General features: G+C 35.3%; 27 protein-coding genes, 2 long non-coding RNA genes and 1 pseudogene across 44 annotated transcripts; 10 read left to right on the forward strand and 20 right to left on the reverse strand.

Moving 5' to 3' along the window:
- Positions 1-6,548: 6,548 nt before the first annotated feature.
- LOC114517808 (hypoxanthine-guanine phosphoribosyltransferase-like) lies at positions 6,549-13,323 on the reverse strand. The gene is made up of 11 exons (XM_028537635.1): positions 13,173-13,323; positions 10,998-11,101; positions 10,422-10,555; positions 10,083-10,132; positions 9,911-9,976; positions 9,496-9,513; positions 8,290-8,372; positions 7,774-7,781; positions 7,340-7,383; positions 7,104-7,133; positions 6,549-6,790 (listed from the first exon to the last, which is right to left on the reverse strand). Exons 1-11 carry the CDS (start codon positions 13,209-13,211, stop codon positions 6,743-6,745), a joined length of 624 nt encoding a protein of 207 aa, XP_028393436.1. The 5' UTR covers positions 13,212-13,323; the 3' UTR covers positions 6,549-6,742.
- A 503-nt stretch (positions 13,324-13,826) lies between these two features.
- Positions 13,827-24,659, reverse strand: LOC114518380 (extended synaptotagmin-3-like). 2 transcript variants are annotated; one of them, XM_028538360.1, is made up of 24 exons: positions 24,005-24,659; positions 21,666-21,707; positions 21,394-21,531; positions 21,240-21,316; positions 20,744-20,810; positions 20,316-20,405; positions 20,124-20,179; positions 19,827-19,947; positions 19,359-19,458; positions 18,998-19,068; positions 18,820-18,905; positions 18,474-18,522; positions 17,743-17,841; positions 17,593-17,664; positions 17,336-17,410; positions 17,169-17,255; positions 16,599-16,748; positions 16,254-16,387; positions 15,617-15,709; positions 15,425-15,499; positions 14,983-15,117; positions 14,494-14,599; positions 14,355-14,404; positions 13,827-14,183 (listed from the first exon to the last, which is right to left on the reverse strand). In XM_028538360.1, exons 1-24 carry the CDS (start codon positions 24,329-24,331, stop codon positions 14,147-14,149), a joined length of 2,337 nt encoding a protein of 778 aa, XP_028394161.1. In that variant the 5' UTR covers positions 24,332-24,659; the 3' UTR covers positions 13,827-14,146. The 2 variants fall into 2 exon arrangements, with proteins under 2 accessions (XP_028394161.1, XP_028394171.1); XM_028538370.1 differs by lacking the exon at positions 24,005-24,659 and adding an exon at positions 22,461-22,859 and having other exon boundaries at positions 13,828-14,183.
- A 1,517-nt stretch (positions 24,660-26,176) lies between these two features.
- Positions 26,177-30,889, reverse strand: LOC114535016 (protein disulfide-isomerase A4-like). Its single transcript, XM_028556427.1, has 8 exons — positions 30,373-30,889; positions 29,857-30,062; positions 28,990-29,128; positions 28,458-28,663; positions 27,688-27,992; positions 27,378-27,537; positions 27,072-27,302; positions 26,177-26,875 (listed from the first exon to the last, which is right to left on the reverse strand). The coding sequence occupies exons 1-8, from the start codon at positions 30,672-30,674 to the stop codon at positions 26,454-26,456; spliced, it is 1,971 nt and encodes a 656-aa protein (XP_028412228.1). The 5' UTR covers positions 30,675-30,889; the 3' UTR covers positions 26,177-26,453.
- Positions 30,890-31,085: 196 nt separating this feature from the next.
- On the reverse strand, positions 31,086-36,789 carry LOC114535117 (hypoxanthine-guanine phosphoribosyltransferase-like). The gene is made up of 11 exons (XM_028556530.1): positions 36,641-36,789; positions 36,055-36,158; positions 35,150-35,283; positions 34,723-34,772; positions 34,208-34,273; positions 34,037-34,054; positions 33,736-33,818; positions 33,330-33,379; positions 32,929-32,975; positions 32,754-32,783; positions 31,086-32,263 (listed from the first exon to the last, which is right to left on the reverse strand). Exons 1-11 carry the CDS (start codon positions 36,656-36,658, stop codon positions 32,216-32,218), a joined length of 648 nt encoding a protein of 215 aa, XP_028412331.1. The 5' UTR covers positions 36,659-36,789; the 3' UTR covers positions 31,086-32,215.
- Positions 36,790-37,101: 312 nt separating this feature from the next.
- LOC114518271 (ribulose-phosphate 3-epimerase-like) lies at positions 37,102-39,806 on the forward strand. Its single transcript, XM_028538273.1, has 8 exons — positions 37,102-37,309; positions 37,458-37,534; positions 38,050-38,081; positions 38,281-38,341; positions 38,559-38,605; positions 38,941-39,075; positions 39,295-39,381; positions 39,501-39,806. Exons 1-8 carry the CDS (start codon positions 37,176-37,178, stop codon positions 39,621-39,623), a joined length of 696 nt encoding a protein of 231 aa, XP_028394074.1. The 5' UTR covers positions 37,102-37,175; the 3' UTR covers positions 39,624-39,806.
- On the reverse strand, positions 39,802-40,435 carry LOC114518368. The gene is made up of 3 exons (XR_003686479.1): positions 40,318-40,435; positions 40,046-40,197; positions 39,802-39,879 (listed from the first exon to the last, which is right to left on the reverse strand). It is a non-coding gene; the product is annotated as an uncharacterized LOC114518368 (long non-coding RNA).
- LOC114518008 lies at positions 40,139-45,459 on the forward strand. Its single transcript, XM_028537921.1, has 9 exons — positions 40,139-40,180; positions 41,567-41,607; positions 42,156-42,249; positions 42,509-42,597; positions 42,667-42,820; positions 43,006-43,189; positions 43,296-43,453; positions 43,662-43,858; positions 44,262-45,459. The coding sequence occupies exons 1-9, from the start codon at positions 40,169-40,171 to the stop codon at positions 45,268-45,270; spliced, it is 1,938 nt and encodes a 645-aa protein (XP_028393722.1). The 5' UTR covers positions 40,139-40,168; the 3' UTR covers positions 45,271-45,459.
- A 61-nt stretch (positions 45,460-45,520) lies between these two features.
- Positions 45,521-48,236, reverse strand: LOC114518178 (50S ribosomal protein L15-like). The gene is made up of 4 exons (XM_028538160.1): positions 48,107-48,236; positions 47,383-47,540; positions 46,264-46,417; positions 45,521-45,988 (listed from the first exon to the last, which is right to left on the reverse strand). Exons 1-4 carry the CDS (start codon positions 48,218-48,220, stop codon positions 45,698-45,700), a joined length of 717 nt encoding a protein of 238 aa, XP_028393961.1. The 5' UTR covers positions 48,221-48,236; the 3' UTR covers positions 45,521-45,697.
- Positions 48,237-48,794: 558 nt separating this feature from the next.
- Positions 48,795-53,060, reverse strand: LOC114518087 (asparagine synthetase [glutamine-hydrolyzing]-like). Its single transcript, XM_028538042.1, has 2 exons — positions 52,923-53,060; positions 48,795-50,687 (listed from the first exon to the last, which is right to left on the reverse strand). Exon 2 carries the CDS (start codon positions 50,650-50,652, stop codon positions 48,991-48,993), a length of 1,662 nt encoding a protein of 553 aa, XP_028393843.1. The 5' UTR covers positions 50,653-50,687; positions 52,923-53,060; the 3' UTR covers positions 48,795-48,990.
- A 374-nt stretch (positions 53,061-53,434) lies between these two features.
- On the reverse strand, positions 53,435-59,200 carry LOC114517829. Its single transcript, XM_028537654.1, has 4 exons — positions 57,343-59,200; positions 56,816-57,084; positions 54,120-55,659; positions 53,435-53,889 (listed from the first exon to the last, which is right to left on the reverse strand). The coding sequence occupies exons 1-4, from the start codon at positions 58,700-58,702 to the stop codon at positions 53,630-53,632; spliced, it is 3,429 nt and encodes a 1,142-aa protein (XP_028393455.1). The 5' UTR covers positions 58,703-59,200; the 3' UTR covers positions 53,435-53,629.
- A 1,569-nt stretch (positions 59,201-60,769) lies between these two features.
- Positions 60,770-63,834, reverse strand: LOC114538938 (major facilitator superfamily domain-containing protein 6-like). The gene is made up of 2 exons (XM_028559811.1): positions 62,199-63,834; positions 60,770-62,011 (listed from the first exon to the last, which is right to left on the reverse strand). The coding sequence occupies exons 1-2, from the start codon at positions 63,628-63,630 to the stop codon at positions 61,746-61,748; spliced, it is 1,698 nt and encodes a 565-aa protein (XP_028415612.1). The 5' UTR covers positions 63,631-63,834; the 3' UTR covers positions 60,770-61,745.
- Positions 63,835-66,084: 2,250 nt separating this feature from the next.
- LOC114517845 lies at positions 66,085-71,720 on the reverse strand. The gene is made up of 5 exons (XM_028537678.1): positions 70,298-71,720; positions 69,719-69,995; positions 69,261-69,273; positions 66,956-68,399; positions 66,085-66,525 (listed from the first exon to the last, which is right to left on the reverse strand). The coding sequence occupies exons 1-5, from the start codon at positions 71,646-71,648 to the stop codon at positions 66,260-66,262; spliced, it is 3,351 nt and encodes a 1,116-aa protein (XP_028393479.1). The 5' UTR covers positions 71,649-71,720; the 3' UTR covers positions 66,085-66,259.
- Positions 71,721-72,846: 1,126 nt separating this feature from the next.
- Positions 72,847-78,351, forward strand: LOC114518591. Its single transcript, XM_028538612.1, has 5 exons — positions 72,847-73,004; positions 75,388-75,552; positions 76,656-76,993; positions 77,454-77,691; positions 78,006-78,351. Exons 1-4 carry the CDS (start codon positions 72,941-72,943, stop codon positions 77,688-77,690), a joined length of 804 nt encoding a protein of 267 aa, XP_028394413.1. The 5' UTR covers positions 72,847-72,940; the 3' UTR covers position 77,691; positions 78,006-78,351.
- A 133-nt stretch (positions 78,352-78,484) lies between these two features.
- Positions 78,485-81,840, forward strand: LOC114529804 (protein rolling stone-like; the record flags this gene model as incomplete). The annotated part of the gene is made up of 3 exons (XM_028551734.1): positions 78,485-78,557; positions 78,652-78,716; positions 80,648-81,840. Coding segments are annotated over 3 exons (909 nt in total), but the record flags the coding sequence as incomplete, so codon positions are not given.
- Positions 81,841-81,875: 35 nt separating this feature from the next.
- On the forward strand, positions 81,876-83,758 carry LOC114528795 (protein rolling stone-like). Its single transcript, XM_028550862.1, has 2 exons — positions 81,876-82,319; positions 82,792-83,758. Exons 1-2 carry the CDS (start codon positions 82,212-82,214, stop codon positions 83,587-83,589), a joined length of 906 nt encoding a protein of 301 aa, XP_028406663.1. The 5' UTR covers positions 81,876-82,211; the 3' UTR covers positions 83,590-83,758.
- Positions 83,759-83,847: 89 nt separating this feature from the next.
- On the reverse strand, positions 83,848-106,818 carry LOC114525939 (polycystic kidney disease 1-related protein-like). 4 transcript variants are annotated; one of them, XM_028547756.1, is made up of 58 exons: positions 106,574-106,818; positions 105,939-106,071; positions 105,513-105,611; positions 103,888-104,687; positions 103,414-103,560; positions 102,922-103,102; positions 102,702-102,789; positions 102,404-102,558; positions 101,951-102,080; positions 101,489-101,581; positions 101,081-101,215; positions 100,788-100,963; positions 100,550-100,723; positions 100,246-100,448; positions 99,573-99,931; positions 99,270-99,381; positions 99,066-99,192; positions 98,876-98,980; positions 98,715-98,811; positions 98,219-98,275; positions 97,855-98,067; positions 97,448-97,705; positions 96,972-97,085; positions 96,600-96,742; positions 96,178-96,284; positions 95,589-95,647; positions 94,941-95,077; positions 94,600-94,686; positions 94,369-94,518; positions 94,024-94,078; positions 93,449-93,555; positions 92,914-93,033; positions 92,757-92,805; positions 92,606-92,659; positions 92,248-92,343; positions 91,839-91,919; positions 91,583-91,720; positions 91,441-91,474; positions 91,279-91,367; positions 91,013-91,097; positions 90,556-90,787; positions 90,335-90,419; positions 90,006-90,146; positions 89,764-89,876; positions 89,208-89,318; positions 88,717-88,879; positions 88,542-88,576; positions 88,043-88,207; positions 87,837-87,960; positions 87,490-87,582; positions 87,271-87,414; positions 87,056-87,184; positions 86,556-86,780; positions 86,160-86,263; positions 85,960-86,038; positions 85,578-85,730; positions 84,983-85,318; positions 83,848-84,595 (listed from the first exon to the last, which is right to left on the reverse strand). In XM_028547756.1, the coding sequence occupies exons 1-58, from the start codon at positions 106,683-106,685 to the stop codon at positions 84,155-84,157; spliced, it is 8,532 nt and encodes a 2,843-aa protein (XP_028403557.1). In that variant the 5' UTR covers positions 106,686-106,818; the 3' UTR covers positions 83,848-84,154. The 4 variants fall into 4 exon arrangements, with proteins under 4 accessions (XP_028403557.1, XP_028404210.1, XP_028404947.1 ...); XM_028548409.1 differs by lacking the exons at positions 103,888-104,687; positions 105,513-105,611; positions 105,939-106,071; positions 106,574-106,818 and adding an exon at positions 103,715-103,857; XM_028549146.1 differs by lacking the exons at positions 103,414-103,560; positions 103,888-104,687; positions 105,513-105,611; positions 105,939-106,071; positions 106,574-106,818 and adding an exon at positions 103,167-103,406.
- A 416-nt stretch (positions 106,819-107,234) lies between these two features.
- LOC114520939 (L-galactose dehydrogenase-like) lies at positions 107,235-112,130 on the reverse strand. Its single transcript, XM_028541291.1, has 10 exons — positions 111,993-112,130; positions 111,196-111,341; positions 109,363-109,407; positions 108,949-109,065; positions 108,755-108,823; positions 108,602-108,663; positions 108,338-108,440; positions 108,128-108,259; positions 107,653-107,825; positions 107,235-107,471 (listed from the first exon to the last, which is right to left on the reverse strand). The coding sequence occupies exons 1-10, from the start codon at positions 112,045-112,047 to the stop codon at positions 107,384-107,386; spliced, it is 990 nt and encodes a 329-aa protein (XP_028397092.1). The 5' UTR covers positions 112,048-112,130; the 3' UTR covers positions 107,235-107,383.
- Positions 112,131-112,308: 178 nt separating this feature from the next.
- On the forward strand, positions 112,309-115,227 carry LOC114520693 (crystallin J1A-like). Its single transcript, XM_028541018.1, has 8 exons — positions 112,309-112,417; positions 112,635-112,811; positions 113,037-113,114; positions 113,572-113,664; positions 113,839-113,995; positions 114,201-114,406; positions 114,540-114,679; positions 114,822-115,227. The coding sequence occupies exons 1-6, from the start codon at positions 112,357-112,359 to the stop codon at positions 114,403-114,405; spliced, it is 771 nt and encodes a 256-aa protein (XP_028396819.1). The 5' UTR covers positions 112,309-112,356; the 3' UTR covers position 114,406; positions 114,540-114,679; positions 114,822-115,227.
- LOC114520629 (GTP-binding protein 10-like) lies at positions 114,374-120,957 on the reverse strand. 4 transcript variants are annotated; one of them, XM_028540959.1, is made up of 19 exons: positions 120,734-120,956; positions 120,498-120,609; positions 120,117-120,159; positions 119,799-119,895; positions 119,576-119,649; positions 119,322-119,357; positions 119,101-119,158; positions 118,733-118,854; positions 118,468-118,548; positions 118,219-118,332; positions 117,797-117,993; positions 117,267-117,515; positions 117,058-117,131; positions 116,902-116,954; positions 116,425-116,532; positions 116,053-116,130; positions 115,816-115,915; positions 115,491-115,612; positions 114,374-114,460 (listed from the first exon to the last, which is right to left on the reverse strand). In XM_028540959.1, the coding sequence occupies exons 1-19, from the start codon at positions 120,858-120,860 to the stop codon at positions 114,425-114,427; spliced, it is 1,881 nt and encodes a 626-aa protein (XP_028396760.1). In that variant the 5' UTR covers positions 120,861-120,956; the 3' UTR covers positions 114,374-114,424. The 4 variants fall into 4 exon arrangements, with proteins under 4 accessions (XP_028396760.1, XP_028396753.1, XP_028396744.1 ...); XM_028540952.1 differs by lacking the exon at positions 114,374-114,460 and having other exon boundaries at positions 115,381-115,609; positions 120,734-120,957; XM_028540943.1 differs by lacking the exon at positions 114,374-114,460 and having other exon boundaries at positions 115,381-115,612.
- A 36-nt stretch (positions 120,958-120,993) lies between these two features.
- LOC114517873 lies at positions 120,994-124,915 on the forward strand (annotated as a pseudogene).
- Positions 124,916-125,386: 471 nt separating this feature from the next.
- On the reverse strand, positions 125,387-127,500 carry LOC114520732 (protein LSM12 homolog A-like). The gene is made up of 4 exons (XM_028541071.1): positions 127,341-127,500; positions 126,309-126,540; positions 126,066-126,192; positions 125,387-125,959 (listed from the first exon to the last, which is right to left on the reverse strand). Exons 1-4 carry the CDS (start codon positions 127,477-127,479, stop codon positions 125,921-125,923), a joined length of 537 nt encoding a protein of 178 aa, XP_028396872.1. The 5' UTR covers positions 127,480-127,500; the 3' UTR covers positions 125,387-125,920.
- A 271-nt stretch (positions 127,501-127,771) lies between these two features.
- Positions 127,772-131,785, reverse strand: LOC114520655 (acid-sensing ion channel 2-like). The gene is made up of 8 exons (XM_028540979.1): positions 131,036-131,785; positions 130,360-130,628; positions 129,815-130,100; positions 129,213-129,369; positions 128,679-128,735; positions 128,438-128,600; positions 128,208-128,299; positions 127,772-128,026 (listed from the first exon to the last, which is right to left on the reverse strand). The coding sequence occupies exons 1-8, from the start codon at positions 131,369-131,371 to the stop codon at positions 127,896-127,898; spliced, it is 1,491 nt and encodes a 496-aa protein (XP_028396780.1). The 5' UTR covers positions 131,372-131,785; the 3' UTR covers positions 127,772-127,895.
- Positions 131,786-132,069: 284 nt separating this feature from the next.
- LOC114520714 (mpv17-like protein 2) lies at positions 132,070-140,704 on the forward strand. Of its 3 annotated transcripts, none has more exons than XM_028541040.1 (5): positions 132,070-132,532; positions 132,948-133,024; positions 133,274-133,303; positions 140,276-140,374; positions 140,582-140,704. In XM_028541040.1, the coding sequence occupies exons 1-5, from the start codon at positions 132,199-132,201 to the stop codon at positions 140,615-140,617; spliced, it is 576 nt and encodes a 191-aa protein (XP_028396841.1). In that variant the 5' UTR covers positions 132,070-132,198; the 3' UTR covers positions 140,618-140,704. The 3 variants fall into 3 exon arrangements, with proteins under 3 accessions (XP_028396841.1, XP_028396849.1, XP_028396859.1); XM_028541058.1 differs by lacking the exons at positions 132,070-132,532; positions 132,948-133,024; positions 133,274-133,303 and adding exons at positions 134,506-134,684; positions 135,074-135,150; positions 140,154-140,183; XM_028541048.1 differs by lacking the exons at positions 140,276-140,374; positions 140,582-140,704 and adding an exon at positions 133,718-133,841.
- LOC114520607 (helicase POLQ-like) lies at positions 133,834-147,577 on the reverse strand. 3 transcript variants are annotated; one of them, XM_028540924.1, is made up of 18 exons: positions 146,474-147,577; positions 145,998-146,176; positions 145,771-145,899; positions 145,556-145,627; positions 145,231-145,306; positions 145,004-145,101; positions 144,572-144,685; positions 144,255-144,403; positions 143,860-144,096; positions 143,560-143,701; positions 143,029-143,133; positions 142,683-142,899; positions 142,395-142,552; positions 142,065-142,163; positions 141,691-141,858; positions 141,232-141,345; positions 140,961-141,095; positions 133,834-133,975 (listed from the first exon to the last, which is right to left on the reverse strand). In XM_028540924.1, the coding sequence occupies exons 1-18, from the start codon at positions 147,432-147,434 to the stop codon at positions 133,910-133,912; spliced, it is 3,219 nt and encodes a 1,072-aa protein (XP_028396725.1). In that variant the 5' UTR covers positions 147,435-147,577; the 3' UTR covers positions 133,834-133,909. The 3 variants fall into 3 exon arrangements, with proteins under 3 accessions (XP_028396725.1, XP_028396718.1, XP_028396731.1); XM_028540917.1 differs by lacking the exon at positions 133,834-133,975 and adding an exon at positions 140,620-140,839; XM_028540930.1 differs by lacking the exons at positions 133,834-133,975; positions 140,961-141,095; positions 141,232-141,345 and having other exon boundaries at positions 141,771-141,858; positions 142,049-142,163.
- Positions 147,578-148,892: 1,315 nt separating this feature from the next.
- LOC114520666 (synaptotagmin-2-like) lies at positions 148,893-153,556 on the forward strand. Of its 2 annotated transcripts, none has more exons than XM_028540989.1 (6): positions 148,893-149,207; positions 151,635-151,879; positions 151,973-152,019; positions 152,177-152,528; positions 152,722-152,845; positions 153,005-153,556. In XM_028540989.1, the coding sequence occupies exons 1-6, from the start codon at positions 149,066-149,068 to the stop codon at positions 153,463-153,465; spliced, it is 1,371 nt and encodes a 456-aa protein (XP_028396790.1). In that variant the 5' UTR covers positions 148,893-149,065; the 3' UTR covers positions 153,466-153,556. The 2 variants fall into 2 exon arrangements, with proteins under 2 accessions (XP_028396790.1, XP_028396798.1); XM_028540997.1 differs by having other exon boundaries at positions 152,722-152,836.
- Positions 152,285-154,172, reverse strand: LOC114520751. Its single transcript, XR_003686716.1, has 3 exons — positions 153,864-154,172; positions 152,707-152,759; positions 152,285-152,487 (listed from the first exon to the last, which is right to left on the reverse strand). It is a non-coding gene; the product is annotated as an uncharacterized LOC114520751 (long non-coding RNA).
- Positions 154,173-154,334: 162 nt separating this feature from the next.
- On the reverse strand, positions 154,335-175,037 carry LOC114520589 (collagen alpha-1(I) chain-like). Its single transcript, XM_028540896.1, has 69 exons — positions 174,758-175,037; positions 173,112-173,732; positions 172,738-172,863; positions 172,062-172,075; positions 171,883-171,924; positions 171,619-171,672; positions 170,908-170,997; positions 170,706-170,798; positions 170,103-170,150; positions 169,822-169,875; positions 169,646-169,699; positions 169,452-169,505; positions 169,157-169,210; positions 168,961-169,014; positions 168,851-168,895; positions 168,520-168,618; positions 168,014-168,211; positions 167,724-167,777; positions 167,609-167,653; positions 167,407-167,460; positions 166,988-167,041; positions 166,778-166,831; positions 166,613-166,666; positions 166,269-166,322; positions 165,948-165,992; positions 165,638-165,691; positions 165,329-165,373; positions 165,189-165,242; positions 164,786-164,839; positions 164,418-164,525; positions 163,497-163,550; positions 163,341-163,385; positions 163,064-163,108; positions 162,851-162,904; positions 162,590-162,643; positions 162,127-162,180; positions 161,977-162,030; positions 161,842-161,895; positions 161,657-161,710; positions 161,529-161,582; positions 161,161-161,214; positions 161,018-161,071; positions 160,895-160,948; positions 160,738-160,791; positions 160,575-160,628; positions 160,325-160,378; positions 159,880-159,933; positions 159,626-159,679; positions 159,497-159,550; positions 159,361-159,414; positions 159,219-159,272; positions 158,896-158,949; positions 158,472-158,579; positions 158,257-158,310; positions 158,057-158,110; positions 157,724-157,777; positions 157,493-157,546; positions 157,274-157,327; positions 157,162-157,197; positions 157,058-157,075; positions 156,970-156,987; positions 156,681-156,728; positions 156,426-156,503; positions 156,212-156,271; positions 155,901-156,030; positions 155,635-155,738; positions 155,449-155,523; positions 155,075-155,293; positions 154,335-154,834 (listed from the first exon to the last, which is right to left on the reverse strand). The coding sequence occupies exons 1-69, from the start codon at positions 174,807-174,809 to the stop codon at positions 154,685-154,687; spliced, it is 4,965 nt and encodes a 1,654-aa protein (XP_028396697.1). The 5' UTR covers positions 174,810-175,037; the 3' UTR covers positions 154,335-154,684.
- A 1,110-nt stretch (positions 175,038-176,147) lies between these two features.
- On the reverse strand, positions 176,148-200,801 carry LOC114520561 (collagen alpha-2(I) chain-like). Of its 4 annotated transcripts, XM_028540862.1 has the most exons (72): positions 200,671-200,801; positions 196,001-196,624; positions 195,684-195,812; positions 195,380-195,508; positions 194,693-194,818; positions 194,031-194,044; positions 193,815-193,856; positions 193,078-193,131; positions 192,513-192,602; positions 192,297-192,389; positions 192,154-192,201; positions 190,992-191,045; positions 190,829-190,882; positions 190,680-190,733; positions 190,485-190,538; positions 190,110-190,163; positions 189,703-189,747; positions 189,410-189,508; positions 188,970-189,167; positions 188,786-188,839; positions 188,570-188,614; positions 188,398-188,451; positions 188,257-188,310; positions 188,125-188,178; positions 187,849-187,902; positions 187,594-187,647; positions 187,342-187,386; positions 187,160-187,213; positions 186,893-186,937; positions 186,545-186,598; positions 186,327-186,380; positions 186,141-186,194; positions 185,999-186,052; positions 185,874-185,927; positions 185,558-185,602; positions 185,105-185,149; positions 184,935-184,988; positions 184,690-184,743; positions 184,430-184,483; positions 184,178-184,231; positions 183,922-183,975; positions 183,738-183,791; positions 183,591-183,644; positions 183,429-183,482; positions 183,181-183,234; positions 183,036-183,089; positions 182,738-182,791; positions 182,551-182,604; positions 182,411-182,464; positions 182,267-182,320; positions 182,091-182,144; positions 181,886-181,939; positions 181,632-181,685; positions 181,397-181,450; positions 181,106-181,159; positions 180,864-180,971; positions 180,295-180,348; positions 180,147-180,200; positions 179,874-179,927; positions 179,662-179,715; positions 179,511-179,564; positions 179,239-179,274; positions 179,117-179,134; positions 178,741-178,758; positions 178,548-178,589; positions 178,335-178,421; positions 177,779-177,835; positions 177,580-177,709; positions 177,377-177,480; positions 177,140-177,214; positions 176,690-176,908; positions 176,148-176,395 (listed from the first exon to the last, which is right to left on the reverse strand). In XM_028540862.1, the coding sequence occupies exons 1-72, from the start codon at positions 200,726-200,728 to the stop codon at positions 176,249-176,251; spliced, it is 5,229 nt and encodes a 1,742-aa protein (XP_028396663.1). In that variant the 5' UTR covers positions 200,729-200,801; the 3' UTR covers positions 176,148-176,248. The 4 variants fall into 4 exon arrangements, with proteins under 4 accessions (XP_028396663.1, XP_028396672.1, XP_028396680.1 ...); XM_028540871.1 differs by lacking the exon at positions 195,684-195,812; XM_028540879.1 differs by lacking the exon at positions 195,380-195,508.
- A 1,731-nt stretch (positions 200,802-202,532) lies between these two features.
- Positions 202,533-204,174, forward strand: LOC114520741 (ORM1-like protein 2). Its single transcript, XM_028541082.1, has 3 exons — positions 202,533-202,784; positions 203,264-203,427; positions 203,714-204,174. Exons 1-3 carry the CDS (start codon positions 202,611-202,613, stop codon positions 203,847-203,849), a joined length of 474 nt encoding a protein of 157 aa, XP_028396883.1. The 5' UTR covers positions 202,533-202,610; the 3' UTR covers positions 203,850-204,174.
- A 686-nt stretch (positions 204,175-204,860) lies between these two features.
- On the reverse strand, positions 204,861-206,766 carry LOC114520684 (ubiquinone/menaquinone biosynthesis C-methyltransferase UbiE-like). The gene has a single exon (XM_028541007.1). It carries the CDS (start codon positions 206,621-206,623, stop codon positions 205,769-205,771), a length of 855 nt encoding a protein of 284 aa, XP_028396808.1. The 5' UTR covers positions 206,624-206,766; the 3' UTR covers positions 204,861-205,768.
- Between the last annotated feature and the right edge of the window lie 1,940 nt (positions 206,767-208,706).

Raw genomic sequence — 208,706 nt, forward strand, 5'->3', positions numbered from 1 at the left:
GACCTTGTCAAATAAATTGTAAATAACATTTTACTCGTTAAATAGTTTCAATTCAGCTCGTTGGTTTACGCACCCGACTTTGTTTACCGACGATTGTGCCGCTAGAATATGATTGCGTTTTTTTTTAAACCCTGTACAACAACTTTTTTCTCGGTACCTTCTTTAACGCTATCTTAACGTAAAAAATGATCATCATTGGCCATTGCAGGCAGAATCAGAGCTCGAAACTTTTCATAACCTTGTACGCAGAGTATTTCATATTGAAAACAAATAATACAACAATTATGTCAATAAAGCTGGAGATAAATGTAAGAGTAAAGACACACATATTACAGACACATTCCAGTTCGCCCAATGCAAGCACACTTTACCAAATTATGCTAAGAAACCGGCAAATAAAGACAGACAACACAAAATTGAAAAATACGACGATTGAAAAAAAATTATCCTAACTGCATCATAGTCATCATAGTATTTTTATGTATATAAATATTACAAAGTGAAATAAATAAACGTATAGATTAAAAATGACTATCTACGAGTTTGACCTAGTGTTGGAAAACGTTATCTATAGTGACCATTAAGTGTTGGAGCAGTTCACCAGCAGTGCATGCTCATAGGTGCAATGAGAAAAGATTGAAGTTCAATAATATTGCGAGATCATTGTAAAAACATGCTCCAAAACTGTCGAACAGTGTTCTATTGTGGAAATTGATTTGCGAAGATATTATGTGAGGTTCTTTTCAGTCTATCTCCTCCAAATTAGATTTAGGAAAAAAATGAAGTTCTATTTTGGTGAGATCTCAAAAAAAATCCTAGGTGAAGTGATTTCATTCAAAAGTCGGTTGTTTATAAGCGTCTGATTTGCACCCACATTTCTGACAACTAAATTCAAATTCACGTTTTGTTATTTCAGCGCCACGTTTGCGAGTCAGACCTGTTTCATCCAGACTCAGCTCACACATATCAAGATCATCTGTGCCCGCGACCAGGACAACGTTCACTCCGTTCGGGTGTATCTCCAGCTGGCGGGCTATCCATTGCCCGTCAAAATGGGCGAACCAGTACCCGCGCTTCTTGAAGTCGTTGTCACGATACTCGTCACCGGGCTTCACAAAGGGAACGCGGAAATATCGCTGTGGTCGACGCGGGGAAGTCTGGAAGTTGGCTTACTAACGCTTGCGTGACTTGCAGCTAAAACGAGAAATTAAACGTTTGAGAACTGATACAGAGCTATATCCAGTATGAAAAAAGTTAATTTAGTAAGAGATGATCCTTACTGGACCTCTAGGAAGAACAGTTTAGAACTGATAGAGCTATCCAGTATAAATAAAGTTAGTTTAGTTTAGGTTTCCTCCGGTAGTAACACTGGATCAATAAGAGATGATCCTTACTGGAACTCTAGGAGGAACAGTTTAGAACTGATAGGGCTATCCAGTATAAATAAAGTTAGTTTAGTTTAGATTTCCTCCTGTAGTAACAAGAGTTCAGAACTGATAAATGAACTTGTTAAAATATAAGCATGTAATGTTGATATTAACTATTTCCCAACCTTCTTCCACGACCTCTTGAGGTGCTCTTTGATCACCAGCACTTTGACCCGTCGACTTCGATGCCTTTTTTTATTTTCCACTGATGATAAACCTTAAGGCGGCGATGGAACTCTTGTTTACAAGCTTCTAATAACTCGACATCTAGAAAAACAAAAACAGAAGTCCATATTTTTTATTCAAAACTAAACTTTCCACAGGAACCAAGCAATGACAACAACACATACCGCACGAGGTGTTGATGGTGTCTCTTAACTCAGCGTATTTCCATTTACTCAGGTCATATTTCTTATTCGGATCTTTCAAGGAAGCCGCTCTGTTGGAAAATAAGTTCATTTTTTAGTATCTTGTTTGTGATAGCTGATCAGAATAAAGTATGTTTAGGTTTTCTCCTGCATGTAGTAACGCTGGATCAATAAGAGATGATCCTTACTGGACCTCTAGGAAGAACAGTTTAGAACTGATAGAGCTATACAATATTATAAAATATTTACCTTATAATAGCTTTTTGTTCCTCCATGGGTTCTACATTCGAGTTGGATTCCTTAAATGAGAACAAATTAGTATAGGCCTAATTCTGTCTAACAGAAAATGAACATAAACTTCCACACAGTTGAACAGTTAAACGGAAGCATTTAGTAGTATTAATCGCCAAAGAAATTGAAAAAATATTGAGATATAATACCTTTGCCAAACGCAAGGCCAGTTCGTGATCTAATCTCTCTTGTTCAAGAGCAGCTTGTCTGAAATAATAAAATTTTACATTGAAAAAAATATCAGATTTAAAGCATTACGTATGAGTGTATAAAAAGGACTCGGGAATTTTTTTGGAAAACCTCGCAAAGATGTTTATGGTAGCAAAAATAAGTTCATACCGAGATTTTGCCTCTTCTTCCTCTTTCCTTAATTGTTCCTCGATTTCTTTCTAAAAAACCCAGAAAAGATTCACGGTAAAAATATGCCAGAGGTGATCAAGTATGGTACGACATTAATACATAAAAAGTTTTGAAAATAAATTTTATTTATTTATCGTAATAATGCTCAAAACCTGTTTCGCTTTTTCAAGTTCCCTCCGTTTCATTTCTTCCTCTTCTGCCCTTCGCCTTTCGGCTTCCATTTCAGCTTTACTAAAACACAAAAAATGTAAACATTTAAATATCGTACACAGCCAGCGCTCATATTTCAGCCAATCAGTGCTCGGCAGGGTTTTCAAAATAGAAACCATTCTGCAGTATTTAATCCATCATATCTTTTGTTATTCTTTATGAAAATAGCCGAAATTTCGTGAACATGTTTAGTTATAAGAACTGCAATAAATGTGACATATACTTTAAGTGATATTAAGTTGTTTCAACCGAGAATTTGATTTTTGTTTAGTTTGACAAATAGTCAAATCTATTTCCGCCATTTTGGATCATCTGGTGTGAGTTTAGGAGGAAAAAGAATATGATATCGTTGATCATTTTAAACTTACATTCTTGCTTCTTCTTCAAGTTGTTTTTTCTCCTTTCCTCCTCTTCTCGCCTTTTTCTTTTCAGTTCCATCTGTTCTTTGATTTTTCTCAACTTCTCTTCTTCCTCCCTCTTCTCCCTCCCTTTTTGCTTCTGAAAATCTACGACTTGTTTGTCCACCTTCCACAAGAATACGGTGGAGATTCTCGATCTGATCACGGCTCATTATCGTGTTCTAAAATGCAGCACCAAGAGATGATTAGATCGACAATGATACATAACAGACGGGCCTTCAACAACACTCCTTGATAAGTTCCTGAGGCAGCATTTCAACACGTCTACTAACCTAGATTTTCTGTATAGCAGCCGATATTTCCTTTTCGATATCAGAAATCTGTTTGGTCAGAACATTCTTGTCGGTTTTTAAACCTGAAACTACATTGAAACAACGAGGAAACCGTCAGTGGAGGTGTTGTAGAATCACCCCCAACGTTACTACAGGAAGAAACCTAAACTAAACTAACTTTATTTATACTGGATATACTTCTATCAGTTCTAAACTGTTCTTCCTAGAGGTCCAGTAAGGATCATCTCTTATTGATCCAGTTTTAATACAGGAGGAAACCTAAACTAAACTAACTTTATTTGTACTGGATAGCTCTATCAGTTCTAAACTGTTCTTCCTATAGTTCCAGTAAGGATCATCTCTTATTGATCCAGTGTTATTACAGGAGGAAACCTAAACTGAACCAACTTTATTTATACTGGATAGCTCTATCAGTTCTAAATTGTTCTTCCTAGAAGTCCAGTTTAATCATAATCATTCCTTTATATCTGTGAAAAACAAAACACATGGTCTAATAAGTTTGTGGTTCATTAACTAATTATGAATATTTGAAATAGTTGGCCTTATAAGAGATTTCGGTGGAATAGTTTCATTGCCCTCGGTAGAATTTTGTAAAGAATTTCCTGCTTCAGGTTACTTCTTTCTCACTCGCTTCGGTCTGAGTATTTTTGAGAGACTTTCCTGCTTCAGGGATTAGATGATTTATTAGCTCTACTTTGTTGATAATGACTAGGCTATTGTTGTCGCTTTTCCTGTCGCTTGTATATAATATATATTATATATATATATATATATATATATATATATATATATATAATATATATATATATATATATATATATACAGGGTGTATCAAAAAAACGCAACCATTAATATTCATGAATATCCTCTTTGTTTTACAACACGTTTGGCCCCTGGAATGGGAGAAAGCTTGTAATCATATTCTAGCGGCACAATCGTCGGTAAACAAAGTCGGGTGCGTAAACCAACGAGCTGAATTGAAAGTATTTAACGAGTAAAATTTTATTTACAATTTATTTTACAAGGTCGACAGTTAGCATTCAAGTTATCATGCAACAGACAATAAAAACTCGTTGTTCGGTTGTTAGCTGCACCATTATTAGTTTAGCTGATTTGACTATCAGCAGTTGAACTGTACGATTAGAAGCCATTTTAAAATCCCAGGGGCATACCTTTCGTTCCGACCAGACAGTTCTTCGAGTGAAATGGAAGCATTGATGAATGCATGGAACAATGCATTAAAACTGTGAGAGCATGGATGATTATTGACAAGAAATGAAATGATGGCAAAACGGAATTTTGACTATTGGGACTCGCCAACAACTTACGAAAGTTACTGTTGATAGATTAATCGTTGGAAGCCCTAGTATAACTGTAGTGAATGAGGCTAGAAATCTTGGAGTTTGGTTTGATTCGAATATGATTCTAATGTTCATATTACTAAAACATGTAACCTGGCCTTTTACTTTCTGCATAATATACGACGTATTAGAAAGTACCTTACACACGAGTCTACGCAACAGCTTGTTCTTGCTCTGGTCATTGGACACTTGGATTATTGCAATAGCCTCTTTTATGGATTGCCGGCGAACCAAATTAACAAGTTACAGCGTGTTCAAAACGCAGCAGCTAGATTGGTGTCTAACACCCCTCGTTTTTGTCACATCTCTCCTGTCATGTACCAACTGCACTGGTTGCCGGTGAAGTACAGAATTATCTTTAAGATCATTTTAATTAGTTACATTTAAGGCCATGCAAGGCAATGCTCCAAGGTATATTTCAGATTTAATAAGTTTTAAACAACAATCCCGTTATAGCTTGCGCTCAAATAACGGGTGTTACCTTGGGTACCCTAAAGAGAGAACTAACAAAACTACAGGAGATAGAGCATTTGCCGCGGCCGCGCCAGCTCTGTGGAACTCACTACCAGTCTTAGAGCTGAGAACAGTTTGCTTAATTTTAAATCATCTTTAAAAACGTATCTTTTTAAATTAGCATATGAACAGTAGGTGTAGTTTTATCAAATATAGTTTTAGTTATTTGTAAATTAATACTGTACTTATATCTTGGTTGTATTTATCTTATTTCATGTAAAGCGCATTAGATCATATACATATGTATTTTGCGCTATATAAATTTTAAAAAAATATATATATATATATATATATATAATTATATATATATTAATATATTATATATATATTATAATATATTATAATATAATTATTATAATATATATATATATATATTATATATATATAATATATATAATATATGTATATATGAATCCTGATTAGTCTACCGTGATTAAAGGTTTCAGTTCAGTTCAGTTACGTACGCGCCGGTTTTCGGGTCGTTCGGACGCGGTTATATATCTATACGTTTTCTGGTTTTCGGCTCGTTCGATCGCGGTTACATACGCCGGTTTTCGGCTCGTTCGGACGCGGTTACTATCCATATTAGGGCCAAGTTTTGTTTCTAATTTACATCCATGATCTATCAAATTGCCTTTCACATTCTTGGGCATCTCCTTCATTGCATGATGATTGATAATGTTCCAATCAGACAAGTTACTTTTACAAAATCTCTTGGTACATATATTGATGAAAATATGTCCTGGAAAATTCATGTAAGAAAACTGTGCAAAAAAGAGGTATAGGTGCCCTAAAACGTATAAGGCCTTTTGTTCCTCATGCCACACTGCGACTAATACACCTGCGAGGATACTTCTAAATCTCATCCTGCGACGATCTTTGAACAGATCATCCTGCGAGAATGCTTCAACATCTCGTCCTGCGACAATCCTTATTATTTATTACTCAATATTCTCAAAGCGAGGATAGTTTTTATTTTTCTTCGCCATTAATTTGATTATTTGCTTGTAACCCTATTTGGGCTACGCTAACCCAATAATTACTATACTATTTGGCTACGCTAACCCTAAAAGACCGTGTCGCTGGCTCAGCGAATGAATATATATGAATGAATATGAATTTTGACAGATGACAGCCAGAGTTCTCCATTGCTGACCTGGTCACATCTCGCAGCACCCTCCCAATGTTTTTGGCCCTTCTAACGGGTCTGCAAACAATCGTTGGAGTCACTCAAGAAAAAAGGTTCAATACTCGTCCCATTTATCTTTGCTGTACACCATCGTCAGTAGAAATGGTGAGTCACCATCATAAGTAGAAATTTTCATCACAAATATATGTATTAATTTAATATCTTAATGCATTTAAAATAGAACGATTTCATATTTTCGGGATTACTCCCGGATATGTTTGGAATTGCCGATTGTATAGATGCCGTTTGTAAAAATCAGTCATAAATCAGTAGTCGTTTCGTCGATGATTTCTTCATTTCTTTAGCCCGATCTATTTCTCATATTTCTTTATTCCTTTTCCATTGATAACGCAGATATGCTGTGGAAAAAACATAATGTTTTGTTTATATAAATATAAACAAAATTCTAACCAAAGCTTGATTTCAATAGGGGTACTTATTAATACGCCATGTATAGTATCAGCAATTTTTAAATCACTTGGATATATATGCATGAGGCTGATTTATGCTGAAATCTGTGATAGTAACCAATCAAATTACAGGAAAAAATAAAGCGAGGAATTATTGTTTACAATAAGATGATGAAAAACAGATTGCCTGATCTGAGTGATCTAATTACTTTGTGGTTATATAATTAAAACAAAAAAATAAGGTACTATAACATTCACCTACACTTAAATCTCTGAAATATTCATTGTAATCCTAAAACGAATGATAAAGAACAATACTAGTTTAAAACAAAAGCATGAATGAATTACTTGCGACTAACTTTGATCACCCTGTAGTACGTAACATTCGATCGACCTCAAAGCTTGCATGAGCGTGCATCATCAGACTTCAAAACAGGATCGGTCATCATGCACTTTCTTAATTTGTATAATTTCAAAGCGAAAATAAAACGAACTTACTATGGCATAACCAACAAAATGATTTGGGATTTCAAAACCAATATCTATAGGAAAGAGGTTTGTAATGTTAAAAATATCGAAGAAGTTAATGTCAAACCAGAATGAATTAAGGAAAAATGACATAATAATAATGAATAGTATATTAAAAATTAGGAAATAACGAGAAGGGCATGAAACAAGAATTAAGAAATGACGAGAAGGGTATAAAGAGTTTGGCCATGTTTAAGCCCGTTAGTGTGTCCCGTTTCGCTGTGTCACAGACACTCGAGTTGGTATAAAATAGACGGTTAACTGACAAGCTATCATGCTTTTTAGTGCATGAAACTAATTATACTACCATGCACGTATTTCTTTCTTAATTAGTATAATTTTAAACTATTCAAAGATCAAGTCTTCGGTTTATGTTGTTCTTCTGAGTACGTATTAACACTTACAATCAGGTCTGTAATTCGATTTTTTCATAGGTGTTCTAACTTTAAAATAAAATAAAATATCTTTAGCAGCTAATAGTTAACATTCACCAAAGGCGTTAAACGAACGCAAATACAGTTTTACAACTCGGGGAAACGGTATATATATGTTTAGCACAAAGAAACTGGAAGTCGAAAGAGCGGCTGAAGTTAGTACGGAAGTTGAATGAACCGCTGAACGCCAACAAGATGGTCACAAATATGTCACATGCGACAACGATTTATTTCGATTCGCTAAAATGAAGATTGGCCATGGGAGGATAAGACTTGAACATGCAAGAAAAATTGAACTTTTGAAACTTATTCAATAGTCTATTTATATATAGCGATACAGAAATGCGCAATTGTTAAACAGCTCGGCTTGAAACTAAGTAAACACCAATTTCTGCGCTGTTCTGTACCATGCATGCATATACATGCATATAAAGTGAATAATAAACGGTATTCTGCATTGTTCTAAAATAATCGAGAAACATATACCTGACGACTTTAACCTGAGCCGGTTTAAATTGTGAAACAATTTGAAGCATCTTTTCCATCGTCTTTCCAGTATCAATAATATCCTAGATAAAATTGTGAGACTACCTATATCATTCTTTTTATCCATCTTTCTATCTATGTATCTATCCACCAACTTAATATATGAATGCATGCCACAAATTGTTTTCGATAAAGTCTTAAAAGAGCTTCGGGCATATAACAATTATATGCATGCCTATATATATGCAGAGGCATTGCTATGAGGCGCGGAACTAAAGAATTCCCAAGAAACCGACTTTTATATAGGGCAAAATTGTTCACTATACGATTTACAGTGCCAACAAATATAGAAAGTATAACATTTAGAAAGTATAACAAAAAATACAATCGTTGGAAATAGACAATCATAAGACGCCATAATATTTAGGTGGGGTTACAGTGTATAATTCGATTTTCAGTATGACATAATTACTCCGCATAACAAAGAACTTTTCTGACAGTGACTTTGAAAATTGAAATGTGAAAACCTTAATGATTCTTATAATGAGGCTTATTTCTTTATTGCCGGAAAATCAAAAATATATTCGAGACACTTCTGGTGCCAATTGCAGGGGTGTACCGAGCAGGAGAGGGGTGCAGGGAGTGTGATACGCCTTTTTTGTCTCAAAATGGTCGGGAATTGAAGTTTCAAAATGGTCGGTAAATTGAATTCATGGCATTAAGCGACGAGAGCAATGGACCACCCATTAGATAAATAAAATTATAAAAAGGCGCGTGAATTTTATTGTCTACGCTTCACAGAGTAAGTGAAAGATATTTATTACTTACTCCGTGACGCTGTAGTACTTTTAAGTTAATTGATTCATGTATAGTGATTTCTGAAACGACACAAGTTTTATCCCTCAATTATATTTCTCCATAAATAAAAATGTGCTTTTTTTGGTCTTCGTCGGTAAATCCTAAGCGACACCCCCTCCCAACTGGGAAGACCGCGGTACGCGCCTGGCCAACTTAGGCCTTTTGGGCTTTAAGAAAAAGAGTTTTCTTTGGGAAACACGGAGATGTCAATTACATTTAATCGCCCTGTACAGATCATTACCATACAGATATGCATGATTTTTAGTATTCAGTTGACTCAACATATGGTATGTAACAGGTGTACAAGACTATTTTGTTACATTCTATAGTGAAAAGACAACAACATACCTCAACAATCAAAACGTTCTAAAACATAAAAATCTACTTTTAATGGCAAATACAAGTTATGCGACCATGGTAAACTTAAATGTATATAAGCAATAGACATAATAAGTAAACATTTTGAAAAATAAAATATTTACATATTTTCTTTTGAATTTTGAAAGAATAAATAAATTAGTTTAGCTTGACTCTTTCATTTCAAAAGAAAATATGCAAATATTTCGCTAGCAAACTATTTCTCTGCAAGTGGAAATCCAGCCTAACCGACATGAAAGTACGCGTATATATCCTTTTTGGTGACTGTTCTCCTGACTTAAAAACTGTTTTTGAAAATTGTAATTTACTTATGGCTATGCTACGTTTGAAAACAAATCAGTATCAAGGATATTTAAATATAAAGCTAATATTTTAAAATTTTCACCTTTCCAGTTATAGAAGATAAATCATCCCCGCCGATAATTTTAACGTCATTAGTAGAGGAATCATTCTAAACATAATAGAACAGAATTGGGTAAAGTGAATATACGATTCAAAGACAAGTGTTGTCTAACCTTATTAAACTGTCAAGAGACTAGTAAACAGGATAAGAATACCTCGTAGCTCTTCAGACGTATGAAATCAATCGAAAATGGGACTGACTGACCTAAAACCAAGCAAAAAATTAATGCCAATTGCATTATACATAGCGTCCAAGGCTAAGCTTTTGCTACACTGTGCTGCATGTTTGAACAATAGTCAATAATTTAATTCCACTCCAACTAAACTACATTGTCTTTCCTGTTTAATTGTTATTCAACCGCTGTCACATATGATGTACTTATTTGTTTTCAACACCGTTTACATTGTGCAACTAAAAGAGTTGTGTCAAATGGTTGTGTCCAACTTAAAGACTTCATGACGCTGAATAGAATAAATTAACCAATCACACTCACCTGAATTCCCATTATAATTGATGATAAATTCACTCAAATGTGAGAAGAATTGGTAACCACCTTTTAAACAGCAAAGAGCTACTAATGGACCATGACAAAAATCACGACAAATATCACGAGCTAATCGTTCAACTCTAAAAAGAATAACTACGTTTTCTCATATTTTAAACAAAACATATTTTAAACAATTACCAAAAGTGTCATGGACATAGTAAATTATAATGATATTTTATGATATTAATTTCAATTTTGTCATGATTTACTTGTTGACTTTTTTTATAAAATTTTAGGAATTATGTCATAGCCATCTTTGCAAATAAACAAATAAAACTGTAAGGAAAAATCCTTTTGGACAAAGTCCATCAAGCAGGAATCTACTGTAGTCTACTAAAAAAGAAACCAACATCCAGTAATACCAGTATTAATTTGTGAAATGAGGTTGTCTAGTTTCTTGAGGATGGTAACCAAAGTTAAGCAGCAAATTCCTCTTGTATTAAATTATTCTTAAATAAGATTTCATGTAAGATGCTGCTGATGATATTTAGGATGCCAAGCAGAGAATATGTCTTTACTGACCTGTTAAGAATAAGGCCTTTAGGAATCATGACTGACTCCAGGAAATCTTCATAATGATGAGGAATGCAAAACATTTCTTTGGAAAAAGTGTGTCCATCTTCAATCTATGAAAGATATATATATATATTATAATATATATTAATATATATATATATGTATATATGAACTTGTTGTATTAATGATTTCCTCAGACATAAAATTAACTATTTATTTGTTAATATCCAAACGTTTCGCCGGTCAAGGCTTCTTCAGTGGAATGGTTAGTAGCAATATTAAGATCCTAGTGTATATACAGGTATGTACAATTAAAAATTCATAGCTTATTTCTATACTAAACGGAAGTAATAAACATGCTAGTCATGCATTAGTGATAAGTTTTACTTAGGATAAATGTCTATTAAAATTCTATGGGTTAAAAATGGTTTCGATATATACAATTCTATATGTTAAAATCGTTCTATATACAAATTGTTTTCCCAACACAACCGTTCATAATGTCTTCAGATTGGTTTTGTATTTCATGAGCCTCTATATATCTTCGTTCTTCGTCATTTCGAATATTTGAATGCAAGATCCTAAGTAAAACTTATCACTAATGCATGACTAGCATGTTTATTACTTCCGTTTAGTATAGAAATAAGCTATGAATTTTTAATTGTACATACCTGTATATACACTAGGATCTTAATATTGCTACTAACCATTCCACTGAAGAAGCCTTGACCGGCGAAACGTTTGGATATTAACAAATAAATAGTTAATTTTATGTCTGAGGAAATCATTAATACAACAAGTTCATAATATACCAGACATGTTTCCACAAGCACCTTCATATATATATATATATATATATATATATATATATTATATATATATATATATATATATATATATATATATGAGAGGAAAGATTGTTAAGTGTATGGTTATGCTAATTTTCAGGTAATTAGGCTATATAGGTTTGAAGGACGGTGAACAGATTGTTATTTCGTTTCTGACGAAGGGGCTTGCCCCGAAACGTAAAATAAATTATTTCTTTTTTTTTTTATTGATGTATATATATATATATATATATATATATATATATATATATATATATATATATTTACATCAATATAAAATAAAATCAATGAAATATTACAAAATTTTGAATATATTGTTCGCTACACTCTGTGTGCCTGATGATCGCCTGATGATCATTTCAGAAGAAACGTGAAACACAGAGTGTAGCGAACAATATATTCAAAATTTTGTAATATTTCATTGATTTTATTTTAATCGCTCTATTAAATTTTGATATCGAGCACTCTTTCTTCTTGGATACTTTACTTAATTGTATTTACATCAATATATGTATATGTATATATACACTCATTTGCAAAAACAATGGCCGCAGATAGATAGATACTCAAAGTCTAATTAGAATTCCATATGATTACAATGAGATTACATGAGATTTCAATCATATTACACAACATATGCAATTCTAATTAGATTTCTAATTAATTAATTTCTAATTAGATTTTCGGCCACATGCTGCAGCCTTCTTCAGAAGTTAACTAACTAAATACAAATGAAGCCAATATATAAAGAGAAAAGTCCCAAGTGCTATTCAAACCACCCAAATTAGTCTTTCTTAAACCCTCATTATGTTGTTATCTGTGTCTCTGTCCACTTTTTTATAGTTTCAAGCTTCTGCCACTTGAAAATCTGCTTTAAGTTAAAATCTGCTAGCAACCTTGGCTGCCACAGAACAGACTAGCTACAAATTAATCATGACCAATCACCATTCTGATTTTACAAAATGCCAAGTATTGGAAAACATTAGTTTCTTTTTCATATGCATTTAAAAAAACGTTGGCCTGCTGCATAACCAGCAAGCTGTATGTATGTGTGGCAGAAAATGCAATCCTTAAAGTGGTCAAACTCACCATGTGAAACTGTATGGGGCTAAACCCCTTTTGGGGTCATTTAAAGGCTGGATAAGCTCATAGCCAACTTTTATTCTTTCGTAATATCATTTCTCTTTATTATATGTAAGGCTTTATTATCCTTTGTACATATATAGGAAAAATTTATGCTTGCTGCAGCTAGCCTGGTGGGCCCATGGAGAGACATGGGTATAAATCGCTATTTGCCTAGGATTTCCACAATAAAATACTTCTGTAATCCTACCTTGATAAAACCTGCCATGTTGCTATTAAAATGTCTCATGCGCGAACTCTTATAGCTTCTGGTGGTCAAAACTGCTGCAAATTCTCTCAGAATTTTATAGGCACACAATGAACTTCGTACTTCGTAAGCTGGTAGGCGTACGTACGCACCAGTGAACTCGTACGCACTGGATTATCGTCACAGACCGCAGTACGAAACTGGACTGAACAAAAACAAACATACTTTTGAAGATATAACGTAGCATCAAATGTATAAAATAGCCTAAAATAGACACTTAACATGATATGTTTGTCATACTAACTTTCCTGACAAAGGCCCTCAGGTCGAAACGTCGAGAAGTGTTTTGTCTATTTTAGCCAGTTGTTATACCACATTTGATGCTAAATATTTTTGAAGAACTGAAGAATTCGAATTAAGTAAATTAGCTTGTAGCCCTAGGTACACCACGTAAGTATTTATTACTGCAGTTAACCGAAAGCTTTGCAGTATTAAATACTTACGTGGTGTACCTACAAGCTAGTTTACTTATTTGACGTCACCATGCAAACGTACAAGAAAATAATAACTGATTAAACTGAAGAATTGGTTGGAGGGAAATGGTTTGCTATAAGTATAAAATAATAAATTTACATATTTCTTCGGAATTTTAATGGTATAAATGTATTAATCAAACTTGACTGTTCTCAATTCCACTAGGATGAGCTTTTCGGTCGAACGAAATTTTTCGTTTGATATTCGTTTTAAATTAAGTCAAAATAGTCTACACATGGCAGCATATTTAGTGCATTTTTTTATTTCTGATACAATATACTAACAATCTAGAAACGAATGAAATAAACTGATATATAGATGAAACATAAATTCCAACTATTGGTCATGTAATTGCCGCTAAATTTTACAAAACTATATCGCTATTCAACAAAAACAGTGGTGCAGATGGAAACATGTAAATATACTGCTGCGTATCCCTGCGTTTAATCACTGTCATCAGGGTCATCATAAATCTGATACCTAAAAAACATAAATCGTGCATGCAGAAGCGACGAAAGAGATGTTTTCTACTAACAGTCTAATGGAGTATTATAATATTAATGTTGCACTGGTTAGTTGTCATATATTATAGTGCATGTCATGTTTTTTTGCTTAAACTTAATTTGCAAATATATAATGTTTCATATTTACCATGTGGCATCAGATTTCTCCATATTCAAAGATGACAATTCCAAAACAATCTGTTGAGAAATGATGAAAACGGGGACAGCTACATCGTTAAATACACAATAGTTTTATTTGTTCTATTAACATAAAACAAGTGACTTACTCTTCCCATCGTTGTCTTGGCTCTTGAGAAAAATGAGACATCATTTTTCACAATTACTTCTAAACTTTTCTTAGGAACTTCGTTTCTATCCAGAGTCCATTCAAAACTAAATGATGATATCAATGACAATTTCACATAACGACCTGCACAGGTATTTTGAAAAATTTTCACGCATTCGTATTCTTTATAATGGCAAAAATTTCACCGACAGTTCAACAACATAAAAGCAACGTAAACCACTAGGTGATGATCCCAGCGTCGACTTATATATATTCATGTTCACTGACCGTAAAACAAATAAACTCCAAAAGAAATGAATAATGTAGAACACAAATATATCGACGAATATAATAAATAAGTCGTAGCCTGCTGATTGAACTGAATAGTTTTCTTTATGAGTTTACTTGTCACTGTCTTTCACACTTTTTGCAAAGCCCATATAATAGATGATACAACGCAATAAAATTTCTTGCCATACGACATACGTACCTTTCATTAAACTTAGGTTCCAATGAATTTTTGACTACCTCTGTCTTGCGACGAGAAGATTTTGATTTTTCGGGAAGAAGATACATCCGCACATACGGATCAGCAAGACCATCCGAATCACAAGGTTGTAAACCCCTGAAAAACAGCATAACAAATAAAACATTTTCCATTACAGATGAACTTTCATTTACAAAATATTTAATATTGTATATATGAAGCACCCTAAGGCCTAACCCTATATAACCTGACTTGACTAGGAAATCAATTGTGGTAGTTTTACTTTTTCAGTGCAAGCGCGTATTTCCTTTCATAATTTCAAAATTCATGTATTAACTACTATATATATATATATATTATTATATAGTATATATTAATATAATTATATATATATATATTAATATAGTTTGTTGATTTAAGTATCGTGTTCTGTGTTTACATTTACCTTGCTGAATGGACAACGACAGTAAGTATCTTGTCTTTATGTGTAATAGATAGTTCAATTTCACCAGTTTGTTCCCTAAAATGAATATACAGAGACATTGTTTTAAAAAGACCTGCATACATGATATTAATCTACTCTAAAATGAACCATTTCCCCAATTGCGAATCTACTATAGCTTGAAATAAATCCTACCCGGGAGATGGTTTGGACTCTATTGTCGGTTTGGAATCAGGTTCCGTCGGGGCAGAAGCAGGCTTTCTTTGACGGACATTAGCGGTTTCTTCACTATACGAAAAATAGAAAGCTTTTAAGGCGTTCTATATGTTTAAGCACATGCATTATTACGCGTTCTATAAATGAGCACGTGCATGGACGACCAACTGATTTATTATAGTAGCCGTCAGATAGATTTGATGCAGGTTTCTATTAATGAGAAGACGCTCGCTGAGCGTTTACCCCATGCAACTAAAGGAGTGTTTTGGCTTAACCGGAGAAAGTTTATAAATAAAAGCAGATAGGCAGGCACAGCAAAAACATTACAGGTTGAAACGAGGGCAATGAATGGCAGGTCGGTGAATCCGTCGATTGCGGATTGCAAGTTAGATGCGAAGTTGGTACGAAGAAGCAGGAAGTTGAATGAGCCGCAGAACGCCAATAAGATGGTCACAAATACGTCACATGCGACCACGATAATTCTTTTTATAGTTGCGATTACTTCGTATACTTCAGGGAAAAAATTATCTGGTAACCGGACGGACAATGGTAAATATCATGGCGGAATAGTATTATATAAAAAAATTCTCGTATACCAAATCCTTGGTATGTATACCTTCCTACTTTCTCTGCAATGGGAACAGGTTTCCCTTCCTCTTGAGAAGTTTGAGCTTGTTTTGCTTCCGATTTAGCATCACTTTGTTCTGAAATCTCGCACGCATCATAATTAACTTTTCTGTTTACAAGAGCCTATCAATTCAAAAGATGTTACATGTTATTATTGTGGTTATAATATCCGTCAATCGATTGCTCAAGAAATACTATGTCCCCTTTCCCACGTAAGGCTTTGAGCAGCTCTGTTTACGCTACAGTCAATTTATTGGCACGCGAACCAACTTTAGTGTAGTGTATAAACTGGGTTTTCGAGTAATGTACTCAATAAAAATCAAATGTTACATACCCTTAGTTTTAGTTCACACACAACAGAACTTTCATAACCGGAATCACGAAGTAGAAAAGGCTGTTCAACCGACATATCTTCAGCATCGATCAAACTGTTCAACTGAATCTCCGACACGCCGATGTTCTTCTCTTTGTTACTGTCAATCACCTAAATGTTAAAATAAACTCAGGGCCGTAGCTAGAAGCCTAATTGGGGGGGGGTGTATATTCATATATTCGTCTTATGCCCGACTGATTTCTTTTGTACGCTATTGTTCCTACGGTATATAAACATGAATATATGAATATACACCCCCCCCCCCAATTAAGCGGTCTAGCTACGGCCCTGAAAAAAGTCGAACTGGTTGTCCATTCATGCAATGCAATGACATCGCAAGAATCTCTCAATCAATCTCTCTCAGTGGAAAATTGGGGGTATCACGAACATCGCAATAATTTCATATTTTTGTTATTTTCTGAGTTCTGACCTTACTTTCTCATCTCATCATGCATAGATTTTAAAATACGTGCACGGAAACATTTCATTAGACAAGCGAATAACAAGGTAACAAAAATAAACATTCAGCACCTCAATGTTCAGTTCTTGATATTTTGCATTAAAAACCAAGAAACGATAAAATTCATCCCACACAGGATTCAAAGTATCTTCAACAACCTAGAAAAATTTGAACGATATATCTATCGTATAGTCACTTGTATATTTTCATGATGTTACAAAACAGATAACACAATTACCTGGCTTTGAACAGTCTTATTCCCTAACGTTAGTTTACACATTGCACTTGTTGATCGTTTCACTTTGTTTGCAACCTACGAATATATATAATACGAAATATAGTTTAGGCGATAAAATGTGCATGTTGACTCGTCACAACTACTCAGTTAGTCTCGTTACGGGACTTCACGAAATTGTGCAAGATTGGGATTGATTCATTAATTGATTCATCATTCATTGATTAACCCTAACCCAAAAACTACTGTTATTGACTGACCGGTAATTTCTTTGCGCAGTCCAATTTTACAAACAATGCTGCATTAGCTAGTAGATCATCACTTTTCTCATCCTACAAAGCAAAATTGTTATTTGCTTTATTTGCAACAAGAGAGGTAAAGTGGTTAAAACGAATGGAATTGGAACATACGTGTTTTGCAACGACTAAATCTTTAGGATCACTTGATAAGGTAAACCATGTACATTTCACGTGCAATTCTCCCGACTTCGTCTCTTCCAGTGGCATCCACTATAAAATAATGGTTAAATTAGTTACAACGATTTACTAGATATACCCACACGGAAAAGGTATGGGTACAAACGCCGGCTGTCAGAGATACGGGTACAAACGCCAAAGATATGGCTGCAAAAACGCCAGCTGTCAGAAATATTTTAAGGTATGTTTGTTTGAAAAATTATAAAAATAAGACCATAAGTTAGTGTGACCTGATCTGTTAATTTTTATTACCAGATTCGGTCGGATGCACATCAACAGCCCAAGCATATTATAACAATTACCAAATTTATTCCAGCTGCCTAACAAGATTTCAGCAGCCTTGCTTATATAATATTCGTATGGTTATAATGCCATAAGGTGGACTACTTCGAATGTGGGAGCCTCAGAAGACTTAAAACTTCCAAATACACACAATACTTATAACTTTGCAATGATTTCGTACATAACTTCTATTTTGACCTCAAATTTGCACTTCTCCCAGCACCCTTCCGGCCGGGGGGTGCAACTTGATTGTGATTACGAGATGTTAAAATACCTAAGCAGTGCAATTTATAGTAACGGTTCATCTAGTCCCAGTGACTACCCCTTTTGCATTTTCCAACTATAGTAATCAGCTGGAATGTAGTGCTTTTATAATATCTTACCAAATCCACAATTCCTTGCGCAGCAACAGCGGATATGTCCAACTCGATACTTAATGTAAAGAAAATACAATAGGCCTGATAAATTTGCATGTGGCTACCGCGTTGCTGTATGGCCATGTGAGCAAATCATACACTAAAATTGAACTATCAGGGGGACCGAAGCGCTATAGCGTCGATGATATACTACCCCGATGATATACTACCCCCGTGATATACCACCCGATGGTACATTTATATAGTATTGCTGCATGATCTTCACAGGTCAATTGCTATATACCTGCAGTACAAGAGAAAAAACCTAGAAAACTTTAATCTACAATGCATTAGAGCAAAGGAAAAAACTTACTATCCCATTGATTCGTTATCGGAGGCCTTGTCGTAATCAAAAAGGTGTAACCGAATCTTCTGTCCGTTTGGGAAATCAACAAAAAACTAAAACGCGACATATGGTACATGATGTAATCTATATATTAATATCGAAAAACTAAACGAGCTCTTTCTACTTTCTTACATGAATAGCGTACCTCAAATGTTTCACTCCAGTTCGGAGAAAGCGTGTTTTTCTTCACTTCAGTTTGAAATGATTCGGATCCAACTAAACATTCATTGGCCAAAAAAAGAATTAACCGCGCGATATAAAATTTCTCCGACAGATACTGTAAAACTGACTAAAAAACCTTTTTAAACCTATACTTTACTGGAAACGTATACAAGCACTATAGTTACTAAAACTTATACCAACACCTAATACCATACCAACATACCAACAACAAATTACCAGAAACTAACACACTCAACTGCCTCAAGTTATTAGAAATGATAACAGAGGCAAGTTACTAGAAACAAACACTGCAAGCTACTACATTTAGATTGGTATCCACTTACTTTTAACAACAACAAATGGATCCGCTGACCCTTTCTTTAGGAACCCAATATCTTTTTTCTCCAAATCACGTGCTTCAATTACTTCAAGTCTGATCACGCCCTGTATATGGCGGGGCAAAATCACACAATTATTGGCTAATCGTGTTCACAGGAGGCAGAAGCAAAAGTGTATAGTCGGCAGCGCCGCAGCCTTAGTTTCCAACACAAAACAACAGAAATTTACAGTGATATTTCCAGCAATGTTTTATTAGCTAAAATATATAATTAGCTCTAAAGCTAAAGATTCGCCGCTCTTAGATATAAAAGTAAAACAATAGCCATTTGCAATCTCTGAAGACTGAAATTATAATAAAATGAAACTGTAGCAATTACTTTTTACTCAGTTTTAGTTTGTGAAATCAGTACGATAGGTGAATATTGCAAGAGATCAGTTTTTGCTAATGTGCTACATGAAATGTTCCAACCTACCTTTGGCATAGGATATTTCAAATCAAATATGCTGCTGTCATTTAATAATGGTATTGTAATTCGATTTGGAAGGACACAGAATGATGCAATGACATCGCCAATAGCCCCACGCAGGATGTTACTAAATTTTTTTTAAAAAAATCAAACAAACCGTGAGTCATAATTGCAATACATATTTTACGGGTTCAGTTCCAGAGATACAAGTGTTTTTTTTTTGGGTTGCTATATAATAAGTTTCCAAATTACATTTTTACTTAAAATTACAGTATTTATCTACTTTCCCTATTATATGAGTACCTGAGACCTGGTACATCAAGTATATTAAGAAGATTTGTAAGGTTGAAATCCAATTCCTAAAAACAATAAATAAAAAAATTATATGTTATATATAGATTTAGTTGAATGATGTTGTCTATGTTATGTCCTTAATAATGATACAGAATTACAGTATATTCCCTTTATGCTGTTTTAATGAGGGAAATCACATACCGGTTGATCTAAGAAAAACACAGAGATACCAGCAATCAGTGGAGAGGCAGGAACAAGTGGAGACATGATGACACGTAGAGTACCTCGAAGCTTAAAAATAAAACCTTATTTCAGGCGAATGCATGCAACTCCGCACATCTATCTGTCCACTGCATCATAAGGTTGGAAGAATTAGGTACCATACATATACTAAGTAAACAATTGAAGCTCATAATTGAACTCCATGTAGTGTATGTACTGGGTGATTCTCTGGTCACACATGTGACATTGCTGTTTCTTCAGGCTTCATATTTTGCATGTAACAAAATAGAATAGCACTGTCATGTGTGTGACCAGAGAATCACCCTAGGTACTAGTTGAGGCTGAAAATTCCTACTAAACTAATTGTTACTTGGATGTTAATGATTTTGCTGAATGCAATTACACACCTGAACATCTTCAATGCCTACAGTTACGCACTTGACAGATAATTCAAAATCTGCGTCACCAGAATATCTAAATATTCAAATTGCAAATAATTATATGATAATTAACTTAAACCATTAACTTGTAGTAAACATTCACTATATGCAAAATGTGCTGTTTTTACAAACTAATGACTTAATAAGTTAGTAATACAGCATGTAAAACAAATAAATAAATGTGAAATTCAAGAATCTTAATTATTATACTGTATTTTGTCAATATGCAACCAGCAAGCATATTGCAATGCACATCAGATCATATAACAGTGTAAATTTACGAGCTTTAAACTCCAAATATTATTATTATTGTCACTACTAATAATAAAATATTATAAAATATTTTTCCTAGATTCCTAGAACTTTTGGTTCATGGATACCTATCACTTCTTATCATGTAAATTTATAATATATTTTATAAATAAAAGCAATATGATAGTGCTATACTATATGCAGTACATACATGACATCAACGTCCATTATCACTTCTGATCGCTTTACATTTTCAGTGTAAACTTTGATTCCCCCAATACGAGGAGCCTTTTAATAACATACAATACTTTAAAAAACATATGTGAATGCAACTTGCAAATGAAGTAGAGGAAATAATATTGTACCCGATTTCCAAGAGATATTTCTGTGAAATAAATCGACTTTAACATTCCGGGCACAGATTCCTGAATTTTGGGTTCAACTGTTTCCTTGAGAATTTTAATCACCATTTCATTCACGTAAGGCCAGAGTTGTGCAACAAACTATAGACAAAGATATAGTTTAGAGGTAACTTTGGATACTAGCTGTACCTATAATGGCCTGAATTTTTGACATTAGCTAAAATTCCTTGCATTTATTATGGGATAATTACATACAATAAATATAGCTAACAAACCTTGTTTAACCATTCTGCCCTCTCTACATCTGGGAAAAACACCTGCATGGATACAATGAGAACTACACTTTAATTTTTTTTACTCTTAAGTTCAGCCTACTACAAGCTTATCTATTAATCTTATGTGTTGTGTTGTTTTTTCTCTGTTCCCCTGTCAAAAGTCCTAAGCATGATCTAAGTAATGTCATGGACAAAATAGATGATGGCCTGTCTTTAAATGAAGGAAATGTGTGTTTTAGTATGCAGAAATGACTTAAAAATTTAAAAAATTTAAATGTCATGACAATATATTAAAAAAACACATTAATTTGGACCAATTGTAAGCAAGCTATGATTGTACTAAGAATCTGATATTAACTGGTATATTTAACATCATTGCCTGCATGAGTGGGTTAGCAGAATTAGCAATTGCAGGACTTAACCTAGGACAATTTTGTAAGACATAAAGTAAGCTCTGACCTGTTGTTGCAATAAACAACAACACAACAGGGATGCATGATAAAACATAAAAAAGGGGAAAAATAAGGCAATAACCATATGTGATTACTATAATACAGTATTCTAATTCTATTAAGTATCATGCTAGAATATTCTAATTTGTTAATCCAACAAATTCCGGAGTGTAGTTTATATTTAAATATAGGGAGTGTGTTGCAGAACAAGCTTGACACGCTCAACTGCCTCACACACTCAACATATTTCCACATGCTATAGCAAATATAACTGTCACAAGTACCAAGCGATAATATCTCTACATATACATAATTACATATACATATGTGTGTATTGACGCACCCAATTCGGTAGATCTTTCATACGGCTAGCATCGTTTGCATCGATAATTTCTGGTTCTAGTTTTATTCCCAATTTTTTATCTTTTTTATAGCATTTCCAAAGTGTATAAAATGCAATACTAGACAACAGCCAAGCGTAGTTAAAATCCCAGTGACCAACGGACCATACTAAAAACCCACCACCAAAATATTTTAAGAACGAGATTACTCCGGCATAAGCTCGAATTTTTGATGTTATAGGTACAGAAGGTGCTTGCTTATTTTCATTTCTTTGTTCTTTCGTGCACACATCTTTCCCTCCACTTTCGACATCAGTCATTGCTTCTCAAAAATCAGCGACTACAGCCAACCAACCAGTTCACTATCACTACAACCAAACCACTGAATATAGCTTTGGCGAAAAATTTTTCGCGTTAAAACTATCGCGTTACGCGAAAGAACTGGGAACGAGGATGGTGACGTATCTCATAATGATGATGACATCAGGCGAAGCATAAGGCGAAGGGGCAACCCCTTGCCCAAGGTGGCGAGAGTATGGCCTATGGGGGCTAGGGGTTCAAGCGTTCACGGAAATGTACCTTTTAGCCAGAAATTTTGAAGAACTTAGAAATATGCTCATACAGTATAAGACAACTTAAGAGAAGCTTCGAAATTCTTGCAATGAATCAGTCTAGTCCTTTGACAACGAGAAATTTTCTACTATTGATGGAAGTTGGTATTACTTTATATCAAAATATAAAATAGAACTGATTCATAAGACGTCGCTGTGCGTATATATCGTTATTTTCTTATTTAGGCTACATCTGCAAGCGCGGAAAATGCAGTTTTACCGCTATATTCCTAACGAATCAATCTATTTGATTATTTCAATAAAAAAACGGTTTGAGTCTGTTTGACTTCATTTTGGTAAATTAAAGGAAAGCGGCATCAAAGGAAAGGTTTACGAATTAAAAGCCTGCTACAAATGCTCATCAACGAAGCTTGCATTGTGACGTAAATGACAACAGCTGAAAGGCTCTCATTTTCCCGTAAGACACATCACCGTACGAAGAGCGAATAGCAAAAAGCTCTATGTTGCCGGCTTTATAAATTGGACAGAAATTTGAGGAAAATTAGAAAGTTTTAAGGGAAAGGAAAGAAGCCAGTATAGTATATATGAACATGCAATAATATATATTCGTCAAATATATAAAGTTTGCCTGCTCAACAGCTTTACGCCGGCCATTTGATCATTAACTGAAAGAACTTCATTTGCCTGCATCTGACTATAATCACTGTATATGTATAATAGAGCAGAACAGAAATAATGATGCAAAGAATAAAGTAACGAAACGCACTAAGTATACAAGATATGCATTTCAATATAATATAATATAATATAATATGGATAAATTATTTATAATCAGAGAAGTATATATTATAAAATGGAGAAACGAAAATTTCACTCTTCGTTTTGCTGCTAAAACATTTTGTGCTCGAGATCGGCCACAAAAATTGATGGGTTGTATTAAAATAACGAATAAAGAATTGCTTCAAAATGCTTACCCACGATGGTAAATCTCCCAACCGAGCTCGAATAACCTCTTCTTCGTCTTTTGCCAAAGCTTGTCCGACTTTTTGCTTCCATTCGCGCTTCTCCTGTTTGGTTTTTAATACATAATAACCAATTGCCGCAAACAGAACCCACTGACAGCTAAACCCAAGCCAACCAAGGAGCCACACAAAAAGAAATAATCCAAAGTATTTTAGAAATGTGACAATCCTCTGCAGGAAATGCATGTCTTGCAGAAATGCTTCTACGCTTTCTGGCTTTGTCGTTTCGTCTTTCTCTTTTTTCTTCGTGCCATCAACTGCCTTTTCATTTTCATCCATTATTGCTCACAGCTCTCGCGTCTCATTCAAAAGCGTGTTTATGTTACATATACATATGTATATGTATACTTATATATAATATATTCCCCTGACTACTAAGTCAGTTTTTTAACCTTTGTTTACCCAATAACCGCATGTCAAGAGAAGATATTTTAATTTTTAGCCAATGGCGTGTTAGCTTTCATAACACACAGCCGTCTGTCACTTCAACAAGAGTTTTGATAAGAGGACAACAGCTTTCGTTCACAAGATCCTTACGACAATTATTGGACCACGAATGGTTGAAATATTTTTTAATTTGAGCTTTTTAAATATTTTATCCTCCAAAATGTCAAACATTATTCTTCTTGTTCCCATAAATTTATATATTCAGACAAAATAACCCGCAAGTTTCTTATTTGCATACAATAACTCAAGCAGGTGGCAGACAGAAAAGCCCTGAACTGTGATACTATATTAAATTTTACATGAACAGTTCCTGACATTTTTGTTGCGACTAAAAATACCGAAAACATTGTAGAGATAAGGGATAAACTGCATGGGAATCGGAATGAGACCTTCAATTTAAAGTGAATATTAGTGTCTTAGTGGAAGTAGATTTCGCGTATGAAAACCAAGATAAAGTTCGATAATCCTCAAATGGATCATTCCCCTGTTATACTATAAACGCTAAAAATGAACAAGAATTAATATAATCGCAATACTGTTTTGTATGGAATTTGGCATCCCAAAATTAGTAAAATTGGAAAGTTTGATGTTGAAATTATGCTAATTTTGGATGCTCTTCCAGCATGTAAATTTTCCAAGTTCAATTAAATTCAAAAGACTAAAGGAAAAGGTCTGTTGGAAAGGTTTCAATAAAATTCTGTAATGTTTGTAACTTTTGGCAGAAACAAACTTATACAAATTTTAGAGCAGACACATGTACTAAATAAAGTTGTTGAAAGAGTAATGTTTGTCAACGTCACATTATATTTATATATAACTACAGAGCATCGAGAATTGGATTGAAATGTGTCAGACAACAAGATGTTTGACTGAATAACGCACAAGAGAGAACGAGCAAACTCCTTTTATGAAACGGGGAGAATTCTGAATTGACCGTAAGATGGCGGGATGTACATTTTACCAGAATGCATTGCGGGCATTAAGTATAATTCTAGTATAATTCTCCACTTTTTGCACAGCTTTGCTATATTTTTCTTTTCTGTATTGGACCATATAGTTGATAACAACACCAAGCAGCAACAATCGACAAGTCCTTATTAATTTGCCAAGCCACATTATCTGAGATGGGAAATAAATACTCCAATAAAATTAAAGTACGCGTACCCATTTTAGCCGTACGTGTTGTAGTGTAAAAATTGTTGCAGTGTAAACGGAGCTTTAAATAGATGCTTGTGGGTAGACAGATGTCGACAGAGAACGGTTTACAATGTCCATTAGTATTGGTAGATTGCAAGGAAGTGCAACCTTAATCACAGATATAGTTATCACATATCGTATCCAGGCGTTTTGTTAGAAGAGAAGGACAACGCAATTTGCTAAATTTCATACATAGGAACCGCGTAAAATCAGAACTTATCCGTTTTTCCAAAATTTGCTGCCTCATGTTTATATATCCGCTGGTGAGGCAGTTGGTGTAAATCAATCAAAGCCAAATTACTTCCCAAATACTCGTAGGTACGAAAATGTCTGAGGTTCAAACGTATTTTTTCAGTTGTTTTGTTTCAAGAAAAGACTTGGATCGTCTGTTTTACAGCCTCAATAAAGTTTTAAACAGTATAGGTGTATAATAGATTGATGGGTCGAATTTGAAAGAGAAAAGTAGTATAGAGGAAGACCTTGCGCAGTAGTTCTGGGCATTTAATAAATTCGTGCAATAAATCACAAAATAGTCCAATAAATCATAATAACTAACTAAAATTGTGCAGCTTGGTTGACATGCAAACAAGACTGGAGCTGATTATAGAGACGGTTTAGTGGATTCTTTTGTAAATAATTTGAATTTCTCGAAAACAATGGAATATATTTACACAATAATTACGAGATCATACAATCTAAATCAAATATTAAAGCACAGCGCCTTGCATTGCCAAGAACAATAACCATTATTTAATGACTACAATTCATCTTTACCCTTAGCTTTGCCTTTAGAGAGAGCTGTTGATTTCTCTTCCAAAAACTTAACAAAATCACTCAATTCTCGTGCACCTTCATATTTCTCTGGCTTCGTTTTCTTTCCTTTCGGTGCTAAATATATCGTAGGAAATCCACTGGCCTTGTATTCAACTGGAACATCATTTGCGGTGGCATCTAATTTTGCAATAACAAGGTTCGGCTCATCCTTGTATTTCTGAGCAAGTTTCTTATAGGTGGGCTCTAGTGCTTTGCAGTGGCCACACCAAGGAGCATAAAGCTCGATTAAAACATCTTTTGTTTCGTCCAGTACAATGTTCTCGAAATTACTGCCCACAACCACTTGAACAGGACCAGATTTTCCTTTGGGAACAGGTTGGGATTTTATCTCAGGTTTTAGTTCACCTATGCGAAAGTTATACAGAAAACATGCAGAGTAAATGAATTATTATTAACAGTATTATTCATGTTGCGAGGTTAAATCTGTGCGAAATACATTTAGGATGAGTAAAAGTAATGGATTTTTTCTGAACAATTTAGAAAACGAGCCTCTCGGCGCATATAGCGTTTCTATGACTCTGGAAAAATATACAATTCTTACCATTCTTGTAAGCATCTAAAAAATCCCTGAGTGATTCCTCGGTAAACTCGTCATCCATTTTATATTTTCCTTCATTCTTGTCCAACAACGCGACATTCACGTCCTCCCCCGAATCATCCAAACCAAAGTCTTTTAAACGATTTGAATAATCTTCTTCGTCAGCGATGGCGAATTTAAATTCACGATAATCGTTAGCAACCTCAACCACTTTGTTTCTCCAGTATTGCGTACCTAAAATATTAAACAAGAGAAATTAAAGAACACTGCAAAGATAGTCCCGAAGTTGTATTCATGTACATGTTTCACCTTCTCTGTGATCGAAACTAAAATCAATCGCATAATACACAATAACCAACGGACGACTTTTGTATCGCTTTTCCTCATTTTGATTAGTCATTTGACCAACCAACGGCACGGCATTGTCTTGATAAAACTTCTGAAGATCTTCCCGTTTTGACGCATCGCCCTGATAAGGAGTGAACAAAAGAAAATAATAGGTAATTTATTTATTATCAAGCACTACACATACAATATCCCCTGCAATCTCATGTAGTCCATATATAATGCTACTAGACTATACACCTACATTAGCGATTAATATATATTAGCGACTAACCTTAAAGGCGATGTATTTATCTTCGTATTTGGATCTAAATTTTTCGGGCTGAATTAATGCAATTGTATTCTTTTCAAACCCAAATAATTCCCTTGAGTGTAGATCAAAAGTATGACCAAATCTGTAGTCATCGCGAATATCATTGTTTGCCTCCAGATATTGATTTAACATTTCATCGTTTTCATTTTCAAAAAAACCCATGATAACGACATCATCCCATTCTTTAACGAAGTCCACTACAGCTTTCTTTGAATGCAAGAGTTTAGAACTTGGACCAACTTGATTTTGCATGTAATCAATTATACCTATAAAAAACTCGTTTTTTAAAAACAGAACCCACAGTCTGAAGAATGCGTAGCGGCCGCTATAACAGGTCATACTTTGAATTGAAATAGGGTATTTCTTTGAAAATGTAGCGGTGAACGTGGGAACCATCATTTTAGCGTAGACAACATTCATATATCTTCTAAGACTAAGACTGACCCAGCGTTTATAAAATCTACGCGATAAGTCTTATATATATTAGTTATTGACCTTGAACTTGGGGTTTTTCCTCAGCTTTGGCTACGTTAGCTGTGTCGTAGAAAACTTTGTAGGCATGCTTAACAGTTTGGATAATTTTTTTGTTTTGGCCACGAAATTATTGTAAAACAAACTATTCATTTCTTATTCGTTTTCCGTTACATCTGGTGACTGCACTATGCAGATTCCGCCATTTTCATCCGCCGTTTGTTGTGAGGTATATAATATTGATGTTAACATTTTCTTACCATATTCGTTCCGTTCCCCTTTATACTCGGAAGGTTTGCCTCTTCTAAATATTTTCAATGTTGGGTAGCCGGTTACTTTGAATTGTGAAGCTAAATCTGATTCAATAGTTGCATCAACTTTAGCCAATGGGATTGGTGGATCATTTTCTTTAAGAGATTTTGCAGCTTTTTCGTATTCCGGGGCAAGTTTTTTGCAATGGCCACACCTAGAAAGTACATATTTACAGATATAGTTAAGGTCTGATTTCCATTACTCAATGTACATTAATTTATTCTATTTATGGTAACAATCTTTGTGATAATCTTCAACGTAGTGCAAATTTTAATGATACTTTCTTTGATTTAATACCCAATAAGAACCAAGCAATAAAAAATCTAAAAATCCTTGGGCCAGATGTATTAAGACTGGAAAGCGCTATCCATCAGCATCAGATAGTGATTTTTTTAACCATTCATGAACCCTTGTAAAAACGCTTAAATGCAATAAACTCATACAACTGGCAGTTACCGGCCCCTGTAGTTTTTTTCTTACCATGGTGCATAAAATTCAACCAACATTAAAGGTTCTTTATTAACAAAGTTGGTGAAATTGTCTTTGCCGAGTGTAATAACAGCTTGAGGTGGAGGCTTCCATTCAGAATCAGCTCTTTCCTTCATATATTCAACAATACCTATGCATATATATTTGAAAATTAACTGAAAAAATAAGGTGCAAAACAGAGAATTTTTTTACACAGCCTGCAAATTCTATTGGTTCTATTATAGGTTTGGGGTGGTTATTGGTTTTGCAATATTTTTTCCTTTTTTTTTGCAAAACCGATTTTTTTTCAAAAACTAATGAAATAATTTCTAATTAGCACATATTTTTTATTCACAAACATACAACGCAAAGTTTTACTTCAACATGTCACAATTTATCTCATAGTGTACAAATGGGAGATGCATTTTGCGCTCACTGTCTGATTATCTTACTGCTTTTAGTAATTTTGCAAACTTCACAAGAAAGTTGATAATTTTTATGACTAGAATAGACCTTGGTGGTTTTAGTCAAGGAAGGCAATTACGGTTAAAGACACCGTACAAGGCATGGTGAGGGGATATTTTATCTTATCTGGGACTACCTATCACATAGCATTTTTGTAAACAAGCATTTAAAAGCAAGGTGGGAAAATTCTGGATAAGTGTATGTATTTTACAATAGTCCTTTAACTTTAGTCAATCTACAACAGCAAGCCTTACGTTATACTCTCAGAAGTATAATACATGAATTTATGACATACAGTACAGTTATAAATTTAAGCTAAATATTTAAATGTGGGTGGGGTGAATCAATTACCAGTTATTTCAAATCAAACTGTGTCATGTTAATAGTGATGATGTTAATAGTTCAACAGCTTACCATCTTCATCTCGAGGACCATCATAATCAATTGCAACTCCCTTCTTGAAGAATTTTAAAGTTGGATAACCAGAGATATCAAACCTTGATGCCAGATCAGTTTCTACTGTAGCATCAACAGCACCCAGAAAAACAGGGGGATCATTTCCTTTCAACACTTTTGCTGCTTTCTCATATATGGGTGCAAGGTTTTTACAATGGCCACACCTGCAAGTGAATTATCAGACATTAGAACAGGGTGCATCTCCAGCCCCCTCTGTCATACGGGCTTAGATTCACCAATTATGAATCTCCAAGTTTTTGGCTTTCACCAAATGAGCACTATGCTAAATATGTATTCTGGAGTCTCTATGGCCTATGCATGTTTATTAGGAATATAAATTATTAACTTGCAAGGCTTTAGCTATAAAAAAAAATAAATATATATATATATATATATTATATATATATATATATATATATATATATATATATATATATATATATATATATATATATATATATATATATACCCTACCAGGGTGCATAAAATTCCACGAGAACTGTTGCTGTGTCTTTGATGAAATCGTCAAAATTATCTTTTGTTAACGTCACTACACTTTTCTCGTCCTGGTTTAAAATTGCATCGCTAGTATCACTTGGACTTGTTGTTGCAGTGTATTCACCGCTTGCAGGCTTGTCATCGTCAGTTATCCCCACTTCCTCCGTTTTTTCCTTGCTCGTTTCATCAACCACAGCTTCGTTCATATCTTCTGCATTTATCCAACAAGCAATGAGTAAAATTACGAGACAGAGACTAATACGAATTTTACGGGCCATTTCTTCTTGGTGATGTTGCTCCAAACAATGAATAGAAACTTACAACACGTTTCAGATTGAATAAATGGAGGTTTATGTAGCCAATCAAATCGAGACAAGTGCTCTTCGTCTACCAATAGGACGGCTGCCCAGCAAACAATTACGTAACGTTACGATATAGGATCTTATGGGATCTTATTAATGAATCTTACACGCCATCAGTGTTGCCAAGTTCGGGATTTTATCCCGAGATCTCGGGATTTTTTGAAGCAGTTGGGATTTTTTTGGGATTTATTTCTCAAATGGTAATCTCGGGAATTTTTTAGGGATTTTTGGGAAAGGGAAGTTTGGAATTTGGGAAAAGATGTTTTCGTTAAATTGACAAATAAACATTTTAAAAATCCAAGGTTCGTCCGCTTGTACTTAAATACTTACTCAAAGTCACTCAATAAAGACTATTTGTACAATCGGTTATGCAGAGAAGTACCGCTTTATAAACGCACACTGAGCGGACTGGGTACTAGGGTGCGCCAAGGCTGAGGACTGGGGTTGAAATTAGAATCTCGGGATTTTAGGGGGAATCTCGGGATATTTCAGGCGCTTACTTGGGATTTTCACAAAATTACAGTTGGCAACACTGCACGCCATTTGTCGATGTTTTGCAGGTATGGTCGCAAACCTGTGACCCTGTAGGTGCTATGCAGGTTACCTGTAGTATTCACTAGTAGTCTATTATTACCAATGTAGCGATAAAAATAGAATAATAGAATTCAAAGTTCTCCTGTTTATGTGTCTTATATTAAACAGTCAATATTTTTTTAATAGCATGGGCGTAGAGTGGTGTGTGGTCTTTCGCTCCCAGAATGCTGACCGAATATTCTTTATGACAGGAGTTGATTACACACAGGAGAAATACCCTCAAATTTTAAAACTCGTGTTTCACGTGCGTGTATACCACGCGAACATTTTTCTCTGGCAACCAACTTTGCTCGTAAAACTTCTATTCTGCTGAAGATACTTGCAAAATTACCAAATATTCAACAAATGCAGTGTTCCACGACTAAAGTATCAAATTCTTGCTCTGGGACTGGGACCAATTTTAATGCGAACTGTGAACTAGGAACTGTCGAGGCCACTGAGATACTTTTTATCTCGTATTTTAAGTAGTTTAAGGCCGATTTCAACCGCTCTCTTCTCTTGCGGCGAACGCATTTAAAATAATTTAAAGCAAGCCAATCAAGAAGCACTGCGTTTGAAACACGTCGGGTGTTTTCTATTGAAAGTATCGTTACAACAGCGACGGCCACCACACCGTGCTCCAGTGCTCATATACAATAATAGCATTGATCCTGAGAATGAGAAAGATGTACAATGTCGTAGTTGCTGAAACTCTGACAATTAAATTTCCTATGGAGCTAAAGAACAGAGCACCCTGCATAACAAGCACTCTGCAAAACATGCACCCTGCATAATAATTTGAGAAATCACTACAATGTTAAGATTATTCTTTAAAGATTACTCTCTAACGTAGAACTGTAAAGGACACATAAAATATAGCTTTGTTATTTCCCATATTTCTCTATTCCTTTTTCATTAATAACGCAAATATGCTAGAAAAAAAATATAATAATGAATAAGGCCGTTTGTCGCTGGCGATTGCCTACGCAAAGTTATATGGAATGGTGAAAACGAGACGAGATATGTTACGCGTTGTATATATGACCTCGGGTACCAGGGACACCCTACACCTGAACCAACCTTAACAAGCGTTTATATGATAAAAATACAAGCAAAAAGCAACCGATAGTGTCTGATTAATAATGTTCTATTAGGGTTACCCTGTTTTGTAAACAGGACAGGGTGTCCCTACCCCCAGGGTGACCCTATGAAGTAGACTGTTAACAGAAAGAAGTGAAATACAACTTATATGTACTCCGTGTGGTTGTCCGGTGGAATTGGATAAGAAAGAATTTACGTTGCTATATAAAATATTTTTATCACAAATCAACCCATGTAAAATGACCTATATTGTATAAGATAACAGGGAACTCATACTGATCAGATACAACATCCATATAGTAAAAAAATAATGTCGCTTACATTTAAATCCCTGAAATATTCATTGTAATCCTGAAAAAAAAATGGTGATGGTGTCTTAAAAGACATATTTAGAACTGCAAAACTTATGTTATGTTTGTTTATTCAATTGAAGGTATTAGAATTTAAACTATTTCGACAGGTGGAAGATGCAAACATGAGTATCACTTGTACTTACCAAAGCATAACCAACGACAAATTTATTTGGGATTTCGAAACCAATGTCTATGGTAAGACATAAAAAATGTATTGCAATAATTAGGCAGGCACCGCGTCAGTTAATGCAAACAAAATCTTAACATCAAGGCCTTGTGTTTACACTATACCGATTCATATGGTCACGTCAAAATTAGCCATGGCAAAGCGTGTTTTACCCCCAAATTATGATAAGTTGATAACATGATAAGTTCTATGGACAGCGACAATGTAAAACAACTTGAAATGATTTCGTGACCATGTGAATCCGGAATATATAATGTAACGGGGTCTAAATATATCAAAAGTTTAACTGCATGACTATATTGTACACCTGCATTGCTGATAAACGATAGAAGGAATACGCCGGGTTTCATCACTTACAGTCAGGCCTATAATTTGAGCTTCGCAGGTGCGTTCTTTTTACCAGTAAACTAAAATTACAGGTTTGAAACAGAAAAGGCCATTATTGTTTATTTAAATTCAATCTTAAAAATCACTGTAAATTCAACGGTTTGGCAACGTCTGGCGTCAAGTATTTCAGCTTATTACTCAGAAAAACTATTTTGGCTTTAAGCTACTATAGGGATGTAACCGGATGTTTTTCTGGTCAGGAGTTTATAGTGTCCCACTTTACCTACATTTCAATGGTGTACCCTTATGGGTGTACCCCCTTAAAACTCAACATGCAAAAATTAAATCGGGCATAGAAATTATGAAATCGAGAAATCATATTCTGAAGGGTATATAAAATTAAAAGAGAATTAAACTTATACCAATAATACCACACCTGACGACTTTAACCTGAGCTGGTTTAAATTTTGCAACCGTTTCAAGCATTTTTTCCATCGTCTTTCCAGTATCGATTATATCCTAGTAAAAATAGAGGATTATTAGGCTCGATATTTCGGTTTCATCTAAAAGACTACTTGTCCAGTTCCGCCGGAGCAGCTTGGAAAGACCGTACGACAACTTAAAAAAAGTTCTTTGCCATGCGAATATGCATACTCATTACGGGGCTGTATTACACTGGCAGACTGGCAATCCTGGTTTGATTTGAGAAAAATATTTGAAAAAATCAGGATACTAACCTCCACAATCAAAACGTTCTAAAAAATACAAATATTTTGATTTAGTATCTAATAAAAAAGAGACCAATTCTTTTTAAATTCCGCTTCTCAGCAAAACATTGTGTTTTTAAACACATTGGTAAAAAGAAAATTGGTAAAAAGAAAATAAAACTATATATCTGCATGTTATACCTTTCCAGTTACAGAGGAGAGATCATCACCGCCAATAATTTTGACATTATTTGTTGAGCTAGCGTTCTAAATATAGGGACACTATTTAACATATGTTTTTCTAATAATGATACATCTTTGAAATTTATGCTGTTCCCATGTTGTAACTTTTAGGGTGTGTTTGACTTTTGTATTTTTTGGTTCTCAAGCCATTGTTGGCAAGAAAAACTTACAGTAAAGTATATTGCCAAGACTGGTCAACAATCCACTTACATACTATGGGCATAGCATAATTTGCCTTTTCTCAACATCTTTTTCTTCGTTATAATATTATAATATTAATTATTATAACTTTAGTCTCACTCTTGCATTTAATTTTTTAGATTCATATCTTAATTTACCTAATTTGCAGGATATTTGCTCCAAAACAGTATCTTAGGTTTACAGAAAGCTATCTTCAGATTATTCAGAATTATTTTATATGTTGGCCATTCTTTATCAACATAAGATCTATAAATACATACGACTTTAATTACCTCATAGCTTTTTAGACGAATGAAGTCAATTGAAAATGGTACTGACTTTCCTGGGGTGAAAAATGAATACAGTATCAAAGACACTGTGGCGTGCTCGCTATAATAATGTACTTATAACTAAAAGCATAAGATCTGCAAACTAAGAAATGATATACTAGTATGTTAAATCACCAGTATCCAATCATCTTCAAATAATTGAGGTAAGCGATTCACAAAAATAAGCACATCAACTTGCAATAGCATAGCTAGCCTGTTGACTTGTCCCGCTATGCTAATATTTTAGTGTTCATTGACTGTGAAAACAATAGATTTCTAAAGACATGAATAATTATAATAACTCTAAATTTATATAGCGGGACAAAATGGTAAGGCTGGCTACGCCACTGTCAACCTTAGACAAATATGTAATATTATGAAGTAAACATACCAGATGTTCCATTATAATTAATGATAAATTCACTCAAATGAGAGAAGAATTGGTAACCACCTTTCAAACAGCAAAGAGCTACTAATGGGCCATGACTAAAATCATGACAAATATCACGAGCTAGTCGTTCAACTCTGAAAATAAAACAAATGTGTAAATGCATTATACCATTTTTTTTGTTGTTAAATGTGTTATATAGTTTTTAGCTGCAGTTCTTGCAGTTATCCAGATGTTCTGATTGGCTGGAAAATGCAGTTGACTGACTATGAATATGGTAATGCCTTGTGTAATAAGATATGTATCACAGAAAAAATCTTACTTGAGCACATGGCGATGTATATTCCCTATACTGTAGTCAAACTCTCAAGAGGCTAAAAGGCATATGGCTTTTTTAAACTTCTTGCTAATATGTATATTTATGACATTGATCATCTAATATCTCAAATTTCAGTAGATTTCTATTTCCTTTTGTAACTGGCTTTACCTACTTTAATTTCCTACAGAAGGCAACTCAGTCAGCATTACTAGCAATAAACTAACAAATAACAATAGGTGTAGCATAGGAACAATATTTTCTAGAAATTTATTGAAGATTGACAAAATGGAAATTAGTCAACTGGAACATCAGGACAATGCAAAAGTTTACAAAAAATTGAAATTTGATATGACATTATGAACATCTATTTGTTAGATGATTTCAATGTCGGGTTTCACCACCATGAAATGATCGGGGATGATACTTTTTGAAAAAAGTCAATAATTTTTAGATGTATCATTAAGTGGGGTACTAAGTTAGTAACCCACTTAATGATAGATCTAAAAATTACTGATCTTTTTCAAAAAGTGTCACCTAACTAAGCTTTGGATTTGATAGGTTTTAATGTGCTGCCAGTGGTGAATCGCACCTATTGAGAATTAGTCCTTTAGGAATCATGACTGAGTCCAGGAAATCTTCATAATGATGTGGAATACAAAACATCTCTTTCGAAAATGTCTGGTTATCTTCTATCTATAAAAAATTATATTATATATCAAATCCCTCTATTTTCATAATTTTTATAGAAGTACACTAAACTTCGAAATATATGAAGAAAAGAAGTATGCTTGTTAGATACCTACTAGACACATTTTCAGTACAAATGTATAAAACGCATGGACTTGGAGACCTGAACTTATGTTCTTGATGTACAAGGGGGAGTTCAATTATAGAATACCATGAAGGCCAATGTTTAAGATCTTTAAAAATAGAACTGCTGGTGATTTTCACAACAAACTACAGAAGCAGTCACTTTTTGAATAATTATTTCCCATAACTAAGACATTTTTTTCATTTGCTCGCATTCAAAATGTTTGTGCCATGATCAATTCACAGTTCACACGACACATGGCCTAACCGATATAAATAAACTGTTGTAAAATCTTTTATCCACACCGTTATGTTTGTAGAAGGATTTTTTAAAGCGGACATATGCATGCACTATTATACGCTACCTTGATATATCCAGCCATGTTGATCCTGATAATGCCGATATAGCTCAGTGGTCAGCACTTTTCCTTTAGAGGGGAGGCTGGGAGGGGAGTCAGGCCAGGGAGAGACCCAATCAAAACCAACACTGTCATATCATGGATATTTATAATCTATATGGTCAGCACCACCGAGCTCTATTAAAATTCCTTCTTCTGTCAATCATTTTTGTAAATAATTTAAATAATCTATTTATTCATTGAGTATCACCTTGCATGTATATATCATATTTCTACTTTATATAATTCACAATGTGAATAATATATATTATATTATTATCGATTACGGTATATATATTATATTACAAGTTTTGCGACTAAACGCAGACGCTAATGGCGCTAAACTAGAAAGTTAATTTTTATAGCAACACTGTCACAGGCAATTTGCGATTCCATCTTTTGTCCGTGTTTCAGTTCGATAATTTTTTTATCATAAGCAAATTTTATTCCAGTGGCACGGGGGGTTGTAAAATCATATGATCTCAACAAAAAGATACCGACCATGGCTGCCAAGTGTTGTCCAAAATGTAAAATTGGCCCTTCAATACTCAATGCTGATCTCTCGAGCCTAGCGGATGAGTGTCAAAAGCTTATCGATTGTGGTGCCGACTACTTGCATTTGGATGTAATGGATGGGTAAGGTAGCAACATTAGAACAGCATTCGTTAAAATATTATAATCGTTTATATTTGTCATAGATGCATGGTTACATAACATTATCATGGTATGGAAATTTATTAAGTTTGGTTTGAAATTTGTGGGTTTAATTAAACTTTCTTATTAGTCATTTTGTTCCTAATCTGACTTTTGGCGCACCATTGGTTAAATGTTTGAGAAAGAAAATTCCAAATGCTTTCTTTGGTAAGTGAACAGGTATAGTGTATGACTGTATGTGGTTGTCAATTTAACAAATTATTATTAGACAACGAATCCGAGTTGATTATTCGCTCATAGACAACGAAGGCGAGTTGTCTAATTGTTTTAGAACACAGTAGTCGATACACGGCAATTACACCAAAAAATAATTTTAATTCAATTTTATACCGTCGCGCAAGCGAATTTTTCCCAAATGTAGGAATAGGCAATGGTTGAGTAGCCAATCAGAATGTAGGATTTGTAATAGACAATAGTTGGGTGTATGCTAAATAAATATAGCATCAAACGTTTTCATTTCTTTAATTAAGTATATTTATTTTTTTCCAAGTGTGAAACTATATTTAAGAAATTTATGGAAATATGTATTATGGAAATATTGAGTAAAATGTATGTAAAATGTATTAGTAAGGAAATAATGAGTAACCCTGTTCCTATACCATGTCCACAGCAATGGGACAACAATAAATTTTGAAATGCACAAAAAAATTTTGAACTTGTAGATATGCATATGATGGTGGCAAAACCAGAGCAAGTATGTTCATGCATCTCAAAAATGAGTGCATTCTAAATCTCTCTCCTGGTTTATTTTCTGAATAACATTGGGATTTCAAAAAAATGATTGAATTAAGATAAGTTACTTTACAGTTGATGTCTAGTTGGTTCATTTTTAGTTGGTTTGCTATGTTCTTTTGTTGTGGCCTTCTCTTTTTTTAATACTTTAAATACTTTAGTGGGTAAATGATATGGCAGATGCTGGGGCTGATCAATACACATTTCATCTTGAAGCAACAGGTATATAATATCATAAAATTGATAAAATAGAGAAATGTTGTCATTAACCTTTTGTTTTCTGTTACTATTAAGTTTTAAAAAAGCCAAGGAAAAGCTTGGCAACCATGATGCAATTTCATAGCCAAATAGAATTAGGCATTAAACTATGTATTTCAGTATTTACTAGTTCTTTGAACATTATAACATGTTTCTAATACTTGCCAGAATTTTCTTGTAGATGAACCTTTAGAGTTGATTCAAACGATAAAGGATGCAGGAATGAAAGTACAGTATATTTACTGAATTATTCATCATTGGCATGGGAAGAAGGTTTTCAGGTTTTGATCGGTGAAGGAGCATAAATATTAAGATAAAAACATTTTTCATTGAAATTCCCCTATAAAAAAAGATATCCTATCTTTAATAACTTGATCATAGTTGAAAGAAGAAATGATCTCTGACCAATCAGAACTAGTTAGCTTTCAGCTAATAAATCATATTTTAGACTACTACAGTCTACATACCTTTTTTACTGCACCTGACATTTGGTACTACCATGAGGACATTCATTGGAACTGTCATTCCAGTTTTTAAAATCACTAATAATACTGTATTTTAAGGTTGGTATTGGGATAAAGCCTGGCACACCTGTTAAGGATGTATTACCATTTGTTGAAGTTGTTGATATGGTTTTAATTATGACTGTTGAACCTGGTTTTGGCGGACAAAAATTTATGGCAGATATGATGCCTAAAGTGAGGAATGCTTTATTTAAACAGGTTTTCGCTGGCCGGTAATGAATCACCGACCACGGCATTGCCATTGAAAACTGTCACACGCGGAAAAAATTATGCTCTTCATCTGTACTGTAGTTATATCAGTTTTAAAACAAATATATTGTTTACAAAGTAAATAGTCAATATTTTGGTATACTCCAGTACCAATTGTTTAAAGCAAATCCTAATATTTCGTAGGTGAAACATTTAAGAAATACGTACAAATCATTAGATATAGAAGTGGACGGCGGTGTTGGCGCAAGTACTATTGATACTGCAGCTGAGGTAAGCGAATTTTAATAACTAAATATCGTTTAGTTTCTAAAGTTAGTTATGTACTATAATTTAATTGATTATTGCATTGATAACTATAGTTTTAAGATATAAATATTTTTTAATTTCAGGCGGGTGCAAACATGATTGTCTCTGGCAGTGCAATCATTTCCAACAAGGAACCACAACAAATTATATCCACTCTTAAGAAAAGTGTTAATAAATGGATTAACATAAATTGGTCCAAAACGTAATAACGGATAATCGAGACGTCGTTAGCAACATTTGTAAAAACTGCCTACAGGCCATTGACATTGGAAAACTAAATAGTTGCATATTCTTTTAATTGCTATATAGTTACCATTTACAAAAAACACAAGACACACGAGTAAAATGAGTGTCACAATAATACATATAGTTGATCATTATATATATGATTTTCCCGTCCATTTTACATGATCCGAACTAATAGATAATTGGGTTCGATTTTCTTCTTAAACACATCGCCATCTATATAAATTAACGGTAACAAAGATAGATTATCCTCTCTTTCCAAAAAATTCTTCAAAAATTTGCCATAATTCATAAAATTAACGCAGCCATGAAGTAAAATTACGTTATTGATATTTAGTTTTTTATATTTCTGCATAAAACCACAGGCAAAGTATATACTTACGGTTTATTGTAACCAAATACAGGGAAACATCTCCAGGAACAACATAATCTAGATCCTCCTTTTGGGCACGAGTTCCGATATGGAATACAAAATGGTGGTCTTAAAATCCAATTTTGCCACGGAATGTTTCTCTTGGTAATACGTCTGCTTTTCTATAATATGAAATTATCGAAAATACACTTGTTTATTCCTCTTCTTGTATAAAAGCAAGTTGTTTTCTACTAAATTACAATTTCAGTATTCAATTATTGAAAAACACCATGGCTTTGCACCTTTGTAACTTCATTAAACTTTTCGTCAGACACACAAAAAACAACAGTGATACAAATTAGGATAATTGTGGTTTTCGCAGTATAACCCATATTTATACGATACAACCGCGCGCTGAGAATAACGTACCTGTATCGCCTTGTCTCCATTTATATACAAGAAGTTATTTAATCTTTCTCAGCTGCGTGTTAATATGCACCAGCTGTGTTTAAAACTTTTTTCATTAACAGAAATGGAATCTTTGTTGTTTTGTTGAAAACAACACATGAGTATATGCAGTTTGTTTGGGTTGGCCAAGCTGTAAGCACTCATAGTCATGCATGCACTTGAAACGCCCGGTTCATGAACACGAACTGAAGAATGACCATGCAGGATATAATCTAACCCGGTTTCAGTCTTCGATATTTTATGCCTGCCTCGAAAGGCGGTAATCCATAAGAAATGTCGAATTAAAGTAAGAACGTCAGTGGGGATCGTCATAACCGTACCCATAGACTGGAACCAGCTAGCTAAAGGGTATCCCGTTTACGCGACTCGCAAGGTACTCTTATTATGACCTTGATATATCCCCCCACTCACTCCTCTGAGTTATTGCGCAAGCGTCCTAATATATTGAGGATTTCCAGGCTTCGATTCTCAAACTAATTCTCACTCTTTACACAGCGAGTGGTAACTGCATAAGTACAACTGCAACGCAGGCATTTCCATGTACGGAGAGCCAAACATGGTAATAAAATGACTGTCCATTAAGGCATTATTGCCATACACTAATCCCACTGAAATAATTACAAGGGTGTTAGAATATAGAATAAGGTCAGAGCTTCCTAAAATAGCTGTTATTTAGTAACCTTTATCGTTATCGATAATTCATGCAGTACAGGCTAATACTAACCATAAATAATTTATTTTTAATTATTAGTATTTTCTTTATGTAGCTACTGATGTCTCGTAAGTTCGGACAAAAACTATTATGAACTGTAAAATATAACGAGATGACATTTGATTTCCTTAATTTTCTTTTTATTGCTTTAAAACAATATCCGAAGTGTAGTATAACGAGTTTCATACAATATCAATGCATATATATCTATATGATAATCAATGTTTGGACTTCAGTGCCTATTTATGCTCCAGTGTGTGGTTAGCAGGTGGACTTAACCAATTTGTTTCAAACTTTAGTGTTTATAACTAGTTATTTTAACAGCTTCGCTAACCTAATAGTACTGGAAAAGATCTTATTTCTCTTACTAGAGGCGAGGTATGATAACTCAAAGTTCACGTTTTAGTATCGGGTAAGTTTGAATAATATATCATAAAAATTTAAAGCATTTCTTTGTATTGGATTATATTTTCTGGTCGTTTAGTCGTTATCTCGCGACAAAATTTGCTCCAATTCCTCATTGATGCCGTTTACAACTTACCAAAAAGACGTTCTCGTACACTGGAATCAATATGCCATTACAATACTGCATTTATTATAAAATCTATATACTCTACAACGATTTAATTTTATATTGAAACCTAGCCGAAGTTAAATGATTATAGTATATGTTGGGCTTCGCGCTATATACATAAATTTTTCATGATTATTATTAAATTACTCAATGCGTCCATCCATGGCAACAGCAAGTTAATATTTTCCCAGAGAAGTAGACAAAATTCAATCCTGATTACTTTCATCTCTAATTTTAAACTACCTTTGATAGTTTCACACCATATGCATTGTTTAAATTTTCTTAGATTTAAGATATAAGTATGATTAAATAGAGTTCTTGTGTCATAACTACTTTTATAAACAATTTTGTAAAGGAAAAATCTTGTCGCGCTTATATTTCATTAGGCATCGTTCCCAAGACAAAGACTCATCTGTACAAGCTTTAAAGTATTCCACTTTACCTCTTTCGCCAACAGCTGGAAGTAAACGCAATACAAAGGTAAACATGCAAGAAGTTCGTTATTGTATAAAAATTTACGAGTAGTGACAAAACAATATCAAGTGAATACAGACACAATGGCTCGCTATCTCTAAGTATTGGCTATAGCAGGCAGAAACGATTTACAAAGACAAAGACCTTGGTCAGTGTACCACTGTTACGTGACTTTGCTCTCACGCTACCGAATGATACTGACAATATCCAACGTCGTTTCTCTTTTACAAATACTTTGTGATCTTTTGTTTAATATTCTTTATAGCAATCCAGTGTTCATGAGTTTGAGACACTTGATAAAAGCTTTGGAAAATACGTCTTTATTCCGCAGAAGGATGATACAGTAAAGCAGAGGTAAACGAATACTTGGAAATGAAATGTTTCTAAGCAGATTTATGTAATTATTTTTATCCGGTATTACAGATTTCGACTAAGATACAGTCCCTGTTCAGATTCGTACCACAGAGAACTGGACGATTATGTTTTCACGAGGGCTGGTGGGAATGTAAGCGGCTGGAAGAAAGCGGTTTATTCATTTGAATTTGTCGAGAGAATTGTGGATACCAAAAATAACTTGGTTAGTTCACTGTACTTATGGTTACAACGATTGCTTTCTGTGTAATTGTCTTAATTTGAGATGTCGGAACTGGAACGAAAGCGCTAAGCACTGAACGACATTTTCCTCACCATTTAAATGCCTGGACTTGAAAGTTGAAATTTAAATAAATTTATAAGTTTAGAGTTGCGTATTTTTGTTTGCAGGTATACTTGGAACGTACACCTGGAAGTAATACAGGAATATTGACATGGAAAATAGATTTTGCGCCATGTGGTTTGGTAGTAGATCAGGTTTCTATTAAAGTTGAAAGTCGTTGTATGAATGGGGGAGATGTTCTTGTTATGCTGGCAAGTGGTGAAACAAAGAAAACAATATCTCATATGGAAGGTAAATGTTCATCAGTACCGGGATGCATCATTTTGCAAATCACACGTTATAGATATGGCTTGCAATTTCAATCATTCAATCCTATTATATAAAAATTCACGTTTAGGTCTTGGGCTAGTCGATGTAAAAGAGTTCCAAAATGCGACTAATTTAGTGTTATATATCCATTTAATTGGAGAAACGTCGGAGCAACAAACAAGACTCTTTGAGAAGAACATCTTAAGTAAAGATGTGTTTCCATTAGATCTTAAAGTAACACTAAAGGTACGTAAAAATCTACACTCCTCTTAGGATTAGGAAAAGCAGATTTGACTTCATAATTGTTCCACTGATCTGTTTTAAAAAGGCTGCTACCAGTCTTTTGCTGAACTATCAACTTCGAAATACAAAAGTGCAATAGACACATGACACGACTGTAACAAACGTATGTGTTCCTGATCGAAATCATGCAATCGTTATTTTCTATTGCCAGCCACCTACTGAAATGTACAATAAACCGACCATTTTACTTGGTCTAATGTTCAGTAATAGTCAAGAGACTACCGTTGATCGCCGCCATTATCGTAGTCATTCAAACAGCGCTGGTAGAGGATTTCTTCATATCAACATTGTTCAAGGAGAGAGTATCACACGTACTAAAGACGGTCTTCCTGATCCGCAAGTTAAATGGTAGGGCAAAGTCTCGGTAAATCCTAATCTTTGTCCTAAAAAGTGGTGATCCGTTGTGCAACAAAGCATCACTAAGGCTTCGGTTAAATGTCACATTTCTCATGCGCCAAACACATTGAAAACAATAGATAATAAATTGAAATGCCGTTGCTATAAATGCGTTCGTTTTTTGGCACCGGGAATTGCGCTCTACTTAAAGCTGGTTGGTTGGCTGGTTGCCTTTCTAGAAATCCTGAAATTTTTCAACGAGTTATAAGGAGAGTTTTTAACCTCAGTTGCAGTAGATCCTCAAACCTGAACCCTGTGACCGATATTTGATTGGATCACCTATATTAACGATTTCTGATGAATTGTTTTAGAATTCAGTAGCAGTTTTTCACATTTTCCTTTCTCATTTCATTAGCTATCTTTTACCTGATGAGAAGAACCTAAAGAGTTGTAAAACCAAACGCGCTCAGAAATCGTCATCTCCAATATGGGACGAATACTTTGTCATTGACGGTATTGCGCAATCGCAACTTCGTAGACAACAGTTGGGCATCCGCGTGGTTAACTGGCACCTGGGTATAAACAAGAAAAAAGCCTTATTAGGAGAGCTACGAGTTGGATGTAGAAATGTGTTTGATTTCTTCTCTTTGGCAAGTCCTATAATTACTTCTCCATCTGATTCTTCAAAAGATCGATTGGTAAATGAACGCTTTGTATATTCTCCGTTGGTGCGGGGTGATGGGGCAAAAAATGAAAGGCCGTTATCAGCCATTGGGACAGACGAAAAAGACATGCAATCTCCTGATCAAAGCAATAAATCAAACAGAGTAAGATCAGGCCAAAATTCGGATGATGATGTGTGGTCAGATTCCGAGACGTGTGATCCAATTGTTCGAAACTTAAAGAAGTTCAACGCTACATCAAGCTATAATAGAAATGATACGTCAAATCCCATTAAAATAAATGTTGGTAAGTTTGATCAGGAAACAAATAATTCTATCGTGAATGAAGCAAATAACAATACCGACCACATTAATGACGAAGAAATCCCTTTCAAAGAATCGAAAATCAAACCACCTCGTCCTCCTCCTCCGAGTCGCTTACACTTGACTGACAGCCAAATTTCTCCAGATGGAAACCTTTCACCCAATCTTAACCAAAGTAACCCGCATACACCCGATGCTAATCGTAAGGTGTTTACCCCTACATTTTCTCGTCTTATGGCAAATTTACCGTTATCACCGAAACGTGGTCGGAGGCTAAGCTGGGGAGGCGAGAGCGATTTAAGTATTGAGAGTCCACGAGGTATGAAGTCACCTGCTGACCAACAAAGTTTGCAAACCAATCAGTGGGACATGATGATCAGCAGACCAAAACAGTGGATATACTGTTGGCAAACACTCATTGTAAGCGTTTCCGAATGACATTCTTCGACGAGTGTTTAAGCAACTTGATGTGATTGCAGAAATTTAAATTCTGCAGACTCTACAAAATTTAAATTCTATAGATGCCTCTTTTTGGGTGTTTTTTCAACAACAATATCTACGTATTGTCGTATGCAGAAACACGTGCACACAATAAACATCCTATCAATTTGTTAATATTGCCATCTAAATTTATTTTTTGGCATATTTCATGAGGATTTTATGCCGTGAAATGCAGGGTCTGTGCGGGGCATTTATTATACTTGTAATTGCAACTAGTAATATTTTTACCAATACAAATATATGTCGTCCGTTGATTTGGTTTATCGGGAAAAGTTGCTTTAAAAAACACAAACGAAATAAGTTGCCACATGTATGCAAAATATTGACTATTTATTGCGAATTTCCAAATACGTTTGATTCAGAATCAATCTTTCGATAAACTTTCTTTCTTTCTTTCTTCATCTACTTCTTGCGGATCAGCAAGATATCCTCTCTTCGATGGATCTTTGTAATATTTCTCTAGCTTAGGTGGTGGTGCAGCCTTTCTGGGTAACCTTTTCGTATCAAACTTCCAAGGTTTTACGAGGACACGTAATCCTAACTTGGTATAGTAAGCACAAGTAACCTGTCCTCCTTGTCGTTCTACTGTCTCAATGGCTTTCTTTGAAGCTCGACTGACTTCAATATCTATTTTTGAGTTGAATATTTCCGAGCCCTGAAATACAACATCAATAATTCAGTTTAAGAAAAATTATTCACTAATTAAAAGATCAGAAAAAACAATGCGCGTTAATCTCATTCATGTTAGAGCTGTTGTCTTAGGCTTGTACATTTGTAATGTAAATCTGAAATCTCATATTCTTGACTCTTATATCTTTGGGTGGCGAACAGTAAAAAAACTATTATTCTTATATTAGGTGTAACATGTATGTTTGTCACTACAATAAATATACGTGGTGAAGCTACAAACTGATAATTATATTAACTTACTGTTCCTAAAAGACACACGCCATCTTGAAGTCTTGACACAGCTCCTGTCGTCCAAAGTGTATTCATATTGATAGGCTTGTTGACATCGATACGACCACAATCAATAAAATATTGTAATCTATTCAAGTTTAAAGGCACATAGTTCTTTTTGTTTCTAAAAAATAGAAATTTTGATATGTATCAATTTTGTATGCAATATGTATCTTCAAGTTACTGTGATTGGCAGAACATGAGAAGGCATGTATTATGTTTACTCTCGGCAGTTAATGTTTCAGTTGTCAAATCCACATTGTTTGTGATATACAGTATTAAAGGTGTACTAATGGAGAGTGATGGATGCATGGGTAGGTATCTTGCACATCTAATCCTGCCTGCAGCCTGCTACCTTTGTTCTCCTAAAAACCTTCAACATGTAATAGTCTATATAACATATGTCTCATTCTTTTTCACTTTTCAGTAATTCTAACCAATATCATTCCAGAGTATAGCCAATTTCCCAGTTTCTCAGAGATCCTGATTAAGACCCTGTTGGTAATCATTTATTGACTAGCTAATTTTGTTTTGTAATGTAACCATTTTCTGTGTTTTTGATTATTGAATTTTATTGGCTGGTTGTAGACTGACAAGTGTAGGTGAATATATACAAGCAATGAGCATAAAATAATGATACTAAGTATCTTATGATTGTCTGCATCTTCTATAAAATGTTTACAAATGGTCAAATTGATATCAGGGCATCAATGATGTCAAAATAACGTTGTGAAATTATATTTGCATTTGATCAATGTTGAAGGTTTTGCACACTATAATATAAATTATCAAATTAGAAAACAAAAATTCCAGGACAATCTTGAGCATATTGGAAATAAATTGCAGACAAGAAGAAACCTATCAGCCATTTCCCAATCGAGCAGGGTACTGGGTCTAGTTGGGAACCACAAAGTATCTATGGACTGTTTGGAGGGACAAATGATTTCAGACTTATATTTCTGTCCCTCCAAACAGTCATATATGCTTTGCGGTTCACGACTCAACCCAGCACCCTGCTCGATTGGAAAATGGCTAATAGGTGGGATGACTATGTCATGCATATATACTTTACTAATAACTAATACATACACATTTTTGAAGCCATGCTTTGGTATTCTAAGGTAGAATGGAGTTTGTCCTCCTTCAAAACCAATCCTTGGCAATGTTCCTCGTTGACCTTGGCCCTTATGTCCTCTTCCTGATGTCTTTCCACGACCTGAACCAGGCCCCCGACCTTTTCTGTGATGCTTTATTTTTAGTTAAATTAATAATCATAACATGTAACAATTTGACTTAATACTTCATGCTGTTAAATAGCAGCAAAAAGGTATTTCAGATTTCAGTATTACATGCTTTTACCATATTGTGCCAACTCAAACATGACTGAACATGTTCAGTTTCAGTCCTATTTGACAATACTGTATTTGATAATTAGTTTGTTGACAAATTTTTAAGATTGCATGGATACTGCAAGAAACTGTAGTCATGTCATGCATTCATTCCCTCTTACATTTTATTATATTCCAAGGCATCCCTCTCGTGTTCCATCATATAAAATTTATTACAATTTCAATTATTTGCTCTACAAAACGAAGATCATTGGCAGGACAGTATGCAACATGGCAAAACCCCCGTTACATTGTCATTATTATATGCTTTAATATGTGCACAATTTACCATTTTATTGCGTGCTAAGAGTTGACAGTTGTTGTCGCTAAAATACAATCACAATGTAGACATGTTGTAAAATGAAGTCCTAGTGATTTTATAGGAATACCGTATGCATAATATATAATATAAAGTATATACATACCGGTTTGAATGCTTCAGGAAAATCTCTAATATTATTAAGTACCACGCGAGGCAACTTCTCTAATGCTTTTAGGTTTTTTTCCACATGGCAAAAAGCAATGCCTTTAACCGCCATCTTAAGCTTGGTATTTGGTAAGCCCAATGGGTATTGGGTAAGCTATGCTTTCAAGTAAAACTTTTACTGCTCTGAACTCAATATTCTGGTCTGGAGTTCACTCGTGTGCATAAACATACAAAAAGACCTGCAGGGGACAAGGATCGCAAAAATCCTAACACTTATCAATGATTAATTTAGTTAGTATGATTAAATACAACAAACCGATTGATAAATAAGGCTTGTTGCTAACATAGAATGTCTTCAAAATATCCAAAAACTGTAGAATAGAGTGAGAGACTGTCTACCTTTCTAGACATGTGATTCATTTCTTTTCTATTATTCTTAGCCCCCACCAAATAAAACAGATAAACCTAATGCTTTGAAATTCAACTGACTATTTTAAATAAGACCCGTATACAGTCTATCATCGATTTATCGGCATGGCAGGGTTATAAAATGGGTGCGATTTATCGGCATGGCACGGTTATAAAATGTGTAATCTTACCAATTTCATATCTTCCGTACGTATGAAATTATAGTCTTTCGTATTGGTAGCCTAGGCTAGGCAGAGATGATTGGGTACCGTGTAATGTAAACGAGGTTTTAGTTGCGAGGTTTTTTGCTGCAATCAAATTTCAAATTTTTTGTTAACTTGAACAGCAGCAATTTTTATTTAGTAACTCTACAACTAGGTGTACTATATTTCACACGAGTTATAAAGGTTTTTCAGACATACTGGGATTTTATGAAGAAACGTCTACTGCATGCTAGACGTTGATGTTCGTATTTCATGGTTGGGTGTAATGAGCCAAGGTACGTGCTGAGGGATCTTGACTCTCAGACCACTTTGGCAACCACATATACGGAATCAAATGACTCTGACCAGGGTATTTATTCTCGAAGATCTTACGGTAGTAATACGCTTCCTTGGTCTTAGGAGAGTTGAATGGATATCGTTGGGCTGCCGTCTCCAGTTTAATATCACTTACGACTCTCTTGCAATGCTTCTGGATAATCTCGTACCAGGATTCGCCAGCTTTTGTGGACGACACGCCATCGCTAAAGGCTTCCTTTGGGCGCCAAAGGATCTCACTTGGAAGCAAGCCTTGTCCGTCAAATGCAGAACGAAGGAGGTACTTCTCAATTTTATTCTGTGGTTGACGAATAGGTGGACTTAACGAGAGAAAATAGGATGTGAAAGCAACATCGAGGAATGGAACTCTGATTTCTAAGCCATGAGCAGCAGTAGAACGATCACCACGAAGAACATCATAAAGATAAAGATCTTCCATAAGACGCTTCGACTCAAGATCAGCTTCATCAGCGGAAGGTGCTTTGTGAAAATAGATATATCCTTGTGCTAGTTCATCTGAACCTTCACCAGAAAATATTACCACAGTATCTGTCTTCTCGCGAATGTATTTACTAATTAAATACATCCCAACTGAGGCTCTAACGGTGGTAATATCATAGCTTTCTAAATATTCTATGACATCAGGAATTGCGGCAAGACCTTCTTCAGAAGAGAAAACTAACTCGTGATGCTCTGTACCAAGATATTCAGAAACCTTTCTAGCAGCGGCAAGATCAGTACTTCCAGTCATTCCGACAGAGAACGTTTGAATAGGATACGATATTCCTGATTCGCGTGCGAGCTTCACCAATATAGCAGCAACGAGGCTGGAATCCAGTCCACCGGACAGAAGACATCCTATACGTCTGTCAGACATGAGACGCTTGCGAACGGCTTCGGTAAACAGGGCTCTAATGTTTTCTTTAATGTCACTTTTTGCATTGAAAGAAAAATCAAATTCTGGTATCTTGGTCAAGCTTGTGTAAGGACCCATCTTCTTAATCATTGCCACTCCATCATCGTTGAAAGATAGGCTTGCATGATGACCCGGAAGAAAAGGCTCGATAACAGTTTTCATATTATCCAAGTCTTTTTGCAACTTCATTAAGCCTTTGACTTCAGAGCAAATTGCTAAACATTGATCTTTCGACTTTAGCATAAACATCGGCCGAATGCCAAAAGTATCGCGACCAAGGTGGATTTCTTTTTTCGACGTATCCACAACAACAAAGGCAAAGACACCATCCATCATTTGCGCCGTCTTCTCTCCACCAAACTCGTTATACAAATGCAAAATCACTTCTCCGTCGCACTTGGTTTGATAATTAAATCCAAACTGCTTTCCTAATGCTTTGTGGTTATAAATCTCCCCGTTGTAGATGACATAAAGGTGAGGGAGGGTAAACACTCGCATCGGCTGCATTCCGTAGACGCTGTCAACAATCGCAAGACGATGAAAAGCCAAACAGGAGTTACCAAAATTTGGGATACTCTCTAGACGAAAACAATCTGGACCACGATGAGCGATCTTCAGAGCACAATTGAAGTATTCCGAAATATCCTCTGAGGTTCCGAATATTGCCCAAATTCCACACATATTGAAAAAAATTTAACAGTAGAAGCAACAGGAATCTAAAAAAGTTATTCACTTTGGTCAAAAATTTACATTTTTCCCCTTTAAGGCTTTTTTCCAAAAACTTTTCATTACGTTAATTCATATTGGACTCCTATGTGTTAAAGGTATTTCAATTAGATTAATACAATTATTTACGAAATGAGTCATACTATTCAAACTATTAGACGCTGGGACTGATCAGTTTGTGTTTTTTTAGTGCCTGGCCAAAACTGTAAAACAAGTGAAACAAGTGTAAAATTGGCAAAACCTGGACCCAAAATTAGTCAGAAACCTTTAATAGGCAGCTGGTAGAGAAGTACGTCGTGTTATTTTAAAAATATATTGATCGGTATAATTTATGCCTTCCTATTCACTCTCAACATTCATTATAAATTTACATTATCAAACGTGTGTATTCCATGGAATTGGTTTTTCCATTCTTCCTGTTACATTGAAAATTTTGTACATAAAAAGAGATTGCTTTTCTTGAAAAAAAATATAATTTTAAAGAATAGATCAAAGGAATATTTTTTAATATCAATTTTGCACCTCTTTGTTTATTAGGGGCCTCATTATTTATGACTAGGGGTGAGCTGGTAAATTTCAATTATTAACAACTAATTATAATACTCTGCCTGATCCCTTCATTGAAGACTCCTGAGAATTCATGTAATTCTAAAAATACCCCCCCCACACACACACACCCTCCCCCCACACACACATACATCTTTACTGAACAATGATCTCTGTTTTTATGGTCCAGTTTTAGTAAGTATACATTAAGTATGTTAAGCTTCAGTAAGTTTATAAAGGATATTTTGTACCAGAGAATAACACGTCAAACTGAGATTTATGAATTTACAATTATTGCAGAACTACAATGCCATACATTGTCTGGCTGGAACGTTGCTACACCACATACTTGTTATTGTTACTTTTTTTAGGAAAGATATACAGGGTCAAAGATATACAGGGTCAAAGATATACAGGGTCAAAGATACACAGGGTGTATAAAAAAATTAAAATTACATTGTTTGGAAGGTTTAACCATCAGAGAATTAACACAGTTGGTCATTAGCAGTCCAGCATATTTGTAGCTAGCTGAATTTAAAACAAAAGGCAAAATGGCAGCTCTGTTTTTGTCAGCTTTAGAAATGATTAAAAATATGCTTCCAGACAAGCTTAGATAGTCATTTTACTTCTCCAGTGTCAATTTTCTTTTAATTATCCTTGAGTTTTGCACTTAATTTTTGCAATTTTGTCTAATTAATCCAGTTAGGGATGAACAACAGTGATTTGTTTCATTTCCCACTTACAGTTATGATAATTTAACAATGCACAACCTAGAGATAATTTCACACCCTCCCCTTTCACAGTTGCAAAGTCACTTAGCCTTAGAAATTACCAACATCAATTACCTAACTGCGAATGGTGACAACAAAATATTTTGAAGACAAATTGAGCTACATCCATATTCAGACATGCTAAGCATAGTTAATTCACTGTTTTTCTTTATTTTTATAATAATTATGTCACCACATTACCATTTTAAAATTTAGATCAACCTTAAATGATGCATTTACTCTCACAGGCCACATGCTGATGTTTGACATCCTTATTTTGACCAATAAACATTGAAATAGACCTCAGGACACTGGCTCAGGAGCCAAGACCATGACCCTTTTTCTTTTAGTATGGCTTATTTCCATACTTATTTTTCATGTGTATGCAAGAATGATGTTTTGTATCTTTGCATGAGGCTTGTGAACTAGAAATCCATCTCATTTAAATGAGGTGGTTCTAGATTTTAGACAATAGTGTTGTGATGTAATTATAGAAAAGGTTGATTGAAAATCAGCTGTATAAGTGAAACGTAAAAACTCTTAGTCTGCTGATATTTTGGGGTTCCCTGCCATGACCATAGCACCTCCATGTTATATTATGAATGCTCCTTAATTGTAAGTAATTACGCATATTATTTATTCATTCTGTTTCAAATTCGCCTCAGGTCTACAATCACGCCAAATTAATGTTATTTTCAGCTTTTTCTAGCTTTCTAACCTCATAAATCTTGATCTTTCTTGATCGAACGACATAATATTATGCCACAGACAGAGAAACAAAATGTTTCAACATTTGTACACGTGTCTTGCAAAATTCATACATGATAAATTCAACACTTTTTTAGAGAGAATATAATATTAACACTACTGTTGACTAAAATACAATTTACAGGTGAATAAAATATTTACCTTGTTAAAATTTGCTTTAATTTCTTCCCAAGTTAAAAGTGTAGAATGTTATAAAAGTTATAACATGCCTCGTAAACACAATCAAAGCTGATGCAATAAAGTGAATAAACGCTAGCAAACCGTGTCGAACTATAATTGGGTTAATCGCACATGGCTCGATCACATGTGATCACATGGTCGGCGTCGTTGACAACGGGGTTCACACTCCGCGCTAAATTTTAATTATCTGATGATTTTTTGGTCCGAATAGAAAGTGGGGAGTGTTTGCCTGTCGACTCCCTGATCCACTGACCAGTCTGACCGTGAAAAAGGCCGACAGCTTACTTTTAAGGGCTGTGGGTACGAAATTGGCTTGCATGCAGGGCCGCACTTTAGACGGAGATGTGGGGTTACGTGCTATTTCAGTTTGCGGATGTGCCTTCCAAATATAGACGGCTGTCGTCAATTGTGGAGACAACAAGCTCACTGATGTGAGAAAAGTGATATATTATACGAGACGTCTGGTGGAATGTTTTGAAAAAGATCTTTTGAAGTCACAACTCGATTAAAACAATGCTTTTTTGCATGAAAATTAAAATTTTCTAATAATTTTTAGAACGTGTATACATACATGCATGTACCTCTGCAGGCACACGATGATATGAATTTTCGCCGGATTATCATGCACATGGAGTTTGGCGTTTATTAAAGTAATTTATTATGTTCCTTTAATTGTTCTCTTCGCTCGATGGACTCTGTGCCTGAGAAATTTCTTCTTTATTGGATAAAGCTTGATATTTAGAACCTTTTTCTTTTTTCTCAGCTGATGATAATATACATTGAATAATAACGAAGAAGACAAAGACAGTAAATGAAGCGACAGAAAAACCACGAAAGCTTTCTCGTTCTCCAAACACCCGGAATGAAAATCCTCCGATGATTGAACCACCACCAAAACCAAGTCCCCAGAATGATGCTTGCACAATACCTTGACGGTGAAAAATATAGACGTTTTCTGTTTAAAATATTTATTATTTCCGAGCTTTCGACGGTAAGTCTACAGGCTTCAACGTGGAGAAAATGGAAGTGCGATCACGGCTATATCTTATATGGTAATCGTGATAAAACATCTTTCAGTAAAATGATGTAAAAGACTTTTAAAATGCACTAATGAAGACTCTGCTTGCTTTTTAACATAAAGGACATATATATACATACCTTGAACGGTAGTACTAGAGCCCGGTGGTGCCGCTCGATTGAGATACGAAACGCATGTTGTCCAGGAAAATGCGTAGGCCCCTGTAGACAGAACTTCAAGAGGAATTGCAAACCAGGGGTTAAACAGAAAGGAGTATAACAAACATGTAACTCCAAACACCAACAGACAGACACCTGCTATGTTGACGTGGCCAAAACGGACCAAAACGAAGGGTGAAACAAAATAAACACAGTTTTCAGCCACGCTCCTAAGGGATGAAGCCACGCCAAGAAGAACTGCATTCGCACCAAGATCATCCAAAAACCAAAAGCTGAAACTGGTTAAAAATCCATAACAGAGGCCCATATATAGTGTAACCAAAAGAAATATTCCATAATTCAAATTAAGCAAGGCGTCCTTTATATTTTTGTTCTTTGATGTGGACACTGAAGTATCATAGCGATATCTAAAATGTGTCGCAGCGATGAAAGCAGCACAAAGATATGCAAAATAGATGTAAAATAAGTAATGATATCCGCTCACGGTTCGACCACAAATCATTTGTCCATAATGATCAAATATAGCGCCGCTTATTGGTGAAGTTATACCTGCACCTAGGGCACCCCAAAATCGAAACATCCCAAAACGTTCTCTCTCTTCCCCGAGGTAGTCAAGGCAGCAAGTATCGGCTATGGTCGAAACAAGGGCTTCGAATATCTCTCCGAATAGCGCAAGACATAAAAGAACTATAAAAATGCGTTCTATTTCATCTTGATCTTCCGTTTTCACATAAATCAACTTATAATCTTTGGTCTTCTTGATAACCACGCTTGGAGGCGATAGAAAGGGATCCACTTCCGTGTTTGGGCGTACTTCCTTTGTCACATCTGATTCGTCGTTTGAATTATTGAAAACATAATCCATAGAATCTAGACTATTGTGAAGTAAATTCTTTGCCGATGTAGTTTCTTTTCCCCACGTTTTATTGTTAACATACTTCGTAGACGCCATAAATTGATCTCGCATGGATCGCTTTGTGATGTGAAATTCAATAAATTTGGACGAAATAACTTTGTGATGAGTCTTGTTGACATACACAATATTGCATACTTGTTTCTCTGGTTGAACCGGCAGATATAACATAGTTCGTACAGTCATAACAACTAGTCCTACTAACAAAAGTACCCGCTTAATCTTGAAACGGTCTCCGAGTATTCCTGCGAGTGGAGCGCCAATGATTTGCAGTAGAGGATGTGATCCGTTTATCAAGCCAACGTGACTGGCTGTTAAACCCAGACTCTTTAAATACACTGAGATATAGGAATTAAATGTTTGAACAGCGCCGTAGAAGAAAAAATTAAAAAATTTATAAGAGGCTGATTCATCTGTGCAATTTGTCCGTACATTGGAGCAGAAAGATGAAATATTGCCACATCCACTATCGTCTTTGTTAGTGTTCGTAGTCTTCATTCTTTTCTTCGTCTTTGACTTCGTATTTTTACTTTGATTTCCTTCATCACTGTTAGCTTCTCGTAAGTCTGCCATGTTTATAAATACACGCTATATAATATAATTATTTTAAACTTGATAATATAACATATCAGTTTAGACTACACAGCCACAGGACTTTTCTTAGAATCGAATCAACCAATACTCTCTTACATTTGTATTACGTTAATACTAAGTAAATGTGTCCACTGTTCACTGTACTTTATATTTAGGACAAAGTCAGTTAGCCAATGTAGCCGGAATATTTAAGCAGCTACAAGCTGTTTTTTGTAATAAGCTTGCTGTCATTAAATTTGCATATGAATAGCTTGTACTTGCAACAAAGGTGTCTTTATGAATAATTGTTTAGGCCTTTCAGAAGATTTTATTCATTTTTTTTATAGCAGGGGCCGGTTGTATCAAGCCCGTTTAGCTTAAACGGTGGAAACTCAAAATTAAATAACACTTTCACATTTCTCTTGAATGAGTCAACTTGAATATTATATATATGCACTGAATATGTAGTTGTAAACAGTATCTTTGTATTAAGGTTGAAAACATTTAGTTTGCTTGTTGAATAAAACGATAGACTTGCCTTCTATTTTGAACGTTAACTTAGGACACAACCGACCCCTGTTATTGCCTCTACAAAAGGACGTTCTTCTTTTTACAAAATCATAATTCATATTGAACTTTTTTAAAATCACAACCTATAAGTAGAAAAAGAAGTGAACTAAAAAGTCGTTTGCAAAGTTGTTTTTGACGATCCTATATTAGCTAGGAAAACTATAGGTTCTCATATTACGATAATAATAATCAGTAGCTTAGTTATGGAAGATTCTTCAAAAACCACTGTTGTAAAAAATTGGAAAAATAATGAAAAAATAATTTCATTCATATAATCCTTGCTTTGCTTTTGTTGATACGAACCGCACATAAGCAAGATTACTGAAATTTACATGGTTAATCCCGCTTGGAAATATTCCGAAAGGATAATCAGACGAGGTGGAAATATAGGAAAATGGTATACCGAAAATGATATGCAAATCATCAAATATCTGGATTTTTGTTAAATTTTAAAATTGTAAAACGCCTAGAAGTGTATTTAATATAAGACTAGTACTCAAAATATACACGTATTTTTTCATAAATGAGTTACTACAGCTACTAAAAAACTGAAATGAGTCTGTGTGGCCATGGTTCGTTGCCTTCTCAGTGTCAAATATCAAAAATCATCAGACTCTTCAGCGGAACCTTCGTATTCACTTTCGTAATTACTGGCAGCTGCTGACCACACTGTCCAAATATCGTCCATGGTTATTTCAGGATTAATAAGATATAACAAGATATGTAGAATAAGGAACACAATACAAACAATACTAGTGATGATTGAGAATCCAATGAATGACATTCTAAAACCAGAATATTCGAGATAATATCCACCGAGTATGGCACCACAACCTGTACCCAGGCCCCAGTATATTCCTTGAAGAATTCCTATTGTAAGATAGAAAACAATAAGTTATTAAAGTTCGCAAGGGGTAAAGTGAGGGTAGATTTGAATTTGGTTGCACTGCACACATTCCGGGGAAAGTTCGAAAAATAATAAGATTGGCTAATTCGAAGATTGGAGTTTTCGTACATAGTCCAGGTCAGCGCGTAACTTTCTTATTTATATCTTAAAAGCATTTTCCTATCAGCACAATAAAAAAGCACTTTATGAGTTCCTGTTATTAAATCTAAAAAATTGCTTACCTTGCATTTTTGGACTAGATCCTGTCGGTGCCTTCATTGAAAGAAATGAGCTGCAAGTACGTGTTATCACAATATGAACTGTTGCATGAAAAACTTCTGCAACCAAGACAAGCAATGGCCTTTTGATTGAGAAATAAATCACAAAAACAATAATATGACAAACAATGCCAATATGAACTATTATTTGATGTCCTATGTGTTCAATTGCCTTAACTAAAACCACGGCTATAATGATGTTGACAACTGCCCTGCATCCAGTGGTAAGACCCATAACCATAGCACTGCCACCAAGATTATCAATAAACCAGTAGGTGAATGTTAATAGAAATCCATTACAAAATCCAGAATAGGATGATGCAAAAGTGAACATACTGTACTGAAAATTGGATGATGGTCCCTGTACTTTGCGCACAAGTATATCTTGTGTATTTGTTGGGTAATCCAGGCACAAGCCACAGAAGAAAGCAACGGTAAGGAACGCAAATGCAAAGTAGAATACATAATGGAACGATCCAATAAACTTTCCGCATAACTCTTGGTTGAAATAGTAAATAATGATACCTATGTTAGGTACAATGATACCCCAGCCTACAGTACCACACGTTTGAGCCTGTCCATAGTGGTCAGCATCTGTGCTGACAGAACAGGATTCTTCAACCAAAGTGAACATGGTAGAATCAAAAGCATCACTTAATAGAACAAGAACTAACAAACACAAGAAGATACGAAATAATTCTTCTTTATCATTATAGATTATATGTTCTGTGATACCTGGCGTTGCAGAGGCTTGGAGACCATTGTTAGATTTGTCAGAACTGATGGTGGTAGAAATTTTAGACTGTAGCGCTGAGGTTGTATGTATAGCTTCTTGAAATTTTGAAGAAACCGGACTGTGCGTTGTGTTTAATGTTTTATTATTAACGACTGACATTCCCCATAATATTGCTTCATCTTCGTTCGTTTCATTCCAGTTCTCGAACACATCTCGTTTCAAGAGCACGTGATGAATAACAAAGGAATGTTGCATAGACATAGTTCGATCACCAGAATATTTAATCACACACATCTGATGCCGTGGACGCAATACAACGAGTATGATCAATAATTTGGCCATGAGAACAATATATGATATTACAAACAATAACTTTCGGGAGCGCAGTCTCTCTGCAAGAATGATTAATAAAGGCGTACCTGTTGACTGTAGAATAAAACGCAAACCGCATAAAAGTCCTACGAATACTGGACTTAGTCCAATGTACTTGAAATAGACTGGTCGGAACATTATAAACGGAGCATAACCAGCGTAGAATGAGAAATAAAACGCATTGTACACAACTTCGATTGGTAAAGAAAAAGCCATGATTTAACATAACACTTGCGAAGGTCGTAGGAGTGTAAACGTCGAGAATTTAAACACCTTTAACTTTAGAATTTAACCACAAATTGATTATATTTAAAATGCAAAGTATTTACCATCATCTTTTCTCAATTTGAAAACACCAGCAAAAATAATGGGCCGGATTCTTTTAACCGAACGACAAAACATAGGCGAGCGCAAAGCGCATGCTACATGTCCAGAATGTTTTATTGTAATATGATCGATACACAACGTATATATGTCAATATTTCCTGATATGATTTAGGTCCTTTCCTATTTAGGTACACCACCAATTATTAGAAGTTGTTTGATTACTTTTCTGAAAGAACTATATAGTGCTCATGCGTGCATGTTTAATTTTGCTGTTTAGCATTTTACGCGCCATTGGCATTGCCCGCCAAATATATTATTCTAAACATTTTTTAAGCGAGAACTTTAATTTAGAGCTGAAATATATATCAAATTTCACCGTCAAAAACCCAGTTTGAAAGAATGTCCTGTATGGTGGCCGATCGCTATCATTCATATTTTTGTTAATAATAGAAACAAAATAATATCTATACGTATTTTAAATGTAAACAGATTACAAATTGCATTTCAATTGATAAACGATTTGAAAATAATAATCAAAATCAAATCAAAATGAGAATCAAAATCAAAACAAGAATCAAAATTAAATCAAAATCAAAACGAGAATCAAATGATTTTACAATTGCAAATAGAAGTGAATATGAAGTGAAATTTTATCGGCCTAGCGCTATCAAAATTCATTTGAAATTTCACATGACTTTAAAAGATAAATCCCAATAAAATGCCAAAAAAATGAAATTGAAATTTTATCGGCCTAGCGCTATCACAGTATACCATAAAGCATTGCGCGCTATTTCCTGTGCGGAAAGTCTGGCATATTAGCATTTTATACATTAGCGCCTGTATTCAAAAAGCTCACTCACACTCATACTCATCGAGTGTGACATATAAATTTCGTTAATGCTGATCAATGAGAAAGTTTTTTCTGAATAGATGGAAAGGTATAAGGTAAATCACTGAAAATCAAGCCCCTGTTCGGCTGGAAATAATTATGATATACATGAGAATACATTGAAACGTTATGAGAAGATTAAAATCTCCCACTCAATGAGTTTGAGTGTGAGTGAGCTTTTAGAATACAGGCGTAGGTATACAATATGGCAACTGGTTCATATTTTAGAAATGATTCTTTGCAAAACGATACAAAATTAGAAGAAGATATGAAAGACTTCGTACGTCAAGGTATTCAACGCAAGGAGATGTTAGACTTTTTGAAACGTGATTTCCCGCAATATGCCTGGAGTATAGCAACCCTTGATAGACGCCTTCGACATTTCAATATCAGATACATAGACACAAATAAAATTATATCTATTGAAAATTTGCATGATGCTGTATCGAGCGAACCACCATGGCCCCGGTAAACTCCTTGGCTATTGTGCGATGCACAAGAAGATTAGACTACTTTTAAATACTTTTAAAGATAGTATCTGGAACACACACAGAATCCGCCCGACACATCCGCACTCAAACGTTGGACCGTCATTGACTCTTCCTCTAGTATTTTAACACCAGACGTATTCTTTTTATTTCCTCGTTTCGCTGTCATTTGCTTTTTAAAATTCTTCCAAGCCGCTCAATCCGCCATGTTCAACAGCAGGACGGAGCACATGCAAATTTTAAACACATGCGCGACCACATAATTTGATTTGAATAGCGCGCAATGCTTTATGGTATACTGTGATAGCGCTAGGCCAATAAAATTTCACTTCATATTCACTTCTATTTGCAATTGTAAAATCATTTGATTCTCGTTTTGATTTTGATTTAATTTTGATTCTTGTTTTGATTTTGATTCTCATTTTGATTTGATTTTGATTATTATTTTCAAATCGTTTATCAATTGAAATGCAATTTGTAATCTGTTTACATTTAAAATACGTATAGATATTATTTTGTTTCTATTATTAACAAAAATATGAATGATAGCGATCGGCCACCATAGTCCTGCGAGACCGGATAGAAGCTCAAAAGAATTACGTAAATTTTGTTGATCATGTTAGTTAGTGCATGCATACGACTTATGAGTGAGGTGAATTAATGTGATGTTCAGATGTTGCTACTCTGAGGTACCAACCGACTGAACCGAGTAAGCTGAAAAATTAGCTTGACCGCGGCGAAAATCTGACCCACGACCTTTGGTTTGCTGGTCTAATGTGGTCTAATGTTCCTCCAACTGATTTACTAGGTCAAGCAACTGTGGTCGAGCCGGTTCGAATACGTGAAGCCTAACTTTTACTTAGACCATGGGCAAACAGTCTAGTTTTCTAATCGACTATATGGCTACCAAAATAGATAGACGTATAGCTGTGTACGTGATAAACACAAACTCTGTTATTATACAATGATTACAATCCAAATCGTTGCAGATATATATACACGAAAGTAACCGATAATTCATAAAACATGCGATACGCGAACAGAAGTTTCTCAATTACATAAACGATCATTTTAATAAAAACAGGTTTAAAAGAGCTTAGCATCAGTGACCCGATTTATACTAGAGACGGATCAAGCGAAAGATAGTTCGTCTTCTTCTTGAAGACTTGAACCATCATCCATCTGCTCTGTTTGTGTAAATACGAACTGCGAAAAATTCATCATAATAGGCCCTTGTTCATTCTTCTTACCACATAAATAATTTCCCAATTCTTTTCTAAACGCGCGATTCTGTTTCGTCTGACATATTCTTCTACATAGTTCGTCATAGATAGTTTGTGGTGCGTTTATACTCAGACGAATGATCTGTCAGACGGATCACTTGTCCAGACAGATAATCCGTCTCTAGTGTTAATCGGGACAATTACTGTTTACTATTTTAGTGCAACATGTGCATGCTTATTTTGAAGCAGAATACAGACAAGGTCAGTGAGGTTTCGATGATTACGCGCGCTGTTGTTGTACGTTAAAAAAGTATATAAAAAATCATAGTGAATCACTCATGCGAGCTTTGTCCTTCACTGCTGACATCAGCATCTGATCCTGTCGATGATGTGATGGATGACTGATCTTGATCATCCAACGTTTTTATATCAATCACAAACATGAGCAGTTCAACAGTAAAATATATGAAAGCTACAGCTGCAGTCATAAATGTGAATACCAAGAACGTTTTCCTGAAACCGTTATAAGTTATATGTAGGCCTGAAATTATGGCACCCGATCCAGAACCAATAGCCCAGTAAATACCGTGAAGTAACGCTAGAGTGGAAAGCGCAAATATAACTTTAGAGAAAAAAGTGAAATATATATATGTAATATTTGCAAAAGTTACTGCAGATTACTCGATTGTATTGGTTAAAGGTTTGGTACACAGTTGGGCATGGTTAACAAAAACTGATCCGATATTTAAAATTGTGCATAAACAATGCACGGTAGCTATACATACCTTGCAATCTAAGATTAGATCCGGCAGGGGTTGCCTGATCAAGTAAGTAAGCGCAATTTGAGACCAGAAAACCATAAAATAGTGCGTGAGCAACTTCGATCAGAACCACAAGCCAGGGATTGGTTACACAGGAATACATGAAGAACACGGCGATATGACCAACAAGACCGACACTTATTACAAGCACAATGTCGAAGTATTCTATAATTTTTCCCATCAAAAAGAAAAGAATTACATCGACGATACATTTGCAACCTCTGGCTACACCCATGATACTTGCATTTCCTCCAATACTTTCTATAAACCAATTAATGAACGTCAACAGGAAGCCGTTACAGAATCCCGCATAGGCAAACACGATGAGAAACATGCCGTAATGAAAATTGGACTTTGTTCCATGTACTTTTCTGACCTTTACTTCTTTAAACTCAGCATCTAATCCAAGATGCGAGCCTACTATAAGAGAGATGTTGGCAAATACGATCGCAAAAATGAATATATAGTGATATGTGTCCACTATATTTCCGCAAAACTCGTGTGGAACACTGTGTAAGACCACGGCTATGACAGGAGTCATGAGACCCCAGCCTAAAGTTCCCCATAGTCGAGTATAACCATAGCTTTCCCTTTGGTGTTGAATGCATGAATGATCGACAAGGGTAAACATTGCAGCATCAAACATATCAGTTATCAACACAACTGCCAACAAACTGTAAAAAAGATTTCGAGTTTCAATTTCATTGTTGATGATGTAATGCTCAGTTTCTGAATGTTGTCCATGCTTCGTTATATTATTATCATCAAATCTTTCTGGGTTTTCGTTCTTTGTTTCGTTCGATATTGCTATGAGGTCATTCCCAGCATTTTCGTCATTATCGTCAGTTTTAACGCTCATTTCATGATTTTCTTCTCGTTTAAAGGCGGACGAAATTTTTCTTACGTGGTACAATCGTTTCTCGCTTTTACTCGCTTCCAAAACTCTGTCTTGTTGATTTTTTCCTTGTGCGGACCATCGATCCATGACGTCTCGCTTGCTCAGTTTGTGCTCGATAAGAAATGAATGTTGTGTGACTGTACGAGAGCTGTTCGTGTATAACACGGTTTTAACAACACACTGTTGGTGTGATGGTCTTAGCAGCAAATACAAGCAAATAAGTTTGGTGATAGTAACAAAGGATGATACAATAAACAAGAGTTTTCGTGAGTGTAATCTGTCACCAATAAGTACTAGGAGCGGTGTGGCAATGGACTGAAATACTGGACGAATACCACTGACTAAACCAACCTGACTTGTATTTAAGCCAATATGCTTTAGATATACTGGAAAATAAAACAAAAACGGCAGATAGCCGCCGTAAAAGATGAAATAAAATACTTGATAATGGAAATATTTAAGGATCCTGCCAAGCTTCTCTGTCAGCATAGTCATCATGGTCCGATGGAGTCAGCATCAAGTTTTCCAATATATAGCTTGAACTATATATATTATATACTCTGCATGACTATATATGTACGCTGTCTTAAAACAAAACACTTTAAAGAATCGTTTAGCAAGTACTTGATGGTGTAGATCGTAGCGAATACGATTGAATGATCAAGCTAGATTTCTAAACGCTTCACTCGTCGTAATAATCGATAAACGGGCGAATGACTTCGAATAAAATGCAAATCAACTGAAATCAGTGTAGCATAACAACTTAGTCTTAGTATGAAATTACGGCTTCCGACTTTATTGAATGTTGTGAAATAACAAAACTGTAATACCGTGGTGGTTTTCAGTACTATCTACCTCTTCCGCAGGCGCAAAGCATTTCGGCACAAAGTTGCATGGCACTCTTTTTCTAAGAGAGTAAAACCCACCAATCTGTGGTAAGACCTCGGAACAGCTATATAGTGCGTCAGCAAGTTTCGCCCAGCTATGGTGGAAACGAGAGTGCTGTCGCACGAAGCAGTTTCTCAATTGCCTTGTCGCGTAACAGACGAAGGAGGGCCCTTGGGTGGAGGTATATGGTGGCCGATCGCTATCATTCATATTTTTGTTAATAATAGAAACAAAATAATATCTATACGTATTTTAAATGTAAACAGATTACAAATTGCATTTCAATTGATAAACGATTTGAAAATAATAATCAAAATCAAATCAAAATGAGAATCAAAATCAAAACAAGAATCAAAATTAAATCAAAATCAAAACGAGAATCAAATGATTTTACAATTGCAAATAGAAGTGAATATGAAGTGAAATTTTATCGGCCTAGCGCTATCAAAATTCATTTGAAATTTCACATGACTTTAAAAGATAAATCCCAATAAAATGCCAAAAAAATGAAATTGAAATTTTATCGGCCTAGCGCTATCACAGTATACCATAAAGCATTGCGCGCTATTTCCTGTGCGGAAAGTCTGGCATATTAGCATTTTATACATTAGCGCCTGTATTCAAAAAGCTCACTCACACTCATACTCATCGAGTGTGACATATAAATTTCGTTAATGCTGATCAATGAGAAAGTTTTTTCTGAATAGATGGAAAGGTATAAGGTAAATCACTGAAAATCAAGCCCCTGTTCGGCTGGAAATAATTATGAGATATACATGAGAATACATTGAAACGTTATGAGAAGATTAAAATCTCCCACTCAATGAGTTTGAGTGTGAGTGAGCTTTTAGAATACAGGCGTAGGTATACAATATGGCAACTGGTTCATATTTTAGAAATGATTCTTTGCAAAACGATACAAAATTAGAAGAAGATATGAAAGACTTCGTACGTCAAGGTATTCAACGCAAGGAGATGTTAGACTTTTTGAAACGTGATTTCCCGCAATATGCCTGGAGTATAGCAACCCTTGATAGACGCCTTCGACATTTCAATATCAGATACATAGACACAAATAAAATTATATCTATTGAAAATTTGCATGATGCTGTATCGAGCGAACACCATGGCCCCGGTAAACTCCTTGGCTATTGTGCGATGCACAAGAAGATTAGACTACTTTTAAATACTTTTAAAGATAGTATCTGGAACACACACAGAATCCGCCCGACACATCCGCACTCAAACGTTGGACCGTCATTGACTCTTCCTCTAGTATTTTAACACCAGACGTATTCTTTTTATTTCCTCGTTTCGCTGTCATTTGCTTTTTAAAATTCTTCCAAGCCGCTCAATCCGCCATGTTCAACAGCAGGACGGAGCACATGCAAATTTTAAACACATGCGCGACCACATAATTTGATTTGAATAGCGCGCAATGCTTTATGGTATACTGTGATAGCGCTAGGCCAATAAAATTTCACTTCATATTCACTTCTATTTGCAATTGTAAAATCATTTGATTCTCGTTTTGATTTTGATTTAATTTTGATTCTTGTTTTGATTTTGATTCTCATTTTGATTTGATTTTGATTATTATTTTCAAATCGTTTATCAATTGAAATGCAATTTGTAATCTGTTTACATTTAAAATACGTATAGATATTATTTTGTTTCTATTATTAACAAAAATATGAATGATAGCGATCGGCCACCATAGAGGTAGAGCCAGGGACGGGGGGTGGGGCTGTACTGCACTGCATTAATTGTTTTTCCCGAACCTTTCCTCACGTGCGCTACGTCACAACATGCCTTGTTTGTTCAAGTGTTTATATTCACAATTCTTTCATGAAATACAATAATATGCAGCAAAGTGTGGAAAATTTACCTGTAAAGTTCGTTAATTTTCATTAGCGAACTTGCCTCTACGGCTACGCTACGCCGTCCCATAAAATTGACATCTTTATTTAATGTTATTACGTCTTGGGCGGAAATGGTATACCATGCAGCTTAAAATGCATTAAAAAGAAGAAATTTTAGAAATTTTATTGAATGACAGTCAGTATAGATGTGTTGCATATTTAAAAAGCCATGCAAGATTTATACTAGAGTCTCAGACGTATTTATCAATTCTCGGGTCTTCAGGTTTTGAAAACAGTGTATTCAGTAAAATCATTAACGCTATCATGTGACGAGAAACTATAAGACCAAAATCACATTTAAAACTGCACTATTTAAACTATCGTAACCAATTTTCTTGTTTGATATCACCCCAATCCTCCTGTTCACTTTCTATTGAAAAAGACGACATTCTGCTGTCAGGTTCTCTGCTGTCTGCTCTGAGGAACATGTATAATTGAACTGCCAGAAAGATAAATGTAAAAAATACTGAAATACACGCAAATGTGAGAAAGGTGGTCGGGAATCCAGTCGTATCTATGCGATAGCCTGCCAATATACATCCTGAAGTCATGCCAACGGCCCAATATATGCCATGAAAAATCGCTGAAAAGATAAACATGTTTTTGTTAATATATTTACATCACATACTGAACTCTAGCTGTCTCTGAACAAGTTGTATGTAGAAATCAGTAGAATACAGTTAGGATCTGAGAACAAGTTGATATTTGTTGAGTCGAACAAGGGACAGTCTATATATTTTATACAGGATTGCTACAAGGTCTGTGATGACTCTAGGCTTCATAATAATTAACGAATACATTTACATCATCGTTTTTTTATTACAATACGAACAGAGAGGACAGAGAGACGAATTTTTTGGTTGCGGGTTAGAAAACTCGATCATTATTCTATTTCGCTTGAATCTGCTGGGGCTTCTTGCCTGATTATACCCAAGTTCTGCATGAAAATTAAATAATAATTGGGAGAGGCAGCTCTACGCCTCGTACAACATTGACAGTTACAACATTCGTACCTTGCATACGAGCGCTTGAACCAGCTGGTGAAACATTAACAAAGAATGAGGCTGCGGTCGTCATTACTGATCCATAGACAACGCCATATATGACTTCGGTCAAAATAACCAGCCAAGGGTTTGTTATACCATAATACGTCACAAACACAACAAAATGTCCAACAAGACCAAGACTTACTATGAAAACATAGCCGAGTCTTTCTATAAGTGTTCCTAGGGTGAGGTAAAGGATGAGGTCTACAATAGATTTCGAAGCAGTAGCTATGCCCATAATTGCTGTATTTCCATGGAGAGTGTCAATAAACCAGTTAACAAATATCAGTAAAAATCCGTGACCAAAACCAGCGAACGCAGCAACGAGAGAAAAAATCCCGTATTGAAGATTAGAGTGGGAACTCTGAACTTTAGTCGAAATAATTTCTGGAATATTTTGCGTGAAATCAAGTTGTATGCCTATTAGTAGAACAATCAGGATAAAAGCTATAAAGAAAAAGAAGACAAAATGATATCGTTCCACCACCACACCGCACATTTCGGTTTTCAGTTCGAATATAACTAATCCAATTATCGGCGTCATGGTTCCCCAACCAAGGGTTTCCCAAACTCGTACTTCTTTGCACCCGCGTTCCGTATTCCCAGCGCACGAATAATCAACCAAAGTATATATTGCGGCAATAAACGGGTCAGCAACTAGACTTAAGAATAAAAGTGCTACAAATATACGATTGATTTCGTCTTGGTTATAAATAATTCGGAATGTCAACCTTGTCCGTGTATCTTTCATTTTGTATCTCGCTCGAACTCTTGAAGTAGTTTCTACATTATGAAATTCACGTTGTTCGTGCTCAGCGTCAGGCATGGTAACACTTTTAGGCAGCTTTTCGCTCAATTGTTCCTTAATTTCATTCACATGTGCATTTTTCTTTAATTCTATATCATTGCGAGTCGGTATTGTTGTTATATTCAAATCCCTTTCAACGACGCGTTTATTTAGAATATTCTTTTGCTCCAACGACACTTGCACTAATATATTAATTTGCTTCGTAGTAACACCCGATCGATTGACATACTGAATGTTACACAATTGCCTTTGAGGTCTTATGAGTAAAAACATAATCAAAACTTTTCCAATTGCGATCAAACAAGACACTACAAATAGAAGTCTATTTGAGCGAAATTTCTCCCCAACAATAATTAGTAACGGCGTGATTAGAGACTGCAGTATAGGCCGCACACAATTTATTATCCCGACATGGACGCTAGATAGGCCAACATGTCGTAGATAAACAGGTATATATACCAACAATGGCATATAACCAGCGTAAAAGGTAAAATAAAATAACTGATAGCGCCATCTGTTGATAAAATTCTTCACACTTGTTACCACATTTTCCATTATAAAGCTTCCCCTACCAGCTGTTGTACAATGTCTGCATTCTGTGGGCTATTTTGTCGAAAGACAGATTACTCTGCAGTTATCCTTGTGAACTTACCAGAAGGTAGTTGTGTATGGCCTACGCACTTTTGCATATGAGGAAAAAATATTGTTCCTGTCTGATGCGCATCAGCAACCGCCGAATGCAATTAGGAATCATTTTGTGGCCACGTTTGATAATGTAGCCCTCTTTGCAGAATCGTGGCTGTAAAAGTTTTGCCTTTTCTGCTTTGCATCTTTCGTAGTTGTGTAGATACATCATTGGCTTGGAAAGATTAAGGTGTTTATAATGACATATTTGTTAATTCGTCTAATTTTCGCATTCTATAGACAAATACAATGCGAATTAATTATGTCAGTTTTACCATAGCTTATAAGTATATAATCATGATTTTTTTCTCATTCTAAATGAAAAATTGTAAAGTGAAAACATTTCATATTATTATTATTTCATTCAAAGTTGTTTATAAGTCAGTCATCACTTAACTTATATTAGCAAATAAATGGGACATACCATTGAGCTAATATCTTATCCTTGATCAATCAAGCATGCTCGTCATCTTCAATGAATGAGTCTTCGTCAAACCGCATAAATACAACCTCAGAAATGGATTATAATCTTTCACTGTACTGTGGGAATACGAATTAGCAAACAGACAAGTTTTTTCATTTATACATTGTCGAACTGGGCTAAAAATACCGGTACTATAAGCTTCACTCTCGTGACGCAAAAGGATTTAAATTGTACTCTAATGTCGTAATGAGTTAAGACGGATTTCCATTCAGCGATCGCTTTCTTTTGCAATGTGTTTAGTGAAGCTCATCAAATGGGATCAGTTGGTTGTCTGTATTTCAAAGCAAAGCGATTACACGACATTTTGCACTGAATGGAAACCCGTCTTTAAACTGACAAATGAACCACACGTTTTTTTCACATGTCGTGATTTATTGTAATTCGGTTTTTACAATTTTACATCTCAGATTTCGAATGTTAACAACGAATTACAACAGATTACGACATGTGGATTAGGACAAAGTATGACGAATTACGGCGGAGACGAATCATCATCACATACGGAAAACCAGCTCATCTCCCTCCCCCAGTTCAATGTTGCTGCCATACCCCCCTCCCCAGTTCAATGTTGCTGCCATACCCTCCTCTCCAGTTCAATGTTGCTGCCCCTCCCCAGTTCAATGTTGCTGTTATCCCCCCTCCCCCAGTTCAATGTTGCTGTTATCCCCCCTCCCCCATTTCAATGTTGCTGCCAATTGGATCAACAGACAGGTTTCTCTTGGGTCAACGGTGGGTTTGCATCTCATATTTCTACCATTTCATGTCGTCGTCTCCACTTTCGAGGTCAAGTTCATCATCTCCAAACTCGCTACCTTCCCGGGAACTTGTCTTCGCTGACCCTAGATTACTTACAGATTTTCCTTCTGCACAGATCATGAACAACTGAATTCCCATGAATAATAACGAAGTAGCACACATTATCAAAGTGAACCAGAGGAATGTAGCCTTGAAATGATCATTTTCAAGTATATGTCCACCACAGACAGCACCAATAGCGGTTCCGATTGCCGAGAAAATACCGTGGAGGATTTCTGTGATAAAAATGATAACAATATGTCATATGTGACTAAAAATATCTCATAAAAGGCTTAACCTTATTTTAGTGCAATGTGATCTGGAGAAGTACTATGCCTATATCTCTTTAGTTAAAATATTTACTCTGATTTTTTTATATTTATCATTCTTTTAACCAATGTATTAGGTTATGATACCGATGTCTTGAGACTGCATGTACTATCCTCACTATATGTAGCTAACAATAAAATCCACCGTTTTCGAAGAATAAACAGCATCTAAGGAAATACTGCATGGTGCTCATGTAACAATATATTACCTTGCATTTGGTAGCTTGAACCTGCTGGTGCAGAAATTTTCAAAAATGAATTGCATGAAAACTGGATGACTCCAAAAATTAGAGCTTGGGGTACTTTGACAGCAATTACAATCCATGGGTTGGTAACAGCATAATAACTAAGAAACAACACTATGTAGCCAAAAAAGCCAACACATACAGAAGACATATGACCAATGTACTCTATAATATGATTGAATATAAAAGATCCCACACTGACTACGAGACATTCTGTAACTGTTGCTAACCCCATAATCTTGGCATCACCTCCAAGGGTATCAATGAACCAATAAACGAAGGAGAAAAGAAAACCATTGCAGAAACCCAGAATTGTGTAGGCAAGGAGGAAAATATGATATTGAAAGTTCCATTGACTTGACTGAACCTTGCTGTTTAACTTGGCGTCATAAGGAATCACCGTGAGGTCAAGCCATAAGCCAATCATCAGCGCGAGAGTTACAAATGTAGCATTGAAATAAAAAACATAATGAAACGATCGTACCGTTATACCGCACAATTCAAGAAAAGATTGATCTATAATAACACCAATGATGAGAGTTACTACACCCCAAGCCAAATGTACCCAGACCCAAGCGACATTTGGTCTGTAGATATTATCCACTAAAGTAAATATGGAAGCGTCAAAAAAGTCCGTAGCCAGTGTTAGGATTAAAATAGTGATGAAAACAAAATATACTTTTCGTGATTCAAATTTGATTTCATGTTGTATTTTGGTTGTATGATTTTTCAGAGGATAATGCGGTTGGGTTTTATTGAAGAGAAGAGAAGATTTTGATTCTGTTGCTGAGGTTACTGTTGGCCAACTCTCTTTGTTGTTTGTTAGATTTTTCTCCAAATTTGTAATCGTGTCATGGTATTCAAATGATTTATTGGCAGCAGATGTATAGTTTGTAACTTGCAGCCAATCGCCCGTGACTATAACATGTTTGACCAGTTCGACTTCGAAATATTTATCCTTATAATTATCATTGTTGTATATTGTTCTACACAACTGTTCCTTTGGTAGTAAAACAAAAAATATCACAAAATATTTCCCAACCATTAAAATACACGAGGCTATAAATAATAATTTCTGGGCGTAAAACTTTGCGCTCAATTTTGTTACGATTGGAGTCCCGATTGATTGTAGCAGTGGTCGCAAACCAGTCAGCAAACCAACTTGTGCAGTTGACAACCCCAAGTATTTAAGATAAACTGGTAGATAGAGAAGGGTAGGCATGTAACCAGCGTAAAATACCACGTAGAACGCTTGATACAATAAATGTTGTGTTACCAAATTTCTTTTTCTTTCACGACGCATTGTAGAATACATATAGACTATAAAATTTTAGAGAACTGAACAACGAAAATTCTTTGTTTTGGTAAATCAAATGTCTTGGTAAAATACTTGGTAAAATATCATTACCAAGTGTTCGCTTGTGACAATTTTTTCCTCAATGGCTAAAATGGCTTGCTTAGACTATGAGGGTCTTTGTTGATATTGAGATGTTTATTCTTTGTTTTGCTTGACTTGTCATGAAGAATAACGTGTTTCACATGACTGCATGTTGAGGTAGACCAAGCGACACTTGCATGTGCATAATGATGGCTAGTTTTTTCCTGCACATTTATAACAATCACAGCTAGTTCATGCTGTATGCATTCCCATACCGAGTTCGCATCACAACATTACGTTCAACCTCCTTAAGGAAATTTAGCACTTAAAATCGTGACATTAAATACATCAGGAATAAGAGGAACTCGAGTACATCAGGAGTATTACTTAATGTCGTGACAATGTGAATCCGGTATCATGTTACAGAGTTTCGGAAAGAGACAGGAAACCGACTGAACATATTTTATTTCAGGTGGGAATGAGTGGCTTAATTTAAAAAAGGTTGATCGTTTTCTTTGACCGTGTAAACCAGAAATAGGGAATGTTGTCCATATAGTTTCGTAACGCACAAAGAACAGACACAAGGTAAAAATATTAGTGAGTTCGTATTATTCAATGTTCTACTGAAAACTTCTCGTGTACTGGCCACTGGGGCTATAGTCCCCAGCCCCCTTTTTCGCAGCCACTAAGACAGGCTAAATGGCTAATATATTCGTAAGGTTATACTGAAAATTATTTGGAATCACTTACATTACTCGCGCGTGTATAAAATAAAAAATATTTTACAAGCGAAAGACTGCAATAGTTAACTGACTCAGCTTTTACTACCTTACGCCTGAAATGATATTAAAAATAAGACTGAAGGCACGTGCTTGGTTATGTATGGATTTGTTTATGATGTAGTTTTCATCAAAAGTTCTGTCTGACTTAAAACGTCTTGACTTTTTCTGCGTGAAGTTGATAAAAATTAACTTCTCCTACACGCAGTTTAACACAAATTCGAATCACGTTTATGATTGCAGCCATTGACGTACGTCATCAGAATATTTTTTATCAACGGGTGATGATATTACCATTTCTGCCTGTCAAGATTTTTTTAAGTAAACCGAGCTGAGTGAAAAAAGTTCACCTATAAGAAAGCAGACATTTGATATACTTGCAAATGTGATTATTCAAACATCAGTCCTATATTGCGCTTGAGGAAGGATTTTAAACAAAAAATATCAATCATGAGGTCTTTCTGGACGCTAGTTTTGTTGATGACTTTCTACGTTGCTGCAGTTTCTACCTCAGGTGAGAGGATATAACCAGAAACATATATTCCAACGATATAAACTGTCTGATACAGCCGCATGATAAAGATAAGACGATGTATAAAACAGATGTGTTTGGAAGATCAAAAGAAGTACTTAAATACAAATAAAATTCGCATGATCTTTCCTTCCTATAAAGAGAAGTTAAAGAACCATTCGAAAGTTGAACCATGCCTACATACATTGGATATAAAATTTGAAGTATTTAAGACAAACGTCATCTAAACTGATATTTAGAAAATTCACGTCTTCGGGATAATAATAAGGAACCTGATTTTGAATTTTCCCCCTAGTTTAGAAATTGGCAAAAATCAGGTTGTAATATAACACAGGAATTTATAAGTTCTTTTTGTCATGGGAAGCGATTGGAACAGTAATCTCTTTTCAGCTTTCAACTGTTTGCCCTTTTTTGGCAAATATAAACAGTCAACGTTTAAGTTTATACTTTAACTAAAGTGCTTGTCATGAATGTGCTATTATACCTCTCTCAGTTTCTCCGGCTATTATATATAGTATGCCAAACAGTATATTATCACATCCAGCCGTGATATGGAGCAAAATATGGAGCCGGCAAAGTTTGCAGCTATTCATCAAATCATGCACTTAAACAAAATAATATTCTCGGTTAAGTCGCTGATTGAATACCTTGCTATATACCTTGGTATAATAATATAAAGACCATATTGTCATTGAGCTAGTTAAAAAATCATATGAAAACTATTAAGCGATTCAGGTAGAAGTGTCTAAGAGTGAAAATGGCTGGTCGGATGAGATAAATGAATTTAACAATTGTATGCATGTTGTTAAAATAACTTGGAGCGGCATCTTTGAACTATCATTCCGGGAAACGGGCCAGCTTCACCGTGAGTGTTTATGTCGAGAAGTTTTAATCTCGGTGAGAGAGATTTTGAACCATTTTGAAAGTGTATTACGAATATTTAATTTTGATACCGAAATGTTAAATACACGGATAAATTATGCTCGTTATAACTTATATAACATATGTAAAACACACGGAAACATTCTTCTATACCCACACTGCAATAGAAGCAATCCTTTCGATTTGCTAAGGTGCTAAGGTATATAAGGAGCTAGGTCGTTGAAGACTTTAAAAATTTTAGCGAGTTTCGTTGTTTAAGGGTCAAATTTGATTTCAGAACGACTCTTTGGGGTTGTCGTCTTGACATTCGAATTTACAGTGTAGCCTGTCGTTGGTTTGAATAAAACGATATTCATTGAATAGAGTACTCTATCAATATTCTATCAATCTTCTATCAATATTGAAGAATTCACTGTGCTGTTCTGAAAAATGAAAACTTTTTTGCGCACATTTGACCCGCTACTGATCAGTATTAAACATATATAATGTAAACACTAAACAGTGCGTGCAGACGATGTAATAAAAAAGTGTATTAGATTGCAATTATTAATTGGATTTTCATCTATAAAGTCTTTAAAGAGTATAAAATTTTTTAGCTGTAAAGAACTTCCTGAACTATCAGACAGAGTCACGAAAACTTTTCTTCTCCACAATCACAACAGACTGGATAATAAACTGTAATCTATCGTATCATAATTGATAATTTTATCGGATGGAAAATACAGCGTTAAGAGACGTTCAAACGAATGAAACGATCCAATGTTGTCGGATCCAATTCACTTCTGATGGATGTTTAATAGTCTGTTAACTTGCAACATATATGGACAGCAATTCAACTAAGGCCAATGGATATTATGGATTATGTTCTATTTAATAACTACAGTGAAACACGCGATTTGATTGGTCAATCGCCGTGCAGGATCAGTCAATCCTAGCTGCACGAGGAATTTAAGAGCACTCGCGGAATTTTCACGGGATTCTCAAAATATCGCTGTTTCACTGTAGTTATATTTTATAGAACAATTACAAAATGTCATCGATCTCTTTTTTGCGCTTTCTGAATGTCTCGCAACCTCATTGAGTAATGTTTTATCAATACCAAGCTACGTTCCATACGTCAGAAGTGAATTTGTATCCGACAAAGGTGGATCGTGCGAACGGGCCATTAAAAAGAACAAGCTTAATTAATCCATGCCTTATTGTAATAACTGTTACATAACTGAAAAACAGCTGGGAAAAATAATGCAAGGTACGTCTGTCATAGATAAGGAATGCCAAATGGTTTTCCGTCTGGAAATTGCGTGATCAACAAAGAAGTTGCGCGGAACCTTTGCGAGTGAGGTGAACCAGGGGGGGGGGGTTGTAGCACTATAAAATCTTATAGGATTTGTGACTGATGATGTGACTACGCCCTCAGAATTCCAGCCACCCAATCCAAATTTTGCTTTGACAGTTGGATTGATGCAACCTTTTTTTTTGCTAGTTTTGTCAAGACAGGGACTTTGTCCCTTCGTATATGAATCTGATCATAACTGCCAGAGGAAGATTGATTTTGAATGTCTCCTGGATTTTGATTGCAGCGACTCAATGAAATGCTGTCGCACAGCATGTCGTCAGTACAAATGCATCCAACCATTACGAAATAGAGGTGGGTTGTGGGTTAGCAGTCCTAGAAAACTGTGCAAAAAAGTTGCCTCAGGTATAGGTGCTCTAAAACGTATAAGGCCTTTTGTTCCTCATTCCACACTGCGACTAATATACAACTGTTTAGTTCAACCCTACTTCGACTAATGCTCTGAGGGGTGGGATACTTGCGGCGGCTACAAAAATTACAAAATCGAGCCGCCAGAGTTCTGACGTTTTCCAGCCACGATACAAACGTGGAATATCTGTTCGAAAAACTTGGCTGGAAAAGTCTCGCATCTCAGCGCAAAATTGCCAAAGCTACTATCATGGTATATAAATCACTAAATGGTCTTGCACCAGATTATCTTTCTTGAATGTTTATTGATCCGGCGCATTAGAATAACAAATTTCACGTTGAGAGACACCAATCGCAAATTAGCAGTACCGCAACCACGTACAAATTATTTGAAAAATAGCTTTAGCTATAGTGGTGCGGTGCTATGGAATTCTCTACCTAATGAGCTACGACATGTTAATTTTTTGCGTAAATTCAGATCTGAATGCAACAGTTTTATTCGATAATTCCTTTTTATCTTAATTAAATTCACGGCACTAATAAAAAACAGGTATCCTTGTATCATAACTTGTATATATTATATATGTATATATTATATATATATATATATATATATTAATATATATATATATATATATAAGTTTCAGTCAGAAGAGTAATTAGTGAGGTCCCTGTAAACTCCATCAACTATTTGATATAATAATATAAGATTTATATTATAAGTAATATAAGATTTAACAAGGTTTGTTGCCTCTAATTTAATCTTTGTTGACCTGGTGGTCTATGCATAAAGCCAGTATCATTTGAAATCAATAGGTCTCGAAATTATGGAGGCAACGATTCCGACCACTAATCGTAGGAAATAGTGCCTGACTTTTGAGCACCAATCATCCCGCCTACCAACCATTCTACCCAGGGGTTGGGGAGGCTTGCCTTTGGTGGCTATACAGTTCGAAACCTTATAGCAACCAGGTTACCCATCTTTCTTTCATGCCACCTGTCAGAATAATATAAGCGCTGTTCATGATGCATTTTAACAATTTTTGTAGTTTGCCGCAAAAAAAGCGACATCGCATTCGTACTGGACGCCTCAGGAAGCATTGGAGAAGAATCCTTCAAAAACATGAAAAATACAATCGAGAAATTACTTGAATCATTTTCCCATGAGAAAGGTTATAGACACGCGGCAATTGTGTATGGGCAAACACCAAGAATCGTGTTTAACAATATTGCTACACAGACCGACAATCTAAAAACTGATGAATTGGTGAATATGATAAAAAAGGTACCCTATTATAAAACACCGATGACTCGCATCATTGCTGCACTACGTCTGGTACAACAAGAAATATTTCTTCGCAACAAGAATCAAGATGACAGAATTAAGGTGAATAACTGAAGAGGAACCTTTTTGTTCCGGGGTATATGCATGGTGATAATTAATCCGTTTCTATAAAAAATATTTAGTTAATCACATGCATGTATCAATCGATTACTTGTTGGCTGATGAGGAAATTTCTGAAAATCTTTGCACTATAGTTCATAGCTACAATTATACCCTTATATTCTAGTATTGAAAATTCTACAGGCTTCTCCTGGGTTTCACGTACATGCATGGTCACATTATGGCACATTAGTTTCCACAATCATTCATCCTTTCATTACTGCATGTATCACATTTTTTAAAATTAAATTAAACGTGTGCAAATTTCTATGCACTGAAACTGTGAATGAAAACACTGAAAAATTTAATGTGCTTCTTTATTGCCGACACAATTTACGCAAAACTAGTTTTTTGGTGCAATTTAGAACAATCAATTCTGCTGATACAATTTTCTTTTCCTCAGATGATCGTTCTCTTCACGGACGGGGTACAGAGCATCCCACCCTATCAAGAAGGTCTGGTAGAAGCTGGAAAAGTTCTGGATAGTCAAAACATCAAAGTATTCGGAATATTAACAGGAGAGCAGAGAAATATGGATGGTTTACTGAGTCTGTGCACAAATGATGGATTCATCTTTGAACCAGATTTCCTACAAGAATTGATCAAAGTCATGAATCATGAAACAGAATACTACTGCTGAGGTATGACTTGTTATTGTGAAACAGACGTGCATCACGGCTCGCGATGAGAGATTTTACACAGTCTGAAATAAAAACAAGCGAAAGAACAAGCGAAAGAAGCCAGGAAATGGAATATGTTAAAACGCATATTTTTCTCTCTCTTCCCCAAAAATAAAGTTTGAAAATAGGATCCTTGACTGGAGTTATATTTTGATCCCCAAGGCCTTTATTTTCTCTCTCTATATGTTCATTGTATATATAATTTATAGTTTATGGATGATTAATGATCGGAGTGCATGTCAGTCCTTGATTCAACACTAGTTTTTCTATTTTAGGAATGTTGCCTGATGATTTGCCTCAAGTAGATGTTATATCAAAGTTTTTATTCAAAACTGATTTATTGCAAATTTGAATTCGTAAATTTTTAGCTCCAGAAATTTTGAAGTCTTGAAGAGTAAATTTCATGTAGCAGTTTGCTAAACACTTGTTAGAAGAGTGTTTCGCCAATTTTAATAAAATTATAACTCTCAGCAGCGTAACTTAAAAGGTTCGCATTTTGTTAGAGAATTTCCGTAAAAGTCTTGGCCTGACAACTGACAAAGCAGGAGACAGAAACTGTCTATTACAAAGCCAGTCGATTGTCCAATTTGGCCCCAATATTGAATAACTTACATCCGAATATAAAATTTAACATCGGACTTAAATTAAAAATGGACATCCTGACATACCCACCATACCTGACTTTCATTGTTTTGGTGTTTTTTTTATTCGGACAATTGTTACAATTAGCATATACGAATTAGCATAACCATAATGTCGTCAATATGATACGATATCATATTACGGTGTTGTGTTGAATGTTGATCGCTTGGTTGGTGACGTTCGTCGTAAGTTGATTAAAAAGCTCTCAGGTTACATAGTTTTATTGTATATAATCGATCACCTTTTTTATTTAAAACAAAATGTGGTCTTGGTTAAAAGAGGAACTGGCTGTTAAGCGCCTATCGTTACGACTGGATGATGCGAATGTTTTGACAGCATCAGCGGTAAGTGAATTTCTGAAGTATTTTATATGATTTAAAAATCTCATTTGCGCTTCTCTGATCATATCTGATAAACACAGATATACAGTATGCACAGATCGATATAATCAATTAGAATTTATACCTAATTTCATATAGATATATAAAGATCTTTGCCTCTTCTTCTTTCATTTTGGTATAAATTTTTGTTAATTCTCCTTTATCAGTGATTGTGATCAATGCGACAATGCCTTTAATTAAACATCTGACAAAACTAAAGTGCATATATACATGTATGTAAACAAAATTCAGAATCTCCTACATTATGTAATGTGCCAAGGTTTACACACATTTTCCATTTGATGAACATATAATTAATATTAGAAACAATGTTTCAATATAACCAAGGAGCAGCGTGGCAGCGTCTTCAAATAACTTAGCATCAAATGTGGTATAACAACTGCCTAAACACATTTGATGCATAAAAACAATTGATGTGTTTCATATGGCTTTATCTTTCTTTTTTTTTTGAAGGTTTAATTGTTCCTTTTATTATTCATTATTCTTTTGCTTCGATCTGCAAAATGGGGAGAGGAACACAACCTCTTCCCTCTACATAATTGCAAAATGAGCCTGTAGAGAATATTTCTCTAATGAATTACAAACTTGTAAATCCAAATCATCTGGGCGGCACAAGTTAATTGTGTCAAAATCAGAAGTTAATATATAATCCTCAGCTCGGGTGATCAAAGTTTCAACATAGATTACCCCTGATGAAGACACTAGAATGACGAAGACTAGACTGGAGTGTTGAAATGTTGGATCCTGAATGTAATTTTTGTGTGGTGATTACTTTCATTAATCAAACCAGAGTAGCGATATGTAATTGTGATGGATCAGCTTACCTTTCTTAAATTTGGCTAGCTGATAGTCTAATTCAATTTGGAAAAGGACATCTACATAGGAGAGATATATATGAGACAATAATCTAAAAGACCAACCATTTGTAGGACCTGCATGGTTTACCCACAAACTTTCCACATAAAAAAATAAGCATTATTACTGCATTTCTGAACATACCTAAACCAGATAGAAAGTGTTTAAAACATCAGTGTGAATAAGCCTGGAAGGCACATTTCAATTGTACAGAAGACAATTTTCTAAGGCACTCAATTTCATCTCAGTATTTCAAGATCAGTCTTTAGTGGAATTTTTGGCTAGTGGCTATACAGTCAGTGAACAATGAAAAATTATTAGTATTAATTTTGCCACCATTTTGCTAGGCCATATTTGTCATTTCATCTTTGGTTCTCCATCCATCTCATACACAGGGCCACAGATGAGAGATATATAGCTCATCTGTGACAGGCACAGATCATTGGACTCAGTGGTGACAGCAACCTGGTGCCCAGGGTGCTTTACCATTCCACGGTTCACGCTGCGGCGAATTTCGCAGCAGGCGACAAAGCTGTAGCGCGAGCACACACGCAACGCTCTATCCTTATCCTTATCGATTGCATTAAGAAAGGAATCAATTTGAAAGGCAAAAACCCAGGATCAGAGAAAGTAAAACCAGAAAATTCAATATCAATATACTGCGTACTGGAAAATGTAGGGAATTTCACTTGCGATTTTTGCTGCGATTTCCCTCGTTTGATAGATGTGAATTAGTAATTAATCATGATCTATTATTTTAACATCAGTAACTAATTCACTCGTTCACGTCTATCGCAGCAAAAATCGCCATCACAGGAGTCAAGGTGTATTCAGGCCAACATAAAGAGTGTATATTAATAACACATCACGATTTTTAATGTTTTAATAAAACTTTGATATGTTTTTAATTATAAGCACTCCCCATTTGGAAAAACTATTACTAACACCGTTTTATGTTAGAAATGTAGAGACTAGAGTATTCCAAAGTAGCACTTACAAAGCACATTTTATCTTTGCAGGTTTTACCCTTCTCTGCATTCCTGGTCCTTCGTCTAGTAATCACACTGTTTTTGTTTGCCTGTATTATATGGAGTGGTTTTGATGATAGAGTTGACGATGCGAAATGGTTTATATATCTCACCAACTTGTCATTCGCTATGCTTAATATAGCATTCATCATGTTATCTGCTCTCTCGCTATCCAAAGCATACCGGATGCATCAAAATAAACCCCAAACTGAAGCCTATGGCACGTTTGAAACATCCGTTGAGGCAGCTCGCAGACAGGAACAGATAGAACTACCAAGCGAGGGACAACAGATAAGGATGAATATACAATCACCAGCATTGTGTAAATGGTACCATCAAGTCATATGGCTCATTTATAATGTAGCATTTTGCGCTGCCATCATTGTCTCGATTGGCTATTGGTTGTTTCAGGCGAAACATGTTCAGTTTCTTGATGTGGTTACACATGCATTTAATACCATTTTTGTTCTTATTGAACACTTACTCGGTCGCGTTCCAATACGTTTATTTCACGCTGTATATACAATTATTTATTTATCTCTATATGTGATATTTAGTGTTATTTACTGGCAAGCAGGTGGATTGAATGCACGCGGCAAGACTTACATTTACAAAATATTTGATTATGACAACAAGAACGCCGGGGTAATCACTGCTTTTGTTCTTCTCTTGGCTGTCATAGGACCAATCGTGATCCAACTGATATTGCTGGGACTTTGCAAGTTAAGAGGTCATTGGTTTTCTTGTAAATCTGAGGCCTAATATGGAAATAGTTGGATTCTAAAACTATAATATGATCTAAGTTTTCAGTTAGTGGCATATTGCATTAATGCATTAACTAATCTCTGTCTCTAAAATTGCGTTGCACGGCAAATGCCTGTTTGTGTGAAAATAAAGTTTTTTCATCTACGTATCTGTCTTGCTGTGTGGAATTTTAGTCGGAAAGAATGTTGGCATGCGTTTAGTCAGTTTTTTGCTGCCCTTTTCAGGACATTTCACATCTCGAATATAACGAAACCTCCTCGGAGTGGTACTACACACTTATGCTCAGCCTTTGCAACTCTTTCAAGAAAACAATCACTGGAAATAAATGAAATGTAGGAAATTCGACTATAGATAGCGTTTCTTGTTGAACAGCCTAACAATTACCCCCAATTTTTTTTTAAATCACGCGACTACTCGTTTTGACGTTTTAATACTTAAATACACAGCCTGTGCGAAGGAGAGTCCCTTCAGCAGCCTTTAGGCAGCATCTCTACGCCCTGGCCGGGTAACCTAGTATCCAATTAACCCACAGTACAAACCTAATTAATGCAACTATTTTGGTTAAAGGATCAAGTAATTAAATCATCCATTTATTTAACAGCTACATATTTGGCACTCAATTTGAATGTCCAAACGAAAGTCATATCACTTGCTTTATTGACCTTGAATGGGAAACCTCACGAAGTTTTGGTTACGCATACCAATTACCTGCTAATATAAAGTCAAGAACACATTACTCGCAATTCTGGTTTCTCGCTGCAGGTACTACCAGCTGAAAAATATCTAAACTATGTCGCAATCTGTGTTGCTAGAGATGTGGAATACGCTTAAAAATGAATTCTCGATTGAGAAATTACCATTGCAATTAAATCGTGGCGATAGTATCTATGAATCTTGGGTAAGTAGAAATCTTTACCTTATTAAGGCACAAGATAGGTATAAGAGTTTAAATGTGTTTATACAAACACTAACACTATCAACAGCTTTGCCCATGCATAATTACCTGTAGACACACATGATACTGCTATCAAATTCAGTCTTCATGAGTTTGCATAAAGAAATCGTTATATCTTAGACGAAATCAATTTCTCAGCTGTCCTATACATCTGCGTTGTCCCCTGCATGAATTACTAAATATTTTATCGTCTAGACGAAACCAAAATGCGGTATTGTTGATACAAAATATTTCAAATGAATTAATTCATATCAAATTCTCTAAGTATTCAATATGCTTGAGGTCCATTTAATTTTCGTAACGAAATTCAATACCTATAATCGTCTTCCATTGCAGTGCGGGTGCCGAGGTGCGAAACGTAAAATCACACTGAAACAGGCTAGACTATGCCAATTTAATTTCCCAAATTGTTTAGGTACTTCCTAGATGGGGTCTACTTCTCCTTCGACTTTTGATATCTACATTCTGTATAATCATCATAGTCGTCAGCGTTGCTCGATGGCCAGAACCAAGATGGCTTATTTACCTGACAAATTGGAGTTATCTTCTTCTGACTATCACTATGATTGGACTGACGCTAGTTAGCATATTTCATGTATTTAAAAGGAAGCAAGCCTTGTATGGAAATTCACCGGGTGCGTACGAAATGAAGGATACTCAAATAGCAATAAATCAGATGATAGACCAGATTGATCAAATTGGGGATTCTGAATCGACAATGCCTTTAGAGAGGGACGATGTAGCGCTATCTTTAATTTGGTATGAAAAGATAGTTTTGTTTCTCTGGGTTATATCAGCCAACGCTGGTTTGCTTGTTACCATAGAGTATTGGATACTGGTTTTTAGACCTCCAACAAGTTTCATGGATATTTCTGTTCACGCATTAAATTCAGTGTTTATATTGACTGAACTATTCACTGCAAATACATCTGTTCGTGTTTTACACTGGATTTATGTGCTGCTATTTTCTATAATTTACGCTGCGTTTACGGTCATTTACTGGGCAGCTGGTGGAGTAAACAGCAGAGGAGAGCCATTTATTTACCATATCCTGGACTACGAGAATGGCAAACCAGGTTCTATAGCAGCCGTGCTGATTTGCTCTCTTTTTATTGTTGCACCTTTGATACAAATTATTTTATACGGATTCTATCGCATAAAATTGCTACTCAATAAAAAGAGGAATGGTGATAATAATAACGTAGTTACTTGAGTAATATTTGTAGAATCATGTGTAAGTTAGTACTGTACTTCATAGTCTGTAAAAATGTCATAAGATTAAGCAAAACAATAGAAAACTAATTAGACAATTACGAGCAGGAAAATTTGGATTGCGTTTAGTTGTGAATTAGCTTGTGAAGTTTTTTTACTGTGACTATTATTTTAATATTGACGCCCCCGTTAAATAAATGTCTTAAATAATATTAAATAAACCCGACATGAGAACGAGGCCGGACATGCGCAAGGCAGATTACTATGTCAAGGTTATTATTAATGTAATCATATCAGGATTCTTAGTTTCAATTTGTACATTAAATTTGCAATTTGTAGTCTGAAGACAGACAGTTAAACAGTTCGATTAAAAGAATAATCTAATTATGCATTTTAGGTTTGCATTCTTCGATTTTCTTGCACGTGATTTTTGATTTTTAAAAAGTTGATGCAGAATCAGGATCAAATATTCCTATCGCGTATTTACAATTTTCCGTTGTGAAAATATTTTACAAGCATGCCTTATTTTTACTTTTGGTTCATTATTTACTTAATTACACCAGACTTTAACCCAGCTTCTCGGACGGTCTTGTAAAGAGATCATTTATTGGCGGGAAAGGAGGTTGTCGGAACGGTTTTCGACGAGAAATGAGTTGTTTCCTATCTGATATAGTCCCTACCGTATGAACATTTTCATCAAGACAGTGTTCAGTTTCCAAGGATGTAACAAGACTTTGCTCAACAGATTCAGTTTTCGAAAGGCAACAGTCTTCCTCTTCAAGTGAAAAATAATCTTCGAAGGCATCCAAATGAACATTTGGTCGTTTTGCTGTTAAATTGCCGCAAACTTCTCTTACGTCTTCTTCACACGCTTCATTTACGTAACTGGCCACTTTCAAACTATTTTTCTTATTTTTCATTGTGCTACCACCAGTTTTAACATTATATTCCTTGATATCATGAAAGGGTACTGATCTTTCACCCTGTGCTATACCAAGACCATTTATCTGTAAATACATTTTTGAGTTTATTAACATTTACTTTTATTTTTATTCAACATAATTATATATAAACTATTAAACGATTTTCCAAAAGAAAATAACCATTACTACCTGTACACATTTTATTCTAATCATTATTTCAATAAAGTAGGCTTGAATTTAGAAATGCATCTTTAATAGATGCGTTTTCTTTCATCACTTAAATCTTGTTACCGATATTATTAGCGCTTTTATTTGTGTTTTAAGACAAATAAAACAGATGAAAATATCAATTTACGACAGAAAATTTGATATACACTGAACAGCTATCAAAAATAGAAGAGGCAGCTGTGGTGTATCAAGCCTATTCTTAATTCGCTGTAATATAAGAATAGGTTGCGTTACGTGTATTACCTTGCAGTCCATTTCTCCAACTGGGGCTAAAAAATCTTCTTGTTGCCCCAGTGTAGTTTGTCTGTCGTCTTCATCGTCATTTTCACCAAACCAAGGACTCAATATTACTTGAGGACGTTCAGAGGAATTGAAGGTTTCATTAACCAGGGTTGGAAATGCACGCACGGATCGCTCAAATGGGCGACGTGGTTTAGGAGTAACAAACATTACAGTTTCTTCACATGTCGCATATTGGTCATTTACACCTTTCGAGTTTTTTAGATCCTCGTTATTTTCATTTTCACTGAAAGAGGTCGCAATGTTTGAAGACAATCCTGGATGAAATGTGGAATGCTCCTGCATGAAATACGTAAAAAATATCTTGGATTATCTCTACACTCTGAGACTAACATCAGTTAGTTTACTGTACTGGTATTTTAACATATAACCATGCATGCAGAAAGCATCGCTGCATGTGGTTTCTTTAAATAATCATCAGGAAACATATGTGTAACATTTACAATCTTTTTATACTTCAAGATAGGAACTATATAAGTTATACAACACATGTGTTATAAGTCTCAGATAGCTAAAATTGCGTTTAATATTTACTCACATTATTATCATCCTTGTACACATATTCAACATCGCTGCCATCTGAACTGCCATCTCTCGTATCTTTAGCAGGCATGTTCGCTTTGCAGGTTAAATGAGTTAAACGAAATTCTATATCATCTAGCTGTTCACCCAGTTCCCTAAATACGTAACTCTAAATACAGTAGAAACATTTGAAACATATTAGGTATATATTGTATATGGCCGTGCAAAACATTCACACAATAAAGCTCTTGTGTGTTCTTAAATGTACACATTATAACATAGCCTTAATACCTAAAATTTGTTTTCCACGTTGTTTATATATTGCATATGGCCAGCATATCTTATATTTTATCTTCGGAGAAAAAGATTATCTACCTTTTTAAAATTCTAAAACATACCATTGGGACGCGATTAAATGTTTCATGTTCATCCTCATGGTCAGATTTCTGAACACATGACATGAGACGTGAGTAAACCCTACAAAACAACACAAAACCAAATTTAAATACTTCCATAAAGAGGATTGAAAAAATACTTAAATTTGCTGCGTATACGAGCGTGAAAATTCCATTGCATGCATGTCATTAGATAATATTACCTTCGGAGTTTTCGTAATATGTACAATTTCACTGGCATTCTTCCACTTTTCGTCTTGACAATAAGCGAAAATTTCACACGAGCTTGACAGAATGCCGCTTTAACCTAGAGGCGGTAATTGATTTTTTCCCAATGCGGTTTTACTTATGGATACTATGCACTCTGCCTCGGAATTAAATTAAATAAAACTCATTGTTCAAGTCACTTTCATTGTTCCTAATGAATTTCTGTTTCCGATGTCCCGCATTTGAAACATTCATAGACAGAAACATAATTTACCCTGAGTATGAGCGCTAACTGAATTGTTAGCCTCGGAAAACATTGGCTGGTGAGAATTTTTCACGATAGCGCCTGTTTCCTACTTTGCCCTTTGCTTTAGAGTGATGCTGAAACTTACCAAATTGGAAAATAACATCATCCAAACACAAAATGCGATGACGTAAACTGCTAACAACATTTGGTGATATGTTGGCTCCACTTTGAAGTTTTCAGCACCGTTTTTTCTCATGTACAGAATGTTTAGAGAGAACGCTTGTAAAAACGAACTGAACATTTTGAGATGGTCTCCAAATAACAACAGACCTGCATGTGCAAAGGCTACAAAGATTAGCAATAATCCAAACTAAAAAAAGCAAAAGTACAAACATTTATCACATTTCATGATGATTGTGAAGAAAAAGTTAAAAACGCGACGCATTACTTAATCTTAGGTTTCTCCGCAATCTTAAATTTTATTATCCTAATTTAATAATAGGGGTAACTAAACGTCTTCCTTGTATTTTTTCTGAGACAAAAGGGGACGTTTCTCTAAGATAGCTTAGTGTGGTGGGATAGACTATATTATAGCTAAAACATGAAAGTTGACATTTCAAGGAAGGAGTCTTAAGCGATACTTACCAAGGGTAATATTACAGAGCTTATTATTGGTGCTCCAAAAAGGGCGCCACAAAACATGTCAAAACCAGCATGACATATTTTAATTATGACAAATAACAGCATGAAGGCAATGGAGTACTTGTAAAACTCCTGAAAAATCGTACCGCATAATAGATCAGTTCAATTTGATACAAATTCATACATCTCAAAGCAGTGATATCAAGAAATTTGTATACCTGGTATTTATAAATAGCTTGTATGTCTTCCACTATGTTTGCTTCATATTGATGTTCCCAAAGAATTCCCAGAGTAAGATATTGCTGTTTAATCCATATCCACATTGAAACGACAGAGTATATTGATAGAAAAACAATCAAAAACTAGGAAAAACAAACAGGTATATGGTATAAATAGTAAAGTTTGATGACCACTTGTGTAAAATGGCGGATCTTTACCTCAATTTTAACCACAAGAGTATATTGTGTTTTTTTATTACTGTAAAACACTTGACGAAGAAGAAGCAAGACCGGAACCATCGTATAAAACAGCTGAAGAAACATCACAAAAAAATTATTGCCAATCCTGTATTAAATCCGGGACCTTGGGGGACGTAAGTAAATCAAGTAATAGTTTTCATGTACGAATGTTAAAGAGGAGTGTTAGCTGCCGGAGAAAAAAAATATTCAATATTACTACAAGTACAATGCAGTAAATCGCCGAACATATATAAGGATGCATGCAAGTTAATGATGCTGCAGTTCAAATGATTGTCGGCCAGACTCAATGAATGAGCTGTATATACCTGGAGAATAGTTTGAAATGATAGAATACCGGGACTAATCACATGAAAATTAGCCGTTGTGACACGAACGTCATTTTGCACACGTGAAGATGGGGAGATCACGCGACTTGATAGTCTTATCGCACTATAGAAAGATCAATTAAATCACAAAATCAATTAGTGAATGTTAAGTCGGCTAAATGTATATACTCTTTCCTAAAACTTACGTGAAAACAGCCAACGGTGGTGAATGAATGACAAATTGTAGGGAAATATCTGTAGTAGTGTATTCATCAAATTCCTGATGAAAGAAATGGGATAAACCCAACCAGTCTTTGTCTTGAGATTCATTAAAGCTAAAAGCTTTTTTCACTACTTTTCCGATACAATGACTAAAAAAAGATTGCATTACACTAATATTATGATAATTGTTTTTAAAAAGGTTGCACTACACTATTATCACGACAGTTCTTTAACCCTCCAGGGGACGGTTGCACGTATAAAGAGGTAGTTAACTTTTAACTATAGTTAGTGACAGAATTGGCCAATCAAAAGCGTGCATTTCTGGGGTAACCACGATTTAACTACACAAAATGTATTTAAGAGCTTTTATACAACCGGCCAAAGATATTTCACGAAGAGTTGATTTGTTGCAGTTGTCATTTTCCCTAAAAATCCTTTCAGTTAGCAATATTACAACAATTTATATAGCCGGTGGTCACTTACCTTTGAGGAAGAGTTGAATCAGAAATATTAACGTCCTAGAAATAAAAAATAATATTCTAACATTGGAGCAGACCAAGCAAAGCCAGTTAATTCCCGAGTGCCTGTTGCCTCGACTGGCAACAATTAACTTTATCAAAAATTTAATAAAAACATCTTTTAACCCACATAGACTTACTGGGCAATATTTTAGTGTCACAGACATTTTTGGGTGACCAACAATTAGGTCTCTCTTGTGAAAAGCTCTCAAGGTCAGGGTTTCTTCATCCAATGTTATAGTGTCAAGAAATTTTTGCGGGCAGGATGACCACCATGCTAACAAAGAGCTTGTGTTCGTGTGTCTAAATATGTAAATATATTTCAGAAGATTATATTAAAATCATAAAACGGTTTTGATTTTTGGCACTTCACTCGATGTAGGTAAATTCTAGAGGTTTAAAGGGTCTTAATTTAGAGTGGAATTATACACACTTATATTCAAGCCTGGAACAGTTGATGGAAGAAAAATGAGTCAACTATACTTCCTCCGGCAGGAATCGAACCTACGACTGCGAACCTAGTGCTCTTGCCGATTTTATGAAAGGTGGCCGGTGAACGAAACATGATAAAATTTAGTTGTAGTTTTTGGAATAAGATTAGAATCAATTATATTAATGAACCAATTCACACCTGTTCAGATATGTATTTAATCTATTATTGTGTACAAAAATAGACTCCTGGTTCCAGAAAGGATTTAGGCAATACAAGAAAATCATCAATAACGAATACAAGAAAAAATCCCTGCAACGAAATAAAAACAATAAGTTTTGTTGATGCTGAGAATGTTGAATTAAAACTTTATCAAATGCAATAAAATACACATTCTACACTCTCATCAAATCCATACGGATATGCGGCAATGAAAATTATTCTTTTAGGATTTACGAAATCTGTTATGGGACCTTTACCAACTTTTTGGTCTAATATACAACGAGATACACTGGTTTAAGTTTTATCTAACGTAGTACTAGTCCCAGACTCCCAGGTATTTCAGCCTCAAGTGCATTTAGGTTATTACAAGATTTGCGATGCCTGATTTAGCATATGCCTGCATGAGTTGTAGCTGTAATTAGGCTTAAAACGTCCACCCTTGCCACACAGCAGATATTTTGCTCGTTGAAAAAAAAGAAAGGTTAGAGAATTCTTTTAACCAAATCGTGAAAAATATAAACAGGAGGGTGATTACCTTAGTAACGTCACAGTTATTTTTCGTCTGTGTAGTTTACGTCTTGCTTTGGCAACAACCTTACTTGAAAGTGGTTGCAAATACTTTAAACATAGCAACTTTCTATAAAGAGGCTACAAAAATGAAGCAGTAAAGCCATGAGGGGGAGAAAGAGAAACATTGATACAGCTATATATATTCATAGTACAGTAGGTATGTATATAACAAAGTTTATAACTATATGATAGAGATTAGAGACATACGTCTTCAAAATTTTTTTCGGTGAAAGAACCAAACATAGAATCATCCACGATCGTATCGTCTTCAGCCTTATCAGCTGGTTCTTCAATCATCGTGGAATGAAAATGTCTTTTCATCATTTCAATGAAAGTCACGATTAAAACCTGGAAGGCAATAAGTTAAACATGACATCTTAGATACTTATGGTTCATACGTGTTTCTATCGTGAAGTGAAAGGTTTTTCTTGTGTTCTCCCAGAGAGGCATAACGAGCATCAAAGAACTGTACCGTAAGTTCTGTCGTTCAGATTGTCTCGCAGAGTTCTCAAAAAAAGCAATATTGCAAAACTTACATGAAATGGTTGAAATAGGACGATTGAGAGGAATAATGACCAAAACACAGACTGTATGTAGCATCGTAATCGGGCTTCTTCGAATCTAGTAAAATTAATTTATTGAGGGTATCCCTGAGGTGAAGACTAAGATTTTTTGTTAACTTGATAATCATTATATAAAATAGAATAGCTTCAGCTAGAAAATTTTTAAAATTACTGCAGGAAGATTATATTCCTACCTTTTAACGTGTTCGATTGTGTACATCGAAGATAATAATAACATTACAATACAACCAATCCACATTAAAATGCTAAAAAACGTTGGAAAGCGAAACGGAATCGGTCTTGAAAAAGTTAGCCACGAACCAGAAGTGTCACTAGAAAGTTCGACGTTCGCACGTTTTTGAACTTTTACAGATGGACGATCAGATGATCTGGTGCGAGAAATACTTGTAGTTTCGGCAGATGATTCTAAAAGCGAAATTGATAATTACATGTGTATACCACCTTAAAAAAACCAGGACTCTTTTCGAAATTATGCAGATATGAAACTCATTTCTCTGATTGAAATCATTGACAGGCAAAATAAGGATCCTGGCAAAACCTCTCTCTTGATTATAAACAAACAATTGTAACTTTGTTTATCAGTATAGTTATATTGTTTGACAAAGCTTATCAATTATCTATCTTCCAAACCTTCACCAGCATACAATTGCTCAGAATCTGAAGCAGGATCATCTTCATCATACAGAGTTTTAAGAAGAAGAGCAGCAAGTTCGAACTATAAGTAAAATTTCAGAAATTACGCGTAATTTATAGAGCGCTTTGTTAATACGATAAAAATGCATTCCAGAAAATATTTATTCTGGCGCCATGCAATAGTTAGTCTTAACAACAGAATGTTTCACTGCTAATACGCGGGTTGCAGAGTTACTTCTGTAAATAAAAAACAATAGCCATACCTGTTTGCGGCGCCTAGAGTCCACGGGGGAGCGCTCCATTTCAGAAACGAGTCTGTCATACTTATCTGTAGCACTTGGTTTATGGGTATCTGAACAATAAAATAAATGATCGAATATGAAAAAATTATTTGTGCCAACTTCAAGCATATAATAACATCCAACCTGGTTGTGGGTCAACTATAGCACTCTTTTCAATCTATAAAAGGTTTAATTAATCCTCTTTAGTTAATTTATAGATATTTATAGCTTTATACTTTGCTTGAACACAAATTTCTTCAGTAGCCTACATAAAAGATTTTATTACCTGCGGATGCACGAAGGACTTCGTGTACCGAAACACAGCAGTGAAGACAAGATAAATAGGAAAACATGACAAAGTTGAAAAAAGACCAACTTTGAGCTGTGACCAGGTTGGGTTGAACACAGATATACCATTAGGGATCTGTTGTAAGTAGATCATACAAGATTATTACAACTAACAAAAAACTTCCCTAACTGAAGCGAAGAAATAAACGTATACACACCATACCTATAGGAGAAAAATTTTGAAAAATACTTACAACATATTCTCCGTATTGTTCATAAAAATATGCATTGAAAAAAAGATATGCGAACAACAATGTCATACAGCATGTTACACGCTAGAGAATATATAAATGAGTTTGTTAGAGAAGTATTCAACGATGTAAATTTTGGTCAGCGAAGCAATGAGAGATATTTTCCTACAACTAAATAGCATACAACTATACCTAACAAAACCTAATCAGAATATATTGCAAACTGAAGCTCTAACATTAAAATACTAACATATAACTATAGTTTTTGGGGTTCGTGTAAAGCACATTGTTTTAAATTAGGGCTCCAGAGGTTTATAATACTAGCATCTTTTCGATTTAGGATAGTTTATTCAGTGCATAATCAGATCAAACCAATTAATTTCTTGAAATAAAAAAGATGAACATATTGTACCTCAGCTCTTGTAAAAAGACTATATGTTGGCATGCTAATCACTGACAACCATATATGGAAGTCCATTAATTTTTCCCCAAAGCCCAGTCTAAGTTCCTATAAAGGTGAAATAATTTAAAAATTAAAGAGCTTTATTTACATTGATTAACTGTGCTTTAATTTACCTCGAGGGCTCCATTTGCATAGGAAAGGTTCTGCTTGGGCTATGCTACTGAGCACTGAGCGCCTCCAAGTAAAAAAGTCGTGTCGAATGACACTTTTTCAAACCATACACGAGCATGGAGATAAATAATATCAAACAAGTCGAAATGAACACTTGGCGAGGGAATTAATAATTATTAAGGAAATAAATGCAAACCTTGAACGAGAAGTTTGTTTTCGGGTCAGTCGACGCTTCTATTTTGCAGTCGAGCTGTAAAATGGTAGACACGAAAATATTGGTCGGGCTTTCTACACAGACGACAACTTTGTTTCAAGAGTTCCTGACAATTTTTATTTTAAAAACCTACCATTTTATCGTGTTTATCTACGGCCAACCATCTTCTGCATTTGAATAACCTATGAAAACGGAACACGATAACATTACAATTAATACAATACAGAACTAGACTAAATACAAAACCAGCGTCTAAACTATATATTCTTGTAAAATGAAAATATTCTTACCACTTTTGTTTGGTACATAGGTCTTTGATGACAAGTTTATCAACAAACCAGGATGGTGAGCTACCACTGTTATCATGCCAAAGGTGGATACAGTTTAACGATCCCAAATTCTCTTGCACACTATAAATAAGTATAAATCATAACAAATCAATTCAATAGTTTAAAATCGATTCACTTTCTCAATGTTGAAGGGTTGAGTTGAAAGAGATCAACGGACAACCTTGTTACACATGGTGTCCCGTGAAAAAAACCCCAAAACTAGTGAAAATATTGTTCATAAAGTTCATTTGTGTGTATAAACAAATTTTACTGTCATCACGCATAAAAATACACTTGTGGGTCCCCACAGGATGCTTTGGCATTCAAACTATCACATTTTTATGATGATTTCAAAAGTTTTAATTTTTTGGGACACCCCGAATAGGAACTGATGAATATATAATACGCCATGTAGGGTAGCAAGTATAGTGTTTTATAGGTCTGTGAGAGTAGACACAATAATAAGAGTCATGAAGTCTTCATCGTATGAACTCACCTAACCACGAAAACATCTCTTGAATTTCTATTAAAGACTTGTCGATTTTCAGTGAACAGTTCAATAGGATAAGATGAATTATTGTCTCCATACAGGACAACAGCAACCTACGTACATATCATGAAACGAGTTAACTGGACAGAAAAGACCGGCCGGTATGTTTAAGAATTGGAAAATTGGACTCTTCATGGTGCAGAAATGACTTGCGTACATGGTTTAAAATATCAACCAAGATGACGGCAATACAGATTACATGGTTCAGATGTATAGTTACAATTAGCCTTTTTCACAATGAAGTCTGCTTCTCGTATTCACCGACGGTCGGCGATGGTTTATTGTCGGTGAACACTAAAACCTGGTTCTCCTATATCGCCGATATATTGTTTGGGCATGGCCGGTGACGAAGAAAATTTATATAAAATAACAAAGCATTTCATTCACCCGTGATCACTGACAATAGCAATCGCCGACAGTCGGGGACATACGAGAACCATGCAGGCTTAACCGCGAAAGAGCTTCCTACGCCTAAGTCATTATCTTTCATTTCAGCTGATAATGCTGTAGATGAAACTCACCCTCGCTGTTGTTCCAGCCCCACAACAGTGACCAGTATAAACGGTTATTTTGTACCTATATTTATTATATAAAATAATAGAGTAATAAAATTTATGATAGAGACTCACGAACGAGGTATACTAACTTCGCCGGTGGGCCTCGTACATATTGATAAAGCCTGGATCTTAAACATTACGTGCTTTGACTTGGCCTGGACCACGCCTATAGGCCTGATGTGAACGTTGTTTATCCGCCCTAGACCAGCATACTCAAACTTATGCACAAAGATAAAAACCCAAATTTTACCATTCAGTGAAAATGTGCACAAAGCTATTATGACTATATGACGTATACGGTACACTTACTGATGCGTATGAGTTGGATTAGAACGCTCCAGGGGTATAGCCATATTTGTTTTATAGTCAAGTCTTTCTTTGATGAACAATACAATGACAACCACAACATAGAACAACGATAAAAACTGAATGACTGTATTTACTGCGTCATTTTCGTTGCTAAAAATATTATTCGAAAATAATTTTAAAATCAATTTAACCCGATTGTTGAATTACATAAAGAGTTTCTTTCCCGCTTACCTTTTAACGATTGTTTTCTTCATAGAAGCTGGCAAACGTTTTTCAACAATGACATAACTATGATCTGAACTTTGAAGTTTGGGACATCTTTAAAGAAAAACGATATAGCCTATATATACATATAAATTTAAAGGTTTTCAAAATCCCTAAAAACATTTGAAAGTCTCACCGAAAGATGAGAACTGACCTATTAATAAATAATCTAGTTTGAAGTGGGATAAAAAATATGCACAGACGTTGCTTATACGAACAATGGAAATTTTTAAGATATACTTTAGTGTTTTTTGGATTATAGAAAGTTGTTTATGTTGTAGTCTTCCTCGACCGTTAAGAAACATTACCTGCAATTTAACTCGTAATATGGCGAGTGATCTAAATCACATTCACATAAATTTTCTGACCATGCCTCATTACCACTTCTTACAAGACAATCAAGCGATACCAGATCCAAATTGTATTTCACTTTAGTTTGTAGAGACTATATGCAGAAAGATGCATGAGGTAAATTGGCAAAATTACAGAAAAAAAAAATCATATATTAAAATTGATTCTTCAGGTATCGAGAAAGTCCTATAAATTTGTTAAGTTTTTAATATATGCGTATGTTTGTGTCTGTCTATTTGTAAGTAAGTTGTGGAACCCTGTTACTGGAGACTTATCTCTTTGTTGTGACTCCAGCCATTGCGTATTTATGTGTAGTTCATTGTAACTGTTTACCATGGCAAGTTCATAAATTAACTTAAATTAAATTAAAACGTAAAATGACCCAGGCCAATTCTGTTAAGTTCGTTGTTTTCAAATAATGAATAAAACATAATGGTCTTAACCAAACCTTTCCACATGCAGGCGGTGTTTGAAAATGTTACATCATTACAATTGCAAAAGTGCAAGAAATGGTGATATTTATAGAAATATAAATAGAATGCTTTAGAGACGCTCTGCTGCCCTGCATAACCAAGAGTTCATGTAGCTACTTAAGAGAAACTTGCCTCTGATCTCGTCGGCTCTACTATCCAATGAATTTCCACCGTGACATTCAAGTTTTTACCTGCACAATTATAAAAGTATACGTCGGTCACGTTCATAGAAAGCAATGGATAGATTCCTGTTAGTGCCCAACTAAGTCTAAAATACCTAAAGTTAATATAGGTAAACTATCAGTAAAAAATGATATCGTCAGTTGGGAAACAAGGGAGATTTAGACGCATATATGAAACAAAAAAACTGCAAAGTCCCTCAGTACAAGCCAGGTTGGTAAAAAACTTGCTTCTGAACATCGACGATGTTATACGTTTGTCATTCAGGTTCATTTGTTTTAGGCAAATCAATTTGAGTTATGCCTTTTCCCCACGGGCTTATATTAGTTTACAACTTTTGTTTTTGGCATTATATCTTCTTTGTTACTATTTGCCGCCCTTAATAATGTTTGGGAGGTGCATTGGGAGGTACATGGTTTATTACACTGGTTTATTCCCATCTAATTAGGATATTAATTGTTAACTTTCGACAACTTGCCAACAATATAACTTTAGTTTTACAGGTGCAAAATATAGCTACACGCCACGCACTTGTACTTACATTTCTCACTAAAGCTTTTGGCAGATAGAAACTTTACAAAAGGATCGTTATTGATGAAGAAGATGAATTCAGATGATGAGACATAACGGTATCTTGCATCAGCGCATCTATAAATCATATTCAATTATTTCCAAATTTTTAATGCACATATCACGCCAGAATTTTTTAAAAACAATACTTAAGTACCAGACAGTAGTATAATACTAGTTAATTATTTAGATGATATTTATTCTGGGGTGTGAAGGCGTTTGGAGGTGGTAAGTGGTGATAAGAGTTGATAAAAGTAAAAATAGGTAATAATAGTTAACAAGAGTGAGATGTAATAAAGATGAGTCAAGTTGTGATAAAAAATCAGAATAACGTTTAAAAATATTAAAGCTTGATCGACAAGTTGACGATTATATAGCTATACATACACCAACCTTATCTGGACTCTCAGTTTCATCTTTCTCGACAGATAGCTAACGGGAACAAAGTGAACTTTTAGGACCTTTCTATTTTGTTTTACAGTGAACACGTGAATTTCCGTTGACTTTAGGCTTTGCGTATTTGATTTTACCATGACCTACATGAAAATGGTTTAGGTATTATAGTAATAAAATACACTTTTCTGTGAATAACAATCCATCGAGTATCTCGATCACGAGCCTAGCAAGGAAAATGGCACAAGACTGGCAGCGTTTGAGATTTCTTTGGTACAGTATATTGTATATATATCATTATTTTGAACAGAACTGTTGCATATATCACATGCCGGCAGCCAAAAAATTCGCGCCACCCTAATATATACTCACATTATGAACTTTGAGAGGGAATGAAATTTTCGTTTTTCTTATCCTTTCCGCACAATATGTTTTTTTTCGATGTTTGCAACTGTTTGTCGTCAACTTTGTTAACGAAGATACTTTCTGAAATGGAAAAACATGGAATATCAGGAAAATGGTGTATAAATACACCACAGCACACGAGTATCGAAAGTGATGGGATTTGGAATTTGGGATTAGGTTATGACGATATTTTGCACTGTAAAAAATAATTAAGCGTCATGTCGATGCTATTATTACATGAGGTTTTGATACCAACGTTTATTTGTCATATTACATAAACAGAAAAACAAGTTGTCTCCATGCATGCATGCATGAGTTCACTCTATACAAAAAAAATTTTGTCGCATCGTCAAGACTGTTAAATCAGTAAAGATCGGTTTATTCAAAGTTTTATTAGAAGTTACAGAGACTAGAGTAAAGCCTGGATTTGTAATGACGTATACCTGATATCTAACGTCGTCTCTGAAAGGATTATTATTCACTGTGATTGCTTGAAAACCGCACCCAAACAAGTCACACTCGTATTGTTTTTGTGAATCTTTATCACTGATTGTCTCCAGCGTTACACGTGTTTTACCAGACAAGAAAGAAATTTTTTCACTGCGATAAGGCGAGAACTTAAACACACTTGCACTGAAGATATTTTTCTTAATATTGATAATATTCATCTTTGATCGCACGAACATTGTTCTTAGTTTACTCTTGAATTAAAAATAATAAAAACTATTAATAACAATGAGTGGTCATCGGCAGTGGTGGTGACAGGGGACGAGAATAACAACAAAATTAAGAAACTAGGGGAGTAAAAATAGGAGAAGGTTACTCGAGTTTTAAAATAACAAAATATTACCTCGAAAAGATTATTAATTGATTCCATTATTTTTTCATCGTGTTCTTTGTTTTTGAATTTATCTACTAGGATTGATGATGTCGTATCTATCACTGTGAGGATGTGTTCTTCAAAACGTTTTGTCACTTTAAGTTTTTGTTCAATTCCATGTCGCTTTCTTATCATTAGCTTGTGAATGATCTCCACAACGGCAACTAAACTATTATTGCTCAACTGTAAAATTTGAAGAAAAAAATTTCAGTTATTTTTCTAATCTTGAATAACATATAAAACATAGCTATAAACTAAACCAAACCAAAGCAAGAGTTTGTACGTATAGTTTCTGATAAAAATGTTTTACAAAGTACAAGAGAGTTATCTTAACCTCTTCGGAAACCCTCGTGCAACTGTCCAAAGAACTGGCAAACTGACGAGCAATATACTACAAAATATAATATATTCAATTATGACATTAATACTTTTTGCCACGATAGAATAACTTTTACCATAATAAATCTAAGATACGTGTGCATGCATGTATGCAAAAAAAGTTCATTTTATTTTGCGCAAAATAAAGGAGAACAGGTATACCCTAAAATCAGACTGTATATAGGCGAGAAACTGTTACACTTTGGCAGTGAATAGCGGTTAGTTATCGTGTTAGTCCAGTACAACAGCTCTGTTCTAAAAACTTTGAACGATTTAAACTCAGTTTCTGTGCGTGGATGCACACAGCTGCATGGAAAAGTGTAAATAAAGGCCTGCATGACATTCAGGTTAGGAAAAGTGCTGAAGTGGTATAAGCAGCCCTGAAAATAAAACATGTCATGATCATGTAATAGGATGATGTCAATTAAGTGTTCAGGATACACTCTACATACCTCATCAGAGATAGTAACTCTTCTAAGGATATCTATTAGGATTTCTCGAATTCGAGTTCGTAAAAACAAATTTGCAGAAGTTGAAACAACTCTTTGCCTAAGAAACAATAACATTGTTGTATTTTTGTATAGTTGTCATAGGATTATCACAGAATAAATACCTATTCAGGATATCTGAGATCAAGGTAATGTTATATAATGTTTGACCATGGTAGGCATAAGGATGCTCCGCAAAGCAATCATTCACAGTCATTGACCGATTATATCTACAAAAGATAAATGATATTAATTTTGTTACATCTTGAGAGTCTCGAAGTTTCCATGTCACATTTGTTTGATTTAGTTACTTACAAATATTCCACGACATTGTTGGTTGTATTTTGACCAGGTAGCAATGTTGTAACTGTCACATCAATATCGCAGTATACTCTTGCAACACCATTTTCGTTTTCAATCAAAATTTTTATAGAGTTCTTAACTGCAAATAAGAATGATTTGATTAACCATTTCGCCCGCGCCATATTATATATTATTCAGTGGAGTGTTTTGAAATACCTTCACCAGATGGCAAATTAAACTTGAACTGCGGGATTTTTCGTTGAAAGAAAATATTCGACGGAATTGAGCCACCTCGCTGGTAAACGATTTTGTACACTAAACGGGCATTCTGTAAAAATTGAAATGAAAATATTTTCAATCAATCTTACAATCTTACAAAGAATGGTTTTCTTCGAAATGTGGGATTTCTGCACGCGACGCACGATTTTCTTGAAGACAAGTCGATTTAGTTGAACCATACTATGCATGCATGTCGTCATTTTATGTTACACAATGCATGTAGAATTGAAAAAAACATACCTTGTCTTCGCCACAAGTAATTTGAAAATCCTGGAAGAGTTCCACACCTTTCGTTGGAGTGATAAAACAAGAATAGTTTCGAGGTTTGTTTTGAACAATAAAAGATCGTTCTGCCAGAACATTATCTGAAATTTTGTCATCTATACGTTTAATTGTAAATACTTTATTCGCTGGAAATGTATTATCTTCAATATCAAGCATTTCAGAATGTTGATCTTTTCTCCTAAACGCAAGTTCTATTTCTTTAGTTGATCGTGTGCAGAATAATCCTAATTCTTTTTTTAGCTCTTTACACATGGTAGCCGTTGCTTTTTCATTCCCACAGACGTGGAATTTGTAACTGACTTTCGATTTACTTCCTGCAAATGACCAATAATATGGTGTTTAATGTAACATATGCATTGTGATCTCTTCTGTTTGAAAAACACTGCACTCATTGAACGCAGGGATTTTTGTGCAAAAACTTTACGAGTCATCGGTTTCCATTCATGTCCAGAAACCAATATCAACAAACCAAATCTTGAGTCTAATAACTCAACGTTGTTTAAAACCGGAAAAACAGCGTATCAAAGCTACAATATTCTTTCTTTAATTAAGTTTGTGGTGCAATGATGTGGTAATAAACACATGACATGCATGTTAACTGGATCAAATCGGACTTGGATTTACTCACCGTTATTTAGACTAAATGGCTGGTCGAAACCACTGCAAAAGATCGGATCTAATTTGGGATCCCCATATTCATTCCTCAACTCGAATAACTTCCATAACATTTTATCTTGCGAAGGACAAACTCCGTCACTACATTTCTCCATTATTCTTGTAGGTTGACTAGGATTCAGGCCCAAATCACACGATGGACAGTCCAAGATCATGCTAGAATATAGATTTATATCCTGATAATCAAGTAGTCGACTGTCAGCTCCGTGCACTGACTAGAGTATATTCGGAGTATGACACCAAGTCTCAACACTCACTTTGCTTTTACTTCTTGTGATTTTTGAATTATAATATGCTGTGAAGTTTCATTTTTTCTATTTCCTGAGTAAACTTTCAGTTTAAATTCTGTTGACTGATTCAAAGATTTTGAGTCTAGTTCAATAACTGCTTGGTTTTTTCTCTTGCCAACACCAGGAAACGACCATTCAAATCTAGTAAGAAAAATGAAAAAATTAATGTGGTAATAATTAATTGATGACCAAAAGACGTACTCACTTGAGATCCGTATTCAAGTCTTCGGGATCAAATGAAGGAGTTGCATCGAGAAGAAATGTTGAATTTGTTTTAACATGTCTGATGAAGCCACCTCGGATAATAGCATACACAGGACTTCTTGTCACGCTGACATTCATTGAAAATGTTTGGGAATGCAACACATGAAAACCAGTGATCTATCATTGGATAAAACAAACTTAATTAAACTAAAAATACAAGTTCTCTTTGCACAAGAATGGAAAATTAAACGAACGAAGGCGGACTTGTGGTTACGTTAGTAAAATTGTGCTTACGTTCACTGTCGCTATGAAGCGATATTTTCCATAGGCGAGGATATTCGGAGGAATAAAAATGCTCTTTGTTGATATATTACTTTTTAGGTTTATCCATTCGCGCCACTCAGCTCTTTCGTCTGTCCATTTAGAAACCTGAAGAAAGTAGTTTAATACATGAGCTCTATATCACCGATCAGAACACCTCATTTATGCTTCTTTTTTAAGTTGGCAGGTTTATAATAATGTACGGGGTGAATAAAAAAAACTGCAACCATGCACTTAATATTTATAACAAAATAGCAAAAGATCGTATAAACCCACTGGGACATATAAAAATATATGAAGTTCACTTGGTGCTAGCAATAACACAACTTTACAATATAATTACGTTAATTTTATGCGCGAAGCGGCAACACTGATAATTACCGTCCATCCGAAAAAGATTGTTACAGGTTCCAAGCAAACCAATTTTCTGGTTGAAATTTCTAGATGAATCGGTTTACTGCGAAATTGTTGAACCTAAAACCCCAAGATTCAATGAAGAAAAGTTAAAGCACATGGGGCACTTGCATGGTAACCACAAGCCATGCGAAAACGGGAACTATGAGATTCAGAGTGCTATCACATATGCTGAGTGCTGTATGTGCAGGGGTGGATCCAGCACTAGCGCATTAATTTGCATTACAAAACAAAATGGCTATTTTGAGCAGTTTTCTTGTGTCATGCAAATTAGTGCACTAGTGCTGGATCCACCCCTGTGTATGTGTACACTTTCGTGTATATTAATAAATATATTTACAAATATATATAAATAGCAGTGCTGGATGGAACAGAATATTACTAAAGAACAAAAATAAATAACAAAGTGTACTGTTATACAAATCTTGCCTCTTTTCCATCTTCAAATGACGTTTCAAACCCACCGTCTGGACATAGTTCAGTTGCATTGAAAGTTTCACTTGCGTAAATTTCGCTAACTTTGTTATTCGCAACAACCTGGACTGTGTACGTACCAGGCCTAGAAAACAAACACTTTCAGAAAATATTACATGCTGGTATAAAAAATAAGAAAAGAAGAACAAACGAATAATTTGAACAAAAAATTGCCTGACTTTTGAGTGCAATTGGTAGACTGAACACAAATTCCACAGGGGGGGGAGTTCGTCCCTCCTTGTTCCCCGCCTTGTAGAAAGTGGATTGTTTGGACTGTTCGTCATTGTTTGGAAAATTAATTATAAAACCAGACAAGCAATTCGTATTTTCGTTCACTAGAAAACGAGCAATAGAACGAAGCATATATACTAAACATTTGTACTGCATGTGCTTTGTGGAGATACTTACTTTTTATATCGATGTTCGACAATGTTTTTTGGTGTTTGTTTTTGTTTACCATCGCCAAAATCCCAATAATAATTCACATTGTTGTTAATGTTTGTCTTCGCCTGCATTAACACTGGTTCTCCAAAGTAGCGGAGCGATGAAACAAAAATCTCCAACTTAAAATAAAAACGTTTAGTTCACTCTTCATCTTCTTTTTCAAAGTACAACTGACTACAGAACAACAAGTATTTTTCATAACCAGGGATTTCACAACTGTAATATTTACAACCAAATTGTAAATATTGTTTTGATAACAGACCTTCGTTAGTTGATCCCGTACAGAAACGTTCTTTGCAGCCAAAAAGTATATCCTGCCTTTGAAATAGGCAAATAGGCCAACAATGTAGCTAAACCAAAACAGGCCGAAGAAAGCAATTTTAATCTACATGATATACATGCTACAAGTTCCTAAAGAATTCCTAACCAAGTAAATAATTAGCATGCATACAACAGCAGCAAAAGGGTATATTGTATTGTACCTTCCAGTTTCGTTAAATATATGTCTAAACGTTTTATTCGACGACATATTTTTGCCATTAACTTTCCAAATGTAACGCAAACCTCCTGGAGGAGCTCTGTTGCCTTCATTCACAGTAAAAGTAAACGTAGCCTCTCCTCGTAGAAAATAATCACTGTGGGAATTTACTGAGAATCGATATTCTAAAGAAATATGTTCAATACGAGTATTGGTATAACGAGCCTGGTCTTCATGCCTGGAACTTACCTGCGACACATGCACATCTGCTAATCCGATAACAAACATCGCAGGCATATCAGAACCATGCATGCATGCAGTTTACTCAGTTTATTCGTCGCATTTTCGTCGCGTTGAATTCACTGATGAATGTGTGGGTTGAATTCAATTAAAACAATGGATAATAAAGATCATGGCAATAAGGCTAAACGAGGTTTATAATGCCACGTATAAACTGAGCATTGATGAAACGGATTGGTTAATAGCTATACTTTACTTCGATATCGATAATTCTCAAACAAAATCCCGGTTTTTGTTTGACCTGCAGAGCCATCTTTGGCAATCAGGCGAAGACCAATCTTGCACCCTGCACGCACATCTTTAGGGATGTATGATGAACGAGTTCTTAATGTTACTTTTGGGACTAAAAATACACAATAAATAATTGTTAACATGCATGAACGGTTTAACGAATTTGTCCGGTTCAGATGGTCAATTGGACAGAAAAATTAAAAATATTATGCATATAAATGTTTTTCAAGTATAAATACGAATAAAACGCATGGTCAGCATCCTACCTAAACTGGCTATAAACATCATTCTGCTATCCCCCTTCAAACATCCTAAATTTCACAGTATTCCAGAGAAACATCCTCACGACAAAATATCTGAATTATTGGTTACAGCCTCGCCCCGTGACATGGCGCGAAATATTTCATGCAGTATTTGCACAGTGAGATTTAGAACTCACCAGTCGTTATGTTTTCACCATAAAAGAACGTTTTTCCACAAAAGCCAAACAACAACCATTGGTACTTCAACTGCCCATACACAGTGACATTCTTTACTTGAACGTTTATCTTAAGTATGTTACTTGTTTTGTTAGAAATAAACGAAATGACGAAATCTGACACCCTCAGACTTAGTTTAAATATTTTGTCTCTTCTTTCACTGCCTAATGGATTACTTGCAATAACTGTAAGTTTTTGTTTTTCCCCTAACATAACAGCTGGTGGCCAAAATTCCCAGTCAATTTGACAAAATTTAAACACTATATGATGGTACTGGGTGATAGTATCCACTGTTTCCAGTTTCTTATCGTCCAAATAGTACGATATGTTGTAGACTGTTCCTTCTATTTTGGAATATAATTTCATACCAAATTGACCATGACTACTCCTTATCGGTGTAACAACAACGTGTTCAAGAACAGTTACTATTCCACATGAATAGATAGTTCGATTGATACTAAGACAAATTTTATTGTCTCCCAGTGATGTAAACTTGAAGTTTCCTAAACAATTTGTCTGAATCTTTTTCTTCCCCTGCCTTGTTATTACTTCACAGTTTATAGCCAGAAAAAAGTCTTTCAATATTTCTGTATCATTCGTTGACGTCCCATTTTCATACAATAATGCTTCAAGACCCAATTTAAAAGACGAGCCACGCTGAATGTATTTATCAAACCGTAGACGTAATGTAAAACCAGTCATTTTGTATACACGTAAATCCACCAAGTCTGACACGGACCCATTGCCATCTTGAAGACAACTAAAATAGAAATTCTAACGCTCTTATACTTGAACAATGGCCTTAGGCTTAGGTATACAATATAAATTTAAAATGTATAAATAACGAGAATCTCCGACTTCAGTCGAGTTCAGGATAATAAAAGTTGCCAAGTTTTATTTCTTCGTGTGTAAGGTATAGAGTAATCGAAAAATTGACATGCAGGTTTTCCTTGACAAGGAGGTCTGTTCAAAAGCTAGTCATGCCAGCTTTTCAACAAGGAAAAACGTAAAGCTTGTGTGTATCATGGCCGTCTAGAGAACTTGACAAGGAGCAACAATATCTTGGAGCCAATTGAGCTGGCTTTTTGAAGTTTTATCATTTTGGTTTGTTTGAAACTTAAGCATCATTGTTAATGAAAGAAGACAAATTAAATTTTAGTGGTAATTTCAATTGGGCCAGTTCAATTTCTTGTCCACTGTTTTTAATTGGCTATTCAAATACAGCAGCTGAGCTACAGTGTTTCTCAATGATAAGTATAATTTTTGCAACTAAGATAGCAGCAATTGCAAACCATCTACACAGCCGCAACAGTTTCTCATGCAGCAATAATAAATTGTGTTATCCTGTGCCCAATAATTTAAAATTTCCTGGTATTTCTACAGGGCTTAATTCTTTTTTCCTAGTTCATAGTGTACTGAAATCAAATATTCTGAATTTCATTTAATAGAATAATAATAATAATCACATAAATCAAGAAAATATGCAATATAGGGTTCACGGCTATTTGATAAGCCTCTTATGTTAGATTCATATTCACTCATATGAATGGTCAGGTTCTACTAGGATAACTGAGAAGTCACTTACCCAGTACAATTGTTATCATTTTCAAAATAATGGAATTGACTATAATTTAAATCACTACAGAAACATTGAAGTCCTTGACCACACCCTGCAGTTTTAACTCTGGAAGAACAAGAGATGAAAGCAACAGGATAGTAAACAAAATGTTAAATTGAATCATCTTCTTTCATGTAATAAAACTATTTATCAGATTTCAAAATATAACAAATATTATTTTAAATAGTGAAATAAGGATGGGAAAAAATTTAGGTGGAACTTTTGTCAACAATATTAACCTCATTATTGTCAAGGTTGCATGCAATTTAAAATAAATTTGCATATAATCATTACAATGATTGATCCAGTACAATGATTTGTGAATAGATAAACATGGTTTAAAACTTTAAGATTGAGTCTCATTAGTGGAATACAGTACACTATAGTTATTACCTTTTATGTTTATATAGGCAAGTTTCAAGACATGAGTAGCAATTGTTTTTGTTGGTGTAATTTGTCCATTGGGGATCTTCTGGCTGAATTTTTACTTGCCCAACATAGTTGCTGTTGGAATTGTCTAGAAAAACTAATGATTAATATAAATCAATTTTCATGTTAAAATACTTGTTAACAACTGCATAATAACATCAGAGTAACCACAGTGTTTCTAGGTAACGATTTTACGCTAGAATTTATACAAAAAAATCTCACAAAGGCGAGTATTCTGTTTTGACATGAAAACAAGGCGTCGAACAAGGCCATTGGGTGAAACAATAAAATGTGCATAAACGTAAGGTCTGATATAAATATTAAATGTCATGGGACTGAGGATACAATGCAATCAGCCTGAGGGAAAGGTAAATACACCAACATAATTTTACATGCGTTTCCCGGAAACAAGGGAAATATATAGAGAAAGTTTTTGATCTGATGGTAGAACAAAGACTACAAAGTAAAAGCGTGCTATTAGTCACTTATTAGCATCGCCATGATTCATCACGGTTACAGAGCGTAGAAACGCTTATTAGATAACTAGATAACATAATTAATAACAAACAAACATCGTTAGCATACTGCTACATACTTACCATTACCAAATATCTCGATATAACCAAAGGAAACAAGGACATAAAAAAATAGTAAAAACTGTAATTTCTTCATGTTGACGTCCAAAAATCCGTCGCTCAAGCTAATATGCATAATATGCGTCTCCCGCAAACCTTTGCGGCGCTAGTTGCAGAGCCAGAACCACTGGATAGCGAGGCTGTTTCCTCGGCAGGTTTTTTGCGTGTTCTGATATTTTGCATAAAAATTCCTGATCCACCGTCTCTTGAGATCGGTAGCTCAAGCTAGTAGCTCTTTATGAGGTCGGTCTAAAATAAAAGATAATCCGAAAATGGCGAAGCGTCTTAACAGAAATGTGTTGTGAGATGTAAAGACCAGTTGAGAGCCCTCCCCTTGTCACCAACGCTTATGATTTGAATTGCGTAAGGATTTGGGCAAGAAATTTAAAAAGTCTGATAGTCCGAGTCAAGAGATACATGCACTCGCTAAACGGTTGACGGTATTGTGACTCCTAGCAAAGGGCTGGGTGTTCTGATGCCTCCCTTGTCTTTTACCATCAGGACTCGAAGGGCAAAAACACCATTTCAATCTAAAGAATTGCATTTCAATTTGTTAATCAATCTGGCTTAGATAACACAACAAAAATGCAGCCAACGAGCTTTAAGAAAACTCCAGAAAAAAGAATCAGAATCAGAATCAGAATGTACTTTTGGCTAATAAGTGTCATTGATTTAGTGCAGAATTCGCATGTTTTTCTTGTGACGTTCCAGTTCTGAAAAACAGGATATTTACCAGTAATGTTCAGGCTTCTAGCCGGTCAAGAAAAAAATAATTCAAGTGGATTTAAAATGCTCCATATTTTCCCAATACTTTTTTACTTCCACACCTTCCCAAGTTTTTTCTTCAAGTTTACTAAAATAACTAAAAGAAAATTAATGGAGAATAAACCGTTAAAATGTTTAATAAATGCTCTTATTTCCAACACCTAAAACCTTACGGTATAGGGGTTACCTTCTTCCGAAAGTATTAAAAGGTGTTGAGGAGAATTTTCAAATTAGTAGAGATATAATGAATGTCGCTATGCGTCAAACAGCGCACTTACTTTTCTATAACAAACTCCATTGCCTCTTTTTCTCCTTTGCTTAATTCCTCCGTGACAGTTGCAATGTTTCTTCGTAGGTTTTCTATGTTTGCTGTGCTCACAAGAGTTGTAGCGACCTCATCAAAACCCAAAGAAAATTTCATCGCCAGTTTAGAAATATCAATACCCTGCCGCTGAAAGCATAAAATTATGAACATACATGAAGGCAAGCATAAACCTTTGTCTTCCCTTAATTTTAGAACCAGATGAGTGTTTCTTGTTCAAACTCAGTATAGCATTGGAGAACAATTTCAACTCTTCATGTTCTATTTCATGAAAGCTCTAATTTGAATCATTTTAGAACACGAAAATCATTTCATCGTTCCAATGAAGAGTTTTCCAGCATCGTTTAAAATAACTGCTGCACACGGTTAATACCTTCAAAGCAATGTGTGCCTGCATGTCGCACTCATGCAATAGCATTAAAAATCCATACTTGACAATATTCAGCTGCGTGTTTACATGCATTTTTGATCTCTTGGGTAGCGGGATGCCATGACGGAGGTCCTCTGTTTGACAACAAACCCATTGAGATCGGAGATGCATTTATTATTCCAACGTCGTATTTCTGAGATAAAAGGAAATAAATAGAGACGGGAATTATCAGCATACTCCATGTAAGCTTGAGGACGAAAACAGAGTATACCTTAAAATCATTTATGTATCCTAATAATGTTTGGTCATTCATTGAACAATGACAATACGATAAAATAGTGTCAATAGGAACCGATGTTTTCTCTAAGACACGCCTAGAAAGTAAGATAATAATAATACTATCATACATATAATGCACACTTAACCACACAAAATAAAGGTGTCATAATGATTATAACCTTAATTGTAACCTTAACTTATCACCTTAATTGTACAAGTCGTTTTATTCTTGTAAAACGTTAAGGGAAAAATTTACCTAAAATTTTCAAGTGGATACCCAGTGATGCCAATGAATTTCACCTTTCCTTTTTCTTTAAGCTAAAATATACAAGGAAATTTAAACGTCTTAAAGTTTTATACATTTCCAATTCAGTCATTTGTATATAATATATCAGATCATACAACATACCTTCATCATAGCAGGAAGAGTCTCATTGAGAATAATATCCAAAGATGGAGCAAATTCCATATCGTGGACCTATTTGGCATTGAACAACCCGTTAATGAGAAAAGATCAGGTTTATCTCATCCGCTGTTCGCTCTAATTTTAAAATTCAAGTTTATTCATGTGATTATAGTTCCATATTATATAGATTCCCCAACCTGAAGTACATCAACATAATCCAATCCAAGGCGTTGCAAACTTGCTTCAAAACCAGCAACAACTTTCTCTTTGGAAAAATCAAACATTTTATCAATTTCAGGAAGATAACGCCCAACCTACAGGGAAAACCTGAAAATCAAGGGTTTTGATTGAGGGCACAACTGCTACCAAGGCTGAAGGAAAAGTGTTTTTTCTCAATTGTCAGTGAACTGTTTTTATTAGTGATTTTACCATTCAAGGTAATTTCGGTTCGCCTTGAACGAACAGGAGGTTTTCACATGCCTTTCAACTATTTTTCCTCTCTTATTCGAGACCCGGCCTAGCCTTGCTCCTATATGCTTAAATCCCAACCAGGGTTACGAGAGGAAAGATCATTGGCATTCCCCAGCAAAGGCTAATCACTTTATTCCTACCTTAGTAGCTAAATAGTACGAGTCTCTTGGAACATCCTTTAATGCCTAAAATGAATGCGACTAATTAGTTTATATTGAAAATATTACTTGACACTAGTGATAATCGTTATCCGTCAATATTTGCCATCGTTAGACAATGTCAATGACGCAAAAAACAAGCTTCTATAATAATAATTCTATGTTAATTATTTTATATGTCTTCAAACAATTATCATTCTAATTGACATGTTCGAAAATAAAGCTTAAATGACAATTTATACTGTTGTATCATTTTTAGAATTATTCTCTTCAATATCAAACAAATTCTTCCATGCATGTGGATTAATCGTGGACAACATGTACGAAAGTCAAACAGAGTATCAACCGGTTTCGACTCAATTTCGGGGACTTGAGGAGATTTGTCGCGTCACATATTGTCAACATCGTCACTGATTTATGTATTCATTTTTAATATTGTTGTGTGTCTGTTTAATCCCAGCACCTGCTTCGAGAGAAATGTACTGTTTAAATATTTATTACTGACCTGGTGTGGGTGACTTATATGCATTATAAAATACACGAACAAATCAAGTTGTTTTGACAAAAACATTCAGTCATTTGTCATCTGTCTTAAATCTCCGGATATGGTCCGTTCTGAATGTCTACTCTGGCTTGGTGGATTTAGTTATGTTACATTATATTTCGCACAAGGAGCGGTTTTTTCTATTTTAATTGCTGAACACATCACTAGTAGTTTGGGTGCATTTTTCGTGGCATATCTGCCGTCAATTCTGCATTTTTTTATACTTCTTAGTGAGATATGAATACGCAAAAAACGACAATCAAGTGCTTTTTGTCTGGGGGATTTGGTTTATATACATTGTGCTTGCTTTTGTACCAATCGTGGCAGTCATATTTGGTCTCGTAGTTGATAAAATTGGAAATGATGAAGTTCCAGGTATCAACGCATTGCGGTTTATGCTTTGTGTTACTCCTATTCTCCTGATCTTGCTACTAAATATCACAATTTCGCCAGAACATTGGAAATTTGTTGTAACGTTGTCAGTTACTGCTTCGTTGGACTTATTTGATGGAATTGAAATGCTGGACATTATTCTTCTTCAACATCAAACGGGACCAGTTTTTTTTAAACTTTCAACACAAACGATTGCGTGCATTATATTCTTCTCGTGCTTGAATTTTGTGGTTTCCCCATTAGCGTTGCTTCAGCACAAACTCACAGGAAACAAGGAAGGCGACGTGAAACTGAGGAAAAATACGACTATTATCAAAGCTGGTGTTCAGATTGTCTTAATTAATTTGCCATTTCTAATTTTGCGTGTTTATATTTGGGCTGATCACCATTATGAATCTTCAATATTTTTGACAAAGAACATTATATCAATCATCATCAGCTCGTTAGAAATTGGCTCCGCGTTAAAGCTTTTTCAATGTGGACCTGATATTGCACAAGTTTATCATGACCAAGTAAACAATTTGTAGAAAAACACAAAGTGCAGTGGCAGTGCCTGAAATCTTTTACACTTTTCACAAGAAAAAGCACTCAATGCAGAATAAATTTATACAGCACTTGTATATAAACTTTTATAACTCATTTGTGGGTAAAATATGAAATGAAGGAAATGATAATCAGTTTTGTCAAAGATCTAACTTCTGACTGGTTGATTTTTGTACACAGATCAGCTGGTTGTGGTAAGTGATAACTAACGTAACTGTTTAAATACGGTAGTTATCTCATGTATAGATGTACCAAGCTATACTGTCTACTGACAAGGCAATGCTGAAATAACTTTATCTCAAAAAATACAATTATTGTAAATTGATATAGATAACCTTTCCCAAAACTGTTTCAGCTTTTCCATGTCCATACCAAGGTGCAACATCAATATAATTAATACCACTCTTTAGAGCCTCTTGAACAACTTTAATCGATTCTGTTTCTTGAGTTGAATGAAATACACTGCCTAATGATGATGCTCCTTGATAAAATATGAATTTACAACTTTTAGAATGAAACAGTTATTAGTTAAATGTGATATGTATTAAAACAAATGCTTTGTTTACATTTTGTACTGTTACATTTCTTTAAATATGACAAACTGTTGGTATATATTGTTATGAGCACCAATGAGCTAACCCAACAGGACATTACCATTGTAAAAACATTTTAAATGGTTTGCCAATCCCTTTTAATACCTTTCCCTCAGAAAATAACATGTTCGTCCAGTGAAATTTTTCAACAAGCACCATTTCTTTAGATTAGCCCTCTGTGGAAAGTTGCTGCGTCAACATTATTATATGCAATAGTTTTGAAATTTGGCATCCTTACAATCCATTCTGAGCCTGCCTCTCCCTAGCCTCTTTCATGAAAATGATGAAATCAGGGCAAGAAGGGCATTGGTATATCTATGGTACATCTATGGTAGACATAAATATGACATTTTCATATTTTCCCTAAAAAATTGCAGTGTTTAATACACTGGCGTTTTTTTTGAATGGTAGAAACCTTGCATGCCACCCCACGAGAAGTCATGTTTGCACAACAGCACAAAGCCACAAACATGCAAATGTGCAACCATAAAAATGCAAATCAACCCCAAGTATAAAGTGAGTAACGTAACAATTCTTACCAAAACTGAGGATGGATACCTCCATGCCTGTCTTTCCTAGGAATCGGTAATTCATGTTTCTATGATGATTTGTTGACCTATATAGCGTAATATATATAGTGTTCTTCCTGTTGAGAAATAGAACTCGACATAATGGGAAAAAATATATGCGTAATAGCGTATACTTCATGTAGTCTACGATAAAAAATAGAGACGGGAGATTTCATGGATTTTCAATCGAGTGGAATACGTCATGTCTTTTACTATAAACGTTGCGCAAATTCGCAATTAGCATAATTTGCCAAAAATATTTTAATTACAGACATTAATAATGACATTATATATGTAGGAATGTTAATAGATCATAGATCATAGATGTTCAAAGATGGACATTACGAACCGAAAACTTGGTTGTATTTTAGCTTCTGCTATTGCAGATGCTGCAGGTGAGTTGTTCATTTCATATTTTAGAGTAATGTCTGTTTGAATTTTATTTCCTTAAGATTTTTCAACTCTATTGCAATTAGTAAATAAGTACTGATTTTACAACTTGAATTTCTGTACAAAAGCTATGGAAGCTATGCCATTGTAATTATTGAAAAAGTGAATTCATGCTTTGAATTCATATTGTAATGCCAATAAAATTTCTGTCAATTATTGTAGCCCAGCCACTTCATTGGATTTATGACCTGGAAAAATTCCAAGCCACTGTTGGTAATGCCGAAGAAATAGAATTCTGGAGTCCTTCTGCTAATGCATTCTACTGTCTAGAGACTGGCAAACAAAGTTGTTATGGAGACCAGACTCATGCCATATTAATATCATTAGCAAGACAGAAAGGTATAGGCTAAAATCAAACTCCGTACATGGCTTCAGATTATCTATATGACTATATAATACATGCAATTGAAGAAAAAAGGCATACATGATTATTAGGACAAAAACCAGGAACATGCCTAATTCGATCCTGCAAAAGACCATTTTTTGCACCCAGCACCCCTGATTTGGCATATGTCTCACTCTGCTGCATGTAATTTGCAACAACTAATTTACATTCATTTTTAGAGTTTGATCTTGAAGACCTGAAAAAAGCTACCTACAAAATGTTTGGTCCTGACTCAGAGTATGCTATGATGGAAGAAGGTATCAGTCCTCATAATTACCACCAACCTTGTACCCATGGTCTATTACCTATGCTCCACGGCCCACCAGGGGTGGTTTGTATAAACCTCTTAACTACATTTGGCGTAGTTAACACAGAAATACACGACTCTGATTGGTCAATTTTGTCACTAACTATGAGTTCAAAGTTAACTACGTTTTTATACAACCAGCCCCTGGAGAACGCCACGCAAGAGTAGATTCATCTATGTGTCATCCTTCTTGGAGTTTTTCAATAAATTTTCTTTTATTATCCAGTTTCCTGCATGTCCTTGAAGCTTGATCACAGTACACATAGTTTTGTCCACTTCTTTTATCAACCTCTGCAATACACTTGTGCATATTCAGCAATTCCTGGGAGGTTTCAATTTAATTCAACACCTCACGCCTGCAAATGTCTAATTCAACATCTGATCTAGATGTAATATTGTTTTTTTAGCTTTGAAAACTGGTTTGCCTATAAAATCAGGGTGGCGAAATGGCAGCATAAAATATTTCCTTAAGAAAATGGAGAGTAACTCTGAAGAAACAGGTACAATATCTGATTGTTTAATGGTCAAATTATATATGTAAAACTTATTGTTTTCTACATTTAAATACTCAGTTACTAAGGGATTATTATCAAGGCTATTATACTAGCCATGAAATGAGTGAACTAGGTGTAAAAGTGTATTAGATACCTCTACATGGTTCACATTTACTGTAGGTAACCCTGATGATGCACAAATTGATGGGGTTACCAAGTTAGCTCCACTTGTTGCAATGTATGCTGGACATCCAGACCTTCTCTTTCATGTGGAGGATGTGATAAGGATGACACAAGATGATGATATGGCTGTGGTTTCTGCACTAACAGCAGCAAGGTAAGAATCTTTGCTATAGGTTCACTTTAACTGGCAAGCTGTTTCTCTCCACTACTTTAACTATCATATTCACCATTGTAATGCTCATTATGACTTTGAATGCTTTTTTAATGCTTCACCACCTCCAATGAATGATAAATGGGGGCAAAGGATCATGTTCACTCTGCAACTTCCATGAACCTATAAACTGTACTATTGTTTGTAGAATAATTGAACGATGTTTACTAACAACCAACACAAGTGATACCATGTTGGATGTTGTGAAACATGTCATGAATTGTCTTGCTGCAAATGATCGTACCAATCCCCAAGATCTCGACCGAGCAATGATCAGCTTTTTGAAGGAGGTCATAGACAGTAAAGATGTACCACACACTGAAGTTGTCCCAAAGAGATTTGTCAACAGCTGAGGTAATTTTGAAGCCTTGATTATTTTGTCTCCTGTCTTTTTGTATTTCCCACTCTCTATGCATCGATCAAATAAAGAAAATGCAGTATTCATGATATTATCTTTTCCATAAGCTGTATTGTTTTATTACTATAGGCGTACCAAAGTCCTTCCAGGCCAGTGTACATGCCCTTATAACGGCAAGTAACATGGCGGAAGGAGTTCGTACAACAATGCGAGCTGGAGGATGCAATGCTTCAAGAAGTGCATTCATTGCAGCCTGCTTTGGAGCTATGGTGAGACGTTTAGTGTTAAGTCAACTGGCTGCTAAACTAAACAAACCATCATCAGTTATCTTACTTTGACATTTATAGATATGTGATTTGTTTATACTACCATTTTCATTATTATTAGATGTCTTTATACACTTTGTTTTAGTTTGGAGAAAGCATTATCCCTGAAACCTGGAAAAGCAAAACTCTGAAGTACAACAGTTGGTTAGAACTTGGAACAGTAGTTGCTGGATGGAAATCAAAGTAAATTAATAACAATATATATTGAACTTTTTCAAAATCTTTCACAAAATTTAATTTTCTCATTACGCCTCAATATTACATTACATTGCATATATAATGACGATTGGGCTTAAAAATACACCACGAGTTCAATCTGATGACAACATATGTTATGACAGCATGTAAATGGCTCATAATGCTTTTTTTTAATCCAATAAAACCGAATGGCTGTTAAATATATGAAGATATGTTTAAGAGATGATGGTTAGATCTGAACACTTTCTAAAGCAGGATTTAACTTGAAGGCATTGTAAATGTATATTTTAACAATCTTGAAAATATATTTCAGCTGAGTTCACGTAATATTTGTATACATGTTATCAAGTGTACGCTCTTTCCAGGAGACATGATCCCAATATGAATGTGCGCATCTTCCCCTTACCAGTGTAGTTCCTGGTTTGGTAGCTTAAAGTTCAACGAAAAAGACTTGTCTCGTATAACTCTTTGTATGTCAACTTATATATACAGACAACAATATTGTAGCTGGTAATTATTGTAATTTTCTGATTAGTTCTTGCAGCACAGACTGTACCTTTTCAATACCAGTCTGATTCAATGCTGATACAGCAAGAACATGTTCAAATAGAGAATTGTTTGCCATGTTCCCATGTTCTGTGCTTGTTAGAAGCTCCATGCCCTTGTGTACCAATTCTTCTAAAATGATCGCAAATATTACATTCTCTTAACAATACAAACTCAGCAGTACACTTTCTGAATACTTATCAGCAGGGGTTTTTGTATAAAGATTGTTTTGTAAGTTCGTCAGCAAACTACGTCACAGCGAATACTAAGTATACTCTAGTAACGACTCTAGTGTTTTGCTTGACAATTATAAACAATGAGGAACGAAACCGTACCGTGTATAGAAGATATATCATTGTCTCCAACACAATCAATTTTATTCAAAACTAGCAATTTTGGTTTGGTTAAAATATCCTCTTTGTACAGCATTAGCTCCTAAATATGAAAGCAAACAGTATAATTGAAATATGACCTTCAACAAAACCCATAGTAGCCCTTAACTGTACCCCTAGTGACAAGCTACAGGATAAGAATACCGAAGCTTTTTTCTATCCACTTGTCTATTCATTTACCTTAGCTAGCAGACAGATTGTTTCATATGCTGTTCTCTTTTGATGCTGACTTGAAAGTTGAAATCCATTCACATCCACCTTAACAATTTACATCAGTTAGGTCAATTTCATGGAGAGACTTTTATTCAATTCGTTCTACATGCAACTATTATGAGTATTTTCCCTTCACGATAACAACAGGTTTTTTCAGTTGAAAACCAAAGTCGCACGTTTTGTTTGCATTATTTTGAGAAAATTTTTAGAAACCTGCACGCGCACAAATAGAATTTTAGTTACATTACGTTCGGTAACATAAAAAGAAAATAAGAAAAATTATTCATAATGAAACATTTAACGTTGAAAAAAAGGAAGATTGTTTTAAGGAATTCTTACTACAAACATCAAGATTCTGGCCCTTTCAATATGACGTAGAAACTTTAGACCCAATCCTCTATTTTTATGCGCGCCTTCTATCAAACCAGGTAGATCAACCAGTGTGAACTGCAAAAAGAATATAAATATTATCATCACAAGCTTTTGAAAGTTGTTGGGAATTGGGTCAGGTAGTTAGCGGTAGGTAAATAACCAGCACATCACTTGATTAACAAAAGAACACGGCCGAAAAATGGAACATTTCAAATTGATATTAGACATTGTATACAACAGCGAGGTCTAATCTCACCTGAGAACGTACAGCAATAGAATCTACAGAATGTTGTAGTTTCGGTTATTGCGTGTAACCTTATCGCGTGTAACATGACTATTTCTGTGTGTTCTTTGTTGCTTATATTAAAAACTACGGTCCACTCTAATGAAGAAAACCAGCAAAAGAATATTCTATAACGTTCTTTTGTGGAACATAGAACTGACCTGACTAAAATTGTCAAATTGTATCCTTCCTAACGTCGGACTGAGCGAGGTAACTATAGGTGGCAAATGTTGAAATAAACTATTATTAATTTTGATATTAATCATGAGGCCAGCCGATGTCTCATTCTTCAAATCTTACGTACAAATCTTACGTACAAGCATAATCTGCAACTTTTGGTTTTGCATTTGACAACGCCTTTAATAACGTAGATTTCCCTGCGTTTGGAAACCTTGTGATAAAAAAGATTCATCGGTTGACACAAGCGCCGCAAAAAGAAGTGAAAAATGGGGAGTGTTTAATGTTTATTCATATTAGCTGCCCCCCCCCCCAGCAAGTCAAATTCTAGACAAGACTTAAGACTTACCCCACCAGACCAACATCAGTGTACATCTTGTATTCTAATATTACCATTCTTTTCTCTCCCTTCTCTCCCCCACCAGCAGACGTCAAAGGAGATCCGCCATGACCACCGCTAACCACTTTGACACGTTGTCCTACTTTGTTCATATCTGCAATCACGTGACCTGTTGTCTCGTCTCTCACGACGGTGCCAAGAGGAACTGGAATGATAAGATCCGCGCCTCGTGCACCATTCACCCTTTTCTCCCGAATGCTGAAATATAACACACCACAATGATTTAACTTTCACACCCAAGTAATCATATAAAAAAACATTTGTTCCTGGGGCTGGTCATGAAAGATTAAAGGCCTGATCCAAACACGGGCCTTGACCAATCAGAACACGTGTTATATACACGTTATTATATAATAATATATAAGTTGAATTATTAAGAAATATGGAGAGATGTTTACTCTAACAGTAACGGTATGGTCAGTGGAATGAAAAACCTCATTCTTGTTTCGTATGAGGTTAGAACCCAGAAGAATACTTACGAACAATGCTGTCCATGGCCTGCTTTTGGTCTTCTGTTTTCCTTAAAGCGAAAATGACGTAATGTTGCTTTTGATTGACACTGTAATATGACATCACCGCCATCTCCACCGCGCGCACCAGTGCGAGGACTCCCGTTACCACCACTACCACCAATAGCATACAAACGAACTCTATCCACAAAAGAATTACGAGGGCTCTATATGGAAATAAATCAGAAGAGCATACTATAACAGATTATTAAACCTTGCAGCAAAATGACTTGGTTCAAATAACTACAGAGAATAGACTCTTTAACGATAATGTCCTACCGCTGATAACTAAACTTAAAGCATGTTGTAAGGTTTTCAAAACCTGGGTGAAGTTTCGTCGAGATGAGAAACATGTATTTCGAAAGTAAAAATATATTGTAATTTACGGATACCTTCGTTCTCTGCTGTGGGTATACGGGTTTAAAAAGTGTAGTTTTAACTTTTCTTGAAACTGCAGGGTTGTTTTCAATGATATCGTTGTGTACTGTGAGTTCAGATAAATTAACCTTGAAAAAAGGATCCAACATTATGAGGGTGGAACTAATCAAAACCCATGGTTTGCAATTACAGAAGTGGGAAGCGCGGTTGATGATGGAGATATCCCTGGTATCGATAACGATATAAAAACAAATTTTAATAACCTCATGCGCTTCTAATTGCTTCTCGTTTTTTTCTGGATGTAATGAAGAATTTGTTCCAGTTATTTCAGCAATTTCACTAAGCTGGAAAAAAAATTATTTCCATTTAAGTGGGATACGCAGTAATATGACTAATCTGCCTATGACTTACATACTGGACTGTAAAAATAAATTAGAATGTAGTTACTTCTAAATCATGCAACTATAATACATTACTTAAAATGCATGTAGGTAAGATATGATTTCTACCCGTAATTCACAAGATTACCTTGGCAATGAAGTTGACATCATTACTGTTGTACAAAAGTACAGCTTGTTTCTGCATGTTGGTAAATTTATTAACATGAAGACGTTGTTTCATTATGTCAATACCAGATAGTGGGGCCTGAACTGATGTGAACAAAATATGGTAAGAGTAAATCATAAGACAGCAATTGTTGATGGGCTATAGATCTAACCTCAGATCAACTGATATCAAAGAAAATCTGATCATTACCTTGATGGGTTGAACTCAAAGTAAAATTAGATATTTTCAAATGAACGACAGAAAAGATGGAAAGTACATGCATGAAATGAAAAATGTATATACTATTATGTCCTATAGAAGAACTAATGGGATGAATATGTCAATATTACCTTGAATAAGTAGATCAGTAGGAGGTACAGAGAGAGTGGTGGCCATCTTATCACTGATCTACAAACAACAGAAATGATAAAATAGTACATTGTTCATTTCAGACTATCAGTGTTACAATGTATGCATGACTAACAGACATGACCGGCTTTTAAGAGAAAACATACTAAATCAACTAGTTTTAGAATTCTAGGGCATGTTAATACATCAGCACATATCTTACCACAAAGATACTTTTCTCCTTTCTGTTGTTATCAAACTATGGAAAGGTACAACACAGTCTTACTTTACATATAATTGTACACATAACAATAAAGAGGTATGGTAATTGTATAAGAGTACCACATACAGTACTATACAGCTAATATTTGGTTATAATTTAGAGTTCCCTATAAACAAAGATCTCCTCGATGCTGAATTTGTGGTTAGAAAAATAAACACCAAAAAATGATAGACAAGGAAATGGTTTCTTCTTACTTGAAGAGATTTGTCCACAACTTTTGCATCAAAATTATTTTCCTTTAGTTCATCAACCAATACCTCTGCAAGGACTATAATTTACAGAAATTGGTAAACAACATGTATATGCATGGTTATATATAATGGTTGTAAACAACATATATTCCTTCCTGGGGTGTCTTTCATACCTATTTTCAAGATGGCACATATACATGCAAAAAAAAACAATACAAGATTGTACCTGAGGTCCGTACAAATATTACAACGGTTGATGCAACAGTTTTGTCTAGAATATCAAGAATGGATTTGGCACCCTCTTCCAAATTGAATGCTTCAGCCTAAATGAAATATGTACAAACTACTACATGTATAACACAGACAGTTCACCAATTTGACTATAATCCTAAGAAGTCGTTTTTACCTTAGGGGCCACCCAATTAGTGTGCACACCTGGTATGAATGTATTTCACATTAGCATACAAGGGGGAGGGGACCTAAATCATTATTTTGTACGTATGCAGATATAATTTCCATTTAATGTATAGAAAGGTAATTATACCTTAAGTTTCACCATATCAGGAGGATAATTAATTTCATCACAACTATATTTTGAGAATTGGGAGAACAAATCAAACATATACTAGCTAACTGCTTATTAGCAAAATTAAATGTGATTAATGATGGTTACACTTCAGTCTAAGTACTGGTCTTAAAGGTTCATCATTTTTCTTAGAAAGTACATGTAATAAATTTAAATATCTTGTAAAGAGCATTTATTTCAGTAATTTTGGAATGCTGTTTTAATCTGTAAAGTGGCTAGTAGCCTAGTCCCAATTAATTTCCCAAGTATCACATTTAGTTATTGACCATTTACACAAGGGAAATGGTCAATAAATTAGGCTATATTGCAGCATCCTGCTGAAAATTATCCCATATTTACCTTTGTTTAACACCTGCTGGATTTGACACTTTGTGCACCGCCTCAATGACAGGATGGACATTAGTACTTTGATGACAGGCTGCTTGTTGCTGCTTCATTAAATGCCTCATTCCTGGTAATTGAAAGTGTCATAGAAGCTCTAACTGCACAATTAGTAATTTCTCTAACTTTCTGCCCCATAATTTGACCTCATTTAAAGATTTTATGGTAAAATATATTTTTATTGTAATACTCGCTGTACAAAGAACACCGCAATTGACTCCACGAGCAGGACATAGCGTACATGTATTTCTTCGTACTACAAGGAAATTTACCCATTTTGAAACAAAATTCACCATGATACAGAAAAATTCTCCGCAACATTTTTTTCTCGATTACTGTGTATTAAAGAATTGTATAGAATCATCTGAAGAACATCTCAAGTTTTCTGAACATTTGCAATTCGCCATTTGCAAAGTCTGCACTCTGCAGGTCAAGAGTTCCTCGTACCCAGGGCAAGGGATTGATCAACTACACATTTACAGAGTGATGGGTCTCTCTCTATTCAGGTTCTTAGTTGCTTTACTATTTCTAAAATGTAAGTTTGACTATAATGATATTTTAATATTCTAAAAATGTTTTGTCCCGCTGACGTGTAAGATATTATCATTTAACCAAACATGTATTTCACTTGGCATAAGGTCATGAACCGTGCAGAAAATATGGCGCGTGTGTCTGGTAAAAGAGTTTGATTTTTGCACTAGTGTCTAGTGTTCAATGGCTGCGTGCAGGATGAAAAATACAAAAATACAGCACAAAATATACAATGACAAATAAAACAACAGTATCTCCAACTAGGATAGAAATAATGTTTCAACTATACGTTAGTCATCATCAGGATATAAGGAAAACATACTTTCTGTCACTGGTGTACATACGGACCGCCTGCAGGCTAACACTGGTTTAGTCTAAAGGTCGAAATGAGGCGGTTTGTATTTTATTAAATATTCATCCCTTCACGTCATACGTAAGAAAGCTTTATTTGTTAATACTAGCGTTACTGTGGGGAATACAAATTTTAATGCATGTTGGAAAGGAGTCAGCTATATAGCAAATATCGGGATGGCATGCAATGATCGAATATCTCTAGTGTTTCAAGTGCAGCGGTCGGAAACCGCACGACATGAAATAGAATCTACACGCATGAGGAATTATATCGTCAAAAAAGCAAGACGCTATCTAAAATGTTAAGATATTGTAGTTCCCACCGGCGGTGTTAAACTGGATTACATTACGCAAAATTTGTTTGGTTGTTAAAGTCTATGGTCAAGTCTTGCAATAGACTTGCATGTATATATATGACCATGCAATAATATGATCATGCAATACATCATTTAATTCATTTTTAATTGCAGATGTTGATTGTGGTTCCAAAGATCAAATTTACAATGAACAGGCTAAGAATGAATATTTCGAAGAGGGAGTTGAGTTGACAAGAATGAATACAAAATTACAACCAAACACAAATCCTGCTAAGAACGTGGTTCTTTTTCTTGGCAAGTCCATTGATTAATAGTGCGCAACTGCGGTGTTGAAATGTCATTTTTTAACAAACGAGTGAAAAAAGTGGGGGGGGAATGAAAAAATGATTGAAAGAATGAGAAAATTGAATTAGTTGTACACTGTTCTAGAATAGTTGTGACTGTTTGTTTGATTAGGTGATGGAATGGGAATAAGTACTACGACCACAGCGAGAATATATGATGGCCAAAGCAGAGGAGAAAGTGGAGAAGAAAATGTCTTAAGTTGGGAGAAATTTCCGTATACAGCTTTGGCTAAGACATATAATACCGATGCACAGGTTCCCGACTCTGCTGGTACGGCTACGGCATTTGCTACAGGGGTGAAAACCGGTTCAGGTCAAGATTTAATTATTTATTATTTTATTTCAATAACTTTGTGTTCATTGACAGAGATTTCTCAACTCAATTACCAAATTCACCCTCTTGGAAACGAAATGGAACTCGCACAGCCATTGACTTTCAACCGTTGTTGTATGCACTGTGAGGATTGAAGTGCAAATTTTAAAAATCCTATCTTAGAAATCACAAAAAATGCACGTCCAAATTTTAAAATTCGACATTGTTCATTCCTTTAAGTGTATTTCACTATAATTTTAGGTATCCTAGGTTTGTCTGGCCAGGCAATATACGAAAATTGCAGTAGTGTCGAGGGAAATGAAGTCTTATCAATTTTGACGTTTGCAGAAATGGCAGGGTTATCCACCGGATTAATCACGAACACGCGTGTAACCCATGCAACGCCTGGGGCTTTCTACAGCCATACACCGTCACGTGATTGGGAAAATGACCAGTCGACACAGGGAACATGTGTCGATATATGTAAGTACGGTCGTGTTTCTTGTCTCTTCTTGTCTTCACTCGAATAAATCTGACCGTAGGCTACACGTCGTCCGTGCTTGTACTGAACTATCTTCCTTCATTCATGGTACTACAACAAGCTGAGACAACATAACCAAGTTCTGAGATATTTTCTTTCGTCTACACTTTCTTTTCAGCTCGTCAATTGATTGAATATTCATATGGTGATGGTATAGACGTGGTTTTGGGTGGTGATGGAGAGGAGCTTCTTACCGTGTGGCAGTGAAGACCCAGAAGGGAATACCTTAAAAGGCAGTAAATGTCGCAATGATAACCGGAATTTAACTGACGAATGGTTAAAGAAATTTAACAATTCTGCTGTGGTTTGGAATAGAAATGAACTGAAGAACATCGATCCAGATCAAGTGGACCATCTCTTAGGTAAAATTACAGGTTGATGCTAAATGGTAAAATTATTCTTATCTTATATTTAAAAAAATTTTATCCTGATGTTCCTTATTAGGGTTGTTTGCGTCAAGTGCTATGGAATTTGACATCTTACGTTCTGTGAAAAATAAAACACATCAGCCAAACTTTCTAGAAATGGTTGAAAAAGCCATTGAGGTACTTCAAAAAAATCCCAGAGGATTCTTTCTGATGATTGAAGGTAAAAAAATGATTATACTGTATACAGTATTTATTTTCTGAGGATTTCTGAGGATCACTATTTTCATTTCATCCAGTCAAATATTATTGCCTACAGACAGCGAATCTTTCGCCAATCTCTAGTGCTATGAAAATGAGCCAGTATCTTCATTTTCTATGGAACGGAACAAAAAAGTACATGCTTTTCTATTCTCAAATTTTAGGAGGTTTGATAGACTGGGGTCACCACGCAAATAACGCACACTTAGCTTTATCTGAGACTGCTTTAATGGCAAAAGCTGTAAAGAAAGCCCAAGATATGACAAACGCAGGTAGATTTGTAGCATCCTCTTAAGAAATTAGGTACCAATGCTTATAGTATGCTCTAAGGATTGACTAATTCAACCAGACCTTTGTCTTGGAGATAGTAAAATGGATCAGGCAATGTATCAGCATCGTATGTATATTCTGCTATCAGATCGAGTTATCGCAGCATGGGGAAAATATTTCGCTAGAATGAGAGTAATTATGTCCAAGACTTTACTACATGATTTTACTATTAATTGCAGAGGACACTTTAATCCTGGTCACAGCTGATCATTCACATTCTTTCACTCACTTCGGCCAGAAAGTGAAACGTGGTAATCCCATATTTGGATTTCAGTCGAACCTTGGTCTAGACGGCAAACCTGCACTCTCCTTATCTTATGCCGACGGCGCGGTTGGCCTGACTGGTAACCAAACACGAGCTAATCTCACCGGTGTGAATTACAATGACATCAACTTCCAGCAACAAGCGCTTATTAAGATGGAGTACGAGTCTCACGCAAGCCAGGATGTTGGTCAGTTCAAATTTACTTTAAAAAAATCTTCAGAACGTTTCGCAACGCATCACTTACCAGCATCCTATACTTTGGGCCTTGCGGAGAATTTAGGGGGGCCGGGGCAGCAGAAAATATTTTGTTTGAAACAACATTAGCATAAAGTGGTGTGGCCAGAACTACTTCTGTATCCTGTTAATCCCATCAACCACAACCAGAGTAAAATGTGATCATGACTGCTGATACATTTTAATAGTTGCTACACCAGCCGACAATTAAGATCGCTTGCATAATATTCTTCGTGCCAACCTTGGGCGCTTTGTAATTATTATTATCCTTTTTTCTTTTTTGTAGGAATTTACGCGACAGGACCATTTGCGCACCTTTTTCATGGAGTGGTTGAACAATCTTACATATTTCATGTCATGGACTATGCTTTGTGTTTAACGAAAAGTAAACAGGAGTTTTGTTCCAAGCCTCCTGAGCGCGGAGGACCAGTCTCGGACTGTGAGATTTATTTTTTTAATGTGTACTTACTAATCATGACATTGTTCATTACCTGTGCGCAATCAACATAAACAACTGTTTTACACCTCCATTTCTCTTGTGTCGTAATTTTCTGGCTTAATCACTAGTCATCAGACTTTGTTGAAGGCAAAAAAACGATACAAATAAGCAAGAATGTACAGGAATAACCACATCAACATGTGTTGCGGGGAGAAGAGATAACAAATGGTAATATGCCGAATATTAAAATTCACCAACAGACACCAAGTATCATCAGGCGTTTAAACACTCCGCCAGGAGTTAAATATTGAGCACGTGACGTGCTCACCCGTAGATTTTTTGCAATCTTGGTGGTCCTGTCCTGGTGCTGTTATGCTTGGTTTTCAATATATGTACATATTGATGTGGGATGCCAAATTTGCTGTCAATTTTCATTACATACAAAAATGCATCATCTACCTTTCCATGGATCCCTCTGAAATTTTCAATGACATGCACTATAGAATAGCAACGCGATTACTCATTTAAATTGTTGGATACAACTTGTACATAATATTGGATACAAGTTTACATTCACTTTTGTTGTAGTTCCGCCATATTTGTATGTACGATTATGAAGAGGACGACTATGCACAACCATGTGCTGTTTGTGACCTAGCCTTATTTAGGGTTGACCCGGGGTACATATATCATCCAACAGATACCAGAACATTGGTGAACCATGGACAGATGAAGGACCATTGCACCATTCAATATATTGATTGCACCATTCAATATTTCTTTCACCAAAATATATTTTTGAATATCAAAAGTTTTTTTCCCTCAGACAGTTTAACAAGTTTCACAAGCTTGGTTGAAGGGTCTACTAACTAAGATTGCTTGCATAAAAGTTGTTAATGAATAGCCGGCTATTCAGGTTTGATTTAAGACCTAAATACACTTGGCTATTTATTACATGAACAAAAATTCTTACTTCTGCTATGAAGTTAGACAATTCAACCAAGCTCTTGGTTTTATAGACATGACCAATGTTTTGAATGCAACATTGTAGAGGAAAAAGCTGTGATTGCATCTGTGAGACTTTCTTCTGTCAAATTGTTGCTTCTTGATCGAAATGAAATCTTTCAACCTAAAATCAAATGCACATATTCTCTAACATCAGACCTAATTAGGAAAGATTTGGAATAATGAATTGATTCTTCCTGTGATCTAATCAAAAAGTAAAAATAACTCACTATTTTTCTGATATGATCAGTTGCTTTAGGGTCTCCTTGAATATTCTCTGGTTTATATGGTGGTACTATTTTAACATCAATACTTTTCACCACAATATCTTTAGCATTCCATTGACAGTTATTGAATCTATATATTTTAAGTCAAGATCAAGTAAAACAATTAATCACCCCTTTTTTAAAATAATATATTAACAATTTCTGTTTGCAGATAATCCTTTTTCATATGTGGTATGTATTACTTACGTTTTAGAAACATGATCAAACAACTTCTTTGCAATGGGTGACACTCCAATCCCGATTCTTTGTCTTTCCATTATACTTTGTTCAGTCCTATGCACTATTTTACTGATATCCAATGGTGGTAATTGGCTTGGACTCTTTTTAGCCTCCTCTAATACATCAAAATTTCTTAATAATTCTGTATTTAGAATATTAATATTACATGTTCCCCTTTCGCCTGATGAACTTGGAAGTTCTATTCAGTGAAAAACAAAGTTAAGGAAATATGTTCCTCTCAATCACCTCTCTTTTATTGCTTCCTAAGAAGCGATAAACAAATATATTTTGTTTGTTTATTGTTTATAATTAACCATTGTTACAACATGTTTCTAGTTGTAACATGAAAACAACTTGTTGCAAGATAAGATATCATGTTCAAATTACTACAATAATAAAAACATTGATCATCAGGTCATGGCATCGGTTGACAAGTTGTTCAATGTTGTGTAGATGTATTGGAAGAATTGTATATAGTACTTTTAACAATTTAAAAACAAGATCAAAATATTCCTAACTAATCAGCTACGGAAATGAAACTTGGGTAAGCTGGCATTTTTTCATATTAATTCCATCCACATATGTTGTCTCTCACAGGAGTTGGTTTTTACACCATACATGTAATGTTTGTGCTAATTGTTGACCATTATTTTCATGGCTTAGGCCTGGCCAACCAGCTAAACTAAACTAATTATGGTCTGAGATTTCATTTAACTACTCAACATTGCAGTTACTCAGTTTAGAACAAAGTTACAAATGGACCAAAAAGTGCTTGGTATTGTTACAATATTTCAATTTGTTTTTTAAAAAAATGTATTACTATAAAATATATAAAATCATGTGACATACTTTGAACTAAAGAAATAAAATTTAACTATTCAATTACAAACGCTTAATGACTTGTTATTTCATATGAAACTGATTGGATCATTTGGATGATGTTGTCAAAAACATCAATACCATATATTTAATATTTTTTATTGAATAATCAAAGGATACTCATTACAACAAGGTTATGATGACTATCATATGCTAAAACTTCTCCTTCAACCTTTTCACCATTACATGTTGTACAAGACACTCGTGAACCAACTGTAAGTTTCTGTTGATTTCCAGAACTACCTGAACCAGCCGCCATATTTCTGCCAGCAAAGCACAAAGAAAGACGTACCGGAACTTAATTCCTATATCGGCACTGGTACCAGCTAGCAACCGGGGATTTTAACAAAAAATACTGACTGCATATATTATTAGTGTGTATATATGGGGGGGGGGGGGGAGCTGGTGGGAGCGGGAGTCGGTGGAGTAACGACCAGTCAACTTCCGTTACATTGGCAAATTGTCAGAGATATTTTGCACCCCTTTCCCAGTGTGCCTCTTTCCCAGTTCCTGTGTTTCTTTAATACGGCGTCTAACAGTCTTCTGGTCTCAGATTATTTATGAATTTACATTTATATACAATTGTTCTAAATTATCATTATTTACTTACTTAGTTATATAAGCATCACAAATCTCGTGAATTAAAATAAGTTTGAAATAGTTGTTTATGAGTAGTTACGCAGTATGTTCCGGATATAATTTTTTTTTACATTTTCTGCTCAAAATTCTGGCAAGTAGATCTATGAATTCCAAGAGCGTCAAGATACTTGCACCAAGAAACAAGCCGACTTGGCCCCCAATATCGCCTGGAATAGAGAAGACAAAATCTGACAGCTGCGTGTGAAAAGTTTCATTAGTACACTTTACAGAAAGTCACGCGACTGGTGGGAGGTTGGCATATTTATTGTAGTTTCGTACACAATGAATTCAGTGATCACTATATCCATAAATTGGGTTACAAATAATATTTTGCAATCCGATGCTCACCGAACAGACTTTCCTCGTCATACGCAGGACGTTCTGTTATCTCTTCAACGCTCATTTCCTCAAAATAAATATCCACATCTAAAAAATTATCCCTGCATGAAACAAAAATTGTTCACATTAACAAAAATAGACTGTTCTCGGTCTTCAAATCAGAAGTCACCGAAAAACCATCTGCGCAGGGTTGTCAGAGTCACCTTAGACTAATACCAACCAGGCAATACCCTACTTACCTTAAATAATTCCTCATCACATCTTTAGGAACTTTCCTTTTTCTTGCGAGAACTTCAGAGAAGTGTTTCGCTGGCATTTGCGCATAGGAGAGTTGAGTCAAGAACTTTGTAATATGGCACGGAATTGGGCATCTGCAATTATTTGTTTCGTTACGAAACTCCTCTGAAAATTAAATTGTATAGTATGTATGATATATAACCATAACAACTTATCACAGATCACAAATTTTACAATTCATACCCATTGCAGGCCAGACACAGTTTTTAACTTGTTGAGGCAAACATGGGGGAACATTTGCTGTAAATAGAAGATCGAGTTGGCTCAATATGAATATCACAACCACTATTTGTTTAATCATTTTCGGTTGTATTACATTGGGTGGACAATGAAAATAACTGACAAAAACTCTGGTGAGTGACTTTCGCTAGAACTATACAACAACATTCACTGTCCATGTTGGCGCGCAATAAACTTTAAAACCCCGTTTACACTACATTTAATTCATCCCCACGGCTAAAATGGGTACTCAGTCGTGCTCATTTCATCCGTGCCCGCGGCCTTTCTATTGGTAGCCTGATTAGCTGTGCCAAAAAATTGCAGTGTGACTTTATAGTTCAAATGGGGTTTTAGGCTTATCTGATTGCTTAACTCCTGATACTATATATAGAGCGGTGGCCATGGAGAGGAAATCTGAAGGATGCATAATTCTAAGGCACATTGGGGCAAAATAATTACATTATTGTTATAATTATAACCATGGTATTATATACTTACTTTCCAATCCACGAAGGTCGTATGAACTACACCTGCATCTACTTATGATAAATCGTGCCCGACATAAGAGAAGACATGCAGACTTCGTATATTTGGAAAATCCACGTAATTTTAGATCTTCACAGGACGCCCTGTATGGCTTCGGCAAGTTATTTATCTGAAAGAAATGTTGCGACAAAATTTTGACTTTTGAAACAGAGAACAAAGTGCAAAAGTTTCAGGCCGGCAATGCATATATCATCCTTGCAAACTGCATGTAAATTTTATAAGCTTAAGAAAATTTTAAATAACAATGAAAAAAATGGACTTAGACTCAAGACTTCTCCGACTAATGCATGTTCCAAGAGGCTCTTCAAATCTTACGGAATATGGACAGTTGTTTTGTATGCAAGCACTAATAAGTAAAGTAACGACTAATATATAAGTTTCTGTGCATGCACTTAATTTTTAAAAATATTGGAAAGGAGTGATTGATGAAACCATTATATATTGGATCATTCTATTAAGAATTTTGCTTTTACGTTTTAGAAACTGACATGTAAAAAGTTAACGTGAATGTTGAATGATTTTTTATTCCATCTATTGTATCAGAATATACTCACGACAATTTTCTTCAGACTACAAAATGTATGCGTTCCAGGCTGGATAGCAAATCCTAACTCATTGATCATTGCTGGCTCAGCCTGATCATGAACCATTACTTTGAAACCAGCAGAATCTCGTAATGATCCGTAATATTGGTCTTGTTGGACATTTAATTGAAGTCTTAAAGCAAAGTCAACTCCCGCTCTGTTCACTTTAAGAACCCGATGACTCGTTTTTCCTGAATTAAATGTGTAACACAATCCGAATTCCGTTATAACCGCTGTAAAGTTTTCGGGACCACATCTAAATAATATAAGAAATATGATATCTCTGTTGACAACCATACTATGGACATGCAGTTAGTATTATGATATTATCTCAGTTTTTACTTTTAAGATCCATTTTCCATTTGGAAGGAATTAGGAAAATATTGATTGAGACGGCAAACAAGTAGATGATCTTTTCTAAATCGATTAAGAACTGACACGACCAGTCAATAATCCGCCTAATCCTTGTATGACCAAACTAAAGTTAATAAAATCAAATGTAAAAAATACTTTACTTTTCTGATCTCCATCGACACTTCTTGATCATGTGATCTATCCTATGTCCGTGAGTTTTGACAAATTCAGCAAAATTAAAAGTCTGATCAAAATCCCATTTCGAATCAACTACATCAATGTCCGTGTCGATATCTTCCACGGTATCATTGCCATCATCTTTCAAGAGAAGTGATCTTTTATATTGATTAAAGTTTGGTATTGGTGATCTTGCAAATAATACATCATCCTGTCTGTCAATGTGCTTTTGCGGAGCCAGGATAGACATTATCTGCAATTGAGTTGTGTGCAATTCACAAATCAGTAATTGGATATTTTACCTAATTTAGCAATATAAGGCGGTAGAGAAAGAAGGATATCGCAAGACAGCGCGGGACATGCCGATGCAAAGCAAGTAAAGTACGTAATGTAATATACCCGATATAAACATTAAAGAATGAACGGTTGGTATATTTTGGATAAGGTATATATGATGTTTTGAATGACATAGGAAAAATTTAACTGAGTTATGTTGGAAGAGTGAAACAAGGATGGTGGAGAGAGATCACAGGAAGTTCATTAATGACTTCAGAGTAAGATATATAAACATAGAAAGACAACAGATTTGATGGATATGGAGCAATAAATTTCAATTGATTTTTAACTACAAAATTAGAAATAGTGTCACATTGTACTAACCTTTTCCCCAACAGTTCCATTAATGAGGTAGAATGGAAATAAATTAAAGTTACAAATTGTAACGGCTGGAAATATAATTTCCTCAACAAACTCAACATGTACATTAGTTGATACGGGTCGTTCAAAGTATTTTCTTATACTACGTTCACTATGAACACAGACCATTACTAAGGCGGCAATAAGAATAATCAACCATAAAATACGTCGAATCTTAGCACTGCCACGTTCAAAAACTTGATGAAAGCCATGAAGTGATAAAGTCTGAAGAAAATTATGCCATAAAAATACCGTATCCTCAGCTTCTATGTCTTGTTTATGAACAGGACTCTCTGTCATCTAATCTTTGCATTTAGTTATTTCATCCAACCAAAGTCTTCCGTATTTCTTCCAAGGAATTAAGGGTAGTCTCTTTATAGTGAATATTATCCTCGTTTTTTTAAGTTCACTGAGTTGATACTACATTGGTCATTGAAGTAGAACAAGATATTTGTATCGCGTGTTTTGGACATGTCTTATACATTATTATTTACATCAGTTAAGAAAACCTGCAAAGTTTACTTGTTGGAAGAAGTCAAGCGTGCGACATGCTAGGAATCTATGTGGGAACATTTAGGATGATTTAGCCATTCGCTCATGCCTTCATTGCCAGCAATCACTGATATTAACTGATACATGCTACATAGCCAGTATAAGTTATAATTTACCCAGTGATAACATTCACTGTAACCATGCACAGTGTTTTTGCTGACAGACTATACAGTCAAATTCAGTACAGACTACAGATCCGCAATGAAGATTAGGTATTAATTGTTACCTAAAAAAAGGAAGGTGGAAGGTGAATTGATCAGTACAAGAAGGATAAACAATATCAAACATGATTCACACAATGATTTTCTATTTCATAGGAGACTAAGATCTTCAGAAATGTAGACTATTTGTGGGGCTCTAATATTTGCATTGAAACTAAGATTTCCCGCAGGGCGGGTCTATCACTGGGCTCTAAAACTTTAGTATTCAAATCAAATGTGTCTGTTGAAATAAAACACCGAGTTCAAAACATTGTCACAGTTTAGTGATTCCGGCAGTCTTTGAATAGAAGCCTGTAATTCCTGACATGAGTCACAAGACGACCTGAAATACTATTTCTATCAAACATAATCCCAATGTATCAAGCTTCAAGACGTGCTTTAACAAAATGTAAAGCATTCTTTGACAAGCACTATCTTTTAGCAAACATTGGAGTCTATGGTGGGCTATATTGTTTGGGTGATATAACATGTCAGACGATATCTAATGCAAATACAGAATTAACTCATGACTGGCAAAGAACCAAACGTATGACTATAATCGGATGTACAATATTACCCATAATGAACACCTATTTTTATCGGACCTTGGACAAAATAATTATTGGCAGTTCATCTCGAGTGGTGTTCCTTAAATTAGTAATCGACACATTCGCTTGGACACCAGTGTGTTATACTGCATTTATAGGAGGTAAGATACAGTCGACTAATAACTGTTAACTATATTGAATGATATATAGAAGGCGTCTTGCCAACAAAAGGCGTCTTGCCAACAAAATTATACTAATAACGATAACATACAGTGATACAGTCAATGTACTTTACTGCTTGATGTAAATTAGCGACAATTATGAACTGATCTCATACTAATATTACTATATATACTGGATAGACTATACCCACTTGAAACAAGTCTTCGATTACCAGTTTTTATCTTGCTTCCTCATGTTGACAACAAACGTTCTAACACAGAAAGTCTCTCCCTTTTGATCGGTGTGTTTTCTAACTTTCTTTTAACTGTCTTTCATCCCGAAATCTCTTGTCGCCAATCAAGTTGCACCTTGTCGTTTGTCTGACCTCAAACGGGATGGGAATTATTTTTTTAGCTATTACACGATTGGAAGGCAAAGATTGGTTACAAGTCAAAGAAGAATTAAAGATCAAATTTATCCCAGTTTTTAAGGTATTACCTAGCTATAGTGGTAATTAAACAAATACTCGTATTTTGCATTTGAATAATACGAACTTGACAACAAAACAAAGGTTAACGATAACTCATTCCTAAAGGTGATTATTTATCTTAGGATGTTAACGTTGTTGAATAATGTACAATAAACCATAGTTATGAATAAACCCCAAGAAGCTTTAGTTATTACCAGATTTACGCCCCGAAACAACTTTTGAAATGACGTGAGGAGGTTCTTTTTTTCAGAGTAGTCTCCTTATCTGGCCTCTTGCGCAGGTAAAAACAAGTTAAAATTTTATTGCTAAATCAAATGCAGGGTTTTCTTTATTTCATGAACTCTGTCAGAAAAGCTTTGGTGTTTTTAACAGGCAGTAAACTTTGCATTTGTCCATCCACGGTTTCGAATGGCGTACATTTCAATCATTGGCTTTTGTTGGGTTAATATACTTTCATATCTTAAACATAAGGTCAGTATATTATTATATTCGCAACCAGGAAGGCTCGCCACTTTATTTGGTTACATAAAACTGATCAAAACGTTCTTAATTAACGTGATTTAAGGCGCTGTTACACTATGCAATTTTCCTTACGACTTACGACCTATAAGTACCATGTAACGTAATACCTTGCCAGGATAACTGAGTGTGGTAATATCTTGACTCAATATTTTCTTTCATTTTCCACTTTCAGCAAATTACCAAACCGGAAAGAAAAGATTTAGAGTAATTTTTTTATTCTTAGTTTCCTATCACATCATTACTCTTATAATATTTTATCAATATACAATAAAATATTATTGTCAATTATTCTTTCTTTTACGACTAATATTTATATTACAATTATATATTTATTTTTAGGCATTGCACAAACATCAGTTTTAAATCATAGTTTTATTCTTAAATTTTCCGCCTCCTCTTCTAAAGCTTCTACCTTCTCCTTCAACAACATCTTTATATAAAAAATAGATCTTCAGGTAGAGTTGTTTTAATATTTTCTTTTTTACATGCATGGTTTACTGAAATGATTGTGTTATTGAAAACATCGACAATTACAAACAATATAACAATACCTTAGCAGATGATATATTAAGATCTTCAGAAATGTCGACTATTTGTGGGCTCTATTTGTATTGAAACTAAGATTTCCTGCAGGGCGGGTCTATTACTGGGCTCTAAAATCTTTAGTATTCAAATCAAATGTGTCTGTTGAAATAAAACACCGAGTTAAAAACATTGTCTGATTGTCACAGTTTAGTGATTCCGGCAGTCTTTGAATAGAAACCTGTCATTCCTGACATGAGTCACACTATTTCTATCAAATATAATCTCAATGTATCAAGCTTCAAGACGTGCTTTAACAAAATGTAAAGCATTCTTTGACAAGCACTATCTTTTAGCAAACATTGGAGTCTATGGTGGGCTATATTGTTTGGGTGATATAACATGTCAGACGATATCAAATACAGAATTAACTCATGACTGGCAAAGAACCAAACGTATGACTATAATCGGATGTACAATATTACCCATAATGAACACCTATTTTTTTCGGACCTTGGACAAAATAATTATTGGCAGTTCATCTCGAGTGGTGTTCCTTAAATTAGTAATCGACACATTCGCCTGGGCACCAGTGTGTTATACTGCATTTATAGGAGGTAAGATACAGTCGACTAATAACTGTTAACTATATTGAATGAACATCATGCACTTAGATCAGAAAGCGTCTTGAAATGCCAACAAAATGATATCATAACATATAATACAGTCAATGTACTTTCCTGCCTAATGTAAATTAGCGTATTTAGCGACATAATTATGAACTGATCTCATACTGATATACTACACTGGATAGACCCACTTGAAACAAGTCTTCGATTACCAGTTTTTATCTTGCTTCCTCGTGTTGACAACAAACGTTCTAACTTCTAACACAAAAAGTCTCTAACTCCTTTTAACTGTCTTTCATCCCGAAATCTCTTGTCGCCAATCAAGTTGCACCTTGTCGTTTGTCTGACCTCAAACGGGATGGGAATTATTTTTTTAGCTATTACACGATTGGAAGGCAAAGATTGGTTACAAGTCAAAGAAGAATTAAAGATCAAATTTATCCCAGTTTTTAAGGTATTACCTAGCTATAGTGGTAATTAAACAAATACTCGTATTTTGCATTTGAATAATACGAACTTGACAACAAAACAAAGGTTAACGATAACTCATTCCTAAAGGTGATTATTTATCTTAGGATGTTAACTATGGAAAGCCATTACTGCCAAAAGTCGATTAAGTTTTGGAAACTAGTTCAAATACAGATTAAAGGATCATAACGACGAAACGACATGGTTCAAATTCTCGCTAGCGAGTTTCACCAATATCTCGCTAGCGAGTTCTAAAAAATTAATTTCTCGCTAGCGAGTTTCACAAAAATCTCGCTAGCGAGTTTCAGAAAAATCTCGCTAGCGAGTTTTACAAATTCTCGCTAGCGAGTTTTACAAATTCTCGCTAGCGAGTTTTACAAATTCTCGCTAGCGAGTTTATCACAATTCTCGCTAGCGAGTTTCACAAGGTTAAGCCTCATTTCTTGGTAGGGAGTTTATCAAAATTCGTTTACGTTATATTTTAAAATTCGTCGAATTTTGACTTTGTCTCTCGGAGCTTCCTTTTAATGTATCATGGCGTCCGACAGGGAAGAACTGGAAGCTTTTTTTCGAGATTTTAGCGATTTGATGGAACATTTGGATAGCGTTACAGATAACTTATTGACCGAGCATTTGGAAAGAAGGTTGGAAAATTTTATCACTGTATTAAATGGCATTATTTGTGCCTGCGAAAATGATGAAAATGAGCAGCATCCGCAATCTGCTCATGTAGTTAATTTATTGAAAATGTTCTACGATTTTGCCTATTCAAAGTGGGAGATGGTAAAGGAACGAATTTCATCAGTAGAGTCAGCGTTACCGAATTCAAGCTATTGTTTACCTATAGAAAAAACATCTGGCCGTCCTAAATTCGTGATTACATCTCAGCAGCTCGAACATCTTCGTGAAACAGGCATGACCTGGAGCAAAATTGCACGGTGTCTTAATGTAAGCGAAAGAACACTTTCCTACATTCGTCCAAAGTATGCATTGGCAAAGGCGGTGTCATAGAGTTCAAACAATTTTTCTTCATCAGGTAGTGGATATCTGCCTGAAACGCATCGTGGCAAACGCAAAATGTTTGCGCATGAATTGACTGTTGGTACAAACTCCCAAAGATTGTCATTGTCCACCGATACGAATATAATACTAGGTGGCGGACAAAATCCAAGCGGAGGCTCTTCATCTGCACCAGTCACGAATTGTAGGATGTGGTTGAGAGAAGTTGATCCTCTTCTGCCACTTGCAGTTGCTTGTACATACTTGAGGAATGCCTGATAGACAATGTTCTCGTCCGTGCGGGCATTTGAGCCTCGCTCCAGAGAACTTGGGCGAAAGAATATGAAGGAGCATCCGTCTTGATAAATGCTTTGCTTCCGATGGGTGAAGAAGAAACAAAAATGTTGGCAGAGCTTTTCCAATTTGATGGAGACCAAGTTTAGCGAAACCACAGCGGAGGTTTTCCAAACAAGTTGAAGGCTTTTCTGCGGTGAAAAGGTCTTGAAGGTCATTTGGGGACAAGAATCTTGGTACTGCGCCATTTTGAAGAATACTCAGCGCCATGATGAGCCCAACTGTAGTGTATTCATTAGCCAGGTGCTCTTTTAAGCCATCATCGAAATACCTACTCTTAATTTCTTGCAAACAGAGGCGGAAAAACTCTCGTCGTGGCCCACCCATGTCAGCGGCAACTTCTCCATAGAAACACACTTCAAGCGTTAGTCTTGGATTCATTAATGGCTCAATCTCTTCCATTGCACTAGCTAGGACATTCTGGCGATTAACCAATATGTAATTAGTATCGCCTTCCAAGCAATCGCTAGGATCTTGAATGTCCAGTTGGCGACCTGTAACGATGAACTGCTGGAGAACTCTGAGTATTTCTATAGGATCTTCAATCTTCCTCTTTTTGCAATAATCAATGCACTTTTTTGCAACTTCATCTATAGTAGAGGATTCATCAACACATATCACTTCAACTATTGGGCTACTTGGTGTAGGCACAGACAATGCAGCACTTTCGCTAACTTCTTCAAATGCAGCAGCATCATGCAAGCTCAAGCATTCTCTGCTAGAAGGTGTTCCCATTTCTTCCAATTCAGCCTCTGGTTTAGGGTGTGAAGCTATCACTTCCACCTCATTTGGAATTTCTTAGAAGCAAAAAAGTTATTACTCAAATATAAACTATTTTACATTTACATAATAAATCGTAGAGTATTCTAACCAAAATTAAACAACATTCTACCTGATATTACGCTTGATGATTCTGGTTCAACAGCAGGGGCGTCATCACCCCATGATGAATGCATGGCATATTCCTAGAGAAATATTTTACAATCAATTACAGCATATTAGAAGAACAATGCATACTTAACAAAGAATTTATTGCGCCAAAAGGCAATGCAAACATCACAGGTTCTCTTGATCATGCATACATGAATGCATGACGTCCTCAAAGGCTAAAATTACCTCAAACTCTTGATCATCAAGTCTATCTCTCTTTAAATCAGGCTCCGAATCGTCCAGGCTCAGTTGAATAATTTGTGTGGCAGGACGGACATATATGGGTTTATCTTTAAAAATCTTTTGGACAATGTACCCAGTCAATGCTTGACCTGGAGCTAGAGTAGGTGGAACCAGTTTAAAATGAACTGGCATCAGAATTTCAATATCCACTTCGATCAGTTTAGAAGGAAATAAGCTCTTGATAAAGGATAGCAATGTGTGGTTATCCCATTCTTTTTGAAACTGTACACCAACACCAGACAATATATGCTTGTTTTCCATCAGCCAAACTCTTGTTCCTTGGCGTGGTACTTTGTCATCAAGTGGACCACTGAGTAAAACAACATCTTTTAAGAACGGGCCTACAATGGGTTTATCCTTTTTTTTCCCAGAATTTCTTCGGCGACCAAAGTTATGGGCTAGTTGAAAGCGTGGAGTTCCAACAGCTGAACTAGAACTGTTCCCTGCCCCTTCTCTTGTTGAATTATTGTTACTGCTTGTTGCTCTCTTGTCCCAAACAATTGAGAGACTTCATTGGAGACACTATGGCCACCTACAGCACACATGTGAAGATCATATATATTATATACAGTTAACAGGTAGGAAAGGCAAAAGAGAAGGAAAATCCAACATAAACACTGCTGCAAAATTACTGATGAAAATCACTGTTATGTAACGAATTATTACTGTTGTTGCGATGGAAGTGTTGATAAAATATTGCATTAATTCATTACCCATAAAGTTGATCAAAACATTCGTTGAAAAAATTGAACCAATTTCTTTTAGATGCAAATTGACCGATGGCTTTTTGTTTCTGCAACTGATCGACCAATTAGGAACAAGCATGCCAGTTAACAGGAAGTTGAGCAACTTTTTAAGCAAATGTATTGATCAACGTTATGTAATGAATTGATGCAATATTCATTAACACTTTCATTGCAACAACAGTAATGCCATGCTTGGAGTTCATTTTTACAAATTGTACATATATTTATGATTAATATTATTTATGATTTATGATTATGGTGCTAGTGTTTGATATAAAATATATAATAATAATAATAATAATAATATAATAATAATAATAATAATAATAATAATAATAATAATAATAATAATAATAATAATAATAATAATAATAATAATAGTAATAATAATAATAATAATAATAATAATAATAATAATAATAATAATAATAATAATAATAATAATAATAATAATAATAATAATAATATAATAATAAAATAATAATAATAATAATAATAATAATAAATGAAAACTTTATTGATATTTTTTTTATGATAGAAATTACAAAGGTAAACCTCTCTTTGACAGGTAGTTTACTAGTGTCTACTTGAATTGGTTACATGTTGTATTTACAGATTAAATGTATTAGTATGATATAAGTTGTGGGTTATTCCATTCTTTGTTACGTTTACAGAATATATAATAGGAAGACCTTATACAAATGTTCATAATTTTTCTAACAAGATATTTTCTGCATTGACTATCAACTTCTAGATCTTTCAGCATATCCATGAAACCTAATGCTGGTTTAGAAAACACACCTAATGTACTAATAGACATATTAACGAATATTACTTTTTCATACATTTTACGCTGCTCATTAATTAATGCTTGATATTTTTGTTCCTTACATCTAAATAATTTTTTTAATAATAATAATTTAGGTTTGCCTTACTCGGTTTACTTCGCTTCCGGATACGTTTCCTCCAGTTCTGCCTGGGACTGCGCTTTCGTTTCCGTTTGTTGATATGGAACTAGCTGAGTTACCTCTAAGTTGTTGACTTAAATGGTCGATGTTATCTAGAATTTGTCGCACGATTGGATTCATTACTACAAGCAAATATAAATATTGATGAACGCGAGGTGAGTTCACTGCCCGAGGTTGTCACATTCAGCAAAATGGCGGCAAAAGACGTGCGCCCACACTGTATTGGGCAGTGGCCGCCATCGGTGATGAGCGCCATTTAGTGTAGATGAAATGGACAGTGGTGAAATTCTCAAACTCGCCAGCGAGAAATAATTATTGGTTAAACTCGCTAGCGAGAATTGTGATAAACTCGCTAGCGAGAATTTGTAAAACTCGCTAGCGAGAATTTGTAAAACTCGCTAGCGAGAATTTGTAAAACTCGCTAGCGAGATTTTTCTGAAACTCGCTAGCGAGATTTTTGTGAAACTCGCTAGCGAGAAATTAATTTTTTAGAACTCGCTAGCGAGATATTGGTGAAACTCGCTAGCGAGAATTTGAACCATGTCGTTTCGTCGTTATGATCCTTTAATCTGTATTTGAACTAGTTTCCAAAACTTAATCGACTTTTGGCAGTAATGGCTTTCCATAGTTAACGTTGTTGAATAATGTACAATAAACCATAGTTATGAATAAACCCCAAGAAGCTTTAGTTATTACCAGATTTACGCCCCGAAACAACTTTTGAAATGACGTGAGGTTCTTTTTTTCAGAGAAGTCTCTTTATCTGGCCTCTTGCGCAGGTAAAAACGAGTTAAAATTTTATTGCTAAATCAAATGCAGGGTTTTCTTTATTTCATGAACTCTGTCAGAAAAGCTTTGGTGTTTTTAACAGGCAGTAAATTTTGCATTCGTCCATTCACGGTTTCGAATGGCGTACATTTCAATCATTGGCTTTTGTTGGGTTAATATACTTTCATATCTTAAACATAAGGTCAGTATATTATTATATTCGCAACCAGGAAGGCTCGCCACTTTATTCAGTTACATAAAACTGATTAACGTGATTTAAGGCGCTGTTACACTATGCAATTTTCCTTACGACTTGCGACCTATAAGTACCATGTAACGTATACCTTGCCTGGATAACTGAGTGTGATAATGTCTTGACTTAATATTTCCTTTCATTTTCCACTTTCAGCAAATTACCAAACCGGAAAGAAAAGATTTGGAGTAATTTTTTTATTCTTAGTTTCTTATCACATCATTACTCTTATAATATTTTATCAATATACAATAAAATATTATTGTCAATTATTCTTTTTATAACGACTGATATTTATATTACAATTATTTATTTATTATTAAGCATTGCACAAACATTAGTTTTAAATCATAGTTTTATTCTTAAATTTTCCGCTTCCTCTTCTAAAGCTTCTACCTTCTCCTTCAACAACATCTTTATATAAAAAATAGATCTTCAGGTAGCGTTGTTTTAATATTTTCTATTTTACATGCATGGTTTACTGAAATGATTGTGTTATTGAAAACATCGACAATTACAAACAATATAACAATACCTTAGCAGATGATACAAGAAGTATAGCCTGCGTTCTTGATAAGTGCTCGATTTCTTTTACCAGGATTTCTGGGTCAGCTTTTGCAACTAACTGTAAATTACGACAGCCAGCGGCAAACAACTGCTTTGCACGATTCTAAAAAAGATGCGAAGACTTTAAATAGCTGAAGATGATCTGGCGAAATTAATCTCTTTTTTCAATCTTCCGTTAGTCTATTCTAAAACGTGAAATAAACTTTATTCTCGTCGTCTTAAAAATCAGAGAATATAACCTTTTTAACACCAGGTATCTGCATCAATGGTACAAGCTCTAAGGCGGCGGTGTACGAAAGTTTATCGACAATTGTTTCCAACAGAAGCTTAACATTTTGAAACTCAGGTAGCTCCTTTAACAAGATATAATTCAAAATAAATCCACAAGGAACATAAAATAAAAATTCCAGCTGAGGTCAGTAAATGTGGAAGATAAATTAGGCTTAAACTTGCTTTAAATTAAAAATACATATTTCAGCTTCGAAAAATATTTGTGCAATAAATAGCCTAGACAATTTGCTGAAAAGAAAAGGGTATGGCTGCTAATGTTATACAAGGTCAAATTTCAGGAACTTCGTAAACACCTTTTATAATTATAAGCTGCATGCATGCATAGCTAATTAAGGTTTGGACTTTAAAAATTAAAATAATTTTGTGAATGACAGATAGTTTAGTGGTTTTAAAAAAAATGATCATACGTTGGTAAAATGGACCAGGCACGATGCAAACGACGTAGATGACGTAAACAAACTTTGAATAAAGCCACGTGGTTGTTGAAATATCTCCGAGACATCCCAAATACTGCTACCATTGATGATTTTGTACAGCATTAACGTCAAATAAAATCTTTTGACAACAGCTTCATTCTACGTTGAAATTATGATATATATCGTTATTTACAACATATTCTGAAATAAAAAATACACGAAGAAGACTTAAATAAAATGATTTCAGTGTGGTTTTGCACGTTTTTTTACGCACGTTTGCACGCATGTTTACCCATGTTTTCATGATGTTCTCTTTGCCGATTTCTACCAAAACACGCAAAGTATCTACCTGCTGTAGTATATACCTTGATCGATCCAGAAAATGATATTTGCGATGCGAGACATGCCTTGGATACTCCAATAAAATCACATGCATCTTGTTCGCCTTTATCGAGCTTTTCCACCTTGTAGCAAAGAAAAATATCATCAACGCAGATATACATTCAATCTAATGCATGCAGTGATCGTGGATGTTAGCTCAACGATAAAATTCTACTACACACTATATACATAAGATCTATTATCTCCTATTTTGTCAAGCATGGTTATAACTGGGTTGTAGATATACTCGATGGTCACCTCTATAAATACACACGCGATACCACAATATTTTAACGATTTCATTACCGCCTAACCTGTTTAAAATAAGTTTGGTAATTTGGTCTAATATCTGTTATCATTTCTGGTGTAGTTACCAGATACAATAAATGTAAATCATTGGTCAACACAAGATTTCCTTGGGCACGTTTCACTTCGTCGTAGATAAAAGTACTACGATCCACGTCGACACATCCTATACAACAAAACAAATACGAAATCATCATTATATTCTTAAAAAATATTGGACATTGCGAATATTTCATGAATATTATACGATAATTTACTATGACCTTTCCTCGGAAGACCAAAAGTGATGTACATACCTTTAAATGCCGCCCTTCCAAGAGCTGTAGTTTCCAGCATTGTCACTGTCTTTCCATCTTGACTTAATTTCCACTTTCTGACAAGGTTCAGCTTTACCAGTGCATCAACATTTTCATCAACTTTTTTCACCAATATGTTGCTTCCCTGAACGTTATTCTGGACAGCAAATAACGTTCGTGCGATGATTTTATTTACATCTTCCATTGAGTTGCACACCTCGATCAATGATGAAAGAATAATATAGAAATTTAGCGTGCTGTAGAAAACTGTTGCCGGCCATATGCTTGGTATTTTCCTTTGTGATTTGAGTTTACGGGAGGAAATTGTTATGCAATAATTGTTCACCTTCAGTCCAATGAGAGACAAGACTAGAGATCGAAGCCCCTGACCGTTGGTATGCAACAAACTGCTGTGGCAAGACTCCAAAGGTGCTTTGATCAAGTTCATAACCTAAATAATATTCCTTTTTTATGATATACTTTTTCACTTTTTATACCAATTAACAGCTAGTAACAAAATATAATGTATTATTTTATCTTATTATATTATTTTGTTTGTCCAAGATGAGGTCTTGTCTGTTTTCTGTTACAAAGCAAGACAGGAAACATGGACATCATTAATCTACCATTTCCTGTAAAGAGCAACACAAGACTGTGCGTGGCCCCTCTGATAGGAATGGAATAAAACGTATGATAATTGATACAATTTCATCTATGCGTGGGTTGATAATTTTGTACTTTGTGAAATTTTGCATAAATTTTGATCAAAATAATCATAACTTTTACTATTATTCACTTCTCTATATACCATTGACGCCATGCAGTGCAGGTAGAGGCTACTGTAATATAAAGAGTATACAGCATGCAACTACGATACCTTCTGCTTATCTCTCTTGTCCAAAATCATGATACTTTCTCCTGACGTATCAATACCAGCTCTACCAGCACGACCAATCATCTGTTTATACTGACTTCTGCTAATTACATTTCTTCCGATATAAGGACTGCGTAAGATGACTCTATAAAAGACAAAGACATGCAATAACATTTTAGGACAACGTTCATCCATTAAAAATCCATCATAGAGACTCCTCTAATGAAATAATACACGAGCAGCGCAACTGCCCGTAACTCTATTCTAATCGTTTCTATTTGTAACCAAAAACTCTTTATGCACCTTTTAGCAGGCAAGTTTACCCCAGCAGCTAAGGTTGAGGTGCAGGTAAGAAGACAAAGAGTTCCTTGACTGTACGCTGCTTCAATTAACTTGCGTTCGTCCATTGTAAGTCCTCCGTGATGGTACGCGATACCATAGGGTATGACTCGACGCAAAACAGGACAAATTCCGTCTGCATTACTTTTTAATGCACGTAATAACTCGTGTTTCTCCGACACCTTGTGTTTTTTAAGTTCTCTAAAAATACAATTTTACTGTTAAAAACTAGGAGAGCACCCGCCATCTTTTCCTGAAATAAATTGCAGTATAAAATGTTCTATTTTCTTCGTACTGCATGATTCCAAAATCTCAGACATCCCGTAAATAAGATTCAAAGCCATTATGTAATACTCTACCCAGACAGAGTTCGTGCTAGAAGTTTAGCAACATTTTCACAGCTTATCTTTGTTGCACAGAAAAGCAAACACGAATATTTTGGAATTACTTCTTGGACCAGAACGCTGAGATGATCCGGATCATTTCCTGATATTGATGGCTCAGCTGACTGGAAACATAACAAAAAAGTCATATAAGTTCCAAGTCAAGAAAAAAACTTTGACTTTCTAAGACGACTCTTTTTACGGAGGTTACAGTATAATGAATCTGTAAAGAGTTCTGCGAAAATATAGACATGCAGGCAGACACACGTGCTGTAAAAAAGATTGATAATTACTTTATGATTCACTTTTCTTGAACGACGTAGCGGTATCTCTTCATGGCGACCAATTTTATCATTCTTTATTTCAAATATTTCCGTTTCAACTTTAATATATTCCTTTAGTTCAACCTGAGATAAACGACATTATTTAACATTTATGGTGTGATGATAGACAATGGAAATGCGGGAGTGTTGACAGAATACAATAGAGGCTTTTTACAATATTATAAAATTTACAAAACTAAGATTCATGAGCTCTGTCTTTCTCAGAAATGAGTGAAGAGATTACCAGAACAAGTGAAGACATTCATTGTTGATTTGTATGATTAATAAGGAATAGAAATACAAATATTTTCATAACCAATTATATTATGATTATATATATACAAATTATTATTACCAGTAAGTATTATTATTTTTATAATAGATATAAATAGTAAAACTCACAGGTCTAAAATCATTTGTGTATATATCAGCATTGAGAAACTTTTGCAAATCACCAATATTATTCAGGGTTGCACTCATACCAATGATCTGTGTATTACCTAGATACAGACAGTGACATGAAAGAGAAAATACTACACCTCAACCATGTTCACATGCAAAGGGTCTTCACAAGAGAATGGAGCAAGATTTTAAATAAAAGGAACAATTTATTGAAATGTTTCTCTTACCAGAACAAAATAAGATCTTAGCAAGACACATTTCCAATGTTGCCCCTCTATGACCACCTTCTCCCAACATATGTAGCTGAAAATGAGATCATTTTAAGACATTTTCTATTATAACTATGACTCTAGCCAGTAGCCAAATACCAAGAAAACAATATTTTGCAGTGATATGGATTGAAATAGAAAACAGGTTTTTAAAGGATGGTATTACATGTATACCTATGATATACTGTATATATATATATATATATATATATATATATATATATATATATATATATATATTCTTGGGTAACTTGCAGAACTAATTCCTTTATTTCTACAGTACCTCATCTATTACTACCAGACCAACTTCAAAAATTCTGTTCTCTTCAATTAAGCTGTTCACCAGTCCATTAGCCTTTAAAACATTAAATGAAACACAGGTGAATGTTCATCACCCTGATGCTTACATAACACGAACAATCAATAAAAATAATTGAATTTCACTGCTGCTCTCAAATACATAAACACTCTCTATTCAGGTTAAATGAAATTACCTACCTTTTCAATTGTTGCTATATACAAAGATTTCTTTTTTCTTCGTTTTCTTGGAGGGTATTTTCCTTTACTCGCGGCATATTCCTCAACTACAAAATCCAGATCAACTGCAAAAAGTGACATATCTCTCACCTTAAAAAAGAGTTAGCACTTTTACATTTAGAGTGGTGTTAAAGATAAAATAATATTTGATTGTTAAATTAATTGTCATCATCATATCAATTAGTTACCTTTTCTTGCACAATAGAAACAAAAGGGAGAATAAGAATTGCATCTTTTTGACAGCACAACAGTTCTTTCATTATCAGTATCTCAGCAACTAAAGTTTTCCCTCCACTTGTTGGGAGGGAGTAGATAAGATTCTTTCTATTTTGAACTGCTGGTAAATTCAGACAGTCATTTTGCCAGTCTAGAAAAAAGTGATCAATCTATATTCATAAAGTGATACTATACATTTAATGGATGGGATGTAAATGATGTGGTGGATATTTAACACAAACCAAGGGCAGGAATATTTATCCAGTGCTAGTATTATATATATTATATTACCACCCTTGAACCTTGCAATCTATTTTGTAATGTGACATTACGAAAGGTAATCTGGTGTTAAAGAATTGTTCACATTTGGTAAAAATGAGCGTATACTGGTAATAGCATTGGTGCATTGCATTTTTTCAGTTAATCTAGTCTTTTGGATTACTCATACCATATAATTTCTCAATTCCTTTATATTTCTTAATGAGGCTTCCCACACTTTGGGGCAAACCATAAAATTGTTCTTCCATATTCTTTATCCCATCATTATGATCAGTAGTGTCATAACTTGCATTATCAGTCTTTACTTGTTGCAGTGGGTTGCTTGAGGCATTATTTGTTCTTAGAACTTCCTTTGTATGTTCGCAGGTGACAGAAACACATTCATTTTCTTCCAATTTCAGTTGATTGTATGCATCTTGATGTGACGACCTTTCATTTTCGCGTTTTTTTTGAGAATTATATGATGAAATGATTGCACTAAGATCTAGCTCTGCTACATCTTGATCATCAAAAAAATCTGCCACAGAATTTTCACTACAATTTGAAGTAACAATACTTTGTGATGAAAAAACTACAGAATTCTCAAGACTACTTTTCTGTGTTTCTATTGGAGTACTTGATTCTGATGATGTAAAAAGTGAAGTAAATGAGTTTGATTCACATGTCTCCTCCAAACCAATCACTATATTCGTATTGTTGTCTTTATTCTCATTAACAGATAACAATGTATCATCTAAAATATCTTTCTTAATAATGCACTCTCCTAATTCAGCTTGATCTTTTGAAAGTGGTCGCTTGTTTGATCTTTTTCTTCTCACATTGAGAGTTCCTTCTGTGTTTACTTTGTCCTGGTTATGGACGCCGGTTTCTATTTGGACACCGGTTTCTATTTGGACACCAGCTCCAGAGTTTAATTGACTGATCTCTTCTCTTTTTTCAAATCTTGTTGTCCCAGAAGCGAAATGATCAAATTTTGACCTTTTTGGGTGCGGTTGAACTGTTGGCTCATTAGCTGTAACTTTGCCATCAACACGAGGATTTATATCATTTTCAGTAGAACTGCTTTTACAACTTGAAAACAGCGGTTTTCTACTTACAAATTCCCTCCTTAAGTTGGAGGTTTTTTTCATGACATAACTGTTTTATCTCTTTGTCCTTACGACCTACTTGATGCACAAATATGTGATGTGTATCCCCAAACACACATGTATTTCACGACATATTACGACGCCATATTGGATTTTTCTTAAAAGTTCAGTGGTGAGGATACGGGGGGGGGACTCAACTAGTCAACTTTTCTCACTTCTCTATCTGGAACCAGAACTGACCAGCTGTGAAAAATTGAAGATAAATGCAGTGAACTCCAGTATAAACTCAGTGTACTCGAGCATGGTCGAATATACCATTTTTCGGTGTACTCGAGCATGGTCGAATATACCATTTTTCAGTGTACTCGAGCATGGTCGAATAGACTGGCGTCGGGTAGACTGGCGTCGCCATGGCCACTGGCCTTAGGCAGTGGCCACGTCCCTGATTACTAGTGGGTGTTATTTGTTTGTATCCGAAACACTTCCTATTTCAAAATTACCGTCAATGAATCAATTAATGAATCAAGGCGTTATTAGGCCTTAAACTGACCCGATTACTGTCAAAGATATTAAAATTCTCGTACTGAAACTGTATTCAACAAAAACTTTGAATTTAACTGAAAAAACATACCAAATAATATACGAAATCTGTTGAATTAATAAGCTTGGTTGCTAGTCGCTTCTTCTGAACGTCCAACGACCGATGAAGGTCGTGAAGAAATTGAAAGTTTTGAATATTAAACTGTCAATCAAACTTAACTGATCTAATCGCAGGTATAGGACCACCCTCGAAAAACTACATTCAAAAATAATTGTTCGCAGGCCTTTCCATTTCCCCAAGATCTTTAAACGCTCCTAAAATACAATTACCATACCGAAAATACAATTTTTATGTAATAAATTTTATGACTCAAGTTTCATCCAATTACAGTATGCATATACAAGGCAATTGCATACAACCAACCCACGTTAAAGTTAATTATAGTCTTTTTCTAAAATTAAAAACTGGAAAAAACTGTGCCGAAATCTGCCCACAATGCCACAAATAGTTTTGGTCAGTTATTTCATTTTCCTAGTTAACTCTTAAAAACATGTTTCTATCACGAAACGATTAAAAAACAGACACTCTCTTTCTAAAACACTTTTATGTCAAACAATATTCTGTAATCATTTTAAAATTGTGATACTTCTGTTGTATATTTTTTTCAAAGGTGAAGACTGAAGGCAGACAACACTTTTTGTAGTCATGCAGCTCTCGAGCGGCTAATTACAGCTTGATTGAACCTAATGAAACTTATTGTTTTCACAGACGTTTTGTCCAGAATTTGTTGTTTTACATTTGCATATACCTTGGCATTATCTCTTAATCAGCTGTACGTCATTAATATTCAAGTTTGACATATATCCAAATGCCTACGGGTTTGAAAGTTCTTACAAGATATAACAGTGTCTATTTCAAGAACAGCTGAATCTTTGGATTGTGTTGTTGAAACACTGCGAGCTCAAGCCTCAGAATCCTTTGTTGAGATTCTTATAAAATGGCCGGGGATAATGAATGACAGCTTGTGTTAGTCTAGACGATGCATCTGATGAAAATTTGATACAATCTGGGAATGGAGGAATCTGATTTTTAGCGTTCTATGAGGCAAAGGGAAATTTAGAACAGAACAGTTATGATGAAAACGATGGATAACTATAGCAGAAGGTTACAAAACCATAAAATTTCTTATTTAACTCGTAAGCAAACGCCAGTTGTTTACCCTTGGAGATCATCATCCGTTTATGTACATTCTACGACGTCTATTCCAACAGAAGGTGCGTATGTATTTGCGTTTGCACCCGAGTTATATTTATATTTATATATATACATGTACATACACTGTCTAAAAGTCTATCTATAGTCGATACATAAATTCAAAATACTTAAAAAAGAGATAGACATTATTTTGTGATAGTTTCATTTGAATCATACAGTGAATATTTATAAACATAGAATAATCAATGTGAGATATTTACAAATCCAACGCCCAATAACTTGGTATTCTAGTTCTCAACCTTTCGTTCAAAAGCTATTGATCGTTCGTTCATATATGTACGAGTAGTAAGCCTGATATGTATGCCTCAAGTATTCTTTGGCCATACGTTGGCTATACTAATAATCTTATTCCTTGCATGCTTAAGAGGGTTTAGATATTTTTTTATCGCTCTGTAGTCCTGCGGAGAACTATCACCGCATCTGCATGGTTGCGTTACAGCAAAGCTTGACTAATTTTCTTTCGTAGCAAATACTAGCTGTAGAGCAAAGTGCATATACCAATATGTTTATCACAAATTTCTATACCAGTATAATTCAACCATTTCCCTCCTGTGGGACGGATCTGAAAAATTCCGCTTATTTCATGCGATGGCATCATACTATTTTCTTCAAAGCATTAACTGCCCCGTCCAGTGGCAATGATCGATCACAGATCATATATATGACCATCTTATATTACAATCATGATTGCTTGTTCTCTGAACGACTTACGTATGTGCTGGAGATGAACGTGTAAAAGTTTCATTTCATAAAATAATTGATTGAATGACATCAGTATAAGCGTAATGCCGAAAATGTTGTATACGAGGAACTCTAGTAACGAAATATGAATTGTGGCGTTATGACATATTAAATCGCTTAAAAATAATTAATTCGGTTACTTATTAAAAAATATATATGTTGGAGGCAGAGAGGTAAAAATATTATTGTAAATTTACACTATGTTGCAATGAAAAAAGGTAGAAAATATTAAATTAAAAGTATTAGACATAAACTTGACTAAATATTGCATGTGCAATAACGCCAACACGCCTCTGTGGTGAAATTAAAAACTGTATTTGCATGTGCGTGGTCGAAATTATACTGCAGTAATAAATACAACTAACTTTTCTTCCTTTACATGCACCTGCATGCATGACTTCCCTCATAAAAATGATTTCATCAAATTTACTTCTTTTTTAAAATGTATTTCATCTGAGTTTCTTTAGAGTAATTATATGACCAATTATACCATAAAAAAGAAAGTACGTTTTGTTCAAAGTTCTATAAATTATTTGAAGTTCTATAAAGAGCGTAAGAGAGCTAGAGGCACTGACTAGTCATACGCGTGTTTTAATTTTAAATGAGTTATAAGGTGAAGACACTATTTCTGAGGAATCTGATCGCTTAATTTGGGTTAAAAATCGACTACTTATTTAGTTTTATAAATATATTTGTTTGTGGTCATAGCCCAAGTCGTTTTGGGCTAGTCTCCTTATATTGAGGATCAGCCATTATAGATAACATTAGTAGTAGTATATAATACATGCAGTAAGAAACACTGAGCATATTCGCATATTTTATAGCGTAAAACTACTTTTTAAGGAAATCAAATAATTTGGATAGTACTATATATATAGTACATCCACCATTCCTAATATAAGGCTAACATGCTTTCTCTGTGTATAAATTCAAAATTAAAGTATTTGTACAACTCGCATAAATAAGTTATCGAATTTGTCTGGAAAAAGTTCATTATTGATTATCTTTCCTTAATAATGAGAACGTGTAAGACGCCTATACACCAGATATTTTCTTTGGCTCCCGCAAAATCGTCAATCATTTATAATTTTAGTTTTTTAATATTGTAGCCAAGCCCAAGAGCAAGAAACTCAGTTTCAGATTTTTTAACCAATTTATCGTAAACAAAACAAAAAAAGTACAAATTATATGCTGATATGCATGGTCGAAGCAATGTGACATTTATTTGTGTCTGAAACTCTCACAAAGCTCGGCCGACCATGCAGTATTTATAGTTTAGCTAAAATTTGTTATATAGATATGTTCAATAACTTAATTTTCAGGTACATGTTCCATCAAATTAATGTAGTTTACAGCCTTTACCACTTTTATACGCTGATACGACTGTTAATAATGTTAGTCCATGTATATGAAATCGTATACATGAAGGACATCGTATATTGTACAATGAAAATGATGTTTACTTATCTCGGAATTGTACCCAGAATGGATCCTTGAGATAGCAATTTGATTGGCTTATAACCATTAGACCCGAACAACGTATAATTACTTTCAGATAATCTAAAATTATATAAAATCGAAATTATAATCATTAAGACCTTTTCATTTCCTAGAATGGCAAAATTTCTAAATTGCTTCCCCCGTCCAGATTATTTTTTGTTTAAAACTTTCATTTTTTTCCCTAGCGAAATGGAATAAATGGTTTGACGAACACCAATCACTTGCATTGGGAATTTCTAGTTTCCTGATCGTAATTTTATTAATTGTAACTTTTTGTTGCTGTCGACGATGCTGTTGCAGAAAAGATAAAAAACAGCAAGCGAAAAGTGGTTTAGCAAATCATGAATTGTCCATGTCACACGATGAATATCCTTTACCTCGTTGGAGAAAGTCTGCAGTGCAGCCAAAACAAAACAAGCAGAAGGAAATTGTAATTTTATAATCTTATCTATATTTTATTTTGCGATCATTTTTGGTCATGGCATATACGAAATATCACACCTAGTCTTTTTCTTCTTGCTAGAAAGAACTTGGGATAATTCATTTCTCACTAAAATATGACAAACGAAGGTATATAAAATATTTTTATGGTTTTACACTTTGTTTAACACGTAAATATTGATTAGGGCATTGAACTGTCTCAAGAAATTCCGAATTTTATCATGAATATGTCAGTTTTTCCACTCATTTCATGGCACGTAACTTTGCATAATTGTAATGTTTTTAGATCACAATTGAACGTGAATGTATTACGAGGAGAGGACTTTCCACTAATATCATCCAGTAATGTGTCATTTACCTACGTTGTCGTCGAACTACAACCGTTTTCGCAGAAATATGAAGCTAAAGCCCAAACACGCTATGCGCGAAATAGTATTTCTCCCCTCTTTAATGATACCATTAATTATCAAATACCAATCGAAGAGTTGCAAGGACAATCATTACTACTCTGTGTCTACGACATCAATCATCTTTCCGCTCATGATCTTATTGGAAGTGCGAGGGTAAATATCGATGGAAATTTCTTGGCAACTGGGGCTGAAAGAATTTATAAGGAGAATCTGAGGTTTGAAGAAGATGTAAGTTCTGATCACCTGCAGTTGCTTATATACGATATAAATAAATAATTTGATATGCACGAAATTGATGCTCTGTTGCATTTCATCCATTAATGACAACCAATTATACAGAAGAATTGTCACAAAATATTTAATTTATCTTGAAAACCTTTCTTACTCATGAATAATGCAAACTAACCTTTTTTAACTTAAGAATTCCCAGTCATTTGGGGAGATTCTGGTTGGTTTACGCTGGAAGAAGGATAAACAAACACTCGACGTTACAATTCAGGAAGCTTCATGCCTCAAAATAATGGACCAGGATAAACGTACGTCAAGTAAGTCAAAATACATCGACAAAACAATGACTGAATTTTTCTCCTAGAGGTTGATTCCCTCTGTTTGCATATCATTACGTTCTCATTATTGGTCCACGTGCAAGTGTTAATTTCTAATCTTTTAAATACGATATAGTGTACGTCCTTGCTGTTTTTCAGGTCCTTACGTGAAAATACAGGTGTACATCAATTCCTTTCTTGTTCTTAAAAAACGAACCAAAGTAGAGAAAAGAACGCTCTATCCAAAGTTTAGAAAAACGTTCAGTGTTCAAGTTCCTGGTGAAAATCTGATGCGAGACACTCAACTAGTTTTAACTGTAAAACATGTTGCTAAGTTCAGAAAAAAACAGGTCATTGGTCAAATATATTTTGGACTTGACGGTAAAGCGAGTACTTCTGAGCAATGGGAAATTATTAAAAAGAGCAGCGAGTATATTGAAATGTGGCATGAACTGGATGCACCACTCGACACCTCAACATGGCAGTCAAGAAGGTCTAAAGTAAATTATTTATTATTTGAAGATAACAACAGCGATGATAACCTAAGCTTGGCAGAACTATCAGATCGTTCTGATTCGCGTTCAGACTCTGCTTTACTGCGCTACAGTCGTTCCTTCTAAAATTTTCAATGTTATTGTAAATATAAGCACGTATTACATATCCAGGGCATATGAAATCACTTGAATGAATGGCATTAAATGAATACTTAAATATCCTCTCAGTTTTGAGGTAAAATTATTCATTCGCGATAGTCATTCTAACAATTTCCATAATAGTTTCCAAAATAATAATAGACAAGCTCGACCTCGTTCGACTATTTTGTTATCCAATAATTGACAACGCTTTGGCATGATCTCAGAGGAAGATGAATATTAATTTTATTTATCATGTGCATGTGCATGCAAATCAGTAGCGAACGCCTTCTGTAAAAATTAACCCGGGCATAAGACTAGACATAAATATTCACTCCTTCTATTCAAGCGTCCTAGCTATGGCCCAAAGTGCATACAATATTTACCTGATTATACTTGCGTGGTAAACTCACTCGCCAACTCCATACTTTGCCATATCACCCAGACTTTAATCTTTATAGTGACAGGATATTATGCTTCATCCAATCTGAGTCTCTGCATCGCTACTATTCGACATTAGCCAGCCGAAAGAAAGACTTTTTATATTTCACAGTTAAAGGAAACTGTTACCTCAACCGCCTCGACATAGCTATAGCTATTCTTTCTGTTCTCTATATATGACAAGTCACTATTTTGTCGGCACAACTTCGAAATCGTATAAACACCGATAACTATATCAAACCATAGTTCATATAACTATGGTTCAACGCATGCAGTCATGCATATTTGATAATAATTCTTCGTAATTTGTCCTTTTGTTTTCTTTGTTTTCTTAAGGGCGTACTTTACCCTAAATTAAATCTCTTATATTTATGGTAATGTTTTGAATTTTGTGTTAATATTCCTACAGTTCATGCATGATATGCTCATATGTAAAATTATACAATGTTGTCAATATTTATTTACTATATCTATAAGAACATGGCATTTACACGTCATCTGATGTGAAAAAGATAACGTTTCAACTACTGCTACTGTATGCTTCCTTTCTGCTAGGAATAGCAAACGAAAGCGTCTCTCGGAAAGTGCGAAATACACACTGCCTTTGGCTGCAACTAATACCATATTTACTAACATAAAATAAAAATTCATTCACTAAGTATTAAGTGTAATATTCATCTTTCGCATTTTATTTGTTCATTCAAAGAGTTTGTAGTCTATAGGCTGCCTAATAGTTTTTTCGACTTCTAGTTTGTGTCATGCATTTTCAACTAGCAAAACAAACCGCACCAAATTCAACTCCAAATTGTTGTCTCTTCTCGCCCACGTCGTATACAGCGACATCCCGGATTGGAAGTCGGGCTGTGTTCTGCGTATACACATGAACCGTCGTCTCGTGCCATTTACCGTCCTTTTTCTAAATAAATACAAACCAGGAATGTGTTATCATAAAATTGCTATTTCTTATAATACAGCCGACAAAGTGACTGGTTCTATACATGCATATCAGCATACGAGTTATTTCTTCATTTTCAAACCTGAAAGAATGTATATATAGAAGTCTCTTGCTTTTGCACGAAGTTCAGTAAAACTCGGCGAATTGTTATCGTGAAAAATTGAGGAGATAAAGTAGATACTCTATTCTAAAAGGACTCACATTACATTCATCTTTGACAACGACGGGTCTGAATTTCTTCGCACTTAAGGCATGATATTCCATTCCGTTATCTCCACGTAATTTGATTGATTTGGTTTTGCTATTATTTTCATCACTCCAGGCGGCTGAGTTACGACAATGGTAAGTAATGTTCTGCCATCCTTTGGCTGAGAACATTTGCAGGAAACGAATTTGATTTCCATCCACAATGTATTTTACCTAGCAATATTTACATTTGCATTTATTTTCTAAAATGATCACCTAAAATGATCATGCATGCATGCATGCATGGATAATCTGCTTTGTGAAGGACAATAATAGCTACTCTTTGATGTATATATTTAACCATTCTGGCCAGAAATTCATTGTCTTACTTTATCGTCATCCTTCAGTTCTTCAGCAAACCAAATGTAACGATTTGTTCCTTCGTACCAGCTTTTCTTCTCGACCTAGAAAATACAAATATCCTCCGGAATTATAATTCAGATATGCGTCAACTCCTTCGCATTCACATAAAATTTCCCGTGCATGGTTATAAATGAATGAAGTAAATTACAAACTTCTAAATTCTTTGGTAAGACACATGATGACAAACTTTCAAAGTGACAGAACGCTAAAACTGCATCATCGCGGACTCCTCCGTTAGGATCAATCCAATAGTTGCCTAGAACAGGAATTGGTGAAAAGCCGTAAGAGAGAGAATTGTAGAGAAAGAGAAAACATCCTTTTTTAATTATAACTTCTGGTAAAATAATTCAAATTGGCCTCTAATATTTTTCACCCAACAAAATGAAGAAAAAACTAAATTAAAAATAGTTTTACACACCGCTTTTTAATGTTGGATAGTTCTTAAAAAGATCTTTACAGGTTAACGCTGGATGTTTCCTGCTGCCATCAGGTTTTTTGATTAGATCGATATCTCCCATGATGGAGGAGATTGCATGAAATGGTTTTGACTAAAAAGGAGAAATAAAATGGACTAGAATTATTCAATCTCACGCAGTTGCAATTATTACACACATAACAAAACAATGGGGGTATAGTTGTGGATAGTTTTGGAATGTGGATATTCACCAATAAAATTCCATGCTGGCAATAGAATACATTAGGTTTGCCAGAATTTTGTTGCATATATACCTCGGATTCATATTTTTCTATATCTACGATATTCTTTCTGAGACTTGTGAGGATTTCATTCTAAAAATATAGATTGAGTATTTTCCTTATACCATATTTTCCTTACTTTCCTGATAGCATGTAATCTTTAAGAAAGTTAATCAGCAAAGGTAAGACAAAGGCAATGATATCAGACTTTCATTCAAAAATTATTTTAAAAATCAAAAATACAAACCAAACGACCACGGTAATAATCTGGTGAACGAGGTCCTTTCTCTGATGACGTTGATGCTCCAAAACTGAAGGCTGCAGCCTGAAGAATAATTTACCAAAAAATTCGATTAATTTCGGTACAAGTACCATCCATGATCGTGGAACACTTCTCAAAGCACTGCATGCATGTATTATTTATTATTATTTCATTTTTGTAATATATCCACCTGTTGAATTAAATAGAAAGATTACGATACATAGTTTGTACCCCACTTACTGAAGTATCTGTCTGTGGTCCAGGAGGTCCAGGAGGACCAGGTGGTCCCTAAAAATGAGAAATATAAATATAAATACGGTCAACACGATAACGATATTCATTTGATTTGAAATCAGCCATTTCTCATGTTTCATTGTTTTAAAAATTATAGTATTTATAAGATGACGTGGATAAACTGTTATGTTGAAAATTGTTGTTAACTATGTATGAAGTTTAACATCAATAGTAGAAACTTGTGCCGGTAAAGATGGGTAACAAACTCGATAAATTTCTTCGATGTTTTACTTACTTGACCTCCACGAACGCCCTGCAAAAATTAAAAGTATGTTTTAGATCAACTGCTAAGAATAACCAATAACTGTAGCAGTAGGATTTACCTTTTGCCCTTGTTCACCCTAATCATGGAAAGAAAGTTATTTAGAATAGTTTAGTTAAACGGAATTGTGCTTGAAGATTTTGATAATTGTAGAATTGTACATACAAGTGGTCCAGGCATTCCTTCGGCTCCCAAAATACCCTAAATTAGAAAAAACACGTTGTAATTTGATACAAGAAAGTTGAATGTACTTGTAAATGTATGAATAACAGAATACCTGTTTTCCACGAATACCTTGGTCACCAGCATCCCCTAGAGAACCTGCATCACCCTATTAAGACAAGGTTTAAAATTACATATAGAGTTTGTTATCTTACAGGACTTAATAAATGCACTATACGTTTCTATGTACTTCTGATACTTCTGGTACCGTTTTGAGACCAAAATATCCGCATGCTTTTTGTTATGCAGAATAATCGAAGGTTTATATATTTACCTGAGGACCTTTAAGACCCGGTAAACCTGCAGCACCTTGTTCACCTTTTTGTCCCTGGAAAAAAACAATTTATGTTCATTTTATTCTCCACCGGGTCCGACAAAACGATTTGGAAGCCGTTGTATAAGTGTCATATTATTAGGTCTGACTTTTAAAAGATAAAAAAGTTACGTCGCTTTCGACCAACTAATTTTCGCTAACTATTATCTATACGATAAACGTCATACTTACAAGGATGCCCGAAATTCCAGCGCCACCTTGTTGACCAGATTCACCTTTAGCTCCCTGAACACGATTGAGGTATGGAAGAGTATTACGAGGACGAGTTTTCAGGATACTTATGGGGGGGGGGAAGGGGGCACCCTCCTCCGGAATAAAGATTTCAAACTCTCTGGAATACGCTTATCGGCATTTTCGTCCTTGGAGGCTTGTGTTTTACTCAGCCTTGATTGGGCCATTTGTTAAGTAACCTCTCTAGTAATCTTTAGTTTATGACAGTTAAACTGTGCAGTATAAAGATGTGGACTATTATAATTATATGATGCAAAATTGTAAAAATGTCACCTGTGCTCCACTTGTACCAGTGTCTCCAGCAGCTCCTCGTTCTCCTTGAGATCCCTGGGTAGGGGAAAATAAAAATTTTGAGGTATGTATTTCCTATAGTTATTCGACGTCAAAACTGTAATAAATTTGGCTGAGGACAAAGAAAATTAAAGACAATAACTTGTAATGAAGTTAAGGGATTACTTTGAAATAATCGTTACCTTGGCTCCGATTTCTCCTGTTACTCCTAGTTCACCCTCGCGACCTTCGTCCCCCTTTTGATAAACATATGGAAGAGTTGTAAATTATGTATTGTGGATATTCTCTAATCTGATCCTACATGTTTATTTTTGTTACTTCGTAACAAACATTTCATTTGTCAGTTTGAACTGTTGCTTTTCATCTAGTCGATGCAGGAATTTAAAGTACTACACACCTCCTGACCAGCCTCTCCTTTAGCACCTGATGACCCCTTCGCTCCCATTTTACCCACAGTTCCTGGCGAACCAGCAAGTCCTGCTAAACCAATGTCACCCATTACTCCCTTAAAAATACAAAAAAAATAATTAACTTTGCACGATACAATTGACAATACACTTTGCACGATGAATTACAAGATACTACTACAACAAAATACAGATCTTTATAATATCTGCGCTCTGACCATTGATCAATCTCAATGGCTCGGACATAGCTTGCGAACAAAGCATGTTCCTGATTTCATATAGAGAGCATTCGCCAATCAGAAACATACTTTGTCCGCAAATTACGTCATAACGCAGGTCAACGTAAGCGTAATCTAAGAGTTCTGTCTGCATTCAACACGAAAAGCAAAGGAAAATCTTCGAATTTTCACGTACCTTTATACCGCTTGGTCCTTGCCTACCACGATTCCCATAAACCCCTGTTTCTCCCTAGAGAAATAATGTTTAACGATAAAAATAAAAAATTCTTCCTTCATTTAATTAGTAGGCTAATAGACACAAAGATGTTTAGTAAATTCCACAAAGACAAATGACAGAATATGTCCACAAATGGAATCACAATAAAGATTTAACAGATAAATTGTTTTTTTCAATTTTGGTCAGCTTTGCTTCAATGATGGCTGGACGTGAATTATTACAATCTTCGAGCAATGTTATGCTACGGGAACGTTTGACCATATATGCTTTTAAAAACTCACATTTACTCCCGGTGCACCGGCTGATCCGGCATAACCTTTTGCTCCTTTGACCCCCTTAAGAAACATAAAAATCATTCAATTCTCTTTGCTTGATTTCACGAGGGTTTTGAAGTCGGAGTAAGCTACAGAGGGACTTGCCAACCTGATCTCCTATGCGGCCATTACGTCCATCTGAGCCTTCTGATCCGTTCTCGCCCTGTTCCGAAATGATATTGTTTTTCTCAAAAGAGTATTTTTCAACCTTTATTTTGGCACAAAATATGAAAAAAAAGACTTACTTGTTCACCTGGTCGACCAGAGTCGCCTTGGGCTCCTTGTGGACCAACGTTTCCCTGAATGAAACGTAAAGTTTGTGTCGACAATGGTTAATTTAAAAAAAATCACCATTCCATGATTATAATACTCACAGGTTCACCTGAGCTACCCGGTTCACCATTAATACCCAATATTCCAGGAACACCCTAACAATGTAAAGCAAAGTTCAAAGAAATCACAACGACAATTATGAAAGATCGTAATCAAGTATTAGTGTTTATACTGATGGCTTCTTCTACCTGAAGCGACTGAAATCCTGCAAACGACTTCTCCGAAGTAAAATGATTGTGAAGAGGCTTCTAATCTTTTAAAATCATTATAAATATACTAAAAATAATCTACTTACAGCTGCTCCAATATCTCCCAGAGTACCGTCCACACCATCCAAACCACGAGGGCCCTAAAACCACATATATCGTAGTAGCAGGTGATTAGAAATAAGAAATTATTCACGGTTAAAAGAAAAGATTTTAACACGTTTCAAGAATCCTAGTAGAATATACTGTTTCAACATTCACTCACGTTAAAACGGATAATTTTGGGTAATGCAGGGTAGCATAAAATGCAAAAGTAAAAATCTTGTAGACTACTGACTACACATAATGCCACCTTAAATCTCGAGTCTGTAACGGAGGCTAAACATCTTTATTGATATATTATCAATATGAATGATGGGTTTTAGTAGTCGTGGCATGTCGATGAAAGTTTCTCGAGTATGTTTTACTTTTAAGTTAGATGAATACTGAAATATAGTGATCATATTCAATTCATTAAAAATGAAGCCCATTTACCCTAGGCCCCTGTTCTCCTCTCTCTCCAATTTCACCTTTTTCTCCACGCGCACCCTAGAAGCAGCGTTTGAATAAATAAAAATGAATACATTGAAAACCGGAATTTCAGTCTAAAGACCTTCTTAAAAAGTCTGGGATGTGAAGTAGTTTGTGGATAAAAATATTCCTGATTATCCAACTGGCAGCATTGGCCAATCAGAAACATTCTTTTGCAGAAATGCTCTAAAGTTGAGAGAAAAACAAAAGTTACCTTATCTCCCTCAGCTCCGGTTGCTCCATTTAGACCTATCTCGCCGGTTTCACCCTGCATTGAAAATAAGATTTAACGAGTCTTTAATCATGCGAAGACATTTAAACCTGTTTATATATAAAATAGACTCGCTAGCTTGAGCCGATCTTTTTTATTAAATAACCTGTTGTCCTTTAATCCCAGTTTGTCCAGTTTCACCAAGAGGACCATAATCTCCCTACATGAATAAACATCATGCACGCATATATATAGTTTCTATGATGGAGAACGATGAATCTATTCTTCATTGACTTATTAAAAAATTTCAGTAAAAAACGTACATCATTGCCAACTTCTCCTCTTTTCCCCTTTACTCCATGTTTGCCAGCGGAACCCTGTGAAACAACGAGTTTGTACTAAGAGATTTCTAAACTTTTTAGATCAATTCATTCATTAATAATTACCTTTACACCACGTTCACCAGTTTCACCTTGCGGTCCGGTTGCTCCCATTTCTCCCTATATATATATATGTAGCAAATCCATGAATATTGCGACCTGGCAGTGTAATCATGCAAACAACACATATATAATGCCAATTGCTTTACCGTTGGACCTGGATCTCCTGTCTTACCAGCTTCACCATTAGAACCTCGGCGACCCTAGGATTGAAACCTTTTAAGGAGAGGCAGACTAAACGCACATTTCTTTGTTGTTCTAAAATCGTTGCTGGTCAAAGTGATATTGTTCCGAAAGCGACGTCGTAAAAAAGGGGGGAGGCTTGGTTCTAGTCTTCTTTGCTCATTTATTGGGAGAAAATTTGTCTATTTTGTCTACTATTTACATGTACTTCCTAATTATTTGACTTACGTATGTAACTACCTGCGAATAGAAACGCATTAATTGAAACTCAATTTTCAAAATTTACTAGGTTAAACGGTAAGCTAGGTGAAACAGTGTGTAACATTTGATTTACCCTAAAGCCAGGATTTCCAATTCCTCCAGTGGGTCCTACAGCACCAGTTGGACCCTAAAAAAAATATTACCATATTTTGTTGAAAACCCATTTCAAAAAACATGTGGGTACTTTTGCAAATGAAATACCTTCTTGCCATCATTACCAGAAGCTCCAGGACTCCCTCTGTCACCTTCTGGTCCCTGGAATAAATTAATCCTATCATTCAATGGAGAAAGCTAATGGTAATATTTAAATAAGGTAGCCCTACACGAAATTATAAATATTTTCAATTAACGATAAAATACCTTACTCCTGTGAAAGCAATACATACTTTTTTTCCACGTGGACCAGACTCCCCTGACTCTCCTGCGACACCAGGATTACCCTAAAAATAATAGCTTTGATTGTTTACATGTTGCACTGACGTCTGACGTAGTGTGTTTTAATAGAAATGTGATGAACTCACATCTCTTCCATTTTTCCCCGAATCTCCTCGATCACCTTCTGTACCACGAGATCCCTAGAGTGAAAGTAGAAATCATTTAGAAAGAATCAAACACTTCGAACATGAAAAATAAAAATATATATTCAAATTCATATTGAAAAAACCACCAACCAATCCTCCTTTTGGACCACGTCGTCCCTCTACTCCAAGATCTCCTATTGGACCCTGGTAAATAAACGTAACGATTATGATTTATAAGCGTCATTATTTTCCAGATATTATGTTGAAGAAATAGAGCTAGCGCGGTTTGAATTAAGATTCTTGGGACTAAAATTAAGGCTAACATCATGATTAAGGACTTGGGCGAGAGTTTTGGTATAGTTTTGAGTGGTGAAGGGTTTAGATTAGGAATTTGGGGGCGGTTGTGGGATGGATTTATATAGATATCTACCGAGTAGTGATTTCGTTGTAAATTTTCGATGCCTGAAGATATATGACTTATATTTGTTAAAGTATTTAGTAAACATATCAGATTAAGAAAGGTTTAGCTTTCCAGTCCATGATTTGTTTTTACAGTAATTCCTGATGTAGAATTCTGCTTTAGGAGATAAAGTTAGAGAAATGAAATGTCTACCTGCGGACCAGGATCTCCAGAGGAACCATCAGCTCCAGCACTACCAGATGCTCCCTATGGTAAGATATTATTCACACTGATATATTACATTGAATATAAATCACATAAACATGTACGAAGTGAATGTGAGACTTTATCGACAGGCAGAAAACAAAATTCTCTGAATAAAAAAACCTTTTGAACAAGAGACTGAATATTTTGCGTTAATATTATGGACGTAAGCTGATATCACGTCAGTGTTATATCTCAACACACACTTACAGGGACACCATCTCTTCCACTGTCCCCCTGACTTCCTTTTCTTCCTTTTTCACCCTATCACAGAATGAAAACCATTACCAACTGAGAAATACAAAACAATCGTTATATTTATAGATCGGCCTCTCAATTCTTAGTGTAAATGAAATTTAATGGACAAAACTTGGTCTGACTGTCAACTCGTAATAATGACGTCAACATAATGCAGTAATATACCGTATCACCCTCTGGACCGATTGCGCCAGGTGCCCCACGATCGCCCTAAAAATATACCGTAACTGTCATAATATGGTTTTTTTTTATCAGGTTAATACCCAGAGTTTACTAGGTTAATACCCAGAGCATATGTATTATTATACTGTTATTATCGTCAACAAAATATTTCGCTGGAAGCTAGGTTAGTTTTAGAAATGACGGTTATATACAGCCACGCCTCTATATTTACGCCGTAAAACACAATAAATGTACTCTAGTTTTTAGAGGGTGTACTTACAGGGTCTCCTATTGTTCCCTCTGCACCAACATCACCAACAAAACCCTGAAAATAAACACCCATTGACAATTGTCATGTAAATAAATTTGTTGTCTGAAATAATGGATAAAAGTTGTTTCGAGCCAGGAGAAAACAAGTGACGAATATTGCATTTACCTTCTCTCCTTGAGAGCCTCGTCTTCCTGTGTTTCCTGGAAGACCATCTTCGCCCTAAAGTCAAAATATCCCTTATATTGACCTTTTGGAAGAAAATATTATAAGCTAAACTTAAGCTTCATTGCCAGAAATATACTAATTTGCATTTAACTTTCAACAATAATGGCGTTTACCTTTTACTATAAAATATATACAGCAAGAATATAATACCTAAAATTGCCGTTGCCCTGGATGTTGCCCACTGTTTGCCGACATCTGGGTCAATAGAACAGCCGTTTTACAACGTTTTGATGAACGAATTACTTACCTTGGGTGTTTCTACGTTCCGCTAAGTGAATTTGTTCAAATGTGTGTATACGCTTCGTATTGTTGAACTGCCTGACGAGACTGATAATATTTTTAAAGTGACTGCAGAAGAAATCCGGACCGTACAGGAAAATTTATATCAGGAATACGAAAGACAATATCTTTAACAAAATCTCTTGGTATGTTACACGTCAATTCATCAACAATCCGAATTGAAATGTTCGTATGAATGTGAGCGATTTTATAAGTTCGTTGAGAAAACACGGCCAAAAATTTTGAGCAATACATTTTTAAATTTGGCGGACTGCAGAAATACCCAAGGTAAAAGATTCGGTTACCAAAACGTTTCCAAACTGCTGTTCTATCCACTCTAGAGGTCGGAAAACAGTGCTCCAAGTCTGTGGCTCTGAAGTTACGACTTGCGACGTTTTATATTTTCGCTCAATTTATTTTATAGTAAAACTCGAAGCTCATTATGTATGGCCTAAATGCAAATTAGCACACAAGCGACAGCCATTTGGGGAGAAAACTAGAATAACCAGGTGAAAAATATATAGTATATGGCAAAAGTAATTAACAGGCATAAAAGTACAAACCTCAAACGAAAGTACAAACCTCACTTCCATCACGACCAGCATTCCCTTTCTGCCCTCTTTCACCTCTTTCTCCCTCGAGTCCATCTTGACCAACAGCACCAGTTTCACCATCCCGTCCATCAATACCCTAGAAAATGAAATTTTCTGTTAAACGCTGTCAGCAGAAAGACAGGAGAGGAGGGCGAAGAAGCCATGGTTTTACAGCTATACGCATAGTCGGTATTTTGTCTTAACCAGTAACCGCTAAGATTAAATGGATAAATGAATAAAAATCACGGAATCAGTCATAGAAACGAATACTTTAGTGTGTACATATTTGCACAAGCACCGAAAAACGACCAAATCTGAACAATATTCTACAGAGTATCAAAATAAGGAATAATTTACTTGTGGTCCTGGTGGTCCCTGTTCACCTGCAGCTCCCTCATCTCCGTCTAAACCCTAGCAAATTTTGCAAAGAAAATAATTCATTTTTAAATCTCACTACAGACTTTTGACCTTCACTTTACGAAGTTATTTAACAAAAAATATTATTATTTTGGGGGGATAACAAGCTGCAAATCAAACGAGATACACAACGAATTGTCAGCTTCTGATTGGCTTATACCTAAACCTTTTTATGCACGCTATCAGGTCGGATGAAAAATCGTATCCCTCGTTATGACGTCACACCAATGACGAAGACATCAAAATCCAAAGTAGCGGGAATGTGAAACAACACAATGGCGAGCGAGCAAAGTTGTATAATGTTCATTCTTTTAAATAAAGATTTATATCATATGGTACATACTGCTTTTCCATCAGCACCTCTAAGGCCTTCAATTCCACGTTGTCCCTCTTCGCCCTAATTAGAGTAGAATTGTTTAAGCAAAGGCAGTTTCGACTCTAATTTACAACGTTTCAAGCTTCATATAAAAACAATATTTTTACTTCAACACCAGCAATTCCTTGAATACCAGGATCACCTGGAGCTCCCTAGAGAAACACGAAAGGAAACAGATTATCAAAACTCCACTGTTAGCTAATAGCTGGGGGTTAAGAAGCAGCTTACGCATAAAAAAGAAAATTCCAAAAAATCATCTTAGATGATCAATATATGATGGGTGAAATTAAGACGTTACTTGAAATGTCGCATCATGTCATAGAACGAAGTTGCAGTTTTATTAACTCTTCAACGTGATACACATTTCACAAGAATTGGAAAGCTCTCTAATGTATATCGTTAATTGTCAATCTTACATCTTTTCCTCTCGCACCATCGGATCCACTAGCTCCACGATTGCCAATACGTCCCTTGAGAAGTAAAAAAACCCAGAAAATGATAAACAGATATTTCTAGAAACATCAAGGGGATGAATACACATGAAATTTTACTTTCTCCATCTCCATAAAATTTCAAAATTTTGTCTATTTTTATAACCCCTGTTCTTAACTTGATCATTTTATTTTATTTGATGTTTATTTTATTCTATATCGTGCTTAATATGATAGGACAACTTCAAACAACTTAATACAAAGAATTATCATAGAACATCATCTTAGAACTTACTCTTTTCCCATCTTTACCAGGAGCTCCAATATATCCAATTTCACCCTGAAATATTGCAGAATTATAAAACGATGTGGCAAATAAAAAACGCTTCGGCTCATCAATATGATTTAAGCAGATGCATTGTAGTCCTATATGATTTTAAAAAGTGATTTAACTTAATGACGTTCTTTAAAGGGCGGGCATAACATGGGGAGCCACTTTTAGCTGTTTCACATTGTTATTGGTCTCTTGCGACTCAGTAAATTGGAATTTTGAGGTGCGTATTTTACCCACAATACCCCGATTTCATGAAACGTTTGTATGAATAATTTTGCTTACCACAGCCCCACTTTCTCCAGTTTCACCTGGCTGGCCGCGACTTCCTTCAACGCCCTGAAAATGAAATGTCATAGCTAATAAATCTGCATCTTTTGCTTTTAAACAGCTAAATTGCAAGTATAATATGAAAAATACAAAAGCATAGAGCCTTTGGCGTTCGGGAGAAAGAATTGTTATTCTTGTGATATGGGTGAAGATCAACAAAAAACAAACGCAGAAAGAGGTATTTAATTATAAAACTTTGTTACGTGTTTGCTATGGGAGAACGTCAACAAGGCCATTGTGTGTCACTTAATGAACACACGGAGGGTCGTAATGAGAAGCGAAGTTAAAAAACGTCATACTTCTGTTCCGATCATTCCATTTTGCCCTGTTTCACCAGCTTCACCAACTGGTCCCTACAATATTGTATTTTAAGAATGAATCAAAGGTTAGTAGCTAGTATTCATTCGGTAAAAGTAAATAAAAGTAAAAAAAAGAAGTAAATTGACAAAGATGAGTGAACTGACCGTAGCCCCACGACGACCGACGGTGCCTTGAACACCTGGATTCCCTTGACTTCCCTTTAAAAAAACAACGATAGTCAGGGGTGTAAACATTATCATTGCTTGGCATGGAGAATACTGTATATATGCTGAATTTTTTCACTACCGTACAATTTTTTTAAAAAACAAACGCACAATCTACTAAATTTCTTCTTCCAAAATATCAATATTTACCCTTCCTCCTTCAACTCCAACTTCGCCTTGTTGTCCAGCATATCCTGGATCCCCCTTTAGAAATTAGCATTTGTTTTTGTATAAAACTTACGAAGATGCAATATTTTCACTGCACTGTACCAAGGGCCTCCTCCCAAAACGTTTTTAATCGTTTCTTTGATTAATTGTCCATTTCAGCTGAACACAAGAGACGCATGCGCAATTAAATTGAACTTTCAATTACCAGAGTTTGACAACAATTGATTCGAAAGCTAACCCCGACCCTTTTGGGTTCATCAACATATAATATCTATTTTGATAATATGCATTTGCTTTTAGATCTACTGATTTTTTTTAATACCCCGAATTCAATGAACATCAATAAAGTGCAATATCGGCGCTAATGAGAAACTATTTGAAAAAACAATAAGATTACTTACCTGAACTCCTTTGTCTCCTTCATTGCCTTTTTCGCCTTCTGGACCTCTGTCTCCCTGAACAAGATTAAATTAAAAAATTTAATTAATTTCTAACGCAGATCAATCGAAATGTCGATGGACTCGAAATGTTTGGACACAGGAAAGGTCTTCCAGCAATTTTTGTCAACTCACATAAATATTGATTTTTATGTACAATATCTACCTTTTCCCCCAGAACTCCGGGACTCCCTGGTGCTCCAAGTTCACCCTAAAAATTTTTTTTCACATTTACATGCGTTTGTATTGAATAATTTTCCCAATAAATAATTGTACCATACATCTTCGGAAGGACCAGCTGGACCACCTTGAGGACCTGAGGGACCAGGATCACCCTACAGCAAAAAAATGTTATTAATAAATTTGCCCCATGCACCGGAGCAAATATGAATATTCCCCTCACACGTAACGATCTTCCGCGGCCCCTGCAGAATAGCTAGAACAACTTTTTGTAACCTTTATGAATCCATATACGTTTCGCTCATTAATGGTTTTTTAACTCTTTCTAATAAAAGACCATTTCGTAAATGTCCTCACCATTGACATTGTTTCTTAACTGAAGTATACTCACAACTTCTCCCTTGCTTCCCATGTCTCCAGGTTCACCTGTACGCCCGTTCATTCCATCTCCACCGTCTGACCCTTGTTCACCCTGCTCTCCAGTCTCACCAGCAACGCCTGGCTCACCAACTGGCCCTGATTTCCCATCAGCACCTCGCCTACCCATAAAACCTGGTAAACCATTAATACCGGGCATACCTAGAGGACCCTATTTTAAAAGTGTATAAATGTTGAAAGCTTAGTGATACACGTAAATCATTAGCAGAGTGGTGCTTTTAGTAAGACTGATTAATCTTTGTAATTTTAAAAAATCATGTCTAAATTTTCACATTTCGTTTATCGGAACCCTACGTGTTCATAGGAATGTCTCTTGCATATTCATTGTTCATATATTTAGAATACGTCTAGTTTTTTAAATGCGGATTGATTGATCGATGAATCATTGATCAATTATTAGAGGATACATTTTAATCATTGTTGCGGCATATACCGACTCTGTTAAGTCTTTTTTCATACCTTTTCCCCATTGTCGCCCTGATATCCAGTCATTCCATCGGATCCAGTTGCTCCCCTTTCACCCTGCAAACCAATTGAACCTGCACGCCCCATTATGCCCTGAAAAATAACCATGCTACATTAAGCCTTGAAATCCTACATCGCTCCTGCAATAATTCATGTACAAAAAGCCATAACCCTTGGTTTCAGGTGTGGAATAACTCGATATATTTATAATAGTTGTTTGACCTTTTGTATCACGTTCGGTAATTATATAATTCAATCTATTTTGAAGTGGTTTTAACATGTTTAGGAACGTTTCAAACGGTGCAATTGTCCTTTGGGTACTTACCTTAGCACCTCGCTGTCCACGGTTACCAACATTGCCTTTTGCACCCTACAATGGAAAACAATAATCAGTGAGAAGTACATCATAAAAAACATTGAAACTTGGGAAACTACCTTGAATCCAGTTTCTCCTTGTCTGCCAGTTTTTCCAACTTCTCCACTCCAACCCTGTGAGAACAATATATTGCGAATTAAGATTGGGACTAATTTTTAGTATCGAGTTTTACCCTAAAAACAGCTTCGCCCGCGCGGGCAGAACAAACCTAATGAAAAACACTAAAACTTTTTGAAAAGGAAGGGAATAAAGTACCGAATGTCCAAGATATCCTTGCACTCCGGTTTCCCCGCGATCACCTCGTCTTCCCTGGAAAAAGATATTCCAATAATGACAATATTCATATATTACAAATGATTGATATTTCTTGCTAATTTTAAATATATTCTAGCGCTGCGTTGTAAAAGTGAAGTAAAAGTAAAGGTTTGCCATTAGCTTTTCGTGGACGTTTTCTAAGATGTATTAATTCCTGTAGTAGACTATCACTGTGAAATGTTATATCTCTTCAAAGTCTAAATTATATTTTTTATGTTGAGGAAAAATTGATTACAGGTAATCCTCTGCCACCACGTCGACCTTTTCGACCATCACCCCCACTTGATCCCTGTAAGTACAACAATAACATCCAGTCAGGTTATGGATGACTCATTAATTTCATTTTCATTATATACTTAACAGTTATTCTGCGAACTCGAGTCGTACATGAGCTGATACAATAAAGTATAGTTTGAAAATCGCACTTACTTCCTTTCCATCAGGGCCCATTGCTCCTGGTTTACCCATACGGCCATGAGGACCCTGAAAATTAATAATTACACTTTAAAGAGTAAGCACAAATTAATCAACATTTTTATGGCAGTATTTTAGTCTAATACTGAAGTTCATTGCAACCCTATATTGCATGTATTTTCCTGCATTACCCGTGCAGCCACAGCACCAGGTGATCCTTGTGATCCCCCCTGACCATTCGAACCCTAAACGTAGAGAGAATTTCATCAATACTTCATATAGGACCTTAGTGATGTAATGTCAGAAATCTCTATTAGCTTGCAAAATTGTTAAATCTAGTTTCCATTTAGTAATGTGGGCAGTATATATAAACATCCCAGGAGTGTGTTGCGTAACTTGATTTCGCACTTCACTTAATTCGATAGGTAGATCGTAAGGTTTCAACTGAATACTGAAACACATTGAGCCTTACTCTTGGCCCAGTCCTTCCTCGAGGTCCTCGAGGTCCAACTCTTGATTGCTAAAACAGAATAACAAACATATAACGATATACATTGGGATCGAGGTTCGGAGGTTGACTATTATTTCTAAAATAAACTGATCGTAACAAAAGATTATTGATGAATTTATGGACAGTTCCAAATACATAGATTCGACTTTAGTTTATAAAGAAAGAAGATGAAATCATTAACACAACCGCCACTGTATGGATTCTTCAATGTAAAAGTCAGAGGCCATCCTGCATGAATTAAATGCAAACTATAGCATACATGTAACAGCCATCTTGACATTAATTTCTAGTATTGAAATAAAATGCTTTCCACGTAGTTAAATTGTTTAAACCACAAGTCTAAAAGTGATTGTTTATTGGACTTGTAACTAAAGAATCAAGAGACTATAGACCACACTCATGCCCTCGTTATCCAGCCCAATCTTTCACATTAATGCTTTCAATCCACTGCTTCCTCTATAATTTTACTCTCATCACCGTGAAAATGGTGATTGCAAGAGAGGGGGAACTATTCATTGACTTCATAAGCGAATTCGTACTAATGAAACGACTAATAAAACGTACGCCTAGCCCAATTACGACTCTTTCGATAGGCCCTTTTGATGGACTTCCTGCTTCCCTTCCTTCATCAAGATAACCCGCAGCAAAAGACAAAATCTAAAATAAAATAGATAATTAATGGTGTTTTAGCCTCGATGTTCTTTATTCGTATATGTACTGGATTATTCTTCAAAATACACTTTTCTTCGGCGTAACAATTACATACCATTCCCCCAGGTGGACCAGGAAGACCAGCATCCCCAAATCTACCTGGATTCCCTTCTCTTCCAGGATTTCCTTTCCCTCCACGATTACCCTAATAAAGAAACAATCGTTTCAAAAGAACACACGAGATATTTCGAAATTGAAATGCTTCAGAACTCTGGTCGTACAACACCATTCACAAATTCTATGCACTTCATTGATAAGAATATTTTGGCATTTTTGCGCTCAGCTCATTGTTAGGGTCATTGAAACACGACAACTATGCAAAAACGTCTAGTTTTAGTAATTGAAATTGGATCTGAACTATTGTATAAAAATCACTAACGTTTTGGTACGTTTCTAGCGGCACAATTTTCTAAAAAAGCGGGCGGGCAAACAAAAGAGCTTTATTTTTATACACCCGTATATCGGCAAACATGAATTCATTTTTGATAATATTGTTGTTGTTGTTCAGTGACGAAGCTAACAGCAAAGTCAGTGAATGGCCACCGACAATAACTACCGCAGATGATTCGACATTTATCGGAACGAAGTTTAATTGTTTTCATGTCGTTGTCTCTCATGCTAAAATGGTTTGACCGCTTAAATATAATTTGTTTTAATGTTTACTTTTCGTTTAGGCTAAAAAGAAATTTGTTAACTTTCCACAAGGTGTTGGATTAATTTTCCCAATTTTGCTACCGTATTCATAATGTAGAACATACAAAATTACCCTTTTCCCACCAGCTCCAGTTGCTCCACCGGGTCCGGATAGTCCTGGTTCACCCTAAAATAATTTGTTTTCGTTTCATTTTCATTTTTTGAGCGATCGCAGAAAGGAAAAAACTCATTTTCTGTAATTTATTTTGCGAAATACTCAGCGTGTGACCCTGCATAATCATTCACCACAGCTACGGGTTTGGGTTAGAATCTCTAATCAAAAGATATATAGTATATTTCATAAATTATTTTTGATCAAAATATCATCTGAACTTACTGGCGGTCCTTGATTTCCTTTTTCACCGAGAGGTCCTCTGACCTGGAAGAAGATAAACCAGATCAACACACACGCTGCATATCAAAAGCTAATCAATGTACATTTCCACGATTAATTAATATTTATTTAACGATCTACCAATTTGCATGTAAAAATAAATTAAATGTTGTGACACTTACTACAGATATTTCCTCTGTCGTGGGAAGGATATAAAAAATAAGATGTTTAAGGATCAGAACATAAATTAACGTCATGCAGCAAATGCTTGTGCCGAGTTCTGGACACAATCATCGTGACGCAACCATCGTTTTTGTGATGGTTGTCATGCCCCAGGAAATTATGATCGCTATGGTCTATGGTGATTTTTAGTGAAGTAAATATTCATCATCATGGTGGTGGTTATTATCCAGGATATAACAATCATTATTGTGGTGGCTATTATCTAGGATATAACCATCGTTATTGTGGTGGTTATTATCCAGGATATAACCATCGTTATTGTGGTGGTCATATTCCAGGATATAACCATCGTTATTGTGGTGGTTATTATCAACGATATAACCATCGTTATTTTTGGTGGTTATTATCAACGATATAACCATCATTATTGTGGTGGCCATTATCCAGGATATAACCATCGTTATTGTGGTAGTCATTATCCAGGATATAACCATCGTTATTGTGGTGGCCATTATCCAGGATATAACCATCGTTATTGTGGTGGTCATTATCCAGGATATAACCATCGTTATTGTGGTGGTCATTATCCAGGATATAACCATCGTTATTGTGGTAGTCATATTCAATATAATCATAATCACGGTAATGCTCATATTGCAGGACAGAAGTGCCTACTTTCACAGATTTTGCCATCTCCAATAAAGCCTTCATTACAATCGCATATATATTTCCCTGGAGCAGTGTCTGTACACGTGGCATCCGCATGACAGTCATCTTCGGCCGTACCACATATTGTAGTTCCTGGAAAATAAAGACAGTTTCTCTCAGCCTTTTGTATTATTTATAAAAACAAACGCCTCAATTATCTGGCTATCTGTAGACGAGGCATTCATTCCCATTCATTATATTATACTATACATTATATACATTATATTACATTATCGCTGCCATATTAAAAGTAGAACGATCGAAGGACTAATAATACGCTATATTTGGACTCGGAATATCAGAACTAGATAGATACAGTATAATTAATAGTAATTAAATACCTGGACAGAAACTTCGGATAAAATTATCAACATCATTTATCAAACTAGTATAAGATTCTGGAAACATTGCGCTTCCAGGCACTTCAACCATGTCGCGAATTTCTTGCTTAGCGTTTTCGTTATCAAGACCTACACCAATAGCAAACACCTCCATGTCACGTTTAAAGATTGGTTTAATTGCATCACGAACAGGAATAGTTCTTGAACTTCGAGTTTGTTTTCCATCCGTTATGACGACAAATATTTTGGCAACATCGTTATCATTCTCGCGATATCCAGCGCTCTGGATCAACACTTCCTTGTCTGCCTTGTCTAAAGCTAAATCAGTTTTAGTCCGTCCTCCTTCCAAAGGTCCAGGCATTGAATCAACAATGTTAGCAAACGCCCCAGACGTGTCACTTTGTTTCAGGGTTATCCGAATTGCCGATTCCTCACTGAATGTTACAATTGCTCCCTGTCCAAGAATTTCGCCAGCATCATTTCGCACTCCAATCTGCAATGCTTCGCCAACTTGTTTAAGAAATTTCCGCATTTCATTATAGTCACTTGCTTTTACACTACCAGAACGATCGACAATGAATGTTATGTCAGTCTTACGACCACATTTTACTGACGATTGACCTGTTCAACGTAACGGCAAGAGAAAATAATTACTTCACATTAACATGAAATACAATAATAAACTAAGGTGAATCATTGGTTGCAACGAAAACGTACGCCTGTATTTAGAGCACATGTTTTTTGACAAATACCTTTACACAATTTTTTATTATACCTAATTGCAGTAATTATAGAATGATCACTTGTTAGGTTTGACATGGGTATACCTGACCACGCATCAATGGTGTATGCGCACTTTATGCTAATTATAGAATTTCTCCCCTGCATGGTACTTGCTACAATACATCTGCCTACCCTGAAAGCATTGTGTAACGTCAACGTCATATTGAACCCCGGTAGGGAAAGGCCATGATTTCGACAAAACCAGAAATTTTCGTGTCTCTGTATGAATGAATTTCACGCCGCAGACATCTCATTTTACGGTAGCTGAATAAATCATATTTTTTTTCAAATCTTTGGTAAAGAAACAGTTGCTATTCCCTCACGCTATTTCCAACCACGCGGAATAAAATGAAATGCCAGAGCGGAAATCTTTTCAGTGGTCTTCAAAGTCTGTGTTTTTGTAACGTACGACAGCTCGTATAGAAATATACACAGAGATATCTGACCGTTATTGAGATATTTGTTTCAGGTGTCATATTTTGTATATTTATATTTTTGATTAGGTAATTACGAAACAAATAGAGTTTTGTTGCCATTTCACCCAACATGCATATCTGAAATAGATTCCTTGTTGTGTGAATAAAGAGAAAGGTAAATTGTCAACAGCAAGATTACAATGTTTTTCATCACAAACTGATAATAATAAAACAAGTACAAAGGACCCGAAACTGCAAATTGGGATTAATAGATGTGGTTGAAGATGTAAAATCTAATACACTAAATTATATAACCTGAATAATATATATAGGTGATGCATGTACTTGTCCAAAAGAATATGACAAGTAATAGATAAATATTTGCACAAATTCAAAGTATTTTTAGCATAATTTGCGGAGGTTATATAACATTGCTGACAGTCTTACCTTGATGAATTGATACCACGATCAGGAAAAATATTTTTAACACGGTGTTCATGATAGTTACTGCTTGCAAACCTTCAAATATCTGCGCGTATTGAGCAAGTATAAACAGTAGAGATTTGAATGCTAGAGTTAGGTAAAAACAGGCACTTCGAACAGAAGTCCGACTGCCTGAATTTTGAAAGTTAAAGCTTGGATATCCGTGTCAAGCGCCTTTTCCCAGTCACGGTAAGCGATTGATCAACAACCGCATTCATGCAATACAACGTGAACACAGACGCATTGTCAGGACACGAAAATTAAACTTCAACATTCCATGATTATTCTAATTTCTGGCATCCGCAAAGTCCGGGGGAAGACGCAGCAATGTGATGAGAAGTATCGTGTAATATATCCACTTAATTTTACAAGTGTTCAAGGATTAGGCAATTCGATAATGAGATTAACACATTCAATCTTACCATCAGAATTTTTACCGGCAAGACGTCATTTTTGTTTCCCGATCTTCAACTTAAAATAAAGCATGCTTACTCATGCTTGGTAAACTCGCTCCCCCGGTTAGATTAGTGTAAATTATTAATTTGTTGTGTCTAAAAGTATCGTATTCCAACGCAAACAAAGTCGAAACAATAAGTATCCTTAGAATGTCGCTTATAGTAACCATATGTCAAGGCAGTGGTCAAGGAGAATGATCTTTTCAAGTATACACTACTGTCACTAGCTATTAGGTACACGTTTATGTTTTAGAGCTACCCTTGATGATATCAGATATTAGATTTATAGATAATTAGGCAATGTACAAGAAAACGATTTATTTCGGGCGAGAATTATGGTTTAATCTACCCAGTGCTTTGCATCTTCGGATTTCTATGGCTGGGACGCCGTAGTAAAAATTCTTATATGGCTCTCAATATATAACACGTGTGTGTGACATATGCATGTACATATGTATCTATAATCCTGGTAATAAACGACTAACTTGTGCCCTAAGGACCGTCTGAATCATAAATGTACTTAAAGGTGTCATAAATGTTATTATAAATGAATGTCACACAGTTATAAGTGGATTCTCCTACTGAGTAACAAAAGGAATCTATAGATACAGATTAGCACATTTGTAATTACAGTGCAAAATTGAAAGTTTTCGATTTACTTCATCTTGAGGGCCCTACTGATATTTCCGTCGTGAAGTATGAAATATTTCCGCATTTTATATAAGTGGAGTTAGCTTGCATACTTCATTGAACTTCTTGTTGTAAATTAACGTGTTAAAAAAACACAATATATAATATTTATTCAAATTTGAGTGTTCAAAATGGTAACCTTATACCTATATACGACAAAACGTTCTGAATCAGGCACTAACTGGCATAAAACTACAATCAATCGGCAGTAATGGATGAAGTCATTTATTACTTATGATGTTCTAGAATCGTAAATTGAAATTCTCTATACTGTACCAAGGTATAATAGTCCATATCTATAGCGCTAACTTCAAGAGAAGCAAACTGCGCTAAATTCAATTCCAAATTCTTCGTTTTTACCGCCAACATCAAAAACAGCAACGTCGCGAATAGGTAATCGTGCTGTATTAGTTGTGTATACTTGAATTGTTGTTTCGTGCCATTGACCGTCTTTTTTCTAAAAGGAAACAAAAATTGTGTGAATACAGTCATTTCCTGTCAGTGGCGTGAAGGCTACAGTATATCTTCCCTCTCAATTTAGCAGAATTTCCTCTAGTGACAGGCAAATGTGAAATAAAATGATAACAAAGTGAGTGAAATAAAAAGATAACAAAGAATTTTGTGATAAACTGTGACAAGTGATGTCTTGAGTCAGTGATCAGTGACTGTCATTTTCAAAGACTATCACTGATCTTTTTCAGTGACGCTTTTTGACAAAACTGGATGTAAATGTCAGTGGCTGTATACTCACATTACATTCATCTTTGACAACAACTGGTCTGAATTTCTTGGCACTTAAGGCATGATATTCCATTCCGTTATCTCCACGTAATTTGATTGATTTGGTTTTGCTATTATTTTCATCACTCCAGGCGGCTGAGTCACGACAATGGTAAGTAATGTTCTGCCATCCTTTGGCTGAGAACATTTGCAGGAAACGAATTTGATTTCCATCCGCAATGTATTGTATCTAATAAAGGATTATCAGTTACGCAAATAATAGTATAGAAGCCTAATAATTGAGTGAATGAATTGAGTGAATTCTAAACAAATTACTCCATGTGAGAGCTATGTCCATTCGAAAAGTTAATAGCATAAAAATCAGTTAAAAATTGTCATTGGCGTTTGTTTTTTAAAGATAGGAAGGCTAGCAATGAAAAGGTTGAAAAGGTACATGTGTGAATGAACACATGTGTCACACCTTTTTCGTTTTTTTTAGTTCTTCTGAGAACCAGAGATAACGATCTTTGCCGAAGTACCAGCTCTTCTTCTCAACCTATACATTGAAAAATGAATTCAGTCCAGAGAGATTGCATTTTAAGTTTGATACACGTTCAAAATCCTCTAATATTTAGCGAACATAGAATATTTTTATAGTTAATTATCACACTCAGTTATCTATTCGGTTGCAACGTATTTTAGTGAAAACACTAAACACCTCGAGATTGTTGGGTAATACACAAGTTGATAGGCTCTCGAATTGACAATGCGCTAATACGGCATCGTTGGGAACTCCGCCATTTGGATCAATCCAATAATTGCCTAAAAAGAAAATGATAATGAGCACAATCCCAATATAACTATACAGCCCATCGATTATAGAAAAATCTGCGGGCATTGCGGGCATGTACAGTACTTTACCATTTTCTAATGTTGGGTGAGACATGTGGAGATCTCGGCACGTCGACGCAGGATGTTTTTTGCTTCCATCAGGATGTTTCAGAAGATCAATATCTCTTAGTGCCGATGTTATAGAACGAAGAGGTTCCACCTGTGGATAAACAACTGTCACTTAGATCATATATACCACATGAGAACGCGAAGTATATATACTACTTACCTTTAAACTATTGTCAACAGAAATTGTATTTTCTTCAACTTGATGAAGTAATTCCTCCTACAAGTGGAAGCAATGAGTTATTATCATATTACAAAACATGATTATATTACCATATTACAAAACATTATTATATTACCATATTACAAAACATTATTGTACTACCATATTACAAAACATTATTATATTACACTATTACAAAATCGATGAATCTACTTCTTAGTTTTGATTGTCTGATTAAAATGTTAACTGATTTTTCTTGATCTCTCATTTACCGATCTTGAACATTACACTAAATTATTCCAGCAGTAAGTCAATGGTCAGTTCCCTAGCTAACTAACCACTTATTTTTAATGCAAGACGCTTGTCAACCACAAAGCCTTTTTTAAAAGAGAATGGTATTTAGTAATCCGGAAATGTAATTACAGGGGCCACAAAAAATAATGTAAAATACATGACCAGCTAAAAAAACGAGCCCCACTGCACTTTTGAAGACAGCCTGTGGTAAACATGCTACAAGACAAATTATATTACCCTAAAAACTGCATTTTTATCTTACCATTCGGGTGCGGTAATAGTCAGGTTGGCGTTCAGGTCCTTTAGAAGCAAACGTCTCCGCGAATTGACCAGCCCCTGCTACACCAGACTAAGAAATAGAAAAAAACAAAAGCGATTATTTCACATTTTTAAATTATACAATACTGAGTCTTGCTACAATTAAAGAAGCTACTAATAACGGACATAATGTTGTTTAGATAACTACTGAACTTACTTGAGCAGATGTTCCTGGTGGTCCAGGTGGACCAGGTGGTCCCTAAATTTAAAAAACCGGATTAAAATACAGGACGCAAAAATTGTGATAAAATTATAGAGAAATGATAGAGAAATGAAATCAGTTAAATTTTCCACGGTTTAAGTCTCATAGATGTACAACAAAATATAAAGTTATTGAAAAAAACACTTACAGCACCTCCACTTGGTCCCTGAAAAAATGATAGGATATATAAATTACATCGACAGATATAGTTTGATACAAACGCTGGTGTATTCTGCATGACTTACGCAGTTGAATGAAAGCTCATTATCACTTCATAAAACCAATCAACCGGGGGCCGGTTGTACTCATTCTATCTAAGAGTGTTTTTTTTTATTTTGACTTTATCCACCGTTTAAGCTAAACGGGCTTGATACAACCAGGCTCGGAAAAGAAATATGAAGGAGGATTTGTTTTATCTTTCTAATTTAGTACTCAGTATGCAAAATTTACGGTCATAATAAATATAAGTGGTTTTTGAAGGTAAATCTTTGGAATACAATAAAAGTTTTTAGTTTCACACTCACCTTTGGACCACGATCACCCTATAAAAGTGTCAAGAAAAAAGTTGAAAATCAGACGAATGAGACGATGATCATTGCAAGTTCTAATTCTGAGAAATAAATCAAACTACTACTCGAATACATACTATTGGACCGCCCGCTCCTCGATTGCCATCACTTCCCTACAACAATAAATATATTATATTCATTACCACACTGACACTGTGTATGAAACGAGAAGATTTAAAACACGCAATTTGTGGAAAAACGTGATAGAGCCAGAAGAATGTTTGCTACTCAAATTGGCAGGAATGATTTCTGTTGACTTTTAAATTAGTTTGACTAAATCCAATATAATAAACTGGGACTTGATGTTAAAAATTCGTCCACGTTAATCAGTATTTAATATGTGCAATACCTGTTTTCCTATTCCTCCTATACCTCCAGAATCACCAAGTTTACCAGGATCACCCTGAAAGATGTTAACATTATTAGTTGATATAACTAGTCTAAAATAAAGCCCCATAAGTCAGTGCGCACATGCTGCAATGAATAACCATATCACTTACTTGAGGTCCTTTCAAGCCAGGTAATCCGGCTCCACCAGGTTCACCTTTTGCTCCCTAAAATTAAGTGAAGATTAAATAACATTAAATATATCTGTCGATAAACCGCTTCTTGTTTAAAACATTTTCTAATCGTGAATATCAGCTTTATCTGCAAAGATTAATTTGAAACCACAAATCCACCATTATCAAAGAGATGTTATCTAAAGACTCACCAGTGAACCGGAACCACCACCTGCCCCAATGCCACCCATTTCTCCTTTGCTTCCCTAATGAAGGAGAAAAAGATTGTCTTCAGAATGGCATAGAAATCGATATTAATACTGAAAAACGTAAATACTTATTGCAAAAGAAAGTGGAATATATTCGAAATCAATTTAAAACATATATTAATCAATTGAGGGTCACTGAAATTCCCATATGATTTATTCAGTGATCACCCATATGTTTTTGATTAAAATGTAATATAAATTTGTTTTTATTATCACCTTTTCACCAGATGTTCCTCGGGCACCTCTTTCTCCCTGTACTCCTTTCATTCCCTGTTTTTCAAGAAAAGATTTTTAAAATATTCAATGTCCCCTAAAAGATATTAGGAAACCACATGACATGAATTTTTTGTTTAGAATTACTTACTTTGAGTCCTGTCGCTCCATCTACACCTGCTTCACCGACAGAACCAACTGCACCCTAAAAAAGAATGGACGATTAAAATCTGAGAAATGTCACCTGCAGAATTACCCAAATTAGAATAATATACCACTTCCAAGTACCAAAGCTATGGTTTAGCAATGCATGATTGGAAAAAAGAAACGGGATGTGAAAATACTAAATAGTGGAAGCTGGCTTTAGCTACGATTCTAGATAGCCAAGTTTATAAATTAAGCCTACATTTTAATCTCGTTGTAACGATGATATAGTTTCTACACTTGAGACAGAATGATTTGATCTCAAAGTTTTGAGCTTTTATAATTGAAGTAATGCGGTGTTTATTTATTGTGAAAAATATCAACCAAAGCTTTATCCCTCAAAAATATTTCACGAAAGCCAACTATGTTTCAGTTATGGCATTTAATTCACTTGAGCAAAACACCATGAACTAGTTGTGACGTGTTTTTTGCTGGGTTGTCCCTAATGAAAATTTCGTTTCCGGGACCCAAAATTCTCGGTGTTAAACTCCTAGCAAAATAACTTCAATTAAATACCTCAATTCCTAGTTCTCCTTTCGCTCCTTCGAGACCTTTTGCTCCACGTGGTCCAGCAACACCAGGGTTTCCGGTCACTCCTTGTACTCCAACGTCGCCCGTTAAACCCTACAGACAGAAATATACAAAGAAATTTAATGACAAAAGGTGAAATTTAGATTGTGTGAAAGTATTAGTTTATTGCTTCAAAGCTTAAACCATAAACGAACGTTTGATTTTGCGACTTTATAAAGCTATTTTACCCTCTCTCCTGCAGCACCAAGGTCACCTTTCCTGCCTGTAACTCCAGTTACACCCTAAAAGAAATCATATATGGATCAGTATTTATTAGACATGAAAATATGCTGCGTATATTGGTCTATATGTTCTAACATTTGCATGAGAATCACTCCTAGATAGCTCCAAGAGCCATTTGTTTGTACTCTATATGTTTCAAAAGGTGTTAAAATGAAAAGTAATAATATGATTAATAGCAATAGAAGCCGTCTGACTATCAACTATATTCTTCTAATAATATTCGAATTAATTCTTACCCTTTTTCCGTAACCACCCGGTGATCCAGCGTATCCTTTGCCACCAGCAGGACCCTATCAGTAAACATCAATGAACAATTGCATTATAAAATGGATAGTTTATTAGCTAAGGCCTAATTGCATCGAAAAATCACATTTTAAAATATAGTTGTACTAAAATTATATACCCCGTATATATATTAAAAGGAGTACCTGTGCACCTCTTGACCAAGTACATATAAATTAAAAGGAGTACCTGTTCGCCACTTGCACCATCTTTACCATCCGAACCGTCTTCGCCTTTCGCACCCTACAAATGACCCATGTAATATTGAGCAATGTTTTAATTTGTTGTTGATTTAGTTTTTCAACGAAATATTGCTTCGAAGGTTACGACAGCGAAAGAATAGCAATCATTCGCATTCGCCTTCATTCTTCAAACGTTAAGCTAACTCAGTCGAATAGAACTGGTGAATAGCAAATAAAAACATTCTTTTAAGAAAAACTAGCCTGTTCTCCTGGGGGTCCAGGGGGACCTTGAGCTCCAACCTCACCTGCATCTCCCTGAAATATAGATCAACGATTATCAACACGGATGAGATTTTTAGGAAATCACAGACATTTTTTTCGTCTCAAATGTGAAATAAATAAATAAATAAATAAATAAAGTTGAATAATTTTCTATACAAAAATTGGGACCATCAATCCATCATACCGGTTCGCCTCTTCCTCCGTCTGCCCCTGTTTCACCGGCAAAACCAGGCGGACCCTAGGTTTTAAGAAAGTTAGGTATAATATCGGAATTAGACAAAATTCCAAACGTAGCTATATAGTTAAAGAATATTTATTTTAGTTTTTGAAAATCAATCAGGCAGGTGTAATAATACTTACAGCAGCTCCCAAATCACCTCCCGGACCTCCTACGCCAGGTAATCCAGGTAGACCCTGAACACAATAGAAATTTGTTACTCGATAAAAAGAAAATATTAGAAACAAAAATCTGTGTATAAATCAATAAATAGGCCAAAAAATTACTTGAGGGCCTTTCTCGCCAATATCACCGTCGAAACCTTTATCTCCTTTCATTCCCTGCAATTTAAGAAATAAAAAATTAATGATATATTTCATGACCGCTGTGACGCAATATATTTTGATTATTCCATAAGTTACAATACCTTATCACCATCAGCTCCTGCTGCTCCAGTATCTCCAGTTTTACCCTGACCCCCCTAAATAATAAAAATCCTGTTAGGCATACTGGCTCCACTAACTGACATTTATTAACCAACATTAATCACAAATATCTAAACTTTTTACTTTAAACCGAGCCGGAATTAACTTATTAGCTTATCATAATATTACCTTTGCGCCATCCGCACCGACTGGTCCTACGTCGCCTTGCGGACCAACATCTCCCTAGAGAAAGAATGGAACAGAAACAAAACATTGCATTACGATATGAGACGACCTGAGTGAGAAAAAACATAAAAAGCAGGGCTTTCGGTTAAACTGGCATATTCAATAGTTAGATAGCCCACTCCCTTAACTACTTAAAAACCAAAAGCACCCGGCAATCGCTCATATCGGAGATATGAACACCATTCTGTATGAATGGAAAAAGAAACATTGAAATATGGCAATGAAACAGTATGCGTCATACCATGTTTCCGACATCTCCTCGGGCACCCTTTTCTCCAGCGGATCCTGCTTGACCCTGTTAAAAGAAATAAATCACTATTTCTCTTCAAACATCTTTATATCCTTTTCTCGTCTATTTCTGTGTTAATGTTGTGCAAATCAACAACCTTTTTTCCTCTTTCACCAGCTGCTCCTACAGCTCCAGAGGATCCAACTGCACCCTAAATAATAATAATTTAGTGAAATAAGCACGCGCGAGGGTGCGTGAAGAAAGCCAGTCTTTTATTGATATATTTCTTTGCTTCCTAACTGGTTGACAGTTTGTCGTAACTTGGTAAACAATTAAAAGAGTCTAATTTTTTTCACGTTGATAGAATTGAAATCAACGAGTATGATAATTAACTAAATGATTTACCGAAGGTCCTTGTTCTCCAGGTTCTCCAACATCACCAGCATTACCTTGCATACCCTGTAATTGCAACAGTTATTTCAATCGTTATTTGCGTTTTTCAGATCAATGTACAACGAGACAATGAGAGATGTAATCTTGCAAAAAATCTCTGAACTGGAAACTTACGCGTCTACCCACAGCTCCGGCTTGACCAGCTGGTCCAGCTTGCCCATCTGGGCCCTAAAGAAAAAGAGATCAGAGTTGTCAACAATATTGGATAAATGTCAACATTTTTGGTTCATTAGTTCATTGTTGTGTAGTAAAAATACTGACGGCCGCTCCAGTTTTTCCACGTGCTCCAACAGGCCCTTGATCACCTTGAGCACCCTTCAAATAAATACATAATCATTTGCGGTTAAATTTCTTCATTAGCTTTATAAACGTTTTCGAAAATAACAAAATAATAACTCATGGAAATTGTTATTAGAAGTTTCAAGTAGTCTCTACATGTACTTACACGTTTTCCGTTTGGTCCAGCTGCCCCAGGATCCCCAGCTGCCCCTTGCTGTCCCTATATACACATAGAACAAGTTGGCGAGTATGAACGAAAGATAAATTTGGTAGGCAAAGAAACGACCATGAATTTCTCACTGTCTGCTGTGGGTTTAATTACTACAGTATTCACATAATTTCAAATGATCATTTTCAACTAGATCAGGGTTTCTATATGTAAATATTCATGCACCAAATAAAAATAGTATTGGTATCCTCACATTTCTTCCATTTTTGCCAGACCTTCCATTTTCACCCTTGGCACCACGGTTTCCCTGCAAATAGACAAGATATAGGTCACAGAACTTACCTAAACAACTGATATGCAGGCAAACTAAAAGCCCGGCATCATATCGTGTGAATCATTACTAGTGTAATCGGGTTACTAGTTAGACAATTTTTTTCCTACCTGAAATTTTCAAGGATATTATTTCTACGTATGGTCATACGTAAGATTTATTTTTAATACTCACCGTTTTTCCATTTGCTCCAGGCTGGCCAGGTCTTCCCTGATCACCCTGACTTCCCTGAAAAATAGAGTAAACTCATTTACCTTTGTTGTATGGAAAAAGAGAAGAGCAGTAGCTACAAAGCGTCATTTTTTCATATGAATTTGTCCAGTGTATTATTTATGTGCATTCCCTGGATTCTATCTATCATCTAATTATTATGTTATAAAGTATTCTTGTTCGACACCACAGCGATAGAGCTGTTCCAAGTAGAAAAAGCGTACTTGCGATCCAGCATCCCCGGAATCCCCATCTGCACCCGCAGGACCAGCCATTCCCTGTTGAAATTAAAAATAGCGAGGAATCAAATTTATTATCATCCCTATATGTACCCATAGTTGTTGGTGGTTAATAGTTGTTGGTAGTTAATAGTTGTTGGTGGTTAATAGTTGCTGGTGGTTAATAGTTGTTGGTAGTTAATAGTTGTTGGTAGTTATCAATCATGGGTACTTGTGATTAATTGACTTACCGGTGCTCCATCAGCTCCTGAATCACCAGCACTTCCCTTCATTCCTTTTTGTCCCTAAAACAATTAGGAATTTTAGTTATAGTATGGCGTATATACTTGAGTGCTTTCTATGTTGTTGTCTAACAATACATATATTAGTTTTGGTATGATAAAAATTTCAACTGAATTACCTTCTCTCCATCAGGTCCGGGAGAACCAACTTCTCCTTTGGGTCCCTAAAAGATATATCAGTTACTTCTCTTCGTTGTACTGTGCAGAAATTATTTCAAGTTTAGGTAATTGCCAGAATTTTTCAACTTTGATGAATCCATATTAATTGAGAATAATCATGCGTACGGATACAGATTAATCCTAGAGCCTATAGTTATCATTTAGACGTAATTGTGGTGAACAAGTCATTTCACCGATAAGAAAGTCCGGATGTAAATTTGTCTTATTTCTGTATTTAAATCAGTCATTGTTGACTGCACATCCACACAAAGAAATATTCTATCATTAGCATCATATCATTTTGATTTCATTTTGTGGAATGTGCAAATATACTTTCCTTGTAGTATAAGAGTCAGATTTGTTACCCGTTGTTCAAATTAAATACGTAAATGTAGATAGTGAAATTTTCATACCGTTTCACCAACACTCCCTTCCGCACCAACATCACCAACCATTCCCTGCATCAACGAAAGCTTAAATTCTCAAAATATTCTACACGAGACTTAGATTACGCTTATTCAAACATAAAAAATTACATTTTTTTGGATGCTATTACACATGGAAAGTGCATGAAAAAATGGAGGCCTAACTTTATAGCGCGCTATTGTACATTAATTATAGGTTTTACAATCTTAGTTGTATTGACTAAATGGAATATACTTGAGTTGGCCACAGATAAGGCGTTAGACTAAAAGATTGTGTTAGTGCCGTTGGGGGACTCCCGATTACCTTATCTCCATCTCCACCATCTCTTCCTGGATCTCCCCGAGCACCATCTTCACCCTAAAATGACAGTGATATATACTTAGGTCCCGTGGGTTTATTATGTTACTTGTTATACAATAAAAACTTACGTCTTGACCAGAAACTCCATCATCACCTTGTACTCCTCGTTCACCTTGTTCACCCTAATCACGTAGAAATCCAATCCATGAACGATAGCAATACAGTGTATGTTGTTAAAAATGTTTTAATTAAAGATGATAATAATCTTACCTCTACTCCAGTGTTTCCTTCATTGCCATCCTCGCCATCACGTCCAGGACCTCCCTACGTGGAAGTTGGACATGAACAAACGACAGCGTAACAGCAAAATTTAAGCGTATAAGTTGAAGCGTATTTCTGTTACACAAAAAAATTCAATTCATAAAATATTTCAACAAATGTAATCCATCAACTCACAGCGGCTCCTTGTTCTCCTTGCTCCCCAGCTTCACCTTCCGCTCCATCTTCACCCTGAATTAAGCGTTTAATTATCTCATATAAAGTTGACCTATTTTTGTATTGTACTCAATAATTATTTCTTTCTTCTCAAAAACGTAAAGAGTTGCAGACAGCACCGTTTCATAGAGAACGAGGTACGAATATTCAGTGTTATTATATTGAAATTGTTTCATTACGTCTTTTCCTCTGGCGCCGTATTGTCCTTGAACCCCAGAAAGACCTTGTTCACCCTGAACAAGAAAATATCCCTAGTTATTATTGTTTCTACAAGGTGACAGTTTATATCAGTTTTATTGAGATTTTTTCGATGACAGCAACAACCGCGGCCGCAGTAATTGGGTTTTCCAGTTGCGACAACCCTGCCATCTTTTCTCTTTTTGTAACTGTTAAGTTTGTCTGTCCGTTGTTTGTCTATGTAGTTTTTTTAGTTATGTATTTGTGTATCTTCTTTCAATTGGCAAAGTTAATAAAAAACAATTTAGTGGAACTGTGCGAGTGTACGTGGTAAAATACTAGAAACGTACCATATCACCGCGAACGCCTTGGAATCCTTCATCGCCAGTTTCACCCTAGAAATATAATTAAAGTAACAGAAAGCAGAGTACTCAATTTAACCTTCATATGCAGAAAAGATTTTAACTAAAAGAGGCATTAATAACATCACATTTAAAAATTGTATATAGAAACGAAGATCTGTGATCTGTCTTACTATATTGTCAATGATAGGGAAGATCGTCTTAGATAACCTGCAAATTTCTCTTACAATTTCTTATAGTCTCTTGTCTACTTACAGTTTGGCCTGGAACCCCATCAGGACCTGTTGCTCCTTGACGGCCAGCGGCACCCTAGGACAAGTTCGAGAATTACGTCGTTATACATGTATTTTAGGCATTCTTGATTCCAGAACCTCTATGAACTCAAGTGACACGTGTGTACACAGAATGTGAAATAAAAAAGTTGTTTGTTGACGTACTGGCTCTCCTCGTTTTCCGCTTTCTCCACGATAGCCATCCTCTCCCTAAGAAAAAAGATGCGTCTCTCACGAAATAACCTACAACACCCTGTCCTACATGTGCAACACCCTGTCCTACAATCTTCCTACCCTTTATCTTGTCGCAAAGTTCTATTTCAATTAGTTTACCCTGCTCTTACATCAACTATTACGACGAAAATTGATCAGAAAGAATGTGATCGCTTTGTCAGAGTCACAATGAGGAAGACTTACAACTCTTCCAGGTTCCCCGTCCTGTCCAGGAGCTCCTCTGCTTCCTTCTTCACCCTACAGAAACGAAAATTATAAATATAAATTATAAATTATAAATGTAGATATATTATATACTTGCATCTTTTTCTTTGGCTATGATACAATAAACTATTGAATATTAAATTTGTTTGTGTTTCGTGAACATTGTCATTTCTATTACTTAGTAAAGTTATGAGAGGTTAAAACAACTTATTTCTGTTAAGTTTTTTTTATTACCTCATTACCAGAATCTCCGTCCGGCCCAGAACTTCCTCGCTCACCAGCAGGACCCTAGAAATAATATTACTTTATTTTAATGAAGAATATTTTGACATTAATACACGGTGTGTCTAAAAAAGTAATTGGTCCGGGGCTGAGAAGAACCAGCGGAGGGGCGTAGTCACCCTTCCCCAAGAACGCAAAATGTTAACCTCGCAAGACTGTCGTATAGTATAATGAAAAAAAGACACAAGGTTCATTTCCTCAAAGAATTTAACGTAACTTAAAATATACCTTCACACCATTTCTTCCAACTGAACCTTGGACCCCGGGAGCGCCTTGCTTGCCCTACATGTTAAAAATAGTTTAAAATTAGAAAACGTTATGTGACATCCACGCGCTTTACGAAGTGTGTAATAAACTCACTCGTGAACCTTCATTTCCCTCTTCACCTGGAAGTCCATTTACACCAGGATCGCCCTACAAAGAAGTGGGTAAAGTTCAGTGTAAATATAAATCGAATGGTTCACATTCCACGCCAGTAAACATCGATATTAAATAACTTACGACAGGCCCTTGATCGCCAACCTCTCCTTTATCACCAGGTTCACCAGGTTCTCCCTAATCATATATGAACAAGCGTTAATTTTAAGTTGAAGAATGAAAATTCCTTTTAATTTCTCTCTCTTAATCTCATAATGACGCTGCGTACTGAGGCTAGTCAGATTATAAAGTTTACCTTAGGCCCAGGAGCTCCAGGAATACCAGGTATACCAGGTGATCCCTAGAATAGAAATATTAGAAATGTCATCAAAATAAATTTTAATTCCATCCCTTTTGTCCCCACCTCCTAAGGCGCTTGTTAGGAATTACCATTTATGAAACCTTTTTTATAACTTTGAGTCTCTGTCCATTGGACTGATGCTGGAGTTACAAATATTTCATTTTAACTTACATCTTCACCTTGTGTTGCAACTCCTCCAATAGTACCAAAACTTCCAGGATCACCCTGACAATGTTTACAAGCTTCTTTCAATACAATACTATTATGCAATATCAAAACTATTTTACTCTATTCCATCTTCGATCTAAAATACTAACGATGTAAATCATTGCATGAACAAATTAATAGTTGTTACCAGCTCTCCTTTCTTTCCGGGAGAACCCGCTTCTCCATCACGACCATTCTGCCCAGATTCTCCCTGTGGTCCTTGTTCACCCTGGTCACCAGTTTCTCCGGTTAATCCTGTGTCTCCAATACTACCTCGAGCACCAACATAGCCCTTTGGTCCAATAAATCCTGGATGACCATCCTTTCCAGGTGAGCCAATTAAACCCTAGAACAGATTTGAATGTTTTTTACTGAATTATTAAATGAGTGACCCTCTAATACCTTCTTGATTGTACCTTAGCAAGATCAAAATTTAATCACCAAAAAACTTCACATGCAAAATATATGATTCTATACGCGACAGAAATTGGCTAAATATTTTGGTGAAGGCTACTGGGACTAGAAATTAAAATTGTCGGGAATCAAAATTGTATTGTTATAGTTTATTACTGAGGAGATCGTTTTTACCTTAGATCCAGTTGATCCTTGATCTCCTCGTCCGCCCGTTAATCCAATTCTACCTCTTTCTCCTGATAAACCTGACGTTCCTTGTCTACCAATACTACCCTTTAGAAAAATAAAGATACAACTAACATTATACTTCGCATTTTACGTCCTAATTTAGACAATCTGTTTCAACAATATACAACGATCTCAGATATTAATAGACTTTATATATTTAAATTTAAACTAGTTTTCGATGTTCAGATTATTACAAAATGGTTACAGCAAAACAAACCAAGGTAAGTGAAAAACGTTACCTTTCTTCCGCTTAAACCACGTTTTCCAACGGATCCAGTTGCACCCTTAGAAAATAATAAAATAATAATCGAAGTAAAACATAATAATAAGCGAAGATATATATAAATACATCCAAAAATTCATATTTTGCTTTAAATACATAAACATATTTTCATTGCTTATAACTAACTATAGAATTATGATACAAAATTCTGGATGTATCTCGGTTTTTGTTACACGAATACAAAGAACAGTCGAACCTAAGTCACACTTATGTTGTTCTGAGCCGCATCCATAGTATCCGCATCTAAAGTATCTTTATACAATGCCCTATATACGTCTGTTCTAGAGACTGTTCAACATAAGCAAAAGTATTTTAAGTTAACTTTCTGCAATCAAGGTATAAAAATTAGGTATGATTTGGTACCTTTTCACCTGTGAGCCCAGATACACCCATTCTTCCAACGTCACCGGAGTATCCCTGAAACGCGAAACATTATAGGTCAAATCACTCGGTCATTAGGTCACTACAGGTAGCTCTAATGAGTTCCTATTCTAAAGAAATCGTTCGTGGGGGTATTGACAGAAGGGTCCTCAGTGGAAAGTGGTAATTTAAACACACGTATTGGGGGTTGGAAAGTGGTATGAGGATCCATCTCGAGTATTTTTTAGCTTCTGTGACTTGATTGAAAACATGAATTCCCATCTATGCATTCTTATTACAAAACGACAGAAATAATAAGTAGAAAGTGATTGTTCAAAAGGATGCTGAATGCATACATATATGTATATTTGAACATACCGTGCGTCCGAAGAAACCACGTTTCCCCGTCTCACCTCGTTCACCACGTTCGCCCTATTTTTTTAAGAATTGTCATGTTTACTAACGTTAAAACTGTAACGTTATTGCGGTACAGTATAAACTGATGACAGACACCCTATAAGCCTATTCTAATGCTCTGTACTTGACGCGAAACGTGACATTATAATATATTACCGCATCTCCACGGGCACCTGGACGTCCACGATGACCATTTGAACCAGAATTGCCCTAAGAGGAGCACATACCCGTAAATATTAACAATGTTTCTCAGTATTCGATTTAATACATGGGAAACAGTTCTGGTTGATACATTTAAAAAGTACCTCTTTTCCATCAGGACCAGGAGCTCCAGGTTTCCCCATTGGACCATGAGGACCCTACACACATTTTTAAATGTATTGTGAGTAGCCAAATGGCATGTGCGTATATTATTAATAATACCATTATTCGTATTCAAATTGGTATAAAAATAAGCGTTAAACCCACCCTTGCAGCTCGAGCTCCTTGAGATCCTTGGGAACCAGGTGAACCAATCGCCCCCTGGATTGAAAATTAATGCAAACTGATAATGGCGCTATCGAAAAAACGTAAATATATCACAATATTCAATAAGTTTTTTACATGATTCACGAAACCCTATTTTACACATCCTCATGGCACCAAGTAAATATGTGAGCAAAAATGTCCTTTAAGTTCTAAATACTAAAACCAGCGAACAGCAAGGTCAATGTGTCATTTTATATCATTTATGTGAGGATCTTGTAAGGCTTAAACGTAGTAAAGCATGCTTTTCTTGCTTTTTTTTCCTTCACATATCTTCTTTCATATTACGACATTAAAAATATAATATCAAGCCCCTAAGCCTAATTAGGTTGAACGTGATGAGAACTTCATAGTAAACCGCCTCTATCAGTCTCACAAACTCAGCCTCTGGATTTCAAATTTTGGACAGGAAAATCATATTATTTCATGACATAGAAAGTCCGTATTGATGCACAATAAAAGCAGAGACACTCAACAGATAAAAAAGTGGAACATTCTCATAAAAATTGGACGAAATTGTGTGAAAAGTTTAAGCACCATTATCACATTATTGAAAGCCTCCATTTTGAAAACGAGCCCGCGTTACCTTGATGCAAACTGTTTATTTAAGGTGGCACCCTATAAGTTTTATTTAAATTTAATTTTCTGGAAGACTTTTTGTGAGAGCAGTGGCGTAGCCAGCCTGACGATTTTGTCCCGCTATGTAAATTTCGAGTTATTATAATTATTCATTTCTTTAGAAATTTATTGTTTTTAAAGTCAATGAACACCAAAATATTAGCATAGCGGGACAAATCGTCAGGCTGGCTACGCTACTGTGTGAGAGGCGAAAAATGGAAGAATTATGTTTGCTTCTAAGTTCCAAGGTCATAGCCGAAAAAGTGTATTGACAGTACTTTTCCCCAGCTATTAAAAACTAGTAGCGCAAATTGGCTGACATAATCTTACATTAATAGTCTAAAGGTCCTGTTATACGGTACAATTTTTCTTGCAACTTGAAAAATATCGCTAGTGGAAAACTAGCTGAAGTTTTTGTCTTGTCAGCCCCACGCTCAGGTTTGCCAAGTGAGGCATTCAACGATTAACAGAGATACAAAGAACTCACCTGGGGGCCTGTTCTTCCTCTTGGCCCACGAGGACCAACTTGCCTATCCTATTTAAAAATATACAACATACAAAGAGAAGATTAATGGGCAGAACATGCAGAAATGAGAAAACGTTAAAAAAAATAAAACAAGTTTAGCTTACACCCAGGTTAATTACAACTCGTTCTACTGGTCCTTTCGGTGCCTCATCTGGGCTTCGCCCTCGATCAAGATAACCAGCTGCAAATGAAAGTACCTGAAAAAACGAAATAATAAAATAAAGGTAAAGCTAAAGAATTAAAAACATAAGACCAATACCAATGAAAATGACTCCAAAGCATGCAATAGTTGTCTGATAGTTTTAACATAAATAATATACCAAGCCTCCAGGTTGTCCTGCGGGACCACTTTCACCATAAGGTCCTGGGTTACCTTCTCTTCCGTCCATACCTTTTCGACCACGACGACCCTGGAAAAAGGGAAAAGTTGGAATTTGAAAACATTGGATTTAGTTGGCTGCTGATTGGAGTGACGTCGAACGTCGTGGTGTGATAATTATATAATAATTTGTTTACAAGCATAGTATAAATACAAATATGACAACTCCAAGGGTTTGATTATACGAGGCCTCTACAGATTGTGCAAGTAAATTAATAAATATTTTTATGGTCGAGATTTTATTTAATAATTTGTGGGGAATTAGCATTATAAAATAACATGTATATAACGCGTGTTCTGATTGGTCGATCAGGCCGTTGGATCAGGCCATCGGCAAACACGGAAACCATTGAAACACGGAAGTAATTGTATAGTAAGTATCATGTAAAAGTTGCTTCCTGTTTCTCAAAATAGTTGCTCCAGGTTGCTTGAAACAGTTGCTCAAACTTCAAAAATTGCTCAAAAGTTGACAAGCACAGTCTGTAGTGGTCCAGATTATACTCTACCGTTGGTCCACCGCTTCCGCCAGCACCATCACGTCCATCTGCCCCAGGTTCACCCTGTGAATAGATAAAGATATATAAGTGAAGGATTGTTTGATAACAAATTCACCCTGACACGGAGTTAATTAAGGACGTATGATTTGTTATCTGTGTGTCGTCAGCCGTCAGGGGCGCAAGAAGCTTTTTCGACGGAGGCAGAGATTTAGAAAAAGATACACTAATTTTACCTTAGCAGCCACATGAAGACGAAACTTTAATTTACAAGTAAATTTTCTATATATGCCGGAATCAGCCGGGTGTCCCAAAAAAGTACTCCGGTTTGATTGATAATAACTGTTAAACCAGTGAAGCCATTACACTGAAATTTTTACAAAAAAGTTCATTAGGTAGAGGGAGTGTGAATTAAGATTTTTGGTACGATACAATTACATTTACCTGAAAAATCACTGAGATATAAGTTTTCAAAGTTAATCGACTATTTATAGATTTTTTTTAAATTATGCAAAATTGCCGCAGCATAGCAGCGAATAAGCACAGAATTTGAAAAGTAATACCTCCATGAATTATCCTCAACAATACAACTATAACATCAAAGTCTAAGTTAGTCTTTCCTCTAACTAATAAAAGTTTTTCATTGTTTCGATAACTTTAATCGATAAGAAGCTATTTTGAATCAAACGGGAGTACTTCATTTTTTAGGACACCCAGTATAGTCATTATTTAGAGTTATGCCACCATACCGTTTCTCCTCTCTCACCCCGGTTACCTTTCGGGCCTTTAAGCTACAAAATAAGTGAACAAAGATTTACCATGCATATATAGTAGGCGTTTGTATCACACATAATCACATATGCACTGTATTATATTATGTACTATTACAGGAAATGTTTGACTAATTACTTATTCCATTGAAAGAGCACAGGAGAAATACAATATTTCAAAACAGGTGTACTTACAATGTTTATAATTGCTGAAATAAAAATGTAACGTTCGTCAGTAAAAAAGCATATCATGTGATTGAAACTTCATCAAGTATTCTCATACATAACATACGGGAGTGTAATTGAAAGGTTAAGTATAATTTATAATTATAGTTATTTCTTGGAATCGTAGAAATTATCCCATCACAATGATCTCATCAACTTTTCATTTTGGTTCGTTATACTCAAACTGTTTCCACTAAATACCTCACAAACTTTACTGTTTTCAATTCAGAGCATGGATGCATTTTCATTTTCTTTCATCATCAGTTTTACTCTTTCTGACTTTCTTCAGCACATGCATGAGAAAATACCCTTTACTAATGAGTATACTTTGATCAATAAATGCATAACGGGACTTGTTTCTGGACTTGTTTATACATAAATTGTTCAAAATCAATCTTTCTCGTGCATATGTCGTAGAGAATTCTTATAAAGAACGGTTTTGCTTCTTTGCAAGTGGCTTGTGAGAGTAAACGAAAAATCCATTATTCCATTTCATGTAAGACGCTTCCAAAGTGAGAACAATAAAGCTGTGACGTAGTTCATTTAGTGGCTGTGTAAAACTAAAACTAGCTCATCTGCTTCAATTTCAAGTAGACGGCTTACTAAAAAACTTTTCGAAATATTTTAGTTACCATCACAGGATTTTCCGTCACCAGTAAACCCCTCGTTACATGTACAAGTATATTTTCCTGGTGCTGTGTCTCTGCACGTGGCGTCAGGGTCACAGTCATCGAGTTCCGTACCACATATGCGTTCCACTAAAAAGAAGGGAATACATTTAATTGGCTCAATACTTTTCGGGGCTTTTCTGAAAGTTTCTCACTCGCTCGCTGGCTCTGGTCTTTAAATCACGCTCAGTTTGAATATTCTCTTTTAGGCTAAATGCGCTTTCTCTTAAGCGAAGCGATTTTATATTTTTTTTTAGCAATTTTCTCGATGATCAGAGTATGGATTACACCAAAAAAAAAGCCAGAAAACATATTACCAGCATTGCTAGTAAACATTCCCTCTGCTTTGTGTGGTTTGTGCACTTAACAGATTTGATACTGAATCGTGATGTCTGAATTCAAAACTGTTATATGAAAGCGCCGGGAAGTGCTAGAAAAAAAATTATTTACTGTCGACTTTTTGTTTGATCTTTCAATTACAGGAAATTACAGTATTTATCCTAGCAACTGTTCATGCATGTAAGAATATGGATATGGATAACAGATTTTGACCAGAAATGATGATTATCATCGAATAAGATTTATGATGAGAGAAATTGAACAAATTATTGTAGCTGGTTGACATGGCAACTGAAGACATGAACCACGTACAAGCACAAGTCTTTCCATCTCCAACATATCCGTCGATGCAGTTACACTCATATACTCCGGGATCAGTGTCAGTGCAAGTTGCTAGTGTCGGATGACAGTCATCTTTATCAGTGCCACAGATTGGAGGGACTACCAAAATGCATATGAAAAATGTTTTAGGTTCTGATCTTTCAATTACAGGAAATTACAGTATTTATCCTAGCAACTGTACATGCATGTAAGAATATGGATATGGATAACAGATTGTGACCAGAAATGATGATTATCATCGCTGACATGGCAACTGAAGACATGAACCACGTACAAGCACAAGTCTTTCCATCTCCAACATATCCGTCGATGCAGTTACACTCATATACTCCGGGATCAGTGTCAGTGCAAGTTGCTAGTGTTGGATGACAGTCATCTTTATCAGTGCCACAGATTGGAGGGACTACCAAAATGCATATGAAAAATGTCTTAGGTTCTGGACTGTGACTTAGTGAGTGGTGATATTATCTTGAATATCAAATTAGAAAACATTTCCCCGAAATGTTTATTTCATGTTAATTTCTTTATTTTTAGTTATTTTTACATCGTTTATTTGGAGAGTATCTCTGTATTTGAGATCACAATATATACCTGGGCAAAATCTCCGGACGATATCATTCACTTGATTTATTAAGTCAGTATAACTGGTGGGGAAGATTGCATTTGTACTTCGCTTTTCCGGCCTAACCATATCATAGATTTCCTGTTTAGCCTCATCTTTATCCAATCCTACACCGACCGCAAATACTTCCATATTCCTGTCAAAGAAAGGTTTAATAGCCTCTTTAACGGCAACGTAACCCCTTCCTTTTGTTTGTTCTCCGTCTGTTATCACCATTAGTATATGATTTACTTCATCGTCATCTCCTCGATATCCGTTCGATTGTTGAACCACAGTTTTGTCCGCTAAATCTAGGCCTAAATGTGTGTTTGTACGACCTCCTGGTAAAGGACCTTCCAGTGCGTCAACCGCTCTATCAAATGCTCCACGTGCTGCGCTGGAACTTAAAAGAATCTCAACTTCAGCCGTTTCACTGAAGGTAACCATACCTCCTTGACCTATTACCTGACCCGCGTCATTCCTTACACCGATTTGTAGTTTGTTAGAAACAACTTTCAAAAATTTTTGCATTTGTAGATAATCACCAGGATTAATGCTCCCTGATCTGTCCAATACAAAAGTTATATCACTTTTCTCTTCACATTTCCATGTATCTAAAATGAAACTGACTATTATTAAAGAATTTTACTAAAATTTAAAGGTCACCTCCAATTCTCAGCGACGTCTACCATTTCTTGTTTCAACTCAACGTAACATCGCCCAAAGAAACAAAAATGAAAGAGGCATTTTAATCAAAGCACCGAGCATGCATATTTTTCTTAATGATTATACATTCCAATTGTGAATAATACCAGTTATCAACCGAAAACAACATGCAACAAAACCAAAACACCGTTAAAATGCGCAGAAAAAGCAACAACAATCGGAGCAACAACATCGAAAGGATTAATTAAATATCCAGAAAGAACATTATTGAAAACAGCCGATAACTCTTGTCTCCAACAACCAAAAGCGGTTTATTCTGCACCGAAAAGACTACGGAAATACTGGTTGTTACTGTATTATTATAGTGCCTGCCTTGTCAAGCAATTATTCTAAATCGGATTTGAATGTTAAAAAAACACACGATGCAATGCAAGTTAATACAAGTGCCATCTCATGAACTAAAATCAATTTCACATTGAACTGAATTTCACATAAGCATGCATGCAGCCTCGGTATATATACAAACGACCTCCCTTCATTACATCTGCCAGAAGAAAGCCTACAGGCTACAGCAATACACAATCGACAATATGCAGCAAGTTTAAAAAGACCTTTAAAAATTTTACAACATCTGGCGTTGTACAGAGTCTACAGACAAAGTTCGTATAGTTCATTCCATATTCTGCGATATTAAACACGGTATAATACTGAATACAAACAGGTTCAACGAGCTCGTACTTGAAATGCCAGATCAACAGAATATATCATCTTTTGGATCGTGAAAAACTGGCCTGAATCCTAAAATAAGCAACTTCACTATCCGAGCAAATATAACCGTCAAAAGAGTAAAAACTGTATCGCTTGCAAACAGTATATATATACATCATGCAATGCCAACATATACAAGCCAAAAATTTCAACCGTGAAATAAGATACAGAGATCCTCATCATTCAGACTCTTAAAGAACAACTCCAAATCAAGAAAATTTTCTTACCGACTGGGACTTTAACCAGAAGTCTCACTCGGTGCAGTACATTTGTTTATAGCTCGTGGTGTGATATGTGTCATAAGTCGTGATGTAATATGTGTTAACTACAGCAGTTTAAACATCGTAAGTTTTATTACAGCAGAGATTTCTGATGTAGTATTTGTTTATCTTATACCAGGTAAAGAGTTTATTGAATCACGGATTGAATGAGATTATTGCCAATGCCGAGATCATTGAGAAGTTAAACCTTTTTGCTTTCCAGGTTAGGTGTATTATTGAAAAAAAGTCAGCATTTTTGAATGAGAGAGCGCGATTAAATAGAGAAAGTCCTACTACAAATATGAATAAACCAAAGGCCAAAAGTGAACCCTCCGAAGTGGTAATTTTAGGAAACAGAATGGCAGCAAATCCTAGAATCTATATTATATTTATCGCATTTCACTTGCTCAACTCTTAACAGAAAGTATACTTGTATTAAATTTTGTCCTGGATTCGTTTAAACTTCAAGAACTAAGGCACAGGGGCGAAACTAGTTGCCATAATTAGGTGGGGGGTGAGGTGGGGGTGTTGGGTTGAGTACTCATATACTCGTTCTGCCTGACGGATTTCTTTTGAATTTTGTTCATATGTATGTTTGCAATTATTATCGCGCTAGTCTTGCCCCTGCCCAGGGATGCTTGCGTATACGTCAGGATGCCAATTTCGTCAATGCCATGCAGCAGCTTACGCCACTGAAAACATTCCATCTTGTTTGATTTTTTGTCTACGCGTAGAATAAATTCGTCTTAAATATTGAAGACTACTTCTCTTACTGGTGCAATCTAGTAAGTGGTACGCTAATGGCTTCTTTCAGTGGTTTTCCCTTTATACTCGTTCTCTTGCATTTCTTGCGCGCAGTTCCTATGATATTAACCTTGGTTACTGCGTAACCTCATAATATTCTCTCCTCTTACTTCTGTTAAAAGTGAAGCTGGTGATTAATCATGACACAAGTCTTCTTTACGCAAGGGAAGAGAAAAGATCCAGTAGATCTCCTCTGTGGCATTGCCGCATTAGACAAAGTACGCCGGTGGTTTGATCATATTACATAAACACGACAAAAGATAAATAGTGTTATCGATATAACTGTATATTCGCATCATTTTTTAGATACACGCGTAAAATGAGAATTTCATACAACCAACAAAGATTGCAATCTTATCAGGCCATAAAAAATTGGTTTTGGTTTGGACGGCTTCTGCTAGACAACAACTTGCGCAACAATATTATCTCTCCACCAGACCGAATTTTTCAAAACCATCACAATTATAATCACTGGTATAGTTACACTTGATAAAATATCATTTCTATAAGCATGCATAGTCAATTATTGTTGATCTGCATCTCAATGGGGCGATGTCTTCGTGTAAAGACGAAAGCCATATACTAAAGCCTAGTTTTCACACATATACATTTTTTTTGCATCACTATTGTGAGACAGAGATTGGTTGTTGTCATACAAAGAGTGTAAATATCAACAACAATGGACGTTGCGCATGAATTTTAGTTATGACAGATGAAAACCAGGCTTTTAAAAGAACATATTAAACACGGCGCCGTTTTCATTAAGACACGCATGCATGCAACTGATGCAAGACCAGTTTTTATTATTGATATAACCAACAAAAACTTCGATTTTAAATATTTTTGTTACCTGTTTTGACTAAAAAATTAAAGGTTATGACTATGACGTAAGTCAAGATTTTAGTTGATGGAAGGTAAAAGAAAAACGAATATTTCATGGCGCTTTGGTCATGTACAGAGACACTTTCAGGACTAGAATATGAATCTCTCCTCAATTAATAGTATCTTGAAGTATCTTGGCTTAGGTTTGTTTGATTGCTTGTTCATAATGGAGACAGTATATGAATGCAAAGAATACATGCATGATAATTCATAAATCAAACTTATTATGGTTATGCAGGCTATACCGAGAAATTAAATATCTTTCATGAAATTTAGTGTAAACATTATTTTGAAATGAAGCTCCACATTTGCAGTTTATACAAGCTATACTAAAAACGGATAGTCTTTGAAATCCAAAGTCAATATAATTCATTGTTTTTGTCACATATCATAAGTTTAGCGCACTTTTGGACAGTAAGTTCGATGTTCCAAAATGCGTTGCGGTAATGAAGCGTGACAAGGACAATTCAATATTACTCGTTTGACTCGCTCAGGGGGGGGGATGTTCGTGGACAACCTGCATATACCTGCCTTTTATTTACGATACCGTCTTTCCATAACCAAAATTAAGATGTATATATCTTTTTAAACACCCGTGGGTTCAGCCGTATTGAAATTCCAACAAAAACTTGATCACATATTATTTGTTGCGATTTCATCGTAGCTGAACTGCACGCCTATATTTCAGACACCCTGCTTCATATTTCACCCCCATCATGCATTCGTGAACAATCACTTCAGAAGAAAATGACGATCTGATGAAAGATCTCATAGAGCTGCTTTGTATTATCAAATCCCAAATCGAAGAAAATACGTGAATTTTACAAACACATCAATATGAAGATATTATACAAACTTCTAAATATCGTTTTACTGGTAATTTTCACAAACTGAAAACGCGCTCAAGCGGTAGATATTTTGTTCGTAAGTTACGGGCGATCTAAGAGACACGTTTGTGTTATGCGATAGTCTTTGACCGTATATTTGATACCACAAACCTCAGGGTATCTTCTATACATCTAGTGGATTATTAGTTATGTCTATTTAGTTGTTTATGCAAGAAAATAAAATTCGCCAGAAAGTTGACTATTGACTAAACATAAGCTCATGTCTTAGTTTATTATAATTTAGATTTTTCAAAGGGTGCACAATATCGCGAAAAATAAACGAACATAAAGATATTACAATATGTCCATTGTATATCATGATTGAAAATAATAATATTCGACTGGCACTCTATGATTTTTTTGCGAGATTATAAACAAAATGACAAAACCTACCTTCTTGGGCATTGATAAAACTAAACGAAACCAGCAATAGAAGAAGTTCCAACTTCATGATTTTACCAGCTCACTGACACCAGAGAGTTTTCTCTAACGTTGAACAATGCAAGCAGTGGCTAACAATAAACACGTTACACAATCCACAGTTTGAAAGGACACTAGATTCCGATCGTGAACACGCTACCACGAATTTGCGTGATCTGATCTTCAATAAATTACACCATTCATTGCCGGGCCCTGAAAAAGAACACAGGTGCTTTGTCACCGCGTCGGAACTATTTTGCGAAATTCCTTAGAAGATTAATACTTCAAAAGTCAAGTACTTGAAATAAGTTTTTTTTAATCCGGTTGCAAAACCGGGGGAGAATTAGCTTACATGTCAGTTCCAAGTTCATCGAAAAATATGAAGTACCAAGATGCAAAAATTTGCAAAAACCGTGGAACTCTTCGTGATGTCAATTTTAGTGTATATTCATCATTCGCATGCTTTGTTTTACATTTTGAAAATGATAAAAATGAACTTTTTACTCCACTTTGCGAATGACTGACGTCCGTCATTATACCCCGTAACAAATATAAACAGATTAAAATCTGTAGTTCTGTCGCTCCAGATTCGACAGACAGAAAAAGCGACTCAGGTTTCCGAGCAACTCATGCATTTGTCTCATTTGTAGCTTTATGTGTCTTGTCGCAGTATGTCTAATCTAGAAGGGTAATGTAGGTAACATGGCTATAAAATTGCTAAAAGTGGTTGAATTTTAACATGTTGAGCTAGAGAGAAACACGATCTCTTAATTAAAACTGACCCTCAAGTGCGTCTTGTTTTAATAGTTTGATGATATCAGTGAATGATGCGTAGCATATAGTAAACAGTCTTTATACAGTAAGATTTTTTAGTCACTAGAAATATGGACCGACTGGACGATTTTCTACTAGCGCATTACGTACACCACCGCAAAAAATGAAATGATCTGCAGTTGTGCCTGTGGTTTGACAAAAACTCAAAAAGGTTTTAGAAGCATTCAGTAAAACCCGAAAACGGCGCAACAGTTTAATAAAACTGGAAAATGTTCAAAGCCCAGGCTCTCTCAAGGTTTGGAGAGATTTGTCGCGTTCTGTCATAGCTAAATAATCACAAACAAGTTAATCTTTCCCCCACTTCTATGCAATTAACCTGCTTTCTGTATCCATTCCGGTGCTTTACAATTGTGTAGATGTCAAACCATATGATCTGGGAACTGATATTCTTAATTTTTATGGTTTCTATGGGTGTTTTATTTAGCTTTAAATATTTTAGACCAGCAGAGTAGTATTTGAGGCACCACTGAAATACATATAGGCCGTTGTTCCATCAAAACGACTCCTGACTCAGATGCGGTGGGGAGGCGGAGAAATGCCCCCCTTACCTTTTGTAAAATCGGCAATTCGCCTTTGTTCGTGATTTAAATTGTAGGATCGAGATATGCATGAGGGGTGCAGTGGCGTAGCCAGCCTGACGATTTAGTCATGCTATGCAAATTTTATGTTATTAACATTATTCATTTCTTTAGAAATTCATTGTTTTTGCAGTCAATTACACCAAAAAATTAGCATAGCATGACTAAATTTTCGGGCTGGCTACGCCACTGGAGGGGTGTTTCGCGACTTCCAAGTGCAAGGTCACGCAGTCCTTGCAAGGCCATTTAGTGATTGCTTTATATGATATAAAATCCCACAAGCGAAGGCATTTTGATTCTGAATAATGCACTCTGAGCATTGACACTGAATATGTTTCGTAATCCGAACGACAGCGATAACCAAACGATGCACGTACGCCAAGTTCCGATTGCGCTTCGAAACTGACCACAAAACAAGTTTAAGAGTTGAGAAACCTGTTTATTGTGAGTTGTGACGCTATTTTCCATCGATGACTCGGTGTAGTTAGTTTTCATAGAAACATGGCGGAAAATGCGCCACACAGCCGTTTTAACCCAAATGAATCATGGCTAGAAGGTAGAGGTTCGTGGTTAACCTACGGAGTTATCGTTTGTATAACACATTTGGCTATTCTGAGTATTCCCTTCATTGGAACGGCTACAGCTTGGACTTTGACGAGCATGATTCATTGTATTGTAAGTTGAAATAGATTGATCGTTTATAATTATACTAGAATAAATATTTATACTATTTTGGGTCGACATTTCACTGATTGTGTCAGCATTGCCAGGTAAAACAGGCAGAATATTAATTTATAGAGTACCCTGCTATTAAAGCAACATGTCTAAGTAAATTCACCCAGAGACCTAAAAAAATCCACTTAAATATAATATAAATAAGATTAATAGTTAACTTTGAAGGATACTTTTTGTTAAAAGAATAGGATGCAATACAGGAATACAGGGAACATAACCCACAAAACTAGTCCAGTCCAGTAAGTAGGAATGTCTGTATATCAACATTGGCTTGCAATGGACCAAGATGTTCCCTATACTATTTTTCGTACACTTACTACACTAATGCCAGATGATTTTACTCACCAGTGGAAGAGTATTGGCAGTAAATAAGTTAATTATTCTTGGAATATATTTTTAACAAGCATCTCTATTTTTAGGCAACATATTATTTTCTGCACTATTTAAAAGGAAATCCATTTGAGAACTCTGTCGATGGTGGCTCTCAAGGAAAAGATCGTAGGTTGACGCATTGGGAACAGATTAATCAAGGTGCACAGAACACATCCACAAAGAAATTCATGACTATTGTTCCTGTCATCATGTAAGTTACAATTTTATTAGATTAATAACCATTTTTAATTAATGCAACCATGTAAAATGGCAATTCTTAGCAATTCCCTTTTGGTTCCATTAATTTCTCATTCAACCAATTTTGTTGTGTAAAAAGATCATTCCAACTAGAAAATGATACTTGAAAACAACACACTTGTGGGACTGTGGATGCATAGTTCTAAAGTATTGGCGCTCATTGGTGCAAGACAAATATGTGTGTGCAAAGTCCAATAGTGACTGATAATTTTTAATTTTACTCTTTTCTATATCTTTAGATTCATCCTGGCTAGTTTTTATACAAAATATGATCTACTGCACTTCCTAGTCAATACTGTGGCCCTCTGCTCAGCACTTATACCTAAACTTCCTCAACTACACAAAGTTCGTCTTTTTGGAATAAATAGATACTAGAATGGACACATATTCATCGGTCAGCATATCCTGTATGCTAAATTGTAAACAGCTTTATGTTAATCAGTTAATGGAAGAATTTATATTATCTTAACTTATGATCAATTTATGTTAAATAATTTTTTTCTACTGTGGCTATTCTTCTAGTTTCTACACTTTCTACTGCAATTTCCATATTCAAAGAGGATATAACTTTATATATATTGTGTCACTATATTGGAAAGAAAATATGGATACAGTATATATAAACACAGTAAAATATTAAAATTTATATTGAATTTATGCTTCAAAAGTAAGATATTGTAGGAAGTATTATGATGTTATACTTTGGTTAAAAAATATAAAATTTGACTGAATTCAAACTTTTGGTGATTTTAAGATAATGGTTATAACAGTTATAACACTGCCATAAGGAAACTTTCCTGTCTGATGGACAGGACTAACCCTGGAAGCAGAACCTTATTTTCGTTTCTCTTCTTTGGGGAGGGGGAAAGAAGAAAATAAGAAAAATCTCCTTTCCCCTCCTCGAACAAGAGAAACAAAAATAAGTCTCTGTTCGCAGGGAAGACAGGACTGCGATGGTCCCAAGAATCATTTAACCTCAAGTGTTAACCTCAGTAATCACCGACAACGGCCATCGCCGAGCGTCGTTGACATATGATAACCAGACCTAAAGTTATAGCTGAATCGTGCGAGAATAGCAACACTTTTATCATAGAGAGCGTACTGATATCTTTGTTTCAAAAAACCGAGAGATATACTTATAGTCGTGATCAGCACGGAATCTATGCCTAATAATAATTCTATTTATTTAATAATTCTATTTACAAAGCCAAAACTCTAGGAATAATTATTGATCAGCATTTATCCTGGAAACCCGAGACAGAAAATATTTGCAAAAAAATTACTTCTGCTCTGGGATCTCATCTCTACGTCGTGTCAAACCATTTATTGCTGAAAAAGATGCACGTATCTCCATATACAATGCCATTGCTCGTCCCTAATTCAACTATGGCTCTGAAGTTTGGGATTACAAAAGCTCCAAAACAGAGCTGCTCGAATTCATTCAAATATGAGCAATTAAAATTATGATAAATCTATTGCTTTGCGTGCCTTGGGCTGGGAGCCACTTCGTATGAGGAAAAAGGCAAAAGCAAAAATGATGTACAAAACTCTAAATAAAATGAGCCCTGAATCTCTTTCAAACCTTGTTCATTACAAAAAAGAGAACAGATTATGGTTTTCGAAATACGGCTTGTCTTTGTCTGGTAATGCTAAACTATGGAACTCTATTCCAATCAGGGAGAGCCAATCCCTGTCAAGCTTTCAAAAGAGAATTGCTGCTCATATCTCCTAAGACTATTTGTTCTACTACGTGTGAATAACCATTCTACTATGCCTACTATCTATTTGTACTTTTTATTACTATACTGCATATATATCTCTTATTTGTATAATAGTATTATTATAGACGAATATTTATACAGGAGTTACAGGGGTCAAACACTTCAACTAAAAGCTGTTATCAACGGGTGTCCTGATATACTCGATTTAAATACTAAAATCAATGTCTGTATATATGTAAATTAATAATAAAAAATAAACCATTAGGCATTGTTTACTCAATAACCTTATCAAAAACCTGATAGTCTCGACCTTTCGCAATTCTAGTGGTAAATCATTGTATAAAGATCTTAACCCCATGAAATAAAAAGCTTTGCGAGCTGGTAGAATTGTTTCTCGTTTTCCTTGAATGTTGTTAACTGTAAAATAGGATTCAGTGATGAGATCACATACATCATTGTCAACGCACCAGCTTGCATGCCCTTGACTTGTAAATAACTATTTATGTAAATATTTACTGTGATTTCTTCTCATGAGGATCAACTTAGCGTAGCCTCCTCCGCAGGCATTTCTATCTATCTAGTCTTTACACCAACGATTTCATAAATTGAAGGATGAAAATATGATACTGTTCCGTCATCGTTGGCAAATTTGTTTCTAAATTCGTTCATCTTGCTAGCAGATATTTTTGTTTCATCGTAGATATAATAGTCTGAAGCAAGGACATTAGCTAGGAATTCATTTGCGCTGGAAAATATGTATGAACGTTTATTATAATCACTGGAAACAATACGAAAACCTGAATTTTGAAGCAGAGTTTCAGTCACTGACTTCTTCACAAAATGCTGGATCGGATCTTTCTTAGTTTTGTCATTCATAGTTTGAGAAAACAATTTATCTGGTGTGATTAGATTTTTTGCTTGCTCAATTACACGAGAGTCGCAGTCAGCGCTTTGAATTGCAATCTTGCCCCCAGGTTTCAGACATTTGAACGCAGATTGGGCAAAAGTCTTCTTTTCTTCAGCGCTGAGCCATTGAAAAACAAAATTACTGAAATATATGTCGTAATATTGTTCATTGTAATGTGGGAATTGACTTGAACAGTCGCCATTTTTGAATATAAGATTTTCATGAGTACCGGAATGTTTTTGAATGGCAACACTAATTCTCTCGACGTCTGGATCCACACCAACTACTTGACCTTCTTTGCCAACTCTCTCCGCAAGAAATGAAGTCAGTTCACCAGTTCCACATCCCATGTCTAGGACTTTGTCTCCGGGTTTAATTCCAGTTGTCGTAGCAAGGTTTTCACCAAACTCCAGCTGAAAATCATTAATTTTCGAATATATCTCTGCGTTATGCTTCATGTCCCGTTGTTTATTGACATTGCACGATGTCGACATTGTCATATGGTTGTACCGTTGTGGCATTTATATATGTGGTCTTGTATATTGAAACTAGTTATTTAACAGTACAAACTGCGATTATACACGTATTGCTTAATTCTACCTCATCACCCGCAACGCTTAGCGATCACGTGAGAAGCACAGCGACACGCAACTTAGTCACTTGAGAGGAACTAGAAGAACCGCCACTACCATTAGTTGAAAATTATTAATTACAGTGCATGTATGAGTCTGTTTATACGATCTAGTTCTGTCGGATCCAATTCACTTCTGGCGGATGAAATGTATTCGAAATCAAATGCGCAATGCAATGGCTCAGAGAATAGTGTAAGGCAAACTGGCAAATGAATGCCAAACACTCCACCACTCATCACTGCCTAATATCTCTATAGTAATCAAGGGGGAAAAAACGTGAATTTATAAGATCAAGATGATGCCATAGTGGAATAAGACAAATAGTGAAAGACATAAGACAAATAGTGAAAAATGATTATTATTCATAAAAAAAGTTGCAAACGTTCACTATACATAGTGAACCAAGAAGATAATTTTATCTATTTGTGTATCATTTTTATCTCTATCTATTTTTTACTGAAACAACTAAATCTGGCGAACTTGGTTTTAAATGGTTTATGTCAGGCCCTTATATCGACACAAAAACTAACAGCAGATAGGTAAACCAAAGTTCTTGCAGGACTGAGGAGCACGAGGTTAACCCTATTAAATGGCTAATAAAATCTCATAATTCTCATTGCCAGAAATTTCCGTACAAAACTAGCTAATTACGTAATGATCCACAACCTTTTACGACAGTGTTCTGGGAATCGAACCCAGAAGCCACACCCGCGTTTTTATCACTATCAACGAACACGTTTTGCTTTGGCCCCAGACATGGACACTGTTTTTAAAGCCAAACGAAAAGGAGGGAAACCGGAGTACCCGGAGAAAAACCCTCCAAAGATAACCTGAATTTCAGGTTACCTGACTGGCGGTCCGAATTTGGTATTTTCATTTAGAAATCGTCCGCAATGACAGTTCAGTTTGGTTTTTATCTATATGGTTCCGCTCATCCGAACCAAGTCCCAGGAATTGCCATGCAATTCTTGAGCTTCATCAATTCCATCAAGCTGATGGTCTAACACGTGCGCAGGCGCGTATATTGTCAATTGCAAAACACCAGGCTCTTAGAAATTAAACTGCGCTTTGTCCGACAGTGGCAACAAAAATTTTTTTCAATTTCTCAAATGCTCATTTTTTGATAAATACTTCGTATTCACGACGTGCATGCTTTTTCATTTCAAAAAACCGATGTAGACAACAACATTCTTCCACTACCCCTTCTTGAGACATGCACCTCATGCACTGTTTTACTTTTATACTTTTTGGATTACGGTTGACCGAAGATGGAGGAAATAAACGTAATCGGGCTCAACATGCAAATTACTCAAAATGGTTAATCACTGATACGAGGTTGGATCCTTACCTTTTGCACCGTACAATTATTACCTTTGGTAAACACTGTAGCGAATTTCACTGCGTCACTGCTCCATTCCAAACTGTTGTCCTCTTCAACAACAACATCTCGACGGTAGGCGTGCAAGAAATTGAAAAACATAGTAAGTGTGTCAAAACGCAAAGGATTTTTTAAAGGTTAGTGTCTTAGGCAAGAGGGTACCATACAATATTATAACCTACAGTTATAACAACTATACTCTAGTTAACCCCATTATACAAATCCATGCAGTTATCATGCAATGTAATATAATTATCTATGTAATATAGGAGGCATATTTTGATTTTCCTTCTTATACAAACTTCATCAAGTTGGTCAAATTGATTAGATTACGTTTATTTTCTCCATGCTTGAGATTAACCGGATTTTAAGAGCATAAACGGCAATCCGAAAAATTAAATCAACAAGGGAAATAGAAGAGTGATAGGTGTCTAGACTTTTTTCCTCATTTTTTTACTTCAATATTTCGAATTTAAATGTTCGAAGACAAAAGTATAATTTTTTATGCCACTGACGGACGGTCTTTAGAAATGGTCGCATTATAGTCGCTATTAATTAACTAAACAGAGAACTTATATAATCATATAAGCTACA

Source organism: Dendronephthya gigantea, unplaced genomic scaffold, assembly GCF_004324835.1.
Source record: "Dendronephthya gigantea isolate DGI-Jeju-01 unplaced genomic scaffold, DenGig_1.0 000000F, whole genome shotgun sequence".
In the NCBI taxonomy this organism is placed as follows: domain Eukaryota; kingdom Metazoa; phylum Cnidaria; class Anthozoa; order Malacalcyonacea; family Nephtheidae; genus Dendronephthya; species Dendronephthya gigantea.

Coding starts and splice junctions, on each gene's coding strand:
- LOC114517808 (XM_028537635.1), bottom strand. CDS start 13,211: ATGAGACATTTTAATAGCAACATGGCAGGTTTTATCAAG. Junction 11,102..13,172: donor ACATGGCAGGTTTTATCAAG/GTAGGATTACAG, acceptor TATCTTTCATAG/ATTGAAGATGGACACACTTT. Junction 10,133..10,421: donor CAATTATAATGGGAATTCAG/GTGAGTGTGATT, acceptor GCTTGGTTTTAG/GTCAGTCAGTCCCATTTTCG.
- LOC114518380 (XM_028538360.1), bottom strand. CDS start 24,331: ATGGATGAAAATGAAAAGGCAGTTGATGGCACGAAGAAAAAAGAGAAA. Junction 21,708..24,004: donor TGGGAGATTTACCATCGTGG/GTAAGCATTTTG, acceptor GTATCCATGCAG/GTGTTTTTCCCAGATGTAGA. Junction 21,317..21,393: donor AAATATCTCTTGGAAATCGG/GTACAATATTAT, acceptor TGTTATTAAAAG/GCTCCTCGTATTGGGGGAAT.
- LOC114535016 (XM_028556427.1), bottom strand. CDS start 30,674: ATGGCCCGTAAAATTCGTATTAGTCTCTGTCTCGTAATTTTACTCATT. Junction 27,538..27,687: donor ATAAATACATCGCCTTTAAG/GTTAGTCGCTAA, acceptor ACTCCTTATCAG/GGCGATGCGTCAAAACGGGA. Junction 26,876..27,071: donor TTTAGATGCTTACAAGAATG/GTAAGAATTGTA, acceptor ACTTTCGCATAG/GTGAACTAAAACCTGAGATA.
- LOC114535117 (XM_028556530.1), bottom strand. Junction 33,380..33,735: donor GCTCAGGTTAAAGTCGTCAG/GTGTGGTATTAT, acceptor CTGTAATTTTAG/TTTACTGGTAAAAAGAACGC. Junction 32,976..33,329: donor CTCAAATTATAGGCCTGACT/GTAAGTGATGAA, acceptor GTCTTACCATAG/ACATTGGTTTCGAAATCCCA.
- LOC114518271 (XM_028538273.1), top strand. CDS start 37,176: ATGGCTGCCAAGTGTTGTCCAAAATGTAAAATTGGCCCTTCAATACTC. Junction 38,606..38,940: donor TAAAGGATGCAGGAATGAAA/GTACAGTATATT, acceptor CTGTATTTTAAG/GTTGGTATTGGGATAAAGCC. Junction 39,382..39,500: donor CTATTGATACTGCAGCTGAG/GTAAGCGAATTT, acceptor TTTTAATTTCAG/GCGGGTGCAAACATGATTGT.
- LOC114518008 (XM_028537921.1), top strand. Junction 42,250..42,508: donor GAAGTAAACGCAATACAAAG/GTAAACATGCAA, acceptor TATTCTTTATAG/CAATCCAGTGTTCATGAGTT. Junction 43,859..44,261: donor CCTGATCCGCAAGTTAAATG/GTAGGGCAAAGT, acceptor TCATTTCATTAG/CTATCTTTTACCTGATGAGA.
- LOC114518178 (XM_028538160.1), bottom strand. CDS start 48,220: ATGGCGGTTAAAGGCATTGCTTTTTGCCATGTGGAAAAAAACCTAAAA. Junction 46,418..47,382: donor AAGCATGGCTTCAAAAATGT/GTATGTATTAGT, acceptor TCTATTTTTTAG/AAACAAAAAGAACTATGTGC. Junction 45,989..46,263: donor GCGTGTGTCTTTTAGGAACA/GTAAGTTAATAT, acceptor GTTGTATTTCAG/GGCTCGGAAATATTCAACTC.
- LOC114518087 (XM_028538042.1), bottom strand. CDS start 50,652: ATGTGTGGAATTTGGGCAATATTCGGAACCTCAGAGGATATTTCGGAA.
- LOC114517829 (XM_028537654.1), bottom strand. CDS start 58,702: ATGGCTTTTTCTTTACCAATCGAAGTTGTGTACAATGCGTTTTATTTC. Junction 57,085..57,342: donor ATCTAGTCCAAAAATGCAAG/GTAAGCAATTTT, acceptor ATCTTACAATAG/GAATTCTTCAAGGAATATAC. Junction 55,660..56,815: donor CTGAAGAGTCTGATGATTTT/TGATATTTGACA, acceptor TATATTATATAG/CGTGTATTTATAAACATGGC.
- LOC114538938 (XM_028559811.1), bottom strand. CDS start 63,630: ATGATGACTATGCTGACAGAGAAGCTTGGCAGGATCCTTAAATATTTC. Junction 62,012..62,198: donor ATCTAATCTTAGATTGCAAG/GTATGTATAGCT, acceptor TTTCCACTCTAG/CGTTACTTCACGGTATTTAC.
- LOC114517845 (XM_028537678.1), bottom strand. CDS start 71,648: ATGTATTCTACAATGCGTCGTGAAAGAAAAAGAAATTTGGTAACACAA. Junction 69,996..70,297: donor TTCAAGCTACCAAATGCAAG/GTAATATATTGT, acceptor TTTTTATCACAG/AAATCCTCCACGGTATTTTC. Junction 66,526..66,955: donor TTCAAGCGCTCGTATGCAAG/GTACGAATGTTG, acceptor TTATCTTTTCAG/CGATTTTTCATGGCATATAT.
- LOC114518591 (XM_028538612.1), top strand. CDS start 72,941: ATGAGGTCTTTCTGGACGCTAGTTTTGTTGATGACTTTCTACGTTGCT. Junction 75,553..76,655: donor CCAACCATTACGAAATAGAG/GTGGGTTGTGGG, acceptor CAATTTTTGTAG/TTTGCCGCAAAAAAAGCGAC. Junction 76,994..77,453: donor ATCAAGATGACAGAATTAAG/GTGAATAACTGA, acceptor TCTTTTCCTCAG/ATGATCGTTCTCTTCACGGA.
- LOC114528795 (XM_028550862.1), top strand. CDS start 82,212: ATGTCGCAATCTGTGTTGCTAGAGATGTGGAATACGCTTAAAAATGAA. Junction 82,320..82,791: donor ATAGTATCTATGAATCTTGG/GTAAGTAGAAAT, acceptor CAAATTGTTTAG/GTACTTCCTAGATGGGGTCT.
- LOC114525939 (XM_028547756.1), bottom strand. CDS start 106,685: ATGCATATTAGCTTGAGCGACGGATTTTTGGACGTCAACATGAAGAAA. Junction 98,981..99,065: donor AACAATGTCGTGGAATATTT/GTAAGTAACTAA, acceptor TATCTTTTGTAG/ATATAATCGGTCAATGACTG. Junction 90,147..90,334: donor TCCTATTTCAACCATTTCAT/GTAAGTTTTGCA, acceptor ATTGCCTTCCAG/GTTTTAATCGTGACTTTCAT.
- LOC114520939 (XM_028541291.1), bottom strand. CDS start 112,047: ATGAATTACCGATTCCTAGGAAAGACAGGCATGGAGGTATCCATCCTC. Junction 108,441..108,601: donor TATCCACTTGAAAATTTTAG/GTAAATTTTTCC, acceptor CTTACTTTCTAG/GCGTGTCTTAGAGAAAACAT. Junction 108,260..108,337: donor GATACATAAATGATTTTAAG/GTATACTCTGTT, acceptor CTTTTATCTCAG/AAATACGACGTTGGAATAAT.
- LOC114520693 (XM_028541018.1), top strand. CDS start 112,357: ATGGACATTACGAACCGAAAACTTGGTTGTATTTTAGCTTCTGCTATT. Junction 112,812..113,036: donor ATCATTAGCAAGACAGAAAG/GTATAGGCTAAA, acceptor ATTCATTTTTAG/AGTTTGATCTTGAAGACCTG. Junction 113,115..113,571: donor GTATGCTATGATGGAAGAAG/GTATCAGTCCTC, acceptor TTGTTTTTTTAG/CTTTGAAAACTGGTTTGCCT.
- LOC114520629 (XM_028540943.1), bottom strand. CDS start 120,860: ATGTTGCGGAGAATTTTTCTGTATCATGGTGAATTTTGTTTCAAAATG. Junction 117,994..118,218: donor ACCCACAGCAGAGAACGAAG/GTATCCGTAAAT, acceptor ATTTCCATATAG/AGCCCTCGTAATTCTTTTGT. Junction 115,916..116,052: donor CAATCTGTCTGCTAGCTAAG/GTAAATGAATAG, acceptor TTTCATATTTAG/GAGCTAATGCTGTACAAAGA.
- LOC114520732 (XM_028541071.1), bottom strand. CDS start 127,479: ATGGCGGCTGGTTCAGGTAGTTCTGGAAATCAACAGAAACTTACAGTT. Junction 126,193..126,308: donor TTTGATCATGTTTCTAAAAC/GTAAGTAATACA, acceptor TAAAATATATAG/ATTCAATAACTGTCAATGGA. Junction 125,960..126,065: donor CTGATCATATCAGAAAAATA/GTGAGTTATTTT, acceptor ATTTGATTTTAG/GTTGAAAGATTTCATTTCGA.
- LOC114520655 (XM_028540979.1), bottom strand. CDS start 131,371: ATGACAGAGAGTCCTGTTCATAAACAAGACATAGAAGCTGAGGATACG. Junction 130,101..130,359: donor TGTCGATGGAGATCAGAAAA/GTAAAGTATTTT, acceptor TATATTATTTAG/ATGTGGTCCCGAAAACTTTA. Junction 128,601..128,678: donor CTGTGTCTGGCCTGCAATGG/GTATGAATTGTA, acceptor TTTAATTTTCAG/AGGAGTTTCGTAACGAAACA.
- LOC114520714 (XM_028541040.1), top strand. CDS start 132,199: ATGTATCAAGCTTCAAGACGTGCTTTAACAAAATGTAAAGCATTCTTT. Junction 133,025..133,273: donor AATTTATCCCAGTTTTTAAG/GTATTACCTAGC, acceptor TCTTTTTTTCAG/AGTAGTCTCCTTATCTGGCC. Junction 140,375..140,581: donor TTTCATATCTTAAACATAAG/GTCAGTATATTA, acceptor TTCCACTTTCAG/CAAATTACCAAACCGGAAAG.
- LOC114520607 (XM_028540924.1), bottom strand. CDS start 147,434: ATGAAAAAAACCTCCAACTTAAGGAGGGAATTTGTAAGTAGAAAACCG. Junction 146,177..146,473: donor AGGAATTGAGAAATTATATG/GTATGAGTAATC, acceptor ACTTTTTTCTAG/ACTGGCAAAATGACTGTCTG. Junction 142,164..142,394: donor ACCAAACTTATTTTAAACAG/GTTAGGCGGTAA, acceptor CTTTGCTACAAG/GTGGAAAAGCTCGATAAAGG.
- LOC114520666 (XM_028540989.1), top strand. CDS start 149,066: ATGATGAAAACGATGGATAACTATAGCAGAAGGTTACAAAACCATAAA. Junction 151,880..151,972: donor AAAACAAGCAGAAGGAAATT/GTAATTTTATAA, acceptor TCTTCTTGCTAG/AAAGAACTTGGGATAATTCA. Junction 152,529..152,721: donor ATCTGAGGTTTGAAGAAGAT/GTAAGTTCTGAT, acceptor TTTTAACTTAAG/AATTCCCAGTCATTTGGGGA.
- LOC114520589 (XM_028540896.1), bottom strand. CDS start 174,809: ATGAACACCGTGTTAAAAATATTTTTCCTGATCGTGGTATCAATTCAT. Junction 170,998..171,618: donor CTGGAGCTGGTGGGAAAAGG/GTAATTTTGTAT, acceptor TTTCTTTATTAG/GGTAATCGTGGAGGGAAAGG. Junction 155,739..155,900: donor CTATCCAACATTAAAAAGCG/GTGTGTAAAACT, acceptor TTCCTGTTCTAG/GCAACTATTGGATTGATCCT.
- LOC114520561 (XM_028540862.1), bottom strand. CDS start 200,728: ATGAAGTTGGAACTTCTTCTATTGCTGGTTTCGTTTAGTTTTATCAAT. Junction 189,509..189,702: donor GTGGTTTAAGCGGAAGAAAG/GTAACGTTTTTC, acceptor ATTTTTCTAAAG/GGTAGTATTGGTAGACAAGG. Junction 176,396..176,689: donor TTGTCAAAGATGAATGTAAT/GTGAGTATACAG, acceptor GTTTCCTTTTAG/AAAAAAGACGGTCAATGGCA.
- LOC114520741 (XM_028541082.1), top strand. CDS start 202,611: ATGGCGGAAAATGCGCCACACAGCCGTTTTAACCCAAATGAATCATGG. Junction 202,785..203,263: donor CGAGCATGATTCATTGTATT/GTAAGTTGAAAT, acceptor CTCTATTTTTAG/GCAACATATTATTTTCTGCA. Junction 203,428..203,713: donor ACTATTGTTCCTGTCATCAT/GTAAGTTACAAT, acceptor CTATATCTTTAG/ATTCATCCTGGCTAGTTTTT.
- LOC114520684 (XM_028541007.1), bottom strand. CDS start 206,623: ATGCCACAACGGTACAACCATATGACAATGTCGACATCGTGCAATGTC.